A 288358-nucleotide genomic window follows, 5' to 3' on the forward strand; every position below is an offset into this window, starting at 1 on the left:
AGAGAATAGTTTGTGATGATGTTTTTGGAGTTGAGATTTTTTTGTATTTTGGTGTAATGGAGAGTAAGATTGTCACAATCACAGAGTAAGAGATGCAAGATTCGCTGGGGCTGGAAACAGTACAGGACTTACTGGGAAAAGTTGTGCAGCTGACAGAGGATAATATGCAGTGACATGGGCAGCTGACAGTTAAGGATGAACAGGCATTGCAGCATGAGGTGGATCCAGCTGCCACAGTATTCAATGTTCCCTTGAAAAATCATCTGAAGATGTGCAGTCACTGTTTGAGGACCTTAAGACATAGACAGAGATAGGTGGTTGGTTTGACATTTAATTACTGAGGGTAGCAAAACTGGGACTAGTGGCAAAAATGTACATGAGGTGTACAGAAGCATTAAGGAATGCAACAAACTTTGTGCAATTGGAGAATAAGCTTTTCTAAAGACACCAAAAAAAGCATAGTGCAAGGTGTTTTCAGGAGCAGTTGAACACCATTGTGAAGAGGCAGGGGGTATTACGAAACATTTCGTGGACAGGTTACGGTTGGTTGGTTGGTTGGTTTAGGGTATAAAGGAAACAACCAACAGGGTCGTCAGTCCCTTTATCCTCATGAAAACAAGTCCCAAGATAAAACAACTCCCAAAATTAGTTTGGGAAAGTAAAAGGGTGTAAAAGTAATGAGGTGCTGCATCGAAAGAGAAAATGAAAGAAGCAAAGAAAAAAGGGGGAAAACATACACCACAAGGAAAGGTATAGGAAGATATTAAAATCATACAACAGAGGGCCTTGACTGGCTGATCACAAGACTAAAAAAGAATGAACCAGCCCCTCTGAAACACACTGAAATGTCCAACCTAAAAGACAAGGCGAGATGAACACACATTGGGTAAAGATGAACAACAAGACAAACAAAATGCAAAGACAGAGTGATGAAGAGGTAAAATGGAGGGAGGGTGGAGGTTTTGGAGAGAAGGCACGATTCCCACCCTTGGATTGCATGATAGCCCACCCCCCCTCCCCCTCATGAATAAAACATAAAACTAAATCTGCCATTGAGGCATTGTCACCCAACATCGTAGGTAGGGTGCTGGGAAGGTTAAAAGTCTGCCACAGAGCAGCTAATACTGGGCAGTCCAACAAGATGTGAATGATGTCATATGGGAGCCACAGTGACACCAAGGTGGGTCCTCGTGACAGAGGAGGTGACCATATGATAGGCACATATGGCCGATGCGGAGCCGGCAAAGGACAATAGAGACCCAGCATGGATGACTGCCACACATTTGTTGTCTCCTTGATAACACAGAGTTTATTTGGTATACTGAGGATGTGCCATTCAGTATCCCAGATTGCAAAAATTTTGTGGTGGAAGACTGATAGCAAATCAGTCTCTGGCAAACCAATCTCCAGAGTTGGTTTACTGGTAAACTGTTTGGCCAGGTGGTCAGCAAGTTCATTGTCTGGTATACCAACATGTCCTGGGGTCACTGAACATCCACAGTTGCAGAGGGGATAAACAGACTCCTGGACAGTCATTACCAAAGGATGGCAGGGGAAGCTTTGGTCAAGAGCTTGTAGGTTGCTTAAGGAGTTACTACAGATGATGAAGTACTCACTGGTGCAGGAGCGGATATGCTCAAGAGTGTGATGGATGGGTACTAACTCTGCAGTGAAAACACTGTTGATATCCAGCAAGGAGCTGTGTTCAGTATGTCCAACATGAATGTAAGCGAAGCCAACAAGATCGATGACCATTGATCCATCGGTGTGGACTATTTCTGAGCCGTGGAACTCGCTGAGAAGAGAGAAAAACTGCTGGCAGAACTGAGCTTTTTGGGCTTGTGATAGGTCCAGATGAAGCCATGGCCACGACAAGGGGTTTCCCAGTTCTGGACTGCCATTGTGGGGGATGGATCGCCGTGTTAGGGAAAAGGAGATGGTAATTTGGATGGTGAGGTGAGCTATGAATGTGTGCAGTATAATTTGTGAGCCACAGTTGCTACCGGAGCTGCAGTGGAGAAACCCCAGCTTCCATGAGGAGGCTGTTCACAGGGCTTGTTCGGAAAGCTCCCATCACGAGCTGAACCCCACAGTGGTGAATAGGATCCAGCAGACACAGTGCACAGGGTGATGCTGAACCATACATCAGGCTCCCATAGTCAATACGGGACTGTATGAGGGCTTTGTACAGCTGCAGCAGTGTGGAATGATCAGCACCCCAGTTGGTGTGGCTCAGGCATTGAATAATGTTAGGATGCCACCAGCACTTGTCCTTAAGCTGACAAAGATGGGGAATCCAAGTTAAACAAGCATCGAAAACCAGTCCCAAAGAGTGGTAAGTCTCCACTACATCAAGTAGTTGGTCATCGAGGTGAAGTTCTGGATGGGGGTGGACAGTACAACGATGACAGAAGTGCAGCCGAAAAATGAAAGCCCTGTGTGAGGCACCATGACTGCACCTTCCATATGGCTCACTGCAGCCAGCATTCAGTCACACCAATAGGAAAGGAGCAGAAGGAAATACAAAAATTTTCAGCATATAGGACGGCAATTGAAAAGAGTCAGACCCTCAGGACAGCCCTGTGGGACCTCATTCTCTTGTACATGCAGTGCACTGTGGGAAGCACTGATGTGAACTCTGAAAGTGCAAAGTGACAAGAAGTTCCGTATAAAAATCGGGAGCAGGCCCCGGAGACCCCACTCATGTAGAGTAGTGAGGATATGGTGACGCCAAGTGGTATCATAGGCCTTCATCAGGTCAAAAAAGACAGCAATAAGGTGTTGTCGCTGGAAAAAGACTGATCGAATGGCAGATTCCTAGTGGACCAAGTTGTCGATGGAGGAGCACCCTTGAGAAAACCACCCTCAGATGGAGTCAGAAGGCCCCGATACTCAAGGAGCCAATGCAACTGCCAGCTCACCATATGTCTGAGCAGCTTGCACAGAATGTTGGTGAGGATGATAGCCATCACCGATCTACTGGGCGTTCCACCTGCTGTTTGAGGAGACGAAAGGCAGGGCAGTAATTCTCAGATGCAAAGGTGTGAGGATAATGCTCTGCAATTATGTCTGGATCAGCAGATACAGCTCCATGTGTAGAGATTTCAGGTAGATCTGGAGGGGTCTGATAGCCATAAGGTTGCCAGAGCTTGGTACAAACATGGGAAGGAGAGGTTCTTGTCCCAAAGGTGGAGACGTACGCTCCCAACACTCCTGCTTCCATTGTTTGATGAGAAGGTGGACATGGGCACGGAGCCATTTGAAGGAAATGAGGTTCTCCAGGCACTATCATGTTGGAGGATCCGCCTATGGTTTCCCATGCCCGCAGCTATTTCTGGCGACCACCAAGGAACTGACTTCTGCTAGGGGCAACCTAAGGAACAAAGGATTGCCAATTCAGTTGCGGCAAGAAAAGTAGTAGTGAAGGTCTGGATCACCTCATCAAGGTTACCATGCAATGGAGATTCAATGGTGATAGTGGAGGTGAATGCATCCCAGTCAGTCTTGGTAAGAGCCCATCTGGGCAAGAATTGAGATGACGGATGCTGGTGTAGAGTCAGAAAGAGTGGGAAGTTGTCACTACCACACAAGTTGTTGTGAGCTCTCCAGTAGATAGATGGGAGAAGGCCAGGACTGCAAACTGAGAAATATGTACCATGTGCCACACTGAAATTTGTGGAAGCATCTGTATTTAGAAGGCAAAGGTCCAGTTGAATTAGTAGGTCCTTGACATCTTTGCCATGGCCATTAACCTTGATTCCACCTCACATAGGGTTACGGGCATTTAAATCACCCAGAAGTAAAATAGGTGGAGGGAGTTGCGATATGAATGCAGCCAATACATGTGGTGGTGCATCACCAACTGGAGGGAGGTAGATGTTACAGATGGTAATTACCTGCCTTGTCCTCACCCTGACAGCCACAGCTTCTAAAGGTGTTTGAAGGGGCACAAGTTTGCTACAGACAGAGGTAAGGACAAAGAATACAAACTCCATCTGATGTTATGTCACAGGCAGGACAGTTTTTGCAGTACCTCCAATAGCCACAAAGGGCAGGGGAGTGCATCGGAGGAAACCAGGTTTCCAGAAATGCAATACAAAAGGCGGATGTAGTGCTTAAGAGTTGCCCTAACTCAGCCAGGTGGGAGGAAAAACTGCCACAGTTCCACTGGAGGAGCCAGGTGGGAGAAAGAACTGACAGATCCACTGGAGGATGAATTCGGGGAGGGCATGTAGTAGTAAAGGAGGCAACTTATGCCTCAGCATCACCTGCTGCCAGCAGTTGAGTATTTGGATCCATTCCCATTGCCGGTGAGGTGATGGCAAGATACAGGTCCTCAGGGGATACTAAAATCTACACATTGTCCTTTGAAGCAGAACTGGTAGGGAGTGGCGGTGTAGCAGCCACCGGAGGGTCCTGTTTCTTAGCAGACTTCTTGTTGGTTTGCTTGCCTTCTCGCTTCTTTTTAGGGGCTTGCTAGGAGGACTTCTCCGAGGTAGCTTCAAGCACTAGTGCTTAAGAGTTGCCCTAACTCAGCCAGGTGGGAGGAAAAACTGCCACAGTTCCACTGGAGGAGCCAGATGGGAGAAAGAACTGACACAGATCCACTGGAGGATGAATTCGGGGAGGGCATGTAGTAGTAAAGGAGGCAACTTATGCCTCAGCATCACCTGCTGCCAGCAGTTGAGTATTTGGATCCATTCCCATTGCCGGTGAGGTGATGGCAAGATACAGGTCCTCAGGGGATACTAAAATCTACACATTGTCCTTAGAAGCAGAACTGGTAGGGAGTGGCGGTGTAGCAGCCACCGGAGGGTCCTGTTTCTTAGCAGACTTCTTGTTGGTTTGCTTGCCTTCTCGCTTCTTTTTAGGGGCTTGCTAGGAGGACTTCTCCGAGGTAGCTTCAAGCACGGAGCAAGACAACGAAGCCCTTCATCCAGCAGCTTGTGGCTCCTTCAGCCACTGGCGAGTGTCCGCGGTGGCATTAATGGAGACCTTGGAAGGGGGAGTCCAAAATCTCTTCCCTGTGATAGGAGCCAGAGGAGGCTGTGGCCTCTCCAGCTTTGGGGAGTGGACCAATGTCCCAAGTGTTTGAGGGGGGGCAGGGGGGTAGGTATTGCTCCTGAAGTAGGTGCTGGGAGCAATGGAAGATGTGCCCCCTACCACAAAGGAGGCACATGTATTTGGGTGGCCCGGATGTCGAGCAAATGGGGTGCAACTGTTCTAATTTATATTTAGCCTCTTGATAAGTCAGCTGGTCCAGGGACATGAACGCCACAATTTTCTGCTCCTTTTGCAGTACAGTGCAGTCTTCCAAACAGGGGGAGTGGTACCTCCCCCAGTTGACACAAGTGGGAGGAGGCACACATGGAGTATTTGGATGCAGTGGATGTCCACACTCTTGACATGTGGTGCTTGAATTGCAGTGGGAAGACATGTGTCCAAATTTCAAGCTCTTAAAGCACTGCATAGGGGGAGGGACGTATGGTTTGAAATCACAGTGGTAAACCATCACCTTGACCTTTTCAGCAATGAATCACTATCAGAGACTAAGATGAAGGCACCGATAGCAACCCTATTGTCTTTGGATCCCCTGTAGACATGCTGGATGAAATGAACACCCTGCCATTCTAAATTGGCATGGAGCTCATCATCAGACTGCAAGAGGAGGTTGCAATGGAAAATAATCCCCTGGATGATGTTGAGTCCTATATCACCCAGATAGTCACAGGTGAGTACTGCCGAGGACTGGGCCGGGGATGCTGTCTGAATCAAGACTGAACCATTTGTCCTTTCAGACAATGCTGTCACTTCCATAAGCTTATCCTCAAGATGTTCAACAAAAAATTGAGGCTTTGTAGCTAGAAAGGAGTCCCCATCTGTTCTGAAACAGACTAAATACTGAGGTGAATATGGCTCTCTACTTTCTGTAGCCCTATATTCCCCCCAAGGTGTAGTGAGGGAGGGAAACAATTTAGGGTCATACCTGTCTTCATTGTATTCAATCTTTCCCTTCTTAGAGACTGCTGGCGCCATTTAGTCACCAGCAAGAAATGACTTGGTCTGCTTCATTGCGCATCATCTGCCCTCTCTGATCAGGGGCTCTCCCCATGGACGCCACCCAGCTACAGCAAAAGCCACCTGGCATGAATCCTGGTGCCCCAAAAAGACAGGCACCTACTCCTTGGCATATATAGGAAGTTTGCAGCTCAGGCATCAGCAGTGCAATCCCTGTGTTGTCAGAGGGCTACCACCAAATGGGTACATGAGGGCCCCACCACAACAGATTGGCTACCATGCTGGATATTGGGTGCAGAGAAATCCAGTATTGTCTTGGTGGTGAAGGAGGACAGGAGACAATGGAAGAAGATAATGTACCATGGAAGGTGTCCTCACCCAAATATTTGAATTGCAGGTGGAGGTGCAAAGCAATGACAAGAAGAGGTGCAGTAGATTGAATCTATTGGCACTATGAATGACTGGTGCACCACATAAGGCGTCCTTCCCCAAATGTCCCGCACTTCTGTAGAATTTGGAAAGTGGGAGGTCAAACCATAAAACGGGACTTGAACTTACAGGGACAAAAAGGGAGAGACTGCTTTTAGTCGCCTCTTACAACATGCAGGAATATCTCGGGCCTATTCCAACCCCTGAACCCGCAGGGGGTGACAGGATGCAGAAATTTAATGAAAACACATATGAGTTGGGGCAGTGTGATGCAGCAAACACTGTTTTGTTGCATGAAACCGAGCAGAGGGCACTTGATGCTTTTCAGAGAGTTTTCAGAGAGTATTACCATCAGACATATCAACAAGGGTGCTTAAAGGCACACCAATGGATTTGCACTCTATTCTTAGCTTAGCAATGGAAAGTGAAGAAACTGACATATCAATGTGAGTATGGGATAGACACAGGATATTTTCTGCAACAATCTAGTATTGCAGGTGAGAAAATGGAAGGTATCAGCTGCAGAGTTTCAGTAATGGCAGTGGGGGTGGACAAGGTGGTGGTAAGCAGCCATTATATACAAGGGAGAGCTTAAGTCCACCTAAAAGCACTCTCATTAAAATTAGGTGCAACAAATATACATGCAGGGGTGGAGTATACAACAATGTGTGTCGAAAGAGACAGTGTACAAGTTTTTGTTGGACACAGAGGTGCATGTGTCGGATATGAGTAGAGACTTACTGGGTTGGAGGCAACAGAATGTGTCATGCTGTAGTTTTGTAGGGTCAGGGATAATGATGTGAGACCTTTGGGGTTAGTGTATGTAAGTTTTCATATAGTTTCAATTCAGTTCAAGTAGTGCTTAGAGGTGGTACATTGTATAAGTGAGGGTTACAGCATGATCCTGGGGCTAGACTTTTTGTATCAACATCATGCTAAAACTGACTTTTGGTAGCTACAGTAGAACTTAGTGGAATGATATTCCAGCTAGGGGGAAACTGCTGCCAGTGTAGATCTGTCACGAGAGGAATCAGGAATCTAGTGCATTGGACAAACTGCATACAAATGCACTAAGGTTTGATTTGCAATTTCTCTCTCTCTTCTTTCTGACACCTCACCCACTTCATTACTTTTCTTCATCTGGAGCATTTTTAGTATAAGTTGATGGTTTGATGTACAGTCAGGTCTTCCAGCACTTTGGGGGAAGACACAGATAGTAATATATCCAAGAAACAATTGAGAATGTTGCACAGAAATGTTGCTCTGTGATGAAGAGGTTGGCACAGGAGAGGAATTCATGGCATGCAGCACCAAACCAGTCAAAACATAATAAAGAAGTGATATTGAAACACAGTGTGCATGAATCCTTTCTGCAAAAGGAGAGCGACAAAGACAGAGAGATGGAACCACCATACACCGCTATACTACTTCACATCCATGGATCATTGTGAGAACAGATTTTTCACTGTTTGGGCATTAAACCTTTCTGTAATAGCAGCAAAAAAAATTACAGAGCTGCTTGTGTCCACCAAAGATGCTGCTGATATGCTGTATTTGCCAGGAGTTTACAAAAACAACTGCAAGTGTGGATCAGTTTACATCAAAGAGCTTAAGCAACCTAACAGCACATAGCTAAAAGAACATGAGCAGGTAATACAATCAATTGGGTGGTACACAAAACTGAATATGATGAACACACATGGTGAAGTAGTAGGCATGCTTACTATCTAGAAAGCCACTGACTTTCAAAAGGAAGATATGAGAGGTGATCCAGATAGTCAGCCAGCCCACTGGTATGAACTGCAGAAATGTTTATAAACTTTCTTCGATTTGGATGCCAGCAGCAGTCTGCATTTGGACAGATTTTGGTCCTACAGCTATCCCATTATGCTTGGCTGCAAATACTTTTGGAGAAGGCACACTGTAAGCCATCCAAACCACCAATGGACATCTCCTCACCATCCATTTCATAAATATTCCTTTTAAGTAATTATGGGGAGTAGAAGTCAGAGCAACATATAAGAGTTTTAGCAGTTGATGAAGGCATGTTTTAACTGTGCATGAATTTTGGTTCATTGCCTCACAGTATAAAGTTTTTACAACCCAAAAGAATTTTATAGAAAGTGACTAGACACTAATTATCTTTAGCTCAGACTAGGTGATTCTGTATGGATACAATTATTCTAATATATGAAAAATTTTAAAGTAATTTGTTTTCATATATGTCGGATTTCAAACATGCAGCTGAAACATAGGCTGACTTATTATTGATAGCATATAAGGCAGTCCTGAAATAATCAGTTCTCACTCTATGAACATCCCTGGGAAGAGATTAAAACTTGAAGTAGAAAACAATACTTTACTCTCTGTGACTTAGATAATTTTTCAGTGTTGTTCCTTGTATCCTCAATGTCAAATAACATAGCACCTCCCTCTCTATTTGCTGCTGATAACAATAAAGAGGCAATGAATTGTTTTCCCAACACCAACAAAAATTGGGAACAAAAATTTAAAGTGAATCACATACTCACCCGTAAAACGGTCCGTGTTCGAAGTGATATGACAGGAGTCTTGAGCAATTTGTGCAAACGAGTTTCCATGTATTTATTTCTTGACACAATGTTGAGTAGAGCACGTTCAGCAACTGGCAGAATTCTTTTAAATTTATTTTTCCTTATCTTGTAATTTAATATTTCAGCTTTTGATGCCTCTCTTATGATTGGTGTTTTAAATTTTGAATCTTTGGTTTCTTCGGTAAGTGAGGGCAGATTTGATTTCCTTAATGATAACACTATCAAATGAAGAAAAATTATTACTATAGGTCAATGATAAAAAATATGTATCTGATAAAATACTTGAATCACAATTCTCTATAACTTAAGAAATGAATACTGTTTTTGGAATTATCTTGTGGGAGAGTGCAGCACAATAAATAAAGTATCTGTTCAGCAAAAACAAGTAAACATACTTACAACATAAATTACATGACTGCGCAAAAACTCATTGTCTTCCTCAGAGATACTGGAATAAATGCAACTTACTCTTCAATTGAGTTTTTTGATAATAATAAAAACCAGTCTTACTTCTCTGCCACCAACAGATGAAGATGTATTGATGGCACAGACCATGGACATCATAGGTTAGCAGCCCTACCACAAGCAGTGGTAACTATGCCATACGACTGCCAGCTGCTTAAGTTGGTCACCATAAGCAGATCATCATCAACTATGCTGCACCACTGCTTTCTCACCACTAATGCTGCTAGATTCTCATTTTACGGCATGACCCCACATTGCTGGACTCTGCCAAATTCATCATCTTGCCCAGACAGTATGGTGGCAGAGCTTGACTGTAGGAGATAAACTTTGTAACATTTCTTTAGGATCTTTGTGGTATTGTGGCCTGTGTTGTGAAGAAAACTCTGGGCTTGCTCAATTATTATTAGATTATTAATATTATTATTATTAAGTGTCACTGATCACATCTTGTGATATTTTGGGAGTCAGTTGCTTCTGCTTCTCATAATTTCCTGCTGACTTTTAAATTTTCACATACCTAAGGTCCCAGCCATTTAAGTTGTATACTGAGGTGACAGAACTCATGCAATACCTCCTAATATTGTGTCAGACCACCTTTTACCTGCCAAGTGCAGCAACTCAATGTGGCATGGATTCAATAAGTCGGTGGAAGTCTCCTGCAGGAATATTGAGTCATGCTGGCTCTATAGCCATCCACAATAGCAAAAGTGTTGCCGATGCAGGATTTTGTGCATTAACTGACCTCTCAATTATGTCCCATAATGTTTGATGGGATTCATATCAGGCAATCTGGGAGTCCAAAATGTTCTTCAAACCACTCATGAACAATCATGGCCTGGTGACATGGCACACTGCCATACATAAAAATTCCATCATTTGGAAACATGACATTCATGAATGGCTGTAAATGGTCTCTAAGTAGCCAAACAAAACCATTTCCAGTTAGCAATCAGTCCATTCTGTGTATACACAGCCAAAACTATTACGGAGCCACTACCAACTTGCACAGTGCCTTGTTGACAACTGGGACCATGGCTTCATGGAGTCTGTGCCACACTTGAACCCTACCATCAGCTCTTACCAACTGAAATCAGGACTTATCTGATCACGTCACGGTTTTACAGTCATCTAGGGTCCTACCAATATGGTCATGAGCCCAAAGAGGCATTGCAGGTGTGCTGTTAGCAAAGACACTCATGTAAGTTGCCTGCTGCCATAGCCCATTAATGCCAAAATTTCCCACACTGTCCTAAGGAATATATTGGTCATATATCCAACATTCATCTCTGCAGTTATTTCACATAGTGCTACTCATCTGTTAGCACTGACAACTCTATGCAAATGCCAGTAATCTTGATTGTTAAGAGGAGGCCGTCAGCCACAGCATTGTCAGTGGTGAGAGGCAATGCCTGAAATTTGATATTCTCAGCACACTCTTGATACTATGGATCCTGGAATATTGAATTCCCTTACAATTTCTAAAATGGAATGTCCCATGTATCTAGCTCCAATACCATTCCATGTTCAGAGTCTGTTAATTCCCTTCATGCAGCTGTAAGTATGTTGGGAACCTTTTCACATGGATCACTTGAGTACAAATGACAGCTCCACTAATGCACTGCATTTTTACACTTTGTTTACACAATACTACCACCGGTTGTTTTATGTGCATATTGCTGTCTCATGACTTTTGTCATCTCAGCGTATTAATCCTAGCAATACCAAGGCATTTTCGTAATGTGCATTACCGGGGAGAGGGGGGGGGGGAGGGGGGGGCAGGGCAGGAAGGATGACAATTAAATGTTACATCCATCATTCAATCAAATGCAATACGCATACGCAGGAGAGGGAGGGAGAGGGGGGCAGGGTGAACTGCTTTTTTTTCATTTCTGCAATTTTTATTTATGGGCTTCATCAGTGAATTCATTGTTCGTGTTTGGGGAAAGGGGGGGGGTGGGGGTGGGGGGTGGAGAACATGGATGTTTTACACTTTGTCTGCCTACTGGGGTAACATTGCAATTTGTTTACTGCTGTAACATGGGAGGCAGAAGCACAGTTTCAGGTAATCTTGATTTTTTAATGGTACTTAAAAAGCCAGGTACTTTTACTGGTACTATTTATTCAAATTTATTTTGACTTTTTGTTTTGGCTTCTTGAAGATCCAAAATAAGAAAAGAACTGGTAGCAAATATTGGTGATTGCATGACATGAATCTTTCTGCTTTCACATAAGTAATCTAGTTCTTCGTCTTGCATTCTTCCATCCGTCTTTCATCCAGGTATGAAGAACTCTCCCCAATCAAGGCAGGGTGATCTCCACAACAATTCACACACTTGGAGAAAATGATCAATAACTGCATCATTGAACCAAGCAAAATGGGGCATGTTTAAGACCCTAAATATGCATTTAGGAATTGTGCAATTCAAATTCCTGTCCAGCCATCCTGAGTTAAGTTTTCCCAACATCAGCTAAGGCAATTGGTGGGAGCGCTCAGCCAGTTAAGTTTCCATTCTTGTCAAATCTGAGATTATGCTCAATCTCTAACGACCTTGTCATTGTCATGGTATTAAATCTTCCTCTTTGTCCTTGTATCTCTACAATCATGAATAACTTCACTGTAGTTAGCTTAAGTTGCCCTTCATTACACATCAGTGTCATAAGGGCTTATTACTGACATTTAAAGCAGGGCATCAGATTTGAAATTTATGGCATCAATCTGAGGAGAACATATTCTACCATTATCATATGTGGTCTGGGAGTACTATTCTAATGGATGTAAGTATATTCACTGCTGTTTAAACTACCTCATCATATATCCTTTTCATTGTATTTTGCCCATCAGACAGTCCTGTCTGTGCTCACTAGTTCTTCAATTCCTGGTGTGGTGTATCCAAGTTGGCATGTATGATGCAACACCCATACTGTAGCTTAAGTGTTATGCAGTTCTCAGTAGGATATTCTCCATGTGGTTTTTCTGCTTGGAATTTGGTACTCTGTTGGGACGTGAACATATTTCTTAATCATTTAACCGATTTTAAATTGCAATTGAATTAAAGGTGACATTTTTCAAAAATGCCTTTTTGTCTTTTTATGATTAGAAACATATTTTTTATTCTCTTACTTTTATATAAACTTTGCTCCACAAGAAAATTATCGATATGACTGGTTATCTGAGCCCTCCTTATAGGCTGAGTGTAATTGTTCACCAGCAAAAGGTCCAACGTACAGGGACAGACGAAGAATATGTGAAAACAAAACCTTCACCTCATGAGTACCTGGGATAATAAAGGTCTATCCTCAAAGAGTTGTACCTTACCTGGGCAAACTGTGTACTACTGGCATGTGGCAGGTGCCCAAGGGTTGCCCAATAACTAATATTTCACCTCAATGTAGAATACCTTCAGCGTGAGGTTTTATATCTACATCTATATTCTGCAAACCTCTGTGAGGTGCATGGAAGAGGGTATGTCCCATTGTACCAGTTAGTAGAATTCCCATTCATGTATGGAGTGCAGGAAGAATGATGGTTTGAATGCCTCTGTGTGTACAGTAATTATTTGAATTTTATCCTCGCAGTCTCTATGTGAGTGACATTTAGGGGACTGTAGTATATTCCTAGAGTTATCATTAAAGCTGGTTCTTGAAATGTTGTTAACAGAGCTTCTCAAGATAGCTTATGCCTGTCTTCAAGAGTCTGCCAGTTCAGTTCTTTCAGTCCCTCTGTGATACTCTCCCATAGATTAAACAAACCTGTGACCATTTGTGCTGCCCTTCTCTGTATATGGTCAGTATCTCCTGTTAGTCCTATTTGGTATGGGTCCCACACACTTAAGCAATATTTTAGAACTGGTTGCATGAGTGATTTGTAAGCAATCTCTTTTGTAGGCTGATTGCAATTCCACAGTATTCTACCAATGAACAGAAGTCTACCACTTGCTTTACCCACAACTGAATCTGTTTCATATCCCTATATATTTGTATGTGTTATTTATTTATTCGTTCGGCATATACAGGGCAAATATTAAAGTGTCATTACAATCCACCAGGAAATTACAACACTACACAATGCTACTTATAGTTTTGAGCCAATCTATGGCTAGGTCAGGCGAGTAATGTATGTCCTTCAGTTCACCACTATATCCTACCACTTCACACACCAGTAGGTGGTCCATTGTCTGGATTTCACTACATTCACACACGGGACTCTCCGCAAGTCCCCACTTATTCATTAGATGTTTGCATCTTCCCATGCTTGTTCTAAGGCGATTTAAGGCAACCTAGAGCTTCCGAGGGAGATCAAAACCATTTATCTTCTTGCTGGGGTCATCGATAAGCTTTTGGTTCTTGTGTGTCCCTTTGCACCATGATTCCCCACAGGATAGCTTTGGGTCGAAATCCTGTAATTCCCTGCCAATCTTCCAAAAGGGGGACCTAGATTTTAGCCTGTTGATGGGTGATAAGTCTCGGTGTATAGGGAGTTCTGGATTGTGTACGATCTTCCTATATATTCTTGAGGTCGCCATGGAGCGCCTTATATCAGGGGGTTCTATGTTGGCAAGGACTGGGAGCCAGTCGCATGGGGTAGCCCTAAGTGTACCTGAGATAATTCTCATCATCTCTTTCAATTGGGTGTCTACTTTATTTACATGCACACTTTTCACCCAGACTGGTGAACAATATTCAGCCACGCTGTACACGACGGCTAATGCTGACGTCCTTAGTGTATTAGCTCCACACCCCCATGATGTTCTGGCCAGTTTAGACATAATGGCATTTCGAGATTTTAATTTCTGCTTGGTGTCTTCCAGATGGGAGCTAAACGTTAGTGTACAGTCTAATTTTACTCCCAGATATTTGGGCTTATCTTCATGTCTGATATGCCAGTCATTCAGGGAAAGCTGTAGTTTCCTGCTTGAAGCTCTGTTATTAAGGTGCATTATGGTACTGGTCGTTTTATTGGGGTTGGGATGCAAATGCCACTTAAGGTAGTAGGTGTTCAGCGCTTCAAGGTCCGCATTCAATGTTTTTTCAAGATTTTCGAAATTTTTGCTTTGGTATGCGATGGCCAGATCATCCACATATGCAAATTTACGCGACCTGGTGCTCGGCATATCAGATATGTATAAATTAAAAAGGGTCGGCGCCAGGGCTGACCCCTGTGGCAGGCCATTGTTTATGACCATGCTTTTGCTGCTCTTTCCATGGAGATAGACCTGGATCTTCCTGCCTGTCAGCATATTTTTTAGTAATGTGTACGTCTGATTGCATTTGATAATTCGAGTAAGCTTGAGCAGTAGTCCTTCGGTCCAGACAGTGTCATAGGCTGATGTAGGATCTATTAATACCAGGCCCGTTTTCAGCTTGTTCTGATAGCCTTTCTCTATATATGTTGTAAGGGACAAAACTTGTTCACAGCAGTTCCTTCCCACACGGAACCCTGCTTGATAGTCCGGGAGGTTCGCCTCAATGTATGGTGCTAGTCCGGCCAGTAATATTCTCTTAAATAGTTGGCCAATTCTAACAGTGACTCAATGACATTATAGTCATAGGACACTACATTTCTTGTTTCTAGAAGTGCAAAATTTTATGTTTCTGAACATTTAAGTGCAAAATCTTATGTTTCTGAACATTTAGAGCAAGTTGCAAATCTCTGCACCATGTTGAAATCTTATTAAGATATGACTGAATATTTTGCAGCTCCTCTCAGATAGCACTTCATTACAGATAAATACATCATCTGCAAAAAGCCTGATTTTACTATTAATATTATCTGCAAGGTCATTAATATACTACATGAACAGCAAAGGTCCCAACACATTTCCCTGGGGTACACCCAAAGTTATTTCTAGATCTGATGATTACTCTTCATCCAACATAAGATGCTGTGTCCTCCCTACCAAAAAGTCATAAATCCAGTCACAAATTTCACTTGATACTTCATATGATCATACTTTTGACAATAAGTGTAGGTGTGGTACTCAGTCAAATGCTTTTCAGAAATGAAGAACTACTGCATTGACCTGATAACCTTGATCCAAAGTTTTCAGTATGTCATGGGAGAACTGTTCAAGTTGGGTTTCACATGTTCAATGTTTTCAGAATCTATGCTGGTTGCAATTGAGGGGGTCATTCTGTTCAAAATATACCTCATCATGTTTGAGCTCAGAATATGTTCTAAGATTCTACAACAAATTGATATCAAGGATATTGGATGATAGTTTTGTGGATAACATCTAATATCCTTCTTGTAGACAGTGCTTTTCTCCAAGAACTGGGGATGTTTTTTTGTTTGAGGGATGTACAATGGAATATAGTTGGAGGAGGGGCTAACTCAGCCACAAATTCAGTATAGAATCTGATAGGGATATCATCAGACCCTGTAGCTTTGTTCAGTTTTAATGATTTCAGCTGTTTCTCAACACCACTGACACTAATACTTATTTAATTCATCTTTTCAGTGGTAAGAGGATTAAATTGGTACAGTTCTCCTGGCTTTTTTTTAAAGGAACATTTGAAAACAAGAGTTAAGAATTTCAGTTTTTGCTTTGCTACCCTCAATTTCAGTTCTGTCTCACTTGTTAGGGCCTGGACACTAACTTTGGTGCCGCTAACAGTCTTTAATCTACTGCAGTAGTTATAAAAAGAATCACACATTGCTCTCTTGACAGCCAAACATGTTTCATTCAGAATCTCTCTTTCTATAGCCCTATGCTTTGTTTTACACCTATTATGCAGTAAGTTTATTTACAGTCATTGTATACCATGGAGGTTCCCTGCCATTATGGACCATTCTACTGGTTACATATCTATTCAGTGTGTGGTCAACTATTCTTATAACTTGGGCCAAGGTTCCTCTGCATGCTCATGCCCTGTGCTGGAAGTTTCAAGTTCCTCATTGAGATATGACACTACTGATTTTTTTATCTACTTTAATGAACTTACATATCTTTGTGCATGTTTTAGTTGTCCTTTGTACCTTGATAATCATTGCTGCCACAACTGCATCATGGTCACTGATACCAGTTTTTATGAGGACTTCATCAAAGATGTCAGGTCTATTCATTGTCATTAGATCCAATATATTTCCATCTTGAGTGAGGTTCCTAATTACCTATTATAGGTAGTTTTCAGAGAAGGCTTTTAGTAATGTTTCACAGGATGTCTTATCACACCCACCACTAACAAAACTATAATTTTCCCAATTAATTGTTGTATGTCTTCAGCGATGATTACATTGTGGCTGAGGGAATTATGTACACATGAACTGAGGTTTCCTCTAACGTTTCCTGGTACATCAGGAGATGAGTCTGGTGTGCGATAGAAGGATCGGGCTATCATTTTATGCCCACCCCTGATACTGAATCCCGCCCAAACAATCTCAAATGTGGTTTCAATTTCTGTCTTAGCTGATTTAAATTTCTTGTCCACGGTAAGAAATACACCACCTCTGTTTCAAATTTTCCTGTCCTTTAGATATTCACTTAAAATTTCCCTAAAAATTTCACTGCTGTCAGTTTAAATTAGAAATGGAAATGAGCACATGGCATCATTTGCCGGGAGGCCCCATACGGGGAAGTTTGGCTGCCAAGTGCAAGTCTTATTTCACTCGACTCCACATTGGGTGACTTGCACACTGGTGATGAGGATGAAATGATGGTGAGGACAACACAACACCCAGTCCACGAGCAGAGAAAATCTTCAACCCGGCCAGGAATTGAACCCGGGCCTGCTGCACGGGAGGCAAGCACATTGCCATCCAACTAAGCAAGCGAACAGTTTAAATTATATCTTGGTGCTTAAGGCAAAATCCCCATTTCATAATGGTTACATGCCCAAAGCTTACAATTATAAAGGATTGGTGAAAGCTTTAATTTTGGAGACCCATGATTGTCAAACCTGTTCCCAGCCATGGGTGGCCAAGCTGCCTGAAGTTCTACTTATTTGGCATGATCTGAGTGAACATGTAGCTTATCAGATGTCATAGACATAATGAACATAACACTCCCTCACCTCTCTCTATAGTGACTGCTAGTGAGAGACAACGACAAACACATCAGGGCTTCCTTTCTGTCTCATGTAAATATCCTTACCATATGAACGCCTCTGCCACCTTCCTGAACAGCAATTTGTTAACAAATAGGATGAATGTCCTGATGTGTTTTCTTTGTATTCATATTATGCCATTAGTCTGTGCCAGTGTATCCCCTGGGATGGATGTAGTACTGAATAATATGGCTGCTCTCTTGTTCTTATTGTTGAATAATGAATGGCTTCCTGCACTGTAACACATTTGTTCACTGTTGCAATCCTTAATACATAATCCATAATCTGAGAGTTCAGATTTTGTGGCATCTCTGTGAAGCTTATTGATGAGCCAAAAAACCTGTGGCCACTCATGCTGCCCATCTTTGCACCTGCTCAATATCCCCAGTTATTCCTGTTTGGTATGGGTCCTGTTTTCTTGAGCAATATTCTAGGATGGGTCTTAGGAGTGTTTTGTAAGCAATCTCTTTTGTAGACTGATTGCATTTCCCTAGTATTCTATCAGTGAACCAAAGTCTGCTTACCTTTGTGAGTCATGTGATGTTTCTATTTCATATCCCTCAGAAGTGTTGCAGCCTGTTTTTTGTATGCATTGACTGTTTTCTACTGCTACTCACTGATACTGTAGTCACCAGATACTACACTTTCTGTTTCATGATATGCACAGTTTTACATTTTTTAACATTTAAAGCAAGCCATCAATCCTGGTATCACTCTGAAAAATTCTCAAGATCTGATTGAATATTTGTGCAAAATCAAACAAAGTCCAGGATGGAAGAACGATATGGAAAGGATAGGTTGCTACTCCCAAGAAAGAGGAGGTGCTGATTTACAGACAGGCACAACCAAAAAGGCTGTTAAAATATTTAAGCTTTCAGACAAAGTCCTTCTTCAGAAGTAGATAACACACACACCTTCACACAAGCACAATTCAATCTGGGTAGTGACCAGCTCCACAGCTTCTGAAAGTTGGGCTGGCACCTGCTGCTCCCCCTGTGATCAGTGAATGCCAAGGCCACCTTACAGCTCCAGAGAGTAATTGTGAGCATGACATTTTTGCCTTTCTGTGAAGCATCAAAGAGCAAGACACTGTGGCACCATCTAACTGGTGTAGGAGACTGGTGTGAAGCCAACAGAACTGTATCATTCTAGGCAGTGTTCTTGGTGCATAAGGCTGACCAGTCGTGCTGACACTGCTTCACCCCTGTACCAACTTCATGTTTAATAATGTGCCTTTTGTATGAAGAAGGAGGGAAGTTCCATGTCCTTTCTCCTGCTTTTTCATGAATTAGCCACCATCTCGCCCGTCACATTGGCAACAGTATGGAGTCATCCCCTCCATATAGAGTTTTTTGGAATTGGGAGTTAAGCAGGGCCAAGGAAGAGAGGAAATCAGCAGCTGGAAATAATCTGGAGAGGTAATTTCAGTGAGATCATGTCCTAGTGGCTGTCTGTTTCCTTGAGGAAATGTAAGTTCACAGTCTGCAGCAGAGTGATCCATACTCGGAGCAGTTCACTTAGTTGTCTGTTTGTTATAAGCAATGTGTGTTGATTTCTTTTGGATTCTTTAACTTTGAATTCACAAGCTGCATAAAAAACAAATACCATCTCAACAGGCCTTGAAGGACCAATGGTACTGACCAGCTGCCATGTCATCCTCGGCTCATAGGCATCACTGGATGTGGATATGGAGGGGCATATGATTAGCACACTGCCCTCCTGGCTGTTGTCAGTTTTCATGACCAGTGCCACTACTTCTAGATCTCCTCAACTTCCCTCACAAGGGGTGAGTGAGCCCCACTTGCCCAACAGCACTTGGCAGATCCAAACGGCGACCCATGCAACTGCTAGACAAGCCCAACAGCGCTTAACTTTCGTGATCTGATAGGAACCGATGTTGCCACTGTGGTAAGAATGTTCATGTGCTGCAAAGATAAGGATTTAATTCCCCATGCAGTCTTTCATATAAATTTTGTTACTTACCACAGTGTTAGCGTCATTCTTGGTCAGTTTAATTAAATATCCAGATAACTTTGTTCTCTATCAGTTTGTTGTTAATTTCTTGAAGCATAGCCTACAGAACAAATAAACTCCTGTTATACATAGATTTGGACTTAAATGTCAAGATCCTTTAATCTGTCATACAACTTTTCCTGGTTAGGTGACTCATTAACGTGATTGGTTAATGTCATTGGTATTGTCCTTGCATGATGGCCAAGTACAAGGATAATTAACTTGATATTTTGTGGTAGCAGTGAGCACTGCACTCACTCATCTGGCATCAGTACACATTCGTTTTGTTTGTTATTCTGTGGCAGTAACAAGCATTGCACTTGCCCGTCTTATATTACTATGAATTTATTTAATTAGCCAGGGAGAGGTGCTTCCACTTTCCCTAGAAGTATGGACATCAAGTTGGCCTTATGCTGGTATTAATTCACAACATAATCATTAGGCAAACCTTGGATCTGAAATCTATTAAAATGTTATCAGTAACAGCAGTGCTACATCTACATCTACATCGATGGTGTGTGGCGGAGGGCTGATTTCCATCATTCTTGTAAACTTTATGAGGCTGAGTAGATGACATGGGACTTAGCTGCAGATGTCTGCACTTTAATTACACCTGTGCCCACACTGTTTCAATTGAAGGAACGTGGTCTGTGATTGCATGTTCACTCCACGACACTTGCCAATCATATTCAATATTTGATTCTTTGTTAAACGAATATACGTAGGAAAGAAACCAAGGCCATGGAAGATTTGGTCATCATTTTTTTATGAACAGGGTTCTGACCTCCAAAAGAGTAACTTTTTTTTTCTCTCTCTATTTAATCATTCTTATGACGACACAAGTTTTTTCATTACTAGGATTTTTCTAGCTATTCCTCTGCTATTGTGTGCTATTCGACCATTGTTATCATTGTTCTGCAAATACATTTATTATTTATTTCGTATGAAGGTAGTACTGACAGATTGATCTCTATATAGCACGGCAGTTTCTAGGTCTAGGTTGGAAGATGATAGTTTTGAGTTTGTGAAGACAGGAGATGCACAAATTGAGGCCTGAGAGTGTAGCTGAAATTGCTGCATGTGAAGTGTGTAGCAATAATGTTTACGATCATTATTTTTGCCCAATTCTAGTGGGTCTTTCAGAACATATCGCGATTTTAGGGGCTTTAGTTAGGTTGGCACATATTGACACATCTTAAATCATTATTAACATCAAGATTGTCACTTAATTTTGGCAGTTCCTGAGAAATATGTCCTGATTTTAGGCTGGGACCATGTAGCATAGCTAAAATTTAACAGCAAATTCAGCTCTATATCATTTCCTAGAGAACTATATTTTATTATGCCACCGTACCTTCCTACAGGTAATATCGCGATGTTTATCCTACGGTGTTCTCTCTCTTTCTCTCATATATTGTTTGCAGTTTAGTATCCTTTATATGTAATACATACATATTCTGGGGCGGAGCTATCACACTAGATTATACAGGTTATACTACAAATAAACTGAAGAGAACAAACTATCTTCAGTTATTTGCGTACTCATATGATTTTAATATGGTTTTTTCTCCATAAACGTTGCCCAAATTTGCTTAGGATTTTTCGAATAAACATCTGGCACAACAGTCTACAGTTTCAGGTTAGCTTCCCACGAGTGTCGTTGTACACTTCTACTTCCCATCTCACGTAATCTAGATACATGTAGGCTATATTAAAAAATTGCTACCAGTTAAAATTTTGCCCCAAACACGTCATTTGTATGTGAACCTGAGAATAATAAATAGAAAAAGTGCTTTATTGCAGAAATGTAAACATACAATGAAATATACGTAGAGACTGAAGAAACTTTCAAACGCCAAGTTCTCTAGTAAAGCATTTTTTAGATTCAGATAATCTATTTTGCCGTCTTCGAATTTTATGCTTTATAACATTACACCACCTTTTTGCTCAGTACTGTAGGTGGTGTTTCTCCACGTATATCAGTGTCGAGAAATTCACTGGAAATCGGCGAGTCAACATAGCCTTGCCGAAACCGGTTATCTACATCTAATAAATGTTTTACCACCGATCTGGGCGTTTTAAAGATTTTTTAGAGTCCACACTCACATATATAGGGTGATTCTTACTAATGTTTAAAAACATATGAAGCGAGGCAGATGACGCTGAGGCAAATAACACACATGGGGCCCCAAATGTCGGGGAATACTCCAAAACTAGTTAGAAATGTTGGACATGTGACGTCGCCAGGTGACGTACGTACGTCATCGTACTTGCAGCAGTTCAGCCTATCCGTCTTTCGCGCCTGATCATACATAGGCACATGCATAGTATTCATGTCAGTGTGGTTCCGGGCCTACGTGCGAGGAGATTTTAGCGGGGGAGTCTCAGGATTCCAATTTTCTGTCTAACAGGCAGTACTTATCGAGTTTAGGGGGACACCCATGAAATCTTCAATGTTTTACCGATTATCGTCAATTTGATTATGCTTATCACGAATATGACATTTTTCAACAGTTTTGAAACAGTAAAACAACATATTGTCATTTAATCAAAATGTAACAATACAACAACATAACAATGTGATTGAAACAATAAAACAACATATTCTCATGCAATCGAAATATAACAATGCGTAAAGATCATTCAAGTTAAATTGCAGCAAGCTAAATCGCAGCATTCGGATAAACGCGCCTGATGTTATCAATCAAATTGTGAAATGGGTTTGATCCAAAGCGTTGCTGCCATACAAACTCGGCGAAATAGTTGGACAGCATATTGCGATGAGTACCAAACATGCGTTTGTTTTTCTGTTTTCCTTTCTGCCATACGCTTTCAACATGATTAGTAGTTGCGTGAGTAACTGGATCAACGAAGTGCATGGAATACTTAACAGTCAAATGCTGATAACCTAGATTCTGGACTGTGTTATATGCTCCCCACAAATCGGAAACAATAGTGGTCCCAGGCCGCACACATTGTTGTAGAATCGGCAGCAAAGTTGCGGCATCTCTTCGAACTACGTGAACGAGGAAACTTTTGTCGTATCCGCCGAATACCCATTGTTCCTTAACCTTGTGACCTCGATTGTATTTTTGATGGACAAAACAGCTTTCGTCGATCTCAACTGTACGCCCTTGACCGCCTAAAACAATCGGCTCTTGCATGAAAAACTCGTGGCTAATATCTCTGCAGAACTGTTTCCAATCCACAGCCGTATTAGCCGAGATTTGCAGTCCACGCATCAAAAATTCCTGTTTATCGAGTTCGAAGCTCCAGAAGTAAGCCATTTTGATGATGCATTCGATAGACAGATGACTACCCGTAAAAAAGGAATCTTTGCGAATTGAAATCTTCTTCCTGCAAATGCGTCTTACAGAGCAGCGCCAAATACGACCGTCGATAGATTGCTTGCGTTCTAAGAACATTTTATTCGCACCGCCAAGCCATTGTCTATCTTCACAGAATCTCTCACGTTTCAGCAACCCATGACCAAAAGCCCATCCCATAGCTGAATCACTATCACGGCAAACGTCGATCAAATTTACCATACGAAATTCGGTCAAATCTGGGAAAATTCTAGTCATTACGAGTTAGTAAAACAAACGCACAGAACAAACACCGAACTAAAACTTAACTACACTGTTATTTGACTTTAGTATAAACTGAATGAGGCGATTTTATCCGACTGCTTTGATGTGCTACGATTTAGCTTGCAAATAACATATTCGTGGTCCGGTAAAAAAATGAGAAAATAAATTTTTCATTAAAAAAAATTTTCTTTCGAAATATTAAAAAGTTTTTATCGGGAATGGAAATAAATAACATCTTTGAAATCAACATAGTGTAACTGATCAAAAAGTGAGAAAAAATATTTTCGAAAATTATGTCGCCCTAAACTCGATAAAGTGCCCTTTTTTCATTGCATTAGACAACTATGTGTTTACATCGACATAATATTTATTATTTTATTTATCGGTCTCGCTGTCTCCGCAGGTTTATTGCGAAGCCTGTACTGAGTCATAAGTAAATTAGTAAAGGCTTCCGAATTCAGTCGTTACCAGTAAATGATCTACGTTTTCTTTTCTAAGTAATATCTTTGTCATCCACTTTCGGGGTATTCCCCGACATTTGTGGCCCATGTGTCTTACACTTGTAGCAACAGCGTCCATGTCGCTTTGGTTGTTTTTTAAACGTTATTAAGAATCACCTTACATATATTGTACAATACTGAGGAAAAAGATGATGTTTTTCAATACTGAGGAAAAAGATGATGTAAAGCATAAGATCCGAAGATAACATAGTCTTGCCGAAATTGGTTACCTAAATCTAATAAATGCGTTACTAGCGATCTTGGGGTTTGAAAGTTTTGGATAAATTCTAGTGTCCGGTACCACCCGTCGGCTTTGACAAATGACGTCATACGTAAGGCAAAGATGCTGCAATGGACAATCTATGAATTGAATGGAACGGATCATACTCTTTAAACAAACGAATGTAGTATGCCATAAAATAAACACATTTAACGCGACTATTATTTACGCGCGAATTTCATTTAAACGAGTTGAAGATGACTGAAATAAATAAGAACACGACGAGAGCAATTACGAGTGCATATATTATATTTTCCACACGTACTGTAAAAACGGTCTAAATAATGAACGGTCGAATAGTTGGAATCGGTAACTAGAAGCAACCTATGTAGGAGGTCATTTCTAGTTACCGGTTACAATATTACTGTTTGTTGCACAAAAATTTATAACACATCAGAAACGTGCCTAAAAATGATCTTGTTACTGAACTACAGAATACGACTAGACTTTCAAAATATGAAAATCTTTACACACGTTACTACACAAGCAAAGAAATAAAACGCAAAAATGACCAAAGCTTGCAACCGATAACTATACTACACGAAAGTCACACCAGCTACAGTAGCTCCAAATAACACCCAGTAAAATCGATACACCAGGAGTGACAATAAAAATAAGAGAAGTGTAGCACAAACATCGAAAAGGAAAACATAAAAGTGGCTACGTAAAAAGAAGCTTACCGCAAATGAACTTCCAAAGGAGTCAAAGATCGAGGCTGACAAGAACGAAATAAGGGCATTACGAGAAATAATAATGTTAGAAGGTCAAACTGTAACGAAAGAAGCAAAATCCAGAATAACTAATGAAAAAAATAATAAGAAACACAAATTGCCGGGCACGAACAAGGTACTACCCAAATCAGTTCTTCCCTACCACCCGCCCTCAATCAGACGAAAAATTTTAAAATAGTAAAAAAATGAAAGCACGAGTCAATAGCATAAACCCTCCGGGAAAGATATAGCAATACCCCTCGGCCCACCATTGTAACCAGAAAATATTAAAACGACAGAGAAACCAAAAAAGTAGCACTCGCACAATACAGTAACATAAGAAAACGCAACGTAAAACAAGAAAAAAGTATCAGACCCACCAACACCTAATTAACAAAACGAGACTTGTACATATTGCTGACTACTTTCATAAATGCAAGAAATAAAGAATAACCTTTAGGAATACTCTTCCTCCAACAGTATTCATCTAAATGGCCTTACAACACAGAAATCCTTCTCTTTCCCCGCCCGACAACAGATTTTACAGCCCCCCAATACCCTTCGATAGTATTAGTACATGCCCCCGTCTTATAATATTTAAACTGAATATTGTGATTCACGGCCAAATGATGATAACTCCTTACACCCAACCTCTTGTACGAAGCAGACTCATCCGACATGACTACAGAACCTTCTTCCACATATTCTTCTATTAAAGATGTCAAGGCTTCCTTTGTCCGATTTGGTACAACCCTAAATACAACACCAGCACAATCTCCTCCAGAAACTACTAATCTAAAAACCCAAAGCCCAACAACCTCTTGCCCCCTTTTGTACTTTCTCTTTCCAAAATGTGACTCATGTACTTCAACTATAACCTCTGGTCCCCCCAATGACCCCCCCTATACTTTATAAATTCCCCGCAGACTTCTCTACAAAACGAGAACCAGTCGACTAAGTGCCACACGAAACCCCTGCTTCGTGCAGGACAGATTTGCAAGAATATTCATAGCAAAAATAGTAAGTTAGCATGACAATTACTTCTACATTCAGCCTCGATAATTCGGGTCTAGTGCAGCAGGGGATACAACCCGTCGGCTTTGAACAATGACGTCACAAGTCGCCAGAGAGCGTGTATGACAAACATGAAAGAGCTGAGGAGAATGTTGAGAAACAAAGGAATGCGAGAGAGATAAAGTTTATTTCAGATAAACTTTATTTCACATATGTAAGGCTCTGAGCACTATGGGACTCAACTGCTGAGGTCATTAGTCCCCTAGAACTTAGAACTAGTTAAACCTAACTAACCTAAGGACATCACACACATCCATGCCCGAGGCAGGATTCGAACCTGCGACCGTAGCGGTCTCGCGGTTCCAGACTGCAGCGCCAGAACCGCGCGGCCACTTCGGCCGGCATATGTAAGGGCCAGTAGTATTTTCACGTTAACGATATCGCGTGTTTGTATCTTAGTATTTCTCCGCAAAATACAATGGAAAGAAATGAATGAAATTACTAGCAAAGAATACATCACGTTACATGTATGTCAGTTGTATCTCGAAAGTCTTTCGAACTGTATTGCTTACGTGCAGTACGGGATACAAGTTCAGCGTAGTCGATTTCTTAGTTTCAACTAGCATTGCTGTCCTGTTGTTCACTTGAACTATGTATCCCCTGCTTCACTAAACCGCAAATGAAACCCGATACAAATTAAAAGCTCATTCGAAGTGTGTTGCTTAAGTACAGTCCGGAATACGAGTTTGTCGTAAGGCGATTTCTTCGTTTTCACTAGCATTACTGTCCTGTTCTTCACCTGAACGATGTATCCTCCGCTTCAGTAAACCCTAAGTGGAACACGGGATACAAATTGTAGATGTGCTGTTTATTTCGTCTCCGCTATTACTAACATAAAGTAGTATCAGTTTATTCTGTCTCATGCGATTTTTTTTTTAAGCCAACAAACACTTATCAGCTACTGAAGCATCTGTATCTTAGGATCAGTTTATTCTATCTCGTGAGATTTTTTTAAAAAAAGCCAAAAAACACTTATCAGCTACTGAAGCATCTGTATCTAATATCAAGCGATCGCTTTTAGATTCACATTCAATTATTTTAATGATAGCGCTTATTAGAACACAGAACTGCTTTATTATCTATGCGTCGAAGTGAAGACATTACTATCTATGACTAAGGAATGACGTCATTGTTCAAAGCCGACGGGTTGTATCCCCTGCTGCACTAGACCCGATAATTCGAACCACGTCCCCCTGCGTATGGATCTCCATATGTTATTTTTTCTGCACCTCCACATGAATTCGTCGGAAGTTCGCGTGATGACGCAACCTTCGTCAAAACCATTTGCACTTGCAAAATTCAGCAATGACGCCCAATGATTGAAAAAATTTTATAGTTGATTTATGGTCACTCATTTTCTGAAGCAGACTTTTCGCAGTGAAAACAACTGACTCGTCCATAACGAACAGCGTCAAATATCAAGACCTTATAAATCACGAATACTTATAAATCACGACTACTTCCATTAACAAAAAATGCCGCAAACAAATTATGAGATGAAAACAAAACAATCTACATCGAAATTTTAATATACGCGAGTAACGAGGAAATTCAGAGAAATCATTTAACGTTCATCGACAGCTGTCTGCGGCGCAAACAAAATAACATCACACATTCCGTCGTTGGTCAAAGCGTCACACACCACAACACGCTTACGTCACGGGTCAAAGCCGACGAGTAAGATCGGACCTTTCTGTTGACCCCACGGAAATACAGAAGCGTCCGATCTTACCCGTCGGCTTTGACCCATGACGTCACAAATACCGCGGAAACGACCATAAACAACAATTCCAATATGGCGGATATAAAAACATCGAATACGTGTTGTAAACACTGAAATACACAAGTTTCACAAAAAGCCTAATGACTGTAACGGGACAAGCGTGGGAAATTGGGGGTTTTTGGGTGGGGAGAAACTAAATATGTCGTTATGCGGTGGGGGGAGTCTGCAGTGCCCCCCCATCCCCCCACAGGCTTCATTAGTGTCAAATCAATATTTTCGAATCATAGGCGGCCGCTGCCGCGGCCGCATTCCAAAAAAAAAACTCCAACCTAACCTCAAGTGGGCTACGCTACAGAAACGTGCCTAAAAATGATCTTGTTACTGAACTACAGAATACGACTAGACTTTCAAAATATGAAAATCTTTACACACGTTACTACACAAGCAAAGAAATAAAACGCAAAAATGACCAAAGCTTGCAACCGATAACTATACTACACGAAAGTCACACCAGCTACAGTAGCTCCAAATAACACCCAGTAAAATCGATACACCAGGAGTGACAATAAAAATAAGAGAAGTGTAGCACAAACATCGAAAAGGAAAACATAAAAGTGGCTACGTAAAAAGAAGCTTACCGCAAATGAACTTCCAAAGGAGTCAAAGATCGAGGCTGACAAGAACGAAATAAGGGCATTACGAGAAATAATAATGTTAGAAGGTCAAACTGTAACGAAAGAAGCAAAATCCAGAATAACTAATGAAAAAAATAATAAGAAACACAAATTGCCGGGCACGAACAAGGTACTACCCAATACAGTTCTTCCCTACCACCCGCCCTCAATCAGACGAAAAATTTTAAAATAGTAAAAAAATGAAAGCACGAGTCAATAGCATAAACCCTCCGGGAAAGATATAGCAATACCCCTCGGCCCACCATTGTAACCAGAAAATATTAAAACGACAGAGAAACCAAAAAAGTAGCACTCGCACAATACAGTAACATAAGAAAACGCAACGTAAAACAAGAAAAACGTATCAGACCCACCAACACCTAATTAACAAAACGAGGCTTGTACATTTTGCTGACTACTTTCATAAATGCAAGAAATAAAGAATAACCTTTAGGAATACTCTTCCTCCAACAGTATTCATCTAAATGGTCTTACAACACAGAAATCCTTCTCTTTCCCCGCCCGACAACAGATTTTACAGCCCCCCAATACCCTTCGATAGTATTAGTACATGCCCCCGTCTTATAATATTTAAACTGAATATTGTGATTCACGGCCAAATGATGATAACTCCTTACACCCAACCACTTGTACGAAGCAGACTCATCCGACATGACTACAGAACCTTCTTCCACATATTCTTCTATTAAAGATGTCAAGGCTTCCTTTGTCCGATTTGGTACAGCCCTAAATACAACACCAGCACAATCTCCTCCAGAAACTACTAATCTAAAAACCCAAAGCCCAACAACCTCTTGCCCCCTTTTGTACTTTCTCTTTCCAAAATGTGACTCATATACTTCAACTATAACCTCTGGTCCCCCCAATGACCCCCCTATACTTTATAAATTCCCCGCAGACTTCTCTACAAAACGAGAACCAGTCGACTAAGTGCCACACGAAACCCCTGCTTCGTGCAGGACAGATTTGCAAGAATATTCATAGCAAAAATAGTAAGTTAGCATGACAATTACTTCTACATTCAGCCTCGATAATTCGAACCACGTCCCCCTGCGTATGGATCTCCATATGTTATTTTTTCTGCACCTCCACATGAATTCGTCGGAAGTTCGCGTGATGACGCAACCTTCGTCAAAACCATTTGCACTTGCAAAATTCAGCAATGACGCCCAATGATTGAAAAAATTTTATAGTTGATTTATGTTCACTCATTTTCTGAAGCAGACTTTTCGCAGTGAAAACAACTGACTCGTCCATAACGAACAGCGTCAAATATCAAGACCTTATAAATCACGAATACTTATAAATCACGACTACTTTCATTAACAAAAGATGCCGCAAACAAATTATGAGATGAAAACAAAACAATCTACATCGAAATTTTAATATACGCGAGTAACGAGGAAATTCAGAGAAATCATTTAACGTTCATCGACAGCTGTCTGCGGCGCAAACAAAATAACATCATACATTCCGTCGTTGGTCAAAGCGTCAAAGCCGACGGATGGTATCGGACACTAGAATTGACCCAAAGTGTTTTCAGAGTCCACACTATTGTAGATCGTCCCCACGCTGATACAATGTCAGAAATATACGTTTCTCTGTCGTGTCATGACCGTACGTACACACACATTACTTACCGTCGTTGTCACTGGAGCTTTCCGCAACATGTAGCCCAGCGGTCGTGGAAACGTTTGCAAACTGATTTACAGCATACATCGTAGTTCTGAAGTATGTCTTTTGTGAGTACACAGACGATATGGTGTAATACTAAACGTTTCTAAACACTACGAGAAAAAATATGCAATAATGCTTAATCTTTAAACATATATATATAAACATAAGCCTCCGCTAGTATAAAAACGTGCTGCGTAGCGAAAAAATATAAAGAAATAATCATTTTCGATTGTTTCATTCTTAACAGTCAAATGTTATACTTAAATTTAGCACAGAATATTTATTTTTTACTACCTGTTCTTTGTAAAATTACCATTCATTACAACTGTACATAATAAAAGGATAAGGGCAATGTTTAAAATAAAGGACTTGCGTGCGACTTTCACAACCTAAAAGTATTCAAAGGAAACCGAAAACGAAACAAAACGTATAGAAGATACACTTGTAATAGAGGGTCTAAATGAAGATACGTATAAGGAGTCTTATATATTTCATTCTTCGAGATTCCACAACGATTGTACCACGAAAATTTATATTTTTCGATGTACTATTGTATATGAAGAGGATTTGCTGCGGTAAAAAGTATTCGTGGACCTTACGTTCCTGTTGCCCCTACCAAACTATGATGGAACTGAAACGTAGAAAGTTTGTAAAACTGATAAAACACTGTAATGTATATTATGAAGGGTACACGGAAAGAAGGAGCTTACCAGTATTTTTTTCCGAATTGCTGGTCTGAATTCTGTATCTTGCTGTCAATGTGTACCTCGATACGGTCTACTTTCATTGTGAGAAAAGAGGTTCCTTGCGGAGAATACGACATAAGAAAAAAAAAAAAAAACCACACAGAGAGAAAGAAGGGGCTCATCGACATTTTTTCAGAGACAAAAAGGGCTCATTGCATTCTTCTTTCTAACATTCAGAGCAAATGATGAGGTAATTGCACATGGCTGCTGTTTTTTTTTTTTTCACTAGCAGTAGGCCTTCATTATTTTCTGCGTCCTTTATTCAGTTTCTCTAGTGGAGTTAGAGAGTTGTGTGTTATGAAATGCCGGCCGTGGTGGCCAAGCGGTTAAAGGCGCTACAGTCTGGAACCGCGCGGCCGCTACGGTCGCAGGTTCGAATCCTGCCTCGGGCATGGATGTGTATGATGTCCTTAGGTTAGTTAGGTTTAAGCAGTTCTAAGTTCTAGGGGACTGATGACCTTAGAAGTTAAGTCCCATAGTGCTCAGAGTCATTTTTTTGTTATGAAATAGAGTACAGAAAATTGTCTGCAGTCAATAAAAAATCGATTCTACAGTTACATGAAATGGACTGTCAATGTACTAGGCAGTGCTCTGAATCAGTGCCAAAAGAAACAAGATTTTAAAACAGTTCAGTTGCCTTGAATCGTACGATGACCAGAATATTCACCTTGGTTTTTGTGTTGCTAGTAAACAAATCTTCGGAAGATGTAGCTTCTCAGCATTTCGGTGCATATTATTTATACGAAGTTCATGGGCTTGTTGAAAACAAATACAGGACGGAATCTAGAAAAGAATTTCACGTATGTCGCAAGGCTTTTGTAACTGTTCACGGAATAAAAGGAAGAAAATTGAATATCTATTCAAGAGCCCGCAGCGAACAGCACCAGTTGACATGTGTGGTAAACATGATGGGATCGTATGGATAACACTAAAGCATAAGCTTGGAAGATAAAGATAGAACTTAAGAGCATTTACTTGCAAGCAAGAGGAAGACCCGAAGCTTTTGCTTCAGACTGTGTGAATAACTTTTACACCCTACCTTTTGTTTCCGACACAAAAGCAAACGCTTCTATAGTGCGTTTAAAATTAGTTGGGACTTTTGGCTGACCAGAGGGGGACGTGGCGCCGTTGCCCAGATAACACCAATGACGGAGCCGGCTTTCCCTACCACGATGCCCGCGTATCGGCTGGTAATGTGCCCCTGTTGCCAGACCACGAATAAACAGTACGCATTAGGCGCATCAATGTCCGTCAGTTCTCGTTGTAACGTCGTATTTTCTGCCACTGAAGTGTTCTGTAGTCGTCAGGTATTGTAAGTGTTTTGTGTTGGTGTTGCATTAATAACAACGGTGCAGTACATCTGAATACGAGATTTTCAATAAAAGTGTCGTCCGAGAACAAGTTCATAAGCTGGGAAGATAACGTTCTACTGCAAAACATTCCTCGGAATTCAATAACAGTAATGGACAAAACGTATTACCACTCTGTTGTGATGCAAAAAGCTCCAACAATGCACTGAAGGAACGCTGATATTTTGAGGGTACAAAGAAATGTTCCATGAGGTAAAGATGTACCTAGCATGTATAAGGCGAAGGTAATGAAGCTGATAGTGTTGTACAAGCCAAAACTTCACGCTACCGGATCGACGAACTGGCTAACGGTAAAGGGAATAGTTTAATCAGGCTTCCTCCCTATCAAGCTCATTTAAACCCAACAGAATATATGGGCCTAGGTGAAAGGTAATGTGGCACAAAGAACAAAAAGTTACGATCAGTGAGGTTGAAATGCTGACCAAAGAAGCCATTGAAAATGCTGCACGACAGGACTGGTCATGATTTGTCAGCTATTTCAAGAACGCAGTTCAGGAGACATTAATTCACGAAGGACTGTGACGAATTTTGACGAATGCATAACTTCTCTTGTTGCCATGTTAAAATCGGCTTATTTTGTCAAAACACAGCAGAGTTCAGAAATATTCATCTCACTAACATTCTAATGCAGTTGAAAATACGACAGAATCCTGAAATAGTGTATTATTAAACTGACAACTGAGTGCTAGTCAGGTCAATAGTTTGTGAAACAGCCCATTCTTAGTATGAAAATAAACTTGTGATTTCTTCACTTATATTGTCACAAAACCTCGTTTCACCAGCTATCGATGGCTCTCAGTAATTACATTATTGCACTGAAAAAAATCTATTGTCGTTTGAATATCTCGGTAGATATGGAAGTTTCACATATTAATTATATAGCAAAACACTCTCGTCTTTGCGCGCTACCATTTGCCAAAATCTAGTTTGGATATCTCAAACCATTTAGGAGATAGGAGGAATTTATGAATATCTTATTCTAGTTTTTTCAGTGATGCACGAGTTCGTCAAAGAGCGCTTTAAATACATTAAATTTCCTGGAAATTGGAAACAGCCTCCGATACCCTTACAAGTTAAAGAATAATTCAATACACAGTCTACATTTAATACACAGTAACATGCAATCCATCACGCACCAAAAACACAAATTCATAGCGACACCTATTTTTCACTGTAAACTAAGAATTTCTTGCAGTAGTTTACCTACTATCGAAATATCACAATAACTGTGACCATTAACGAAATGATAGCCAGTTGTCAGATTTCGCTGATTTGTTGTCCGTAAGACTTCCTTTTGCTATGCGAGCACTTGTGACTTGTCGATTATGGATGTTCTCATCCGATTCAGGTGAATGTGCAGAAAGTAAATTGGTGTTTTTAATTACATTTTTAAAAACGTAACCCCAATTATTAGAGAAATCACAACTTTCAGAAACAATAGGAAAGGAAGAGGAAGTAACTAAGAAAGTAACACATTATTTGAAGCTAATTTCGGTGTACGAATTGACAGAAAACAGTTACTAAAGAAAACTAGTAACATGAAAACCGGGCGAAGAAGGAAAACAGATAGGAACAGAACAGGAAACAACCAATTTCGTTAAATGTTAGGGCAAAAAACCTTAACAGCCTTCTACAAAGTGATGGGGTTCGGCAATATATTCCAACAAGCCGCACATAAAAACTGGATTTTCCGGTGCTCATACCTCGCGTTCTATTGGTATAAAAAGGTAGGGTCAAGTGTTTTGGATAACCCTCGGGCTAGGGACCATTTCAGAAGGATAGTCTTAGTGTCATTACACTGCCGTACAGGGTCAAAGTATGAATATTACACACTTCCTCCTGCTTAGGCAAATGGAGCAAATCGGTTTTTGCATTTGATGTGGTCTACGGTGCGTTAGATGGGACTTTTGGAAGTACCATTAGTTTATGAGCGGTTGTTCGTAAAACCCCACAGAATGGGGTTTTCATCTACATCTACATGGACAATTTGCAAATCATACTTAAGTGCCTGGCAGAGGGTTCATCGAACCACCTTCACAATAATTCTTTATTATTCCTATCTCGAAGAGCGCTTGGAAAAAAGAACACCTATATTTTTCCGAGTGAGTTCTGATTTGCCTTATTTTCTTATGATGATCGTTTCTTCCTATGTAGGTCGGCGACAACAAAATATTTTCGCATTCAGAGGAGAAAGGTGGTGATTGAAATTTCGTGATAAGATTCCGCCGCAACAACAGATGCCTTTGTTTTAATGACGTCCACCTCAAATCCTTGTCATGTCAGTGCCACTCTTTCCCTGTTTCTTGATAATACAAAATGTGCTATTCTTCTTTGAACTTTCTCGATGTACTCCGCTAATGGTATATGGTAAGGATCACAGACCGTGCAGTAGTACTCCAAAAGAGGACGGACAAGCGTAGTTTAGGCAGTCCCATTAGTAGATCTGTTACATTTTCTAGGTATGCTGCCAATAAAACACAGTCTTTGGTTTACCTTCCCCACAACATTTTCTACATGTTCCTTCCAAATTAAATTGTTCGTATTAGTGATCCCTAGATATTTAGTTGTATTTACGGCCTTTAGATTTGACTGGTTTATCTTGTAACCGAAGTTTAACGGATTCCTTTTAGCACTCATGTGGATGACCTCACACTTTTCATTATTTAGGGGCAATATCAAATTTTTGCAACATTCAGATATGTTTTCTATATCACTCTGAATTTGTTTTGATATTCTGATGAGTTTACTAGCCGATAAACGACAGCACCATCAAGGGCATCGACTTATAAGAAATATTTGGGGGTCTTGCCCGGGAAATTTTCTAAATTTTAGATGAAAAACAGTGAGTTTTAAAGCTTTTTTTAAAGCATCTTAGAGTCATATGACCAACATTAGAACCCCGAAACCTGGAATCTCGATAACTCGACACTCCGGGAAACTCAAAAAGCCTGTAACATTTTTTGGCTTTGAAAAAAGAAACAAAACATAAACACAAACGGTATTTTCGTAAAAAGCTAATTTAATTCACAGTAATAATCATGCTTAGAGATTATTACAGAGCAGTGAATATATAGCTCTGAAAAGACTGAAATTATATTTAAATAAATCCTAACCTATCATTAAAAGAATGAAACATAAAATATTGCTGTCACACAGTAATAGCACTTTGATACATAAGTGAAATAGTTAATTTAAGCTTACTTTGACTAAGGCTCAGGATTCATTAAACTTTGACTAAGGCTCAGGATTCATTAAATAAAAACAATATCTCGAAGTTAATGCTGTAATACACTTAATAAAGTTAATAAAGTATGCCTAATACTTTCAGTCAAAAAGTATGTAAATAGCGGGTTTTAATTGGGTCTTACCCCCTAAAAATATTTAAGTATTTGAAAATAACTAATGCAGTAATATAGTAACACAGTACTAAACTAGTACTAATATTTCGAAACTGAAAATTTAACATTATGTATGTATTTAATTCTCTGTTTTATAAAGATTTTTAATATTGTTCTAAATGCCATTATTAGGGCTAGGGTGTCTTTAGAAAAGTGGAAATGTTGACCGTCTGGATTACTGAATAAGAAGTCGTTGATGACTGGTCGGATATCCAATTCACCCAAAACGTCTCGGTGGGCATGAAGAACAGCCAAGTTGTTCAATCGCTTCTGTCCCATTGTGGATCAGAGATATGACTTCAGACGTCTAAGGGCGCTGTCGTGATTGGAACTACTTGGAGAAGCTTAATGCACTTCACTACTTCACATAACATTTCTCCAACTGCAGGCTCTTGTGTAACATACTTTCTTACATCATGCATGTTTCTTAAGACCAGTTGTTTTTTATTAGCGATCTCAGCTAACATATTCAAGTGTAAGCGCAGTCTCTCAACGTCTAGGGCATGTTTAAAAAACTCATTTGATTTTTCCGAATTTGTTTCACCTCTGTTTACTAAAAGCAAGCACTCTTGTTCAACTGCAATGATCTGTGTGAGTCCAGTTGAAGCAAGCCGCTCGGTAATGCACGATTGCACCGTTTCACAAACTTCAACGTAAATGGCTTTGTAGTATTCCTTTGGGTTTTTCAAAGTGTGCGGTGAGCTGGCTTCGTTGTTTTCTTTCTTCTTTGGTATGCTTCGGTTCCGAGGAAGCGAAGGATCATCAACTTGTGGAGGTGTTCCTTTTAAACACAATTCCCAAAAGTGTTCAAAACCATCGCGCCTCCCAGTCAATATACAAATCAAGCCCTCATATTTTTTTCAGATCAGCAACACTTACATGAGGGCATCGAATTTTTTCATTGACATCCTGTATTGGGTTCATTGCATGGCAGTAAAGAAGTAAAAAGAAATAAGCCTTGAATTGTAACATTGACTCAAGGTAGCCTGCACATTTGTAACCAGCCTCTGTTTTGTCCTCTGCAGAAAATGTTTCAAAAAACCCTAGAAGCTTTTCAACGTTATTCAATATTCTCAAGATACTAGAAGCTTGCATAGTCTATCGAGTCGGGCAAAGGGGTCGTAGACCAGCTTGGTCGTTGACGCTCTCTCAGCGTATGCTTCTGAAAAGTCCCATCCATTAGTTGGATTCCCTTATGGTGTTTATTAAGTCCTTGGCTAAGGCCATAATATCCCTCATAGACGTAAGGTGGCGGAGACTGTCTACAACTGCCAAGTCTAAACTGTGAGCAGTGCAGTGCACCTAACGTGCTTTTGGTTGTATATCCGAAACTAACTTTTCTAGTCCTTTGAACTTATATTCGAGGCACAGTCATAGCACTGTCCTCTTAAGTTATCCATTGACAAATCAAGACGAGCAAAATCGTTTTTTAAAATAATAAACAGAGTTTGTGATTCAGTGTTGGTGGTCTCGTATAAGCCAATAGTCCTCGTTGATGATTAAGGAATCATCGCTGAAAATTATCTCGAGCAATTAGTTCATGAGCCCACGCGAATAGTAAACGGTTGTGAAAACACACTTGACCCCTTAGCAACAAATAATCCTCAGTTAATAACGAGCATCAAAACCGATTCAGGGATTAGTGAACACAGGGCTGTCGTATAAAGACTGAATATTGTAATCCCCAAATCCTCGAAAAATAAGCGAAAAATATACCTATTCAAAAAAGCAGATAAAAATTCACTTGACGCCTTCCTGAGAGACAATCTCCACTCATTCCAAATTAATAATATAAGTGTTGACCAGATGTGGCTTAAATTCAAAGAAATAGTATCGGCAGCAATTGAGAGATTTAATCCAAATAAATTAACAAACGATGTAGCTGATCCTCCTTGGTACACAAAACGGGGTAGAACACTGTTGCAGAAACAACGAAACAAACATGCCAAATTTAAACAGACGCAAAATCCCTAAGATTGGCGATCTTTTACAGGAGCTCGAAGTTTAGCGCGGACTTCAATGCGAAATGCTTATAACAGTGTCCACAACGAAACTTTGTCTCGAAACCTGGCAGAAAATCCAAAGAGATTCTGGTCGTATGTGAAGTATGTTAGCGGCAAGAAACAAGCGATGCCTTCTCTGCAAGATAGCAATGGAGATACCATCGAAGACAGTGCTGCCAAAGCAGAGTTACTAAACACAGCCTTCGGAAGTGCCTTCACAAAAGAAGACGAAGTAAATATTCCAGAATTCGAATCGAGAACAGTTGCCAATATGAGTGACGTAGAAGTAATTATCCTCGAAGTATTGAAGCAACTTAAATCAAGTCTTCTGGCCCAGACTGTATACCAATTAGGTTCCTTTCGGAGTATGCTGATGCATTAGCTCCATACTTAACAATCATATACAACCGTTCGCTCGACGAAAGATCCGTACCCAAAGACAGGCAAGTTGCACAGGTCACACCAATATTCAAGAAAGGTAATAGGAGTAACCCACTAAATTAGAGGCCCATATCGTTAACGTCGATATGCAGCAGGATTTTAGAACATGTATTGTGTTCTAACATAATGAATGTTTCGAAACTGAAAATTTAATATTAGGTATGTATTTAATTCTCTATTTTATAAAGAAACGGTCTATTGACGCACAGTCAACATGGGTTTAGAAAACATCGTACTTGTGAAACACAACTAGCTCTTTATTCACATGAAATGCTGAGTGCTATTGACAAAGGATTTCAGATCGATTCCGAATTTCTGGATTTCCGGAAGGCTTTTGACACTGTGCCATACAAGCGGCTCGTAGTGAAATTGCGTGCTTATGGAATGCTATGTGACTGGATCTGTGATTTCCTGTCAGAGAGGTCACAGTTCGTTGTAATTGACGGCAAGTCATCGAGTAAAACAGATGTGATTTCTTGTGTTCCCCAAGGTAGTGTTATAGGCCCTTTGCTGTTCCTTATCTATATAAACGATTTGGGAGACAATGTGAGCAGCCGTTTTCGGTTGTTTGTAGATGACGCTGTCGTTTATCGACTAATAAAGTCATCAGAAGATAAAAACAAACTGCAAAACGATTTAGAAGAAATATCGGAATGGTGCGAAAAGTGGCAGTTGACCTTAAATAACGAAAAGTGTGAGGTCATCCACATGAGTGCTAAAAGGAACGCATTAAACTTCGGTTACGCGATAAATCAGTCTAATCTAAAAGCCGTAAATTCAACTAAATACCTAGGTATTACAATTACGAACAATTTAAACTGGAAGGAACACATAGAAAATGTCGTGGGTAAGGCTAACCAAAGACTGCGTTTTATTGGCAGGACACTTAGAAAATGTAACAGACCTACTAAGGAGACTGTGCACACTAAGCTTGTTCGTCCTCTTTTAGAATACTGTTGCGCGGTGTGGGATCCTTACTATATAGGACTGACTGAGTACATCGAAAACATTCAAAGAAAGGCAGCACGTTTTGTATTAGCGCGAAATATGGGAGAGCGTGTCACAGAAAAGATACAGGATTTGGGATGGACATCATTAAAAGAAAGGCGTTTTTCGTTGCGACGGAATCTTCTAACGAAATTCCAATCACCAACTTTCTCCTCCGAATGCGAAAATATTTTGTTGACAGCGACTTGCATAGGGAGGAACGATCACCAAGATAAAATAAAGGAAATCAGAGCTCGTACGGAAAGATATAGCTGTTCATTCTTTCCGCGCGCTATACGAGATTGGAATAATAGAGAATTGTGAAGGTGCTTCAATAAACCCTCTGTCAGGCACTTAAATGTGATTTGCAGATTATCCATGTAGATGTAGATCGACATTACGAATACAAAATGACACTTCTTCGTGAATCGAAGGATCACTTGTTTCGTCTACCATAATAGAAAAATGTTCAGTCTTCTTGATTCAAGCCAATACCTTTCTCAACACTGACTTTCCTAGTAGATCAATGATCCCGTTTGGAATATCGTGGGACGTCCACTTATACCCTGAACGCACGAACCAATCTTTAAACTCAGGTGTGCCATTCTTTCAAAGTTCCAACAATTGAAAAATTGAGTTTACATCTTCGTTCCCTCTAGTTGCTAGTCCTTGTTGGCATAGAAATTGCACGTTAGTAAAAATTGACTCAAGAGCTAAACGGCCTTTCTGCATACCACTATCTAACTGTTCATTCAATTGGGAGGCCACACTTGGTTAGTGTCAGAATTTAATTTCAGAACACCTTCTTTATGCGTAAACATATTTTCACGAAGATGGTATTTTTCCAAAACCTTTTTCCAGTTAGAAAACCCTACGGAAGTAAATGCATATTCTTTTTTTTTTTGAAGAAAATTGTAATAGATTTATTAGCATCTGCCTCTTCATAGGTTTAGCAAAAAAAAAAAAAAAAGTCGGTAGTTGCTTCATATTCTAACTTTTGAAACGATCTTCCCTTACCGGATTGTCCAGGTTTCGGCTGTGAACGGTTCTCGCCTGAGGACAACAGAGCAATTGGCGACACAATAATTGTTGGAGTTTGACTTGCAGTATCATCAACTTCAAGCGCGCCGTTCTTGGTAACAAATTTATCCGTTGTAAACTTAATTCACAATACACTAGTAGACTAAAGTAAACAAATACAATATAGTCATATAAAATAGTCCACCAGACATGAAAGTCGGAACACTAAACATGTCTGCAGCATGCACTGAACGAAACTATCCACACTGAATGACTGCGACAGCAGAGTGGGCTTTATATAGCCGCGGCGTCGTAATGTCTCGAAGTGTGAAGGCGACATGAGGCGGAGGGTTTCAGGCGCTTCCTCTCCAGTCCTTTTGATGTCGCCACGGCCGCAGCGCTGGCCCGCCAGCGCCATACTTCACCTGAAGGTTCACACACTGGGACAGATTCTAAGTGTGCCTGCAGCACCGTAACACTATCATGATTCACACGACTCGTTTTCAGTTAACCTGATTACTACCGTAATAATTATTTGTTTTAACTCATTACTGAACATATTTTAAGAGGTAAATGTCGTCAAACGAGGTAAATATCGTCAAACAAGGTAAATAAAAAATTCCAAAGTAATTTTGTGGTTTTACAAAGCATAATATAACTAACAATTTTCTTAAATTATTGAGGGGGCTCCGCCCCCCCCCCCCCCACGAATTTTTTAGGGGGCTCGGACCCCCTCAGGCCCCACGGAGTCGGCGCCTGTGGCAACATCTGCAAACAACCTAAGATGGGTGTTGAGATGGTCTCCTAAAAAGTTTATGCAGATAAGGAACAGCAGAGGATCTATAACACTACCTTGGGGAACGCCGGAAGTCACTTCTGTTTTACTCGATGACTTTCTGTCAGTTACTACGAACTGTGTGACCTCTCTCAGACGAAATCACGAATCCAGTCACATAACATCAAAGTGTGTAAAGAGATAGTTGTGTTTCAGAAGAACTATGTTTTTTAACCCTTTCGTGGGCAAAATTATTGAGCAGTTTTTTTTAGTGAATGGAGAGCAGATAGTAGTTAACAGATAGGTATATTTAACATACAGAATATCAAATTTGCTCCAACTGTGAAAGTGAGGTCACACAAGGTGGGAAGTATTCTTCCCACTGCCCTTCCTTGGAGTTAAATGACAAAAACAACTTATTCAATATATGTCATATTTATTTGATAAATTTACTTCTCTTGTTACAATGACTGTTAACAATTACTTGCCATGAAATTTTCTTAAACATGGGTCTATGCAAAGTGGTATTTGACAGTATGTACAAACACAGCGAGTGCTCTTTTCCGCAGCTTTGGTACTACAATGATGGCACGTCCAGTAGGTTTCTCCTAAAATGGGTTGATGTTCCCCTACAGCCACATGACGAAAATCTTCAGGTACTTTACCCCTTATTGCCAGAAAGACAGGTTTTTTGTCCACGCCTTTTTTGGGATGAGAAGCCAGCGATCAATTGTCTGGCTAGATGCATCCTGTATGTGAGCTGATCATGCTGTCCACTTTCTCTTTTACTTATTTTTCACAGGATAAAACTGTTCACTGCAGCAACGTCCACCAGGAAATAAAATATTCTGTGCCACCATTTACAGAACGCCTGCCAATAGCATACCTTTCTTGTAGTTTTCAAACTTACCGACACCACCCATTATTTTGTTGTATCCTGCCACAGTTTCAGGACAAGAAATCTCTGTACTAGTACCATCTTTGTTTTTCCTTTTCACTGTGGCTGTTTCTCATGGGTCATGAATTGAGGACAGGAAAGTGACTTGGGTTATCCATCCATTTTACTGCAGAAATGGCTCCTTTTGTTTCAAACTGGAATTCTCTTCGTTCCAATTTAACGTTTTCTTTCATAAATTTGGGAAAATCAAAAGTATTTACCTTATACTATAGCTTTGAGGAAAAAATCACAAAATGTCACGCAAACAGCACTGAAAGGCTCCTCTACAGAGCAACACTCAGCTATACAATGCCTCTGCACGAAGGTGCAGCAAAAACGGCGGGAACTTCCGATTGGAAGTAGTACCCTATACTGTTCACTAGGTGGTAGCACCGTACAGAGGTGGGAACTGTGAATACCACGGGACAAGGAGCGAGTTCATCGTAGTGGGAAGCATGTTTCCCACAGCTTACGAAATAGTTAAATCCGTGTTGACTGTGTCAATAGACCGTTCTCTTCGAGGTAATTCATAATGTTCAAACACAATATATGTTCCAAAATCCTATTGCATATCGACGTTAATGAAATGGGCCTGTAATTTAGTGGATTACTCATACTACCATTCTTGAATATTGGTGTGACCTGTGCAACTTTCCAGTCTTTGTGTACGAATATTTGGTCGACCGAGCGGTTGTATATGATTGTCAAGTATGGAGCTATTGCATCAGGATGCTCTGAAAGGAAGCTAATTGGTACTCAGTTTGGACCAGAAGACTTGCTTTTATTAAGTGATTTAAGTTGCTTCACTACTCAGAGGATATCACTTGTTGGCGGCTATTCTTGATTAGAATTCTGTAATATTTACTTTGTCTTCTTTGGTGAAGGAATTTCGAAAGGCTGTGTTTAGTAACCCTGCTTTCGCAGAACCGCCGTCGATGGTAATTTTACTATATTGTCGCCATCTCCAGCGGACCAAAACAAAGTCGAGGATTCCAAGACGGCTATGCACATTAAATGGGTGAAATAATTACAATATATTCCTAAGATCTCAGTCTCGAACAACGGTGATAATTTTCTTGATACCTTTATCCTTTTATAAAATACAGAGGTGCAAAACTGTCCTACCTCTACACGTAACATCCGGTATGAGGCGAAATCTGAATAAAAATAACCGCAGCAAATTGCTCAAATTTTAACGGTATATTCTCTAGGTATTTATCTAGATGAGCCATCACCGAGTTTTCAAACATCTTTATCTGCTATCGAGAAACACCCAAAAAATTGGTTTTATTGGAACCAAAACCCAGCCGCAGATTCCGAGACGGCCATGCATAGCAAATGGCCGTAATTTGGACGACGTATTCCTAAGATCGTGATCACAAATAACTTTGAAAATTTGCTTCATATCTTCATCCGTATCCCAGGTACAGAGGTTCAAAGTTACCCTACTTGTGCGCGTAAAATACACACGTAATATTCGGTGTGAGGCGAAAATTTAGTTTATAAAGTGACGTAGCAAGGAGAAATATGTTGTAAAGCGTCTCCGTTATGATCTGGGAACCCCATATTGTAGTACTGAAGCTTATACCAAGCTTTTTTGCACTTAAAATCCAGTCTGAGGTGTAAAATTAGTTTTGCGTTATATAAATTTCACGTAAGTAAACTATCTAAACCTTATTTACTTATATATTTCTTTTCACATGAGTTCCATGCTCTGCTGCAGCAAGGAAAAGAAGGGAACCAGCGGGAAAATGCACCCACTGGAGCACAAAAAATGCGAATATGTTCCTGTTTATTTAAAAGGCTCTAACTGAAAAGTGGAGTATCAGCTGCCTCATTCTAACTTACTCGGCACCTATAAAAAAGTTTCCCAAAATTTTGGTATGCGAACATATTGGGCTTTTTTATGCTGAGACAGAGGAAGACAGTGGTAGTGGCCAAGATACGCAAAAGTAATAAATACTGGAAAATAGTAAACAGTGATTGCGTTATAGAAAGAGGGAATCAGACCATGGCTGTGAGAGAAGAAAGGGGCGCAGTGGCAGTGGAACACAGATGACAGTGGCAGAACAGTGCTAGGGAAAGAGTGCCAAGGGGACAGGGGGAAGAACAAAGAGAAAGTGAAAGTGGGCTAGAGTCAGGGATAATGAGACCGAATGTATGATAATGACGACGAGGAAGAGAAAGATTGTGACAGTGAGAATAGAGAGGGGCAGAGGGAAGGAATTAATGAGATAGCAGCAGTAAGAAAGAGCAAGACGGAGACGGTGACAGTGAAAGGAGACTATAGTAATAGGACAAAACGACGGAGAATGTGGCTGTGACACAGGAGTCAATGACAGAGAGACGCAAAGAGATAATGACAACAGTTGGGCTGAATGAGTGAGTAAAAAGGACAACTAGGAACGTACTGGTATGAGCGACTTAGAGTGATGGGTTTATGGGTGTGAGTGAGCTACAGTTAGGGGAGCTTGTGGGAGTCTTTTTTTTAGTTGACTTGCATGTTAGAAAAACCGCGAATGTGTTCACATACCAAAATTTTTGAGAACATTTTTAAAGGTAGTGCATGCAGCTCAACTGGTACCCAACTTTTCAGCCAGAACCTTGTAAATAAAGAGGAAAATATTCGCATTTTTCCGCTGGTCTTACAGAGAACCATATTCAAGGTAAGTTAAGCTAGTGTATTACTAATGTTTATTTTGAAGCAGGTCAAACAAATTACACACATTCTGTAATGTTAAAATAAAAGTGTTTCACAATTCATTTTTTCAAAGTGTAATTTTAAAGAGCAGTGATACCGGGGCGTGCTCTGTCCCCATTAACGCCATCACCTCTAGAGCACACGAAGTCCTGTGGCTAGATTTAGCTCCAGTTTTTATTAGAAAAACAAAATTAATCACGAGTGCCTTATGAATATAATAGCGGAAACTTGTTTTTAGCGAGAAGAACAAAATTTCCCCGCCATGTGTCGTATCCACTGTTATTATTATTATTATTATTATTATTATAGTAGTAATAATAGTAGTAGTAGTTGTTGTTGTAGTAATAGTAATGGTAGTAGTAGCATTACTAGTTGTCTCTAGCTTTAAACGCTGGCCAACATTCTACTGCTTATTTCATTAATCATGTTTTATTCCAGAAATACTGCAGTGCATTGAATTTATAAGTCACACGCAATTGGTTGTATTTAGGGACTATGTAGTGCTATTTATAATTTCGTTATGAGAAATTTCAATACGGTTGTTGATATGCTAATATCGTGGGCTTAGTCTGATAGGTAGGAGTCATGTTTATTACAGAGTATTCTAAGTCCCACGTCTAGAGTTAACTTAAGCCGTCAACATGTTATTGTCCTTAGCGAAGGAAAGTTTCTGCTGTTATCTACGTAAAATACGTCCTTATAGTTTAGTTTCATTATGTCATGTTCCTTAGGTCATTACGATTATCTCATTGATATGATGTGGAACAAGACAGATTACAAGATACATACACACACAGGAATAGTGGTTATAATAATATTACTGAAATTTTTAGTGCTACACATGCAACTACATTTAGAGGTACAATTTTTTTTACTAGTTCTGAAACAGAAACTCGTCCATGGAATAGAAGGAGTTGTCCGAAAGAAATGATTTTAAGCTAGATTTAAAACTTTATCTGCTACCTGCCAGACATTTTATGTTGTTGTGCAAATGATCAAAGATTTTTGTTGCTGAATAATGTACTTCTTTTTGAGCAGCTGACAGCTTCAATAATGGATAGGAAAGGTCATTTATCCCTCTATTGTTGTACATATGAACATCACTATTCTTTGCGAACTGAGATAAATTATTTATAACGAATTTCACTAGCGAAGATATGTACTCTGATGGTGCAGTTAAAATACCTAATTCCTTGGACAGGTGCCTACATAACGTTCTTGGGTAAACACCACTAGTTATTCTCACTGCTCTCTTTTGTGCAATCAATACTTTATGTCCAAGTGGAGAGTTACCCCAGAAAACTATTCCATGAGATATTATTGAGTGAAAATATGCAAAGTACGTTAGGAGGTTGATCTGTTTATTACCAAGACTAGCGATTATATGAAGAGTGAAAGAAGCTGAACTTAATTGTCTCATAAACTCAGAATATGCTTCTTCCAGTCAAGTTGTCATCAATGTGAACACCCAAAAATTTGGAGAAATCTACTCTGTTCACTGAGCCCTGTTCATATGCTACATCAATTGTCGGTATGACTCTTTTCGGTGTACAGAACTGGACATAGTGAGCTTCTTCAAAATTAAGGGAGAGTGCATTTCCTGAGAACCACTTAATAATTCTTTGAAAGACATCCTTAAAAACAATATCTTCAGTTACTTTTTCTGGAATAGGATTTACTATAACACTCATGTCATCTGCAAAAAGTACTAGTTCTACTTGCTGAACGTTAAGTGAGAGGTCATTCACATGAATAAGAAACAGCTGAGGACCTAAAATTGAACCCTGTGGGACTCCCTTTGTCATAACTCCCCATTCACTAGAATTTACCACCCTCCCAAAAAATGCAAACACGTGTTACGAGCTATAGCTGTATACGCCTTTGGCATGCATATGTGTTTCTAGAAACAGATGTCACACTTCATGCTGCCCTGTCATCATCCTTGTCCAGAGCAAGTTCATACGGTAGGCCACCACCCGTGAAGAAAGCAAAATGTTTGCCAGAAATAGATGAGACAAATATGCTCAGTACTATAGAATTAAACTGGCAGGTGCCACTGAAGTAAATGAAACTGACAGGATGCAAATGGAAAAAGAAGCTACGATAATGAACTTCCTTAATGCAAGAAGAAATCGAAAACAATGCACAAGAGGAAGAGAATTATAATAGTTTTAATGTATATATACTGAGCTTTCAAAATCCTGAATTTTGTATTAGGGCTGCAATTTGTTGTCTTTTTCTCATATCCTCTCCTAAGAATATCCCTCTCAGTTACAGGCTCCTTCAACATAATCGACATTGTCATGGAAGTCCTGTGCAGTACCTCCCAAATCTTCATCCTGTAGACTTTTCGCAACATCATGCAGTATGAAGCAGTAACCTATAATCATTGGCACATTTAAAAAGACACATACTACCAAATCCGAAATCGCCTCTTCAGCTGTCCAAAACAACACACAATCAGAAGCCTCTATTTTTTAAAAAAGTTTGGTGGATGATTTTGACTCTCCTGTGTTGGATTACGATAAGCGGTCATCAACCAGAGCATAGCAGTCATCACACAAATGAAGAGTGTTCTTAAAATTCACTTAGCACCTCCAGGATGCTTGAATATCTCCATATTCGGACCAGCTAGCCTCAGCGCTGGTGAACTGTTCCACTCAATTCCATGCATCATGCAGATTTATTCTAGCGTAACTCTTTATATTGATATATTTGTCGCCACACTGCACATGTTTCGGAATTAGCACCTGCTTAAAGTCAGTTACACCAATAGCACTTGAAAAGTTACTTTTTTCTAGTTACAAGTTTTTTGCCACTACCACATCATGTAGTCATGACAGATGTTTGATCAATAAATCAGCTTTTTCCATTATCTTTTTAAAAATCACTACTTACCTTTTTACTCACTATACTATGATGAATCTCAGTTTCTTCTGCTGTGCCAGACTAGAATCCTTGGTCAGCTACATATCAAAGGAAACTCTTCATCCTCTGTTCTGACGATAGTGCTTCTCCTCCTCTTTCCCCTGTGCCTGGTAGAAAATGATTCATAAACCGTTTAACATTTTCTTCATTGAAACGCTGTAGAGTTTTATCTCTCCAGGTGGACATCGACATTTTTGATGGAGTGCACATGTTACTAGTTGAGCCATATCTGCACTTGTCAAACTTGTGTCTACTACTGTCAAACATTCATATTTTGGAAGATATAGTATTCCAGAATGAATCAGAGCTTCTCTTTATTTTTTACAGTTTATCTAATGCCGAAGCCAGAGCTCAAGGCGAAGGAAAAGCTTCTTTCTCCCTTTTACCCCCCACCCTCCAGCCAGAGCTCTTGCTTCATATTTTATACATAAATTCCGAAGCTTTAATTTCAAATTTCGAAGGAAAAGCATTTGCTTCATTTTATCCATACAGCCCATGGCACTCGCAACCACAAACGTAATGTTGAGACTGTAAGTAATATAAGAAATCATGTAAAGTCCTGTATAGGTCGCCAAAGTCACTACAGCTTGCATGTGCACCACATCATCTACAACTTTTTCAGTTTCGATGTAACTCACCTGAGTATCATCTGTGACTTACGTAGTGGGCAACAGAAGAACGTCATGATTTTCTGGTTCATTTATGATTCTGTGAATGCTGAGTAAAAACTGGAGTGATGGATCACACTGGAATATCTGATGACCCAAAAGGAACGAATCACATGCTGAAAGGTCAGGGACTTTGGAGGCGAGGAAATTCTCCGTTCTTGGAAATAAGTCAAGATAATATTCCCTGTAGAAGATTTATATCTTGAAAATGACAAAAATATGGAAGTCGTGAATTTTAAAGCTAGGGCTATAGATCCTTAGGAATGGATCACCGTTATCAGAGATGCCAGACAGAAACCCTCAATCTTCGATGTAGTATTAGCTGACCACAGCATGTTTAGACGTTGGAAAACATTCTTGGATAAAAGGTACGCAAATCAGTCACCACTTCCATCCTGGCCACTAAAAGAGATTAAAATTGATAGATTCGCTTTTGTGCTGCCAGAGAAATTACAGTGGAGCTTGGGAATCTGTTTCTATAGCAGCATCAGCGAACAGTTTGATCTCACATAATTTGCATATGAAGGTAATAGTTTTATTTCTAATTTACCATAATCATGAATTCTTTCATACGTTAATATGGAACCAAATTTTCCCCATGCTAATTCAGATTAAGTACTTGATATCACCCTAACAAACTAATTAGCTTCTAGGGTCTCTGTTCATATCGGCAGAGAAGCACGGAGACCCACAATATTCAATGAAGTTCTATGGAGAGGAAAGCAATAAGTATTTTTCAAACCTTCCACACAAATAAAATGAACTGAGTGGCCTCCATGACAAGCTTATGTGTTAGTACAACAGAATGAAAAAAAAGTTCCTATCATAGCACAAAAAAGGCGGATTTGTCCTAGGCAGATTTCTAGCTTTTCGAGCTATCTGGCAGCTTCAAAGACATTTAAAGCAAAACGTCTTCACATATTAGCACTTTTTACTTGTTAATATTAGTACACATGTCATATAATATGCTGAAGCGCCAAAGAAACTGGTATAGGCACGCGTATTCAAATACAGAAACATGTAAACTAGCAGAATACGGCGCTGCGGTCGGCAACGTCTATATAAGACAACAAGTGCCTGGCGCAGTTGTTAGATCGGTTATTGCTGCTACAATGGCAGGTTATCAAGATTTACGTGAGTTTGAACGTGGTGTTATAGTCAGCGCACAAGCGATGGGGCACAGCATTTCCAAGGTAGCAATGAAGTGGGGATTTTCCCGTACAATCATTTTACAAGTGTGTCGTGAATATCAGGGATCCGGTAAGACATCAAATCTCCGACATCGTTGTGGCCGGTAAAAAATCCTGCAAGAATGGGACCAGTGACGACTGAAGAGAATCATTCAATGTGACAGAGGTACGACCCTTCCGCAAATTGATGCAATTTAAATTCTGGGTCATCAACAAGTGTCAGCGTGCGAACCATGCAACGAAACATCATCGATATGGGCTTTCAGAGCCGAAGGCCCACTCGTGTACCCTTGATCACTGCAAGGCACAAAGCTTTACGCCTCGCCTGGGCCCATCAACACCGACAATGGAAGGTTGATGACTGGAAAAATGTTGCCTGGTCGGACGAGTCTCGTTTCAAATTGTATCGAACAGATGGACGTGTAGGGGCATGGTGACAACCTCAAGAACTCATGGCCCCTCCTGTCAGGAGGGGACTGTTCAAGACGGTGGAGGCTCTGTAGTGGTGTGGAGCATGTGCAGTTGGAGTGATATGGGATCCCTACCTGATACGTCTAGATACGACTCTCACAGGTGACATTTACAGTCGTGCTCAAAAGTATCTGAACGACCTGAATTGCATTTTGCCTGATTCGCTTACAACCCTCATAATGCAGCTGTCTAGCAGGTCCTCTAATCGCTCCTCGGTATAGTCGTTTGACTATTGAAAATAGTTCCAACAAATCACCACTAGAAAACACTTCTCTGTATCGCAATAACTCAAGATGTAAAGTAATACCATGATACTACAAATATTAGGGAACACCTTATCACAGATAAGACTGTTATTAAGGCTTGTATGCACACATTTATTACAATGAATGACATTCCTGAAATGTTACCACTCTCATTATTACGTCAGATAGGTAATGCACGTAGTAAGTTCGTTGTATTCATGATTTCCTCTTCAAATTAATATACCGTACTTATTATTTACCGCAAAATGACATTAAAAATTTAAGTTTTTCACGAGATGCTAGTTGAGAATATGTATGAATTTCAAATGACACGTCGAACCGTCTCGTTCTGCATATGGATTCAAACCCAGGACATGCAGAATGAGCAAGGATTTCGTGACTGACATAAACTGTCATTCCTGACTAGGCATGCAGAGAGTGATATACCTCGATTTTAGACACTATCAGTTAGCAAATATCAACTTTAAATTACATAACGTAAACATTTTTAACGGACGCGAATTCCTACCAGTATCTATTGTCCCTCTTAACGAACTACGAGATATGTTAAATATTGCTTCTTCACAAGTAACTTACTTGAAATGCCGTGAGGTAAACTTTTGTGTTGGACAGGGATTCGAACCCAGAACCTAATCGGATTGTTATCGAGGCACAATCAACTGTGACATATCGGATTTTCTCGGTAGTAGCAAGATGGTTTAACTGAAATCAGGAGAAAAAACATTAATTTTTTCCTTCCCAGGACTCCAACCCTGCCGGCCCATGTGGTCTCGCGGTTCTAGGCGCTCAGTCCGGAACCGCGCGACTGCTACGGTCGCAGGTTCGAATCCTGCCTCGGGCATGGATGTGTGTGATGTCCTTAGGTTAGTTAGGTTTAAGTAGTTCTAAGTTCTAGGGGACTGGTGACCACAGATGTTAAGTCCCATAGTGCTCAGAGCCATTTTTGATTTGACTCCAACCCTGCACCTATCGCTATTATATAATAGAGAAAACTAACGTTAAATATGGGTTTGTTACACCAGCAGCGACATGTGAGCATATTTGAACTTGAAATAATATGACGAAGAGTTCAGTGCTGACTGGTAATCGAACCACAGACATATCGTCATTGACTACACACAAAGAAACGCCAGCTACCGAATTTTTCTCCACTAGCAGTTCGGAATAACATTCTTGAACTTAACAGTGATCTCGCAAGTAGTTCTGTGTCCCACTGGGAGTCAAAAACGTCAGATATCGTTTGTGTTGACAACGAATGAAAGTAGATTAAAATTCCAAATTATTATCCACCAGCAGATAGGTGTTCTCATGCTAGAGCTTGATAATACAAAATGAAAACTTTAGTGCCGGGTCAGGATTCGAACCCATTCAAGCGCAATATGTGGAGATGTTGAGGAATCTGCAGTTTTGAACAAACAACAAATTGTAGTCGAGCTGTATTGTCACGAAGGGATCAAATTCCGCGTTAAGGGCGGTCTGAGTGGCATTCCCAGTTCAGAACCAATTTTATCGACATACAGATGCTCAAATAAAAGGTGGAATAATTGTTCTGTGACCCTACATAGCGTTTGTTTCGTCAGTAGAAACAAACAACTAGTATGAGAAGGGTTACTGGTGATAGAGATTCTACATGTAACCTCTCCTGACTTTATTGTAGTTCAACCTAATGTCTACTTGGTAGAGAATGAATATCGCGTTTAATGTGAATTTCAGACCACAATGCCATTATACCTTTTTCACTTGGCGTAGCCAGAAGGGAATAGAATCTGTCTCTCCCTATCAAAAATCATCGGCAGAAGTTGGAATCGAACCCAAACCACGAGTACACCAATACATCATCAAGCCAACAGACCAACAAATACTCTTCCCTGGCGCTCATTTTTCTATTGTAACACCGTTGCGCCACACTGGATGAGAATTCTGACACACAGGTTCCCTATAGTGGTTTGCAGCATGTTCAGTACACTCATTTACTTGGCTGACCGAACCGCCATGAACTAGCTGCCTCGGCTACCCAGTGCATACATTCGACTCTATTTTGTAATCACCGAAATAAAATCACATAACTGCCACCTACACAGAACTGCCAACACTGTAGGATGCAGAAATTTAAATAGGAAGTGTTCCTTTCCACTTGAGCTACTCTATTGCGCAATCTGCTTGTTGTAAACGTCGTGCAGTGCAAAAGAAAAGCTGCAACTGTCTGTCTCTCAGAAGTCTACATCCGGCCATATGCTTTATCTCACAACATAGTGGAATACTGAACTTCTGGAGGACTTGTTGTTAAGTTCTGGAGCTGCCGTAACTTTGGTTCAGGTAGTAGAGTAACGGTAAGTGCAATGCACTGCAGACAAAACGTCGCGAGTTCAAATACATTCACTGCTAAATTGTTTAAGGAGCAGTTCTGCTGTCTGCTGAAGTTATCAATCTAATGGATCTTTGAACATAATTCCCTTCATTTCTCAACCCAAAACAGTCGCATGTGGAGAAAGGGCCAACTACTGTGACATTTTGTTCTTTTCAGGTTTAATAGACGGCCAGGCAGCAGATGCATCTCGAAACTTTTGTATTATGTATGGGGAGAGCGCATCATGCCAAAATACGTCAGAAAAGTATTTTCTACATTAGCTGTCGGGTGATAGTGGCATTTTATTCTTCTTCAAACCCTGTTTGACAGCTTTAACTCAGAACAGGTTTCCTACATGTAATCAATAAACTTCACGTGCATTGTCAGACTGTTACAGATGACATCAGAGAATTCGTATATGTCGTTGATTAATTTCTCTCTCATGTTTACTATTCTTTATACAACACTAAAAGAAACCCTACGAAAATTGTGCACTGTATTATAAGATATGAAATAAAATGATCCACGATAACCTTAAGAATGAAATAAAGTTTTATTTTATTTGATGAACCGATAGTCATTTAAAGGAACAGGGCTCTTATTTTACTTGTACTTGATTGATCTATAGACGTTGAAAAATTTGGTGCTGGACTGTGATTTGAATTCGTATCTCCTCTCTCGAGGATCTGAATCTCTCGGAACAGTATAGTTCAATCATTTCGTTCGTTTTCCCAAGACTGCAATCTTTTATAGGTGTCCTCCAAAGGAAAGTATGTGGGTCCGAATACTGATGCAGTACAAAAATATTCATGATTTCATTTCAAGCCCTATCGTGTGCTCACCGGCCTGCTAGTGAAAATTAACATGCATTTTTAGTGTCTGTTCACGTGTTGCCAACATTCGCAATAGGTGATGTTATTTCTGGTCAAACACGCACACAACTTACTGTTGGTGAGTAACCAATTGATACTTAAGCTACGTTTGTGGATGATAAAGAAGGACGGTAGGTGTGCGGTTCGATTGTCGCTCAGGCACAAAAATTTGTATCCTTATTTTAGATTCAAACACCTAGCAGCTGGTAAGAAAAACCGATACATAACATTTGATTTTACTTAGTTAACAATCCGATTACGTGTTGGGTTCGTATTTCCATCACAGAACTTCACATGATGCGCTTCATCTTTAAATGCATGCACACTTTGTTACTTCTGAATGGAGATATATCAGACATCTTTCGTGGTTAGTTAAGAGGGACGAAAGGGTCTTGATAGGAGTCCCAGTTCATTATAAAAACTGTGGTCCTTTATTTTCAAGTTCAGATTTGGTCACTGATATTGGCGAAAATTTCGGTAATTCATGACTCTTCATGGCTAGTCGGCAATATGATTAGATCAGATTAGATTAGATTTGATTCGATTAATATTTGTTCCATAGATCATGAATATGAAATTTCGTAATGATGTGGAAGGTGTCATTTTAATGAAAGATAGCTTTACAGCCGGCCGGCGTGGCCGAGCGGTTCTAGGCGCTACAGTCTGGAACCGCACGACCGCTACGGTCGCAGCTTCGAATCCTGCCTCGGGCATGGATGTGTGTGATGTCCTTAGGTTAGTTAGGTTTAAGTAGTTCTAAGTTCTAGGGGACTGATGACCTCAGAAGTTAAGTCCCATAGTGCTCAGAGTCATTTGAGCCATAGCTTTACATACCATGATGCAATTTCTTTGCAACAATTATTTACTCTCTCTCTCTTTCTCATTCTTTCTTATATTTCTCTCTCTCTCTCTCTTCTCTCTCTCTCTCTCTTTCACACACACACACACACACACACACATTGTTTTTATTTTTATTTGTTTGTTGTGCTCGACTATTGGCCAGGGACAAAAACGTCCATGAATGAGTTTCTTAGTTTTGAATACACTTACGAAAGAACTATAAAAACAACTATGAAAGTTACTGATTTATGATGCTTAGTTTGCAGTCAGTTCTATTATTAGTAACTACGCTCCAGTCGCTAAACCTAGTTACAGAAAGGCGAATCAGACGCATTACGTATTCCAGGACGTGCCACCCGCGTCTTTGAGATACCAGCTATAGTCACTTCCCAGCCCTCTGTAGGTTCGTCTTCTTCCTGCTGGTACTGTAACTGAGATTTAGCAACAAGGCAAGGTATGTTTGGCAACTCTGTGATCGACGAGTTACTTCCTGGTGTGCACGGAATTAAGCCTCAAAGTTCACTTTATTCTTCCTATCATTTCCATTGAGAAATCTTAATTATCGCTTGAAGTGTAACAAAAGATTGTAAATTTACGCTTTTCAGCCCAGGAAAGTCGTTGCACGTGGAAATCGCTATTAATGTTTCCTTTAAATAGCGATTTACGAGTTCGAGGCCCTATTAATCTCGTAATAGATATAACAGACACATACGTCTTCGCTAGCTATGTGGTAACGTGCTGACTTTTTACAAAAGAGTCTGTTCTGGTTCGCGGTTCCAGTCTCGCTGACAGTTACGTTTTTATCCTTCCTCTGAAAGAGCTACAAGCAGTCAGATCAAACATCGATAAGGGAAACGCAAGAAAATACTTTCGGCTCATAGTCAATGGTGAAAAACTTACAATGCTGCTGACGAGCAAATTTAGGGTTTCAAAGAATACATAACTTTATTTATGAAATGCTACATTTGCATACCTCTTGAGTATGACACACCATACCAATTAAACAGAGACCCAATCGAAATCTAAGTGAGTAGTATTTTACTAATTCGGTCCGATAGAGGCACGCTTCTGTACAGATACTCAGCTTTACTAAAACAAATTTTCGTCGCAAGGTTATCATGGTTAGTTTTATTTCATTTCTTATAATACAGTGAAAAAATTTCGTAGGGTATCTTTTAGAGCTGTTTAAACAATAGTAGACATGAGAGAGAAATTAGTCATCAACGATAATGCGAATCCTCTGATATTAACTATAAGAGTCTGACAATGCACATGCAGTTTATTGATTACATGTAGAAAACCTGTTCTGAGTTAAAGCTGTCAAACAAGGTTTGAAGAAGAATATAATGCCACTACCACACGACAGCTAACGTAGAAAATACTTCTCTGACGTATTTTGGTATGATGCGCTCTCCCCATACATAATACAAAAGTTTCGAGATGCATCTGCTGCCTGGCCGTCTATTAAACCTAAAAAGAACAAAATGTCACAGTAGTTGGCCCTTTTTCCACATGCAACTATTTGTGGTTGAGAAGTGAAGGGAATTATATTCAAAGTTCCATTAGATTGATAACTTCAGCAGACAGCAGAATTGCTTTTTTAAAAATCTAGCAGTGAAATGTATTTGAACTTGCGACGTTTTGTCTGCAGTGCACTACACTTACCATTACATTACTACCTGAACCCTAATTACAGCAGGTCCAGAAGTTAACAATTCCTCCAGAAGTTCCGCATTCCACTGTGTTGTGAGATAATGCGTATGGCCGGATTTAGACCTCTGAGAGACAGACAGTTACAGCTTTTCTTTTGCACTGCACGACGTTTACAACAAGCAGATTGCGTAATAGAGTAGCTCAAGTGGAAAGGAACACTTCCTATTTAAATTTCTGCATCCTACAGTGTTGGCAGTTCTGTGTAGGTGGCAGTTATGTGATTTTATTTCGGTGATTACAAAATAGAGTCGAATGTATGCACTGGGTAGCCGAGGCAGCTAGTTCATGGCGATTCGGTCAGCCAAGTAAATGAATGTACTGAACATGCTGCAAACCACTATAGGGAACCTGTGTGTCAGAATTCTCATCCAGTGTGGCGCAACGGTGTTACAATAGAAAAATGAGCGCCAGGGAAGAGTATTTGTTGGTCTGTTGGCTTGATGATGTATTGGTGTACTCGTGGTTTGGGTTCGATTCCAACTTCTGCCGATGATTTTTGATAGGGAGAGACAGATTCTATTCCCTTCTGGCTACGCCAAGTGAAAAAGGTATAATGGCATTGTGGTCTGAAATTCACATTAAACGCGATATTCATTCTCTACCAAGTAGACATTAGGTTGAACTACAATAAAGTCAGGAGAGGTTACATGTAGAATCTCTATCACCAGTAACCCTTCTCATACTAGTTGTTTGTTTCTACTGACGAAACAAACGCTATGTAGGGTCACAGAACAATTATTCCACCTTTTATTTGAGCATCTGTATATCGACAAAATTGGTTCTGAACTGGGAATGCCACTCAGACCGCCCTTAACGCGGAATTTGATCCCTTCGTGACAATACAGCTCGACTACAGTCTGTTATTTGTTCAATACTGCAGATTCCTCAACATCTCCACATATTGCGCTTGAATGGGTTCGAATCCTGTTCCGGCACTAAAGTTTTCATTTTGTATTATCAAGCTCTAGCATGAGAACACCTATCTGCTGGTGGATAATAATTTGGACTTTTAATCTACTTTCATTCGTTGTCAACACTAACGATATCTGACGTTTTTGACTCCCAGTGGGACACAGAACTACTTGCGAGATCACTGTAAGTTCGAAGATGTTATTCCGAACTGCTAGTGGAGAAAAATTCGGTAGCTGGCGTTTCTTTGTGTGTAGTCAATGACGATATGTCTGTGGTTCGATTACCAGTCAGCACTGAACTCTTTGTCATATTATTTCTAGTTCAAATATGCTCACATGTCGCTGCTGGTGCAACAAACCCATATTTAACGTTCGTTTTCTCTAGAATATAACCGCGATGGGTGCCGGGTTGGAGTCCTAGGAAGGAAAAAAATTAATGTTTCGTCTCGTCATTTCAGTTAAAACATCTTGCTACTGCCGAGAAAATCCGGTGTGTCACAGTTGATTGTGCCTCGTTAACAATCCGGTTAGGTTCTGGGTTCGAATTCCTCTCCAACACAAAGCTTTACCTCACCGCATTTCAAGTAAGTAACTAGTGAAGAAGCAATATTTAACATATCTCGTAGTTCGCTAACAGGGTCAATAGATGCTGGGTAGGAATTCGCGTCCGTTAAAAATGTTTACGTTATGTAATTTAAAGTTGATATTTGCTAAGTGATAGTGTCTAAAATCGAGGTATATCACTCTCTGTATGCGTAGCCAGGAATGACTGTTAGTTTCCGTCAGTTACGAAATCCTTGCTTAGTCTGCATGACCTGGGTTTGAATCCATATGCAGAACGAAACGGTTCGTCGTGTCATCTGAAGTTCATACATATTCTCAGCTAGCAGCTCGTGAAAAACTTAAATTTTTAATATCATTTTGCGGTAAATATTAAGTACGGTATATTACTTTGACGAGGAAATCATGAATACGACGAACTTACTACGTGCATTACCTATCTGACGTAATAATGAGAGTGGTAACATTTCAAGTATGTCATTCATTGTAATAAATGTGAGCTTACAAGCCTTAAGGACAGTCTTGTCTGTGATAAGGTGTTCCCTAATATTTGTAGTACCACGGTATTACTTTAAATCTTGAGTTATTGCGATACAGAGCAGTGTTTTCTAGTGGTGATTTGTTGGAACTATTTTCAATAGTCAAACGACTGTACCGAGGAGCGATTAGAGTACCTGCTAGACAGCTGCCTTATGAGGGTTGTATGCGAATCAGGCGAAATGCAATTCTGGTCGTTCGGATACTTTTGAGCACGACTGTACATAAGCATCGTGTATGATCACCTGCATCTATTCATGTCCATTGTACTTTCCGACGGACTTGGGCAATTCCAGCAGGGCAATGTGACACCCCACACGTCCAGAATTGCTACAGGGTGCCTCCAGGAACAGTCTTTTGAGTTTAAACATTTCCACTGGCCACCAAATTTCCCCGACATGAACATTATTGAGCACATCTGGCATGCCTTGAACGTGCTGTTCAGAAGAGGTCTCCACCCCTACGTACCCTTACGTATTTATGGACAACCCTGTAGGATTCATGGTCTCAGTTCCCTCCAGCACTACTTCAGACATTAGTCGAGTCCATGCCACGTCGTGTTGTGGCTCTTGCTTCCTCGCGGGAGACCCACACTATATTAGGCAAGTGTACCTTTGCCTCTTCATTGTATAATGCATCGTGTCAAGTATAGTAACATGATATCATGTCGTATAACATGACATATGCCATCGTGTCATCCGACATGGCATTTGTCAGGTCTTGCAGTTGTAACGTGTCTTTAAGGTCTTGGATGGAGGCATTCCCACTCTGAGATACTTCCTATTTTTGCGTTCCAACTTTGCAACGCTAAAATTCTCAAAGTCCCAGAGTGAAGCTATCTTGCCGCATTACAGCAATTTCGAAACGAAGCGGCCACAATGAAAATATTTCTCCACAGAGACGGGGTCGGGGCAAAACATAACATCGCCGTTCCTGGCGAGCCCAGCACCAGACTTCAGCAGACAGTAGTGGGTCAGAGCAGCCAAACAGAGTCGCGTCACCTTCGTTACGTGACGAAAAAAAGGCTAAGGCGACTGCAGCAAACGGTACGAAGAGCTCTTACGAGCCAGATCCACGCTATGGCAAAATCGTTAAGCAAGCACAGCAGAAGGAAATTTGCTGATACCTTTGTAATAGCAAGCCCTATGCGGTCACATCGAAAGCCGGCGGGTAAACATCAGCCACTACTTTGCTCTGTAAGAACCCCAGCAATGTAGCTCGTAAATCAGTCGGCCAGACGGATCGATGGCGTACATTCGTACTCGATTCCCTTAGTGCAGCGAAGTGACGTCTGACACAATTCTGTTGTGGATTTCGTGCACACTATGGGCAACTACAGCGGCTACTGGGAGAGATGACTACCTCGCCGTAATCACCATTAGCAGAGTTCAACACCACAGTCTGCCTCTGTCGCTGATGAGAGGAATTGTAGGTCTTTCTTTCCCACCAGGATCAGGACACCAGCGTTCCTGGCATTCCGTCGGACTGAATAGGGCCTACCTAGATGGCAGGCCAAAATCGTCGAATTTGACGGCTACACGGAAACCGTCATCGCGGTACGACGGATCACGAAGGAAAGTGATGAACGGGAGGAGACAGAGCGCTTCCCAAGTCGGCGACGTGTGTAAGTTCAGTACACGCGCTGCCGTCATCTACTGCCGCGGCGTCGCGGTGCAGCCAGCAGCCCTCTGGGACCAAGTGTGCGGTGTCAGCTGCCGAGAGTGGGCTGAAGGCCGCTTACGATGCGATTCCTCAGCGGGCATTAACATACGATGACAACCACGAACCAAGACGCTACTTGTATTTTTACTGAAATTATTAACTGATTCTGAATCCTATTTCATTGCGCCTACCGACAACCACAGGCCACTTCCATCCTTCCGAGGAAAAATGCCTAGGAGCGAACTGGGAGAGCGCCTCCTGACAGAACCAATTCTACAGTCGCCTTCTGCACTATTACATATGCACCACCATTGTCGATAACTTTCTATTGCTAATGCACCCCACTCTCTGGAAGCGCATAAATTTGTGTCTATTTGTTCTTACACCCCTTAGCTGGGAGTGGGTTTGGGGGAGAAACGATTTCGTCGGGGAAACAAATCAACCCAGACCCACAAAGAAATAAAAGAAATCTCTTAGTGTCCCCTAGAAACAAATACAGCCCTAGAAATTTTATCAACCCAAGAAAAACTTTTTTTAGCTATTACGTGGATGCTTTTCAGCTATATGTTATTATACAGAGTGTATCAAAAACAATCATCCGATTGAAAAAAAAAATCAGAACTATTATGTTATTTGAGATACGTCCGTGAACAACGTGTACTATTCTTAAGACCAAATCGGGAGGACGACGGTTCAATCCTGCGTCCGGCCATCCTGATTTAGGTTTTCTGTGATTTCCCTAAATCGCTCCAGGCAAATGCCGGGATGGTTCCTTTCAAAGGGCACGGCCGACTTCCTTCCCCGTCCTTCCCTAATCCGATGAGACCGATGACCACGCTGTCTGGTCTCCTTCCCCAAAACAACCCAACTCTTAAGACCAAACACTCGAGTTTTACATGGTTCCCGCTAGGTAGCAGCAGTGTGCGCCCGCTTCAGTTCTTATAGCACAGAGCTTTAGACGATGGCTTCAACAATTCCGTGGAACAGGTTGTTTGTGTAAAGGTAAATCGCCGGCCCGTCCCTGAGTGTCTGACACAGACGTCGAACGCATCCGCCGTACATTCACAAAGAGTCCGCAGAGATCCGTTCGCCGTGCAGCTCGACAGCTTAACATGCCCCAGATGTCTGACGTTTACACATGAAACAATACAAAAGTGTGGGAATTTTTAAATCAAAGGATTACTGAGCGATGGATCGGTTGCACTGGACCAAATGATTCAGCCTTACATTACTGGCCTCCAAGGTCACCGGACCTGACTGTGTGTGAGTATTTCTTGTGAGGGTTTATAAAAGATTTTGTTTATGTGCTTCCGTTACCAACAACAATGATTGAATTGACACATCGCATAACAGCAGCTGTGAAAGCTGTAGCTCAAGACATGCTCGGTGCAGTGTGGGAACAATTTAAATATCGCATTGACGTATGCCGTGCATCAAGAAGGGCATATTGAACACCTATGAAAAAGTATGGAAAATAACTTTTTGAGTCTCCCGTTCATCAAAAACAAAATTCACTGTATATATTTATTAGTTTCAGGAATATAGACGTGCCAAATAGGATGATTCTTTTTGATTCACCCTGTATATTATTTACTATTGCTGGCGAATCTTGTGGAGTTTGGGCTTAAGCCTATAAATTGCAAGACACAGGTGTGCCAACACCTTCCAGCCCTTCCAGCTAAGAGAGCTTACTGCACTGGTAAAGCGGGGCTAACTTGGAAGAGACCGCGAATATGTCCAGATGTTTTGATTTAAAGGACTTTGAAGCTGCCAAATGAGTCAAAAACTCTGCCCAGGGCATATTTGCCTTTTTTTGTGCTATGATAGGAGCATTTTTAATTCTGGTTCCAAACTTTTACTCTACAATAACTTTGACATTAGACCGCCATAGCTTGGCAACTAATGTAGATTTTTGTTGACCCCGGTGACGACTGATCCAGTATAGGTGTTTTAATTGTCTTACGAACCCTGTTGGTTATATCGTGGCAACGGATAAAGCTTTCACAAGATAACAGGTCGACCATCAATTACATGTATTTGTCTACTTTCATACAAACTGAACCGATTCGCGTAAGTGTGAAACACAAAGTACAGCACGTGAAAAATCTCACAAAACTTGTTTTTGCAGGTAAAATCCGAATGAAGCTAGATTTTTGAAAGCGAGTTTTCAATTTTATCGTAGGAATACATTTGATCCGAATCACTTGAAACCGTTTCAGCCTATTTGATTCACATGCGAACAAACTTAACGTGCTACATTTTGTTCCATTTTAATCCACCTTATCTCGACAACGGATAAAGATTATAGGACAAAAAATTTCGTTTTGACTCCATCCATTTATCTACCTTCGTGCAGGGTTTGAACCGATTCGTACAAGTTTAAAGAACAGGCGTGGCGCGCTTCAAAAACGTCCCAGAAAAACGTGTTTTTACCACGGAAAATTCGGCGCGCGTAAAAAAATTGTCACAAAAAACGTGTTTCTTGCATGTAAATTCTGAGTGCACCTAGATTTTAGAAAACAAGTTGTCAATTTCATCGTAAGAATGCATTTTTGCCCTCACCCCCCCCCCCCCTCCCCATCTCTTCCCCGAAGCCATGATTTTGCACATGGCCTTTCCAGATAAACTATCTTGACAACAGATGGTTATTATTGAATAAAAAATTTCGTTTTGACTTCGTGTATTTATCTACCTTCGTACGAAGTTTGAAGCGATTCGTACAAGTTTAAAGTATAGAAGTGGCGCACTTCAAAATTCTCCCATAAATACGTGAATTATTGCATGTAAAATCAGAACGGTGCACATACAGATGGTGCCATTAGCTGAGTGTTAATTTCAGCCCAATTAAAATCATTTGCAAAAGTAATTACTCGATTCGAACAATCTGCCTGGATGCAGCTCTGGCTCGTTATTCAAACCTTGCTTAACATGCAGTAACATAGCTGCACTAAAATAGATGTTCGAATGGCTATAAAAATGGCTGCTGGTCCTGCCTGAACCAAAAACTTTTTACCACACGTTCCTAGCTCAAATACGAACCGAGCACCAACTCCTCCTCTCCCCCCAACCTTGACTCTGCGAGCGGCCTTTTCAAACACATTTTTACAGTGCTCCCGCGCTGTAAGGGTAAGTTTAGTATAATTTAAAGTTAAGATGAAAAAATTTAAAAACATGACATTGTGCAATGAGCCATTTTTAGTATAAAGTTGTGCAGTTATCAATATAAATTTATTTGTTATTTGTACTGTTGTGTGGAATTCAGAAATATCTAAATATTTGTAATCAAACTGCTAAAAGACTGACAAACAGACACATGAATAATTTGTATTACATAGATTCCACCCAAACTTATTTGTTTAGAATGCTTGTACGTGATGCCGCAACAGAGTGATGCGAGCGTCTCATTCTGCAGAGAACTGTTCTGCTTTGAGTAGAAACCAGTGGTCACAGGGATTATTGTCCTAGTACCTCGTGCCTGCTTTGTCAGTCATATGGGCTGCGCCACAATCAATTGTTGAGAGACACTGATCATTACATGGAAAATATTGAACTCATATCCGAAAAACTTCAACGCTACCTCAGCCTCAATTATTCTAAATAATATCTTGACCAATGGTATATCAACAATATCAAAAATGTTCATTTCTTCTCCAAACAGGACTGTATTATTGTTTTCTGACAATGGCAGTTGGCTGACATTGGTCGCATCATGCATGCATGTGTGGTGCTGTAAAATGACGACAGAGTTATGTTTTGTTTTTGAAGGGAAATAATTTATTTCTTGTAATTAAATGAAAGCAATATTTTTTATGATCACGACGTAATATAAGGTTCAACTTCTAAATGGACAAAAGTTAATCTTCTTTTATTGGGAAATTTATAATTTAATGAGATTAAAACTGGATGTTTCTCCTGACCAGATAAAATATTTCACATGTAATTTACGACACCAGAGCACAGAAGCGCCAGAAAAAGGAACATCACAAATGCAGAGGTTTTGTTGTCTTTTGAAAGATTACTTTTGTACTTTTCCCTGCTTCTTAGCACACAATATGACGTACATGAAACAACTAGAATAATTTGAGATACTCATCTGAGGCAAAAGACAAAAGAATCCTATGGATTCTGACCTGTTTCAGACAAGTCGAAGCTTTAGAGAAAACCTCAGTTCGATTGGAACGTAAGTTCCCTAATCATACTTTAATCATTGGAGGAGACTTTAATCATCCAACAGTCAACTGGGATATTATAGTTTTGTTAGTGTTGATTGACAAGAGATCTTGTGAAACATAACGAAATGTCTTCTCGGAAAACGACCTAGAACAGATAACACAGAACCCGACTTATGATGGAAATATGTTAGATCTAATGGCATCTAAAAGATTTGACCTCTCTGCAAATGTCCACATCGAAACTGGTATCAATGACCGTGAGGCGGCTACAACAATAATAAATACCAAGGTGCCAAGGCAACTAAAACAAGTAGAAACATTTCTATGTCCAGCAAACTAGACAAAGAAGCAATAGTGTCACATGACAGTGACGAATTTGAAACTTTAGCTCTGGACAAGTGGATGCAAAAGAATTACGGCTAAAGTTTAAAAGAATTGTCGACCGCACACTGGATAGATATGTACCCAGTAGAACAGTTCAGGATGGGAGAGATACACCATGGTATACAGTCACTGTACAGAAACGTCTAAAGAAACAGAGATTACTGCATAATAGGTACAAAAACCATAGGCCTATAGATAGAGAGATGCCGAATGAAACGCGTTTGGTGGTCAAGATGGCAATGCATAAAGTCTTCAGTGACTACCGTAGCAGAATATTGTCGAAAGATCTTTCGCAAAACCCAAAGAAATTCCGGTCATATTATAGGTAGGGGCACCAAAGTTAGTGTCCGGTCACTAATGCATAAGACAGGAACTGAAGAAGAGGGCAACGAAGCAAAAGAAGAAATGCTTAACTCTGTTTTCAAATGTTCCTTTACAAAGGGGAAACCTAGGGGTACTGTTCCAATTTAATCCTCGTACCACTGAAAAGATGAGTGAAATAGATATTAGTCCCAGTGCCGTTGAAAACGCTGAAATCGTAAAAACTGAATAAAGCCCCAGGGCCTGATGGAATTCTTATCGTTTTCTATACTCGATTTGAGGTTGAATTACTCTGTCAACCATAATCTACCGTAGATCCCTCGAACAAAAAACCGTGTCACTAACTGGAAGAAAGCACAGATCACACATGTCTACAATAACGGTACCAGAAGTGACCCACAAAACCACCGTCTAAGGCCCGTTTCACACTGGGAGACTGGTGACGGTCACCAGCAACGGCCATCGACAGAGATACATTCGTTTGAACTGGAGCATTCACACCGGGACACTACACTGCCTCACCGAGCCACTGTGACGCAGTAGTGACTCACCCTCGCCACATGTGACGGACAAGATCACATGCATTAGTTTGAATTGCAGTGTTCGCACTGGGACACGGATCACAGACACAGCGCTGCAGATTTGCCAACAGACGGCAGTCATTTTTGAGACAGTGACGCGAAACATTCATTCTTCATTATACTGTACACATTGTAGCCATAAGTTTATATTTAATTAACACGGAAGACTTTATAAGTGAAGCAGAAATTCGTCCTGCTATTTGGGACGTCAAAAGCTATGACTATAGCAACAAAGTGGTGAAAACGAATGCTTGGAAAGAAATTATAATGAAGTTTGTGCCTGATTTCAATGAGAAGAGCATGGATGAAAAAACAAAATTGGTAAATTGTATGCTCTTTTTCCAAATTTAATACCTTATTTTTCGGACCATAAAAGAGTAGCGAAATTTAGTTGCTACGTCTGAAGGCTAGAAGGGTAGTAACCTTCAAGCACATTTGCATCCCTCAACCTTTTCTTTTGCGTTTACCAGTATTAAACGTACCTTCACTCAGTCTTAATGCGATAAGATGGGAAAAAACGGATGAGCGTGGAAACCATGAACTCACCCCTGCAGGACGAATGAAGAAGAAATCTAAAAAAATACTTATATTTCAAAATTTTCATAACATAATTAACTGTGCGTCTTATCGTCATATTAAGGCGCTCCGCCTTATGCTCAGAAAAATACAGTTAAAATATTAATTTCCATTCCTGTGATTTCTTCGTTCACTTCTCCAAGCAGTTCATCAATGAAGTTTTCGACATTCTAAAATACTGAAAAAGCTTCTTCTCATCTTGTCTCAGATCGACATAAAGAGTATAAAACAATATTTTCTCCAGCCGATCTCTTAGTATTGGATGTAAATGTAATGAACGTTTTGTTCTCATTCTCCTCTTCCTCTTGCTTAGAAGTACTAACAAAAGTTCCTGCTCGCTCGAGTCCATTTGACTAACTAATCAGTTGGCAATACCTGCGGTGATCCAGGAGTGTTCATCAGAATTACCGGTGAGCGTCGCTGGTGACAGTCACCAGTGTCCCAGTGTGAAACGGGCCTAACATACGCTTGTAGAGTATTAGAACATATTCGGAGCTCAAACGTAATGAAGTATCTCGACCGGAGCAAAATCCACCATGCCAACCAGCATGGAGTTAGAAAACAAAGACAATGTGAAACCCTATTCTCACCTTTCACACATGACATCTTGGAAGCAACAGATCAAGGAGGTCAGGAAGACGCAGTATTTATCGATCTCCGAAAAGCATTTGGCTCAGTATCAAACCTACGCTTATTATCAAAAATACGGTCATATGTGGTAGCAGGCGAAAATGCGACTGGATTGAGGATTTCTTGGTAGGGAGGACGCAGCATGTTATTTTGGATTGATTCGTCGACAGATGTAGAAGTATCTTCGCATGTACCCCAGGGAAATGTGTTGGATCCATTGCTTTCACTGTTGTATATTAATGCGCTTGCGGACAGTACTGATAGAATCCTCAGACTTTTAGCGGATGATGCAGTTATCTACAATGAAGTACAGTTTGAACGTAGCTGCATAAATATTGTCAGACCTTGATAATACTGCGCACTTCACAAAACGAAAAAACATTATGCCGTGAAATCGGTAAACTGATAGAAATTCCTGAGTGCAAGCCTTAAAAGGGACGTGAAATGGAACGATCAGACTTGATCAGTAGTTGGTAAACAGGTAGCAGGGTTCGATATATTGGTAGGATACTAGGGAAATGCATCAGTCCACAGCAAAGATTGCGCGACTCATCGTAGAACATTGCTCAGGCCAGGTGCCAAATAAGGACTAACCAGTGATATCGAATGTATACAGGGAAGCACAGCACGAATGGTCATGATATTGAATGTAAACAAAGAAGCACAGCACGAATGGTCACAACTTTGTTTGAACTGCGGGAGAGTATTACAGAGATGATCAAAGAACTGAAATGGCTGACTCTTGAAGAGGGACTAAAACTATCCTGAGAAACTCTACTAAGCAAGTTTCAAGAACCGGTGAATGGTGACTTTGGTTTTTCTAAACTTCAAGGTAAGTGTAGCAGGTGCCGCAAGAATACCAGCGTGCCCTCCAAAATAATGACTGTGGAAATTTATGACTACTAAATGAAACACGAATCACAGTTACTTTGATTTATTCCGATAAAATAATTGGCAAAACAAATGACAAACAGTGGTAACATTAATATGATAAGGCCCTGGCATATCTGACAGAGTCAGGGGGAAAGAAGCTGAATAATTGCGAAAGTGAATTAATTGTAATCTCAAAGTATCCAGTGAATGTACTAAAGAAGGGAATACGTGTCACCTGTGGTTGTAGTTGAAAGTAGACTGTTCATTGGCGATAAAATACAACCGTTTAGAGTGAAGCAATCGAACTGCTATAAAATGGCTGTAATGTCCTTACACATAGTGTTGAAGGTGGAGGCTGAAGTGGCTGCAGAATCAGTCATTTGCACTACCAACTACTCTCACCAGCGGCTAAGTGCAGATCAGCCCGAAATTCTTCCAAGTGCCAAATACATCAGCTCAGGTGGCGCGGCAGGCCGGCATAGTCGACGGTGGTTCTCAACTTGCACGTCTGGCAGGGGAAGCTCCCTGATTGCACTGATTTCTGGCCGGCTGGTGTGGCCGTGCGGTTCTAGGCGCTTCAGTCTGGAACCGCGTGACCGCTACGGTCGCAGGTTCGAATCCTGCCTCGGGCATGGATGTGTGTGGTGTCCTTAGGTTAGTTAGGTTTAAGTAGTTCTAAGTCTAGGGGACTGATGACCTCAGATGTTAAGTCCCATAGTGCTTAGAGCCATTTTTGACTGATTTCTGATCGAATGTTAGCGAAAAAGTAACCTTGCAATGCTGCATTTTATAGAATCCACTAGTTCTCTTCCTCTATGTGATTCACTAATAACGTACGTACTACCAGTCGAGTTCGCAATGCCGACGAGCGAGGACGATGCGCCGGAGTCGGCCGCTGGTCGGTCGGTTGGGCCTGGCCCGCCGGACGCTTCAGCGGCCGCTCCACACAGGACGGATCCCAGGTTGACGACCCAGACTACGGCACCGGTTCATGACAGGATAGAACGACGATCGACAGGCGCTATTCGACCGCAGAAGACTACACACCACACGAGGAAACCGTATTCGGACGTCGGCCATACATCACATCACGATGGACGCAGCAATGAAGACGACCGCCAGGACTACGCCAGAAGACTCGATATATGTCGGGAGGAGGACAAAGAAACGCTGAAGGACATACAACGCCTTATCCGCTATTCACGGGAAACGCAAGAGCAGGATAACGACACCTGTCTGGCATCTCCATCTATGGACTCAGATGTCGAATCACAGCACTCCCACCAAACGGTCGACGACGCGGAGATGGCAGCGGCCTTTCCAGCAGAAAACGACAACGACTCCCCACACGCAGAGGGGGACTTTACGCTCGTACACAACAAACGGAGCAGAAGCAACGCATTAGCCAAGGACTTAGCCAACCCGGCTAAGAGACGAACGGAGACCATCCCCACAACGAACCAATTCGCCCCACTGACACCTCAAGCTGCGCCTCCATCAACCACTAACAAGCCACAGGCACAAACTTCTAATGCCGCAGAAGAAATACCACTTTGAGTCCTTCGAAGACCAAAGACGTGCAATAAAATTCTTCACGAACCACAGCTTCTCCTATTTTACGCATCAAGCACCAGACGACAGGGAGCTGAAAGTAGTTGTCAAACGCCTTCCGGCGGAAGTTACCGAAGAACAACTTTACTATGCCCTCAAGGAAAAAGGCTTCAAAGTGCTACAAGTCTACCAATTTAAGGAACGCGATGAGAAGACGGAACAATTGATACCGCAACGTGTGTACCGAGTCACCCTCCCATCCGGAAAAGACAGTGACAAGATATATGATGTCAAATACTTGCTCTACACACGAGTGATAATAGAAACCTATAATGCTAAAGAAGGACCAGTCCAGTGCCGACATTGCCAACGTTTCGAGCATACAGCGAACTACTGCAGCATGCCAGCACGCTGCGTCCGCTGCGGTGGATCCCCAAAATCATCGAATTGTACCCATCCTAGGACGGCGCCCCCAAAGTGCGCCAATTGTGAACAAGAACATCCAGCGACCTTCCGTGGCTGCCCCAAATTTCAAGAACTCCTACGGAAATATACTAGAAGGACACCAAAGAAGTTTACCCCACAACGGCCTATAATTGTGAAGAACTCGGCCATGGCAGCGATTCCGGCCACCCAACAACAAGCGGCACCTCTCCCTGTGGAAACATCGCCTCTCGACCACAACCGGCGCCCAGAGTGACTCTGCGACAGACAAGACAACAGCGCTCTTACTCCGAAGCAATACATGCCCATCCACCGACGCCAACACCAGCGGAGACATCATCTGTCTGGTCGACCACCTTTACACCAGCGTTAACAGATAATCTTCGACGACTCACCGCCCTCCAGCAGAAGCTGACGTCTATCCTCTCGCTTGTAGAAAGCGTACTGACAGCTTTTCAAACACCCTAAATGGATAGACGGCATCACACGAAGAATCTTAACTTCTGCATTTGGAATGCCAACGCCCTGAAACTGAAGAAAATAGAATTCACGGACTTCTTACATCGCCACAAGATAGACGTAGCATTTGTCTCCGAAACACATCTCCGCGAGTCAACCGACCTCCGCTTGAGGAACATGCGCATCTACCGGACGGACAGACGGGACCAACGGAGTGGAGGGACCGCAGTTCTGATCAAAAAATGTATTCGTCACCACCAAGAACGTTTACCCCAACTCCAGACTTTAGAGGCCACGGCAGTAACAATCCACACGACGCTCGGAAACATTACCTGTATTGCGGCTTACCTTAGCTCAAAGATGCCTCTCCACCCAGAAGATCTTTACGCCGCTACAGAGGGTTACGACAAGATCCTCCTTGGAGGGGATCTTAATAGTAAACATGTTGCCTGGAATTCCCGTAAGACTAACCCAAAAGGACATATGTTGTTTGCACTGGCTGAGAATTTACATGTTTCCGTCCATGGACCACGGGAACCGACGAGGATACCTTACGTCCAGACACAAGACCCTGATGTTCTAGACATCGCCATAATCAAGAACATCAACCCGAATCTTCATCTGCGGACGCTGGATGATCTTTCGTCGGACCACAGACCGGTGTTAGGACTCATAGAGAGGGCTACTTTGCAACTCCCACTGCCGACGACAAGAACTTACGACTGGCAGCAGTTCCAAACGTACCTCAACAACAATGTGCGACCAATCCAGGTTGTTACTACCAGAGAAGCGATTGATGTAGCAGTCGCAGTACTCACGAAGAAGATTAACAGTGCGAAACAACGAGCACTCACGGAGCACCTGCAACCAGAAGTCAATTATGACGAGTTTCCACCACCACTGCAGGAACTTAAGACAAGGCGCAATCGATTTCGGAAACGATGAGTCCGTTACCGCCATCCGGATGATAGACGGGAGACTCACAGACTAATCTGAGAACTCCGGCGGAAGGTTCAGGACTGGAAGCAACAAACGTGGGAACACAAAATGGACAACTTTCTATTACGCACCAAAGATGAATGGCGAATAGTTAAAAGTCTCAGACATTAACAGCCCCCCAAAAGGGCAATTCGAGGACCCCATGGCCTCTTGTACGACTCACTGGCGCAGGCGGAGCTGTATGCGGATACATACCAACAACAGATGACTACGCCCCCCACGGAGGATGGAGATGATGCACTCCACCGTGCAGAGGAGGACACGGCGGCGGAATGGGAAGCTATTCGGGACGCCCCGACTAACACTATGCCCCGGCTGACAACGCCGGAGGAAATTCGGAGGATTATCAAGTATAGCAAACACACCTCACCTGGAACAGATAGAATCAGCAATACGGAATTGAAACATCTACCGAGAAAGCCTGTTGTGCTTCTCACCCGGATAGTGAACAGCTGCCACAGGACTGGATACTTCCCAGAGGCATGGAAGATTGCCAGAATAGTGCCAATACCAAAACCGGGCAAGGATCTCTCACACCCTGACAGCTACAGACCCATAAGTTTACTGCCGACGCTGGGAAAGGTACTGGAACGTGTCCTACTGAAACGCATGCTGGACATCCTTGTGGCACACAACATCATCCGACCGGAGCAGTTTGGCTTCCAGGCGAAGCTATCGGCTGAGTTACAACTACTGCGCATCACGCAATCTATCCAAGACAATTTCAACAAGAAACGACATACTATTAGAGTCTTTCTCGATATAGAGAAGGCTTACTATAAAGTATGGCGACGCAACTTGATCGTCAAGCTCCGACGTACCACTCCCCTACCAGACTGCTATTTAAAACTTCTCGACAATTTTCTTCAGGATCGCAGATTATATGTTCGCACTGATGACAAGAATTCAACAACACGGCCTGTCCTTGAAGGACTTCCACAAGGATCGGTCATATCTCCACTGCTGTTTAATTTATATATTAACGACCTCCCGACGGTGCCACATGTTACTGCCAGTTTCTATGCCGACGACACAGCGCTCCTGACTGCAGGCACCAGAATGGACCACCTCGTCACGCGGATGCAACGCCAACTAGATTTAGTGGACCACTGGACCCACAGGAACAAAATAACGGTCAATGCAGAGAAAACCAAAGTTATTGTCTTCACACGTCGGAGACCCATCGTCAATGAACGCCTACGGATATCAGACCAGCCACTCCCCTGGGCAACAACTGTAAAATACCTGGGAATGCATCTGGACGCCAAACTGCTGTATAGTCATCACATTATGGAGAAGAAGACGTCTGGCCTCAAAATGTTGGGAGCTCTCCTCCCATTTCTGAAGAGCTCATACCTCAGCCAACGCACGAAACTCCAGTTGTACCATGCCACAGTCGAACCATCTATTTTGTATGGATCGATCTCTTGGGGTACTACGTGTGCCACTAACTACAAGAAGTTACAGGTTGTACAAAGCAGATGCCTACGATGGATCACTGGAGCCCAATGGTGGATCCGGAATCATGACATTCATCGAGCCTTAAGCGAATCTTACCTCTCAGACAAGGTCAAGGAGAAGGCACGAACCTTATTTCGGAAGTTGGACATGATACGTGACAGTACACCACAACTCACCACAGTAGGTACGGTAGAACCCTTACACAACCACAAATATAAAGTACCGAAGGGGATAGTATTTGAGCCTCCGTAAATGATATCCCTGTAGGTGCAACCACAGCGGAGGGGTATCTGTTGAGAGGCCAGACAAACATGTGGTTCCTGAAGAGGGGCAGCAGCCTTTTCAGTAGTTGCAGGGGCAACAGTCTGGATGTTTGACTGATCTGGCCTTGTAACATTAACCAAAACGGCCTTGCTGTGCTGGTACTGCGAACGGCTGAAAGCAAGGGGAAACTACAGCCGTAATTTTTCCCGAGGACATGCAGCTTTACTGTATGATTAAATGATGATGGCGTCCTCTTGGGTAAAATATTCCGGAGGTAAAATAGTCCCCCATTCGGATCTCCGGGCGGGGACTACTCAAGAGGATGTCGTTATCAGGAGAAAGAAAACTGGCGTTCTACGGATCGGAGCGTGGAATGTCAGATCCCTTAATCGGGCAGGTAGGTTAGAAAATTTAAAAAGGGAAATGGATAGGTTAAAGTTAGATATAGTGGGAATTAGTGAAGTTCGGTGGCAGGAGGAACAAGACTTTTGGTCAGGTGATTACAGGGTTATAAATACAAAATCAAATAGTGGTAACGCAGGAGTAGGTTTAATAATGAATAAAAAAGTAGGAGTGCGGGTTAGCTACTACAAACAGCATAGTGAACGCATTATTGTGGCCAAGATAGACACAAAGCCCATGCCTACTACAGTAGTACAAGTTTATATGCCAACTAGCTCTGCAGATGATGAAGAAATTGATGAAATGTATGACGAGATAAAAGAAATTATTCAGGTAGTGAAGGGAGACGAAAATTTAATAGTCATGGGTGACTGGAATTCAACAGTAGGAAAAGGGAGAGAAGGAAACATAGTAGGTGAATATGGATTGGGGGGAAGAAATGAAAGAGGAAGCCGCCTTGTAGAATTTTGCATAGAGCATAACTTAATCATAGCTAACACTTGGTTCAAGAATCATAAAAGAAGGTTGTATACATGGAAGAATCCTGGAGATACTAATAGGTATCAGATAGATTATATAATGGTAAGACAGAGATTTAGGAACCAGGTTTTAAATTGTAAGACATTTCCAGGGGCGGATATGGATTCTGACCACAATCTATTGGTTATGAACTGCAGATTGAAACTGAAGAAACTGCAAAAAGGTGGGAATTTAAGGAGATGGAACCTGGATAAACTGAAAGAACCAGAGGTTGTAGAGAGTTTCAGGGAGGGCATAAGGGAACAATTGACAGGAATGGGGGAAAGAAATACAGTAGAAGAAGAATGGGTAGCTCTGAGGGATGAAGTAGTGAAGGCAGCAGAGGATCAAGTAGGTAAAAAGACGAGGGCTAATAGAAATCCTTGGGTAACAGAAGAAATATTGAATTTAATTGATGAAAGGAGGAAATATAAAAATGCAGTAAATGAAGCAGGGAAAAGGGAATACAAACGTCTCAAAAATGAGATCGACAGAAAGTGCAAAATGGCTAAGCAGGGATGGCTAGAGGACAAATGTAAGGATGTAGAGGCTTGTCTCACTAGGGGTAAGATAGATACTGCCTACAGGAAAATTAAAGAGACCTTTGGAGAGAAGAGAATCACTTGTATGAATATCAAGAGCTCAGATGGCAACCCAGTTCTAAGCAAAGAAGGCAAGGCAGAAAGGTGGAAGGAGTATATAGAGGGTTTATACAAGGGTGATGTACTTGAGGACAATATTATGGAAATGGAAGAGGATGTAGATGAAGATGAAATGGGAGATAAGATACTGCGTGAAGAGTTTGACAGAGCACTGAAAGACCTGAGTCGAAACAAGGCACCGGGAGTAGACAACATTCCATTAGAACTACTGATGGCCTTGGGAGAGCCAGTCATGACAAAACTCTACCATCTGGTGAGCAAGATGTATGAGACAGGCGAAATACCCACAGACTTCAAGAAGAATATAATAATTCCAATACCAAAGAAAGCAGGTGTTGACAGATGTGAAAATTACCGAACTATCAGTTTAATAAGTCACAGCTGCAAAATACTAACGCGAATTCTTTACAGACGAATGGAAAAACTGGTAGAAGCGGACCTCGGGGAAGATCAGTTTGGATTCCGTAGAAATGTTGGAACACGTGAGGCAATACTAACCTTACGACTTATCTTAGAAGAAAGATTAAGAAAAGGCAAACCTACGTTTCTAGCATTTGTAGACTTAGAGAAAGCTTTTGACAACGTTAACTGGAATACTCTCTTTCAAATTCTAAAGGTGGCAGGGGTAAAATACAGGGAGCGAAAGGCTATTTACAATTTGTACAGAAACCAGATGGCAGTTATAAGAGTCGAGGGACATGAAAGGGAAGCAGCGGTTGGGAAGGGAGTAAGACAGGGTTGTAGCCTCTCCCCGATGTTATTCAATCTGTATATTGAGCAAGCAGTAAAGGAAACAAAAGAAAAATTCGGAGTAGGTATTAAAATTCATGGAGAAGAAGTAAAAACTTTGAGGTTCGCCGATGACATTGTAATTCTGTCAGAGACAGCAAAGGACTTGGAAGAGCAGTTGAACGGAATGGACAGTGTCTTGAAAGGAGGTTATAAGATGAACATCAACAAAAGCAAAACGAGGATAATGGAATGTAGTCGAATTAAATCGGGTGATGCTGAGGGAATTAGATTAGGAAATGAGACACTTAAAGTAGTAAAGGAGTTTTGCTATTTGGGGAGTAAAATAACTGATGATGGTCGAAGTAGAGAGGATATAAAATGTAGACTGGCAATGGCAAGGAAATCGTTTCTGAAGAAGAGAAATTTGTTAACATCGAGTATAGATATAAGTGCCAGGAAGTCGTTTCTGAAAGTATTTGTATGGAGTGTAGCCATGTATGGAAGTGAAACATGGACGATAACCAGTTTGGACAAGAAGAGAATAGAAGCTTTCGAAATGTGGTGCTACAGAAGAATGCTGAAGATAAGGTGGGTAGATCACATAACTAATGAGGAGGTATTGAATAGGATTGGGGAGAAGAGAAGTTTGTGGCACAACTTGACTAGAAGAAGGGATCGGTTGGTAGGACATGTTTTGAGGCATCAAGGGATCACAAATTTAGCATTGGAGGGCAGCGTTGAGGGTAAAAATCGTAGAGGGAGACCAAGAGATCAATACACTAAGCAGATTCAGAAGGATGTAGGTTGCAGTAGGTACTGGGAGATTAAGAAGCTTGCACAGGATAGAGTAGCATGGAGAGCTGCATCAAACCAGTCTCAGGACTGAAGACCACAACAACAACAACACGTAATTCTCCATAATTTAAGGACATATAGTCCTTTAGCACTTCTATACACATGTTTTCAAACACACACCAAAAGCAGCGAGTTAAAGGACCCTTGTGTGTGCCCAAACTAAAGCTGAAAGAAGAATAAATAAATAAAGAGAAAATTTTTACCCTTTCCATTCCCTACAGAAGTAAAAATCAACGAAGTTGATCAGACTTCAGCACCACCATAAAAAAAAGAAAAACCCTTTCTACCATTTTCCACAGAAAAAACTTGCTTCAGTCGCTCCCTCCCTCCCTCTCTCTCTCTTTCTGACCAATGAAGCAGTTCCCCATGGTCACCATGGAACTTCTCTCTCTAATCTGTAGTTTACTTACGTTAAGCAATGCTGCCGGCTCTTACATTACATAAACATTTGTTTTCTGCATAGTCAATACATTCAGCAGTTTCTCACGTTTTGAAAAGTCCTAAGCTGCGGGACCCTGTAGTGGTCCACCTACACACGGCTAACAAAATTAAGACCTAACCCGCTACTTTATCTAGTTTAGTTATGAATCAATCCATATGTAGTTATCGTGACTCAGCCCTGCCACTGAATTTTCGCCACGACCATAAAAAACTGAGTCAATCCTGCTTGTTGCAAATCTGATGTGGTGTGGAAAAAAACACTCTAATTTTGACCGTTTTGCGTAACATTTATCTCTGCATACACAGCTATGTACGGTAAAACTGTATGCATATATGGTTATGATACTGTGGCAATAGAACATTTACTTCTAAGTGAACACACAGTGCTACAGTGTGTTATTATGTTTACTCGAATCTGCTTATATTGCAACAATCGGATGTAAGCAGCGCTGCTGTCATTGGCTGTTGCATTCAACTTAATGGTGAACCTCTCAATTCGAACAAATACAGGGTGTCATAACATGTAAGCTTTCACGGCCGGCGTCTTCGTTAATTAAAACTTCCGGGCTGAATTGCCGTGGTCCATATATAAAACGTCTTCTCCTTCCTGACGTTTCGTTGCCTACTGCGGGCAACATCTTCTGAGGTGAGTCGGCGACTGGCTCCTAGGCGCTGGTGGTCCCACTTATATAGAGCGCTTAGATGGCGCCACCACTCGTCACGTGCTTTCGACTTTAAAACTATCTCTGGCTAGTGCCATCTCTCCCGATTACAGGTAATCGATTACCACTTCTTTGGTACAAAGTCGACCGCCATATCTTGTCTAGTCTTAATCCTTCTTCTTTTCTATTAAAATTATTTTCGTGCTTGTAGATCTCTATAGCTTCTCTATACATGCGAGTATAATAATGTGAGGTCCTAGCTATCACGTTTGTCTCACTAAATTTTATTTCGTGACACCGTCTTTGAAAACGTGTTCCGCTACAGCTGATTTGTCAATCTGTCCCAATTTACAGTTCCTTTTGTGTTCCGTTAGGCGGGTATTAACAGTCCTTTTAGTTGTTCCGATATAAACCATGCCACAGCTACACGGAATTTTATACACACCTGGGGTAGCTAAGGGGTGTCGTGCGTCTTTAACCGATCTTAAACTTTCACTAATTTTCTTGGTAGGTAGAAAGTTTGTCTCCACTTGAAACTTGGCCAAAACTTTACCAATACGGTCCGTGATGTTATGAATAAATGGAAGAAAAGCTTTTCCAGCCGACGGTTGTTGTTGTCGTGTAATTTCGGACACTTTTCTTCTAGGGTGGAGTGCTCGATCTATTTCCTTGTCAGTGTGCCCATTTCTCTTGAAAGCTGTTGGCAAATGGCTTAATTCATCTTGCAAGTAAATTGGCTCACAGATGTTATTAGCTCTGTCCACTAAAGTTTTTATGACTCCTCTCTTCACCCTAGAAGAAAAGTGTCCGAAATTACACGACAACAACAACCGTCGGCTGGAAAAGCTTTTCTTCCATTTATTCATAACATCACGGACCGTATTGGTAAAGTTTTGGCCAAGTTTCAAGTGGAGACAATATTTCGACCTACCAAGAAAATTAGTGAAAGTTTAAGATCGGTTAAAGACGCACGACACCCCTTAGCTACCCCAGGTGTGTATAAAATTCCGTGTAGCTATGGCATAGTTTATATTGGAACAACTAAAAGGAGTGTTAATACCAGTCTAACGGAACACAAAAGGAACTGTAGAATGGGACAGCTTGACAAATCAGCTGTAGCGGAACACGTTTTCAAAGACGGTGTCACGAAATAAAATTTAGTGAGACAAACGTGATAGCTAGGACCTCACATTATTATACTCGCATGTATAGAGAAGCTATAGAGATCTACAAGCACGAAAATAATTTTAATAGAAAAGAAGAGGGATTAAAACTAGACAAGATATGGCGGTCAACTTTGTACCAATGAAGTGACAATCGATTACCTGTTATCGAGAGAGATGGCACTAGCCAGAGATAGTTTTAAAGTCGAAAGCACATGACGAGTGGTGGCGCCATCTAAGCGCTCTATATAAGTGGGACTACCAGCGCCTAGGAGCCAGTCGCCGACTCACCTCAGAAGATGTTGCCCGCAGTAGGCAACGAAACGTCAGGAAGGAGAAGACGTTTTATACATGGACCACGGCAATTCAGCCCGGAAGCTTTAATTAATGAAATACAGGGTGTATCAAAAAGGATGGCGCAAACTTACACGGCTGAAAGTACACGATAATAGAAGCTCAAATGTCAAGTAAACATGGGCTCTAAGACGCATACCTTAAGAGCTATGAGATATTCTTGATTTTCATTATTGTGAAACATCTCTTCTACTGCCAGCTCTTTGCTTTCCGTATTTTGGGAAGTGGTAGTGTGGACCAAAACATGGAAAAAATGTCCAGTAAACATGTGCTCTAAAATGCATACCTTAACAGCTATGAGCACCTATTCATCTTCGGTACTTTGGAACACAACTCTTCTAATGAAAAAGTACTCATAACTTTTAAGGTATGCATTTTAGAGCTCATGTTTACTGGATATTTTTTCTTGTTTAGGTCCACACTACCACTGCCCAAAATATGGAAAGCAAAGAGCTTGCAGTAGAAGAGATTTGTTTCACAATATTGAAATCACGAATATCTCATAGCTCTTAAGGTATGCGTTTTAGAGCCCATGTTTACTTGATATTTGTGTTTCCATTATCGTGTACTTTCAGCCGTGTAAGTTTGGGCTATCCTTTTTTATACACCCTGTATAATGATGATGATGAGGTTCCATACTCCCAGAAGCGTAGAGGACGATGCGGTAGCCGCATCGCCGACTAGGCCTAAATAATTGCGGATTAAATTCACTCACAGAAATTACGGTGCACACATGTTTCACACTCACCAAAAGATACTCAAAATAGCAGGCAGTGGCAGCAGGGCTAAAATTATGAATGAAAGAAACAGGCATAGGATGGGAAACAACTACACTAATGGCGGTCAACAATGTATACATTAATAACAAAATTTCGCTAACATGTCATTTATTTTAAACAAGAAGCAAATAAAAGGTTAGTTTCTTTGAACAAGTTCCAAATGGAAAGTTTAAAATTTTAATAGTTATTTTAGTCTTTGACGAGATCTAAAGCATCTATCTTTATCTGTTACCGTGTAGGTGGCGAGGTGTAATGTCGTCGGCAGCTTCTCGTTGCAGACAGCGTGTTGAAATCAGCTCCGTCGTGTGTAGGTGATGCAGATGAATTACTTCATGTGGAATTTTACGTTCCACTCGGCGACGGTTTCATCAGTGGCGTATTATAGGCCACTGGATAGTTGGACGTTGTTACAGTTGCTGCCAACATTCGGCTTTGCACGAGCGATTTATTATGTCTCTCATGCACAACGCTGAAGTAACACATTTCAGTAGAGGATTTTAAAGTTATTTCGATAGCGGAATTACAGCCTGTTCGTTTACCACACGAATAACGCGACCGCGAACTCGCCACTGTTGCCGGGAATATGAACAGTCATAATAAACAGTTTCTATACGCTTGTGGCACAATTAACGGTTCTTGCACACAGTAGTCAGCGACAGCGTGAGTACGCATTGAAATTATAAAGTATTTAAAATGCACACGGCACAGTCACAGCGAACACAGTTCTTTTCAGAACGAACACCGTGACAACAATGTCATCTGTCCATAGCTGTATTGTAGTTTCGCAACACAGTTCGTTTGGCGGTTTCACACAGTTCAACTTCTCTGTCCACTTTAAACGTGTTCACATTCCATTAGAGGAAGGAGCAGAAATGTATCTCATCATTAATTAGTTGCATTTGCACCGATTTTTTCACGACACGACATATTTGACCTCCTTCCGCCTTCACGGTACAAACATGAGTGCAACTCACGCCCTACTCACACTGTTTGACCTGACAATCAATATTCTGATCGCTCTCGCTCTGCTTGTACAGTATCTCAGCATACATTCAACTTTACAAACTCATTCCAATAAAAATTAATGCAATAAATAATAAACGAAGAATCAAAATATTTTACATATTCCGTAGAAAAGAAAACCTAATTACTAATCTTCAATAGGGGAATAATATCAGTTGCATATTATTATTTTCAACAGACAGTTACTCATTACATTAGACAACAAAATAAACGCTATTCTATATCACCAGAAATTCATGTACAACTACGAAAAAGAAACAAAGCAAGAAAGAAAAAAAAAGACGCGTGCGACTGCTACGGTCGCAGGTTCGAATCCTGCCTCGGGCATGGATGTGTGTGATGTCCTTAGGTTAGTTAGGTTTAAGTAGTTCTTAGTTCTAGGGGACTGATGACATCATCAGTTAAGTCCCATAGTGCTCAGAGCCATTTGAACCATTTGACCAGAAAAAAAACCTCTTATATAGGTCGCAACTAGCGATATCTTCACAACCCCAATCTGTTTTAGAGATATTTATCTCTGGTGTCCGGTACTTTTTGGAGACACAGTCAACTTTCTGAATGTGCTGTCACTCCTACAAGACATGGAAATTCGAATCAAAAGAAAAAGAAAAAAGATTTCATTAGTCAGTTGCCGACTATCATTAGTACTGCTATTTATCATATTACTCAGCATCAATTAAATATTCCGAGCAGATGGGTCTTTCATTATAAATTTTAATACATTACATCAGCCGTCTTCAAAGTGTGTGTATGTGCGTGGGAGGGGGGGGGGGACAGGCGTGCCCCCTACGGAGGTGCAGAGAACAACTGAGCGGACGCCAGCATTCCTTTTGAAACTTCCCCTTTGAAAAATTTATACAAGACTGTGCTTAAACTGACACACAATATTTTTAGCGCAACGCAACCTGACTTTCAATAATCTCTACAAGAGAATGGCCCTGACTAACATTAACCTGTACTTTTCACAAATCACTTACCTCACAAAAATCTTGGTTACTCCCACTACTGCAATAGAGCGAACGCCACTACTGCCAGCTAAATAAAAGATTCAAACTATGGAAGGCACTAACTACTGATAGGGATAGTTAGCAAATGAAAGATATTAATAGAGAACAAACAATGTATTTACCTTGATATCATCATATATATATATATATATATATATATATATATATATATATATATATATAGCAGTTCATGACAAATTTCAAAACTCGGCCATCTCACTCCCCACATCCACCACTGGTGGCGGCTCACCTCCAACTGCGTAACGCTACGCGCTGTTCACAGGCAGCTGCCTAACACTACAATGGCGAGTATTACAACAATGCAAAGCAGCCACAGGCTGCACACAGCACAGCCAGTGATTTTCATACAGAGGTGGCGTTACCAATAAAAAAACCTAAACAGCCTACTTACATAGCCCCCATGCTCCCCACAAAAAATTTTACAAATTGGTTTGGGCAGTGCCCAATACAGATTTGAAAAAATTTTTCATAATTACAATAACAAAGAAATCAAATGCACACACTTATTGATACAATGTTGGTCAAAAGCTAAAATTTTCTCACAGTCCATAAAGACAGTTCTGATCATCACAGTAAAATAGTAGTGTTTTTCTCAAAGTCTGAGCAGTAGAAGAAAATGCACACGAAAGTAGTGGATTTCCATGCAGTCTTGAAGAAGTAGTGTTGTCCTTCCAACGGAAAGACAGTGCTGACTCTTGACATGCTGACAGGTAATGGGCCACAACAGAGCAAACCCACAGCGGAGTCAATCGAAGTGTTGAAGAATATCGTGGGTAGGTCATCACAGAGCAGACCCACTGTAGTCCTGGTAGAGATCACGGTATTGGTGGGCCACCAGAGGTGCAGACCCACTGCAGTCCTTGTAGAAATAATGGTATTGATGGATCATCAAAGATGTAGACCCACTATAGTCCTTGTAGAGATAATGGTACTGGTGAGTCAGCAAAGACGCAGACCCACTGTAGTCCTTGTAGAGATAATGGTACTGGTGGGCCACCAGAGGTGCAGACGCACTGTAGTCCTTGTAGAGACGGCCAACAGCCATCTGTTGCGACTGTGCAGGTGCACAATCACCATCAAAGAGTCTTGCGGAGAATATAGCAAGTCCATAACCACCACTTGTGCACTCACAAAGTTTTTGGAATTGTCCTTAGAACCAGCAATGCTGTTATCCAGTCCCTTGCTGAATTATTAACACACGTGCAAACACTAACATTCCCTACGTGTCACATATTGTCCATATAGTATGACCAACAGAAACATGTGCAGTGAAATGGAACTTACAAGTTACTTAATTTGATGAACTGCTGTCAATTACAATTTTATAACATAAGAATACAATTACAAAGGTACAAAATACATCATTCAAGAACATAACAATACAGATAACATTTGTAGTACAGGCTTTACAACAGAATAGAAATAAACATATACATCAATGTTACAGGAATTATGAGATAAGTAGATACATAAAAGTTCAGAATAACTTTCGAAACATCAACTTCACACATGAGCATTAAAGCAAAACAGAATAAATAATATCTAAGCATATTTACAAGTTAAATAACATATTATTAAAACCAATTATATTTGAGGATAACAGTATTCCTCATCATAGTGAATAGTATTAGAAAAAAAATTCTATGAAACTACACAGAGACAGGAAGAAAACAAATACACAAGGGTACACAAACACATAGGGGGATAACACAATGGAAAGGACAGGGTTCGTTTTCAGTGTAACTTTTGGTACTGCAGTCCAACCCAAAACTTCATTCCACAGATCTTTCGTCTTATTTCCACATTTGTTTCCACCAAAAAAATCCTATTCAAGCATGCTTTCTGTATATATATGTTCACATATTTCTTACCTCATTATTTATTTTCCATTATCTTACTTCATCATTTATTTCCAAGAAAATCCTACCTAAACCTGTTGTCCCTAAACCCTACTTTTTTTTGGTTCATATCCTCTTTCAAAATACTGTTTTGGCCAAACCATTTTCTTATAGATTTTCAATGTATTTCTTCCAATTCATCACAATTTGTTCTCTTATATAGTCTACCCCCTCTTAAGCTAACTTAAATCTACTGAGCTCAGATGCTAAACTAAGGAACGAGGCAATGCAGCAGCACAAAACAATTAACACAAACAGCAATGACAAAAAACATGGAAATTTGCAAAGCAAGCTACAGTAAATCTAAATTACCAAGCAATTCACATTACAACTAATATGAGGCAATGCGCAGCAAACAAGAAAAATAAATCTGGCTTAGCAGAGTAACACAAATTCAAATTCAGCAACACTATGCCTGGCAAACAGCAGCAGAAAATGAAATAATTTATACCTAAACATGACAAAGCTCAAGCAGAAAAAATAGTACACTAAAGACAACAATGCATATAAGGGAAATGTCTATTCACATCTTAATGACTATGTAATTAAAGTGGTGCACCACAAAAACTAATTCTACAAAAGATTACTAAGTACTAGAAAAGAAAATTATGTATGCAGTTCCTGTGAAGGTAAATGTCTTTTTGTGCTCCCTCATTTTTTTTTTGAAAAAATTATTATTTACTCGATCTGTAGACAGAAAATATTTACATCTATAAAATTTTATTTTTACCAATGCTGCAGTGCAGCTAGAAACTAGATATTAAATGAAATAAGCAATTACGCAAACCAAAGCATAAAAATATCATTCAATAGTCATGTGACATTTCATAAGTTAGTTGAAATTCTCTCAACTCTCGTAGAAAGACGCTTGTCAGAAGCAGGTGTGCAGATGTAAAAATGTTTCCAAGTTATTATTAGCATGTCGTATTTACGATGCTTTCTACAAAGGAACGTCAATAGCGAGGATAATGGACTCCCTTTTTTTTCTACCTGTGCCGCTGAAAAGGGCTCGCAATAATGGCTTTTTCTCAAGGCGGCTGGCACACCTGGCCGCTCACAACGAATTACGTCACGGTCACTAACCTTTCATACTGAAATATTTACGACAGCAATTTTCGCTACAGTGACAGTCTCATATAAAAAAAATTCACAGGTTGAGAATTTGGTTACAAATGTGTAGAAACAAAATCTTATGAATATAACAGTGTCCAAAAAATTTTCGCCGGCATTGTGATACATTCATGCATTTACACACATTTCATAATTCTAAAATACGATTCTTGGTTTCCAACATCCTTTTCCACAAAGCAGAGTCCCTATCCACTACTCATTATTCCTTACCTTATTATACATATACATATTCGTCGACACTTCTTCAATATTTTATCAAAATACATACATACCATAATCAAATTCCTCATTTACAGTAGCATCATCTTCTTGACCATAAACATACCTCAACAGCATAATACACATCATCGTCGTAAAAATATCATAACATCTCAGTCAATTCTCAAAAACGTCGTAGCTTCCTCCAATAATTTCAAAACCTAAAAAAATTCTCTGCTCATTTCAATAGTGTCATCTACCTCAAACGTACTTTAAAAATTATGATCTCATACCAAATACATCATTCAAAGCTCTCATAGTATCACAATGGTTCCGAAAAAATATGAACAGTTTACAAAGTACAGACAAAATACAATTTCATAAGTGTGAAGGTATCCAACTGTGTAATTGCGTAAACATCTGTCACTGACGTAGTAAAAAAAATGTTTGTCTCTCAGTTAAATGATCTGATAGCTGTGTAATACTGTGTTGGAGAAATATGGTACCGATGTGTAAAGTTGTATAAGCAAATACCATATTAGCTAGGGCTCCTTGTGCGTGCCAAACACATGGTACACAAAGTAGGCGTGTACCCCCCTGAGGATTAATGTAATTATACACTCAGGTGTTACAGATTACAGCAATGGAATGAAATGTATCACGGAAAACCCTTGTATCATTGCACTTCAAATATCTTAAAAATAAATGTTTTAAGTACAAAATTAATCACTCAAATGCGTGTACTGTAGCGCTAAACTGTGCGTCTTGTTGTAAGATAATCTCTGTGGAAGTGTCGTAGTTATCGTCCTCCGAAAGCTAAGTTCTGCAGAAGTCAATGTACTTACCTCACGATAAACAAAAGTGAAATGCTTTGTGTATAGATATCGTAGTTATTATGCTTATTGGCGTGATGAAGAAAGTACTGTATAGTAACGTATTGTTGTGCCACGAAAAAGGCTGTCTCATTGTTGCTATACCACAAAAGTTGCTACTAAAACATGTTTTACTTTCCAGAAGAATTCAGAAAACTGTGCAGATATAAAACAGATACACCGCAAAAGCAACAAGGTAAATTGTGTCACACATTAGTAGCGTCTTGATATAGTCGTGTAGCTGTCAAATAAACTAACCACTGTGTCATCTGGTATATCACGGAAAGTACTTTAAATCCAGAATGTATCTTCAAGTAAACCAAAATGTTGCATTAAAATCTCATTAGCAGTACCAGTATGTGTCCTAAGTATGTAAGCCTGATAGTCGTTATGTAATTGTGCAACTAACAAGCAAGAATGTACAAATACAACACTGTGTCGTCTGTTCACTATAACAATGCATTCGTAATTTCTGTTTAAAAATGTTCCCTAGGTTCTAGACTGGATATTTGACTTCAAACATTGTTGCATGTTAACAGTTTCTTAAGTCTGACAAAGCATACTAGAAATGTGAAGTGAAAAGTTTTATGGCAGAGACAAAGTTAAAAAGCAGATTATCTTTCAATAAACGGTTTTACATGTGAAATGTGGTGTAAACCTTTACTCTTCCTAGTACGCAGAGTTTCAACTTCAACGCAATTATCATGTGGTATACGTCGGATTCTGTAAGGTCCATTGTAAACTAGAAAGAATTTGTGACTCAAGTGTTTCTTCTTATGTGACAATGAATGAGCTTTAATGAGAACTTTCTGACCAATATGTAATTTCTTTACATTTGCTTTACCGTGTAGTTTTCTCCTTTTGTCTGCTGCAGATTTTATATTTTTAATAGCCAAATCAATTATGTCTTTGTGTCGAAGTTTACGTGTATTCGGGAAAGGTACAAGCTCTCTGATTCTGTTCGGTGGTTTTTCATTCTTCAGTACAAGAGTAGGTGGTAAAGCAGTGGAGTCATGAGGCATTTCATTCAGCACGTTTTGAAATAAGTGTAAAAATCTGTCCCAATGCTGATGCTTTCTGTGACAATAAAGTCTGCAAAGCTTATTGATTTCTTTCATAATCCGTTCGGAGGGGTTACAATGTGGTGAGTACAATGAAATAAAAACAGGTTTGATTTTATGGTTGCGAAGCATGCGTGACCAAACAGCAGATCTGAATTGCGGTCCGTTATCTGAAATGACTTTACTAACGTGTCCAACTTCACGTAAGAAATTTTTAACAAAGGCGTTGGATACAGACCGTCCAGTGGCTTTACGTAACGGAGTGAAAGAAACAAATTTTGAAGTAAGTTCAACAGCGACTAGAACGTACGAAAATCCATTAGATGTTCTGACAAGCGGTCCCGAGAGATCAACAGCAGCAAATTCTTTTAATTTAGAAGGAATGATAGGAAACAGCGGAGCACGATGGGAGATAGTAGATGGTTTCGCCTTTTGACAAAGTTTACAAATAGACAGGACTCTTCGAATTCTCTTTTCCATATTGTTAAAATAACAAGTCGTTCGAAGAATATGATAACATTTTCGTGGGCCAAAATGTGCGTAGCTGAAATGAATGTACTAAATGAGCTTATTAACAAAATCGTCTGGAATGCAAAGTACCCATAGCTTGTCATCAACAGTGCAGCGTTTGAAGAGTATGTTGTTTCTAACCAGGTAATAATGCCGAATCTGAGTGTGTGTCTTTTCATGCCATTTACTTTTGATGTCTTTCCAAATCGGATCTTTATCTTGTTCATGAGCAATGTCCTTTAAAGATGTGGTGATGAAGTTTTCAAAGGCGACTTTCTGAATGTAAAGAATACTGAAATTTTTCTCAATATTGCCTTCTGTGTTGCTTTTCTCAAGCCCAGCCGGTGCGCGTGACAGCGCGTCTGCAACAATGTTCTCCTTGCCGGGAATGTAGACTATTGTGAAGCGGAATTCTTGCAGAAACAATGCCCAACGTTTTAACCTGTCATGATTTAATTTTGAAGACATAAGAAATTGTAATGCACGATGATCACTGTATACTTTTACGTGCTTACCAGAAAGAAAGAAACGGAATTTGTTAAATGCCCAAACGATAGCTAAAGCTTCTAATTCAGTAACGGAATAATTTTTTTCAGGTTTTGTTAGCACTCGGCTAGCAAAAGCAATGGTTTTCTGAACAGTAGTGTCATTTTCTGTGGCTTCTTGAAATAAATGGGCACCAAGACCGACTTTAGAAGAATCCGTGCTAAGGCAGAAATCTTGTGACAGATCTGGATGAGCTAGTATTGGCGCGTTAAGTAGCGATTCTTTCAAAGAATTGAATTCCAACTGTGCTTGTTCGTCCCAGTTCCAAATAGTATTTTTTCCAGTGAGAGAACAAAGTTTTGGTGTAACAAGGATTTGCATATTCAGAAAACGACGGTAAAAATTTACGAGACCTAGAAAACTACGGACTTGTCTTTTTGTGGATGGAACTGGAATGGCTCTGATTGCTTCTAACTTTTCAGGATCCGGCTGAATGCCTTCAGAAGAAATAATATGTCCCAAAAACCTCACCTTTGACCTACCGAATTCAGACTTTTCCAAGTTAACTGTAATTCCAGATTCTGCAAAAATACGTAACAAACTGTTGAGGATGCGATTATGTTGTTCCCATGAAGCTTCTGCTATTAGAATATCGTCCACATATAAGGTGATGTGACGTTTTAAGAACTCAGGTAATATGGAATTTAGCCCACGAATGAATGCTGCTGAAGAAATGTTCAAACCAAAAGGAAGTTTCCGAAACTGATAACAAACGCCGAAACAAAGGAAAGCTGTGTATTTTCTACATTCTGGATGAAGTTAGATCTGATAAAAGCTGGATCTGAGATCAATGGAAGACAACACGTTTACACCATTAAAATTTTGAAGAAGTTCTTCCAACGTTTGCGGCCTGTTTCAGGAATAATGATAGTATTGATTTGTCTCGAATCTAAGACAAGCCTGATTGATCCATTTTTCTTCTCAACAACATGTAATGTATTGTTGTATGAGCTTACTGCAGGCTCAATAATGCCCTCGTCAAGCATAGATTGTATTTCTGTTCTAACACGGTCCCTATAACGCGCCGGAATTACGTATGGTCTAACACAAAATTTAGTATGCTCACGAACACGAAATTGGTATTGAAATCCCTTGATTGTTCCTGTTTTGTGAGTAAAAACTGTGGAATGTGCTTGTAAAATCTCAAAAACGTCTTGCCTATCATTGTCATTACAATTCTCAATTGTTTGAATTTTATTCTGAATTAACTCATTAGTATCAAATGCGCCGTCGATATCACCCCTGTCAGTACTTGCAGAGTGATTGTTAGTGTCAAGTTCCGTCGAAAATTCCGAACTGTTGTCTAACAGGAGGTAAAGCCGATTAATTTCTTCGTCATGGTTTGAGAGCCAATCTTCAAATTTCAAAGCTACTGACTTACCTTCTTTTTCTAAACTTATTTCAGCATCGTGAAAGCTTAAGATTGCTTTGTGTTCATTCAAAAAGTCTACTCCCAATATAATTTCCGTCGACAATAATGGAACAATAAGAAAGTTCATAGAGAAACTGTGGCTTTGACAAAAGAATTCTAAGTTGGTTTGTTGGCGTACATCTACACTTTTTCCAAAGATTGCACCTTGTAGTTTAATCTTACGTAACGGAAGTGTGGGGCAATCGTTCGATTTGTTGCATTTGCTAAAGGCTGTTTCACTAATTACTGAAATGGGACTGCCAGAGTCAAGTACTGCCGTAAATTTTACGTCATTTACTGTAATGTGAATCACGGGATATGCAATGTTGTTATGTTTTACGTCGTGTTCTTGGAGTAAGATGTCCCTAATGTCTTCCATTTTTACGTAATTACTAGCTACGGCAGCTGCGTCGTTAGTTTCATACATGCGTTTTGTGGCTGCCTGCGGTATGAGTCATTGCCTATTGTCTCTTTGTTGGCGCGCGTCGTTATTGGGATTTGGAGACCTAACTTCTACAAATTCAATTTGATGAGAAGGCCCTGCCCTGTTTAAATCCCGCCAGTTCTGATGCAATTCAGGTCTGTCGTTACGATCACATCGCCTGTCGTCATGTTGGTAGTTCCTGTAGTTTCTTTCTTGTCGGTTAAGTGGTGGAGAATTTCTCCCTGAATCGTAACTGCGCGCTGGACCGTTGCGTCTAAAGTTATTCTGTCTCCCGTAATAATAATTATTTTGGTTCCCATATTGTCTGTTTCTCTGATTGTCTCTGTAATAGTCATTACCGCGGAGAGGTGATCTTTCCCTGTAATTATTACTACTCTGCCAACGGTTGTCATACGGGTGGTGTCTGTTGTGGTCACGATTTACGTTATAAGAATAGCCTTGTCGTGTATTATTTCTGTCATCGCGGAATTGTGACAGATGCGACCTGTAATTGTTGTGCTCCTGTTCTCGCGTTCCGCGATTGTCAGTGTCAATTTCCAGTTCTTGTAACAGTCCCTGAAAAGCTTCAATGTCGTCTTTGCAACGCCCTGCTAAAATAATATGCCGTAAATGTTCAGGTAATTTGATTAAGCAAATGCGGATGAGTTCTGAGGGGGTGTGTGGGTTTTAAAGATACTGATTCTTATGCAACATGTCTTCAAAATATTTCATAAGACTGGAAAATTCAGATTGTTCGAAACGTTTCATCATTATGATGCTATGTTTTACTCGGTCTTGTGTAGCTTGAGACCAATACGCTGAGAGAAAGGCATGGTAAAATTCTCCTTCACTGTGGCAATCGTGAATGACCGATCGCATTCTTACAGCTGGTTCATTCTCTAAATAGCCACACATAAATTCTAATCTGTGTTCTAACGACCAGTTGGGAGGAAAACAATGAGAGAATTGATGGAGCCACGCTTGTGGATGAATGTCGTTGGCAGAATTCTTAAATGTTTTAAATTTACGTGTAGTAATGAACAGCTTATAGTCAAACTCATCATGTCGGCGAGTCGCATAGCGGTCATTGTTACGTCGTGTCGGCGGTTCCATCTCAAAATTCGGTGCACCTTGCCAATTTCTTTCATAATTTCCGAAGTGTCCTGTGTTATTATCTTGTGGGTGTTCTGTATTTCTAAGTCCCTCTTCCCGTGTTGGGGCGCGAGTGTCCTCTGAAATACGTAATTCTTGTATTACCTGTGTCAGCTGATCTTGTACTTCCCGGATTTCTCTTTGGTGTTGCGTATTAATTTGATTCAGATTTTGTTTCAGTTTCCTAATTTGTTCGCACTCTTCTGTCTCATTAAAGACTACCGGTTTTGTGTCATTAAGATTATCATCTACCTTCGTAGATAAATTATTGAACTGATCCGAAAGTTCGGCTACTTTCTCCGATAGTGAACACATTTCCTCAGTGTGTTTTTCTGAACCAAGTTTCAGAGTGTCTATTTGTGTTGAAATCGAATCTACTGTGTCCTTTAAGTTTTCTTGAGTTTTTGCAAGTTGCGTAACCGAATTGGTAGATGCAACTGAGTCAATTTTAGCCGACAAGGTCTCATGATTTTCATGAACAATGGTTTGCAGTTCTTTTATGGCTGCTTCGTGATTCTGTAATGCATTTTCATGCCGCGAAAAAATAGGTTGAAAATGCTCACAAATTTGAGTTTTTACGTCATTACGGACTTTTTGACATTTCGATTCAATGTTATGTAACTCAGTAGTTAAATCTTCACGTGTTTGTTCAAGAGTTTGTTCCAATGAGTCTAACTTTTGAAGCTGTTGCTGTGTTTGTCTCTGATTTTGTTCCATCGTGTCTAACTTTTGAAGATTTTGTTCCATTGTGTCTAACTTTTGAAGATTTTGTTCCATTGTGTCTAACTTTTGAAGATTTTGTCCCATTTGTTTCTGATTTTGTTCAAGCGTTGTGTCTAACTTTTGTAGCCTTTGTCCCATTTGTTGCATTAACTGTAATAACAATGCACTGGTGTCTGAAACATGTTCCACAGTGCTTTTCGGCAGTGAAGTTGCACCGGCAACATTTACATTTTGACAAGCAGAAAATGTGTCTTGACTTATTTGCGAAAACGGTGAGGACCCAAAACCTGAATCTACAGTATTTGCAAAATTGTGTCCTGTCATTCCCGATTCCTGAGGCGAGCTGTTGCCGACCGATCGATCGATAATGCTTCCCTCTTCACTAATTGTTTCACTGTCCACGCCATTATTTGCGCCCGCTCCATTTCCCTATGCACTATTACCAAATTACTACTTTGAACATCAGTTAATTCATTACTCGGTGGCGCTAACACACTGCTTTCGTTTTCACTGTCATTTCTCAGTTTACTTTGGAGCCCAGTATTACGTTTTTCACACGCCATTATTGTCACAGTATTTCACACGACAACACAGAAAAACACAATTTGAAGAGCAAAAATAAGAGAACACATTAACATAACACTGAAAATAATATCTAGTTAAATGCAGCTGCGAAATACTTGGTGCAAATCTACATGCGTGCCACACCTGTTTTACTGTACAACAATGAAAGACTGCAACTACAAAGGAGATTCTCTCTACAATTACGTGCTAGCAATAAACAAAATCTACACTAATTACACAAACTACAAGAAAAAAATCAGAAGATTCCAGTGAGGTATCCTCGGCTAAGGGTCGACATATGAAACGTCCCCTTTGAAAAATTTATACAAGACTGTGCTTAAACTGACACACAATATTTTTAGCGCAACGCAATCTGACTTTCAATAATCTCTACAAGAGAATGGCCCTGACTAACATTAACCTGTACTTTTCACAAATCACTTACCTCACAAAAATCTTGGTTACTCCCACTACTGCAATAGAGCGAACGCCACTACTGCCAGCTAAATAAAAGATTCAAACTATGGAAGGCACTAACTACTGATAGGGATAGTTAGCAAATGAAAGATATTAATAGAGAACAAACAATGTATTTACCTTGATATCATCATATATATATATATATATATATATATATATATATATATATATATATATAGCAGTTCATGACAAATTTCAAAACTCCGCCATCTCACTCCCCACATCCACCACTGCTGGCGGCTCACCTCCAACTGCGTAACGCTACGCGCTGTTCACAGGCAGCTGCCTAACACTACAATGGCGAGTATTACAACAATGCAAAGCAGCCACAGGCTGCACACAGCACAGCCAGTGATTTTCATACAGAGGTGGCGTTACCAATAAAAAAACCTAAACAGCCTACTTACACTTTGTACTTCATGTTATGTAAGAAAAAGACTTCGGTGAACAAATGTTGCTAGAGTGAGATTTTCGTTTTCTTTAACGAAGCTAGGAAGCTCCCCTGTCATCAATTTTCGGTCTTATTAGAACTGACCAATAGAACTTGTCAATAGGAAAGCTGAGACACTGTCATCGAGCACCCTCAGGGTTAGCTACTTACGAAGCATTTAACAACCACTAACGAGAACAATAAGCCGCTTGACAATGTGAACACTACTTTCTTGCAACGCTGCCTACAGTAGTATTGTTAATCACAGCTATTGTGACAGTCCACTCGATTTAAGCCAGGCTTTCGAAGTCAGTTCAGACGTAGTTAGCTAGAAATTGATTTTTAATGCGTGCCCAGTGGAAGTAGTTAACCAAATTTAAAGTGATACAAGTTCCTATTGATAAGTGGCAATTTCGCAGTGGTAACAAGAAATCCCTTGGCAGTGATTCATTGTATTTCATCTTCAAAAGTATGCGCCTCTAGTAAGGAAAAAGATTTGAATTTAATCAAAGTACATTCTTCTTGCTCGTCTTCCTCTATTCTTATCAGCATCTAAGGATGAACTTCGTCTTTTCTTGCAGCAGTCCTTCAGTCGCAGCTCTATTTCTGGATGAAAAATGGCTTTTAATATTGTACTGTTTGGCAGAAGTTTTTGAAAACGTTTTATTTCAAGGTCGAAGTGGTAACATATTTCTAAGCGAGAAACTGCTTGCGTTTAAGAGAAGAATTTGACTTTGAAAAAGACAGATGGAGAAGAGTAACTGCAAGATGTTATTTTGTCTGAATGAGTTCCTGAAGGGAAATGAGTTGGATGTGGGTAAAATTAATGGAATTGGCGTAGCACATTTCGAAAACGTTCGCCAAGAGTTAGAGGAGAAATTTTCAGAACCTTCATCTGGTTGTATCTGGATCTACAGTCTGTTCGATACTATTATAACAGGTCACTAATGAGACTCTTGTCGACAGGCCACGATGAAATAATAGAACTCTCAAGCGATAGAACATTTCAAATGAATTTAAATGGAAGTCTCTTCAAAATTTATGGGTTCACACTATGAATGAAATCCCTGGTTAGCAAGAAGGGCAGTGGACGTGCTATTACCCTTTCCATAACTTAACACGACTCACTTGAGTGAGCCAACATTTTCGGCAATAACGTTAATCAGGACGAAATATTGGTTTCGACTGGAGCTGTAGGGGGACGTGCGAGTTGGTTTTTAAGAGATACAAGCAAGACTGAAACAGCTTTCTTCACAAATTCAAGCACACACTAAAATGTTGACTGTTGTTCTATCGTCATTTGTACGACGTGAAATTAAAACATTATAGATAGATTAGAAGCAATACAGTAGAAAAAACTGAACTTTAACTAATTTGTGAACTGATTCTTCAGTTTCTCCCGGCGTATTTGTTGATCGAGCAGTCGAGGACTGTACTGCCGGTTCATAGTGTCCAACGGGCACGATTTTTCGGCGATCAGACATGTCGACATCGTCAGGTGCTCTGACGAACTGATCTTCCGAGGGCGCGTGACCGACTAATACCCCCTGCCCTACGTGCCGCTCCATCTGCTACCCGCGCCCACTGCCCCGCGTCGGCGTCGGCTGCCGCCGAGACGCTAGCGTCGGCGTCTGTGATGGTGTTGATGTAAGTCCTCTGCCCGCCCTGGTCGCGAGGTCGTTCTGTTTGCTGAGAGTCTTCTTAATTAACTCCGTGGTAGTTCCCCAGCCTTGCTAAGATTATAGCCACAATCTCGGTTGATGAGATCGTCCCTGGTACTAATTTCTATGCCACCTATAACGACGCTGTCACAGTATTTGGAAGTCTGTGCCACGATCCTAATAGTTCATACTCCGTCGCGCGAAGCGATTCGCGGACATACAGTGTTCTGCGATCGCTGACTTGTTGGGATTCGCCAGTCGAGAGTGCCTCAGGTGTTCTCGGCAACGATCTTCGACGGTCCGCACTGTCTGTCCAATATATGTTTTCCCACATTGACATGGAATCTGGCATAAGCCGAGCTTCCACAAACTGAGATCACCTTTGACACTTCCCAGTAATACTCGTGTTTTACTGGGTGGCAAAAGACAGTTTTTACTTGGTGATTCTTCAATATGCGTTCGATTTTCCTGAAAGTGCGTCAGTGCCCCGAAAACACCAGACTCAACTGATGTATCCAACAATTCAGCGGTCGCAGAGCACTGTTTGTCCGAGAATCGCGCGATGAAGTACGAATGTAGCAGGATCTTGGTACAGACCTCCAAATACTGGGAGAGCGTTGTTAGTGAGACGGCCGCGGGCGCTGACCGCGGACGGAGCGGCTCGTAGGGACAGGGGGTTATTAGTCTGCCATGCGGCCTCAGCAGTTCAGTTCTTCAGCGCACCTAACGAAGACGACACATCTGATCGCCGAAAAATCGTGCCCGTTGGACACTATAAACCGGCAGCACTCCCGTGGACTGTTCGATCAATTTCTGAACCAATTACTAATTTGTAAAGAAAAAAGTAGTGAAATACACATATTTGCTTAGTTCCAATAACTGCACATACAGCTGTGGTTGTTTATAAACTGGTTGTAACTGTTAAATTTTCATCGCCTTTGAATAATAAACATGTAGAATGATTTTTTTAAAAAGTTTAACTCTGAAGTGTTCAAAAGACACTATCTAATAACAATTATTATTATCACTGTTGTTGTAACTGATGGCTGTAAAAATTAGAGAGTAAGCAGATGTAGTGGGCAGTTTTTATACTAAGTGTAAGTGCTGATGAAGAAAAGAGAAGTTAGGAGGGGGGGGGGGGGAGGGGAGAGCAATATAATTTATATTTCAGAAGGTGGGCGCGGAGGAAATAGCTTGAGATTCCCTGCCTTACATGACTGTTTCCTAAAAAACAGTCCCTTAAAACTGGCTGTACATGATGACTGTAGGAATATACTACAACCCCCTACATATCGCTCCCAAGGGATCGTGTGGACAAGATTAGATTAACTGCAGAATGCACAGAGGTATTGAAACAATCACTCTACCCGCACTCCATACGTGAATGGAGCGAGAAAAAGACGTAATAACTCGTACAATGGGACGTATCCTCTGTTATGCACTTCACAATGGTTCACAAAATATAGATGCAGATGCACATAAGTGGTTATGTTGAACCCCTGATTGTATATTATGATCCTTTGTAAAACTGAAAGCAAGTATTGCGAATTTTACTCTCATAGATGCAACAACAAAGTGAACATAAAGTTTTGTGATGCGTCTCTGACCGCCCTCAGCCTGAATTTCAATGTATAATTAAATTTCTTTCAGAATATTAAAAACTAAAACATTAAAATGAGACCTCCATTAATTGAAAGAACCAAAGATCGTTGAGAATACCAAAGACAGTCTTAGGCAACAACAGTATGAAAAAGAGAAAAGAAATACTCGTACAATAGAAGACGAATGGGTTACTTTGGGAGATGAATAAGCGAAGGCAGCAGAAGATAAAATAAGCAGTACGGCAAGGTCCAGAATAAATTTCGGGACATCGTACAAGATACTGAAGTTAATCTACGTAACGAAAAAAATTCAGAAATGCAGCAAATGAAACAGAGAAAAGGGAATACAAAAGTCTAAAAAATGATGTTGCTAGAAAATGAAAAACCGCAGTGCAGGAATGGAAAGAGCAGATATGCTAAGATGTAGAAGCATGCGTGACTGTTGGAAAGACGGATGTCGTCAGTAGAAAATTAAAGAGACCTTTGGGGAAAAGACTCCTATGTAAACAAGGGAAGAGTTGGAAGGTGAAAGGAATATATATAGAACATCATCACAAGGAAAACCATCTTGAAGACAATGTTATTGACAGGGAAGAGGAAGTAGATGAAGATGAGATGGGAGATACTATGAGAAGAATTTGACAGAGCACCGAAAGACATAAGTCGAAATAAGGCTCCTGGCGTAGATGACATTCCCTCACAATTATTTAGACCCTTGAGATATGGCAAAATTATTTACCTGGAATGCAAGACATATGAGACAGACAAAATACCCTCGGACTTCAGGAGTAATATAATAAGTCCTATGCTTTTTAGACACAAAAACAACTGCAAACATGTAACGATATTCAAATGTGCATGTCACTTGTTACAAAACAGTCACAGGCTCAATCCAAATCAACGAAAGATATAATCGGTTATGAATGAGACAATAAAATGGTTCAAATGGCTCTGAGCACTATGGGACTTAACTGCTGTGGTCATTAGTCCCCTAGAACTTAGAACTACTTAAACCTAACTAACCTAAGGACATCACACACATCCATGCCCGAGGCAGGATTCGAACCTGCGACCGTAGCGGTCGCGCGGTTCCAGACTGTAGCGCCTAGAACCGCTCGGCCACTCAGGCCGGCAATGAGACAATAACCACCTTGCTATAAATGTCATGCAGTTGAAACCGTGATCGATTTTTTCATTTGCACCATATAATTGAGAATGCCATATGCTTAAAATACCTAATCAACCCTAATTGATCTCTCTCCCCTGCATCGAAAATATATAATTATTTTTTATGGTTGAGGGAGCACGCAATTCATTATATCGTGATTTTTGGCAGGATCTGACACAGTGGATTTAACATTTTGCTTTAGAAAGGTAACATTGGCAATCCAGTTAAGTTGGTTTGAAAATACCAACGAACATGGCAAAACTGTCTGAAGATAGCTTTAGATGCTACATGATTAATGAAAAGAAATGGACGAGTGTTTAGTGTTGACGGTTACAGACGTGAAGTTTCTGGGTTCGGTCCATGGTGTCAGTTTCTGGCTTTCCTGCGTTGCACGAGATTTGAACAGGGTCGACCTGAAGAAAAGCAGCGAAACTGAAGCGCAAGTTTGATGATACTTACACCTGGCTTTATTCAACCTAATTGATTCCTCCACTAGGGCTGTCGTATCGTTACCATCTATTCCAAACTTTTTCCCATACTATTTAATACTCCTTTTCCTGTTTCTATCATCGACTGCCGTTTCTTGGCTCTTACCTGTCCGTTATTAACTTTTTCCTGGCTTTACGTTTTCCGTTGCACTGATTTATCTCGTTTTTCTTGGCCCTTCTTCAGAGTTGATTTTTCAGTCTCTGTTACAATGTTTCTTCTATATCCCGTCTTTTATGAAGACTTAGTTTTTCCGCAGCTGCAAAATAAGTAGTTTGCATTTTCGCTGTGCTCTGCATACCCTAGTGACTGCTTTCGGCCAGCCTATGTATGCTCTTATTTCTATCCCTGTTTGTGTCCCCTAACATTATGTTATTATCTGTGACTAAGGATTCCATTCCGCTCGTCTATGAGCCTGAATCTCTTCACTCTCCGATTTCCTCGGTTCCTGGTTTACACAAACTGGTCTCTGATTCTCTTCCTGCATATGTTGTTTCTTCCAAGACTACAAACATATTCTTCCATGTGATAAAACACAATGCAATGCACCATATACTAGTCCTGCTCTATCGGCAGCAAAATTGTTTATATACAAAAAAAAAAAATACTGTTCGACTACGACAGTAAAAGCACAATTTGCATATTATGAAACTTACTCAGCTCGTTGAGGGACGGTTGGGTTTTGTTCAATGCTGTGATAGTGGCGTAACATGTCTTTTCGGTAGTTTGATAGTAAGGAAACAGCTCAGTACTCTTCTTGGCGTTGCTGATAACTGATTTCTGATTCCACTTATACGCACTGGTACTGACCTAATTATTAGTACGCGTTGGAAAGTCAGTACACTACTGTTCACAACGGACCATGTTATCAACTTTCAAAGTTCGTTCTTTTCACTGTTTATTGCCAGATTTCGTAAACAAAGTACTCTAAGTCGGCTGAAATATCTTCGGTAAGTTACTATTTTAGTTTCAGTCCTTAATTTAAAGATAATTCGACAAAGAAAAATGGAATTTTCAGCGAGTACACATTGCATAACAAACCCGACACAAACGTCCTTTGTATTTTACAATTTCAGACCTTTACTGTAAGTCAGTGGCAATCAGTGGAATAAAACAAGCCATGACAGTAGATCTTTGCTATTTATTGGTCAGTGCCAAGATTTTGCTTCCCTAGCTTGTCTATTTCTGTACTCACTCGAGTGAAATTAACATTTTCTGAATTTCATACTGGAGTTTGCACTTGTTGTTGTTGTGGTCTTGAGTCCTGAGACTGGTTTGATGCAGCTCTCCATGCTACTCTATCCTGTGCAAGCTGCTTCATCTCCCAGTACTTACTGCAACCTACGTCCTTCTGAATCTGCTTAGTGTATTCATTTCTTGGTGTCCCTCCCTCCACGCTGCCCTCCAATGCTAAATTTGTGATCCCTTGATGCCTCAGAACATGTCCTACCAACCGGTCCCTTATTCTTGTCAAGTTGTGCCACAAACTCCTTTTCTCCCGAATCCTATTCAATACCTTCGCATTAGTTATGTGATCTACCCATTTAATCTTCAGAATTCTTCTGTAGCACCACACTTCGAAAGCTTCTATTCTCTTCTTGTCTAAACTATTTAGCGTCCATGTTTCACTTCCATACATGCGCACACTCCATACAAATACTCTCAGAAACGACTTCCTGACACTTAAATCTATACTCGATGTTAACAAATTTCTCTTCTTCAGAAACGCTTTCCTTGCCATTGCCAGTCTCCCTTTTTTATCCCCTCTACTTCTACCATCATCAGTTATTTTGCTCCCCAAATAGCAAAACTCCTTTACTACTTTAAGTGTCTCATTTCCTAATCTAATTCCCTCAGCATCCCCCGACTTAATTCGACTACATTCCATTATCCTCGTTTTGCTTTTGTTGATGTTCATCTTATATCCTCCTTTCAAGACACTGTCCATTCCGTTCAACTGCTCTTTCTAAGTCCTTTGCTGTCTCTGACAGAATTGCAATGTCATCGGCGAACCTCAAGGTTTTTATTTCTTCTTCATGGATTTTAATACCTACTCCGAATTTTTCTTTTGTTTCCTTTACTGCTTGCTCAATATACAGATTGAATAACATCGGGGAGAGGCTACAACCCTGTCTCACTCCCTTCCCAACTCTTATAACTGCCATCTGGTTTCTGTACAAATTTTGCTCCCTGTATTTTACCCCTGCCACCTTTAGAATTTGAAAGAGAGTATTCCAGTCAACATTGTCAAAAGCTTTCTCTAAGTCTACAAATGCTAGAAACGTAGGTTTGCCTTTCCTTAATCTTTCTTCTAAGGTAAGTCGTAAGGTCAGTATTGCCTCACGTGTTCCAGTATTTCTACGGAATCCTAACTGATCTTCCCCGAGGTCGGCTTCTACCAGTTTTTCCATTCGTCTGTAAAGAATTCGCATTAGCATTTTGCAACCGTGACTTATTAAACTGATAGTTCTGTAATTTTCACATCTGTCGACACCTGCTTTCTTTGGGATTGGAATTATTATATTCTTCTTGAAGTCTGCGGGTATTTCGACTGTCTCATACATTTTGCTCATCAAATGGTAGAGTTTTATCAGGACTGGCTCTGCCAAGGCTGTCGGTAGTTCTAATGGTATGTTGTCTACTCCTGGGGCCTTGTTTCGACTTAGGTCTTTCAGTGCTGTATCAAACTCTTCACGCAGTATCATATCTCCCATTTCATCTTCATCTACATCCTCTTCCATTTCCATAATATTGCTCTCAAGTACCTCGCCCTTGTATAGACCCTCTATATACTCCTTCCACCTTTCTGTTTTCCCTTCTTTGCTTAGAACTGGGTTGCCATCTGAGCTCTTGATATTCATACAAGTGGTTCTCTTTTCTCCAAAGGTCTCTTTAATTTTCCTGTAGGCAGTATCTGTCTTACCCCTAGTGAGATAAGCCTCTACATCCTTACATTTGTCCTCTAGCCATCCCTGCTTAGCCATTTTGCACTTCCTGTCGATCTCATTTTTGAGACGTTTGTATTCCTTTTTGCCTGCTTCATTTACTGAATTTTTGTATTTTCTCCTTTCATCAATTAAATTCAATATTTCTTCTGTCACCCAAGGATTTCTACTAGCCCTCGTCTTTTTACCTACTTGATCGTCTGCTGCTTTCACTACTTCATCCCTCAGAGCTACCCATTCTTCTTCTACTGTATTTCTTTCCCCCATTCCTGTCAATTGTTCCCTTATGCTCTCTCTGAAACTCTCTACAACCTCTGGTTTAGTCAGTTTATCCAGGTCCCATCTCCTTAAATTCCCACCTTATTACGGTCATTTAGTAGTTCCGCTTAAAACAATTTAGATTGGAAGTTCACAGTCACTGTAATGTTAAATTCAGTAAGCGTGAGTACTGCAAATAACGTTCAGTTACGGGTTAGTTAGTTCGCAGTCTCACGGCACACATAAAATTAATCACTCTAACCTATATGCTGTGTCTTATGGATTCTGCTTAGTTTCACCTTACTGATCGATGAATTATATTTCTTTGCGAAGTCATTGTATGTGTTCATGACACGCAATCGACTCCCATTATCTGAGTGCAAGAAATCATGCTATAGTAGGATAGCAAAGAGGGAACTGGCACAGACGTCGATCTCATCTCAAGGTCACTGATAAGGATTTGCGCTGTGGAAGCCCAAGAAGCATAGCAGTCCCACGTCCCTTACCCCCCCCCCCCCCCCTGTCGACGGAGCACCGGCATGCGTATGTGGTAGATCCAAAGTCATCAAGGGGAAACATGCCCCCCCCCCCCTCCAGGCACCTTAGCCAATTGTGTGAGTTACGAGGGTTGGAAATGAAATAGTAACAACTATTTATTCACAACCGATACAAAAGAGTTACATATTTGCCCTGTTACTGCCCTTCAAAGAGCCTGTTCTGTTGATGGTGCGAATGGAGCGGTCTACTGCCTGTCGAATCTCTGGAACAGTTCTGAAACGAATGTCACGAAGTGGTTGCTTCATCTTCGGAATCAAATCAAAGTCGCAACGACTTAAGTCTGGGTAGTATGGCGGATGGTACAATACTTCCCAGTCCCATCAACCGATCGACCGAACAAAGCAGCCGTAGCTTGCGCTGTATGCGCCCGCGCATTGTCGTGCAAAATGATGGGTGGGTAGCGCAGAAAGTGTCACCACTTCTTTCGCAAAGCTGGTCGTAGGTGATGCTCCAAAAACGTATTGTAATGCTGTGCATTGACGGTCTGCCGTGGAGGAACGTAATGGGTTAGGATAACACCATCAAAGTTGTACACGAGAATCACCGTAACTTTAGACTGCTCCACTTGCACCATCAACAGAACAGGCTCTGCTAACAGTATTCTACGCCTCCCACATCGCTGGCAACGGGTTCCACACAACGCTGGCGACTACTTTGAAGGTCAGTAACAGGTGTAAATATGTAACTCTTTTGTATTGGTTGTGAATCAATAGTTCCCACTATTTAAGTTCCAACCCTCGTATATTCAAGGTCTGAGGGAATTAGATATTGGTAACGTAGTCCTACGCACACACCTTAGCAAGTGGCCTACTTATATTCAAGAGCATTATGTAACTTGATACTGTTCAGATTATATACAATTGGTGGGAAACCCATGGACCTATGAGAGCACATTAAAATCGCACAAAATCCCGTAGACCAATAAGATTTGAGTTCCTCGTCGTCTGCCTTATCTTAATTTATAACTAGCTTAACTGTGTAGACCTCCTCATTCTAGGTCTGATCATGACGTGGTAGAGGTTCAGATTTCTTGTAAACCCAAAAAAATGGAGTTCTGATTATCAACAATGATTTTCTCTTTATATAATTCAGTTGCATGAGCCTAATCAATTGTATTTTGTAATGAATGGGTCAGGTTCTTTTGTAAACGATGACACTGACATAAAAAAATAGCTTGCAGTGTATTGAGAATAATATTTTCTTTCTGTTAACTTTTTTGTGTATTTATTTACAATAATATTCTATTAATTTATGACTTATTTATAAATTTTTGCAAGGTTATTTTAGAATAAATAATTTTTTCTTGTAATTTAAAAGACTACATATGTGTACATATACATATTTTTCTTTATAACTAATGCTATCAGACATACACTCCTGGAAATGGAAAAAAGAACACATTGACACCGGTGTGTCAGACCCACCATACTTGCTCCGGACACTGCGAGAGGGCTGTACAAGCAATGATCACACGCACGGCACTGCGGACAGACCAGGAACCGCGGTGTTGGCTGTCGAATGGCGCTAGCTGCGCAGCATTTGTGCACCGCCGCCGTCAGTGTCAGCCAGTTTGCCGTGGCATACGGAGCTCCATCGCAGTCTTTAACACTGGTAGCATGCCGCGACAGCGTGGACGTGAACCGCATGTGCAGTTGACGGACTTTGAGCGAGGGCGTATAGTGGGCATGCGGGAGGCCGGGTGGACGTACCGCCGAATTGCTCAACACGTGGGGCGTGAGGTCTGCACAGTACATCGATGTTGTCGCCAGTGGTCGGCGGAAGGTGCACGTGCCCGTCGACCTGGGACCGGACCGCAGCGACGCACTGATGCACGCCAAGACCGTAGGATCCTACGCAGTGCCGTAGGGGACCGCACCGCCACTTCCCAGCAAATTAGGGACACTGTTGGTCCTGGGGTATCGGCGAGGACCATTCGCAACCGTCTCCATGAAGCTGGGCTACGGTCCCGCACACCGTTAGGCCGTCTTCCGCTCACGCACCAACATCGTGCAGCCCGCCTCCAGTGGTGTCGCGACAGGCGTGAACGGAGGGACGAATGGAGACGTGTCGTCTTCAGCGACGAGAGTCGCTTCTGCCTTGGTGCCAATGATGGTCGTATGCGTGTTTGGCGCCGTGCAGGTGAGCGCCACAATCAGGACTGCTTACGACCGAGGCACACAGGGCCAACACCCGGCATCATGGTGTGGGGAGCGATCTCCTACACTGGCCGTACACCACTGGTGATCGTCGAGGGGACACTGAATAGTGCACGGTACATCCAAACCGTCATCGAACCCATCGTTCTATCATTCCTAGACCGGCAAGGGAACTTGCTGTTCCAACAGGACAATGCACGTCCGCATGTATCCTGTGCCACCCAACGAGCTCTAGAAGGTGTAAGTCAACTACCCTGGCCAGCAAGATCTCCGGATCTGTCCCCCATTGAGCATGTTTGGGACTGGATGAAGCGTCGTCTCACGCGGTCTGCACGTCCAGCACGAACGCTGGTCCAACTGAGGCGCCAGGTGGAAATGGCATGGCAAGCCGTTCCACAGGACTACATCCAGCATCTCTACGATCGTCTCCATGGGAGAATAGCAGCCTGCATTGCTGCGAAAGGTGGATATACACTGTACTAGTGCCGACATTGTGCATGCTCTGTTGCCTGTGTCTATGTGCCTGTGGTTCTGTCAGTGTGATCATGTGATGTATCTGACCCCAGGAATGTGTCAATAAAGTTTCCCCTTCCTGGGACAATGAATTCACGGTGTTCTTATTTCAATTTCCAGGAGTGTATATATGATATACTGTTTGTACCAAAACAAGCAGAAAAGAACAGGAACCTTTTACACGATGTTTCACATATAATAATTACTTCCTGGTCCGTTCTTCAATATATACAATATTTACATTAGTTTCTTTCAATATATACAATATTTACATTTAATCAGTCATTGCTTTACATTTACAGTTCACTCATATCTTTTCTATTTATAGTATATACATGAGAAATTGGGAATAGCAGCTTCAGATGAAGAAAAACGACACACACACATTCTGAGACAGTATGAGGCACACACTTAGTCCACCTCTGGGTGGCACTTGCACCAATATGGTATGTGTACAACTTTCATCAGCACCCCAGAAACTCTACGATCTGCAGCCCATCCACCCCATCTTTCATCAGTCCAATAACCTTCTTGTTATGAGGTTTTATTCCAAAAGGATTATCAGCCACATATCCACATGTGTCAAATGTTTTGGGATTGTACTTAATAACGTCATATGGATCACAGTCTTTCAACCAACAGGTAGAACTGTCTGTGTCCACATAAGGTAACATGGGGTTAGCAAAATGCAAAAGGATTATTCGTATTCCAGAAGGATTATTAGCCACATATCCAGAAATGTCAAATGTTTTGGGATGGTACCTAATTACTTCATATGGTTCATGGTCTTTTATCCAGTAGATGAAACTGACTGTATCCATACAAAGAAACTTGGAGTCATTGAAATTGGCTTTGCAAAGTCAAACTAAAAGTGGTACATTTGGAGTTTGAGGGGAGAGGGGTCCAGAATATTTATACTGACACAGACAGTCTTTGTGAACTGCACTGAAATCTTTGCCAACCCACAATGGTTAACCCACCATTGAAGATAGTGACCCATTTTAAATTTGGTCTGATGATGTAATCACTCGTGACAAAATCCCCATCCCACTGGTAAACTAAATTAATTTAGCAGTATTCTCCAACATTCTCCATCGTTCATCCGAAAACTGCATTCTTTATTAACGTGTAAAACTCTTTTTTCAAAATCATATCATGAGAACCCGCTTTTCAGTGTTAACAACAATTTACTCATTCAACCAGCAATTCTGCTTGAAGGTGATTCCAAGGTTGATACTAATCCCAACTTGAGACATTACAGGAGGTTTCTGCAATGCAGACTATAACTTTTGTTTGTGCCCCGGCATTGTCAACAGCTTCAGGAAGGAACCATTTCTGGGGAATAGGCACTCCAGACATGGTCTCAAGTCACTGTGCTCGTCATGCAAATGGGTGGGATATTCCAGTTCTATCCTCAGGACTTATCTCTCACCAGCATCCTCAGCCAAATCTCAGATTTTTTTCCTTCAGCCTGGCGATTTCCTCCTCAGGAAATCATCGGAACCCTCCAAATGGTAGACTTTGTTGCATGATGTACCAGTAGAAATTGTTTACATCTGGGTAAAGGATGTAAATTAAATCATCGGATAGTCTGTGCTCCTCCTCACTCATTCGTTGGTTATTCACATTGCCATATCTGTGCATGCACTGACAAAGTCTCTTGCAAATCCCATGTTAAAAGAAGAGGGGCATGCGAGTATCAGTCAACATTTCGATGCTGACATTTGCTTCCTTAAGATAGCATCCCACTATAGCCCTGGCATGGTGAAATAGAAGGCAGGATCCAGTAGTAGGTGCCCAGGCATACACTTTAGAACCTCTCAAAGATGTCTGCAAGGAGATATACGTCAGTGTTCATATACAATCTAGAATATTCTCCTAAATAAGGGATGTGCAACTCCTGCCAAACATTCACTGTGTGCTCATAATCCAAATCAGTTAAAGCAGTGCCTATTAGTTTACTGGAAATAGTGGTTATCCTGGGCAATGTGGTTTCGTATAGTCTCTCCATTGAATCCAGGTGTTCATCTGAAAGGACTTCCTTCTTTGACACCAAGCGAGGTGGCGCAGTGGTTAGCACACTGGACTCGAATTCAGGAGGACGACGGTTCAATCCCAGATCCGGCCATCCTGATTCAGGTTTTCCGTGATTTTCCTAAATCGTTTCAGGCAAATGCCAGAATGGTTCCTTTGAAAGGGCATGGCTGACTTCCTTCCCCATCCTTCCCTAATCCGATGGGCCCGGTGACCTCGCTGTTTGCTCCCCTCCCCCAAATCAACCAACCAATCGTCTGTGTCACGAGCTGAAACTTTGCATCATCAGGATAAATGGCTCTAGTGATATGCATATTCTCCTGAAACATCATCTCAGCAAGTTTCTGAAGATATGTATGCATGAAATGAAGTGGACCCATGAAGCAGATCGTTATTCTTGGTGAGTTTCTCTTGGAAATCGAATTGTACTTCTCAACAGTGTCAGGGATGACACTGATATTTTTATTTATCAGTCTAAAATCACCCAAGTGCTGAAGTGTATGTGAGCATCGTACCCACTCAAATTGTGACAAATATTGGTGCTTCAAGTTGCTTGCATTGTAAGTTGCCCTGCATAACTTTCCCATTAGATGACAATTGTCTCTGTGTGGAGTTTCTGCTTCCCTATCCAGTGGCAACCCGCAAATATGACAATCAAATGCCTATTCGTACAATGCATCATTCTCACACGAGTTGGTCACAGGGACTTTGTTGTGATAAATCAGATCAACTTTCCACGCAAGTTTCTTGAGCTCAGCGAGCAACCATCTCACAGCGTTATTCCTGACATAAGATTCGAATTTGTTGAGACTAGAGTCATACAATCATACAACTTGACACGCTGCTGAATATAGTACATGCCGTTCTGTAAAAGTGGTATGAGAGGCAGAGACGTCACCTTCACAATGCACCATAGGAGTAAGGAGGCACTCAAAGTCTGCGTAAACGACGAAGGGACATCGCTCCTGGTGATGGGCACTCTTAAACTTTAGGAAATTTGTATCCTGGGTTTGCATATCCATTCATACTGGTTCCTGACTCGAGCATTCATTGATGTGCCTTTCTACGTACTTACTCATGTTAAACGAGTTAAGACATCTAAGGGAAAAATACTTTGCCCCACTATGTTTTAACATTTGAGCAGAAAGTAGGTGGGACATCTTTTTCATCCAGATGTAGTTTTGCCTCTTGCCCTCCGAGATTAGCAAAAGGTCTACGTGTTTGTGGTGCTGTCTGGCTAATTTGGAAAAATGGAGGGATCCAACTACTTAATGCTTGAATTCTTTGTTCTGCACAGTGTGCTCACTGTTGTCTTCATCTTTTGGCTTATTAACACCCAGGGTGAATATGTGAATCGAATCATTGCGGTTCTGCATTCGTTGATAGACCCTGGAGTTTTATGTAGAATGAGACATCTTGGAAATTTTAATACCTCTGGACATCAGATGTTATGTATTTACTTGTGCACTATACATCTGTAGGGTAATTTCTATCGCTAGGCAAAAGCGACCATGTAAAGCAATATACATCCCCTCTCATAAAGATTCTAGACATTACTGCATGCCTATTTTAGCAATATATCTTTTGGAAGAGGGATGTAACTGGACTTCCCAATAAGTGGCCCGAAGACATGTGAGTATACAGGGTGTTACAAAAAGGTACGGTCAAACTTTCAGGAAACATTCCTCACACACAAAAAAAGAAAAGATGTTATGTGGACATGTGTCCGGAAACGCTTAATGTCCATTTTAGAGCTCATTTTAGTTTCGTCAGTATGTTCTTCCACCTGCGCTCAATGGAGCACGTTATCATGATTTCATACGGGATACTCTACCTGTGCTGCCAGAACATGTGCCTTTACAAGAGCGACACAACATGTGGTTCATGCACGATGGAGCTCCTGCACATTTCAGTCGAAGTGTTCGTACGCTTCTCAACAACAGATTCGGTGACCGATGGATTGGTAGAGGCGGACCAATTCCATGGCCTCCACGCTCTCCTGACCTCAATCCTCTTGACTTACATTTATGGGGGCATTTGAAAGCTCTTGTCTACGCAACCCCGGTACCAAATGTAGAGACTCTCCGTGCTCGTATTGTGGACGGCTGTGATACAATACGCCATTCCCCAGGGCTGCATCAGCGCATCAGGGATTCCATGCGACGGAGGGTGGATGCATGTATCCTCGCTAACGGAGGACATTTTGAACATTTCCTGTAACAAAGTGTTTGAGGTCACGCTGGTACGTTCTGTTGCTGTGTGTTTCCATTCCATGATTAATGTGATTTGAAGAGAAGCAATAAAATGAGCTCTAACATGGAAAGTAAGAGTTTCCGGACACAAGTACACATAACATATTTTCTTTCTTTGTGTGTGAGGAATGTTTCCTGAAAGTGTGGCCGTACCTTTTTGTAACATCCTGTATGTCGAGATGGAGTACATGGCTGAGTGGCTTAGCGGACCCTCTTTCCTGCCTTTCGGAGAAACAGCCTCGTGTGACACTCTTGGTGGCATTTCTGAGCCACTCCAAAAGCAATTTGTCTCAAGATATCACAATATTTCTCCCCCAAATTTGGACTATGCTCTTGATCTCAATACTGGCATTGCTGTCATGTTCTTTTTTTTTTTATTTTTATTTTTTATTTTTTGATGGTGTGCATCAGTTCACAGTACACAACTCCTTTGCATTTAATGGTGGGATACTGCATGTAACTGACATATTCGGGGAGCTCCCTTTCCATAACTGCTTGACAAATGTTAAGGAAAGTGGCTGGATCTCAGTAGTCCACAGTTATCAATGCAAGCAAGTGATATCCCTTCCCCAAAAGTACCAGCACCCACAGAGTACTCGAGTGTGACCACAGGTCTTATTTAGCTATCCATAAACTGCAGGCTTGAATTCTGCTGCTCCTAGACCTAACACGATGCCTTGGAGATCTCTGATGGTGACGGGGGTGGTGACATTCATGAGATGGGCCAGGATACGGAGAGCACGTTCCAGACCACAACAAATGGGCTGGAGACAGGATGTCATGTGACGATGATGAATCAGCCTGGGGTATCAACAGCCTGGGTTGTATTGTAGATGACAGAGTGAGCTGCTGCTGCATGGCAAACTGTGTTTACATCATTGCAGATGACAGATTTGGCTGCTGCACATAGAGCCGTGGATACATCGTTGCTGATGATGGGCTGGGTTGTTGTTGCATGTCCAGCTGCAGGTACTTCATTGCAGATGATGGACTGGGTTCTGGTACATCACCATCGGCAACAGACCATGCTGCAGGTCTACTGTGGGAAACATATTGCGTTGCAGGTTCATGAACATAGGGAACAGGCTGGGTTGCTGGTACATCATTGTGGGTGATGGACTAGGCTGTGTATACACCATCATTGATTGTGGGAAGGGCTGCTGGTACATCACCATCACAGATGGCTTGTTGAGCTGCTGCATGTCCAGGCATGGTTGTGTGAGAGTCAGGTCAGCTGCTACAGGCACAAGTATGCCACCCATTATCTCCTCCACACCACCACAGAAAGGATGAGAAAAAATATTAAGTATTATGTTTAATTAAAAAATAAAGATTTATGTAGGTGTTTACAATATTTCTTCTCATATTCAAAATTCTCTGTGTCTAAATCAGTCCATGGATTCTCATTGGCTGCTATTTTCAGCATTATTCAGTCCAGCTCAATCTCTGGGTCGGCAGTATCTTGGCTGATGTCGTAGAGTGCACCTAGAAACAAACAGGAACACAGTATGTTAGTAATCCATGCATGCAGTGTGTTGGGTGTTATTATTAGTATTGTATAAAAAGAATTGAAAGAACTATTACTCCATATTCGCTCCCTGATGACGAATGTCATCCCACATGATCTAATGCTGGAGGATGGGCTCATAGACTGGGTCAAAGCGTTCGCCCAGGATCCATCAATATAATCGAGTACACCTACAAGCAGACAATAACAAGTCACAATTGTGTGGTGCATTATTATTGTAGAAGGAGAAGAGCAGAAAGAACTACTACTCACATATTCCCCCCTCAACGACTGGCATCATCCCCCATAGGCTAGTTGTGCAGAAAGGCATTGGCTCTAATAAGAGGATCTCCTCCACATCATCATCATCATCAGTAATTACTATGGGCAACAAGGGTGGTTTTGAGTCAACAGATATAGGACTCAGATGTTGGCTGTAACATGGTGATCTCCTGCACATCATCATTATTTGGAATTATTATGGGCGACTGCACCGACTTTGAGTCAATAGTTATAAGACTTGGCTGTGGCACCGCATAATTAGGAGCTCACTGAAGAATTCTGCAACAGACAGAAAAATTGCATAACGCTGTATAACTGCGTTATTCACACACATTGTGAGGGAGGGACAGAAAGATAAGTGGATACTTACATTCACATGAATTGGGAGTCATTCAGATGCCATCCTCTGGAATGCTAAGATGCCTCATGAGATCCTCAAGAGCACTATTGCTCAACAGAGGTGACGGTATGCTCCCATCTGTAACAGAAGAAGTGAGAGAAAAAGAAATTAGGCATCAGATTGCAGCTGAACAAAGAAAATATGCATACACAAAAAACAAGATCAACAGAAGTCATCTCCACATGCCTGTAGAATCATCTTCAGAAACCAATCTAGACCGTTTATTAGCTGCACTATCGTCGTCAGCTTCGCAGTGAGCACAGAACACTTACAGGATCGAGGTATGAACAGAACAAAATGAACAAGGATAGTAGCAGCGGGAATGTAGGGAGTGCTGGGATGTTTACTATTGATAAGCACTAGAGAGGTGCTCCAGCCAATCTACTCTGCAGGGGATGAAGGGAATGCTGGGATGATTACTACTAAGAAACACTAATGAATCCTTCAGCCCGTCTTATCAACAGAGAATGGATGCTGGGATAGCTACTGATCAGCACAAAAGAGTTGCTTAGCTCTGTCAACTTACTAGCTTCTGTCAGCGATCAGACCAGAATAAATGTCCACGTTGAAGCAACCCTTTTTATAGAGGAAACCCGCATATTTCAGCCATCAGGAAACGAGAGCGCTTATCTCTACCTAGACAGATTGATTCCTGCATGCATAGAAGCGAGTGAGACAGTGCCTGCCTGGCGTCATGCTGCAGCATTCTGTGATCAAAAGAAAAGCATTTTCTTTCGTTGCTTTGCGGAAGCACTATCATCCTAATGTTGTTATATTTCAGTGCAGGTATGTGCTGCTTCATGCTTGAGGTCGTACGTGGACTGCCATGCATCTGGTAAGTACTCTTCCAATGGCTTGCAGAACTTCCCTGTTAACAGTAGTGCCAAGTGCTGGCTCTCAACCACTACTGCACTCACCCCCTGTCTGTATATAAAAAAGGGTTGTGACACAGACTTTGCAGCGATGGTGAAGAATGTAAATTTTCAGGAAGGAATGTGCATCTCAGTTAACATATTAAGTGACCACTCACCATGTGCAGAGAGGCACGTAGGAGTCCAGGATGCAGGCAGCTGTGGACAGGTGACTTTTACAGAAATATATCGATGACGCTTCTAGAACTATAACTCTGGTACTCAGTGAACTGCACTGGCAGAATTTAATGAATATTTACCTGAACTTTGTAAGAGGAGAAGAATGTGAACAAGTAAAAAGAATTTTTTTTTAAAAAAAGAGACATCATTTATTAATAATCCGAAGTAAAGGTATTTGTACATTTTCTGAGGCACAAATATAGTGACTTAATCATCTTGGGATTGAAGCTCTTTTTTTCCGTGTTTGCTTTAACAATACGTATCTTTTTGGATAGGGTCCGCCTTTAGCAAAACACAATTTTGTTTTTTAACCCAAACATGTTTCACTGCAGTTGCAGCATCTTCAGTGGGCTTTCATTTTTCACCTTTTTACCACATGGTGTGGATTTTCTGATGCGTTGTTTCTACACTGACTGTTTTGTTTCACAGTTTGTCATCTGCAACCACTTACACGTTTTCTTTTTCCTCATCTTCATCATTGTCAAACACTATATATTGAGTTGCCACTGTCACTGTCACTATGACTGCTTTCGCTGAAAGTCTGGTATGTTACTCCCTCAATGCCATGCAAAATCTCCTGCAATAACTGATATTTTGTCTGAAAGAGGGTTTTGAAAAAATCTACATATGCCTGGAGCGGACTCCCTCAGGATGTGTTAATAGTGTTAGAACAAGATTAGTCTTTCACAGTGTGAAAGTCCAACAATTATAGCACACATAGAGTTGGGAAGTAATGATCCATTCTTCTTCTTCCTCCAGCTTCCAGCACCATCATTATTGCAGGACCAGTCGGTTACTACAAGACTTTGTGACGAGGATGTTTCGTTCATTCGGTCATAATGAAGACTACACGCTCACACTGGCATACAGGATATTTTACAGAGAACAGATGTAGCTCCTAAACTTTTTTATTTATAAACACATATTTCAGCATATATGAACGGACACATATTACAGGGTAAATGAACAGACTTAAATACTATCGCAATTCTGTCAGTATGTCTGGCATACTTGGTTCACACACTTCTACATGGAAGTGTATGAACCATTCCGGCGCAATATGAATCATGCAGTTGAGTGACGGTTTGTGCCGATGGCTTAGAGTTTGGCGAGCACCTACCAAGTGTTTACTCAACAATGTCTCATAGAATCGGTGGACACACAATTGCTACTTTAGTTGATAGTCAGCAGCATACTTTGTAGAATAACTAGTGTACATTAGATTTTGAAAAGTATGTTTGGGCAGATGTATGCACTCTCTACTGCCAAATATTTGCACAGTTACAGCGAAGTCGCCGACCGTATGGTCTCCAAGTATTACTAACGGCGAGTGAACGTTGCTGTGAAACAAAGAAGAAACATGTGTTGACTTATCAGAGACGCTAGTCGAAGTCATTCACCTACGGATAATATCACTTCAGCATCACAAAATCGTGGATTTTCTAATACAACCACCAGATGGAACTCCTATTCTGATACCATATGACACTGATGTCTTTACAGCCTGTGTTGCTTAAACCGTAGCTTGCGTTTAACAACGTACTCACTGCATCACATTGCTGCTGCTTCTTTTTCACCTCACCTGCTACTTCGCACCTTCACATTTTAGTCCTTTGTCGGTTCTCTCACGACTGGGTGAACTGTTCTTCGATTTCTATTTGTGTGCATTAAGTGCAACAGTGTACAAAATTAAAAAAAAAAAAAAACGAAAGACACATACGCTGGCTTCAATCACCATTTCACGTCACGATGAACGAGGTTATGATCATTTGTGGAGCGATTGTGCTCGTCCTTAACTGCAATGAGTGTATCCTGCAAGTCAGGTCCATGGACCATTACTTCACTACTTAGAATAGTCATAGCTTGACTTTGGTGCAGTCAAGAAAACTACTTAACCCAGACGTTCTGGATATTCGTCAATATATTACGGAAATTCATCTGGAGCACTGTGGCTGTCAGAATGATGATGAGTGAGTTTCTACCGCCTTTTTCATGTCTGAGTGGCTGAAATGACGAAATATTTGTAAAGTACTTTTCAGACACTTTTAGGAAACTTACTAAAATACGTAACAGTTTGAATGTTGTAAACTATTACGTATTTCCTACACAGCTTATACAGGGTGACATTTGTTGAACTACATGAAATAAAATCGTCATAACTTCTGAATGGTTTGCGTTAGGATGTTCAAACTGCACGGTTGCCCGCAGGGCATGATGGGAATCAGTATGCGCATGCGCATGTTGTCGGCCATTTGCACGTGAAATTGTGACAGTAAAGCATGCTTGAGCGTACAGCGCTTGTGAAGGCCTAATATGCGAACAATAACAGCCCAGCTACGGCTCAAAGGGTATTTTAGAGAGAGTTCAAGTTGAAGAAAACCGGTCCAAATGTGCTAACAATTAAAAATTTGGTTCGAAAGTTTGAGAGAACGGGTGGTATTCGTGACGACAGTGATGGCAATGCTGGTCGTCCGAAAAGAGTGAAAACGCCTGAAAACATGGCGAAGACACACGCAGCGTTTCAGACCAGCCCTAGGAAATCGATCAGACGAGCTGGAAAACAGGTAGGAATCAAGTGGGAGACACTGCGACGTTTTGTTGTTGGAGATTTGCATCTCTTCCCATAAAAAATTCAAACCCATCAGCCATTAAGCCCAGGGCTCATGGAACACTGGTTGTGTTTCGCCAACAGTATTGTCCTCAGAATTGACAAGCAGGACTTTCATGAGAATATGGTTTTTTTAGCGACGAAGCCCACTTTCATTTGGACGGGTTCGTCAATAAACCAAATTGGCACATTTGGGCGACTGAGAATCCGCATTTCGCAATCGAGAAGTATCTTCTCCATCAATGGGTGAGTGTGTGGAGTTTAATGTTCAGTCAGAGAATAATCCGTGCAATATTTCTTGGTGGCATGTTGACTACCAAATGGTACGTGAAGGTTTTGGAAGAGGATTTCATCCCTATTATCCAAAGTGACCCTGATTCCGACACGATGTGGTTCATGCAAGAAGGATCTCGACCCCATCGAAGCAGGAAAGTTTTTGATGTCCTGGAGGAGCACTTTGGGGATGGCATTCTGGCTCTGGGATACCGAGAGGCCACTGGCATAGGCCTCGATTGGCCGCCATATTCTCTGGATCTGAACCCGTGCAACTCCTTTTCGTGGTTCTATATTACAGACAAGGTGTACAGCTATAACCCCAAAACCGTTGCTGAGCTGAAAACAGCCTTTCAGGAGGTCATCGACAGTTTCGGTGTTGTGACACTTCAGCGTGTCATGCAGAATTTCGCTAATCGTCTCCGCCGCATTATCGCCAATGATGGCAGCCATATCGAACATGTCGTAACCTAAATCCGAATGTCTGTAATGATGTTTATACGTTGAACAAAGTGTGTTCGCGTCGTAGTTTGTAACTAATTTACGTTTTTTTCATATAGTTCAAGAATTGTCGTGCTGTACCTCTGCTATGTGATATTTCAAGTAGACTTAAATTACTATTTCAAGAGTTTAAAAATGACGTGTTTCTCACTTTGTGTGAGCCCTGATATAAACATTATGACGTAAAACACAATGCCAGACTGATGGGCCTCCTCCCATTAAACGGCACTGTGTTGATTTTAAAGTGGAAAATACTAGTAATAAATTATATTTTCCCTACTCAACGCAATTTTAAAGAAGTTTTATATTTTTTGTAGGTAGGTGATTAGAACATGATAGTGGCTGTGTGTGAAATAAACAATCCTGTGGGAAATAAAATGTGTTTTATTAATTCTTTTTTATACAAGTTCCATTGCATAGTGGTAGCACAAAATTCTGAAATTAATTGCAATCTGTAGCTGTTAAATTCGGCCTGCATGGTATTCAACCGAATAGGTGGCATTAGCACATAGGAATTCCTTCAGAGAACTTAACCTCTACAAAGTGGGCAGGTTCTACAGTTACACAGTTTGGTACATGGGGTACATAGGAATTGATACACTGCTCCACTTGGTACATTGTCTACTTTCCTCAAATAGTCTACAAACGCATAGTACACCACTCTTACATATGGCTGCCAACACCACAGTCTTTCTGTAGCGATTGAAATTGCACAGTACATATCATCTAATTTCACAATACTTGAATATTTTAAGTAGATGCTTGCGTCCCATGAAGTTAATACTAACATGGCCTCACCATATGTATCAGCTATTGGGACTTAATGGGCAAACATATGAATATCTATTGGACTGTGGGATGGATCATACTCATCTGGAATCTTATTCTTTATATAATCCATCACATCATACAAAAATTCCCACTCTACCACGAATACTGAACTCCGGTGCCAATGAGTTGTGCATTTTTAACTTCATCACCACAGCAAAGTCATCGTCTAATGATGAACTTATATTTACTCATTTAGATCTGCATGCAGGAACATTGTATGTTATGGAGAAAGGTAGTGACTTGCCTGTGGTTTCGTGAGCTGTGGTAGCTGCATCGATGGCTCTGGCCGCTGTGGCTGTGGTACACTGTAGTTGATTCAAACCAGGTCTGATAAACAAGCCCATCTGCATGCTGCTGTGGCAGTGCGAACAATAGTATGCGGGTGTCCTCATCCAGCAGTTCTACGACTACTGAAAGAGGACTGTGTTGTGCTCCCAAACAATAACAACCCAAAAGTATATATTCAAATAAATATTTGTTAGCAACAATGTTAAAAACGGCGACAATATTATTAGTATTTACTTTCAAATGTTGCTGGTGGTTCATCCTCCCACTATGAATATCAGACCTTGAATGAGGGGGCTTGGGCAGCTGGAGTCACAATATAATAAAGCTGAGGATGGGGGGGGGGGGGGAGCTCCTTTCGTATTGGTTCAGCCTTTATATTGGTTCAATTGGGAGGGTAACAGAGAGGAGGGGAGGATAGGGGGTTCCACTGGGTGAGCCTGATCAATTCCTGGTGGTCCCTGGCGGAAGGAGAGTTGGGATGGCAACGAATACCACTAATATAAGTCGCCCAAGTGTGTAACAGACACCAGAAGTTCTGATCAATGACATTGCGAGAAGATCATTATCTGCACGTGTTCTCTCCTTGCTATTCCCATTACGGTGGTACTCTTCCTCCATGCTCTGTAGCTACAAACATCATGGGAAGTGATAACAAATGATTCGACTATACTGACGCCACTATTGTCACCATAACTTACAAACACTTTTGGTTCATTCATTCACTCATTCATCTGCCAGCAGAAAATGCTCCTGTAGGAGCACGAAAAAAGTGAATATGTTCCTCTTTAAAAGAGTCTGACAGAAACTTGGAGATTCAGCTGCCTCAATCCTCCTTCCATCCTACTCACCTAAAATTCTGTCTTGCAAATATATTCGAGCACTTTTAGCACAGAACATTCTAAATCCTTTTAGTTAGTCACCCTTTGTAGCTAAGCCTTCTTACTCAGCACCTTCCTCTCAATGCTGCCGTCTACATATGTATCTCTCTCACTGTTTTCTTTTGCCTCCAATGGCAGTTTCCCCTGTCTGTCTCTCCCACTGTGACTGTCTTCATCTTTGACTTCAGCTTTTCCTTATGACCGTCTCTTTCTCTGCCACTTTCACTGCCTCTGTCCTACTGCCAGTCCCATTATTTTTCTCTTCCACTGCTACTGTCCCTTTCTTCCTCACCTACAGTTTGCTGTCTTTCTCTTCAATCACGATTGTCTCCTTTCCACATATATCCTTGGGGAGTGTTTGCTCGAGGTTTTGACAGCTAAAAGTGGGCAATTTTTTTAACACATGAGTTTAGGGCGACAGGAGAAAATCGAAAGGAGTCGACAGCACCTGCCTCTGTCCACATTTTGTTTCTGTCGCTGTCTCCTCTCTGTCTTTCATTGGCTCCTTCTGCCATTCTCTCCCACTGCCCCTGTCTCCTAGCTCTCATTTACAGTCTCCTGTATTTAAAATATATCCCGCTGCAACTGTCGACTCTCTTAGCGGCACAGTCTCCTTTTTTCTTTCCTTCCGACTGCCACTGCCTGCACCCTACCCAGGTGGCTAAAAATTCTGGGTGATTCAATTTATTTTTCCCCTATACCCACGTGTTTAAAACGTCAGTCCAAAATGCGCCCTACATGTTAAAGTTTGCCACTCGTTGGGGGGGGGGGGGGGCGGGTGGGGGGGAGGGGGGTCCAGATCCTCCCTATCCCCAAGCCTATGTTTCTGTTTATAATGTATATAAATGATCTAGCAGAAAGTACTGGAAGCTCTTGAAGACTGTTCACACATGATGTGGTTCTCTACAGGAAAGTAGCAACGCCAGAACACAGACGCTATTCGCAATACGACTTGCAGAGAATTGGTGATTGGCGCAGGTTCTGGCTGTTGAGCCTGAAAGTAAATAAATGTAAAATATTGTGCATAGATAGGAAAAGAAATCCACTACTATGTAACTACACTATTAATGACAAATTGCCAGAAAGACTACAAACTGTAAAATGTCTATAGTAACTATTCACAGCGACCTTAAAGTGGAATGACCACATAAAACAAATAGTAGGCAAAAAAAGGGGTCAGAGTGAGATTCATGGAAACAGTCTTAAGGATATGTACGAGGGTTGCTTAGAAAGTAATGCACCACATTTTTTTCTTCAACAATTTTTTATTGAACGTAATGAGAATTACACACTCATAAGAATGGTGTTGTATCTGTACACCCTATTTTTCCATGTAATCCCCATCCCGTTCTATGGCCTTCCTCCAGCGCGAAACAAGGGCGTTTACTCCCTGTCAGTATCAATCCTTGTCCTGGTAGCGACGCCAGTGTCTCATTGTGTGAACTTCCTTTGCAGATTGACATTTGCAGCGCGAATTGCCGAGTCGTAATGCGTCTGTCCTCGCGAATGACAACATCAGCTCGCTGCAACATGTCAGATGTGACAGCCATGGATGGTCTCCCCGGCCGCTGCAAATCGTGGAGCTCCGCCGAATCGGCTTCTGATGACCTCACCCTCTGTGCCCAGCGACTAACTGTACTTCTGTCGACAGCAGTTGCTCCATAGACTTTGCACAAGCGTTTGTGAATATACCCCACAGTTTCTTTCTCTGCAGTGAGAAAGTCAATGACGGCACATTAGTTGTAATGCACATCACCTACAGACTCCATTGTGAAACTGCCTGCCCTGCAGCTACGCTATCTATCTGAAACAGGGCGCGCTCACGCAGGAGACTTCAAATAATACGTACGTAACGTTTCGCATTCGTAGCATTGTTTTCCGCTGAGAAAAAAAAAAAACCGGTGCATTACTTTCTGGGCAACCCTCGTATTTCATCCATGAAGTAAATGGCTTGTAAGGCACTTGTTTGAGAGATTCTTGAGTATTGCTCATCGATATGGGATCATACAAGACACGACTGATAGAAGAGATATAGAAGATCCAACGATGAGCGGCAAATTTTGTCACGGGATCGCTTAGTCGTCATGAGAGCGTTACAGATGTGCTCAACAAACTCTAGTGGCAGATGCTACAAGAGAGGCGTTGTGCGTCACAGAAAGGTTTATTATTGAAGTTTCGAGAGAGTACTTTCCGGGAAGAGTCGAACAACATATTACTGCCACCCACAAACACTTCGAGAAATGACCACGATGAGAAAATTATAGAAATTAGAGCTACTACAGAGGCTTAACGACAATCATTCGCCGGCCAGGGTGGCCGAACGGGCACCTTCCGAAACACACTGTTACATACCTTTCCGAAAATTGATGTAGCCACCCGCATGGAAGACCGAGAATGTTTCATCAGCAGTATATGCCGGGGAAGTCTACTTCACATATAAGTAGTCATATTGCTTGTGTGCAGTACAAATGGATAAAATGTCCTACTAATATTAATTTTTATTTATTGTTTTTCAACTGTTTGTCACTAGCTAAAATACTTCCAAAATTGGATGAATATATAATACCTTGCAATGGACCTGACCACCCCACTACCGGTCCTCTGTGGGAGGCAGGCAGGCAGTTGTATGGTCTCCAATCATCTCCCTTTTTCATTGCCACCGTCTCCGCTCTCCTTTGCTCCCACCGCTACTATCTCCAGCCATCTTTTACTGCTACTCTCACTGACGATGACTATCTCCTCTCTCTTCGGCTCTCACTGCTATTGTCTTCACCCATCTCTCTTTCACTGCCTCTTTCTCTCACCCACTATCACTGCCTCCACTCTCTTTCTCTCTCACTGGCACTGTCTCTTCTCTCTTACATTTCCACTGTCTCTCTGGTACTCTTTTTCGGCACAAAAAAGTGCGAAGATGTTAACATACCAAAAGTTTTGGTGAGTAGGGCAGAATTAGTATTGAGCTCCACTCTTCTGTTAGAGTCTTTTAAAGGGGAACTCATTCGACTTTTTTGTGCTCCGATAGGAGCGTTTTTCCGCTGGTTCCCTTCTTTTCCCTGCTACAGCAGCGTGTGCTGCTAACATAAAACGAATCCTATAGTTCAGTAAAGCTTTGACGGTTTATTTATATACTTCGACACATTTATATGTTTTGAGACGTAGAAAAAACAAGTAAGTATGCATAATATAAGATTATCAAAAAACTGTTTGCTTTAATTTTTTCTGGTACTTTGCTCATCGATCGCAGTTAACCGAAAATGCCCGGCTCATGATTTGTAAAAGAGTAAAAACGTTACTAGAAATATATTATTGAATTTGAAGTCTTTCCAGTTTTACGTAATTTTTGGCAGTCATTTTAAGTTCTTTAGTTCTTTTCAGGCATGTTAATACCCTTCTTACCTCAATTTTTGTCGCTCCGCATCTGAATAACTGCTAAAAATACGATGACAAAATATTAGAACGTGATAATAATTTCCTGCAACGATCGACTCATCTACGTCCATTATTACGTTTGATGGCACATGTTAAAATTTTGTACAGATATCAGCCATAATTAAATGGCATTTAGCATTCGTCTGAATGTGCAGCAAATTTGAAAAAGTAAACTACTACGGAATACGCCATTTTCGAAATCGGTGCCTAAAAAGCATATAAATATTTTCGAGTCCACTTGGGAGCTTCATTTTATATACTGATGGTATTTCATGACATTTCAAGCTGTCACACTGATCGAACCGTTATTATGGCGAATTTTTCACGTGTAGCGGCCTGAAAAACATGTATGTGGCTAATACGTGAAGGACTGGTAAATAATGCTTCGCACTGCGTCACTCAGGAAATGATTAAAACGGTCATGTTACTAAGGAACATTCCAAAATAATTCCCAAATATGCGAAGACCTCAGGTCTCCTCCGGTAGACTGTTGTGGGATACCAGATTCGGCTGATTCTCCAGTGTGCATAATTGCAACTAGTAAAGTGACCATACTACAAAATAGATGCTATCTCTAGTTTAAAGTGAGTCCAAGACTCTCATTCAATGCAAGTTCTCTTTACACTACTTTGCATAATAATGCACTACATTTTTAGACTACAACTACAATACACCAAAAAATGCTGTGTTTGATTACCAAGTACAAAGAATGTCGTATGACAAAATAATTTTTTGTAACGTGCTTACGCCGTCAGGTGGCACCAGGTCAAGACAGCCAGTATAGACCTGAAGCGCCCATTATACAGAGACAGCGAGTCATAAAGTTCTGTTGGTGAAAAAATGCTGACTCGGAACATAATTTGATGACCTAAAAACCATTGCGAAGAACCCAGAACCCTTGTCATGTATTCTTTACGTCAGTTAAAACTAAATTTACGGCTCACAGCGGATATTTCGTGCGTATATTAAGTGCAGTAGTACGCTAACGTTGAACCTCTGAACCCCAGTAACAGATATGATATCGAAAACAGTTTCAAGATTCCCGGGGAACATCATCTTAAGAACATATGGTAAAAATTTCGACGACTTACCATGAAAAGAAATTATAGAAGTAGTCATCATCTCAATTGTTCTTTTGCTACGTAAACATCGTGGTTCATCGGGCGTTTCTTCATAAAGATTTTCGAAAACGGAAATATGGCGTTTCTAGATAAATGTCTAAGGGATTTACAGTTAAAATTTGAGCCATTTGATATTGTATTTACCTAGGTAATCGCGGCTCACGGGGCAAAGAAAGGGCCAAACCGGTTTTTGTAGTTTTCTCAGGAACCGCTCATGATCAAATGGTGCTTTTATGAGCCTAGGCTCCCCCTGGACCATACATAATACGAAAGAACCAACCGATTTGTTAATTTTGTTTGGGTTGGAGGAAGGTTATAATGCTTAAATTTTGGCTTTGTGCTGTAGGATTGCTACAAAATGCCCGTTCTTCCGATAAGTATACAAATGTCGCTAGGCCAACGGCTACTAAAGACACTCGGCACCTGATCTCTGTGATCAATGGAACCCGAGATATGACTGAAATTACGCATTTCAGCGCGTGGCTTTTTTAAATATGTTGGTACTGTACACTGTGGTGCACGGACCAATACGTCGTGTTCAGTAAAGCCCGTCACGAACGAGAGCCTTCAGGGATGTGGAACGAGTCGAGCTACACGTTAACAGACAGAAGCAGCTGTTCCAGGCGTCATATGTCAAGTATAAAATTACGGGCAGTGTTAATCTATCCGTACTGATAATTACGGGAATTGCTGCTGGCGATCTATTCGTTGCATGGTAACGTGAAACTTGAATGATCCATTGGTGCTATTGAAGAACAAAACACCATGTGTTGGCACGAAGTTCACATTGTCCGTTCGTCATCAAAGGCAGGAAAACACCTATGTATCACAATCATTAATACTGAATCATTACATTTACGGCAGATAAATAACGACTGCGAAGGAATACATTTTCCATTTTTTTGGGACTGAGTAGCTTCTGGTCTTGCCAACAATTCCATACGTCCCTTTCTGCCTGTCCTTCTCGAGCAATGTTTCCTGTTGTAATATGAAGCAGTAAGAGGAAGGATAAGTCACAACTGTGACCTGTTGAATACAGTTCACGTTGACGAATTAGCCAGCGTTAATTTGCAGGTCAACATAGGCACGATGTGAGGGAAAAGGAAGACAATAACGTGAACTTTCTCGTGTTTCGTTAGGTTGGCGGGTTTATGAGGGGTGGGGAGGGGGGGACACTGAGAATTTTGCAGCACACAGGTCTACCTGCAGCGTAGTGTAGTAGTCCTCCAGGAGTGCCCCTCGGATGTTACGCGTCTAATTACGTCGTTGTGCAGTCAAGAAAAATATCAGACGGACGTAAAGTAGCGGCGGCGGATGGTAGGGCAGCGTCGCTGCTGGAAGTAGAGGGACGCATCGTGGGATGGAGGGCTGGGGTTGGATTATCTGGAGAGTGAAGGGGGGGAGGAAGGGGGGAGGGGAGGGAAGAGGGCTGATCCCGTGAGATGAATGCCCCGCCGCTGCCTGCCGCTGCCGCTGCTGAATTCTTCAGCGCCTCACAAGCTGCGCACCGCTCCCACAGAGAACGTCCGCAGACCTACAACAGCATTTCGAGCTGCCGCGGGAGACACACAGCAGCATGTTTGTTCTCTGCTGCCAAAATATGTACTGTGAGCGAACACCGCCACTTTCTCATTGGTTGTGCATGGTTGCCGATTGACTGTTGTATCATAGGAGGACGGAACTATACGTTTATTACAACAAAAACTGTAATACGGGGACAAGGTTTAAGAGTTCTCGGTTAGTCACAGGAATGACATTGATAAAGAAGAAGTTTTATTTTTATTGCCATGGTGTATATCCACGAAGTAATACAATTAAAATGTCAATACAAAATAGTTCTTTCTTGAAGTGGTCATATTGATGAAATCTGCTTGGGCTTCCATATGGGTGGCTTCGCTTTGCAGAACGTGATGAGACTGACACCTATCGACACGTCTGGAATTTTGATGTAGCCACCCGCATGGAAGACCGAGAATGTTTCATCAGCAGTATATGCCGGGGAAGTCTACTTCACATATAAGTAGTCATATTGCTTGTGTGCAGTACAAATGGATAAAATGTCCTACTAATATTAATTTTTATTTATTGTTTTTCAACTGTTTGTCACTAGCTAAAATACTTCCAAAATTGGATGAATATATAATACCTTGCAATGGACCTGACCACCCCACTACCGGTCCTCTGTGGGAGGCAGGCAGGCAGCCGACGGACCAAAGAGAAAAACCTCGGGACATCGACGCTAACGTACCCCAAAAAAACACAATTTCTTGCTAAGGCAAAGGACAGTATGTTTTACTACGGAAATTTTCATACAGACCTTGTTTACTTCATCGAGCCCAAGAAGAGTTAGAACCTAAAATGTGTGAATACGAAGCAGGCTTTAGACCAAACACATCCTGTCCGGAACAAACTCTTAATTTAAAACTAATCCTTGGATTTGTGGATTTTGAAAAGGCCTATGACTCAGTAGATCGTGAATCGCTTTTCCAAATTTTAAAGGAGCAAGGGCTAGATAACAAAACTCTAACACTGATTATAGACATGTTAACTGACACTATCTCTAAAGTTAAATACTCGGGAGAAGTTTCTGAAGCATTTGGTATAAGGACTGGTGTTAGACAGAGAGATGGACTCTCCCCATTACTGTTTAACTGTGTTTTGGAAAGTTGATTACAGAATGCCGAGAGCAAAAGTCGAGTCAAAATACACATCAGTTAGTAAAGTTAGGCAGAAGTAATATTAGAGTAGATTGCCTCGCCTTTGCAGATGATCTGGCAGTTTCAACTAGGGGTTGAAACTCGTTGTGACACACCACAGCTTACTATATATATATATATATATATATATATATATATATATATATATATATATATATACACACACACACACACACACACACATATATATATATATATATATATATATATATATATATATATATATAATTTGCTTAAAAAGTAGAACTTCAAATATCACTAAAAAAACGAAATATATAAGACGCAACAAATAAGCATCAAAGTTTCTGAAGATAAAATATGGAAAAAAAGGGTTTCTCAGTTTAAATACTTGGTGGAAATCATACAAGAAAACGGTCTGCAAAATGCTGCAAACGGAGATCGCTGTCATAAAATGGCAACTGTAATCAGATTAACACAAAATATATATAATAAAACATCACTTTCTAAATCCAGTAAACTTATGCATTTCAGCACTGCAACCGAACCTGAATGTCTTTATGGAGCAGAAACTTTAATTTTAAGTAGAAAGAAATATTATTAGGAAAATAGCAGGAAATAGAAGAATACACAGACAATTTGGTGAGACGAGAAAACGAAGACTTAAATTGTATGGGAACATTAAAAGAATGGCACTCACAGGTAATGCAAACTATTATTACACAATTAAAGATTACTTAGATGTCTCAGGATAGTGGATAGTAATGAAGGGGGATAACTACAGCAACTTGTTACATTTCAGTACTTGATTATGGTTTACTACTTACACAAGGAGCTCGTGCCAAAATGTAAAATGCATGATTGTAACGCCCGTTGGTTTAGTTTTAGGTGGACAGTAGCACGTAGATGAATATTGAGTCAGGGATTGAGACAGAGGTACAACAGCATGTTAGCAACCCAGGAACCACCGGCGGGTGTCTTAGTATGAGCGGCACGGAAGAGCAGAGCTATGTTTTCATTGCAAGTGACCAGAAACAGTTCAGGAGTCATCAACGGCTGCCCTCAGTGTGAGAGCAGTGAAGTGAGATACTATGTTTTATATTGCAGGTTATCTAAAACAATTTGTGCATAAATAAAGGAACAGTATGCAACAGAGAATTACCGAATGAATTAGTGTATCTGTTAAGATAATGACCGCATTTTCTGGAGGATGGAGATGTTCTGTCTGGTTATCCTGATTTGAGTTTTCCGTTGTTTTCCTGGATTGCTAAGTCAAATGTCTTAATCAAGGCCATGGCTCACCACCTGTCCTATCCCCATAGGCTAACTTCTAATCTTCCGAAAGCGTGTTATATTTTGTCCTATTGGTTGGCACTATATTACCTTGACAAATCCTATATCATTGTGGGATGATCGTCGAGTGAATAAAGATAAATAAAATAAATACAGTGTACACAGTATGATAGTTGTGCTCCGTGAGTACCACTGGCACACAGTAAAAAGAAATTTTATACTGTCATGTGGACATAATTGGCGGTAAAGGAATGTACAAGGATAATATAGAATAAATACACACTTCAAGATATTTCATGCTTTTATCTACATATCTATGTATTATAATTTAGGACTGTAGTGTAGAAGCAGTTTCCAAGTTCATTTCTGTGGATGTTCATGGACATAGAGGTATTAATATTAGACCTATATGGGCTTTGAACAATCTACTGTGGCACTGACACTAGTTCGTAGGTGAAAAATGTTTGTTTTTGTCATTACGGTCGCTTTTCTTTTTTGCTAAATGAAGTCTTCTTCTCTCATTCTGATATTAATACAGTATACGCAGAGACTTAAGTTTTCAAAAATAATCATTGATGTCGTAATCCTTCAGTAGATATCATAAGTTTATGACGGTGCACATGTCTGTAAAACTGAAACCAAAGTATCAGACTCATTTAAATATATGTGACCGTTGTGGACTAAAGTTCTTGCTTCCAATGAAACGTGTAAATACAGTGTAAATATTTTGGTTTGCACTTTGTATCGTGAAAAACTACGATCCATGGCGACAACATCAAAATCTATGTTTACGTAATATGAGAAATGGAAGACTGTGGTGCTAGGAAATTTATGTAGAAGTGCTTGTATTTAAACTTTGCAATGTGAAAGGTTAAGACGATCCTCCGAGTGATTACAGCAAGTGTTAATATGGACAGCAAGTCTAATTCATGTCAATAAACTGTGATTTCTGAATCACCTTATTCAAGTTTGTAGTAAAATATGTTCACATCCATGGTCCAATGAGAGACCTCAACGCTGGAGTTTGAAGAACTATTTTCGTGAAGAAGCTCACACAAGTCACTGTGAGAGAGCAGTCTGCGCTTGGCGTTAAGCGACAGTACTGTTTGCACTGTAGCTTTTGAGGTGTATGCTAGGCGCGTAATCATTATTGAATTAAGATGTGCAGGGACAATTTTTAAACTTAACCCTATAAAACCACTCATCCGGTGCATGCAGTGGACATTAACATTTATAAGACTGGCCTGTGAAATGTGCTACAGTTCATCAATAACAGACAATAATTTAAATCAGTATACAGAATATACGACGGCCCCGATGGACAGTGAACAGACGTGCAAGGCTGGAAGAAAAGAGAAACGGGTCTCCAATAAAATCACGGATCTGTTTCATGTATTCAAATAATTAAAAAATTTTTATTTACTTATGTAAATTTTATGTATGTGTTAATGCGTTTTTTAAATTTTAGAAAAGTGTAATGTAAGTCTTACGTTAAGTGTTGTTGATGGTGGTTGGTTGGTGCTCACGAGCTCTCAACGCCGAGGTAATCAGCGATGTGTTGTTGATACGATGTGCAACTGTTTCATGTAATCCGTATCTGGAGAGGTGCCCCTTGGAGAGAAACCATCCCATACTGAGGCTCGTGGCTGCCTACCACTTCATCAGCCCACCTGTCCCTGTATCCTCTCTACAGCGGATCCTGTCACCGACTACCGATACTTCCTTCCTACCCGAGGTCCATTTCACCTCATCCTAACACCAAAGACCATAAGTCGACAGCGGCCATTCAAAATGTCTAAATTTTTCAAAGCAATTAATCCTAACACACATGCTAACATGAGCTTCTCTTTTTCCATACGTTCGCAAAAGTGCATGTTTCTTGTAAAAGATGAACTCATCTCTTCTATGAATGAAAGTACATTTTTTCTTTATGTGTGCGCACAACGTTTTTGTACGAACTATTAGAACCTAACGAACTCTATAGAATTTAGTTATTTGTTCTCTCGTAACGCACGTTGAACGTAACTGTATGTTCACTGCTCAAGGACAAAATTTCAAATTTGTTGGATCCTATATTTACTGAAGTTTCTGTACTTTACTAATCTTGTTTGAGGCATATAAATTTTTATCTAAAGACGATATGCTTACTCTGGTTTTCAAGGACATTACATTTATTATAATCTGTACGTAAAATACATTCCGAACTTTATGTGCCATGCACACATCCATACTACTTGTAATCATAAATGGTGAAGTCTGAAGTTCCTGTCCCGGGTTTTAGCTTAGGTTTCCCGTGGACTTTGCCGGAATAGGAAGGTAGACATATTAAATATTATCCTGAGCACTGATGTAATAAGCCAGATTTTAATATTACGCTATGCTCTTTAACTGCATAGAGTAGACTTGATCAGATCTGTAAGTAATTAATGGCTTGACCTCCAAGCTACCGAAAGACTCTAATGATAATGTTTGCTTCGCAAAGCAACTTTCGAACGACAATCACTACCGTTCTATCAAATAACCACGATCACTACCGTTCTATCAAATAACCACGATCACTACATGATCAATTACTATACCTAGGTGACTAATATTTCCTGCATCTCACCAAAGTATTTAGTAACAACTATTTCTAGAGTGACATTTTGTTAAATTAAAATTCATAATTCATATTAGAAACAAAATTAGTTTTTACAAAATATTGCATATCATATTCCTTTTTACACAGTTTGTCAAGTGTAATTGTCACATAAAACCTCAGTGTATTATTCATTAATGTCTACCCAACACACATTTTTACAAAAGAAACTTTTCAGTATTGTTCTATACCAACTATTCCGTTTTTTCTGTAAGCTCCCTTACTACGCCACCTTCAGTCATTCATTTTTTGCTCGAACTGGGTAACTTCTCAAGTTACCTGTGTTACTCACACTAGAATTTATTTGCACAAAGTCCAAAAAAAGTGTAACACTGTGTGGATCGTGATTTAGTTGAGTTGACGTTGCGATCTGACTAGCACCGCTATGGTTGACCCGCTTCAGACGTTACAAAAATTATTTAATTGATCTCAGCTGATTAATATTCTTAAATGACATATTCAGGGTTAATGGGGTAAAGGCTAACCCTAGTTAAATATGAATAGTAGGATGCTGTCAAGATATTTATTACAAAAATCAAGAAAATAGCAAAACAGAATCTGTACAGATACGACATTCATTAATCCTACGGGTTAGAATATGTTTAAGGTTGGTGCAACACTTATCTTCTAATAGGTAAAGTTCTAAACATCTGAAAATAGAACTCAGGTAAAGTTTACCTGAGAGCCCGCGGCCCACCGAACGTTGGCTGGGGTGAGGAAGCACGCTTCTGACGTTTGAGCGAAGTACAGCTATTGACATGGTGCACACGTACCGTTTATTTTACATTTTATGCAAGTCTTTTGCTCTTTGGGGCGTTCTGTATTAATGTTGGACCATGCCTCTTCAGGCAGTTTGTAGTTTTAGTGTATTCCGAAGAAGGCGTGGTTATCCGCGCCGAAACCTAGGTCAACATCCGGTGTCTAATTGCAATCGAGGCGGATTCCTTATAGTCATTAAATTATTCATGATTGCTGTCGCGGTGCCATGTTAAAAGTTCTCATAATTGCATTTTTTGTGCTCCGATAGGAGCATTTTTCCGATGGTTCCCTTATTTTCCCTGCCGCAGCAGGGCATATCACTCATACGAAAAGAATTTTGTGGGTCAGTGAAATTTTGATAGTTTACTTATGTGAACCTGAAATAATAAAAACTTAATTTTATACCTCGGAGCGGATTTTACGTGCACACAAATACTGTATGTACAACTTGGGAATCCCGGGACCCTTCTGATGATAATGGGGACACCTAGGCATATTTCTTCATGCTATGTCACTTTATGGACTTCGTTTTCGCCTCACGCCGGATTTTACATCCGTACTTACGTGTTCAGGTAACATAACTTTGAACCTGTGTATCTCGGAAACGGATGAAGATATCTACAAAATTTTGAAGGTTGTTCGTAATCGGGATTTTTAGAAAAAGTAAAAATTTCAGTCATTTGCTGTGCATAGGCGTCTTGGACACTACTACTGTGGTTTGGTCCGCTACTGATGGGGAAGAAATGGTGAGAAAGCTTGGTTTCGAGTTTCCTCAGGAACCGACCATGAATTTACGAAAATACATCATTCATTCATGGGTATTCGCATCATGGGTTTATCACCTGTATACCCACCATCAATCTGTTTATTTAATTTCATATGTATATTTTACATGTATGAGAAGGGTACGTATGAACCTCTGTATGTGGGAAAGGGATAAAGATATTAAGAAAATTTTGAAGGCTGGTAAAGATCTGGGTTTTACGAACTCTACATTGCTGTCCTGGAATATGCATACTGTGGTGTCACCGCTAGACACCACACTTGCTAGGTGGTAACTTAAATCGGCCGCGGTCCTGTAGTACATGTCGGACCCGCGTGTCGCCACTGTGGGATCGCAAACCTAGCGCCACCACAAGGCAGGTCTCGAGAGACTGAGGAGACCTCGTCCCCAGTTGTACGGACAACATAGCTAGCGATTGGACGTGCTAAGCCTTGCTCTCATTTGCCGAGAGATAGACAGTAGAATAGCCCTCTGCTAAGTTAAATGGCGACCACCTAGCAAGGCGCCATTTGTATCAGTGCCAATAGCTTACGAGTATGCAGGAGAGATGTATTCCAACAAGAGAATAAAGTTAAGTATTAAAAAAGCTACGTATTTTTCTTTAGTGCATTTATAAGTCTCATGTTCCAGACTTCACGCCCGTCTGCGTTAGCCTTGCGTGCCCTATCGGCTACAGCATTGTGTCTGGGCTGTATGGTCTAGACACAACATTATTGGCGACGAGAAAAAGAGTTTGTATTAATTCGTTTGTGTCATGGCTTCGCCACAATCTCCGGATGTACTGTCCGAATTTTTTCGCTTGCAGAATCAGCAGTCGCAGGCGTTATTGGATGCCCTGGGACAGCTCGTCCAGGGTCAACGTGTGCTGCAACACGATGCGGCAGCCGCCGCTTCATCGCTACCGCAGCCACAACACGCCATTGCACCGCCCTTCCGTCATTTTGACTCCTCCTTGGAGTCCTGGCCGGAATGGTCCCGCCAGTTCAGCTTTCATCTAGCCGCCTACAGGATTCAAGGTAATGAGCGGCAGCCGTTTTTGCTTTCTTGTGTCGGTGTGTGCACCTACCGTGTGATAGTGAAGTTGTTTCCCCGGCGCGACGTAGCAACTCTGTCCTACGAAGAAATTTTGTCGGCGTTAGATGCCTATTTCAAAGAAACAGTAAATGTTGTTGCAAAACGGTATACGTTCTTTCGTACAAAACGTACGGCCGGTCAGACTAATAGGGAGTGGGTTGCGACATTGCAAGGACTTACTAGGGAGTGTGCGTTTGAATGTGAATGTGGCCTCCCTTATTCAGATACTATGGTGCGTGATGCAATTGCACAGAACGTTTCTGATGTTTGCATACGGGAACAGATTTTGAAACTAGTAAATCCCTCCCTTCAACAAGTGATAAACATATTGGATAGGCAAGACACACTTGACTCTGCTCAGGACTCATTTGCAACTTCGCCAGCAGTGTGTCACATTAACCGGCCCGTCGGGCCCGCTGCACGGGACGCGACGCGGCCCTCGCGCCCGTCACAGCAGCGGCAGCCTACCTTGCAAACACGTGCGCCGCGTAAGCAAGCAACTGTAGTGAAATCATGCCCGCGGTGTGCAGCTAGACATTCGCGTGAAAATTGCCCGTCACGCCACGCTATTTGCTTTTACTGTCAAAAGAAAGGACATGTTCAAAGTGTTTGCCAGAAAAAGCTTAGATCAGACAATCACACTAATTCCAGGCCCTTTGCTTCGCGCCGGAATCGAACCCAGGACAATCAGGCTCGGGGACCTTCGCCCATGGACATTCATGTAGTTCATTCCCACCCGTCCAGTGACACTTTAGCTAACGGTGACTGTGTTCGTCCCACAAACAGTGTGCGTCGACGTCGCCGAAAATCCCGTGAAGTCGCAAGTGCTTCTGTACCTGTATCAGTTCAAATTGCACGTGACAGTCGCTCTTGTCGTCAGCAGGACAATAAACTTTTTGTGGACTTAGACTTTGAAGGCAAAGTGATACCCTTCCAGCTCGATACCGGAGCTGCAGTTTCATTGCTCAATCACGACACGTACAAACAACTGGGCAAACCACCATTGCGTGCCGCAAATGTTAAGTTACATAGTTACTCTGGACAGCATATACCTGTGTTAGGACAGTGCAGCCTTCTTGCCACATACATGGGACAGACAAAACTTGTATCATTTTACGTTCTTCGTTCTACTTCTGCAGTGAACTTGTTTGGTTTAGATTTATTTCAATTGTTTAATATGTCTATAGTAAATCAGGTCCTATCAGTGAATCAGACTGTGCCTTCCGCCAGTGTTTCTAGTCTTTGTGAAGAATTTGCAGACATTTTTGCACCGGGCCTTGGTTGCGCTAAGAACTATGAAGCGCATTTGGAACTGCAAGAAAACGCGCAACCGAAATTTTTCAGAGCGCGCAATGTTCCCCACGCATTGCGTGATGAGGTCGCCAGAACATTAGCCGATTTAGAATCTCAAGGTGTAATTGAACGTGTGCAGGCTTCTCTCTGGGCCTCACCCTTAGTAATTTTGCCAAAACCTTCCGGTAAACTGAGACTTTGTGTGGACTTCAAGGCAACAGTGAATCCACAACTTGTGACTGCCACTTTTCCTTTGCCCCGCCCGGAAGATCTTTTTGACAAACTGTGCCCGGGAAAATATTTTTCCAAATTGGACCTAGCAGATGCGTACTTGCAAATACCTGTGGACGAAGAATCCCAGCGCGTCTTAGTGGTTAACACGCATCTTGGCTTGTATCGCTTCAAAAGACTACCGTTCGGGTGTGCATCCGCCCCTGCTTTGTTTCAGCAATATTTACAAACTGTGTGTGCGTCGGTCCCTACTGCTGCGAACTATCTGGACGATATTGTGATCTCAGGAAAGACAGAAGCCGAACATTTGCAAAATCTCCGAACATTATTTCAGGTCTTGCGTCAGAATGGTCTTCGCTTGAGGAAGGACAAATGTGTGTTTTTTGCTCGTGACTTACCCTACCTGGGGCATGTCATAAATGCCCAAGGTATACATCCGAGTCCAGAGCACCTCCGTGCCATACAGGACTTACCTGCACCGCGGAACTTGAAACAGCTACAGAGTGTGTTGGGTAAAATTAATTATTATGCAAAGTTTGTGCCACGCGCTTCTTCCATTTCAGCTCTGCTTCATCGCTTACGCCGTAAAGGTGTTCCGTTCGTCTGGACGACGGAATGCGACCGCGCCTTTCGCCAGTTGAAATCGGCGTTACTTTCAAATACGTGCCTTACGCCATTCGATCCCCAAAAACCTCTTTTGTTGATGGTAGATGCCTCGGATTTCGGGATCGGTGCTGTGCTTGCGCACAAAGATGGTTCGCATGATCGCCCTATTGCCTTTGCGTCCAAATTGCTCTCATCTGCGCAAAGAAATTATTCCCAGATAGAGAAAGAAGCTTTAGCTCTCGTGTTTGGTGTTACAAAGTTTCATGATTTCTTGTATGGTCGTCACTTTACAATCATCACGGACCACAAACCTTTGACATCGCTTTTTCATCCGAACAAGCCTGTACCTCCACGTACAGCGCAGAAATTCATTCGCTGGTCTCTTTTTCTCTCGCAGTACCGCTACGATATCTTGTATCGGTCCACTGCTAAGCACGGAAACGCTGATGCGTTGTCCCGTTTGCCTGTTGCTGAGGATAAAGCATTCGATTCTTCCGAACTTGCTTGCATGTTCATTGATTCGGAAACCGATGACGTGGTCGAATCGTTTCCGATTGATTTTCGTCGTGTAGCTACAGCCACAGCTGCTGACCCTGTCCTTGCTACTGTTTTGCGTTTTGTTGCTACGCAATGGCCCTTGTCAAAGTCACGGATCGAGGATCCTTTGGTTCGCCGTTTTTTTGCTCACAAGGAGAGACTTTTTGTACGACGTGGTGTTTTGTTGTTGCGTTCCGATAATGATCAATCCAGAGTCGTGGTCCCACGTTCGTTACAGTCCTCTGTCTTAAAGCTTCTTCACCAAGGACATTGGGGTATAGTGCGTACGAAACAACTTGCTCGTCAGCACTGTTCGGAATCGATGCTGCGATTACGAATATGTGCTCCTCTTGCGTGGCGTGTGCCGAACAGCCATCCGCACCGCCGCGGCAATTCTTTGCATGGCCGAAAGCCACTTCCCCTTGGCAACGCTTGCACATCGATTTTGCTGGTCCATTCTGGAATGCTCGATGGTTGGTTGTGGTCGATGCTTTCAGTAATTTTCCTTTTGTTGTCCGGATGTATTCCACGATGTCTTCTGCCACAATCCAAGCCTTGTCTGCTATCTTTTGCATTGAAGGTCTTCCGCAGACTATTGTTTCCGACAATGGCCCACAATTCATGTCCGCAGAATTTCAGTCCTTCTGCGAGGCCAATGGTATTCCACATCTGACATCCGCGCCGTTTTCGCCTCAGTCAAACGGTGCCGCTGAACGATTGGTCCGGAATTTCAAGTCACAGATGTTGAAATTGAAAGAGTCGCATTCTCGGGAGGACGCTTTGTTGCTCTTTTTGTCTTCGTATCGCTCTCAGCCCCGCGATGGTCGCTCGCCGGCTGAATTGCTCCATGGTCGTTCTCATCGCACCTTGATGTCTTTGCTGCACCCGCCACATCAGGTTCCTGTGCAGCGGCAGACTCCTGCTTTTGCTCCTGGCGACGTTGTCTATTATCGCACCTATCGCGGTTCCCGGCGTTGGCTCGCAGGGCGCATTCTTCGCTGCCTCGGCCGCGCGATGTATTTGGTTTTGGGGGCCTCTGGTGAGGTGCGTCGGCATCTCAATCAGCTACGCCTCTGTCGTCGCCTGGGTTCTGCCGCTCCCCGTCTGCTTTCAGCGACGGAGCCGTCCGGTCAGCGCCTTGGGGACCCATCTACTGGCTCGTCTCATCCCCAGGTGTTACCGACGCTGCCTTCCCTTTTGCCTCCTGGCGTCGCGCCGCCGCCGCAGCCGCCGCCGGCGCCGCCCGCAGTGGACGCTTCGCTGCAACCGCCCGGCGCCTCCCAGGGTCACGCGCCGCCGCTCGCTTCCCGTGACCAGCCGTCCTCCGCCATGGACCTCTTGCCCGCTCCGGACCAGATGTCGTCATCGCGCGTCGGATTCCCCGACGCAATGGAGGTCGACCCTTCGGCCCCTCCTGTCTCATTACGTGCGCATACACCGCATGTTGACATGCACCCTGGACTAGGTTTTCAGGCGTTTCCTAGCTCCCCTCGGACCGAATGGCCGGGTGCGGGTGGCACAGCCTCGCCTGTTGTTAGGCTCCCCACCTCATCGCATACGTCAACATGCGGTCCTCCCCACGGCGGGCGGAAGCCTTATCTCACGACCGTTCGCCGATTTGTGGGGGAGGAATGTGGTGTCACCGCTAGACACCACACTTGCTAGGTGGTAACTTAAATCGGCCGCGGTCCTGTAGTACATGTCGGACCCGCGTGTCGCCACTGTGGGATCGCAAACCTAGCGCCACCACAAGGCAGGTCTCGAGAGACTGAGGAGACCTCGTCCCCAGTTGTACGGACAACATAGCTAGCGATTGGACGTGCTAAGCCTTGCTCTCATTTGCCGAGAGATAGACAGTAGAATAGCCCTCTGCTAAGTTAAATGGCGACCACCTAGCAAGGCGCCATTTGTATCAGTGCCAATAGCTTACGAGTATGCAGGAGAGATGTATTCCAACAAGAGAATAAAGTTAAGTATTAAAAAAGCTACGTATTTTTCTTTAGTGCATTTATAAGTCTCATGTTCCAGACTTCACGCCCGTCTGCGTTAGCCTTGCGTGCCCTATCGGCTACAGCATTGTGTCTGGGCTGTATGGTCTAGACACAACACATACATTCAGGGGCAAACCTATTGTTATACCAATTGATTTATGACCCCCTGAGGGCCGATTTATGACACCCTAAGGATAATCCATCCTTCTGAGAAACCCCCCTCCCCACCCCTCCTCCTCCTCACACACCCATCTGGGAAATTCTCAATCCTCCCTCCTTCCCTCTGCCAATATGGGCACACTTTTGACGTCAAATTAATTGACAAATTAATAGAACTGATCAATTAATTACCCCCTCCCCTCCTGGGGAATCTTCCAGCCCCCCCTCCCCTACCCTATCTAGAAAATGGTGGGAAAAACACTCAATCTGTGCTGCAGAAGAAGGACTTTATGACACGAAATCCAGATCAATGTCAATAATATACGGCTGCAAATTCTTTATTTAAGCAATTTGCAGGAGGCAGGGCTCCTTCTCTCCCCTTCAACACTTGTGAATCGATGGGAAAATCACTCAGCCTGTGCAGAGCTGCTGGTGTGGAAGCTGCAAGTATTACCCTGTCCAGCAACTACATGTTTTACACAATTACACTGCTGCAGATTGGAGTTGATGTCTTGAAAAAATTTTGTGTGTGTGCTCACCTTGACACACAGGGATGGATTGAGCTAGTGCACAATTTCACCATCAGAAGATGCCCCCGCCCCTCCCCCCCCACCCCACAACTCCTCCCTCCACATCACCCAGAAGAAACTGGTGGGAAAAATCGCTCAGTCTGTGCTGAGCTGTTGGACTGGAGGGAGCCCATGACAGGAAATCCAATTAAATTGCTCTCTCTCTCTGTCCTCGCGGTCCGCAGCTCGTGGTCGTGCGGTAGCGTTCTCGCTTCCCGCGCCCGGGTTCCCGGGTTCGATTCCCGGCGGGGTCAGGGAGTTTCTCTGCCTCGTGATGACTGGGTGTTGTCTGATGTCCTTAGGTTAGTTAGGTTTAGGTAGTTCTAAGTTCTAGGGGACTGATGACCATAGATGTTAAGTCCCATAGTGCTCAGAGCCATTTTTTATCTCTCGGTCCTCCCCCTCCTCCATCTCTCTCTCCCTCTCTCTCTCTCTCTCTCTCTCTCCCTCTCTATCTCTCTCAACTGGCTACTTCCTGATCAGTGAGCATTAGTCATGTGCCACTGGAAACCACACTAACTCCTCTTTTGTCCTGAACAAAGTAACAGATACCTGGTAAATCCCCAGCCCACGCCAAAATGCTGGGCTGTGGATGTCTTGGAAATAGTCCATTTGGGCTGCCCCCTATTCTATCAAACTGATTGACTAATTAATTAAATTGATACCCTTCATGCAAACAGTTTTTCCTTGCTTCCTATTAATGGATACAAGGAATGGCACATTTGGTAGGAAATTATGGGGCTATCCGGGATTTGATCTCGCAACTGGTTTTCAAACCCTACTCTTCCCCCTTCTGGATTTTCCTTTCCTCCTGTTGCTGGATATTGGCACACTAAGGTCGTTCGCGAGGAAATGTATTAATTTGGAGATAGCAGAAAGTGATAGTCAGAATTTGAAATTTTGAACTCAGATGGGCTATATTCTTAAACAATTTGCAGCAAACAGCGCAAGGATTTGACTAGAGTGTGCTCTCAATACCACTATCAGAAGCAATAAATTGATCAATCGTGAGTTGACATCTGTATTGGATGTGGTTCTGTATGAAATGATAACTAGTTGTAATTTCAAACTTCTGTGCAAATTTAAGCCATCACAGCTGTGTAATTCCCAACTACCTACAGGTCTGTTAAGTGCAGTTTTTTAAAACATTATAGAATTTCCAAGTTGTTCCCCTCTGGCACTCTAGGAAGAAGAAAGAGGGGAAAGGGTCTTCCACATGCTAGGATAGTAGCAACAACAAATCCACCTTTATTTAAACAAATAGCATTCCACCTTTCTGCTGCAAGACAAAGTCCATTGAGATGCATTGAGAAGCACTCAGCGCCACACACAACAGCCGTCAGCACGTGGAGAGGGCACTTTGTAAATGAATACACTTAAAGCCATGATCCATTCCACAATAGTTGCCATGGTTAGATGTTGGAGGTCTCTGAAACTTCCATAGGCCAGCGCTGATGATCATTTTCACGCACCATCATGCTGGCCTTAGAGATGCTCAGAGGCCGGAGAGACTGTCGCCATGACTGCCCAGCCATAAACTGATCAGTTTACATGGAGAATAATCATCCATTGCAAACACTCGCCATACTGAATCTTCTCACACGACACACGCGATTGCAAAGGCTGCCCAATACATACTGAGTATTAGTTCGTTATTTGTCTGCCATGAGGGCGACGTGGTTGGTCAACAGAACCCTTATATTCTGCCTGACCAATTCGTGAGGCTCAATGGCGGTTCGCGCCTTAAGCCGGAAATGTCCATTCATTCCAACCACCGGCTACCTCCCCCACGCGTTTGATCACCTAATGGAGTCGTCCTAGGAAACCAGCCATATATTTATCAGTGTAATTACAATTAATGGATACAAGGACTGGCATATTTGGTGGGAAAATCTGGGGATATCCGGGATTTGATCTCGCAACTGGTTTCTAAACCCTACTCTTCCCCCTTTTGGACAATAATTAAATATTACGACTGCAGCTCCAACCTGGTGGCATTCAACAATGGGCAAAGTATCAGAAATACCAACTCACAAAAACTGTGGAAATATTATTTTCCCACGTAAACCTTATTCTCCTTATGACTGGATATAATTTTCCACGTAAAATATTTCATACCCTTACGGCTATCGATGCACTGAAACCGCAATTTCCCACGGAAAAATCGATGAGTCTTACCTTTCTTATGGCTGGACATAGTCTCACCCACATCCCTTTCTTTGCACGTGTCGGAACACTGACCATAGTAACTTAACACTCCAACACATACACTTTTCAGAAAAGCAGTGCGATTATTGTTTACATGGTTATAGCGTCCGAAACAATTATGGTATGTCCCCACTCACACCGATTAGGTGTCTCGATTCTTCTCAGTCCTAGGAAATCATTTGACATTTATGTCTTCCAGTCAATCATATTCGAGAACAGACGGTAGGTATTTTCATTTATCGCTTTTGGAAGCCGCTGCATACCGCCAAGACTCTGTGAAACAAGTGTTGTGAAGCTCCAGCGTCCAGCACTACTTGATAATCAACAGCGCTCCCGTGGACGAAAGGGTTGGAAAGATATCACCGATTGTGTTGGTTTACTGTAATAAACATCACGACCGATAGTGCGACGAAGAACATGTGAGGATATGCATAGGGAAGCTAATGAGAAGACGTTCTGCGTATCGAATGTGTTACAGACGTATTGACAGCCCCTGTTTGTACACTACAGCAGATCCAGTTGAACCCTTGCACTGTTATATTGTGCAGGCGTTTACGAAATGAATCAATCACCCCTTGCAGTAGGATATACTCCCAATCCACTGAACTCACAATTCCCTACGTAAAATCTATCCTCCCCATACGGCCCGACAACGTATTTTTTTTACAGGAGTAGGAATCTGAACACTTCCCCCATACGTCTGATGATACGAGCAGTAACTACAGTATTATTACGTTCCAACAGCATAACATTCCCGAAAAGTAGCGTGATTATCATTGATAGGTGCATAGCGTCCAAAAAATTATAGTATGTCCGCACCCACAGCAGTTGGGGGTAATTTTGCACGGCCTACCATAGCTACCCAATAGTAAAACTCTCCCTCCACAACATCTTTATCACATATTTATCGAGGAATATAGGGCGTCATTACAATTAAAAATTCCTTGAGTCTTTTATTTATGTTTATAAAGATATCAAGAAAATTTTCAAAGTACCGTAATTCGAGATAGGAATCTTAGGAATATTTCGTACAAATTTCAGACACGTGCTGTGCATAACCGTCTTGGAGTCCTCGGCTATGTTTTAGTCCGACAGTAAGAAAACTCTTTTTCTGGAGTTTTCCGAGAACCTCTCATAAACTAATGTTGTCTCAATAAGTACCATCAAGCCCACGTTAGATCAAATCAAATGCAAAAAGAAGCAACCAGATTTGCTCCATTTGCCTAATCAGAAAGAAGTGTGTAATATTCATACATTGACCCCATACTACAGGGCAGTGACACGAAGACGATCGTATTGTTGGGTACACAAATGGTCCCTAGTCCAAGGGCTCTCCAGGACACCTAACCCTACCTTTTTATCACCAATAGAGGTATGAGCATCAGAACACTCCTTTTATGCTAGGCTTTTTGGAACATATTGGTGAGCGAGGTGCCGCATGCATACCGATTCGATTGTGGCAGCACAACAAATCGGAGATGCCCGAGCATTACAAAGCATACTAGACTTACATACTACACAAGCAACCAGGGATCGCGAAGCGCAAGTTCAAGGAGAATACTGTAATATGAATAGAGAGAATGGCTAGAGGTTTGCAGATCCTGTCTTCTAGCTATCGAAGTGAAGAAACCACATTGATAACTGAAGATGAGAGTGTTACCTGTGAGAAACTCCCACCGCCTCTCTCAGGTTCCGCATTAGGAAACCAAAGCTCACACTTACGCGCATTCCATCCGTCGATGACTGCCAATACTTGCCCATACTGAATGGGGAAAGCAACCAGCTCTCCACTCCTACCACGAAAGCAAAACAAATAAACTGCTCTAACCATAAGAAAGTCATGAAAACAACACGTATCATGGTTCAAATGGCTCTGAGCGCTATGGGACTCAACTGCTGTGGTTATCAGTCCCCTAGAACTTAGAACTACGTAAACCTAACTAACCGAAGGACATCACACACATCCATGCCCGAGGCAGGATTCGAACCTGCGACCGTAGCAGTCCCACGGTTCCGGACTGCGCGCCTAGAACCGCGAGACCACCGCGGCCAACACGTATCATGGTTCTGACGAAATAGCAGAGCCAGAAGAGGGGACACGAGGAAATGTAAGAAGGGATCACTCGCTAACTCAGTATATTAGAGGGAGGCCGCAGCAACTGTGGCCCAAACTTCGGTTTTATCCATTAAATATGTCATTCTGAAGCAATATGTGGCTCTATACACGAAGTAAATTTTCATTTCAACTCATTCCAGTTACGAAAGCCGAAGCACTTACGCAATGCTTAATAGTTATTTGTTGAGAATATCCATGTTCATCCGAGTACTTAGTTAACTGCTTCGTTGCTAACTACGGTACCGGTGATAACAAGTTGCTACTAGAGCGAAGAAAGAACGACTAATTGATGTTAAAGAACGGATGCTACTCACAAATGCTAAAACAGATTTTTTCTCTTTAATTTGAAAGAAGAATGCAAGACATCTGCTTAATGTAATAAAAGCGAATGAGCTTGTTATTAGATGAACTTATCAACGACGCCCAAAAGAGATCAAGCGTCATCAAAAGAGAGATTTTGGAGGTTTAATTTTATCAGAACGACTTGAAACTGAAATTACCTCAGCATTCTTATCCGGGCGGTGCGATAGAAGACGCTAAGCTCGTAATGGATTTTCCTCCTTGTAAAGAAAAGCTTTCTAAGGTTTCTTATTCAGCACTCGCCGCAGTCGATTAGAGCCCAGGGGAAAATCCTTAAGAAAAATGCTGCCTTTTTCCAAGTCTGCCTGCGGTATTGTGTCCCAGGCGACGCGGTATTTTTAATTAAGGCTGGAGAGGTTTTGTAATTGGATTTCGAGGGACCTGCCGTTCGCCTGGACGCGGCGTGTTGGTTCCGTTCCATGCGGCTGGCTCCCGATTCAGGAGGCGGTCGTGCTATCTTGTTTGAATTAAATAGCAGCAGTTTGTTACCGAGATGACAGCAAATATCCAAACATGTAATTTTTTCTCCTGTACGTATGTTGACTAGATTGTAATCGTGACTTATTACTGGCTCAGAATTGAATTCGATAACCTGAGTGAATGAGAACAATTTACAGTAAAACAATTCGCAGAGGCCGTTGGTGATACTATCCAATATATGTTTCAAAATAAAAGGTGTCTATTAGTTTATCTGCTTCGCCTGCAGTGAGTTACATGTTTCTTGTTATCACTTTCAGACGGAACTTATATTTTTGTCCTTTGTGTTCCCATGACACTTTTAATGTCTGTTGTTGACTATCGAATTGCTTCTGGAGGATCGGAGAACGCTTTGTTATCTACCGGGATTATTCTTGTGATATTTTTGCTACTGCAAATTAAAAATACACCACCTGATCAAAGGTACTCGGAGACGCCTATGTAACGCGGTACTGACCACTAGATGCCACGAAAAGCCGGATCGCTAGAATAAAAGGAGGTGAAGAGTATTGTGTTGTCAGTAGAGAAGCAGTAAGAACAGAATGAATCGATCAGGAGAACTCAATGGCTTCGAACGTGGACTAGTTGTTGGATGTCATTTGGGTAACAAATCCGTCAGGGACATTTCAACCGTTCTTAAGCTGCCCAAGTCAGCTGTTGGGGATGAGTTTGTGAAGTGGAAACACGAAGGAACTACCACAGGTTAAACAAGCTCAGGCAGACAGCACTGAGCACCTGTCCATACGGATGGACACAGACTGTTGAACACTGCGGATGGTGACTGTAAAAAAGTGGCATAAAATCAGCGGAAAGAATCAGTCGTGACTCCAGCATTCTAGCTAGCACGATATCTGTGCTTAGGGAGTTAAAAAGAAATGGAGCACCAGCTCCTCATGAGCCATACATTTCAGTAGTCAATGTTAAGCGACTTTTGAGGTGGTGTAAAGAGCGAAGCCTCTGGACAGTGGTTGACTGAGTCACTCTGTAACCTGTGGCAATCCGGTGAATGCATTTGGGTTTGACGAATGCTGTAGAACGTTGACTGCCATGGTGTGTACTGCCAACAGCGAAGTGCAGAGGAGCTGTTGGTGAGGTATGAAGGTCCTTTTCGTGGTTATCGTGTAGTCCACTTATTGTGCTGAAGAAAACTCTAAATGCGGATGGATGTGAACACATTTTCCAGCATTGTGTATAGAGTACAGTAGAAGAACAGTTCGGAGACGATGATTGTTTGTACCAGAATGACAATGTATCTTGTCTGTGAACAGTATCATTCCTGAAATGTACCGGCCTGCTCAGAGCCTGACCTGAACTCAATGGAACACGACTGGGATGGCTTAAGCCGTCGGCACACGGACTGTGCATCCGAACGTTGAGCGTTGAGCGTGCCGAGTTCCTGACGTCATAACGTGGAATGGCACGTTCGGATCTTTCCGAACGTGCAGAGCAATATCTAGCATGTCAGATATTCTGAGCGTTGACCAATCAGATGGCACAACGTCACCTACGTCACGTGCACGCCATCTCCCTTCAACACGGAGTTGTGAGGCGCCATATTGGCATTCATTTCAAGCCTATACGCATATATGCCGTTTCTGAGCACCAGCAAATTGAGAATCACTCGAAAACCCGTTGTTAACAGTGTGATTCGTTGCAATAAAATAATGAGAAACATAATATTCGTGGCAAAAGAATTACTGTAAATTGCGTATTATGAGAGCATGCCATTTGAAGGCAACGACACACTGAGGATCCACCAAAAATCCATTGTTCTTGCTACAATTTGTTATAATTAAATTTCAGTTAGTAACATAGCTACGATTAATGCTTTTACAAAGTGGCACGATACTAGAAGTAGCTAATATACAATTATAGTGGTCGCTTTTTTAGCGTAATGGGTAGCGTAAGTGATTCTGAACAGGCTGTATAATATGACGGTGGTTCGCGTCTGCCCATGTCCAAACTTTTTTTTCCTAACATTCGCATTTTTAATAGGTTCTGTTGCTTTATTTATATTTAATATAAGTTTATACTATAATATCTGATGTTATGTAAATATCAGTTCACCTTTTTTTCGAGGAGTGAGTTTGTTCGATTGGCATAATGTACAGGACAGCTTGCGCTACTTGTAAAAGAAAAAGGAGCGAAATATCTTTATACGCTTGTAATTCACGTGTTGCAAGGATTCTGCAACTGTGTAGGAACAGTGATCAAATAAGAATGACCTTGCGGTTTTACTAAAATGTGGGAATGATGAAATAATGTTTATCTTACGTGGAGAACTATTGCACAATTTGTATCGCACTGTTTGTAATGGAACTTTTATAAGCCTATGTCCTGACTGGTTGGACATGATACTTTCCTTTTCGTATTAAAACATGTACCTGGATACTGAAGTTTTCATTTGTGTATATTACATTTAGAACAATGTGACTACCACATGGGCAATGGAGGACGTGCTTTTTAATAGAGCTAACGTGGGAATTTTACGCGCGCCCACTTAGTAAACAGTGTGATTTACGAAACAGAAACATCCCGCAACTGCCGCTGGAGTGCGTTGTCATCGCGTATACCACGTTGGGGCCCACGTACCGTATGCACAAGTCGCATCGTTTCTGAGCGTTCAGCTGCACGTTGAACTCGGCACGCTCAACGTTGACGTTCATCAGCAAGATCCGTGTGCCGACGGCTTTAGGCCATCAACTTAGCTCCACCCTCGAGCGTCCGACTTCACTATCTTCTCTGGTTCCGGCTCCTGAGGAATAGAGGGGTACCTTTCGTCCACACATATTCCGACACCTCACTGAAAGTGTCCCCAGCAGACTTCAAGCTGCCATGAAGGCGAAAGATGGACACACTCCGTATTAATGTCCACTAGTAAGAGTACAGACACTTTTGACCTGGTAGTGTAGTTTTATTTTTAAATGAGCACAATAAGCGACTGGACAATTAGATTTATTTAGAAAAGTCAGTAGCTGATAAAGTTGAAATACAGGTACAACTATGCGAATTTTTATGTTTTTGAAGCAGATTCCTAACTCTATTTTGTGAAATTCTTGGGTGACACATGACCTTTAACGAAGATCCTCTGGCACTTTACTCAGGATTTATATTGGCAGTTTGAGGATAGCATTACAGTGAATTCTAGTCCGCCAAGTGCTCACAACCGTGCAGCTTTTGAAAGCCAACGACAACACTAAGCAAGTGTTTACAGAGCATACATAATTTATAATTTTCTAAAATGTGTATAAAATATTAAAACAGAAATTACCGACAAATCCAACAATACTTCTCGGCAATTTAATGTATATACGAGATGACGACGCAAGGTTGCAGCAAAGGTGCACTTTACAAGGCACTAATGCCACAGTCATTAAATGCGAACGTGCTCAACTCAGCACACACTTCAGCTGTGCAATTATCGAAACTATGAGAATGCTGTTACTTTCGTAAAGTTTACGCCTACAAATCCGGAGTGCCATGACCCGGTTTGCGATAAAGTTGTTGTGAAAGTGTTACTGGAAGTGACACGTACTCCAAGAGACTGAGATAAGCTAGAACTATTTTGGGGAAAAATATTAGTTAAATTCTTCTTTCAGATTGTAAATAAATTCTTAAGCTTCCTTGGAAAAACTGCAATGACGACTGAAGCACATGTTTAATGATGCAAGCGCCCCTTGATACATACTCATGCAGTTTTTTCCCCTCAGTTAACAGTAAAATGTTATTTTCTCTTTGATTATTTAAAAATTTCACTTGATTTCTAGCAAATAATTTCTTAACTCTTGTTTCCATAAAGTAAGTAAAGTAAGTCGTAGGACATGAATGGCTGGGAGACCCCGAAGAACAAGTTAAGGCGACTAATTGAAAAGGATTTTCCTATACCTTGCGCCCGCAGGCACCTATCTTTGGCGAAGTATGAGCGTTGTGTAGATGAATATATCTGGTAAGTGTAGGTGACTGTAATGTGTGTGTGTGTGTGAGCGTGGAGTAGAGTGTCATGATCGTGTTGGAGATGTTGAGAGACATTTAAGGCTCAAACCCGGTTCCGGGCCATGGTCTACTCCTCTCGAATAACACCGAGTGGGTCGCCGGGGTTAACGTCCCCATCTGACGGATTGATTACCATCAACAGCGTCACATGCCCTCATTTCATGAGACACCGCGGAGAGGTCTCAAAATTAGTCCAGTATATTGATGCAACGCCTGGTGATCAGGAACTCCACGTCACCACCTCTCCTCACCTTGGGAGCCAAATACTGGTGGTGAAAGTTCCATCCACCATCAGGATTCGAACGGGCTTACCTCCGAGTCGAGTGCCACCTCACAGGCGTGCATTAGCACCCTTTCATACCCAGGCGAGTTCTTGTTTCTACACATATCAATAAAAGTATTGCATCACCCCGGTTCCCAGAACTCCTGAAGATGGACGTTGACTGTGGATGTTGGACCACAGACATAGTTCAGAAATGTCATTAAACCCGCCCAAAGATGAAAACAACCATGCGTGAGCAGCGCCTATTAGACGGAGGGGGTCCGACAGCCGATCAGTTCCAGTCATTGAGCCAGGAAGGAGGTACACGGCTCGTGTTGCCTGTAGTTCAACCATGCCTAGACGGTTAATACCGCGGTTAGATTGCGTCCGCATCGTTACTTTGTGCCAGGAAGGACTCTCAACAAGGGAAGTGTCCAGGAGTCTAGGAGTGAACCAAAGCGATGTTGTCCGGACATGAAGGAGATACAGAGAGACAGGAACTGTTGATGACACGCCTCGCTCAGGCCGCCCAATGGCTACTACTGCAGGGGATGACCGCTACCTACGGATTATGGCTAGGAGGAACACTGACAGCAACGACACCATGTTGAATAATGCTTTTAGTGCACCCACAGGACATCGTGTTACGAATCAAACTGTGCGCAATAGGCTGCCTGTTGTGCTACTTCATTCCCGACGTCCATGGCGAGGTCCATCTTTGCAACCACGACACCATGCAGCGCGGTACAGATGGGCCCAACAACATGCCGAATGGACCGCTCAGGATTGGCATCCCATTCGCTTCAACGATGAGTGTCGCGTATGCCTTCAACCAGACAATCGTCGGAGACGTGTTTGGTGGCAACCCGGTCAGGCTGAACGCCTTAGACACACTGTCCAGCAAGTTCAGCAAGATAGAGGTTCCCTACTGTTTTGGGGTGGCTTTATGTGGGGCCGACGTACGCCACTGGTGGTGACGGAAGGCGGCGTAACGGCTGTACGAAACGTGAATGACATCCTCCGACCGATAGTGCAACCATATCGGCGGCATATTGGCGACGCATTGGTCTTCATGGACGACGATTCGTGCCCCCAGCGTGGACATCTCGTGAATGACTTCCTGCAGGATAACGACATCGCTCGACTAGAGTGGCCAGCATGTTCTCCAGACATGAACCCTATCGAACATGCCTGGGATAGATTGAAAAGGGCTGTTTATGGACGATGTGACCAACCAAGGGACCTAAGCCGAATCGCCGTTGAGGAGTGGGACAATCTGGACCAACAGCGCCTTGATGAACTTGTTGATAGTATGCCACGACGAATGCAGGCATGCATCAGTGCAAGAGGACGTGCTACCGGGTATTAGATGTAACGGTGTGTACAGCAATCTGGACCACCACCTCTGAAGGCCTCGCTGTATGGTGGTACGACATGCAATGTGTGGTTTTCACGAGCAATAAAAAGAGCGGAAATGATGTCTATGTCTATCTCTATTCCAATTTTCTGTTCAGGTTCCGGAACTCTCGGAACCGAGGTGATGCAAAACGTTTTTTGATGAGCGTATCTTCCTTCCCTTGCAGAAACGAATTCTTATCGTTTTTTCTTGCTGAAAATCACTCTATTAATTTACTGCGGTTAGGTACTCGTAGTATGCAGAACACATGGCTCGTAGTCCCTGCTACTTTGCTGAAATCTCGTCGTCCTAGGACCAGCGAATAGGAAATGACGCCTAGCGTGGCGGGGAAGCATCAACAAACATTTTGACTCTACCAAACCTTGTCCCTCGTGACGTGATCTATCATCGCTCCTCAATAATTTGTGAGAAAGGCTTTGAAACACTGTGTGCACAGCTAAGTTTCTTTTTACGCGTCCCTGGGGGCTCCGCACTTCTATGGAACGCAGTGCAAGTTGAGTCCTTCCTGGGGCACATCCGACGGCTCTTTAGACTCATCTCACAGTGGGCCCCTGAGTTACGGTTTTTATCAGCCTTCCATTCTTACTGCCTCCAACTGTTCAGTTTCTAAATGAGCCAATAAATGGCCACCAAATCCTCCTCTGCAGACCAGGCCTCAATCTCTTACTTGTATTAACTTTTACACAAGGCGTACAAGGGTTGGACAAAAATATAGAAACACCTCGCGAATTGCATGCTTGAACATAAATGCAGATGCTAGCCAAGGCTGCAGGTTGCGTTGTATTTGACCGCAAACGGTACCCGTATAGTGTCCTCAATACGTTGCAAGTGTCAGTCACCATCAGAAGAGCGTTCTGTGTAGATGTGAGTTCATTAAGTCGGAGCTAAGTGAATTCGAACGTGGGCAAATTGTTGGTGCTCGTATGGTGAATGTTTCTGCAACCATTGTAGCCGAAGCGTTTGGTGTTTCAAGAGGCACCGTATCGAAGATTTATACCGCATACAGGGAAAGCGGAAAAACATCATCCGCTAAGTCACAGCGCGGACGAAAGTACGTGTTGACTGATAGTGACAGACGGTCATTGAGGAGGACTGTGACAAAAAGTTACAGGTGCAAAAGTCACTGTAGAACTAAGTGTTTCACTTGGGAACCCTGTCAGCACCAAAACAACGCGAAGGGAGATCCATAAGCAGGGATCTGCAGCGAGCTGCATTTCCAAAATCATTTAATCAGTGATACAAACACCCGCAACAGGGAAACGTCGTGCGGAAGCCATAAAACCTAGACTAGGGGACAACACAAGGATGTCATTTGGTCAGACGAGTCTTGTGGCATACTGTTTCCAGCTTCTGGCAGAGTTTACATTTCAAGAGTGGAACATGGCGGGGGTTCTGTGACAATTAGGGCAGCCATATAGTAGTATTCGTTTCGCTTCCTGCTTACTCCACAATGACCATTTTGGCTGATAAAATCCATCCCACGGTACAATGTTTGTCCCCCATTGGAGATGCTGTTTTGCAAGACGACAGGGCCCCTCTTCGCAAAAATGGCTCAAATGGCTCTGAGCACTATGGGACTTAACATCTATGGTCATCAGTCCCCTAGAACTTAGAACTACTTAAACTTAACTAACCTAAGGACAGCACACAACACCCAGTCATCACGAGGCAGAGAAAATCCCTGATCCCGCCGGGAATCGAACCCGGGAACCCGGGCGCGGGAAGCGAGAACGCTGCCGCACGACCACGAGCTGCGGACCCCTCTTCGTACAGGTCTTATCGTGCACGACCGGTTCTGTAAGCAAGAAGATGTTTTATCAAATCGCCAGTGGGGACCACAGTGACCATATCTCAGTATTGTTGAGCCTTTGTTATCTACTTGGTGAGAATGGTGCGTGATCGCTATCCATCTCCATCATCGTTACCTGACATGACACTATTTTCCTGGAAGAATGGTAAAAGATTCCATTGAAAACCAAACGGTACCTTTGATTATCTATTCAGAGACGAGTGAAAGTTGTTTTGAGTGTCAACGGGGTTCCTACACCGTACTGCACATGGTAATGTGTTGTGTTTTCAGTGTTTCCTTATTTTTGTCCACCCCCCGTAAGCCTCGTTTCATTAAGCATCTGCATTTTCCATTTTTTTCTCCTGATGACGGGCAGCAGCCTTTTGAGTAGTTGCAGGGGCAACAGTCTGGATGATTGACTGATCTGGCCTTCTAACATTAATCAAAACGGCCTTGCTGTGCTGCTACTGTGAATGGCTGAAAGCAAGGGGAAACTACAACTGTAATTTTTCCCAAGGCCATGCAGCTTTGCTTTATGGTTAAATGATGATGGCGTCCTCTTGGGTAAAATATTCCGGAGGTAAAATAGTCCCCCATTCGGATCCCCAGGCGAGGACTACTCAGAAGGACATCATTATCAGGAGAAGAAAACTGGCGTTCTGCGGATCGGAACGTGGAATGTCAGATCCCTTAATTGGACAGGTAGGTTAGAAAATTTAAAAAGGGGAATGGATACGCTGAAGTTAGATATAGTGGGAATTAGTGAAGGCCGGTGACAGGAGGAACAAGACTTCTGGTCAGGTGAATGCGGGGCTATAAATACAAAATCAAACAGGGCTAATGCAGGAGTAGGTTTAATAATGAATAAAAAAAATAGGAGTGCAAGTAACTTACTACGAACAGCATAGTGAACGCATTATTGTAGCCAAGATAGACACGAAGCCTACGCCAACCACAGTAGTACAAGTTTATATGCCAACTAGCTCCACAGATGACGAAGAGATTGAATAAATGTATGAAGAGATAAAAGAAATCATTCAGATAGTAATGGGAGAAGAAAATTTAATAGTCATGGCGGACTAGAATTCGATAGTAGCGCCCTAGCGCCGGCCGAGCGAAACTCGTTCAAGGTCATCGGCCTAGACGGCGGTGCACACAGCCATGCTATAACACCCACCCACCTCCCCAGGAGTCAGAACTCCCGCACCCATCAGATCATTAAAAATCATGTATATATACGAAATTAATTTATAAATAATCAACATTTTAGTTCTTTTAAAAAAAAAATCTCACGGGATAGATAAGGATGCTTCGCAACTGTAAGTGAAACAATAAAATATATGCAAATCTAAAAATTGTAAACAGTTAGGAATAAACAAGTTTATATAAGAATGAGACCATAAAAGAAAACCACAGAACATCCCAGAGAGCCCCAGAGAGCATCCCAGAGTGCCCCTGAGAGCTAAAACACCAAGAAGAATCGCTTGGCTGTGTGCGCCGCCGTCTAGGCGGATGACCTTGAACGAGTTTCGCTCGGCCGGCGCTAGGACGCTAAGGATCGCGCTAGAGTTTTAACTAAGCGCGATCCGCAGAATTGCTCTGCTTCCGGTGCCGCCATTGCGCTTCTGAGTGGGCTTACTTCCTGCCACGCCCAGATAAGATTATCATTGTGACATAGTGCGCAGCTCTTATCAGTACTTGGAGGCTGCTACGTCATGTTTGTGTGACTTGTAGCGCTCGTATATAACGAGGCAACACCATTTCATTCGACTCGAGGCAACAGCATGGTTTACACAGCCATGCAGCTTTGTACTTATCATTAATCATTATTGCTTATTAATTTACTAATATATGTCTGCAGTAGTTCCGACTCCTTGGGAGGTGGGTGGGTTATTATTTCCTTAGTTTATGATTTACAACAAAATACTACACATTGATCTTGTCAAAAGCCGAGAAGCTGAAGTTAGATATAGTGGGAATTAGTGAAGGTCGGTGGCAGGAGAAACAAGACTTCTGGTCAGGTGAATACGGGGCTATAAATACAAAATCAAACAGGGCTAATGCAGGAGTAGGTTTAATAATGAATAAAAAAATAGGAGTGCAAGTAACTTACTACGAACAGCATATGAACGCATTATTGTAGCCGAGATAGACACGAAGCCTACGCCAACCACAGTAGTACAAGTTTATATGCCAACTAGCTCCACAGATGATGAAGAGATTGAATAAATGTATGAAGAGATAAAAGAAATTATTCAGATAGTGACGGGAGGAGAAAATTTAATAGTCATGGGGGACTAGAATTCGATAGTAGGAAATGGAAAAGTAGTAGGTGTATATGGAATGGGGGTAAGGAACGAAAGAGGAAGTTGCCTGATAGAATTTTGCACAGAGCATAACTTAATCATAGCCAACACTAGGTTTAAGAATCATGAAAAAAGGTTGTATACGTGGAAGAGGCCTGGAGACATGGAAGGTTTCAGATAGATTTTATAATTGTAAGACAGAGATTTAGGAACCAGGTTTTAAAGTGAAAGACATTTCCAGGAGCAGATGTAGACTCCGACCACAATTTATTGCTTATGAACTGCAGATTAAAATTGAAGAAGCTGCAAAAAGGCGGGGATTTAAGGAGATGGTACGTGGATAAATTGAAAGAATCAGAGGTTATAGATAGTTTCAGAGAGAGCATTACGGAACGATCGACAAGAACGGGGGAAAGAAATACGGTAGATGAAGAATGGGTAGCTTTGAGAGATGAAATAGTGAAGGCAGCAGAGGATCATGTAGGTAAAAAGACGAGGGCTAGTAGGAATCCTTGGGTAACAGAAGAGATAATGAATTTAATTGATGAAAGGGGAAAATATAAAAATGCAGAAAATGAAGCAGGCAAAAAGGAATACAAACGTCTCAAAAATGAGATTGGCAGGAAGTGCAAAATGGCTAAGCAGGGATGGCTAGAGGACAAATGTAAGGATGTTGAGGCATATGTCACTGGGGGGTAAGATAGGTACTGCCTACAGGAAAATTAAAGAGACATTTTGAGAGAAGAGAACCACTTGTATGAATATCAAGGGCTCAGATGGAAAACCAGTTCTAAGCAAAGAAGGGAAAGCAGAAAGGTGGAAGGAGTATATAGAGGGTCTATACAAGGGCGATGTATTTGAGGACAATATTATGGAAATGGAAGAGGACGCAGATGAAGATGAAATGGGAGATATGATACTGCATGAAGAGTTTGATAGAGCACTGAAAGACCTAAGCCTAAACAAGGCCCCGGGAGGACAACATTCCATTAGAACTACTGATAGCCTTGGGAGAGCCAGCCCTGACAAAACCCTACCATCTGGTCAGCAACATGTACGAGACAGGCGAAATACCCTCAGACTTCAAGAAGAATATAATAATTCCAATCCCAAAGAAAACAGGTGTTGACATGTGAAAATTACCGAATAATTTGTTTAATAAGTCCTGGCTGCAAACTACTAACGCAAATTCTTTGCAGACGAATGGAAAAACTGCTGGAATCCGACCTCGGTTCAAGTGGCTCTAAACACTATGGGCCTGAACATCTGAGGTCATCAGTCCCCTGGACTTAGAACTACTCAACTAACCTAAGGACATCACACACATCCATGCCCGAGGCAGGATTCGAACCTATGACCGTAGCAGCAGAGCGGTCCCGGACTGAAGCGCCTAGAACTGCTCGGCCGACCTCGGGGAAGATCAGTTTGGATTCCGTAGAAATATTGGAACACGTGAGGCAATACTGACCCTACGACATATCTTAGAAGATAGACTAAGGAAAGGCAAAGCTACGTTTCTAGTAGTTGTACAGTTAGAGAAAGCATTTTACAATGTTGACTGGGATACCCTCTTTCAAATTATGAAGGTGGCATGGGTGAAATACAGGGAGCGAAATGCTATTTACAATTTGTACAGAAAGCAGATGGCAGTTTAAGAGTCGAGGGGCACGAAAGGGAAGCATTGATTGGGAAGGGAGTGAGACAGGTTTGTAGCCTATCCTCGATGTTATTCGACCTGTATATTGAAGAAGCAGTAAGTGAAACAAAAGAAAAATTTGGAGTAGGAATTAAAATCCATGGAGAAAAAATAAAAACTTTGAGATTTGCCGATGGCATTGTAATAGTGTCAGCAAAGGACCTGGAGAAGCAGTTGAATGGAATGGACAGTGGCTTTAAAGGATGAACATCAACAAAAGCAAAACTAGGATAATGGAATGCAGTCGAATTAAATCGAATGATGCCGAGGGAATTAGATTAGGAAATGCGATAGATGGGCAGCAAAATAACTGATGATGGTCGAAGTAGAGAGGATATAAAATGTAGACTGGCTATGGCAAGGAAAGCGTTTGTGAGGAAGAGATGTTTGTTAACATCGACCATAGATTTGTCGGAAGTATTTTCTGAAAGTAATTGTATGCAGTGTAGCCATGTGAGCCGTGGCGGCATCGTGTTAGTAGGCTGTTCTGTCTGGCGCCACTGGCTCAGATCTAGTATCGATTGTCCCTCTTGCGGCCACATTTCCAATATCCATGAGTAAGATTTGCTATCTGTGGGTTGTGTCCTTAGAAGGTCTTTGCTAGGTTCTTCCTTCCACGTTTCCCTTAATGCCAGTACGTACCACGTATCATCATGTATGGAACTGAAACATGGACGATAAATATGAGGGTGAGTCAAATGAAAACCTTAAATATTTTTTAAAATATTATTTATTATGCAGAAGTGGTAGAAAACTGTATCACTTTTCAACATAAACTCCCCCACGCTCAATGCAAGTCCTCCAGTGCTTACAAAGCGCATAAATTCCTTGAGAAAAAAATTCTTTTGGTAGTCCGTGCAACCACTCATGCACCGCGTGGCGTACCTCTTCATCCAAACGGAATTCCTTTCCTCCCATTACGTCTTTGAGTGGTCCAAACATATGGAAATCACTTGGGGCAAGGTCTGGTGGGTATGGGGGAAGAGGAAGACACTCAAAATGAAGGTCTCTGATTGTTGCAACTGCTGTACGGGCAGTGTGGGGCCTTGCATTATCATGTTGCAAAAACACACTTGCTGACGACAATCCACGTCGCTTTGATTTGATTGCAGGCCACAGATGATTTTTAGCAGATCTGTGTATGATGTACTGGTGACAGTGGTCCCTCTAGGCACCTTATGCTCCAAAATGACACCTTTTTCGTCCCAAAAGAGAGTCAGCATAACCTTCCCTACTGATGGTTCTGTTTGAAACTTCTTTGGTTTTGGTGATGAGGATTGGCGCCATTCCTTGCTCGCTCTCTTCGTTTTCGGTTGGTGGAAGTCAACCCAGGTTTCTTCCCCAGTAACGATTCTTGCAAGGAAGCCATCACCTTCTCCTTCAAAGCGCTGAATAGTTCTTCACAAGCATCAACACGTCGTTCTCCCATTTCAGGAGTCAGCTGCCGTGGCACCCATCTTGCAGACACTTTGTGAAACTGGAGCACATCATGCACAATGTGGTGTGCTGACCCATGACTAAGCTGTAAACATGCTGAATGTCATTCAGTGTCACTCGGCTGTTTTCCTTCACTATGGCTTCAACTGCTGCAATGTTCAGTGGAGTCACAACTCGTTGTGCCTGACCTGGACGAGGAGCACCTTCCACTGAAGTCACACCATTTGTGAACTTCCTACTCCATTCGTAGGCTTGCTGCTGTGACAGACATGCATCACCGTACTGAACCTTCATTCGTCGATGAATTTCAATGGGATTCACACCTTCACTACGCAAAAACCGAATAACAGAACGCTGTTCTTCCCCGGTGCAAGTCGCAAGTGGGGCGGCCATCTTTATACTGATACTGCGACGGTATTTGTGCATTTGTGCATGGCCACCTACAGGCCATTCTGCATGCTGTTTGTGGCACGCTTACTAACTTACAGGATAACGGTGCGGAATTCCGATTTGTTGTTACAAATTTAAGGTTTTCATTTGACTCACCCTCGTAGTTTAGATAAGAAGAGAATAGAAGCTTTCGAAATGAGGTGCTCCAGAAGAATGCTCAAGATTAGATGGGTAGATCGCGTAACTAATGAGGAGGTACTGTATAGAATTGGGGAGAAGAGGAATTTGTGGTACAACTTTACTAGAAGAAGGGATCGGTTGGTAGAACATGTTCTGAGGCATGAAGGGATCACCAATTTAGTATTGGAGGGCAGCGTGAAGGGTAAAAATCGCAGACGGAAACCAAGAGACAAATGCACTACACAGATTCAGAAGGTTGTAGGTTGCATTAGGTACTTGGAGATGAAGAAGCTTGCAGAGGATAGAGTAGCGTGGAGAGCTACAACAAACCATTCTCTGGACTGAAGACCACAACTCACTAGGCTTATTATTTTTATATTAAGAAAATGCGATTTACGCAGGTGCTGTTGTCGTCATTTCGTGTGACCGTGTGAAGCTCTCTCCTCTCAGAATGGTGACGCGTAGGAGGAAAGTCTTGCGAGTACCGCACCGGCCCTTTCGATGAACAACAACGACCTTGTCGGGCTCTAACTCAGTCCCGTCACTGTGGCAAGGTGGGTTGGTTACATAGATCCACAAACAAGCCCACTCTCCGTCACCTTAGAAAGTGCGGAAAATGAATTAGCACACAAAACTCCAATTTATCAGTGGAATCCACTGTTTTACTTTGTATTCTCTATTAATATTACGCCACGAGGATTTCAGTGCGTACCAAGACTGAAGAGATATGCCTTAAAAGAAAAAGCAACATTCTGTTTTTCGAGTTGATTGTTAGTTAAATCTTTATGACTACCCCACGTGCATCCATTTGTCAAGCATGGCTTGTGCAAAGCCTTGTTGATGATTTCTTCTTGGTAACAGAAGTTCCACCCAGGGGTGTAGAACACTACTGGCCATTAAATTGCTACACCACGAAGATAAGGTGCTACAGACGCGAAATTTAACCGACAGGAAGAAGATGCTGTGATATTCAAATGATTATCTTTTCAGAACATTCACACAAGGTTGGCGCCGGTGGCGACACCTACAACATGCTGACATGAGGAAAGTTTCCAACCGATTTCTCATACACAAACAGCAGTTGGCCGGCGTTGCCTGGTGAAACGTTGTTGTGATGCCTCGTGTAAGGAGGAGAAATGCGTACCATCACGTTTCCGACTTTGATAAAGGTCGGATCGTAGCCTATCGCGATTGCGGTTTATTGTATCGCGACATTGCTGCTCCCGTTGGTCGAGATCCAATGACTGTTAGCAGAATATGGAATTGGTGGGTTCAGAAGGGTAATACGGAACGCCATGCTGGATCCCAACGGCCTCGTATCACTAGCAGTCGATATGACAGGAATCTTATCCGCATGGCTGTAACGGATCGTGCAGCCACGTCTCGATCCCTGAGTCATCAGATGGGGACGTTTGAAAGACAACAACCATCTGCACGAACAGTTCGACGACGTTTGCAGCAGCATGGACTATCAGCTCGGAGACCGTGGCTGCGGTTACCCTTGACGCTGCATCACAGACAGGAGCGCCTGCGATGGTGTACTCAGCGACGAACCTGAGTACACGAATGGCAAAACGTCATATTTTCGGATGGATCCAGGTTCTGTATACAGAATCATGATGGTCGCATCCGTGTTTGGCGACATCGCGGTGAACGCACATTGGAAGCGTGTATTCGTCATCGCCATACTGGCGTATTACCCGGCGTGATGGTATGGCGTGCCATTGGTTACACGTCTCGGTCACCTCTTGTTCGCATTGACGGCACTTTGAACAGTGAACGTTACATTTCAGATGTGTTACGACCCGTTGCTCTACCCTTTCTGGATACAGAAAATGTTCGACTGGATACAGAAAATGTTCTGTTCTGCGTACTGTTCTGGATACAGAAAATGTTCGAATGTGCTGCCCTGGCCAGCACATTCTCCAGATCTCTCACCAATTGAAAACGTCTGGTCAATGGTGGCCGAGCAACTGGCTCGTCACAACACGCCAGTCACGACTCCTGGTGAACTGTGGTATCGTGTTGAAGCTGCAAGGGCAGCGTACCTGTACACTCCATCCAAGCTCTGTTTGATTCAATGCCCAGGCGTATCAAGGCCGTTATTACGGCCAGAGGTGGTTGTTCTGGGTACTGATTTCTGAGGATCTATGCTCCCAAATTGCGTGAAAATGTAATCACATGTCAGTTCTAGTGTAATATATTTGTCCAATGAATACCCGTTTATCATCTGCATTTCTCCTTGTTGTAGCAATTTTAATGGTCAGTAGTGTATGACGTCGAATATTTCCGTGTAGGCGAACACCACTGAAACAGGGGAAAACAGCAAAAATGGGGATTCGCGCGTGCACACGTTTGACGACTGTAAAGCACGCGTGGCGTGACGTGGCGTAGCGGTGATTGACTCTGGCCACGGTCGCTGGGCGACGCGGCGAATAATTGCAGGTCGTGCCGCGCCGCGCAGCGCTGCCCAAATCCAATCAGCGCGCCGCCCGGCAAACAAATTAACCCGCTGCCGCCTGCCGCCTGCCGGCTGCCAATGCCGGAAACGCAGCCATTAACAGCGCCGCCGTCTGCCTACTGGCTCTGTGCTCCATTCCCTTGACCGCTCTTCGCTAGTTCTCTGCGTAACAAGTTGCCCAAGTTTTCGCAACTAAACGCGACAGAAGTTGCTCCCTTCAACTTTTCGCTGAAACTTCTCTCAAACCGTACGGAGCTTCTCCCTTTCTGCTACACACTGGGTAATCGATACATTTCCTCTTGTTGACAGGTGGGGGGTGTTTTCGAGAGTACACCTTATAATTGCAAAGAGGGACATGATACATTAGTGAAACATGATGTTTGAGTGTAGAAAACATTGATCGTAATATGATGTCCTCCTCTAACACTATACGCACTCGCGCTGTATGCGAAATCCTACACATTAGTACACGACATTTTCGCTGTATCGGGACATGTAGTCCACCAGCGAAACAGGCCAGTGCAGGTGGGTGGCCGAAGCACGAACCTGTAGGTGCCACAGCATCACTAACCGAGCACAGTCACGCAGGACAACAGCAACAATGGCTCGTTATTGTGGGCAACTCCGGCAGCCACCGCTGCGACACAGAAGCGCCCGTTTCGCTAACAGGCGGCGTCCACACAGCCAACAGGAGGCGCAGCAATTGCGGCACTACTAGTGTCTGCGATGTAGCGTGGCCACAACTAGACAGTGTCATTTCGATCCACCGAGACTGTACGTAGGACGCCGCATGGCTATAGCAAGATCCGTTCAAACGACGCATCATCCCGGACACCATCGCCTTCGGAACTATGAGTCTCCAGCCGTCTACAGTGAGCCACATTTACCAGCGTTGGTTTTTAAGACTCTTGGAGTTTTTGTGATTGTAATTTCCAGACTGCCGTCCAAACTGTGTTCATCTGCACAAAGAGTTTATACTGCTAGACTCACAGTGAAAGTGTTCCACAACGAACATCTACTTCAGACTTGTCATTGATATTTAAGACATAGCATAGTTTGCAGTTTTCATTGAACGAAGAAGTCTTGTTGTGTTTCTGTGACTGAATAGCTGGAACCATTGTGGTTTTACGAGAAGTGTCTCTTTTATGATAGACAAGGAAAGTGGTTAATTACAATTATTCCTACTCCACGGCCTATCTGGCATAACAACCATGGGCAGTATTACGAAAGAAAAGTATTCTTGGTTTTAGAGGAAACGATACTTTTATTGATGCGTTTCGTCCTTCTGAGGCATCGCCACAAAATCGGTATGCATGCTACAGTATGCATAGCCAATATGTTCTAAAACACCACGAATAAAAACGTGATTTTCCGGTGCTCAAACCTTGGGTTCTTTTGGTGATAAAAAGGAGGGTCAAGTGTTCTGGATTGTCCTTGGGCTAGTGACTATTTGTATTATCAACAGAAGGATCGTCTTAGAGTCACTATCCTAGAGCACAGGATCACAGTATGAATATTACACACTTCCTTCTGCTTAGGCAAATGGAGCAAATTGGGATAGATCTTTCTGCATTTGAGGCGGCCTAAGGAGGGCTTGATGAGACTTACGGAGGCAACATTAGTTCACGAGTGGTTCTCGGAAAACCCCACAAAACGAATTTTTTACTATATTTTCGCCATCAACAGCGAACCAAAACCCAGCCAAGGATTCCAAGATGATTATGCACAATAAATAGCTGAAATATATACGATATATTTCTAAGATTCCGGTCTCGAACAATCATGAACATTTTCTTGATATCATTAACCTTTTCCATGATGCAGAGGTTCAAAATTACCCTGCCTCTACACGTAAAATCCGTTATTACGCGGAATCTAAATATAAATAACAGAAGGTAATTGCTCAGATTCTATAGGTATTTGTATTCTCTGGGTATTTGTCTAGAAGAGCCATCTCCCCGTTTTCAAAATCTTTAACTGTTATCGAGAAACACCCTAAAAACTTGCTTTTTGGGTACCAAAACCCAGCCGCGGATTTCGTGGCGGCTATGCACAGCAGATAGCTCTAACTTTTATGATCTTTTCCTAAGATCCTGGCCTAGAACAAAACACTGAAAATGTTCTACATATCTTTATCCGTTTCGGAGATATGGAAGTTCAAAGTTCTCCTACTTGTAAAATATACACGTAAAATCCTGTGTGGGGCGAAATCGTAGTTTATGAAGTAACGTAGCACTGGGAAATATGCTGTAAAGTGGAAATATGCTGTAAAGTGTCCCCGTTATCATCCGGGACCCCATGTTGCTGTACTCAAGCACTTACACAATTTTTTTGCACGTTAAGTCCTGTACGAGGTGTATAATTAATTTTGCGTTATTTTAATTTCACGTATGTAAACTCCAAAAGAGTGACGAAGACAGTGCCAGTGTGGGTGGGGTGGAGGGAGGAATAAAGTGGAAGTGGAAGAGAGCCAGAGATAATGAGATCAGAGTATATGACAACGACATCGGGGAAGAGAGATAGTGACAATGAAAAAAGACTGCTGCAGTAGGAAGGAAGGAATCAGATATTAGCAATAAGACAGAGAATGAGGGAGACACTGACAGTGACAGTAATAGGACAAAACGAAGAGCAGTCAGTCAGAGTCTTTTAATTGAACAGGAACATACATTTTTGGTGCTCCGACAACAGTAAAAAAATGCAAATTTGTGGTAAGTTCCTATGGGACCAAACTGCTGCGGTCATCAGTGCATAGGCTTACATACTACTTAACTTACTTACATACTACTTAACTTAAACTGACTTACGCTGAGGACAACACACCCATGCCCGAGGGAGGACTTGAACCTCCGACGGGGGCAGCCGCACGAACAGTGGCAGTGCGCCCTAGATCGTGTGGCTACCCCGCGCCCCCCGGCAAGAGCATTTTTCCGCCGGAATTAGTATAGACAGAGGTTTATTTTTTGTTCTTTGCTGCTAATTGCGGGGATTTAACCCGATTTTCAAGTAATTATTCCTGCCATCATCCAAGCGTCAGTGTGGGACCCGGCATGACCACCGGTCGTAGTCATACTGAAATTGTGTTGTTCGTTAAGGGCGGCTCCACTTTGCTTGGTGCAATGTGAATTTCAGAAGTAAAATTTAGCCATGGTTTATCTGGACGATACAGTTTACAAAGGCATTTTAATGTAATTAAGACTTCCACTCTTCTTACATCCATAAATAGTACATGAAGTTGAAACTAACAGACTAGGAGCTCCTTTCCTCAACTCTCAGTTTTCAGACCTTCCTACTACAACAGGAGCTTCTTGCGAAATTTTTGACCACATTTGACTGGATGTCATTGGACAAGAATTTGTATAAAACTTCTTTTACAAAATCTTGGAAGCTGATACATTTGACCTGTATTTCACAGCCTCACACTTTAATGCCCTCTTTTAGTAAACTGCATAAACTGTTGATTCAGTTGGCAAGCAGTTTGTTGAAGAATTTTCAAGAATTCTGTTTGATTGACAGAACCTTCTTACATGAACTCAAGTCCGCTGAAGTTTATCGTTACACTGCCTGTTTGGAAAGTGTCATTGGCTGCCATACGTACTTTTATTCTTCCAAAATTTATAATCTATTCATTTCTGTAGTCTCCTCAGTTTCTCATCAAGCAGCCCCTTTACTCTCCGGTAGTTCAATTTTTGTCTCAACTGCCAACTCTTACTTCCAGTACTAGTTCGACCAATCAGGGAGCGGAGCATAGACTTTATCTCTGGTTTGTCCGTGTTTTTCTTGTACATCCTTCAGTGCTCATTTGGTGCTGGTTATCTACTCGGATACAGAACTCTTAGCTACAGATTTCTTCTCGAAATATTATGTCATTCACGAAACCTCATTACCACCGCTACTTCTGCTTATATCCTTGCGTATCGTACTTAGATCAACCTCAATTAGCTGCTATGCTTTCCACCGACAAATATCGGTGATGAGGTTACAGCTCTCTAGTAGTTTATTTTGTGTCTTTGCTTGATTTAAGGTCGATGATGTTAATGATATGCGTGTCTTGGGTAATCATATTTCGTTTTATTTTATGACGATATCAGCGTACCGTATCTGACGAGGTCAAGTCATTTGGTAACTGGCCAAAAATCCGTTGGGAATTGTAGTTTCCTCAATGCGTAGTTTTTCTTTCGAATGCTCGTGCATTTTTGTGCAGTCAGTGATGAGCCGGATCGCTGATCGCCATCCATTGTCAGAGATGTTAGTGAGCGCAGGGGGAGAGTCTCTGGAGGAGTGTGCAGTAGAGAGTCGCGCTTTGGCTGTCAATGCAAACGGTCCTGCAGTGAGTTCTGCATTGGCTTGGCACGCGATAATGTGTAGCTTGCACGGTGTGTGCTTTTAGGAACTAAACACGCCCGGCCTTATTGGGGAGCAATGAATACGCCGTACGCCGCTGCTTGTGGAGGTTTCAGTGCGGGCTGTTGGCACGGCACAACGTGCTAGTTTCAACCTGCAAGGAATTATGTAATGACGGCCTCTGTGTTTGTGTGAGAGGCACAGGCGGGATTCGTTAGAGGCTATTCATTCCGGTTTTGCTAGATCAGCATTGAAATCATCAGCACGGTGAGCATAATTACTACATGCTTCTGCAGACTACTACGAAAGTGTGTGGCTCCTGCCGCTATCGTCAGCCGTTGTAATTAGCCGTTACACAGTTTGAATTGCCTGACTGTATTTATTGATATGTGTCGGCTCATTCTGACCCTCCCTATATTAAGATATTTTATGCTCTGTTTCGTTAACTTCACGGAGAGATTGTTTGCTGTGTACGATTTGTCTGGAGTGTCGTATCTCACTTGTTTAATTGGCGGCCGGGGTGGCGAACTTGTATTTAATTAGCGAAATGTATCCTTGTTGCGCCAACTTATTAACATGGGGCCAGCATATTTCAGTTTAGATTCTCATTTCTGTTATTATTGTACTTGTCAGTACCGGCTGGTAATTGAATGGTTTAGTCGGTTGTAGATTTGTGCACACTCCCACGCTAAACTGGTGATCTGCGTGCCGGCTGTGGCGAACCGGCCAGGTCATGTATGAGCGGCATGTGAAGCAGCTCGCACTACTTTAGAGTTTAGAACCAAATCTTCAATTATTTTATTGCCGATTGTAATTCTTATCTGTGGAAGTTTTAAAGTCTACCTCTTACTGTGATTTCTTTGTTAAACTTTTTTCTTCTGATTAAAGCGTCTTGTTATTCAGTCAAAAACTTTGTCAACTAGCGTGTGTTTAAGATAGCCCTTCAGGCCTGTTTCAAAATTAACTTTTCAAGTACTAGTTAATTATTGAGTTTTTTAATTGCATTTCTTTAATCAGCCCTACAGGCGTTATTTGTTGTGGTAGTGGCAAATTCTTTAAATAAGCCCTTCTGGCGTTTTGCTTTGGGAATTCGTATTTCAGTCTTAGTTTGTTTTTTATATTAGTCCTTCACATTGTGCGTGAAAAATTTTATCTGGCTAGGTTCTTACCAGTGTTTTTTAAAAACTCATAAATTGTTAAAGATGACTAGCTTTTACTGTCAGGGCTAACTTAATGTTAAATGAAGTCTGTGTTTCCTACCCATCAACTATGTGCAAATAAACAAAAACCAGCCCATTCCTTACTTTGGTTATTTGGTCGCGTGACACCGGGTTGGATACCCATCCGCGTCCATCAAGTGAGTCATTTTAGTCTAGTGGAATCGGACAGTATTCTAATATGGTCAAAGTTAGTTGAGCGGCGTTACATGGAACAGTAATCGATATACAAGTAAAATAGTGATGTAGACAAGGACTAATCAGGAGAATGTGATGACAGGAAGAATATTAATCAGTTGTATGGGTCAAAAAAGACTGATAGGGAATAATTAAGGAAATAATGTTCAGCGTAGCTAGTTCTAATTATTAAATATAGACTGTTCTCATACTGTTGACTGAACTGAAATGAAACGTGTTTAACTGCATGTGAGCTCGACACTAAAACTAAATTAAGTCCGTTCAGTTTTAATTAAATTCATGATCGAGAACGTAAGTGAAAAATACGTCAGAAGGGAAGTGAAATCTGCAGTGAGTATGGTTTAAAGATATAAAATGATATGCTACTCCGTATGCAGCTGTTAAGAATTATATTAAAAACGTCTTTTTCGTAATCTTGCACCTTTTGACATGGTTTGCTTGATGACTGACCAAGGAAAGAAAAATGAATTACAACTGAACCTCAGAGAAAAAATATACTACCTAAGAGCTCGGATAGACGCCAGCACAACAAACAGTCTGACGTTCAGATGTTGATTGACTGACCACATTATTTGTCCCCTTCCCCCTCCCACTCTATCGTGGCTACGTAGTGTCACAAACTTTTAGGTTGATAATTATTCGAATCGTAACCTGATTAATTTACGACACATAATGGTCGGAAAAGAACGATTAGTTTTTATTGATCTAAACAATTTACACATTGTAGCAAAAACTTCAGCTCGGAGCAGATGTAAAAAGTGACTACCACCATTTCAACAAAGCATCAGCTCGTACCGTATTCTCTCAAGTATCCCTGCCGTCGGTTGTGCTGTGGTCGAGAGGATTCTTCCAATAGGTTATTCTTCAGTTTCTGCTGATGCTTCAACCACAGAATTCATATTATCTGTAAGAAATACTCTTGATCAGAAAAACAGAACTCCAGGACTAGAGATAGGTTTATATTCACAGGACATGTACATTAGTATGGTCTTCAGAAATAATTAGCATTTCAATCACCTCGTTTCAGAATGTGTCCTGTGGTCTACTAGGCACAGGGACTGCCATGGGCCCTGGTGACTTGTCGCCGTGCGTGGTGACTTGTCGCCGTGCGTGGTGACTTGTCGCCGTGCGTGGTGACTTGTCGCCGTGCGTGGTGACTTGTCGCCGTGCGTGGTGACTTGTCGCCGTGCGTGGTGACTTGTCGCCGTGCGTGGTGACTTGTCGCCGTGCGTGGTGACTTGTCGCCGTGCGTGGTGACTTGTCGCCGTGCGTGGTGACTTGTCGCCGTGCGTGGTGACTTGTCGCCGTGCGTGGTGACTTGTCGCCGTGCGTGGTGACTTGTCGCCGTGCGTGGTGACTTGTCCCCGTGCATGATAATAGCGAATTGTGTCCTGTGGTATAGCCATCCATGCTGCATTCACCTGGTTCCAAAGGTTATCTCTGGTGGGTGGCATTGGGTCACAGCGCTGCACATGTCGTTTCACCATATCCTACACATTTTCGATTGGCGATAAGTCTAGTGATCTGGTGGGCCAGGGCAAAAGGATAATATCCTGTGACACCAAGAAAGTAAGTGTTGGTGCAGAAACATGTGGTCGTGCATTGTCTTACTGAAGAATAGCGTCTGGGATCTCGTTCATGTAGGCCACAATGTTCTGGAGATGCATAAACTGTGATTTGTGCTTGTATTCAATAGCACGTCTCACCACAAAGCCTTGAGTTGGCGCGGTATGTCTTGCGCGAGTGCAGTCACTGTGCTGCCACTCCCCCCGTCTGCGCCGAACCAAATTGAAGCCATCATTCTCAAACAAAGAGAACCTAGATTCGTTCGAAAACACTATCTGATGTTACTTCTCCCCCCCACTGACTCATTCCATACGCCTCCATAGCCGTGTAGCATGTTTCTCCACATTCGTCCAGGGTAGGCGGAGAAGTAGACGACGCGCACATAACCCATGCCATAATAAACGGTGAAGGACTATCACCCCTGATGGTGTACGCTGTGTTAAACTGTTCCGCCGCTGCGCAAGAGACGAAGAGGACGCAGATCTGTCCGGTAATGCCATTCGTATCAGGTGTCTTCTCCGGGCTGTTCTGGGTGGTGCGACCTGACCGATCTCGTCGTGTCCTACGACCTGCCGTTAACCATTCTGCTCATACCTGTTGCGCTGCCAAAACACTTCGTCCCTTACGACCAACAATTTACCGGATGGGTGCATCGCATTCTCTTGTGCCAATAATTCGCTCCTTCAAACTTACTGATTTGACCGTATGGTTCGCGCGTACGTCTGCGAGGCATCGTGCACGTCTGTTCAAGTAATACTGATCCATTAAATTCGGTTTATAGCGACGACAGCCGCAGGCACATTTTACCGGTAGGCGGCGTGGCGTATCGATATCGATGCTGACCTTGAACACGCGGGCAGACATGGTCCAAAGGCTAATCATTTTTACAGAACATACTAATGTGTGTGTCCTGTGAATATGAAAATCCTCTCTAGTAGTTCAAGGTGTCGTGTTTTCTCTGAACGTGGACACATGGCGGACAATTTTGTATTTTTTTTTTTTTTCGAGGCAGCGCCCCACCATCGTCGATGCAGTTCCCAAGTAGGTCTGACATTCATTGTTTATGCAAGAGCTCGTAGCTGCTCATTTCCGACCACTGATTCCTGCCTTCAAAACACATTCTTTTAAGATCCTCCGGGGGGCATATAACTTTAACCCTAAAAGTTTGGAACAGTCTTATACCTGTACGGATACGACCAACTTGTCTTATCGGCCGTTGATTCCCTTCGTTTCGAGAAACGGCGCACCTTTTTAATACTGCTGTGTACCTCGTGTAGCTTTTCTTGTCCTATCAAAATCCAATTAATGCTTTAAAATCTCCCGGAAATTGTTCCGCTGTCCTCTCCCCTTATACAGTGTCACTATATTCTCTATCCTCCCCTTGCTCTCGGCGTCCGTCATTAATCCAACTCCCTTTTTTTTTAGCTCACTTATTTCAGTGACACAATCAATTAAGCTTGACTTTGAGTTGGTCCTTTAATTCCTACAGCTCTAATCTCCTTTTGATTCTGTGCCTGAACTTTCACCTTTTCTAGGAGTTCCGCCCCTCAGTCGGTAAAAACGGAACATTTACAGGATCACTTTGTTTTTTGTCCGTCAGTCCGTCTGTATGTTAGACTGTTGAAATCCATTTTCTTCAGGTACGGGCAGATGTATCAAATTGAAATTTGTCACATACTGAGGTCTGTGGTCCCTTGGCGGTATGTAACATTGAAAGTTCTAAGTCAACGTAATAATAAGATACGGTCGTTTGTCACATAATTTGATGCTTGCAAACTCATTCATCGAAACCTGTAGGGTACTTTCCGTTGGACTAGAATCATGAAATTTGGCAAGAAGTATCACAGTCGAACGAAAGGAAAAATCCGAGAAATGTTGATTTATAGTTATATCACAAGAAACAGATATTTCTTTTTCATTTGTTACCCAGCCGTCAACCTTCCAATTAAAAATTGTAGCGACGGCAGCGACAACCACGGCAGACGTCAGATGACCAGCCGATCGTTTGGCAGATGTTAAAAGTGCCTCCAGGAGCTCTGTGTAATGTCTTCTCCTTACTGCAGCGCGGAGTTACGTGACCTTACTTTTGTCGGTGTGTTTTGTTTTGTCTTGTGTATTCGTTCGCTTCGTTAGCGAGAAAAACTTGACTGCATGCGCTCTGTGCTAGCGAGTAAAATGCATTTTCTTGTTATTTTGTAGAATTAAGTGTTACTCCAAACCACACATTCTCGCTGTGACCAGAACACACAGTTCACAAGCCTAGCAACCCACAGACTTAAGACACTTTTTTCAGTCCTGAAACGTAGTGCCAGTCAGCTGAGTGGTAGTGCACACGCTCACCTCCACCAAAAAAAATTTCGGGTAAGCGCCAGTGCCTAAACATGTGTACGGCTGCAGGGAGACAAGTTTCACGATTTTCGTCTGATTAATCGGAGGTATTGTAACTTTAATGCACCTCGAATTAGCGTACGATTTGCTGGACGTTCATAGGTGATTTTATGTGATTTCATCTAGGCCTTAGATCACTTAATCAGTTATTGACGCACAACCGTTTACTTTAATGAACGTTTTAAAGCTACGACGGCAAGTATATTGTTCTAGAAATCTCCATAACTTTTTTCTCATAATTGCTTTGCAGAGAATCATGCGAATGCGACTCCGTTGTCACGAACACGAATGTCTCCCATAACCGATTTTACCGTTTATTCGATCGTGGATTACGCGCAACAAAAAATTGTTGCGTTTTACGTATATCGCAAGAGTCCAAATTTTCAATTGAACTATGGTGTTTGTAGGAACGTAACTTTGAATATTGTTAATTCAACATCGTCACTGTACGCCATATTTAACGAAAAATTTGTGACACGGAGCTTAGCACAGTGGACTCCCATGTAGGAGGAGCAGACATCAAATGACCATGTAACCATCCAGATTTAGGCTAATCGCGGTTTCATTAGAGTAATTTATGCTAATGTCGGTGGGTCTTTCGGAACGAACACCACCGATGTCCTTCCCCTTCTTTTGCCTTTGCGAGACTGATTCATCTCTGATAACCTCGTCGCCTATGGGACAATAAAAAAAGTTAAGCTTTCTTTTTCAACTATATACTATTTTTGAAGTTTGCATAATGATTAATCAGTACAACCAAAAGGTTTTTAATGAGATTTACGTGGTCACAGAACCGTACGTTTTTATATATAATCTATCCTTTATTTTAACCACTTATTACACTGTGTGTTCGTTATGGTCGCTTACATAACGTCTTTTGCTTTTCGTATAACACAACACTGGTAGTATTAGAATAAGAGGTAAACAAGTTACGATGTGAATGTTGCCTTGTACGTCGATAAGGAGATAAGGTCTATATAATCCAGTAGGTTTTCAGTATGCCTAAGATCAGCCCGCCCGTTTGGCCGTGCGGTCTAACGCACGGCTTTCCGGCTGGGAAGGAGCGCCTGGTCCCCGGCACGAATCCAACCGACGGATTTCTGTCGAGGTCCGGTGAACCGGCCAGTCTGTGGATGGTTTTTAGGCGGTTTTCCATCTGCCTCGGCGAATGCGGGCTGGTTCCCCTTATTCCTCCTCAGCTACACTGTCGGCGACTGCTGCGCAAACAAGTTCTCCACGTACGCGTACACCACCATTACTGTACCACGCAAACATAGGTATTACACTCGTCTGGTGTGAGACGTTCCCTGGGGGTCCACCGCGGGCCGAAACACACAATAACCCTGGGTTCGGTGTGGGGCGGCGGTGAGGTGGACTACGGTAGTCGTCGTGGGGTTCCGGACCATTGCGGCTGCGGCGGGGCCGGAGCCTCTCCCGTCGTTTCTAGGTCCCCGGTTAACATACAAACAATGCCTAAGATCTGATGAGTTTAGATTCAAATTTAGGCAATGAAAGGCTTTTACTGTGAGCTACACTACTAGCCATTAAAACTGCTACACCAAGAAGAAATACAGGTGGTAAACGGGTATTCATTGGACAAATATATTATACTAGAACTGACATGTGATTGCATTTTCACGCAATTTGGGTGCATAGATCCTCAGAAATCAGTACCCAGAACAACCACCTCTGGCTGTAATAACGGCCTTGATACGCCTGGGCATTGAATCAGAGGTTGGATGGCGTGTACAGGTACAGGTACAGCTGCCCATGCAGCTTCAACACTATACCACAGTTCATCAAGAGTAGTGACTGGCGTGTTGTGACGAGCTAGCTACTCGGCCACCATTGACCAGACGTTTTCAAGTCCTGAGAGATCTGGAGAATGTACTGGCCAGGGCAGCACATTCGAACATTTTCTGTATCCAGAACAGTACGCAGAACAGAACATTTTCTGTATCCAGTCGAACATTTTCTGTATCCAGAAAGGCCCGTACAGGACCAGCAACATGCGGTCATGCATTATCCTGCTGAAATGTAGGGTTTCACAGGGATCGAATGAAGGGTAGAGCCACGGGTCGTAACACATCTGAAATGTAACGTCCACTGTTCAAAGTGCCGTCGATGCGAACAAGAGGTGACAGACGTGTAACCAATGGCACCCCATACCATCACGCCGGGTGATACTCCAGTATGGCGATGACGCATACACGTTTCCAATGTGCGTTCACCTTGATGTAGCCAAACACGGATGCGACGATCATGATGCTGTAAACAGAACTTGGATTCATCCGAAAAAATGACGTTTTGCCATTCGTGCACCCAGGTTCGTCGTTGAGTACACCATCGCAGGCGCTCCTGTCTGTACCGAGCGGGGTGGCGCAGTGGTTAGACACTGGACTCGCATTCGGGAGGACGACGGTTCAATCCCGCGTCCGGCCATCCTGATTTAGGTTTTCCGTGATTTCCCTAAATCACTCCAGGCAAATGCCGGGATGGTTCCTCTGAAAGGGCACGGCCGACTTCCTTCCCTAATCCGATGAGACCGATGACCACGCTGTCTGGTCTCCTTCCCCAAACCAACCAACCAACCAGCTCCTGTCTGTGATGCAGCGTCAAGGGTAACCGCAGCCGATCTCAGCCAACGCGAGCAGCAATGTCGCGATACAATAAACCGCAATCGCGATAGGCTACAATCCGACCTTTATCAAAGTCGGAAACGTGATGGTACGCATTTCTTCTCCTTACACGAGGCATCACAACAACGTTTCACCAGGCAACGCCGGTCAACTGCTGTTTGTGTATGAGAAATCGGTTGGAAACTTTCCTCATGTCAGCACATTGTAGGTGTTGCCACCGGCGCTAACCTTGTGTGAATGCTCTGAAAAGCTGATCATATGCATATCATAGCATCTTCTTCCTGTCGGCTAAATTTCACGTCTGTATCACGTCATCGTCGTGGTGTAGCAATTTTAATGACCAGTAGTGTATTTTCGCAATGACGAGCAGAATAACTGGACGGATTTATAAAGGTCTCACACTAGTTCATACGACAAGCATATTACCTCGATGAATGCAGTGAATGCTACTATATGTTGTTGGAAAAATTACGTTTTTTGTAAGCTGATGCAATATAAATATTTGAAGTTACAGTTGCGCAGAATAAAAATATTTGACATTAGAAATGAAAAAATAATTTCAAGTTACATAAATTTATGAGTTAGGGAATGATACGGTAAAAGTTATTAATTATATTTCATAGTCAAATTTTAACGAAAGTTTCATCAGGAGACTGAACAGATGTAAGGACTACCAATTAAGAAGGTGAGTTAATGTTGGCGTAGCTTGAAATGAGCTGACTTGCAGTTGTAGAAATAGAAAGTTGGACTGGAGTGGTGAAACTGCAGCGTACAACCATTACATTCATTGATATACGTTTACTGACGAGGCAAGTCCGTTTTATTATAGGATACTAACAAGAGCAACGCGTGGCCATACTTCCTGTAGGAAGAGTATGGCGTCTTTCTCATGGAAAGAAACTGCGATGCTGGTGTGGCACTGTATAAGCCTGATGAGCAGCGCCCAGCAGCGCTCTTAATTTAGGAGGTGTAGCTGGAAAAAGGCGAGGGCTAATAGAAATCCTTTGGTAACAGAAGAAATATTGAATTTAATTGATGAAAGGAGAAAATATAAAAATGCAGTGAATGAAGCAGGCAAAAAGAATACAAACGTCTCAAAAATGAGATCGACAGGAAGTGCAAAATGGCTAAGCAGGGATGGCTAGAGGACAAATGTAAGGATGTAGAGGCTTTTCTCACTATGGGTAAGATAGATACTGCCTACAGGAAAATTAAAGAGACCTTAAGAGAACCACTTGTATGAACATAAAGAGCTCAGATGGAAACCCAGTTCTAAGCAAAGAAGGGAAGGCAGAAAGGTGGAAGGAGTATATAGAGGGTTTATACAAGGGCGATGTACTTGAGGACAATATTATGGAAATGGAAGAGGATGTAGATGAAGATGAAATGGGAGATAAGATACTGCGTGAAGAGTTTGACAGAGCACTGAAAGACCTGAGTCGAAACAAGGCCCCGGGAGTAGACAACATTCCATTAGAACTACTGACAACCTTGGGAGAGCCAGTCATGACAAAACTGTACCATCTGGTGAGCAAGATGTATGAGACAGGCGAAATACCCTCAGACTTCAAGAAGAATATAATAATCCCAATCCCAAAGAAAGCAGGTGTTGACAGATGTGAAAATTACAGAACTATCAGTTTAATAAGTCACAGCTGCAAAATACTAACGCGAATTCTTTACAGACGAATGGAAAAATTGGTAGAAGCGGACCTCGGGGAAGATCAGTTTGGATTCCGTAGAAATGTTGGAACACGTGAGGCAATACTAACCTTACGACTTATCTTAGAAGAAAGATTAAGAAAAGGCAAACCTACGTTTCTAGCATTTGTAGACTTAGAGAAAGCTTTTGACAATGTTAACTGGAATACTCTCTTTCAAATTCTGAAGGTGGCAGGGGTAAAATACAGGGAGCGAAAGGCTATTTACAATTTGTACAGAAACCAGATGGCAGTTTTAAGAGTCGAAGGGCATGAAAGGGAAGCAGTGGTTGGGAAAGGAGTGAGACAGGGTTGTAGCCTCTCCCCGATGTTATTCAATCTGTATATTGAACAAGCAGTAAAGGAAACAAAAGAAAAATTCGGAGTAGGTATTAAAATTCACGGAGAAGAAGTAAAAACTTTGAGGTTCGCCGATAACATTGTAATTCTGTCAGACAGCAAAGGACCTGGAACGGCAGCTGAACGAAATGGACAGTGTCTTGAAAGAAGGATATAAGATGAATATCAACAAAAGCAAAACGAGGATAATGGAATGTAGTCAAATTAAATCGGGTGATGCTGAGGGAATTAGATTAGGAAATGAGACAATTAAAGTAGTAAAGGAGTTTTGCTATTTAGGGAGTAAAATAACTGATGATGGTCGAAGTAGAGAGGATATAAAATGTAGACTGGCAATGACAAGGAAATCGTTTCTGAAGAAGAGAAATTTGTTAACATCGGGTATAGATTTAAGTGTCAGGAAGTCGTTTCTGAAAGTATTTGTATGGAGTGTAGCCATGTATGGAAGTGAAACATGGACGATAACTAGTTTGGACAAGAAGAGAATAGAAGCTTTCGAAATGTGGTGCTACAGAAGAATGCTGAAGATAAGGTGGGTAGATCACGTAACTAATGAGGAGGTATTGAATAGGATTGGGGAGAAGAGAAGTTTGTGGCACAACTTGACTAGAAGAAGGGATCGGTTGGTAGGACATGTTTTGAGGCATCAAGGGATCACAAATTTAGCATTGGAGGGCAGTGTGTAGGGTAAAAATCGTAGAGGTAGACAAAGAGATGAATACAATAAGCAGATTCAGAAGGATGTAGGCTGCAGTAGGTACTGGGAGATGAAGAAGATTGCACAGGATAGAGTAGCATGGAGAGCTGCATCAAACCAGTCTCAGGACTGAAGACCACAACAACAACAGCTGGAAATGTCATGAAATTATTGTGGAACCTGTACAGTTTAGTTACTAACACTGCTAACATTAATCACATCGAAAATGCAGAAAAATTTACATGTGCCTACACTGATTAAACAACCGTTTTGTGACAACATTATGGTGGTTAAAATCTACGATGAAGTGGACTGCCAAGAAAAATTAGAGAAAGAACGCTCTGTGGTTTCCAGAAAGGAAATTTATAGTGCATTTGAGAGTTATTCATTTGATAAATTCTCAAAGTATGCGTCTACCAAATGGGAACGACAATACAGCAGCAAGATGAATACTGGAAACAATTGGGAAGGAAGCACTGGAAACCATTTCGAGGAAGTATAGTTCTGTGGCTGTACCATATTAAGTGCAATTGGGTGACATTAAAGCGACTTTACTAACGGATGACATGCCTGGCTTATTGCAGCAACTCTGTGTAGATGACTTACCTTCTGGACCAGGATAGGTAAGATAGAACAGACAATTTACTGTGGATGAATACCAACTATGGAGTAAAGATATTTAACAAATTCATATGCCAAATCACAAGCACAGGAGTGAACAAATGTGTCTAACTATCTTATAGACTTTATAAAGTGCCCTTATGTGCTTCAATGATAAACTTTTATATCTACTTCGGCTAAAGAATGGCTTATTACCAGACTCGAAGCTACGGTTTATAACTGCAGAATGGATGATATGTTTGATCTTGTGAAAGACAGTCTGACGGTATTAAATAGCAAAAACCGGCATTTACAATGTGCTCCACTATATTCAATGCCAATCGCTTCTATGTGGTACAAACTATCAAACAGTTTATGTAACAGCAGCTGTGTTGTGTTCAAGTGTTTTGTAAGGCATCTACTGGGGACACTGAGTATAACAAGTTGACTGGTGTACAAATCTTCCAGACAATCAAGACGGAGAAGAATATAAACTATGTTCTTATAACTATGTGGAAATTGATGACACAGATTCCAACAAGAACAACCTAAGTGTTATCTTAACTCTGGAGAATCATATTTATCTGAATCCAAGATATTGTCCTCCATAATATCCCGAAATATAAATATTAGCAAATTATGACTGGTTCCCAAAAATAATATTATGCAGATCTTAAAAAAAAGATGCAATGCATCCAACAGATTTAAACCATTCCCTATTGTAAATATTACTCCTTGAAGGGCACAGCCGGCCGGAGTGGCCGTGCGGTTCTAGGCGCTACAGTCTGGAACCGCGGGACCGCTACGGTCGCAGGTTCGAATCTTGCCTCGGGCATGGATGTGTGTGATGTCTTTAGGTTAGTTAGGTTTAAGTAGTTCTAAGTTCTAGGGGACTGATGACCTCAGAAGTTGAGTCCCATAGTGCTCAGAGCCATTTGAACCATTTTAAGGGCACAAATTGATTTTGTGTGTACGCAAAAAAAAAAAAAAAAAAAAAAACAGGTCATAGAAGTGTTGAAGTCAAAGAATGCAAACTGAAGTATCTGGCAAAAACGGTTACCATGAACGAATAATATTAACTGTGAGTGGAAAAAGAACAATCGTTGCTGGTATGCAAGTGAGGCTTACAAATTGCTTTAAACACAATACATGGAAAAATCTGAATATGACTGGAGAATACAAGATATCAATATTTACTGTAAATAGGAATGGAAAGTGGCTATGCGTTGGAGGACTCGGGGGGACTGGGGTCATCTATTTCACTGACTTGACATATGCACCGATTATGACGTAGATTAGGTAGTAGTTTTGGTAGAATAGGATAGTAGATTAGGAACCTGCAGCGACAATAAATTCCTTCCCTGTCCTGTGCCAGGGGCATGCTCAGGGTTTAGCTCTGAGCCAGACACCCAAGTAGGTTTATACTAACACTGGCACACATGTAACGCTGGAGGCAGTTAACATAAATCACCTGCAGTTATTAGAAAGTATGCTAACACTAGAAATAGTCTGCCCATTAACCCATGTAGCACTGTCTGTAGTCTTGCAAATTAAATATGTAATAGCTGCAATTATAATAACATTATAGAATATTAAGACCCACTAATCACTAAGGTGCAGCATCCAAATTCTACACATTATACTGTATAAGTAAGCAGTTTGTTTACACTATTCAAAAGTAACACACACATTTTTCTTCGCCTTTGCACTGTGTCGGCTACAATGCTTGAATATTTGTTTGTTGCTAAATCGCGATGCTTACGGTGTAAAATATGATTAGCTGAATCCTGAAACATCAACTTCCTCTGTGTTACAACAGATACGTGTTAACGGTCACATTTCTTCTGTGACTGCATTACACGTGACGCACGGTGTAGCCGTGCGGTTTAAGGCGCCTTGCCACGGTTCGCGCGGCTCCCCGCGTCGGAGGTTAGAGTCCTCCGTCGGGAATGGGTGTGTGTGTGTGTTGTCTTTCGTGTAAGTTAGTTTAAGTTAGATTAAGTAATTCGTAAGCCTAGGGACCGATGATCTCAGCAGTTTGGTCCCACAGAAATTTCCAAATTATGTTTGCATTACACGCGAGGTGCCTAGTTGCTTTCGACTGCCCTGAGTGAATGTGCAGAGGTCTATTAATTTTGACCAACCTGCAGTCTTCTACAGATCTTCCTTGTGCAGAAAGCAGCACTCAGATTGTAGATCCGTTGAGTGTAATGAACTACTATCGAGGAACGTAAATAACTGGATGGATCACTGTTTAGGGCTCTCATTTGTATTTATTTCAGTAGAACACGAGAAACTGCAAGCTACGAACTTAAGCCACTGTCTTTTGAGCAAGTCACACGTTATTGACTCATTTATAAACTTTATTTTGCAGTATCAGTAAGTGATTACATGTTACAGATTCTTAAAATGTTTTAGTTAATTGCCTGTCCATCACAACCCCTTCTGATGTGTTTAACATTTTACTAAATTTTCATAAAATTGGAACATATCTCTCTGCATCCGACAGCACGTCTATCCACCATGACTGCCCTTTCCGGTCTGATTACACTTTACCGAATTCATAGAAAAATGGTAATACAGGATGTATCAAAAAGAATCATCCGATTTGGCATGTCTATATTTCTGAAACTAATAAATGTATAAAATGAATTTCGTTTTTTGATGAACAGGAAACTCAGTTTTTTATACCTAAATACTAAGCTTGGACGAAAACCGTCTTCCTCCGTCTTGCCAAGAACGAAATTACGGAACTCCACATGTTGTTGTTCGCCACCTTCACGAAGAGCTTGCAGTAGCTGAATTTTGTATGGTTTCATGTGTAAACGTCGAAGCAACACACGCCAGACGGTCATCGGGGGCATGTCGAGCTGCACAGCGAACGGATTTCTGTGGACTCCTTGTGAAACTATGGTGGATGCGTTCGACGTCCGTGTCAGACACTTGGGAACTGCCCGGGGATTTGCCTTTACACAAACAATCTGTTTCTCGGAATTGTTCATGCTATCATCTAATGCTGTGCTGTAGGAAGATCCAGCCATACCTAGAACGAAAGTCACACTGAAGAGCTATTACTGACCCGCACTGCGCAAAATGTAGAACACAAAATGCTTACTGTTATCCAGACGCCATATTTACTATAACCGATGTGGGCGCACACTGCTGCTACCTAATGGGAACCATGTAAAACTCGTGAGTTTGCTCTTTCCAACAGTACGTTGTTCACACACACATCTCAAATAACATAATAGTTAAGATTTTTTAAAAATCGGATGATTATTTTTGATACACCTTGTACAACTTATCTCGCCACACAACACGTCTTTTCTCACATGACTGCCCTTTCCGATCTGCCTACACAGCACCGCTACTTCGATTGGGAGCCCGCTGTAAGCAGAGGTCCGAAGCCACCCGAAGAGCTTCGTGCGTCTTTTCGTTTAGCTTTCGTTTTTATTTTTAAATGTAATTCTGACTTTCGAGATGAATAGGGAACAGCTTGCTATTTAGACACACCTGTTACATAATGTTAAGCGAGTTTAATGCACCTTTATCAAAATATTAATGGACGAGAGTTAGCGTTTTGGCGCGCAGCCTCCGCATGTATCAGCCAATCACACTGACAGATTACGATTGTGGCGGTCTTTCCCATGCGAAGGTACCATCTGCTACTGGTACTTCATACCACTGATTACGTCATATGCATAGTACTGAAACCTCTGCTGCCCTGAGGAAAGAATCATGGGTCTAGATATGATGGCTGCTAAAGCCAGAAATATCACGTTCTCTCCTTCTGTTTAAATGAAGTATCACACACCATAAAGCCCTGTTGTGATGTAGCACGAATTTGTTCCCTTAAGTTTCCAAGTGATAACCGACACATTTCAAACAAAGACCCTTACAATAACGAAATCTGTTTTTCTGATTTTTGTGTGTCACTGCTATATTGCGTCAGAGACGTTATTTCGCGAAGGTTATAGGTTTCCTAATGACAGATTGCAATGGTACTATCTGAGGAATTCAGAGTATAAGGATTAATGCACTTCTGCGAATGCGTTAAGGTGTAACGCTTACTTAGAAACCATTCTAGAGTTTCCAGAATGAGATTTTCACTCTGCAGCGGAGTGTGCGCTGATATGAAACTTCCTGGCAGATTAAAACTGTGTGCCCGACCGAGACTCGAACTCGGGACCTTTGCCTTTCGCGGGCAAGTGCTCTACCATCTGAGCTACCGAAGCACGACTCACGCCCGGTCTCACAGTTTCACTTCTGCCAGTGTCTCGTCTCCTACCTTCCAAACTTTGGAAGGTAGGAGACGAGGTACTGGCAGAAGTAAAGCTGTGAGGAGCGGGCGTGAGTCGTGCTTCGGTTGCTCAGATGGTAGAGCACTTGCCCGCGAAAGGCAAAGGTCCCGAGTTCGAGTCTCGGTCGGGCACACAGTTTTAATCTGCCAGGAAATTTCATTCTAGAGTTCATTATTTCGCTTATTGTATCTCAAGTAACGAGCGGTTTTTCATCTACAGTAAAGTCCTCACATTTAGTGCTACTCAGAACATTCACTGTTTCTGAGCGCAAGAGATATCGCTTTCTTACAGCAGTAGCAGCAAAAAATATCTATTTTTTCTGACTTGCCGTTACGTGTGTAAACTTAGAAATGTGCTGTTAGCGATAGAGGTTCGTGAAAGATCCCTTTATTTTCTGTTTCTGATTTCAGCCGTAGTAATAACGTACACTAAAAACACATTCCGATAGTGTATTATTTCATTTGAAGAAACAAATTTGCGGAGACTGCTTTGACTAGAGCTCCTCTAATAGGAACGCTTATTGCTATGCGAACTGTTGCAGAGTTCACTGAGGCAGCCACTGCTCCATGAGAATCCATTAGTACTTTCGTTAGCTGCACGGTAGCACTGATATTTCCTGGACAGAAGAGATAATATTTAAGACATTGCGAAAAGGCGAGCGAGGTAAGATGGTGCGTTGCTAATTAAACGAGACTGATGCGATGATGTATTACAACTGGTTATGGTACGAAAAGGTTCCTCGTTTATGGTTAAGAGCAACATTTGATGTTTCATGTAGCAAGAAATCGAGTAAGGAATGTCTCTTCTCCTCCTCAAAGTAATGAATTCCAAGGGAATTCGTTATTCAGCTAAAGGAACACCTTTCTGCAAGTCTTATAAAAAAAGATAGGAAAGACATGTATCGCAACTACAGTGTCTCAGTGCAGAGACTACCGAAGCGTACCTTAGTGTACTTGCAGATAAGGATTTTATGATGAATACTTACAACCACATATGTGAGATTCTGAACCGCTAGAGATGTCTCCAGTATTCTGTGAAAGCTCGTATTCCTGAGCTACTGTCCTTTCACCGCACTGCAGGAAGGATACTTTGTATTAGTACTTATTTAAGTCGTATCATCACAATTTTCTCTGTATGACTACCGCTATAGAATGATCGGAAAAATATGTAAATGAGTGTATATAAAAATCTGTTCAGTTTGTAGACCTTGAGCAGAACGTCATTCAGAGGTAAGTTTGCGGAATAGACTCGTTTATAAGGGCTTTCAAAGTAGGTGTGATTGTTTTGTTCAAATGGATTACCTGAAATGTCGTACTCTTATAATTTTTTTTTTGTACCATTGATGGTAAACACACATTTATCAAACTGTGTGCTCGGTAATTCTCGATAGTTAAGGAATATCAGAATGAATCCAATCCTAGTCATACTTCTCTTTAAGTTGGTCTACGTTAAGGACATTCCAGAAACTGAAAGCACAGATGAAAATATCAGAAAGTGTACAATAAATACAGTACTGACCGATTGGTGAGAACAGTGTAAGAAACGTCTGACTTAATGGGAGTATCAGAGAAAGGCGTACAGCATATTTTACAAATCTGAACAAAAAGAAATGCGAAAATAAATTTCTGAGCAATGTTGAGGCCGTTCCTAGAGAGAATCCAGGGCCTAGACTGTAAAATAACAGGAAAATAGACTAACGTTTCATCACGGTGTCTTCCCAGAAACATGCTTTGATAAGGGGAAAACTGAAGGATTTGAACTACGACCAAACAATCGAAACTCCAGGTAGGAATACCAACAACGTAGGAAAAGGCAGATTGCTACTTACCGTAAAGAAGACACGTCAAGTTGTACAGTGGAACGATTAAACGACGCTGACATATAGCTGTCGGTCACAGCCTTCGTCAGTAAAAACACACACACACGCACATACAAACAAACAAGCAAACCAGCACACCTCACACACGACCGCCAAACCAGCATCTCGAGGCGGAATTACAACTGGACGTATCTTCTTTACGGTAAGTAGGAATCTATCTTTTCCTGCATTGTGGATTTGTGCCACAAGTTGTTGAAACATTTAGCCTGTTTGCCGGATCTTGAACTCTCTTAGCTACTATAACCTACACCCAGCTTTTAAGAAAATCGGCTGGAGGACCAAGAAAGAAGTGCTCGGATTACAGTGTGTAAGACAGTGACTCTTTCATCGCCATTGTTCAATCTAGACGTCGAAGAAGCGAAGACAACAATAAAAGAAAGGTTCGAGAATGAGATTAAAATTCAGGATGAAAGGATATCAATGACATTGGTATCCTCAGTAAAGGCGAAAAAGTATTACAGCACATGTAGAAAGAGACGAACAGTCTAATTAGTGCAGAATATGGATTGAGAGAAAACCGAAGAAAGACGAAAGTAATGAGGATTAGCACAGATGAGAACGGGAAACTTAACACCAAAATTGGTGATCACGAAGTGGACAAGTTAAGGAATTCTCCTACCTTTGAAGCGAAATAACCCATGACGGACGAAGAAAGAACGTAAGAAACAGATTAACACAGCCAAAAAGGGCATATTTGACGAAGAGAACCCGTAATCTGAGGAAGAAATTTTTGTAAATGTACGCTGGGAGACGAGCATTGGATGGTAGTGAATCATCATGGACAGTGCGAAAACTGGAACAGAGAAGAATTGAAGCATTTGAGATGTGGTGCTACAGAAGAATGTTGAAAATTAAGTGGACTAATAAGGTAAGGAATGAGGAGGTTCCTTGCTGACTCGGAGAAAAAAGGAACATATGGAAAACACTGACAAGAAAAAGTGTCAGTATGGTAGGATATATGTGTTGAGGCATCATGGAATAACCTCCATAGTACTAGTGGGAGCTGCAGAGCATAAAATCTGTAGAGCAAGACAGAGACTGGGATACATCGAACAAATAAGTGAGGACATAGAAGAAAAGTCTTCAACAACTGTGCTTCAGAGATAGAATTTTCAGACTGAAATACCGCTACGTAAAGTAGTTACATTTACCTAACACGGGACTTCGTCGAAAAGTAAATGCATTTATGACATAAAGCTGTTGGTGCCTCGGCGACGGCAGTGGAAGAACGGGGTAACCTTTGGTGGGACATCGGAGCAAATTTAGCCGCACGACCTGAGCGACCTTTACTGCGGCACTGGAGCGCAAAGCTTCAAAGGTTGCCCAGCGGGAAGGCGCGCGCTTTGAGCGGACGCACCACGTGCTGCCCGCTCTGCTCGCGTACGCACTACTGCTGCCGCGCTGATGACGCGGACATCGACTGCGCTCTGCACGGCTCAGCAGAAGGGGAAGCGGCTGGGGTCGCCAGCCGTCTACGCTAGGGATGCGTGTATATGGAGGCGTACATATACGATTGGGCTCCGGGGAAAGTGCAGAAAGTGGAGCCCCCTGTCCCTCCTCCAGCCACGTCCACCCCATTCCCAACTGCCCCTTCCTCGCCTCACGTATCTACATTACACTGGACTACTACTTACATTTTTTAAAAAAGACTGTTCAGAGAAGTATAACCTTAATTTTTCTAATTTATATTTGCGTGAAACAGCTTTTCGTCACATAATTACACGTAAGAAATACTGTACAATATCAAAGTACCTTTTAATTAATTAATTATAACACAGAACAGTCTCACAAATAGCGAACTAATACCTAACACAGAAAATAAAAAAGAAAAGAGAAACTCAAAGAAGCACATAAATATGAACATCCATATGAAAACATAAATTGTTTAATGAAAAATATGTGCTCAATGACTTAAATTCATGTCCTTTTAAATGTATTTTTCCTCCTTTTTTATCTGCAAACTGATCTACTATTTTCCGGGAATCAGTGTTTTGAGCTCGTTTGTTTTCTACTGTTATATCTATTTCATACTATGTGAATCACTGTAAAATGAATGGCAGAAAACACTTTTCACTGAAGCACTCACTGAAACCCGTTCCTGTTCGATCTGCAGATGGTACATAGGGAGAATGACTGTACGTCTCCGTGCAAGCTGATGTTAGTCTGATTTTAAGTATAGCTCCTCTACGGGATGGATACTTAGCTGGTTGAAGAATATTTTTAGTTTCTGTCCTGAAAAAAAAAAAAAAAGGTACTGGAGCCATCCATGCACATTCTCACGAGATGTACGACGGCTTGCTTAGAGTTCTGCCATTTAATGTTTGTCAAATTTTTGTTACTTTTTCACCAGTCAATCAATCCTGTACGCACCACTCTTCTCCTGTTGATAGTATTGCGAAATCAAATAACTATTCCTCATTCAGTGTGTAGAGTATATAAATATAAATATTTTTAATTTCGAGAATGAATGTGCAGCTTTTGATACAGCTTAAGGCTCTATTACCTGCTACATCAGCATGCCGGTAGGGTAACTTCTACCAGCTGTGTCTTGTATACTGAGCAGTTTCGAAGAAGTTACCAGCATCACTGCAAAGTATGCGTCTGTAACTTACTCCATTACTTAATACCAGGTACACTCCTGGAAATTGAAATAAGAACACCGTGAATTCATTGTCCCAGGAAGGGGAAACTTTATTGACACATTCCTGGGGTCAGATACATCACATGATCACACTGACAGAACCACAGGCACATAGACACAGGCAACAGAGCATGCACAATGTCGGCACTAGTACAGTGTATATCCACCTTTCGCAGCAATGCAGGCTGCTATTCTCCCATGGAGACGATCGTAGAGATGCTGGATGTAGTCCTGTGGAACGGCTTGCCATGCCATTTCCACCTGGCGCCTCAGTTGGACCAGCGTTCGTGCTGGACGTGCAGACCGCGTGAGACGACGCTTCATCCAGTCCCAAACATGCTCAATGGGGGACAGATCCGGAGATCTTGCTGGCCAGGGTAGTTGACTTACACCTTCTAGAGCACGTTTGGTGGCACGGGATACATGCGGACGTGCATTGTCCTGTTGGAACAGCAAGTTCCCTTGCCGGTCTAGGAATGGTAGAACGATGGGTTCGATGACGGTTTGGATGTACCGTGCACTATTCAGTGTCCCCTCGACGATCACCAGTGGTGTACGGCCAGTGTAGGAGATCGCTCCCCACACCATGATGCCGGGTGTTGGCCCTGTGTGCCTCGGTCGTATGCAGTCCTGATTGTGGCGCTCACCTGCACGGCGCCAAACACGCATACGACAATCATTGGCACCAAGGCAGAAGCGACTCTCATCGCTGAAGACGACACGTCTCCATTCGTCCCTCCATTCACGCCTGTCGCGACACCACTGGAGGCGGGCTGCACGATGTTGGGGCGTGAGCGGAAGACGGCCTAACGGTGTGCGGGACCGTAGCCCAGCTTCATGGAGACGGTTGCGAATGGTCCTCGCCGATACCCCAGGAGCAACAGTGTCCCTAATTTGCTGGGAAGTGGCGGTGCGGTCCCCTACGGCACTGCGTAGGATCCTACGGTCTTGGCGTGCATCCGTGCGTCGCTGCGGTCCGGTCCCAGGTCGACGGGCACGTGCACCTTCCGCCGACCACTGGCGACAACATCGATGTACTGTGGAGACCTCACGCCCCACGTGTTGAGCAATTCGGCGGTACGTCCACTCGGCCTCCCGCATGCCCACTATACGCCCTCGCTCAAAGTCCGTCAACTGCACATACGGTTCACGTCCACGCTGTCGCGGCATGCTACCAGTGTTAAAGACTGCGATGGAGCTCCGTATGCCACGGCAAACTGGCTGACACTGACGGCGGCGGTGCACAAATGCTGCGCTGCTAGCGCCATTCGACGGCCAACACCGCGGTTCCTGGTGTGTCCGCTGTGCCGTGCGTGTGATCATTGCTTGTACAGCCCTCTCGCAGTGTCCGGAGCAAGTATGGTGGGTCTGACACACCGGTGTCAATGTGTTCTTTTTTCCATTTCCAGGAGTGTATATAGTTGTGAATGAATGTTGTTAGTCATTGGATAAAATATCGTTTTAAGTTCAGTTGAGGGCCATTTCAGCCTCATTTATTGTTATTCGTCTGTTAGAGTATTTACTCTCGATGCCTCGACTTTCACAGATGTTTGAAGTTTCATCAAGCTTTTCGTCGAATGATCCTTTCTGACAGCATTGTCCTTTGAAGATCATATGCAGCTGCAGAGTCCATAGTTTCAGATGTCAAGGCCTTAGGTAATGTGTTCATTCTTTCTTGAAGGCCTACTTTACACTGAATAACAAAGCTATTGGGTTCAGTTGGGATTTTGGACCACTTGATACACTTCGTTCGTTACTCATTAGAATTATACCAACGAATAGCTCTTTAATTTTATAGATGACATTGTGTTGAGTTTGGTGTAGGGTAGCCAAGATATCGGCTCACGGGCCGTGCCCTGACAAGAATGCCGTAGTGCTCAGCCTCGGTGCACGTTTCCTACACCGCCACGGAATACTGAGCGCTTGGTGGGAGGGGACGTGGTGGTGGTGGTGGTGGTGGTGGTTGTGGATGGGAGGGGAGGTGGTGGTGGGGCTAGGGGGGGGGGAGGAGGAGGAGGAGGAGGAGGAGGAGGAGGAGGAGGAGGAGGAGGAGGAGGGGGGGGGGAACTGCGAATGCGCCGCATGTAAATGGCAGTACAGTCGTAGAGTGTACGATGTGGCTTTAAATTTTACATTTCTCAAACATAGATCATAAAAAACCAATTTTCAGTATTATTTATTTTTGGCACAATGAAAACATACTATAGATTTTGTATGGTACAAAATGTCGGCATGCGGAGGAACACAGACAATTTCGTAGATTTTCGCACTCCAGTTGCCACGTAATCCTGACTTCTTTACTTAAATAATCGAAATAAGGTCATTCATACAAATATATCGAGCGACATATTGTCGCACTCTTGCAACCTCATTATGGAGATGTGGAAACTCTACCTGAGGAAAGTAATGTAGATGTCATGCATAGTTATAACGTAGAAGATTTTGACATTAAACTGGGTATAACCTTTGCAGGTGAATCTGTTACATCTGCACACACACACACACACACACACACACACACACACACACACACACAGGGTCGCTTTGAACGGAAACGGCAGACGGTCTCGAAAACATTTGTAAGACTGACAGTGACCTCAAAACGTTAAACAAGGACCCATGTAATTCTTTAAAGGCCACAGTGAATTCTTTAAATCTCGGTTTTGTTTAACGCCAGTGAGCTTAGGGAATAGACAGTGTTTGTCAAAATGTGTGTTTCTTCCATGACGCGATTTTCTTTTTAAATGCATCCTCATGAAATCAGAAAAAGTTGTTACCTTGAAATGTCTTATTGTGGCCAGTGTGCAGTCAAATTCACTTGCAATGCGAGGCCTGCAATCCATTCCGAATGTTCTAATTTTTGTTCCTGCACTCCTTTTTCGTTCGTAAATTCAGCAATAGCGAGTTTTAAATCGAAAATCGTTCCAGACATGCCCCTTGACTTAACCAATGTACTTTTTAGTAATACGTAAAGTCTCCATACCCTTCGTTCATTTCCATCGAAAGCTGTTGCAACTAACAGTGGGAAAATGCATGCGACTTCAGAAATTTTACTATTTTTTTTAATTTCTTCACGTGGTGCATGGTGGCAAATTTAGCACAAAGTGCTTCTCCACGTACTGAACCGTGACTCCTGTTTGTCGAACGCTGTAATTTTTTACTCTTTCATTGTTAACCAGATCTTTAAATTCTTTCTGTATGGTATAGTAATATCGTTTCATATTAAATTTGCAGTACCCATCAATTAGACTACTACATAATATATATTGAGTATTGTCATCCCTCTATTGTGTCATTCCCATTCAGTTCTAACGGCTTGTGACGATATGTCGCTAGATTGCCTCCTTTTGGCACGCCGTGGCAAGCCCTAGTTTAGTGTTTCTAGCGTTACCTTGGAAGTGATCGCGGAACAAGTTTTGAATCCTACCACTGTTTGGTCATGAGGGAAAACATTTGTAAGTGTCAAGTGTTTCGAATACAGAGCTTTTTGATGATTGTCTTCTGCAATGACTTTGAGCTAAATTTAATATGTGACTTGATTCGCATTTGTACATAACTATTTGCGCAACTTGATGGATTTCCCGCCATGGGCTTGGCCGCAACATTTGCTCACATCTAGACCTTTTTTTCTATAGATCCAATTAATTGATGTTCGAGTCGTACTGGAGATTGACCTTTGATACGGGTGAAAGAAGTAAATGATTCATGTATCTTTACAGCTGGAGAATTTGAACCATCTTTGATTATTTGAAGGTAGCGAAACAGTTCACTTGACCAGTCAATTTTAGTAATTTTGCACTTTTTCTTTCCATTTCAGTTTTTCCTTTCCTTTCTTTTCTTCGTTGTATTTGTTCTCGGGGGTCTGGAGGGTTTGACTAGGTGAACCAGACTAGTTTCACCGTAGTATTATTGCTGGATAGTTACTTTAATTATGCGGTGATTATTTTCCGTAAGTCTTCTAAGAGTAAACAATGGCCGCGACGTGCCGCAGTTCTCGACAGTAGAGAGGTCCCTGCGGACTCACAACGTTGCTTAGGATTAGTTTAAGACGAGACGGCGGACGAGCAACATGAATGTATCCGTCCTCAGTCAGCAACGCCTTAAACTGCACAATGCAGTAAGAAGGAGCAATGTTAACAGCCAAAAAGTAAGACATCAGCAGACATAAGAGTTCCGCCAATCTGTGGTATCTTTCTGCGGACACACACGTATATATGCTCTGGGATATACTGTATGTGTAGTGAATACGCAGATCTTGGACAGGGCAGATATACAGGGTGTTACAAAAAGGTACGGCCAAACTTTCAGGAAACATTCCTCACACACAAAGAAAGAAAATATGTTATGTGGACATGTGTCCGGAAACGCTTACTTTCCATGTTAGAGCTCATTTTATTGCTTCTCTTCAAATCACATTAATCATGGAATGGAAACACACAGCAACAGAACGTACCAGCGTGACTTCAAACACTTTGTTACAGGAAATGTTCAAAATGTCCTCCGTTAGCGAGGATACATGTATCCACCCTCCGTCGCATGGAATCCCTGATGGGCTGATGCAGCCCTGGAGAATGGCGTATTGTATCACAGCCGTCCACAATACGAGCACGAAGAGTCTCTACATTTGGTACCGGGGTTGCGTAGACAAGAGCTTTCAAATGCCCCCGTAAATGAGTCAAGAGGGTTGAGGTCAGGAGAGCGTGGAGGCCATGGAATTGGTCCGCCTCTACCAATTCATCGGTCACCGAATCTGTTGTTGAGAAGCGTACGGACACTTCGACTGAAATGTGCAGGAGCTCCATCGCGCATGAACCACATGTTGTGTCGTACTTGTAAAGGCACATGTTCTAGCAGCACTGCTAGAGTATCCCGTATGAAATCATGGCGGTGAATCGAGGAAGTACAGTACATACTGACGAAACTAAAATGAGCTCTAATATGGAAATTAAGCGTTTCCGGACACATGTCCACATTACATCTTTTCTTTATTTGTGTGTGAGAAATGTTACCTGAAAGTTTGGCCGTACCCTTTTGTAACACCCTGTATACAGGAAACCATTCATCCAGACTGTGTATCACAACTTCTATGAAGCAGTTTCGTTGGAGACCTCTGTGTTATGAATCTTGCAACTGAAGGAAAAACGGAATACTGCAAATTATACCTTCTCCTAGGAAGTTTCCGTGCCCAGGGCACTTCTGCACTCGCTCATACAGATAATCTTGAGCAAGTTGAGTGTATCAGCATGGTGATTTAAACACTTTTTTCGTGCATGTAACATGACAAGTAATACTTTTTTGTACGGATTTCTAACTCACTGTACACAGATTTCATACATTAAGCTGTCTTGTTAATGTCAGGAAATTGATTTGCCACTTACATCATAAGAGTCTTCAAAGTCTTTGATATTAACGGAGTGAAATACCGCTTGAAATTGTCTCGTTGAACGTATAATTGAATATTGTGGCACAGCTGTGCCATCTTTGTGCCCTGCAGTTCGGATCTTCAATCGTAGTCCAGTACTTTTCGTCGCCCGGTACTGAATTCGAAAAGGCAGCAGCTAATGATTTTATTCGCTCCGCTGCGAAGTTTGATGATCAAACGATACTGTGCGCGTAGACCTGACAATACAAGTTGTCACGGCTTAATGCTGTAATTAGTTCCAGCGACAAATAATTTGTAGCAGTAAGTATTACTTATACTTGACGATCTTGTGTTCCTGGTCTAACACATGAGGCAATCCCGTCGGCCACGAGTTCATTTAAAATTTCACAGTCAATATATCGCTGGAAATCTCGCCAGCAATCTCCCCTACAGTCGGCCGCTCACATCGACGTCTCCACTCACGACCATTTTACCGAGGACTTTAAATCGGTATTTTGAATGACAGTGGGTCGGTAAGTTGTATTGTTGAAAATTTACTGCTTTGTTTGGCGGCATGTTTTGGAATGATTTTTTTTGGCAACTGTAACCTACTCATTCAGGAATCTTTCAGACATAAATTATCAGCTATTTATGTAACTCCAACATATTGAATGGGTCTACAATTTTGGGACTACCTTTGATCAGTTCATTATTTACATTTAAAAGCTTTTCCCCACTATCCCCATTACTTTCTCTTTCCTTATTTTCAGTAAGTTACAAATAGTTATATATTATTGTTGCTGGAGAATTTCTTTCAGTTTTTGCAAGTATGTGCAATGGCAAGACTCTGGACTCCTGTTCGGGAAGCCGATAGTTCAGATTCCCGTCCGGCAATTCAGATTAAGATTTTTCATGATTTTGCTAATCAATTAAGACGATTAATGAAATTTATCTTTTACCTTTCTTCCTCTTGAGCGTCAGAGAGCCCTGGAGCTCTGCCACGGTTGCCCCAGACATGTTATGCCCCTATGTTTAAGATTGTGTAAGCGAAGAATTTTTATTCCCCATATAGTTAACACCAATAGCTACGTCTTCGCTCTGTAAGTGACCTTTCAGCGCTTGACGGAGGGTCCATCTGGAGCACTTAAGGTTTACCCACTTTCCTGCTCCAATCGCAAACAGTGTACGAGAAGAACTACATGTTAGCCCTAGTATTACCTCAGATCCCACCTATTTACCTGTTATTAGCTTCCCACGAGATGCGCTGTATGATCAAAAGTATACGGGGACCCCTATGTAATGCGGAATTGACCACTAGATGTGACGAGATGCGCAGCCTCCAGTATGAAACGACGCGGGGGTTATTGTCAGTAGATAAGTTGAAACCACAGAATGGTCGATCAGGAAAGCCCAGTGACTTCGAAAGTGAACTAGTCACTGGATGTCACCTGAGTAACAAATCCATCAGGGACATAACAACCATTCTAAGGCTGCCTAACTCAACTGTTAATAACGTGATGGTGAGGTGGAAACACGAAGCAAACAAGCATTGCTAAACGAAGACTATGTAGAGGTCACGTACTAGCGGACAGCAACCGTCGAGCGTTGCAGAGGGTGATTGCAAGAAATCGCATGAAATCAGCGGAAAGAACTACAGGTGAGATTCGAAGTGCTACCAGCTGTCGGGATGACACAAATACTGTACACAGAGGGTAAAAAAAAGGAACAGTTTACAACGGTCGAGCAGTTCCTCATAAGCCACACATTTCTGTATTCAATCATAAGCGATGCTTGAGCTGATGCAAAAAGGGACTCTACCGGAGAGTAGGTGACTGGAAACGAATGATTTGGGGTCATAAATCACACTATGTCCTGTGGAAATCCGATGGACGGGTTTGGCTTTGGCAAATGCGTAGAGAACGTTACCTGCAATCAAGTGTAGTGCAACAGAGAAGTGCACTGAAAGTGGTGTTAGGGTGTGGGGGTGCTTTTTGCGGTTAGGGTGTGATCCCCTTAGTGCGCTTAAGAAAACGCTGAACGCGGAAGGATTTGTACATGTTATGCAGCAGAGTACACTGCGTGCAGTACAGGAACAAAATTAAGGCTTTCGTGGCCACTTGTTGACAAACTGCCCATTGGCTTCTGTCTCAGGTTCTTCGGCCGACGTTCATCTAATGATTTTAATGACGATTCGCCAGCACGAGTGGCTGGCATTGTCAAAGCTTCACCCTCCATTGCCGGTGGTGTAATCATCAGATGAACGTCGGCCGAAGAACCCGAGACAGACGCCAATAAGTAGTTGGTCAGTACAGGAACAATTCGGAAACGGTGACTGATTGTATCGGCATAAAAAAGCACGCTGTCATAGTGCAGCACTGTGAGGCAATGGCTTGCGGACAATGATATTCCTGAACTGGATTGGCCCGCGCACAGTCAGGGCGCGAGCTCAATTTAACAGCTTTAGGATGCATTAGAACGTAGACTTCGGTCCAAACCACAGAGTCAAAGACCACTGGTTTCGGCTCGTGATGAAGAATGGGCTGTCATTTCTCCACAGACAGTCAGACACCTTTATAAAGGCGGTAAGTTCGGTAACTGGCGTCCGGATACTTGTGAACAGATAGTATATATGCGAGATGAAGTAATGTACTGCCTGATTCCTCTTGGAACGCACACTCTAAGAAATTTAAGAGTAAACATCTGAGTTATGGAAAACGCTTGCCCTTGTGCTTCTGGCACTGGGATTTGATGAAAAAGTCTGTGACAATCTTGCTCTTGCTACGTGAACTCTTGACGAAGCCAGCCGTGCCTCTTTGGATATTATATGTTAACCACTCCCTGTAAAGTTCTGCTGATTACGGGCAATAGAAATCTGGAGATCATCTAATGTTCGTAGATTACTGTTAGACATACAATTTATCATACGTCGTATTCATCTTTCTCCTCACATATATTGCTTCAGAAGAATCTCTGCTGTGGGGGGTATTATTTTGAAGTGGCAAGAAAGACTTTTATAAAAACTCAAAACAGATGTTTCTCAAAGGATTTCTGGTGTGTCCTTCCTCTGTCAGGTATTACTAAGGTAGGAATTGTAATATGTGGCACATTTATTGGTTTTATTCCATTTTTATCAATGACAGTTTAATCTGCTGATGTTCTGATTTGTTTATTTAGTTCGCAACTAGCTTTTCAGTTACAAAGCCCCCATCAGACAATGACTCTTTTCACTTGTCTATTTTTGTGATTTTCATTTTCTTGATCAATTATTCTGTTAAATAAACAGAAGATGCTGTGCATTTCTAGCAGTTTTATACATTTTATTTAGTTAAACGCCGACGTTGGTTCCCACTTATTTTTATTTTTATTATTCTTTGATGCAGTATACAGGTCTACATTCGGCCAGGAACGATACTGCTCAGAATAACATTTCCTCGCAGTTACATGGATTACTTCTCCCTCCCTATATATAGTACACTATAGTCCTACAGATCACAGATCTGTTTCTCCATCACTATGTACGTTACACAGCTGCCTGGGTAGCCACGCGTGTTGGCACACCCCTTCCTTTTTTTTTTTTTCTTTATTGTAACAGGGTTCGCAGAGGCACAGTCCACCGCTCTTCAGCCAGTTGGCTTTACAAAAGTACAGAAGGGTGATTACATAAAAAGGGGGACATAAAAACCACAGTAAATGGAGATGATTGTAGTGAAAATATACACCAAGATGGGGACAATCACTGAGGGACATTTCGAAAGTCGATATAAAGCTAAAAGAGCACAACTGGCAAATCAAAGTGCGCTTAAAAAAACACTGGAGGCAAACAGAAGTTAAAAGTCCGCCACAGGATAAAAATCACACAGAGCATGTCCACTGGAAACGATGGAGCACTAATGAAGAATAAAAAACCGCTGGTAGGGACCTGCTGAGAGACTGGTGGCTGGAGAGGAGGGAAAAGGAGGGGAGGAAGGTGTGGTGGGGGGGCTGGTGGGGTGGGAGGAAGAGGAAAGAAAACGGGGCAGGAGGTGCACCAAGGTGCAGGAGGCAAGCAGGGTGGGAGATGGAGAGGGAACACAAGGCAGGAGAGAGTTCAGAGACACTGAAGGGAAGCACTGGAGAGGGAGGGGATGTGGGAGGGGGAAAGTCACTCAGGACAAGGAAGAGGGAGGAGAGGGAACCCTGGGGAGGAGGCAGGAGGAAGGTGGGGTTAGAGTTGGTAGGAGGGGTAGTCAGGCAAAGTTCATCATCCAGGAGAGGAGGTAGAGGGTGTGGAGATGGAGAGAGGGAAGGACGCAACTGTAAAGGTGCGACAAAGGGCTGGGGGACACCAGGGGTTGGGGGGGGGGGAATGAGTCAGTGGGCAATAAACAGGATGCAGATGTGTTCAAGGAAAAGAAGGAGATGAGGTCAGAGAGGATGCATGTGGGGGATGGGGGTGGATACAAAAGGTGAATTGGAGTGCATGGTGCCTGAGGATTTGGAGGGCTCCATAGAACCTGGGAGGGGTGGAAATCGAAGCAACACTGGCATAACAAAGGATGGGGCGGATCAAGGATATGTAGGTGTGAAGGATGGTGGAAGGATGCAGTCCCCATATTCAGCTAGACAAGAGTTTCAGGAGACAGTCTGTTGTGGGCTTTGTTTTGGATTGTAAGAAGATGGGGAGTCCAGGTGAGGGTGCAGCCAAGGTATTTGAGTGCAGGATTGAGGTGGATAGGATGGCCATAAATAGTTCGGTAGAAATCATGGAGAGGGAAGGAGTGGGTGGTGCAGCCTATGATGATCGCCTGGGTCTTGGAGCGGTTGATTTGAAGGAACCACTCATTGCACCAAGTGGTGAACTGGTCAAGGTGGGTTTGGAGGGTGTGTTGGAGCCATTGAAGGGTAGGATAAAGGGCTAGGAAGGCGCTGTCATCAGCAAATTGGAGGAGATGAACAGGTGGGGGAGGTGTGGGCAGAGGAGAGGGGAAAGGATGGAGCCTTGGGGCACGCTGGTGGAGGGATAGAAGGTATGGGAGTTGGAATTCTGGACAGTGATATGGGAGGAAGGAGGCAATGAGACAGACGAAATTGATAGGGAGAGCATAGGTCTGGAGTTTGAAGAGAAGCCCGGGATGCCCAACACCGTCATAGGTGTTCTGGAGGTCAAGGGAAAGAAAGATAGCAGAGCGACAGGAGTTAAGTTGGAGGGAAAGATGACTGGTAAGGTTAAAGAGCTGGTCATTGGCTGAGAAGGAAGGCCGGAAGTCACACTGGGTAAGGGGAAGGAGATGGTGCTGGTTAAGGTGGCAGTGAATACAGTGGGAGAGGATGGTCTTGAAGACCTTACTGAACATGGAGGGGGCCACAGGCAGACGAGATGGTGAAAAGGACAGGGAGGTGGTCACTAACAATGGGATTGAGGACATCCACAATGATACGACCAAGGAGGTTGGGGCAGTGAGGATAACATTGGGCGTGGAGTTACTTTCAGAACAGGTTTGTTGTGGGAGAGGAACAAGGTCACCATGGAGGGTGGCAAGCAACTGATGCCACCGCCAAAGGGTGATGGCGAGGGAGGAAAAAAGGATGCTGAGGAGAAGGTGTTCATTTGTGTCATTGAGGAGGGGTTATGGCCAGACAGGGCCAATAGCAACCTCACCTCGGGCGAGGGGAAGGGGATTGGTGGTGCATTGAAGGAGATAGGTAGAGGGTGCAGACAACATGGTGAGGAAGGTGTCCTTAAGGACGAAAGAGTCAACCTGAGTGCTGGGATACGGTATCCATGAAGAGGTATTTGTTGGCAGGGAGGGAGTGAATGTTGAGGTAGAGGAGACGGTACTGGTGATGCGCCAGAAGGTGGGAGAAGGGAAGGAAGCTGGGCGAAGAGAGAGAGGGGCTTAAACAAGGGTGCCTGGATGGGTGAAGGTAAAGTGGGCTTGGTTGTGGGAGTAGGTGGCGTATGTATTTAAATGGAAAACAGAACAGATGGTGAGGGAAATCTGCTGAGGGTGTGGGGGCGCTGGAAGGGGTGGATATTCTGCAGGACGATAGTTAGGAACCAGGTGGTGTCTTCTGCTGTACAGGAAGGGCAGAGGGAATTGTAGGGGTGGATGGGCGGGTCGATGGGGCGAACGGGGACAGTAAGCTCACGGTTGGTGGGAGGGGGTTTGCTTTGCATTTGGAGTAGTAGGTGGGGTGAGGTTCATTGCAGGTGTTGCAGGAAGGGGGAGAGGCGAGGTTAGGACACTGTTTAAGGAAGTGGGAGGCTTTAAAATGGGGGGCACTTGCAGTTTTGGGTGAGGTGGTCATTGTACAGGAGACAGTGCTGGCAGTGGTAGGATTGAGGAGGGGAACAGGATGGGTCAAGGCAGGGTGGTGGCGGTTGAAAATCAGGGCTCCCTGTTTGAGGAGGTGATTGATGGAGGAGGTAGACAGTAAAGATACGCATGGGGAAGGTAGGGCCAGAGGAGTTGTAAATACGGCAGGCTGAGCAGATTTTCAGGGCAGGATGGGGTTTCAGTTCCGCCAACACCTCCACCTCCATGACCACAGGGCTGAATTTGGTGATCACAGCAGTGAGGGTTGGTGGACAACAAGGGGGTTACAGAGGAGGAAGTAAGGAAAGGGGTGAGGGACACATGGGGGCCAAAGGTGGTGTGGGGAAGGTGCCGGAGGAGGTCAGTATGGAAAGGAGAGGAGGACTTGATGAGAGCTGAGTCTCTGTGAGGGATAAGTTGGGTAATGGGTGCACTGGGGATGTATTTCCAGATTTCGAGGGTGAGGACATCTAGGAGTTTCAGATCTCAAACTGATTTTTTGATGTGTCTCTAAGTGGTTGGCTTTTCCTTTTTTATTTCTATGGTCGGCCAACCACCGTCACACTCTGTGTGATTTTAGTTCGTTTTGTCTTGTCTTTGTCTAAGTTTCCCTTTTTCTGTATCGTCTGTGATCTATTCTGCTCCTCGTTTTTATTCTCTGTGGGTGTTCTTTGTATTTGGAAAAAGGGACCGATGACTGTAGCAGTCTGGTCCCTTTAATCCCCCAAACCAACCAAGTTTCAGATCAGGGTTGGCAAGGACAAAGGTATATGGGGAGGGAGGAGGGGAGGTATCAATGGCGGTATGGGAAGGAAGTGGGGTGGGTGGTGGTACTTTGGAGGAGGGGATGGAGGTGAGGTCGCCACTTGGGCACCTTGGAGGTTTTTTGGTGGGTGTGGCCTGGGAGGAGGGATGGGGGGAATGGATGGATGGGGAGATGGTGGGAGGCAGGATCCTATTATGACTGCACTGGGTAATGGGGTGGGCCACTCTGTGGTGATGACTGTGGTGTGGCAGGCGGTTACACGGACAGGGGAAGCGGGAGTAGTTGTAGTGGGGCAGGTGGGGGAGGGGGGGATAGTCGTCCTGGCGGGCCACAGCAGTGGGAGGGGGGCAGGAGTACAGGAAGGAGCAACATACAGGTGGGGATACAGAGATGAGAAGGGAATAGAAGGGGAGGAGACTGTGAGGAGGGAAGATGCATGAGATAGGTTAAGCCCAGAGAAAGTACTCCATGAGGTTACAGGGGCGGCAGATGAAGGGGAGGTGTAGATGATGGTGGTAGTGGGGGCGTCCATGATTGAAGGCGGCGTCCACTGGCAACACGAATCGCCGAAGTGCGAAAGAAACGGGCAGCGGTGGCTGGCCGTCGGCGGCCGGGCAGCGGCTCCCGGGCGGCGGCGGGCGGACGACAATGGCTTGTCGGTAGGCAGACACAGATGGACAGACGGACGGACAGCAACAGCAAGAGGCGCTTCGAAACCGTAGATTGCACCCTAAGGGTAGCCCAGGCTCTGTAACATGTCGACTTCGAAGTGAGGTGATCCAACCCTCGTGATACACACCCTTTCCGGGATTCTGGGAAGCACGTCGGTCCTGGGCGGTGGGTTAACGACGAGGGCCGGTGTGCCGGCCAGCCTGGACGGACGTTTCCCGTATCCGACAAGGTGAATATCAGGCTGGCACCCACGACCCGCATCAGTTATACAGTTCTCGAATACTTGTATTTGAAGACATGCGCGGAAAAACGGGCTAACCCTCCAATGTATAACCGACTGGGTATGGGAACTATAAAGATTGACATTGGTCTCACCCCTACATATGACATTACGATATTTAGTGGTGAGACCAATGTCAGTTTTGATGGTTCCCGTACCCAGCAACAGATGGCTACACTTATCTCTAAGCCTCTACGTTTGAGGGTTAGCCCGTTTTTCCGTGCATGCCTTCATTTAGAAAACGTATTTACACTCAACGCAAATAGGTGGAATAAACAATTTCCCTCCCGAAGGGGAAAAGGATGACGACAGAACAGCCATTCGAACATCCTATACTACTACCACTACCAAATACAGATTAACATGGCTACAACGTGCAGATACGGCAAAAAGTCTGCCAACTAAATAAAAGTTTCTAACTACTGAAGGCACTAACTACTGATAGGCATAGTTAGCAAATGAAAGATTTTGATAGAGAACAAACAATGTATTTACCTTAAAGGTGTTCAAAAGTCATAATATATATCAGTTAATGACATCCAGTCGCACAAATGCACTGTTTCTGATGGACACACGTCCAGATCATCCGCTCTCAAAAATCCGCCATCTCACTTCCCCACATCCACCACTACTGGCGGCTCACCTCCAACTTCCCAACACTAAAATAGCGAATGTTACAACAATGCTAACCAGCCACAGACTGCACATAGCACAGCCAGTGATTTTCATACAGAGCGCTACGTGGCGTTACCAATATAAAAACTTAAACAGCCTACTTACACTTTGTACTTCTAGAAAACTTCTTTTTCACAAATATTTAATTAAATGACAAATACTATTGTAAGTTTTTTGTTTCTCGACTAAAAGCCGGGACATTTATGTGTCCCGAGTGATTTTCTCGGAACACCAGGACATTTATGTGGAAACCGGGACTGTCCCGGCGAAACCGGCACACCTGGTCAGCCTACCTAATATAAAATTATCAGTTACGAAAAAGACATGTAAATATTCTTCGTTAATTTTATCTACAAAAATTCCTCTAACATTCCACGATTTCGACGGCGGCACCAGTGATGATGCCAACCCAAGGACACCGATTTGTTGAGCTATGAAGTCCACTTCGAGAACTTTTTCCATGTAAGTGAATTATCGTACGGTGCCTCCCCCCACTTTGGCGCCAACCCCCTCCCTCTTTTTCTCCCGTACACTTTCATCCACGTCAGTTTTAGCTTGTAAATGTGAAACGCACTGCAATCAAATCTTGTACTCGGGTTCCCCTAGCGCTTACCTCAGCTTTGCGCATCAGACAGCTATTACCGTGTTCCGTGCTGTATAGAAATCTTGCAGTTGTGGCTCCTCACGCGACTCTGTGGCAGCTTGGCGCCTCAAACAACCACTTGTGTCTCTTGGGCCTTAAACAGGCGCTGTGAGCTACAAAAGCAAGACAATGCTAACATGAAGCGCTCGTAATTGAATAACGTCGGGAACCTCTCAGTGGTTCCTCTAGCACCAGCTAACTTTCAGAATACTCGGCGTATATTACATTTGCAGCATGTATAACATGGCACCGAGGTGAGAAACTTCGTTAAGGTCGTTTACACTCAGTTATTAACTTTATATCCTGGCAGATTAAAATTCTTGGCCTGCCACGACTAGAGCTCAGATTTCTGCTTTTTGTGGGCAATTCTTTACTATTGAGCTATTTGCTTCCCTCCTCCCCCGCCATCCCTTCCACTTCTTCACTCTTCTCTTCCAAATGTGCTAGCTCCATAGTATAGCGTAAGCCGTCCTCTCACGGGATGCGAAAACGCACGTGGACGAAGAGCTGGTGACGTCACATCGTGGAATTTCACGTTTCACTACACAGTGGAGCGTGGAATGACGAACCTGGCATGTTAGATTTTTGCTTCAGTGAGAGGAACGTGGCCACTAGGTTGCGACATCGTTTCACTTGTCAAGAACAACATAGAAACCGCCATATCGTATGGCGTTAAACATCCTATTTGGTGGATTTTCTTTCCCGTAGACTACATTGTATCAATATATACTGCTTCAAAGCTTCAGAAATTTCAGCTAATATTTGTTATAATAAAATGACAGGAAACTAGAAATCGGTAAATAAAGTCCTCCTGTAGTTGATGTTTTTGGTGTTATAAATCACATGATATGAAAGTATACCGTTTCAATGATACGGCACAAATATGTATGTAAAGTACATCTTTTTGGTGCAGCTTGCACATTAAATATCTCATAATGACATTTCTACTTTCAATCTTTACGGAGATCTGGGCGATGTAACAAAGACAGTGCCGTGAGCTCTTGAGTAGCAAGAAAGACATAGTGGGTCCGCGCCTCCTTCCCTCCAAATATTTTCATTCCTCACCTTTTGTTTTCGAAAAGATTTTGAATCTTCATTATTCATTTAATAGAACTAGTATCTCAAAAGTCGTCGTTATTTATTTTAAGTAATGTTTTTGCTGAATCTTTTTACAAAAGCCAACGACTGGAATGTTTCCCCAATGGCCAGAAATCTTAACGTGACTGTTGATCTATGGCTGAAAGTAAACGTAAATTACACACTGGGATTTTTGCCATTGTGAAAATTTCTGTAAACATATAGACCTATCACTGGGCTTATGGACTCGCTCATGTTTATATTTTTCCGGTAAATATAGTTTTCGATGATGGTGAGCTGTTTAGAAAAACGCGTCTCTTCCATTCGAACGAAAATACGAAACTAACCTCTACCTTGGAGTCTATGTGATGTTCAGACAGTTGGTAGCCGACGCAACATCGAGAATATGGATATTAAGCATGCGCGGACTAACATTAGACAGTATACCTTAACTATATTCAATTAGAAACCGGAAATGGGATGAAAATTCAATTGACTTAACGCGTAAGTTCTACTAGTATGTATTCCAGATCGTTGTACAGCCTTATGTGTAGTGTTCCTCTACCATAAATTCGCTTTTCAAGCCAGGGTCCCCCCCTGCGGGTTCGGGGGTTAGACTAGGCCCGCGGTATTCCTGCCTGTCGTAAGAGGCGACTAAAAGGAGTTTCAACCGCTTCGGCCTTCCATGTGATGGTCCCCCTTGGGGTTTGACCTCCATTTTTCAAAATTCTACAGAAGTACGAGCCTTTTGGGGAAGGACGCCTTACGTGGTGTACCACTGGTCCTCAGTGCACTAAGACCTTGGCACTCAGCATTGTACTGGCGTTGTAACCATACCCATTATTCCTCAAATTGGGCCTAAACGCCTGATGGGTTGTACAAGTTACGCCCATAGTGCGTCCCCATCTGCACCTACGATCATGATGGACTTTCCATGGCACCAGAAATCCAGCACGGTAGCCAGCCCGTTGTGGTGGGGTCGTCATGTACCCTCTAGGTTGTAGCCCCCTGACAACACAGGGATCGTACTGCCGATACCTGAGCTGCACCCTCCCCACGTCGGCCAAGGAGTAGATGCCCGTCTCCTTGGGGCATCAGGACTCCCGGCAATGGTCATCCTGCCAGGTGGCCCTTGCTGAGGCTGGGTGGCGCCCGTGGGGAGAGCCCCTGGTCGGAGTGGGTGGTATCGGGGCGGACGTTTCGCAGATGAAACGTCAACACGTATCAGGTCGCTCTGTGGCCGAGTCTTTCAAAAGGAAAGGTACTGTTCTAGTTCTGGTTCTCCTGCCCTTTCCCCCTTGGCCACTCCCTGGGAGGAGGGACAGGCCCGTCGGCTTGGGGTGAAGTACTTCCCCCGCTATTTGGTCTGTTCTCGAACCGATGGGGGACGTTCGCCACCTCCAAGCCCATGTTCTTTGTTCAGCACATTGAGGACATCTTCGGGGAAATCGAGGCTCTCAGTAAGATGCGTTCAGGGTCCGTTCTTATAAAGACCACCTCCGCCACACATTCGGCGGCGTTCCAGGCGTGCGACCGCCTAGGGGACATCCCAGTGTCCATTCTCCCGCATCTGGCACTAAATAGGACGCAGGGGGTTATTTTTCATCGGGACCTCCTGCTGCAATCTGATGAGGAGCTCAGGGCCAACCTGGAGCGCCGAGGCGTGCATTTCGTCCGGCGAGTCCCGCGCGGCCCCAAAGACCGTCGCATCGACACCGGGGCCTCTATCCTCGCCTTCGAGGGGGACGTTCTCCCAGAGAAGGTAAAGGTGATGTGCTACCGGTGCGACGTGCGACCTTACGTCCCGCCTCCTATGCGCTGTTTTCGGTGTTTCGGCTTTGAGCACATGTCGTCACGGTGTGAGGCTGAGCCCCTTTGTGGCGATTGTGGGCGTCCTCTTCGTGAGGAACATACATGCACCCCACCACCTCGGTGCGTTAATTGTCCTGGCATCCACTCGCCTAGATCCTCAGACTGCCCCGCATATCAGAAGGAGAAGAAGATACATGAACTCAAAACTTTGGATCGTCTCTCTTATTCTGAGGCCAGGAAGAAGTATGACCGCCTCCATCCCGTGCCGTTGACCACTTCGTTTGCCTCAGTTGTGTCCACTCCTTCCGCGGTATCCTCACCCCTATCCTGTCCCCCATCCGCCTCCTCCCCCCATCCGGGGTCCCTGCCTCCACCTCCCAAATCCCTCCCTTCCAAATCCTCCTCCCCCGTGGCCCCCGCCCCCTCTGCCCCAGGGGCTACCCTTCCCCCTCCTCCTCCTCCCCCCCCCCGCCGCCTTAGAAGCGATCCTCTTCTCAGGCGTCCATCGGGGAAATGTTCCGGACCACAGCTTCCGAGGTCCGGCGTTCCAAAACGGACCCTGCGCGTGAGGACCTTATTCGGGTCCAGCCCACCATCCCTGCGCCTTCTCGGACTTCCAAGAAGGCCTCCAAGAAGTAGTCTCTATCCCCCTCTCCAACCCGGCGCGTTTCGTCTGACGCTCCATCCGTGAGTCGCTGCTCCCGGCCGTCCTCAGTTTCGCCGGGACGCTCTGCTGCCAGGCGCTCAGCTGGCCTCTCGTCGGCAAATGATGCTGCCCCTCCTACACAACCAGGGACAGCGGCCGCAGCTGGCGACGACTCGATGGACCAGGATCAGCCTCCCGCCGGTTGTAGCGTTGTTCCCTCGAAACCTGGCCCTCCGCGGCCGTCGAGGTGACCAGCTCTTCCCCCGTCTCGTTCCCCCACTTTTTTTACTAGCGATGGCCTTGTTACATTGGAACATAAGAGGTATTCGATCTAATCGGGAGGAATTACAACTGCTCCTCGGCCTGCACTGTCCGCTCGTCCTTGGTCTCCAGGAAACCAAGTTGCGCCCGACTGACCATATTGCCTTTACCCACTATACCTCGGAGCGGTGTGATCTCACCCCTGTGGACGGTATCCCAGCTCATGGTGGGGTCATGTTGCTCGTTTGGGACGATGTCTATTACCATCCCATCCCATTGACCACCCCACTCCAAGCAATAGCTGTCCGTATTACTCTTTCTGCTTTTACTTTTTCAGTTTGTACTATCTACACTCCATCGTCATCTGCTGTTAGTCGGGCTGACATGATGCACCTGATAGTTCAGCTTCCCCCGCCGTTTTTGTTGTTTGGTGACTTCAATGCCCATCATCCCCTTTGGGGCTCTCCTGCATCCTGTCAAAGAGGCTCACTCTTGGCGGATGTCTTCAACCATCTCAATCTTGTCTGCCTCAATGCTGGCGCCCCGACTTTCCTCTCGGACTCTACTCATACCTACTCTCACTTGGACCTCTCGATCTGTTCTACAACTATTGCCCGTCGGTTCGAGTGGTATGTCCTTTCTGACACCTATTCGAGCGACCACTTCCCCTGTGTCGTTCGTCTCCTGCACCATACCCCATCCCCACGTCCTTCGAGCTGGAACGTACCGAAAGCTGACTGGGGACTTTACTCCTCCCTGGCGACCTTTCCGGACCACGATTTTCTCAGTTGTGACAGTCAGGTCGAATACCTCACGGCTGTTATAATCAATGCTGCCGAACGTTCCATTCCTCGTACTACCTCTTCTTCACGTCGCATTTCCGTCCCCTGGTGGAACGAGGCTTGTAGAGACGCTATCCGTGCTCGACGACGTGCTTTACGCACCTTTCGCCGCCATCATACGTTGGCGAATTGTATTGGATACAAACGACTCCGAGCGCAATGCCGTAGAGTCATCAAAGACAGCAAAAAAGCTTGTTGGGCCTCTTTCACCAGCTCCTTTAACTGTTTTACTCCCTCTTCTGTCGTTTGGGGTGGCCTGCGCCGGCTGTCGGGCATTAAGGCCCACTCCTCGGTACCTGGCCTGACCTCAGGTAATGAGGTCCTCATTGATCCTCTCGCTGTCTCCAACGCCTTCAGCCGGTTTTTCGCGGAGGTTTCCAGCTCCGCTCATTACCACCCTGCCTTCCTTCCCAGGAAAGAGGCAGAAGAGGCTCGGCGACCTTCCTTCCACTCGCTGAATCTGGAAACTTATAATGCCCCCTTTACTATGCGGGAACTCGAACGTGCACTTGCACTGTCCCGGTCCTCTGCTCCGGGGCCAGATGCCATTCACGTTCAGATGCTGGCACACCTTTCTCCGGCGGGCAAAAGCTTCCTTCTTCGTACCTACAATCGCGTCTGGACCGAAGGTCGGGTCCCCATGCGTTGGCGTGACGCCGTCGTTGTTCCTATACCCAAACCCGGGAAGGATAGACACCTTCCTTCTAGTTACCGCCCCATTTCTCTTACAAGCTGTATCTCTAATGTGATGGAGCACATGGTTAATGCTCGGTTAGTTTGGATTCTTGAATCTCGACGGCTACTTACCAATGTCCAATGCGGTTTTCGTCGCCGCCGCTCCGCTGTTGACCACCTTGTGACCTTGTCGACATTCATCATGAACAACTTTTTGCGAAGGCGCCAAACGGTAGCCGTGTTCTTCGATTTGGAGAAGGCTTATGATACCTGTTGGAGAGGAGGTATATTCCGCACTATGCACAGGTGGGGCCTACGCGGTCGCCTGCCCCTTTTTATTGATTCCTTTTTAACGGATCGAAAGTTTGGGGTACGTGTGGGTTCCGTATTGTCCGACGTCTTCCTCCAGAAGAACGGAGTGCCTCAGGGCTCCGTCTTGAGCGTAGCCCTTCTTGCCATCGCGATCAATCCAATTATGGATTGCATTCCACCTAATGTCTCCGGCTCTCTCTTTGTCGATGACTTCGCGATCTACTGCAGTGCCCAGAGAACATGCTTCCTGGAGCGCTGCCTTCAGCGTTGTCTAGACAGCCTATACTCATGGAGCGTGGCAAATGGCTTCCGGTTCTCTGAAGAGAAGACGGTTTGTATCAACTTTTGGCGATATAAAGCGTTCCTTCCGCCATTCTTACACCTCGGTCCCGTTGTTCTCCCATTCGTGGAAACAACTAAGTTTCTAGGGCTCACGTTGGACAGGAAACTGTGTTGGTCTCTGCAAGTGTCTTATTTGGCAGCCTGTTGTACACGTTCCCTTAATGTCCTCAGAGTTCTTAGTGGTTCATCTTGGGGAGCGGATCGCACTGTCCTGCTTCGCTTGTATAGGTCCATAGTCCGATCGAAGCTGGATTATGGGAGCTTCGTCTACTCGTCTGCTCGGCCATCCCTCTTACGCCGTCTCAACTCCATCCACCATCGGGGGTTACGTCTTGCGACCGGAGCCTTCTACACTAGTCCTGTCGAGAGTTTTTATGCTGAAGCTGCCGAATTACCATTGACCTACCGGCGCGACGTACTGCTGTGTCTGTATGCCTGCCGGCTGTTGTCTATGCCAGACCACCCCTCTTACCAGTCCTTCTTCGCCGATTCTCTCGACCGTCAGTACGGGTTGTATGTGTCTGCCCTGCTGCCCCCCGGAGTCCGCTTCCGTCGCCTGCTTCGACAATTGGATTTTGCCCTCCCTACCACCTTCAGAGAAGGTGAGAGCCCGACACCACCTTGGCTCCAGGCTCCAGTTCATATTTATCTCGACCTCAGCTCACTCCCGAAGGAGGGTACTCCGGCTGCAGTGTATTGCTCACGGTTTGTCGAACTTCGTGCTCGACTTGCCGGTCACACCTTCATTTATACCGATGGCTCCAAAACTGTCGATGGTGTCGGCTGTGCCTTTGTCGTCGGGGCCGCCATTTTTAAATACCGGCTCCTCGACCAATGTTCCGGCTTTACGGCCGAGCTTTTTGCTCTCCATCAGGCCGTTCAGTATGCCCGCCGCCACCGCCATTCATCGTATGTACTCTGCTCTGACTCACTCAGTGCTCTTCAGAGCCTTGGAGCTCCCTATCCGGTCCATCCCTTGGCTCAACGGATACAGCAGTGCATCCATTCTTTCGCTGATAATTGTTCTCCTGTCAGCTTTCTGTGGGTTCCCGGACATGTAGGAGTGTCTGGGAATGAGGCTGCGGATGCTGCAACCAAGGGTGCAGTCCTCCTGCCTCGGCCAGCCTCCCATTGTGTCCCGTCATCTGACGTTCGTGGGGATGTTTGTAAGAGGCTTGTGTCGTTGTGGTGGGATGCTTGGTCATCCCTCCAAGGAAACAAGCTCCGGGCCGTAAAACCGCTCCCAACTGCTTGGACAACCTCCTCCCGACCATCTCGGCGAGAAGAGGTCCTTCTGACCAGGTTGCGGATTGGGCATTGCCGGTTTAGCCACCGCTACCTGCTCTCCGGTGACCCAGCCCCGCAGTGCCCTTGTGGTCAGGCATTAACAGTGCGCCATGTTTTATTGTCGTGTCCCCGCTTTAGTCAATCTCGTGTTGTCCTGTCCCTGCCATCTACTTTACCGGATATTTTAACTGATGACGCTCGAGCAGCTGCTCATGTTCTGCGTTTTATAACTTTGACTGGCTTGTCCAAAGACATCTAACCTTTTTACTTATTTTATCTACATCTTTGTTAGGTCTTTCTGGTGTCCCCCCTCCACTTGAGTTTTACTAGATTCCCTGTGCTCTAACAACAGTGACTGGGCGCTAATAACCTCAGTAGTTGAGCGCCCTTAAACCCCACCAAAAAAAAAAAAAAAAAAAAAAAAAAAAAAAAAAAAAAAAAGCCAGCGTCTTCTTTGCGATTTTCTCCGGTCTTCCTCGATAGTCGCCTATAGAGTTAACGAAGCTATTTCACTGACGTCCATTTTCGATAACAAACTGTCTAGTTTGCGAACCAAATAAAGCGGACAACGGCGCTGGAGAGCGCTGAAAGGGCAAATAACGTTAACCAGCTCATCCCGTTGCGGCGGCGCGGTTCTTCCCGTCCCTTTACTACGAACCTGCACCTACCTGTGAACATTGCCTCAGCAGATCATCAGTAGGAAAGCCGAGTGAAACCTACTGTACTTAGACGTGAACCAGGCTGCAATTAAAGTCACTAATCTACGTTTCGGGAGAAACACGAAATGAAAGGTTGGAAATTTTGTCCTCAATTAATATATTCTGAAACTTAGGTGAACAAGTATCACTGCCAAGCCCGTGCTAGTGTTGATAGTCACTCACAATCCCTTTCACTCACGTTAGCAAGTTTATGGTGTTGCATTTCCCGAAAACGTAATAGCTGCAAAAACACTGTTTTTGATTGATAATGCTCGCCAAATATTAAGTCTGTCGGTACCAAATGCAGTCACAGTTTTTAGCCATCGACCTGCTAAATATGCCACGCGGAATATATGTCTTTTCTCGTCACAAAATTCACTTAAAAATTCCGAAATTTCTACACACACATCGGAATAATTACACCGTCACTTTCCAACACTTTTGATGTATGAAACACTGCTGGATCCGGCAACTTATCATTTCCATCGGAACTACTACTACTACTACTACACATGTCCGATCTGTTTCATGGCTAGGCTTAGACTCCTCTCTCGAATACTCTGTCTTCTCTACCAGCAGAGAAAGGCGCGCGAAGAATATTGCTTTACCATTGGTCAGTTTACTAAACAGCCAATAGCAAAACATTATCCCGCGTCAATCCGCGCTTTTCGTCAATAACCAATTGCAAAATAGTAAACCTAACGACAGCACTTTTTACCGACGTAATTATCTAATATGCTGAAGTTTTGCTTACGCATAAAGTTATTTACTATTGTTATTTATACCTGAATTAACTTTCCCTTTACCATAAACTTAATTTACAAATCTTTTCTACAAAAACTCCCTTCGTCCATAAACACTTCTTCCAAACGTTCTCACACTAAATCCTACTACATTACTCGTTAAACAATTATCTTCATATTAACCTTAGACCACACTCACGCATAATTCATATTGCTAAAACACATTTATAACATTTTACATACACAAAAAGACATAATAACACTTTATGAAAATACTAGAACAGTTTATGAAAAACATTCTATTACTTTAGTGCACTCTAGTGGTCAGAATCGAAACTGAAATCACAGTCCCCCTATCCAATATTGTCCTATCGGCTGATACATAAACTACGCGCGTCCAGTCTCGCGTCACCATCTGTCACTATCCAGCTCTGAGACATATCTCCCACTTAACTGCCTCCAAGGCAGGATCGTTATACGGCGCTACGCCTCACCGTGAGCCGACGGCGATATCTCTCGTCCGGTCGGACGGCTCGTCCACGTCAACGTTAGCTGTCTAGCCCCGTGTGGGCACGGCAGTAGTATGGAGGTATCCGTGGAGGCTGCAAAAGTGGGTGAGAAGAGCAGGGAGACTTTATACACTCCTGGAAATGGAAAAAAGAACACATTGACACCGGTGTGTCAGACCCACCATACTTGCTCCGGACACTGCGAGAGGGCTGTACAAGCAATGATCACACGCACGGCACAGCGGACACACCAGGAACCGCGGTGTTGGCCGTCGAATGGCGCTAGCTGCGCAGCATTTGTGCACCGCCGCCGTCAGTGTCAGCCAGTTTGCCGTGGCATACGGAGCTCCATCGCAGTCTTTAACACTGGTAGCATGCCGCGACAGCGTGGACGTGAACCGTATGTGCAGTTGACGGACTTTGAGCGAGGGCGTATAGTGGGCATGCGGGAGGCCGGGTGGACGTACCGCCGAATTGCTCAACACGTGGGGCGTGAGGTCTCCACAGTACATCGATGTTGTCGCCAGTGGTCGGCGGAAGGGGCACGTGCCCGTCGACCTGGGACCGGACCGCAGCGACGCACGGATGCACGCCAAGACCGTAGGATCCTACGCAGTGCCGTAGGGGACGGCACCGCCACTTCCCAGCAAATTAGGGACACTGTTGCTCCTGGGGTATCGGCGAGGACCATTCGCAACCGTCTCCATGAAGCTGGGCTACGGTCCCGCACACCGTTAGGCCGTCTTCCGCTCACGCCCCAACATCGTGCAGCCCGCCTCCAGTGGTGTCGCGACAGGCGTGAATGGAGGGACGAATGGAGACGTGTCGTCTTCAGCGATGAGAGTCGCTTCTGCCTTGGTGCCAATGATGGTCGTATGCGTGTTTGGCGCCGTGCAGGTGAGCGCCACAATCAGGACTGCATACGACCGAGGCACACAGGGCCAACACCCGGCATCATGGTGTGGGGAGCGATCTCCTACACTGGCCTTACACCACTGGTGATCGTCGAGGGGACACTGAATAGTGCACGGTACATCCAAACCGTCATCGAACCCATCGTTCTACCATTCCTAGACCGGCAAGGGAACTTGTTGTTCCAACAGGACAATGCACGTCCGCATGTATCCCGTGCCACCCAACGTGCTCTAGAAGGTGTAAGTCAACTACCCTGGCCAGCAAGATCTCCGGATCTGTCCCCCATTGAGCATGTTTGGGACTGGATGAAGCGTCGTCTCACGCGGTCTGCACGTCCAGCACGAACGCTGGTCCAACTGAGGCGCCAGGTGGAAATGGCATGGCAAGCCGTTCCACAGGACTACATCCAGCATCTCTACGATCGTCTCCATGGGAGAACAGCAGCCTGCATTGCTGCGAAAGGTGGATATACACTGTACTAGTGCCGACATTGTGCATGCTCTGTTGCCTGTGTCTATGTGCCTGTGGTTCTGTCAGTGTGATCATGTGATGTATCTGACCCCAGGAATGTGTCAATAAAGTTTCCCCTTCCTGGGACAATGAATTCACGGTGTTCTTATTTCAATTTCCAGGAGTGTATGTGCGGCCAGATGTTATGTCTGGTAGATAATTCGCAAGCGGAAAAATCCAGGTTTTCGAAGCGTGTTACACTTTTTCATCTCACACGAGAATAAATCTCAATAAACATTCAGCTAAAGAAAGGGTTGTTGGATTAAGTTGTTCGTTAATTAATTCTACGAAAATACTTAATTTGGGCGAATACTATCACTTAACATCAATTTTTTTCCACCAAAGAGTACTAATATGACGAACTCGTATTTTCATCCCAGTTTTTTTATTCAGAAGGTACAGTGTTTCGATGAGTTTTCTTCTGATCTGCATCTTCGTAAGCGTCATCTATATCTGTGCCCTTATACTATGTGCGTCTAAAGGTCTGGTGAAGAGACTGATATTTTCAATAACTGTTCGTGTTGACAATGGATGCATGATCATGCGCGTGAGTAGATATACTATGTGATTAAAGGTATCCGGACACCTGGATGAAAATGACTTAAAAGTTCGTGCCGTCCTCCATCGGTAATGCTGGAATTCAGTATGGTGTTGGCCCACCCTTAGCCTTCGTTAAGGCAGCTTCCACCCTCGCAGGCATAGGTGCTCGAAGGTTTCTTGGGAATGGCGACCCATTTTTCAAGGAGTGCTCCACTGAACAGAGGCATGCACATCGGTCGGTGGGGCCTGGCACGAAGTCAGCGTTCCAAATCATCCGAAAAATTGTTCTATAGGATTCAGGTCAGGGCCCTGCGCAGGCCGGACCATTACAGAAATGTTATTGTCATTTAACCACTCCGCCACAGGCCGTGCATTACGAAGAGGTGCTCGATCGTGTTGAAAGATATAATCGCCATCCGCGAATCGCTCTTCAATAGTGGGAAGCAAGAAGGTGCTTAAAACATTAATGTAGTCCTGTGCTGTGATAGTGCCACGCAAAACAACAAAGGGTGCAAGCTCCTTCTATGAAAAACACGACCACACCACACCATAACACCACCGCCTCCGAATTTTACTGTTGGCACTACACACGCTTGGAGATGTTCACCGGGCACTCACCATACCAACACCCAGCCATCGGATCGCCACATTGTGTACCATGATTCGTCACTCCACACTACGTTTCTCCATTGTTCAATCGTCCAATGTTTACGCTCCTTACACTAAGCGAGGTGTTGTTTGGCATTTATCGGCGTGATGTGTGGCTTATGAGCAGCCGCTCGACCTAGAAATTCAAGTTTTCTCACCTTCTGCCTTCCTAACTGTCATAGTACTTGCAGTGGATCCTGATGCAGTATGGAATTCCTGTGTGATGGTCTGGATAGGTGTCTGCCTATTACACATTACGACAATCTTCAACTGTCGGCGGTCTCTGTCAGAGAACAGACGAGTTCGGCCTGTAGGCTTTTCTGTGCCCCTTCACATTTCCACTTCACTATCACATCTGAAACAGTCGACCTAGGAATGTTTAGGAGTGTGCAAATCTCGCGTGCAGACGTATGACACAAGTGACACACAATCACCTGACAACGTTCAAAGTCCGTTGAGTTCCACGGAGCGTCCCTTTCTGCTCACTCACGATGTCTAATGACTACTGAGGTCGCTTATATGGACTACCTGGCAGTAGGTGGCAGCACAAAGCACCTAATATGAAAAGTACGTTTCTGGGGTGTCCGGGTACTTTTGATCACATAATGTGTAACCTCCCCCTCACTTATCGACCTTAATGACAATGAAAAATTAAATCGCGTGCACCTAATGGAAATTTGGAAAAAGCAATCGTCACCGAAGTTAATTTGTCGGTAAAGAGGGAGGAAAGGGCTACATGTAAATGAAAGGAAAAATGCAAATGAAATTGGTGGAAATTAATTTTGAGAAAAGGGTAAAATTAATAAAGTAAATGTGCGGTCGTTACTTTAACAATTAATTGGCGTTAATTAGATATTTGAGATTTGGGAGAATTACGGTCGCCAGTCCTATAGACAAATATTATAATAGCTGAAAATGAAACATAAATGCACATATAATTAGCACTAAAAGCGTGGCAACTGAAGGTTGACACGTGTTGTGTGAAAACTGAATGTTTGTCAGAAGTAATACATTTCGCTACACTCTGACTTAATGTAGCAAAAGAATTAATAAAACCCGAAAATTGAAAGTTAGTGTAGTGACTGAAGTTAATAGTGAAATTTGTTTCTAAAGTACTACGAAATTCAATAAAATAAAGTTAGTCTTTCCTGGCGTATGAATTTCAACGACAATCGGGTTCATTCCAGAAAAGGGAGGCACCCTGCTTGGTAATGCAATTGGGACAATGAGCAACAAAGGTTCATGCTAAGTTGCTGTATTTTTGTGATGCAACAGTTTGAAAAGCTGAGGTCTGCCATACAGTTTTAAAACTTTACCTGCTTCCAGTCTTCCTTGTTGGTTGAATGAAGGTTTGCAGTCGTCGATCGGGGAGGTGGCGACAGTCACTCATTGTCGGCCGTCGCTGTTGCAGAAGCTGGATGTTGGCGCGCCTTCTTCTCGACACGGTCACCAGGCGAAACGGGCTCTTGATGTGCGCCAGCTAATGCTTTCCGTCCGCGACACCGTGTCAGAAACTATCATAGCAAGTCGAGCGCAATTACATGCTGCCAAACCCAGAAAGCGAGGCAACTCGCGGGAGCGTCACACAACACACCTGCTCCACCGCCCTACTCCAGCCAAACTCCCTCTGCCTGCGCTCCATGCGGCAGACTTAACACTACCAAAGACCCTAAACACTTTGGTTCTCCACACGACCTATCGATGTAATCGTTCGATAGAATAGTTTTCCCTAGGCTAGACCCAGCGTAAAAGTACAAATAATATTTGCAAGACAAACCAATTATACATCGATATATATATATATATATATATATATATATATATATATATATATATATATATATATGCAATTACAATATATAAAGGCACCGAAATCTTAAGTGACAAAATAAGGAAAAAATTTATAGTTCAATAGATGGAAATGGGAGGATATGCATTTCCGGCGTTACAAGTGTACGCCGAGAAGCGCCATGTAACGTCGAGTACTACGGACGGAACCACGCGTTACAAATCAATGCACAGACAAAATTTTGTTACACAATAAAAGTGGCAAAGGATACCGATGCGATGCTTGTGCAAGCGTTGGGGTAGTGAAATGGGACGAGAAAGTAACAACTGAACACTCTCGGCGTTTGTCTCAATGGGCAGCACGTGCGTCAGACATGAGGACATACGACAGATGTTGGCACAAAACTGGCAGTTGTAACCGACAAAGATAGGGTAAGTCCGGGAGAGTTGGACCACTGGGTAAGACGGGATGGACCAGTGGCCTACTTCACAAATGCGCTGCTGGAGAGCAGTTCTCGCGACGTGTAAAGCAGCTCATTTGTGAACAACTGTGCTGCCGAGTTGTTGCTGTCTTTTTCGTGTTAGTTCTGGAGAAAAATCACGTTCTCTGTTCTGGTAAGCGAAAAAGTTTTACCGCGAGTTTACATAATTACTGTGTTAAGGGTTAGACTGCACAATATTGATACATACTTTTTTTTTACTGTGGGGTTCACAAATGTGTAGGCATGAAGGTAACCTAAAATGGTCATCGAATTCACTGCCTACAGACAGGGGTCGGGTTGCTCCATCTTCTCTAGGCAATAGGGTGAGATGGACTACTTGTTTTAATGTGAGAAAGATGGATCTCAATTAAATTTGGATTCAAGGTATGTGCAATAATCCCGCTGATAATGGTTGCAGTCTCATACTATACTTATTTTTCGGAAGATATGACTGTGCCAATAAGAGCAGAATTTTGTACACAGGCCAACCAACCACTTAAAAGCTCATCAAAAGACCTACTGATCCCAAACACAACAAAAGAGCAGAGTTAGCTGCACAGGTCAAATTCCTTCACTGACACAACTTCAGACTTCACTCCTAGTAAACCTAAGACTTTAAAGATTATCATATCAAAACTGACTGCTTCTAAGCCAACAGATACAAGACTTTAGGAAGAAATGTCACTTGTTCCTTCTATTGATAAAACCATGAATTTTAAGAATGCAGCTAAACTGTGCTGAAAATATTGAAACTCTAAAGAAAATAAGGATAAGAAAAGAAAGGAAACAGAAAAAAGGTACTACTAAGTTCACCTGTGGGTAATACTAGTGAAGAGGAAAACGGATTGAAGAGGCTCAATAAGAAAAATGCTGCGAATAGCTCACCGTGTTCGTCAGGTACAGACATTGTGGCAGTTTACGAAAATAGCTTTGATGAATGAGATGAGGATGAATGTGTTGACTGTGGTGAAATCTATTACGGAACTAAGAAAACTTGAGACTGGAGTCAGTGTGTTGCATGTTCTCCTTCAATCAGGGTTGTCAATAAACTGATATAATTGTTCTGGACTAAATTATTTAATAGTATAATTCTGTATTCATTACAACATGTTCCAAACAAAATTTGAAATTCTAACTGACTTTATTCTTCACGTATAGCCATTTTTACATGGTCCATTTCTCTCACTACACTGGTCCATCTCACCGATATACCTAAGGACCGCTCATCTGCATTGTCATTTTATCCTGTATTTTAAGTCGCAATTCCTCAATAAAATACTGCGCATAATTTTATATGACATTATACGAAAATGCTGCCAGAAGTTAAAAAAAAGCTTAAAACCACACAAATTTTATGTTGAAGAAAAAAATGGTTCAACTCCCACGGACTTACGCCGCTGGAGCAGTTGAGGACTATCGAGAATGGAGTTAACGCTATCATTGAAAGGAGCTGGGTTAGGCTAAGGTCTGGATTATACAGTACATCTGAGGGCATGACACTACCAATAAATACAATTGAAGTAAATTCACTGAATATTTATGTTTAAAAAAGAACAGAATACATAACTATACTCCAGAACTTAAATTTATTTATACGTTCTTTATTTGTTAACGCTTTACATGTTTGAGTTAACAATGGGAAAGGTTCTTACACAGAAGTTCAGTTCTTTGCGGAAATGTAGAGAAAAGCACACACATTTCCTGTTCAGCTGAGAGAAATCTCTCAAATTTCTTGTTTTTTATGCTTGTTAGTGCCGAAAATAGCAGCTCGCACAAATAGATGTTGGAAAAGTGTCTTCATTGCTATTACTGGACACTCAAAACTTGAAAAATGGTTGCTCACTATACATCTGCTGAACTGTTTGGTCTCTCTGAAGTTATACGAGCTGCTCTTATTTCTCCAGAGAAACGTCGGTGGTGGATTCTGGAGACATAACATAAGGATTGCACACCCAGTTGCATTTGTTGACAGTGATGGAGGGAAAAATATTGTGGCATGTTATTCTCAAGAACTGTGAGGTGATCTAGAAGCTGTTCGTAGGTTACGTAACAGTGTGGATCTACCTGGAAAATAAGAGGAATCTTCTTAAGGTTTTCCTTTTCCACGCATGATTTCCATATTTTAAAATTTTTTTTTAGAAACTGGTGAGTTTATCACTTGACATTTGCACATTTTTAGCTTTTCCTTGCGTACTCTCGTTCAGGAATTTAAAAGGCAAAAAATGTCAACCAAATACGCTATATGTGCCCACCACTCCTCGTCATTTAACTGAGAAGCAAAGTCTGGTTTTTTTATGCTAAACGATTATTTAATAGCTCTTTCATCAATCCAAAAAATCTTTCCTAGACTATACGTTTTGAGAATCAGCGGTTCTCAGAATATAGAACCAAAGCCTCATGTGCGAGATCCCACTTCACGGCACAGTTATTTGAGGAATCTTGTGTTAATAGCTTTAGACTTTACGAAATTTGCCAATGTCAATGACTGAATCTAAAACGCGTTTAAGTTCTGTTGGAATAGTCCTTATCACCAGAGTCTCATTACGTACGAAGCATTTAGTGTCGTACTTACAGTCGTGAAATCTTGATTCAGTCCTACAACAAATCCTTTGTAGTTTCCAGTCACTGCTGCTGCATGCTCTGTGCAAACAAAGACTTTTTTACAGGACAGACCTCTTTGTCAAAAGGTACTGGTAAAGAATTATACGCATCTGACCCCTGTAGACGACGAGGGCGGTTCAATAAACGAAAGGATTTGTTCAGTAATTGAATCCTCATCAACAAAACTTGCGTAACTCAGTAATTCTCATTTCTTACTTACATCAAAAGATTCTTCGAGCTGTAATGAAAATACACGACCGTCGCTTAGATTTTCACGGACATTGCACTGGCAACCTGTAGACAAATCATCAATTCGTCGCAAAATAGTATCGCTTAACAATGTAACCAAAGATATTTCTTTCTTGGTGCCTTCACCTAACATCGATTTCGCTATTTCTTTACATGCAGGAAAAATTACATCCTGTACAACAGTAAGAGGTAGAATTTTTTCGCTACTATTTCGGCAGATTTGTGATGACCACTTGTGCGTTTTCAACAAGCCTTGGCTTGCTTTTTGGCTAATGAAAACAGCTGGCTTAAATAATTATCATCTTTTCCTTATAAGTGGCAATGTTTGCTATTGAAATGTCTTCTCAATTTATTAGGGACCATGTATTTTCGCAAACGTCACATTCTGGTAATGGAGAGTTATCAGGTTTACTGAACATAAGTCCAAAGTTTAAACAATCATATTGATTCTTACGAAATATTCCAATAAGCTGAACTGTCTTCACGAGGCTTGCATTTGGAATCGGTTCGTTGTCACGTTTGTTACTGTCACTTTTTATTTCTGTCACTGTGTCATTTTCAGTTTTTTCCTTTTAATCAAAAACTTAGCTACACTGAAAAATTAACAAATTAACCGGAGAATGCATACACGTGTGTAAATAAAAATTAACCTCAACATATGCCACACATGGAATGAGTCTTAAAACTGGTGAAGACAAGCTGTGCGTGTGTCAAACGGAGGATTTCGTATTGTTGCTGAACTGTACGTTACCGGCTTCCCATTGTTGCCAACTTTTATGTCAGTGTGCCGAGAGAACTTGCTACAAAAAATGTTTTGATGGGTTACTTCCTGCATATCATCTCAGTGTATGAAATCTAGCGATATCATTTAAATCTGTAGTAAAGTAGGAGAAACTTATGAAACACATTCCAGTAAACGTCCAGGGGCTGTGTTATGTTTAGTGTTTCGATCTAAGTCTCGTTACACAGTTTCGAGCACCTTTAAAATCGTTGTCGGCAGTTCATTATGCTCGGACTTTCCTTTGTAGAAGAAGAAAGGCAACTGCACATCTTCTGTTTTATAACACTATTTGCCCGAAACGGAGGCAAACACCACAAGTTCCACTGTGGAACGAGGAGAGAGAATGACGTTCCATAGTGGTATCACCGGTTCCCGTCAGACCACGGAAGTTAAGCTTTGTCGGGCGTGGCTAGCACTTGCATGGATGAACATCCAGGCTGGCGGGTGCTGTTCGTAAGCGGGGTGCACTCGGCTCTTGAGGTCATTTGACTGAGAAGTAGCGATTGCGGACACGAAAACTGACAACGGCCAGGAGCGCTGTGTGCTGACCACATGCCACTCCATAATCGTGTCCAGTGACGCCTGTTGGCTGAGGATGCCACGACGGTTGGTCGGTACCGTTGGGCCTTCAGAGGGCCGTTCGGATGGAGTTTCGTTACTTTATTTACTCCTACGTCTTTGAAGTCTGTATGTTTCCATAACATAGTAATACTTCAGCCTGGCAGTGTACATCAGGGTTTTGTTTGTTACTGTAAACGCGCCACTGCACATACGCAACCCGCTGCCACCGAAGTAAATCCAGCATTTAGTGAGGCCTAGCAGTGGACGGATTCGGAGTTGTGAGACGCTGTTGTTTAATTAAAGGGACAGAAATATTTTTGAAGGGTGACTGTGGCTCTGGAGTACTCATTGTGTAACTGTTCTGTCACTGATCATAAAGTTCATTTATGTGGAAATTGCAAGCAGAAATGACATTTCACTAGCAAAGGATGCTATACGGGAAGTAATGGTGGAACAAGTCAGTCGCGAAAGTGACGTAAGCGACTGACAGACAACAACTCAAAATATTCGGGTAATATGTGCATATCTTTAAACGAACAGGATTTTTATCAAATTAAACTGCAAATGAATTCTTTAAATCCGGATCTCTTTCAAGATTCTTCATTGAAAAATTTCAATGACAGTTGTTACTTAGCTTAGAATTTTGGATTCATGTATACTAATAATCTAAATAATACATTTGAGAAGAAAAATAAAATGCGTTCAGTACACGAGTGTCCAATTCCATTTGAAATATTCTATTTTCAGGCAATATCTCTAGAAAATGATTGAGGGTCACTGTGACCCTGGGAGGGTGTACACCGTGTGATAAATTCAGAGGTGTACATTACCAGGGTTAATTCGTATGTAGCTGGTGCAAATTCCCAACAGAATGTTCGAAGGAACATTGTTTCGTAATTTGGAATAACACAGGCACTGCAATACCTTATTTATCCGCCGACACTGGGCAAGCGCCTTTCAAGTAAAATGTGTCATCTGTACGGGAACATACACAATGGATGTATAAGCACAGGTTGTAGACACGTGGTTGAAGACATATTGAAGTTTGGATCTGACCGTAAATCGTGCTCAGATAGCCAACTGATAAGGCAACCGCTCGCAATAAGTGAGAAATCCGGGTTCGAGTGCCGGTGCGACATGTATTTTCATTATCGCCATTCCGTTATACAGCTGATAGTTATCCATATCCGGAACTGCGAATACATTTAATGTATTTGGTCATCGAGGGGTTGTGTTGCGGATATGTTTGTTTACGGAGTGTGTGTGTGTTTTGTTTTTCTGCGTGTGTGGTATTATGGTTCTGGTAGACGTAGCCTCAGCTATCGAGGGTTTAAACCTTCTAGCACAGCACTTTTTTGTTGCATTTATGCACTGAAAACGACGGCGCGTTCTTTCGACGTCATCAGACTGCATTCCCGTAAGTCGTTTCAGTACTCTGTTTTCGTCTAATATAAGTGAACCAAGACATCTGGTATTTCTAAATAAGTTGTGTTGTTGCCGAACGAACTTGTATAGTTACAAAGACCTCTGTGAGTGTATGTGGAAATATGAAGAACGACACGTTTATTTGTTGGCGTTGATTTCACGGCAACTCACCTGTAAACCACGTGTTTTGACAAAAGCATATAAGCCTCCAATGTTGCGTGTATAGATCTGAAACCAGTGTCAGTGCTTTTTAAATTTGATTTTTGGAACACCGAGACATTGTATACGCTACGACATTGTATGTATCTGACGGAAATATGATTAACTGTAAGTATAGTTTTTGAGTAGTAACTTTAAATAACAGGCTAAAGATATCTGAGACTGAATCCTGGAAAAACTGAAAGAATGTTCTTTGTAACGTCCGTTTCATGTGGTCTGAGGCGAGAAGAAAGTACGAAAAATCTTTCAAAAATTAAACACTGTCCAAACTCAGGCTGATTCATTAGCGAACTGTGATTTCAGATCACGCAGAACGTCCGTCACATCCGTAAAAGATAAAACTATGTTGTTCATGGCAAATGTTTTACGATAAAATATCTTTCTCTCACGCTACAACTAATTAATGAGAACACGAAGTATTACCTTTGGAGTTAATTGGCTTGGTTAAGGACTCTATTATCGTGAAATCTAAAATTATAAATGCGCCAATTTCTGTTCGCACTGGAAAAGCGGACTTTGTCAAGACAAAACAAGTGCGTTCTATATAATAAATAGAAATTGTAATTATCTCCATGAGATCACCATAGTGGCTGTTGAACAGATTCCGATAAAGGCGGTTATTCTGGACGAAAAACACACAGCACGATCCACGAGATGAGCTGTTAAAACGTAATGTTCACAATAAAAAGAAGCAGCACAACATAATATGAATTTCATTTGTCGTTAATTATTAATCTAAAAGATTTATAGGGATAATATGTGCTCAGACATACAAACAAGAAGGGGACCATAATTAAAACTAACCAGAGAAGAATGAAACAGTTGACAAAAAGACTTATCCATGGGGATAAAAGTTAAATCAGCGTGTTTTAGTAAGTCCAAACAGTACGCGAATTGATTTCGGTTGTACAAGACATCACTGCCTACTCAAGAAAAGTTACGCAGGCTAAGAAATACAAAAAGGTCATTGTGACGCTACATACAACAGAAGTAAATTCGTAGCTCTTAACCTGTTGGTGTGACGCAGTTGGGGACGATAGATATTTACTTTTATCAACAGTATTTTTTTAACCAAAAGAAATATCATCCTACTGCTTGGAAGCATATTAACTATTAAAAAGAAGAGACAAGAGACAGGATGGCTAATTTAGGATATAAAAAAGCTTTATTCTAACTTCTTTCTGAGAAAGAGAACACAAAAATAAAAAAAAATACGGTGAAGATGTTTCGTTATATGATGAGACCTCAGCTGAATACTCTTACCTATAAAGGAGTTACTGAATCATTGTAATGGTCCTGAGTGTTGTTCTTATCAAGTACGCATGATAACAGACATCGAATGAATCCAGAGAAGCGCTCTTAGGGTCACAACATGTAGGTAGAGCCCACGCGAATGTGTAACAAAAATGCTCGGGAAACTTAAATGTGAATTAATGTGAGAAAGATGACGTTGTTGTTAGGAAACACAGTTGTGTAAATTGATAGACTTTCATTCGAAGAGAATGCGATCATAATGTTACCACAATCGTATATGTCGTGCAAGGAGAAAGAGAATAATATATATGTAGGTGACAGAAGCAATGGGACGCCTCCTAATATCGTGTCGGACCTCCTTTCTCACGGCGTAGCGCACCATCTCGACGTGGCATGAACTCAAGAAGTCGTTGGAAGTCCCCTGCAGAAATATTGAGCCACGCTGCCTCTATAGCTGTCCATAATTGCTGAAGTGTTGTTGGTGCAGGATTTTGTGCACGAACTCATCTCTCGACAATGTTCCGTGGGATTCACGTCGGGCGACCTGGGTGGCCAGATCATTCGCTCGAACTGTCCACAATGGTCTTCAAACCAACTGCGAACAATTGTGGCCCAGTGAAAAGGTGCATTGTGATCCATAAAAATTCCATTGTCGTTTGGGAACATGAAGTTCACGAAAGGCTGCAAATGGTTTCCAAGTAGCCGAACGTAACCATTTCCACTCAATAATCAGTTCAGTTTGACCAGAGGGCCCAGTCCATTCCATGCAAACATAGCCCACACCATTATAGAGCCTGCCGGCCGAAGTGGCGGAGCGGTTCTAGGCGCTACAGTTTGGAACCGCGCGACCGCTGCGGTCGCAGGTTCGAATCCTGCCTCGGGCATGGATGTGTGTGATGTCCTTAGGTTAGTTAGGTTTAAGTAGTTCTCAGTTCTAGGGGACTGATGACCTCAGAAGTTAAGTCCCATAGTGCTCAGAGCCATTATAGAGCCACCACCTGCTTGCACAATGCCTTGTTGACAATTTAGGTCGATGGCTTCGTGGGGTTTTGCGCCATGCTAGAACCCTACCAACAGCTCTTACCAACTGTAATCGGGACTCATCTGGCCAGGCCATGGTTACCAGTCGTCTAGGATGCATCCGATATAGTCACGTGCCCAAGAAGGGCACTGTAGGCACTCGCGCCGGTCTTCTGCTGTCATGACCCATTAAACTCAGATCTTGTGACACAATCTTAACGGATAAGTCTGTCGTACGTCGCACATTGACTTCTAGGGTTACTTCACTCAGTGTCCCTTGTCTGTTGCAAACGCCACTGCTCTCGATCGTAAAGTGACGGCCGTCGGCCTCTGCGTTTTCCACGGTGAAAGGCAATGCCTGAAATTTGGACTCTCGGCACACTATTGACACTGTGGATCTCGAAGTATTGAATTCCCAAACGATTTCCCAAATGGTATGTCCCATGCGTCTAGCTCCAACTACTCAAAGTCTGTTAGTTCCCACCGTGTGGTCATTACGACGCTGGAAACGTTTCCAGATGAATGATCTGAGTACAAATGACAGGTCCGCCAGCACCTTGTGTACGCGATACTACCACCATCTGTATATGTGGGTATCGCTATCCCATGACTTTTGTCACCTCAGTGGATGAGATATTAGGGAATGTACACAGACATACAGACAATTATTTTTCGCCGGCCCCTGTGGCCGAGCGGTTCTAGGCGATTCAGTCCGGACCCGCGCTGGTGCTACGGTCGCAGGTTCGAATTCTGCCTCTGGCATGGATGTGTGTGATGTCCTTAGGTTAGTTAGGTGTAAGTAGTTCTAAGTCTAGGAGACTGATGATCTCAGATGTTAAGTACCATAGTGCTTAGAGGCATTTGAACCATCTGAATTACTTTCCCTCATTCAGTACACGGATGGGATAGGAAAGAAAATCGATAATGAAGATAAGAAGTGCCCTCCGCCATGCGCTGTACAGTGGCTTGCCGAGTACTGCATAGACGTGGAATAAAATATTCCCATCCGAAATTAAGGAAGAACGTTAGTAACTCACAGTTTTCAGCAGGAAACGCTGCCGCGCTGACAAACTAGCTTTCAAAACGAAGCCCTAAAGACAAGCTGGTCAAACGAGCTGCGAGATGATTTATAGGTTGTCGCTCGGTTGAGCGGTCAGATGTCCAGGGCGCCTTCACGGTACGGTGGGCACGCCGGCGGCTGCAGCCCTCGCGGCCGTATCGCCAGATAAGTAGCCACAGCTGTGTCAGCCGCCTGCCGCCAGCTCCACTCTGCATGAATATGTAGGCCGCCCCTGTCGCCGCCAGCCGTCTCCTGAGTGACGAATGTGAGAGCCGCAATACCAACTACTCACCCTAACCGTATGTCCAGGCCTGTGTCCGAGTCGGTAGCTGTCACTGCTTCACAGTATGTCTCGTAAAACAGTCTCTTTCAGTGTCTAAATCCACCCCGTGCTACCTCCTGACAACCATGTTGTACATGTTCTTTCGTTCGATTACTATATAAAAATTCCATAAAGCATTACCTCTGGCGTATAGTTGAAAACCTTAATTTATTTCACTGGCGCGTAAGTTCGTAGCGTTTTTCCATAAGTTTTCACAACAGATAGACGCTTCAGTCATCACAAATACAGGGTGGTCCATTGATCGTGACCGGGCCAAATATCTCAAGAAATAAGCGTCAAACGAAAAAACTACAAAGAACGAAACTTGTCTAGGAACCCCCATTTTTTTATTACATATTCGTGTAGAATGTAAAGAAATATGAATGTTTTAGTTGGACCACTTTTTTCGCATGTGTTAGATGGCGCTGTAATAGTCACAAACATATGGCTCACAATTTTAGACGAACAGTTGGTAACAGGTAGGTTTTTTAAATTAAAATACAGAACGTAGGTACGTTTGAACATTTTATTTCGGTTGTTCCAATGTGATACATGTACCTTTGAGAACTTATCATTCCTGAGAACGCATGCTGTTACAGCGTGATTACCTGTAAATACCACATTATTGCAATAAATGCTCAAAATGATGTCCGTCAACCTCAATGCATTTGGCAATACGCGTAACGACATTCCTCTCAACAGCGAGTAGTTCGCCTACCGTAATGTTCGCACATACATTGACAATGCGCTAACGCATGTTGTCAGGCGTTGTCGGTGGATCACGATAGCAATTATCCTTCAGCTTTCCCCACTGAAAGAAATCCGGGGACGTCAGATCCGGTGAACGTGCGGGCCATGGTATGGTACTACGACGACCAATCCACCTGTCATGAAATACGCTATTCAATACCGTTTCAACCGCACGGGACCTATGTGCTGGGCATCCATCATGTTGGAAGTACATCGGCATTCTGTCATGCAGTGAAACATCTTGTAGTAACACCGGTAGAACATTACGTAGGAAATCAGCATACATTGTACCATTTAGATTGCCATCGATAAATTATCCTTCCTTCCATAATGCCGCACCATACATTAACCCGCCAAGGTCGCTGATGTTCCACTTGTCGCAGCCATCGTGGATTTTCCGTTGCCCAATAGTGCATATTATGCCGGTTTACGTTTCCGCTGTTAGTGAATGACGCTTCGTCGCTAAATAGAACGCGTGCAAAAAATCTGTCATCGTTCCCTAATTTCTCTTGTGCCCAGTGGCAGAACTGTACACGACGTTCAAAGTTGTCGCCATGCAATTTCGGGTGCATAGAAATATGGTACGGGAACACTCGATGTTGATGTATCATTCTCAACACCGACGTTTTTGAGATTCCCGATTCTCGCGCAATTTGTCTGCTACTGATGTGCGGATTAGCCGCGACAGCAGCTAAAACAGCTACTTGGGCATCATCATTTGTTGCAGATCGTGGTCGACATTTTACATGTGGCTGAACACTTCCTGTTTCCTTAAATAACGTAACTATCCGGCGAACGGTCCAGCAGACACTTGGATGATGTCGTCCAGGATACCGAGCAGCATAACATAGCACACGCCCGTTGGGAATTTAGATAACAATAGTCATACATCAACACGATATCGACCTTTTCCGCAACTGGTAAACGGTCCATTTTAACACGGGTAATGTATCACGAAGCAAATACCGTCCGCAGTGGCGGAATGTTACGTGATACCACGTACTTATACGTTTGTGACTATTACAGTGCCATCTATCACAAAGAGAAAACTGTGGTCCAACTAAAACATTCATATTTCTTTACGTACTACACGAATATGTAATAAAAAATGGGGGTTCCTATTTAAAAAAAAACGCAGTTGATTTCAGTTTGACCTATGGCATTGCCATCTAGCGGGCCAACCATAGTGCCATCTGGTTTCCCCCTTCAAGCTAGACGAGTTTCGTTCTTTGTAGTTTTTTCGTTTGATGCTTATATCGTGAGATATTTGGCCCGGTCACCATCAATGGACCACCCTGTATGTTCTCCTTCACTATTTACAACAGTCCGCCAATTCTGGGGTAACTTAACGATTGCACGACAGAAAAATTAACGCGGTTTTGAGGCGAAGAACCCGTCGAGCCATGTTTGGAGCGCATTTTCACCCAGAAAGGAAATTCCTTGAAGAATATTCGATAGAGAGTGGAAAAGGTCAAAATTTTAGGCAGCAAGATCAGGTGAATAAGGTGGGCGCGGACTGACTTCCCAATCCAACTCTTGACTAGTGTTTTTGTATTATTGTAGCCGAATGCGGACAGACTTTATCGTGGAGTAGCATCATTTCATGCAGTCTTTCTGGTCGTTTCCTGGGATTGCGTCTCAAAGACGTCTCAGTAGTTGACATTAAGTGTCAGCAGTGATGGTTACACCCGGGGGAAGCAATTCTTAGTACACCACACCATCGCTGTTGCACCGGATGCATAACATTACCTTTTGTGGATGCGCGCAGCCCTTCGTACAGGCGCCTTGCCAAGGATCGCGCGGCTCCCCCCCGTCGGAGGTTCGAGTCCTCCCGTGGGCATGTGGGCATGTGTGTGTGTGTGTGTGTGTGTGTGTGTGTGTGTGTGTGTGTGTGTGTGTGTTGTCCGTAGCGTAAGTTAGTTTAAGTTAGATTTAGTAGTGTGTAAGCCTAGGGACCGATGACCTCAGCAGTTTGGTCGCATAGAACACAAATTTCCAATTTTTTTTCTTTGTACAGAGAGTTGCTCCTTTGTTCGGGCCTTCGACCATAGATACTAGTAGACTGGCCTTGCTGTGCAGAAGCTATGGGGCTAGTGTGGCTCCAACATAAACCACGTGACTGTTGGCAAAACGTGGCGGGAATCCAAATCAGCGGTGTGCCATCCTATGTTTGTATCGGATTTTCCCCACATTTCTCAATTGACTGCCAAACGCTTCCAACAAAAACTACTTTTTTATTTGTGAAAAATTATGCCAGAACTACATTTGACCTGGATTTTCTCAAAGTACCATTTATAAAATATAACAAATACATCGAACGTCACTCTCGTGGGCAGCGGGACGAAATTACTATAAACTATCAATTATAGTAAAATGTCGTTAAAATTCTTTTAAACAGTAAGACTGGGCTCGTGTCAAAACTTTAAACATTGTATTCGCCACGTTTCGAGCTCTAGTCACCTATAAAAGAAAATGGGCTATGGGAATTATGTCAACTATAGGTGTCAAAATTGTTTACTTTAGGAGCAGGTCCAGTTTAGAGAATCAATCTTAGGTGCACTTCAAAGGTTCAGTTCCCACTATTTTTGCTGGCCGCGGTGGTCTCGCGGTTCTAGGCGCGCAGTCCGGAACCGTGCGACTGCTACGGTCGCAGGTTCGAATCCTGCCTCGGGCATGGATGTGTGTGATGTCCTTAGGTTCGTTAAGTTTAAGTAGTTCTAAGTTCTAGGGGACTGATGACCACAGCAGTTGAGTCCCATAGTGCTCAGAGCCATTTGAGCCCACTATTTTTACAAAAGTTTAAGCTATCAGTTTAAAAAAAATGATATTTTAGATGAAAGGTGAGACTTTGCAGTTTCCGAAAATAATTTTGGAGCCTAGGTTTAAAAATGACAGACACTGTAAATACAAATTATAGATATACATTGTAAATAATAACTAACCTATCAAAACACTTCTCCGCGAAGTGCTTCGAGCAAAGGCGCGTATGTGCAAATGGCTTAAAGGTTTTACGTTTCAGGGCCTGTATCCAAAGCTGCCTTCAGTTTTCATCCTTACAGAACCTATGAGTAGGAACGAGAAACGATTATACTTACTTCTGTAACCGAATTATCGCAGATACTTTCCAAAATGTAATATGAGTCTGACTTTACAGGCATCACTTTCAACACTTTAATTTACGTGATACTCTATTTCAAGTGTAAAAAACATATAAAAGTCACTTCAGCAGATTTCAATAAACGCATCTGCACTATCATAGAAACACTTACACGTGAAATGTAATTCCATTTCCCCGACAAAACGCTGAGTACAGCCATAAGCGCAACACGAAACAACCATGTTTTGCCAACATTCACGTGACTTCAGCCCAGAGATGTTGGAGCCACGAAAATGACGTTAGGGCCAGTCTGTTATATTTATGGTCGAAGGTTCGGGCTCAACTGTTCCTTTCTTTTCCTTATATTAGCGCAAAGACACCATTTCTCGTCACGAGTAGCGAAACAGAATACGAATTGCCGGCGTTGTTCACGAGCCAGTTGATGACGAGCAAGCAGAGATGCACACATGGCCACACGCTGATTTTTGGGATTTTGGATTAGAGGATGCGGTAACCATACACCCTATTTTTGAACCTTCCCCATTGCATGGAGATGTTGCACGATGAGAATGATCACTGTTCACCACATCTGCCACTTCTCGAGCACACTGATACGGACCGTTGTCAATTACTGTTTAAACGTTCTTCATCAAACCCCGAAGGCCTTCCTCAACGTGGAGAGTCACTAATGTAAAAACAATCCTCATTAAAACGAGAAAACCATTATCTTTCCGTGCTCTGTCCAATGGCATTATCCTCATACACGGCGCAAGTATTTCTGCGGCAGAGGTTCGAGTCCTCTCTCGGGCATGGGTGTGTGTGTGTGTGTGTTTGTCCTTAGGATAATTTAGGTTAAGTAGTGTGTAAGCTTAGGGACTGAGGACCTTAGTAGTTAAGTCCAATAAGATTTCACACACATTTGACATTTTTTGAAGTATTTCAGGCTGCCGACACTCAAACAGAAGAATATATCGGAAATTACGTCCACAGTTCTACTCACCATCTTGTCTCATTGTGCGTGTGTAGGTGACCTAATCGGCCGCCTAGAGCTAGTATGAGGTAAGGTGCATTTGTTGCGCATTTGTTGCTAGCGGGCCCAGGACACAGCGCACGCCGTGGTCAGCCCTGCTACTTGACCATTTCCGTCCATCCAGTTGCAGAGGCAATAAGTGTGTTCCCGGAAACGGGTAAATCCCGGAGCTGGGAATTTGGACGACTGATGCTCATATTGCCTCCGTGCAGAATATTCTCCATGGAATGGCGGAGTGTCAGACACTCTTAAAGATGGGCATGTTACAGCTCTTCGAGATTCGACAGTAACTCACGCCAAATATCAATGCAGATCTGCGATCTCAGAAAAATGATACATCCAATGACACAACAATAATTCAATATCATTAATATATCTGTGATCTCAGGAAAATGAGATACATCCAATGACAAAACACTATTTCAATATCATTAAAACTTCAGAAATTAACATCTCAAAGAGAATATATATTTTCACAATGACCGTTTGAATTAACAACTTATCTCATATGATAGCATTGCACTGTAACTATCATCTCTAAAAGCTACGTATCTGCATCTATTTTATTTATTGATTTACGACGTCTTTTATATCTTTTTCATAATGTAAATGTTTGTCAGAACATCGTATTCTCCACAGTTACACGACAAACGAACACAGCGTCAGTACCTCACATAATGTTATACTTGTGTTTTCATTTAATGAACAGTTTACTATTTTGCCAGTAACGTTATTTAAATGTTGACTGCAAGTGATTGAATAAATTGTGCTAATTTAAAAGTGGCCAGTCGCATGTGTTAGCGGACACCACAGTTAAGAATGCCAGACGACACATCTGTCAAGCAGGCATAAATAACTGTTTAAGCAATTTTTAGCGACAATCTGTTGTCGTTTACCATATACGCATCTGAGCAAGAATGCTGGCTTCTTTATTTATGTATCAAATATTGCTTATAATTATTGTAAATAATCTGAACGTAACCGAATGTTTATAATATTTCGTTTAGTTAAATATTGTTATAATATATTAGTTTAATGAGGGAAAGTGGTCAAAATGAGTCAAATTAAGTTTTTAGTGCGTAATATTGATGTATTTTTGGTGGGGGAGGACTTTAGCCAATGAAAGTGGACAGTGGCGGAATATTACGAGAGTCAAGTGGAGACTGGGACTTTTCGAGTGAAGAGGTCAAGCTAGCGATTCTGGACACTTAGTATTGAGTTTTTGAAGAAGGCAAACCCGCCTCTGATGTAGTGCTTTATACGGTCGTGTGGCTGATAGTTTCTCGGGGCTGAACGGCCGCTACCGTACTTTAATTTCTCAAGGGACTTTATATTTCGTGAGGACTGAACGTGCTCCAGTAGTCTGTAGTACGGAACTGAGAACAGACAGAGCAAGAGTTACTATTCTTTGCATCGTGTGTGTTAATTTGTCGATCATCACGCTCAATTGTTTTGAGCTGGAGAATCGTGTACTGTGATCACGAAATGGACTCAGTTTTCGCTAGTCTTTGATGACTAGTTTGGTGATTTTGCTACCGTTCTCGTATCGCTCTTAACGTAACTTCACTGCGTTTGATAAGGATTTTTTTCCCATCAGTATTTTAATCGAATATCGTAGAACAACTTCCATTTATTTGAGACGTCATTGCTTGACGTATTTTAATTGAATATCATAGGACCACCTGCCATTTATTTGAGATGTCCTTGGTTGAATAAACATCCTTCAACTTAATTCTCTGTCGTCCTCAACAATAACAGACTTTAGAATAAAACCGCTTTTATGAAATTACTCGTTTATCTTCTGTTTTTTATTTCTGTGTATTTTATTAACTCGCAATTCTAGTCAAAGCATAGGATATTTGGTTGCAGGATCACAACTACAGGTTATTATGTGGAGCAAATTAGCTGTGGGACATGAAAGCAGACGTGCGCCGCTCGACGCTATGGCTACATCTAGCTATTCTTCAAACACAGCCGTGCATAGCCCCAGGACCTAAAGTACGAGTAACTGGAGGTAAAGAAGCAACTGGTTTGCTCATATGGACTTCTGTATGGAAGAGCAACTACTCCAGCAGCAAGCGTTAGGTTCCGTTACAATCTCCAAATGACAAAATGACAATATGTGAAATGAAAAAGCAACAATGAGCTATAAATAAATAATGGTAATCGATAAATAAACCAATATCAATCGGAATATCAACATGCAAAACAATCATCAGCCTAATATAATAATCTCCTAAACTGAAAAGTCTTAAAGGACTCACAAATTGTCATGTTCTTCACTAACCATTGTTAAAAATGAGAATCAGGAAATAATGAAAAAAATCGCTGCTCAAGTAAAAATATACTCACTCTCCCTAATTTTACAACTTTTTTCGATACAAGAGAAACTTGCACTATACTTCGGGTTCTACACCTACATGTGTACTCCAGAAGGCACCTCTTGGTGGGTGGCAGTGAGTACTTCTGGAACCATTTTCCCCTTTCTTGTTCCGTTCATGAAAGCCGCATGGGAGAAGTGACTGTCAGAAAACCTCCATATGGTTCCTAATTTTCTCGTCGCGATAATTTCGCCAGACGTATGCGAGGGGAAATATTTCCTTGCCAGCCTCTTCTCGAACGTACGCTCTCTAAATTTCAGCAGTAAACTTCTCCATGATGCATAACGCCTCTCTCGTAGTATCTGTCATTCCAGTTACTTGAACATTTCCGTAACGCTCCGTGTTGAGTAAACTATCCCGTGATGGAACACGCCATCCTTCGTTGGATCTTCTCCAGCTCTTTCATGAGTCCTACTTGGTAAGAGTCTCAGACCGACGAAAAATACTCAAGAATCTGTCGAACATTTTATAACTCACTTCTTTCTGATGAATGATTATCCCACTAAATATCAGCTTAGCATCTGCTTTTCTCACCGTTTGCTTCATTCCACTTAAGTCGTCCATGGCGGTAGTTGTTGTTTCCGATCTGTCAATAGTGTAATCGAAGAGAAGTAGGTCTCTTCTCCTATTTATTCGCAATCCGTTATATTTATTTACGATGAGGATCATCTGCCAGTCTTCGCACGAATCATTGATCCTGTGCATATCTTGCTACATTTCCTTACAGTCTTCCGCCGTTGCAACGCTCATATCGACGACAGCACAGTCTACGTACAGCCCTATAAAGTCTCCATCGTTATGATCCTGAACATTCATATACGTAGTAAACAGTAACGGTCCTAAATTCTCCTATGTGGTACGCTCGAAATTTACATCAGTCGATTTAGTTCTCTGATGAACGGCGTGTAGAGTTCCATCTGCAAGGAAGTCCTTAATCGAATCACAAATATGGTCTGATACTAGGTAAGCTCGTATTTTGTTCAATAAACTACAGTGCCGACCTGTATCAAATGCTTTCAGGAAGTCGAAGAGCAATGCATCAACCAAGACACCTTTCTTTGTGGTGTAGAGGATCTCATGGGGTAACAGAGCGAGCTGTGTTTCGCAGTACCTCTGTTTGCGCCATCCATGATGATTTTTAGAAAGGAGATTTAGTTCTCCAAAAAGTTATAACGCGTAATTATGCAATATCTTCCATGAATCTGCAACGCATTGACGTCGGTAATATTGCCTATAAATATGCACATCTGTCTAACGACCCCTCTTGAAAATAGTAATGACCTGGGCTTTTTTCCCAATCGGTCGGTATTCTTCGTTGCGACCTTGACAAATTACGGCAATAAGCGCAGCAAGTTCTATCGCATAATCTCTGTGTAACCTCATTGGCATCTCATCCGGTCCAATTGCATAATGCGGAATTCCTTTCCAATTGTCTTTCCACTATTGCAGTGTTTTAGTTGTGTTTCTATTCCGCGATCGCTTGTTTCAATAACTGTCATTTCGGCATTCACGTGAAGGTTGAAAGGAGGAACTGTATTACGAACCCCCACTGCGAAAAAAAATTCGGAATACCGAATTCAGTATTTCGGCCTCTCTCTGTCATCTTCTGTTTCGGTGATAGTATGGTCAACGTGGGACTGAACAGATGATGTCGATCCGATTACTGACACTACATCAGACCAAAACTTCTTAGAATTTTTAGTGAGATAGTTTGGCAAAAATTTGATCCAAATGCATTGAATGCTACTCCCTCTTCACTTCATTTTTCGCTTAATTCAGCTCTTGTTTGTCAGCCGGGCTTCGACTTCGCTTAAATCAGAGATGAAGCTCTTTCTCTAATGCGAACCATGCTATTTTCCACCTCTTACACACTTGCTCGGCACACACTTGTCTAAGGCATTTACTCATTTCTGCTCCACATCTTCCTCCTCCAAGCTGAATATTTTATGTTAATTTAGATACTCTGCAATTTGTATGCTGTCACTCTTGCTAATCAGAAATGTTTTCCTACAGCTTTTGAAACTGCTTGTGATACCCGTTGCTACTAATGTTATCATAGCCTTATGATCACTGATTACAGCCTCAGTGTGAACTGATTCGAAACGTTCGTGTGTGTTTGATACTTGGAAGTCAAAGATTTGTCCTCAACCGTCGGCTCTGCATCTGCTCGAAGTAATTTTGAGACAAGATATTGGGAATAATCTCACACGAATCCATATCTCAGGCATCAGTCTTAATTGCATGGCTCTTCCAATTTATGATTGTTAAAGTGTCTCTAAAAGCTCTGCCACTACCATTCCAGGCGCAGGTGGTCTATTAATGCATACGATTACCATGTGTGACACATTTTTTATGCTTAACATTAGCCCAATCATTTCACATTCGGAAACTATTGACTTCACTAGATGCTATGAAGTTTTTCACGGCAACGAATACACAGCAAATCTTTGCGAAATATATTACAATTTGAATTCAGGATATCGCAGCTGTTCACCTCCGGTTCCAAGTTTCTGTACCCGTTACTGCGAAAACATTATTACCGTTAAGAAGGGAGACTAATGATGGGCCCTTACCATGGCTGCTCCTGTACTTCTCTCGCTGTCTGGGATACATTAGTTGTGATGGATGAGGGAGCCGAACTTAATTTGCAGGCGAGAAATTCATCACATAGCGAGCTGCTTTAAAATTTTGCCACATTCAGAGGCTGTTTTTGCTGACAACATCATACTTGTTTCTCGCATGACTGCCTAATGCTGAGAAATGAAAAAATTAACCCAGGAAAATGGCAGGAATATGGCCTCAAACGAATGTACAGAAGGTACAGAAATCCTCTTCGGTGTTTGTTGCATGAACATTATAATGATGGAATGCTTAGTGGAAATAGACGAATAAAAATCCAGCAATTTACGTATTGTTATGCTGTGTCGCTTGTTGTGATGCTCTTAATGGGAAGGGACATTGATGAAGAAAGAGAGGGAGGGAGGGAGGGAGGGAGGGAGGGAGATATGAGAGGCGGTACGGAATAAATGTGGGGATTAACCTGATAACATTGTCATATGTTGAGTAAAATAAGTTAAAAGCACCTACTGTTCACACGGTTCTATAAATTCGAGTAACGATTATTCTGGTTCTGTGTCTGCTTAAGATGGACATGGTAAATTGAATGGACGAAAAATTAGTCCTGCCTATCCTTATAGCGTGTACTACACGCACTAGCCTCGCCAACAACAACAGTTTTTGAAGTTACGGCCTGTACAAACTATGGGAAAATACTGAGACTTGTGTCCAGTCGCTTCCCTCAAAAGTTTCACCACCAACGAAATACGCAGGCAGTGTCAATTCACAGTAATTGCCTTGGGGATAGAAGTCTAATGTAAATTCCTTGTATATCTACACCTAACTTCACGATTCGTAAGTAACTGTGCAGTGCCTGTCGGAGAACGGTTGGTGCCAATTTTTCGTTCTATTCCATTCCCATATGTAACTACGGAAATATGACTCTCTACTTACCTCGTAAAGCACCACAAAGTTGTGTACCAGGTACGTAATTAAAGCAGAGATATTGTTGAACAACTCATTCTCGATTACTAGTACTCTAAATTTAATCAATAGGTGTCACAGAAACAAATTGGCCTTTCTCTCGGAGAGGCACTCTTTTGTTCCTCGAGCATGTGTTTTTCGCTTTCGTATAGCTATACCGATTTGGTACGGTCCTACAAGCGAATCTCTATATTTGTTCGATGTCTGCTGCAAAGCTTACTTGGTAAAGACTCCAAACATTAAAGCGGTTCTCCAGAGTTGGAGTCGTATTGTTTGATATACGGTTTCCTTTACACTTGGTGATTCCGTGATGGTGTTGCAAACTTTCAAGGATGGTGGGGAAGGTAGATGTACCAATTTGAGTAAAGGAGCTAAAGTAAGTCTGCTTATTTTACGAACGGAATATGTAAGTGAAATATTCCGCCCGACTCGTCTTGTGTTGTCAGCAAATATTAATGACAATCTCTGTGTTTAACAACACTACGACCGTGGCTATCGGACTAAAATTAGAAACAAATTCAGTGCAGGCTCTAAATATGTTGCTAATTATAACGAACACCAGACAAGACCGTAAACAGTACCTACTTTAATATTTATCTACCAGAGCGAGAGAGATTAACTCTTTTACACATATAATAATGAAAACTGCTATTTTCCGCAAAGAATGCGTTACGTATTATCAGATCCAAGGGATGTTGGCGGTATACGCGAATGAAAGCAGCAATTATGTAATACTCAATTTATTATAGAGATCAGACTATATCACACCTTTCATAACGAGCATCAGAACAAGAACGAATAAATAAGTATTTTATCGTACAGATCATTATATCTTAGGAGAGTCAACCACAAACTTTTTATTGTAAAGAGTTAATACAGGGCCAAAGTTACACGCTCCATGACTGTTCATAGTATGTTACTTCCACTTCTTCAGGCTGAGGACAGCTATGGAATGAAGGGTTTACCGTTAGGCATTTCCTTCTCCTTAAGATTGGGGGGAAATTTGTTACTCTTTATTTTTGTATGTATTACAGGGCAGTGTGTGGGACGTTTTTATTGACTTTATTGGTTTTCTTTATTTGGTTTTCTTGATTCTTCAGTGCATTTTCTTCTTAAAGCTACGTGATTTAACGGTAAAGCAGCGCAACGGGTCGTCTGTGATTCGTCGTATGCGACAAAGATCGCAATTACTGCGCACAGCGTGTCAATGTAGGAAACATATTGAATTTTCTTACAGCATGACAAGAGTCACTGTAAGGACCCTAGTCCGGAACGACCGAGTCGAAAGGTATAAGTGAAGTACTCAGCCATGTGCAGAGCTCAAACTAAGGGCCCCAACTTCCGGACTGTAATCATGACGTACTGAATTCCTGCTGAATACTCCCCAAGACCCTCATATAATTTTCCCTATTGATGAGCTAGTAACGGCACACATAACATGGTGTCGGAAAGACCGAAAATCATAAGTGTACGGTACAGTGACAATGAACTCAGATTACCTGCATATGTTTCACAAGCTGCTACATTTACAATAGTTGTTCAAAATTACGTGCCACAGCATCAATGCAAGTATGACATCGAAGGGCAAGGTTCTGTCATAACCATTACAGTATCCTCGTGTCGTGTGAACAGTGTTGCAGACAGCGAGAATTGTTGCCAGGAGATCCTCTTCAATCCCGACAGGCGTCTAGTACACAACACTTCTCGCATGTTCCCATAAGAAGAAATAAAGTGCGATGAAATCAGGCCACGAAACAGGACCTCTTCTGCCTATTCATTTTTTCAGGGAATCCAGACGTTCACGAATCCTCAGTCCAAAGTGAGGTTGGGGGGGGGTGGAGGGAGGAGGGGAAGTCTGTATAACGTTGGAAATACATCCGTTGACGAATAACAAGTGGATATGTGAGTTCGTAGGCTTTGCCGGCGTAACAAGTCATGAAAGTCTCTACGGGTTTGCTGCCGGATCCTAAAATCTACTTGGCTCGAGTTGATTTTAGGATCCGGCAGCAAACCCGAAGAGACTTTAACAAGTGGATATATTCCAGGGACCTGGGTAGTATGTCTTTGATATATACTGAGTATACTGATGCATTTAAGCGGGGAGGAAGAAGAGATGGGTTCAGCAGGTAATCACTGACCATGCCTACCCTCACGTTGACTGACCATCTGTGTTGGTGGCTCTTCACAGCTCTGACATGGGGATTCTCATCGGCCCAGACATTACTAATGCAACCATTTAGCATTGCGTCTCTGGTGAAACAGGCTTCTTCCGTGAAAAGTAGGGGACAGTGGGGTAAGACCGTGTAGAGGGGTGAAACTGGACACCGTGTTTCTGATACCACTATTTATGCACTCTGTTGGAGGGACAGAAGTACATTCATCTAGTCAAGAAGTAAGAGCGGCTATATTGACGTACTGTTCCTGTTTAGTTCTCTTCATTTGTGGAGGTAAGTTTGTTTTACGGTATCAGCTGAGTAATCTTCTTTTAATTTTGAAATGCTATTATTTTATAGTCATTAGAATTATAAAAACGCTATTTATTCAGGAGTATTATATGAATAGTAACTATTTATATAATAGCAAACATTTGGGATTTGGTTCGACGATAGCGTGCTTTTGTTTCGTTTTTGTAGCGTCTGCACTCCTGGTAAGACCGAGTACGTTGATTGGGGGGAAAGACAGGGCAGTACTTCGACCATGATTCCATGCATGGAGATTATATAAGCAATTCAGACGTCAGTTGCTTGTATTGTGACGACTTATTTTCAAACAAGGAAGCAGAAGATTGGATTCAGTGCGGAAAATGTCTTTGCTGGGCCCTCAAAAACAGTGCAGCAGATGATGGTGATTGCTACTTTTCACGTGAATTTCGTGAATAATATTGTTAGTTAAATTATATTTCAATAAATCATGGTACTGATTTTCTACTGAAAATCTTGTTTTACTGTGTTCCCATAAGGTTATTACGTGCATAAGTTCAGATGATCAGAGATTAGTGTTTTTCTATAAAAGCACCTATCATTAGAAAAGTAATGAAGCTTGACTTTTCAGGACTAATATATTGTGGCCAATTAAACAATGATTATATTTACTAAATCTGACAGTTTCTAGGTTAAATATTTAGCTTCAAAGGTCCTTGGAGTATTAGCCACCCAATTTTTTCCCACTTTCCCCTACATACGCAGGAAAACGAGGATACACTGCACAGCGTTACAAGAACCGTTGGCTGAACACGACGTAACGTCCGAAGGCAGCAGGAGTCAAAGCATGAACATACGGGTGTAGTCGTATTTCCCGTTATACTCGACACACAGGTGTTCGGGGAAACGTTTATTTCAGATGCATCTGATAGAGTTCTGTTTGCAGGCGTCTCATCCACTGAAGCAAGCACTGCATCTTCTAAATCGGGAGTCCGTGTAATTCGTCGTCCTCTTCGTTCGTTGAACTGTCTGATAACAATTGCCTTGTTTCACTTAATCGTTGTCCGAGCGAGGTGCGGCAGAGGTTAGCCCACTGAACTCGCATTCGGGAGGACGACAGTTCAAAACCCCTTCCGACCATCCTGATTTTGGCTTTCCGTGATTCCCCTGCATCGCTTCAGGCAAATACCAGGATGGTTGCTTTGAAAGAGTACGGCCGATTTCCTTCCTCATCCTTCCATAATCCGAGCTTGTCATCCGTCTCTAATGATCCCGTTGTCGACTACCGCCGGCTCCCAACATGTTTCTCTGTCTAAAAGGACACATGATCACACAAATCATCAAAAAAGGTTTGAAATGTTGTGGGATATGGTTGGTGTCTGTGAGGATACTTGTTTTGGTCTGGCCGTGCTACCTCTCGACCGTTTCCATGTGCTTGGCAGTACACAAACACCATCTCGGCTTGTTCCAGACGTGAATGCTGGACCATTCTGCTGCTTACAGTACGTTGCGTGAATCTCAGTTTGCAGCATAAAAGGAACACATGATACGTGGACAGAGGAACTTTCATTCGTCAATACCATCTACTATGGCAAGGATGCATTTTTGGACATAAGTTCACAGGTCCTTTTTTCCTCCATTTCCAGTCCGGAATCCGTCCCTGCAGTTTATCGGTTTTGTTTAGATTCACCTTGTATATGTAGGCCATGTCGCAACTTTTACTGCAAAACATACACAAAGCTTTACTTTGTTGCTTGTGTGTACATTTATGACGTACCATTTACACTTAACAGAAGTGTATATACAGGGTGTCCCATTTATCTTTACCGCCCTGAATAACTGTTTGTCCAGATGCAAATTACAAAATGTTTCAAGCTAATGTTATTTAGCCGTCAGGAGGCAACAATCAGCATGACTGCCTTCATTGCAGCTTAGTTTTTTACACAGATATGAACAACGGCATCACTTTCTGGAATGGCATCGTGTATTTTTTATTCATTTCCTCTCCTAAAGACCTATTCAAAAATGTATGACAGTGTACCATTCACTCAAACACAACTTTATTAATGACATAACACAACATTGACGTTGACGCTCCCAACGCTTAGTGCAGGTACTCAGGGTAATGGAACACATCCACGTGCTGACGTTGACAGAGGACAAATGAAAACATAAGTAGAATGTACACCCGTCATTCCGACAACCATCATCAGTCGAAGAGTTGTGTGAGTAGAATGAAGAGAAGGTAGAAATGCTACTCATCTATGTGGAATGTAAGTTAGCAGGACAGTAATTGCAATAATGTTTTCTTACGTACGGGTATATTTAGTACAGTAGTTTAGTCTTTTAAATACTGTTGTGTAGAGTAGGCATACAGTAAAGGCTGTCCTTCCTACAAACTGCATCGACATAACGTTTCTTTTATTGTTGCTGTTGAAGATAGGAGAAATGCTACGCAGGCTGCGGAGAGAGCGATATCCTGACAAGAACCCGCTTTCCCGATGGTTGTTTTCTCGTCTTGTTGCGGCGCTGCAGGAAACGGGAAGTTTCAACCCACGACAACGCAATCGTCGTAGCACTTGCACAGACGAAGCTGCCGAAGTTACTGTTCTCACTTGCTATCAATCCACATGTGAGCACACGACAGTTTGAACACGAGACTGGCACTCCTAAGACCAGTGTACATCGTATTCTTACAAGTCACCGGTTCCATACTTGCCCTGTACACCTGTATCAGGAATTGCATGGGAATGATTTCCAGAATCGAGTACAGTTCTGTCAGTGGGCACAGCAGCAAATCTTCTCCAACCCGAACTTCTCCAATGTTCTATTTACCGATGAAAGTTGTTTCTCAAACAAAGGACAGGTAAATACAAGGAACATGCATTATTGGTCCAGCGACAACCCACGATGGCTTAGACAGGCGGAACATCAGCGTCAATGGAAAGTTAACGTCTGGTGTGGGAAGCTTGGTACTACAACTATTGGCCCTTATTTCATCAATGGTTGTCTAAACGGCACAGCGTATTTCAACTTCCTCAGACGAATTCTCCCTCCTCTTCTGGATGAAGTGCCGCCAAGAACCAGAATGCTTATGTGGTATCAACACAATGGATGTCCAGCACATAATACCTTGTGTGCACGTCGTGTTCTAAACCGAAGGTATCCTGCCAGATGGATTGGTCGAGGAGGAACAGTTACTTGGCCTGATAGGTCTCCTGATTTAAACCCTCTGGACTTTTTTCTTTGGGGATGCATTAAAGACGTTGTCTATTCCGATATTCCAACAACTCCAGAGGACATGCAGGAACGTATTGTGCTTGCTTGTAATTCTCTTCAGCTGGCAACACTGGAAGCAGTAAATAATTCTTTGCACTGCAATACGTTTTCGCTAGAGGCCGTAATTTTCCAATTATTCATGAAAAATATATAAAGGTGGCCTTCAGACGCCTTTTTCTTGAATTACTCGCAAAACCGTGACTTCAAGCGAAAGCGTATCTCAGGATAAAATTGAACTACATATATACAGGGTGTCCTAAATAACTGTTTGTCCAGATGCAAATTACAAAATGTTTCAAGCAAATGTTCTTTATACGTCAGGGGGACATCAATCAGCATGATTGCCTTCGTTGTAGCTTTATTTTTTACAAAGATATGCAGTATGACGTTTGTAAATGGCACCCTGTATTTTTCATTCGGTAATTCATTTCCTCTCCTAAAGACATATTCAGAAATGTATCAGTGTACCATTCACTGAAACACAACGTTATGGATTACATAACACAACATTGACTTTGACGCCATTAAATTTGCTATTAAAAGGTCCTTTCATTTTTTCTGTAGGAGTAATAGTTTGCACACAGTTAGGGAGAGAATATGAATATCTTGCTCTGGGTATTGGAAGGTGCTGTGGGTTGCACAAAACCGATTGGTAGGGGAAGGTGAACTATTCTGTATATGCTTATTTGTTGTTGGTACCAGTTAGGCAGAAATACAGAATTTTTTTTCTGAGCTTTTACTGAAGTTCATTAGGGATCTTTTCTCTGTTAGTAACTTGTCTCTTTACTGAAATGTATTGAGATTAGCCTTTTGAGTTTTGGTGAATTTATACAAGGTTGTGTGTAAATATTCTGCACAGTTTGAAAAAAAATATTTTCATTTTCCTATTTTGATTATTGTGCATTTGCTACGAGGCATTATGGTTAGATAATATGTTACTGTTATGTGGTATAAGAAATATACTTTTAAATTTTTTTCTCTGTTTTGTACTTTGATGCTCTGAACACTTAAAATAATTTTCTATTTTGTCTTGCGTTTAAAGCCATTCTGGCTGCAATGAATGAGGATACTCACATTAAGCTGCATTTGAACTTTGGGGACCAAATGCTGAGATGCACACATATGAGAAATGTAACACGCTCATTACTTTTCCTTGTCATATTACTAAATACATGCACTATTATACCGATTTACCAACTTTTTTCGAGACGTCATTATCAACTTTGTGACATTGTTCTTACCATTTTGGGTCTGTACGTAAGTATATTTTGTAGGGTTATGTTTACACAGCTGCGTCTTTCTGGGATATTACTAATTTTTTACTGTAGTTGATTCTTTTTATTTTTCTTTTTTCCCATTACTAGTTTCATTTTCATTCATTACGTATAGAAATAATTTTTTTCCATTTCTGGGGATTTGTGAGACTTATACTAGACATATACTAGTATTTGTACCTCACGTGTTCCGTTTCTGTTATCAACCTGTTTGAGTGAGACTGATCTTCCTCATTTTGAGAAGACAGAAGGAGCGGTCTGTTTCACTTGCTTAAAAAAAATTCTAAAACCAAGATCGCATAAATAGTTCTTTAGTTTCATATAAAACGACCGGTGTCGATAGACTTAGCTGCCATCTTCAGGTCATGAAAGTCTTTTTACTATGAAACGTCTTCATTTTAAATTAGCGTGAGATCCAACTTAAAATGAACATGTTTCATAAGAAAAATATTTTAAGACTGGAGAGGACAGCAAAGTCTGTCGAAACGGGTTGCTTTGTAAAGAAATATTTATGCATTCCTGCCTTTATAATGTTCTTAGCGGTGTAAGTGTGTTTTCTACTACGTGAATGTGAAAATCCACTGCTGTTTGGCGGCCGTTGTGGCCGAGCGGTTCTAGGCGCTTCAGTTTGGAACCGCGCTGCTGCTACTGTCGCAGGTTCGAATCCTGCCTCGCGAGTGGATGTATGTGATGTCCTTAGGTTGGTTATGTTTAAGTAGTTCTAAGTCTAGGGGACTGATGACCTCAGATATTAAGTTCCATAGTGCTTAGAGCCATTTGAATCATTTTGAACCACTGCTGTTTGTTTCTCACAACAATGGGGAGGGGTATTTGGCATGCATCACCGTGCGATAGTAGTATGCGCGAGACTGACGGGGCAGCTGCATGAATTGGTCGGGCAGATGCATCGAGCAAAACGTTTGAAGTCTCTAAGGACGCACCACGAAGGTATTATCCGAATGGGGTGGAAATCAGCGGATGTTACGTACATCTACAGACTCTGCGATCATTACAGTTTCAGAAAAATTAGATTACGAGGGCAGTTCAATAAGTAATGCAACACATTTTTTTTCTCGGCCAATTTTGGTTGAAAAAACCGGAAATTTCTTGTGGAATATTTTCAAACATTCCCTCTTCGTCTCGTATAGTTTCATTGACTTCCGACAGGTGGCAGCGCTGTACGGAGCTGTTAAAATGGCGTCTGTAACGGATGTGCGTTGCAAACAACGGGCAGTGATCGAGTTTCTTTGGCGGAAAACCAGGGCATCTCAGATATTCATAGGCGCTTGCAAAATGTCTACGGTGATCTGGCAGTGGACAAAAGCACGGTGAGTCGTTGGGCAAAGCGTGTGTCATCATCGCCGCAAGGTCAAGCAAGACTGTCTGATCTCCCGCGTGCGGGCCGGCCGTGCACAGCTGTGACTCCTGCAATGGCGGAGCGTGCGAACACACTCGTTCGAGATGATCGACGGATCACCATCAAACAACTCAGTGCTCAACTTGACATCTCTGTTGGTAGTGCTGTCACAATTGTTCACCAGTTGGGATATTCAAAGGTTTGTTCCCGCTGGGTCCCTCGTTGTCTAACCGAACACCATAAAGAGCAAAGGAGAACCATCTGTGCGGAATTGCTTGCTCGTCATGTGGCTGAGGGTGACAATTTCTTGTCAAAGATTGTTACAGGCGATGAAACATGGGTTCATCACTTCGAACCTGAAACAAAACGGCAATCAATGGAGTGGCGCCACACCCACTCCCCTACCAAGAAAAAGTTTAAAGCCATACCTTCAGCCGGTAAAGTCATGGTTACAGTCTTCTGGGACGCTGAAGGGGTTATTCTGTTCGATGTCCTTCCCCATGGTCAAACGATCAACTCTGAAGTGTATTGTGCTACTCTTCAGAAATTGAAGAAACGACTTCAGCGTGTTCGTAGGCACAAAAATCAGAACGAACTTCTCCTTCTTCATGACAACGCAAGACCTCACACAAGTCTTCGCACCCGAGAGGAGCTCACAAAACTTCAGTGGACTGTTCTTCCTCATGCACCCTACAGCCCCGATCTCGCACCGTCGGATTTCCGTATGTTTGGCCCAATGAAGGACGCAATCCGTGGGACGCACTACGCGGATGATGAAGAAGTTATTGATGCAGTACGACGTTGGCTCCGTCATCGACCAGTGGAATGGTACCGTGCAGGCATACAGGCCCTCATTTCAAGGTGGCGTAAGGCCGTAGCATTGAATGGAGATTACGTTGAAAAATAGTGTTGTGTAGCTAAAAGATTGGGGAATAACCTGGTGTATTTCAATGCTGAATAAAACAACCCCTGTTTCAGAAAAAAAATGTGTTGCATTACTTATTGAACTGCCCTCGTATTTATTCAAGAGAGAGAGCTTTACGAATTGCTGAAGTCAATAGCACGTTGGTCCACTTCTGTCCATTATGAAAGTAGTTATTCATCTAAGGACTGACTGGCAGAGTTGTTGGATATCCTCCTGAGGGATATCGTTCCAAATTCTTTCCAACAGGCGGGTTACACCGTCAAAAACCCGAGCTGCTTGGAGAACCCTGCCCATAATGCTCCAGACATTCTCAATTAGGAAGAGCTCCGGCGACCTAGCTGGCCAAGATAGAGTTTGGCAAGCAGAAGACAAGCAGTAGACACTCTTGCTTTGTGTGGGCGGACATAATCTTTCTGAAATGTAAGCCCAGGATGGCTTGTCAAGAAGGGTAATGAAACGGGGCGTAGAGTGTCATCGTCGTTCCGCTGTGCTGTAAGGGTGCCACGGATGACAACCAAATTGGTCCTCCTATGATATGAAATGGCGCATCAGAAGATCGCTCCTGGATGTCGAGCCGTATGACTGGCGGTAGTCAGCTCGCTATCTCACCGTTTACAGACACGCCTTCGCTGGTCATCCGGCCTCAGTTCGTAGCGGAACTCACCACTGGAGACAGCGCTGCTCCTGTCAATGGGATTCCAGGCCGGAAGACATGCCTGGAGACGAGCCGGACAGCGGTGGGATACCAGCCTGATACCATATGGCCCGAGTGAGGAGCTTTGGAGCATTATCGGCAGGGCGCTTCAACATTCTCAGAATATTCACGATCTAACGAACCAGTCTGATGAAACTTGGCACGAAATCCCTCAGGAGGACATCCAACAACTATATCAATCAAAACCAAAGGGAATAACTGGTTGCATAAGGGCCCGATGTGGACCAAAGTGTTATTGACTGGCTCAATTTGTGAAATGATTGTAGAAGATGCAATAACTTGTGTGGGACTGATGAGTAAACGTAGTCTTTGTTCCGAATTGGTCGATTTGTGTGTTCACCTGCAACTTACCAAATTAAGTTTGTGAGCTGGCTTTATGATAGAGTATAACAGGGGTGGAGCTTACGCACTGTCACTTCGTTAGCCCTTATTGTCCAGAATATCATTTCGGGAGCGTCTCTGACTATATTAAGAAGTCTGCAGATCAAGGCGCAGTCAACAAAGTATTGGCTGTTTGTTTGACTCGTAGGGATGAGCTCTGAAGACGTCTTGACTTCTGTGATTATGTTGCTGATTTATATATCATGAACGATAGCAGTATTAAACTTGTCTCAACTTCAAGATCTTTCGGTAATAAAATTGTATGATTATTATGTAATTCGTTAATCAGAAAACCGTGTGGCGGGCCAGTACTCGGATCCGGAACTTTATTTTTCGCGGGCAGTGCTCTACACATTGAGGCGTCCAAGCAACGCCAGTAACTGCTTTAACTAGCCTCTACCGTTGTTTCAATCGTATTGTACCTAACTCTGTGCAAGATCTCCCGGAATTCTGCAGTATCTTATGTAGCGGTACTATAGATGAATATCAAGAAATCCCATTTTCTTTTGGACTAGGCAGCTCTAACGTTAAGATGCAGTCAAATGACAGATTTCTGTGGAAGCTGCGACACTACCGCCCTGTCAAACTCTTGTAATGGCTTCGCAGCGTCTCTGGAGCACCCCTCGCAGCGTTGTACGCAGAATGCTCAAGGAGGAAGAGGGCGGAGCGTAATTGTTGGTAGGATCCCTGCTGTCCCATCTTGGTCGCTTGCAGACCAATGATTAACGGCGAACCACAGCTTCCCCCACTCCCCGCGCTCAGTAGGCCGACAGACGAGCAGGAAGCAGCATAACATCTGCGCACAGATGGGGCACACTGGCCGGTTTATTTGCCCTTTTCCTAAACACAACTTGGGAGCTCTGATGCCTGGTTGTAGAAATTAATTACAGTATAAATGATGGCTAACTGAAACCCTCAGCTGCCGACAGGTGTTGTTGATATACCTCGATGTGGACACCTGACAATTTCAGCTGTCCACATCGAGGTATATCAACAACACCTGTCGGCAGCTGAGGGTTTCGGTTAGCCATCATTTATTCCAGGGAAAAGTTGCACGGTCATCAACAGTATTCTGTTCTTTCGAGAACAGTTACTGTCTTCATATATATAGTTAAAGGCTACCCAGCCATTGACCTTCGTCTGTGCGAATGCGCAAAGGTTGACCAAACTCTTACGGGAATCGCCAAAGCGTGCGCGAGTAATGAGTGAATGGGCAAATTTCTACAAGGTACATTACATATGTAGAATTGTGGACAGTCGGGAATGTGAGTCTCACGGGAAGCGTGCAAGGGTTAAGTCCCTGCAGGCGCGCTATTCATCTGTGTCCTCGGTGGCTCAGTCTGCTTTCCGCAGCGCTGCGGCGAGGACGTCTTGTTTACGTCCCGTCCGCGCGGTCGCGAGTGCCCGTAGTTGTTTACTACTGCATTGTCGCTAGTTTAGAGTCCATCACTACCGACGCAACATGGCACATTCATACAGACAAACCACCATCAAGATCAGTTTTCAACCCGATCATGCACGACCGCGAGCTTTTGAAGTGGAACGTTTTCTACGTGACGACGTTAAAATTGAACCGCGAGACATAATTGGTATCCATCTCTCTATCACGAGCAGTGTTGTCTACGTCAAGCTAGTAAGTGACGAGGTGTGCAACAGAATCGTGAGCGCACATGCGAACGATCTTAAATTCAAACATTCTGATGGCCATGTTGGGGCGGTCTCTATCGATCACGCGGGACTTGGCCTCCGTACGACACGCGTCTTCGAACTCCCTTTCGAAGTACCACCGGACCTAGTCGCCGCGGCTTTCCAGCCCTACGGCAGAGTGATCAGCCATATGGCCGAAAAATGGACCACCTTTACAACGTACCCCGTTCTTAACGGGGTACGACAGATTAAAATTGAACTGACCAAACATGTTCCGTCATATCTTGTCATCGGCGGATGTAGGGCGATCATTATGTATGACGGTCAACCACGCACTTGCTCTGGTTGTGGCCAAGTAGGACACGTCCGGTCGGATTGTCTCCGACGACGGCTTACTCAAATCCCGACAGGTGAATCTATGACTCCTTCTACGGTGACGACCCTTCCTCTCAATTACGCCGAAGTTACACGGGCAGCAACCTTTACCGATGCTGACGACATTAGTCCGATAGCCGCCCCCGATGGAGAGACCAAAATGGCTTCTGCAGTACAGGATCCGGCCTCTACAACGGCGCCCCCACCTGAAGATAATCACCGACCGACCTTGCAAGAAGGCGTGGATGCCAGGTTGGACATTGACCCACGGGTTGTGCCGACAGCGGCTTTTCTTCCAGACACCGGAGCAGCTGACGAACTCCACCCACATTCAGATACTGAAACACACGTCCGTAAACAGCGTTCCCCGCGAAAACACAAGAGACGGCGGCGTGCTCCATCGGACGAGTGTTTGCAGCGATCGCCTGACATGGACTGTGGAAATTCCGACGACGGTACCGGCGGTACAGAGGAAGCTGTAACCTCAAACTAAACAGAACGCCGTGGTGACGGCTTCAGCCCCTCAGACCCCACAGCACAGCAGGATCACAAGCAGACAACCGCTGCCGATTCCCAGCCAGCAGAGCCGATGGAGTCAGCGCCGAATGCCGCAGCAGCCACTAACAGCCACCAACAGCCGATGGTGTTTCATGGCGACTGGGCGGACGACTGTGAGGAACACTCCTTGCCCATCGTGTCGGACGACACGGGGGGAAATTTACCCCACCAGTGTTGATCCTTTCCCGCCGTCAGTTACAGTGACGAGACAGCTTTACCAGGGTATTGATGGCCAACACGGACGCTGTGGATAGACCTCAAACTTATCGCGTTGCAACTATAAACATCAACACTATACGGACGCGCGCTAAGTTACCCTTGCTTCAGGATATGTTGAACTCCGCTTCCATCGACATAGCCCTTCTCCAGGAAGTGTACGTCGACGACTTCCCAGGCATGTACGGTTACGATGCTTGCGTCTCTCCAGCTTCCCCAACAGGCAGCGGTGTCGCTGTACTTCTTCGGGAAGGGATAGTGGCGGACGATATCCTTTTTCTGCCTGGGGCAAGAGGAATGGCACTCACAGTACTGGGTGTACGTCTTATCAATATCTACGCACCTTCCGGGACGGACAAACGTCGCGAACGTTCACGATTCTTTGCGGAAGACGTCGCCCCGCTCTTCCAAGGCCGCCACGACCATCTGGTGTTTGGAGGTGACTTCAATTGCGTACTGGCGCCCACAGACCAACTCCCACGACATAATCCGTGCCCGGAACTCGGGACGCTAATTCGAGACCTGCAGATGGTGGACACTTGGGAACATCTTCACGGCCACCGACCGGGATTCACGCACTTCACGAGTCACTCTTCCACTCGTATCGATCGGATTTATGTCTCACGCTCTCTCGCCGCTGGAACACAGGATGCGGAACTGTGGCCTGCAGCATTCTCTGACCACTCAGCTTACATTTGTGCCGTCACCCTGCGGCGGCAACAAGTGTGGAGAAGCCGCAGCCCGTGGAAATTCAACATCGCTCACCTGTCGTACCCGGATTGCCGCCAAGCCGTTGAGGATACGTGGCATTCGTGTGAAAATCGCCTCCGTGCATATCCCACAACGATCCGCTGGTGGTTGGACTGCGCCAAACCGGCACTGAGGCGAACGTTGATAACCTACGGTCGTGACCACGCTACTTGGCGAAGACATACACTCGACTTTTACTTCCGGGTCCTGCGCGACTGCGATGCCATGGCGCCGTCACCGGAACGACAAACGGCGGTCCACCGTGCTAAGGCTCAGATCCTCGCTCATGTGCGACGCCACCTAGAGGGGGTAGTCATCCGCTCGAGGACGCAGGATCGGATACCGAGCGAACGCCCGTCGATGTTCCACGTTCTTCGTGAACGTAAACGACGCCAACGAGCGCTGATACGCTTCATCGACACAGAGGACGGTCATCGCCTCACCACGCAACAAGACATAAACACAGCGTTCTACAATCATTATTCCCAACTCTATTCCGCTCAGACCCCTGATCCGACAGCACTGGAGGACGTCTCTCAGACGATTTACGGCACCGTCAACCCGGCAATGGAAGCGGCCTTGATGGAAGAAATTACAGAAGAAGAAGTGATCGACGCCATTAGAAAAGGAGCTGTCAACAAGTCTCCGGGTCCTGATGGCCTCCCCTTGGAATTTTACCGGACTTTTCAATATTTATTAGCCTCCCGATGGACGGACATCTGTCGCGAACTACTATCCCCGGACGTGCCGCTCCCTGCGGCCCTTGTGGAAGGGATGATTATTCCTGTTCACAAACCGTCCGGTGGCTCACGACTGCAGGACTACCGCCCATTGACGCTATTGAACTGCGACTTTAAGATCTTTTCTCGACTGTTGGCGGCGCGGATACGCCAGACCCTACGAAATGTTATCTCACCCGATCAAACGTCATTAGGAGGCGACAATAATATTCAAACAGCACTCAGTGAATATCGTGACTTGATCTCACTGGCGAGGGCGTGTCGTCTGAAGGGTGCACTGGCGGCAATCGATTTTAGTCAAGCTTTCGACCGAGTGGACCACGACTATTTGGAAGCGGTCCTCCAACATATGCGGTACCCACAGCCATTCGTCACTGTCGTCATGCGACTACTTCGTGGCGCGACGTCCAAGGTGATCGTCAACGGCCGACCTTCGCAGCCCCTCACCATTTCTCGATCGATACGCCAAGGGTGCCCTCTGTCCACTTTACTTTACGCTGTGGCCATGGAACCTCTCCTCTGCGGCCTGCGCCAACGACTAACGGGTATGACGTTACGAGGCCACACTTTCCGGTGTAAAGCGTACGCTGACGACCTGGTGATTGTCATACGCAACGGTGACGACACCGCTAGCGCACTAAATTGGATAACGAAATATGGCATGGCCACTGGTAGTCGTATCAACGTCGCAAAAGCGGTGGCGATGAACATCGGGGTCGGATTGTCTGAGAACAGTGGCACCCCCTTACAGCTCAGAGATAGTTTGGAATGTCTCGGCATTGACTTTACAGACGATATACGACGGACCGCTGCTCACAACTTTCGACGGCTTTTACGGAATGTTCGGACTGGCATTGCCAACAACCGCCTACGAGCCCTGGACATCGTCCAACGGACCCAGTATGTTAACACACATTTAGCGTCACGCATTCCGCACATCGCCCAGATATTACCTATACCGGTGATGTTAGCTCGCCGTATACTTGCGGCTTTTGGGTCCTTCGTGAGTTCAGGAATGCTTTTCAAGATCAAATATGAGACTCTCACCCTTCCCCCGGATCGGGGAGGGCTTGGCCTTTACCACGTTTATGACAGAGCGGTCGCCCTATTTGTGAGCACATTAGTCAAACTATGGCACCGCCGTCCGGACAGTCTGACCAGTTTGTTAATAGAAGAACTAGCGCCTCCCTCCCTGTTGCCGCCTGTGCCGATACACCACGTCCCCTCCTCGCTCTTCTACATCGGTGTCTTTTACCTCGAACTCAGTTACGTTCGACTTGCCTTACCAGCGACTCAACTGGCGACGGCAAAGACGGTTTATAGGGTCCTGCAACGTGGACGACCCGATAACGTCGTGGAGAGGAAGCACCCGAACATCAACTGGCGAGTAGTGTGGAGGACAATTCACCACGTAACACTGGACACTGACGTCACGTCGATGTGGTAAATCACTGTCAACGGTAAGCAGGTGACCAGATCAAGGCTACATGCGATCCACATGGTGGACTCACCCACGTGCACGAGCTGTGGCGTTCAAGACGACGATGAACACCGTCTTAGTTGTGGCGAGTCTACGGCAGTGTGGCACTTAGTGAGGCAAATGTCAGCATACTTCCTTCGGGTAACGCCGAATCATATCGACCCCAAGACTATCTTATTCCCGGATGAAACGTATTACCCACGCACTAAAACTACTGCAATGACGTGGCTTCGTGGACATGCAGTGCATTATTTGTTTCAAGACGGCACTAAGGACACTTTAGACTTTTGGAACTATTTGCAGGAACGACATTGCAAGATCCTCCGTAACTCTAAGTATCGACAATATTTTTCCAATTTTTTGTGGAGTGCGTTCCACGACCCTCCACGTAGCTGGAACATCACGGGTAAGAGAAGCTAAAATTACAATACGATGATAGAACACTACACGGTACAACGTGGGATCTACTTTCATCTTTACGAGAAGTCATACCTGGATGATACAGCAGATGGAGAGTTTCGTTGTGAACCCTCACACTCTGTAGCAGTATTTGCCCCATTTCCTTTTTTTTGTCCCCGGTGCGAAAAGGTCTTCGCAGTTTTAGTTTTCCCATCCGGTGCAAGATGTAGCACTGGTTAATGGTGGTATGGATTCCACCCTTCAGTTTTGTTTCATGGTTTCCTTCGCCCCGCACTTTGCTCCCTTTCTTTATGCCTTTTTCTACAACTATTAGCATGGTTTTAGTTATGTGCGTCCCCAACTCGACGCCAAGAGTGCACTTACTAGTTTTCAGTTCCTTACTGTTAAAAAAAAATGAAAAAAAATTAAAAATACATAAATGAAAAAAAAATAAAAATAAATCACAATAATACACCAACTGCATCCTTTGTGCCACTTCACATCCCCAGGATGGGAGGGGGGAGACATCGTGGACAGGCCTCGGGTCGCGACCCCTGCCCACCTTGCCTCCGCCAGCCCACTACCTGATCCCCCCCCCCCCCCCAAAAAAAAAAGATGGATAGAGCGTCTGCCATGTAAGCAGGAGATCCCGGGTTCGAGTCCCGGTCGGGGGCACACATTTTCAGCTGTCCACATCGAGGTATATCAACAACACCTGTCGGCAGCTGAGCAGTTTCAGTTAGCCATCATTTATTCCAGGGAAAAGCTGCACGGTCATCAACAGTATTCTGTTCTTTCGAGAACAGTTATTGTCTTCATATACATAATTACAGTAGTTCTTTGGAGATCTGATGCTTCAGTTAAATTAAATTTATCACAAACAGGGTTAGGACCTCCAGTCTAGCCACACAGTGAGTAGCAGGGATGGAGAAACGAGCTCGTTCAAACCGATACCGTTATTTTAGTTGTGAATAACCACCATTTTTCGGTATTTGTTTGGTCTATTATAAGAGGCATTTTTTTCATCTTTTACTAATAAATGAGTAACAAATCCAAAACATTAATTAACCATAAGATCAGTTGTAAATTTTTTCTGTTTGAATAAACTTTTCTTTAAAAAGGAATAATTTTTATTCGTTGAATTTCCATTTGTTTGAAATATTGTGTTAGTACAGAACTTGAGAAAATTGATCAGTGGTATTTTAATGACAATGTTCACGGAAACGAGCAAAAATCACATGCCGTAAGAATCAGCACAGCACTGCCGAGAGAATGTGTCCCTGTTACGGTGTGGCTTAAGATACGCGGGTACGTTCACTGTGTAAGACTTGCCATCCGGTAGTTTCTCGTTGTCTTCGCCGGACATCCGTTGTACTGCAGGATGGCACCAACCGTAGTCCGGAAATGTTCTTAAGAAGTGATGTTTCAATGAAGTACAATTCTTTACAATCTTAAAGATTTGTCCGCCATTTCTATGAAATAATAAAAGAGGAAGGAAATTATGGTATCAGTAATAAATTAAAAATGTAACAAAAAATCATTCAAAGTATACGATAAAAATAGGAAGTAGATGATCTGCTCGCTGTGTTTACATAATATACCCTCATCCATTTGTATCCCGTAAAAACGTCTAAGTTAACACAAAAAATTGTTATCCAACCTCAGTTTTCTCCCTTTAGAACTCACTATTCGTAACTCCCAAATAGAATTATGATATAATATCTGACATTGTGGGAGTAGAGTGATCAAGTAATCCAATTTTAAGAAAGCTTGTATTATGAAGTTTTCTATTGTCTTGACCGCGTATATGTACTAGTTTCGACAGGACTAAATTACCATCTTCAGATCTGCAAGGCTACAAAAATATTTGCACTGTAGTAGCTGTAATCGTAAAATTAGGATTTTACGTAAGTTCTTTTAGACGTACCCCATAGTAGAAGCTACGAAATCATGGTGTGCGATAAACCGCAGTTTTGTATTCGTACCATCGTAACGGACTGTGAATCTGAAATACAACAAAATTACCTTTACATAAGCTATTACACTAAATATACAAATCCCATTATACGCCTAAGATAACATTACATCATAGTAAAAAAGAGTAGAATATAAAAAATACAGCTGTCTCTTCGTGGCAAGAGAGAGTAATAAAAGTGTGGCACATCAGGAAGTGCTGCATGTATCTGGGTTGGATACCGGCTACATACTGGCAGATACCAATCAGGATCAGAGAGTAATACAGAGGAGTACCACTAGATGGCAGGAGTCTCATGAATAATAATAAATGTTTTCTAGGTTTCCTTTTTGTAACGTGCATATAATAGTATACAAGAAAATACAGAGTGAGTCATTTAAAATGGAAAATAGCGCAATGTCAGTCACATGAAATGGAAAATAAGATAGATAAAATATTTCATCAATTTTTAAGATTCCTAATTACATGATTTTTGAGCAGAGATTCAAAAAATTAGGATTACTAGGAGAATGTTGGTGATTTTTTTTGTAGTATTCAAACACTTTATTACTTTTCGAGAAAAGCGGTGTACGGTGGATAGAAAAGGTTTCTTTTATTTGCCTGTTTAATTTACTATTTGATTATATCTGTCTTGAAACTGAGAGAGTCAAGGTTCTTCAGTCTATGTTTGGCTTTTAAGATTACTATAGGAAATATAAGAAAAAAAAACGAAAATCAGTAATTTCAGAAACCGATTATTTTGAGCGGATTTAACCGTCAGGTGCAGTTGGCGGAGGAAAAAATCAATATAACCGAAAACCGGCTGTTCCAGCGATAACCACCAACCCCACTGAGTAGCCTAGACTGCTCTGAGGGTGCTTTTGTATGTCTTCCGCCGATCTTAGTAGCCTCGTTGCTTTGTCGTTGTGCACATTTTCGCACCGCCGTTGTTGCTGTTGTGGCCGTAGCCGTCATCAGTTAAGTCTTTCATATTAGCCCAGGCATCGCTGCTCGCCTGTCAGCTTTGGCGATTCGTCTACGTAGTTTACTGATTGTTTCAAGTTATGTGTCATAGTCATCAACGTCTGCGTCATCTGCATTGCAAAGCGTTTTGTAGATATCACCTGTCGCTGCCACATCATTCGAAGTCATATCAGCTGCCGATAATCGTGGCAATCAGCGGTAGATTTTTCCAACGTCACAACATCACCATTTATGGTGACATTTATTCGAATCCTATAATACCTTATCACCCATTCATTGCATTGCGACGACTACCGTATCTGTTGCTTGGTTGATTGATTCAGGGGAGGGGACCAAACAGCGAGGTCATCTGTCCCATCAGATTAGGGAAGTATGGAGAGGGGAGTCGGCCGTGCCCTTTCAGAGGAACCATCCCGGCGCTTACCTGCCGCGATTTAGGAAAATCTCCGAAAACCTACGTCAAGATGGCCGGACGCGTATTTGAACCGCTGTCCTCCCGAATGCTAGTCCAGTATACTAGCCACTTCGCCACCTATCTCTGTACTGCCTTGCCTTGCTTGTGAGGTGTGCCCGTAGCAAAGTGGCCACGAATCACTACCAATAAATCCCTCAGCAATGTAGTCGTAAAATCATTCTGCACAAATATATCATCCTCGATACGTGTCTACCTTCTGGAGCCGACAGCTGCATTCGATACGTTACTACCTTCTGGAGCCGACAGCTGCATTTGGTGTCTCCTTGAAAGTTCCCTGTTATGTGAGGCTGACACAGTAACAGCGGATATTTGGATTTTTCTGGGATATGTTAGTATTCATATCTATCTTAATACAAGTCACATGTATGTTTGGAATGTGAGAGCAGAGAGGGAGAGGGAGGTCACTTTCCAGTTCTCGTGCGTACTCTGGCTTCCACGTTGGTAAAAGATGTCACGTTAGCTGTGTTCAGTAAGAGAGGTGACTGTCTAGCTGCGCACAGTCTGTGACATCTGGCCTAGTGGAATACTTCAGACAAAGGACTTAGCGGAAACGTGTGAACAGAGACCCACCGACACAGTCTCGACGAGACACAGGAGGGGACACATGTGCGTAGGACGTTGCCTGTGATAGACCTTTCCGCCGCCGTTGTTGGATTACGTTGGATAACACGTTGCTTTCGCAGGAGTGTGAGAATTACCTTTATATTCACATTTTTCGTTACATGCCTCATCTCAGTTTAATTATTGCAGTCAGTCCGTAGCTCGTTGTCGTGCGGTAGCGTTCTCGCTTCCCGCGCCCGGGTCCCGGGTTCGATTCCCGGCGGGGTCAGGGATTTTCTCTGCCTCGTGATGACTGGGTGTTGTGTGCTGTCCTTGGGTTAGTTAGGTTTAAGTAGTTCTAAGTTCTAGGGGACTGATGACCATAGATGTTAAGTCCCATAGTGCTCAGAGCCTTTTGAACCAATTATTGCAGTCACTTCCATAATATAGTACATGAAATTGAAAAATGCCTCTGAGCACTATGGGACTTAACATCTGAGGTCATCAGTCCCCTAAAACTTAGAACTACTTAAACCTAACTAACCTAAGGACATCACACACATCCATGCCCGAGGCAGGATTCGAACCTGTGACCGTAGCAGCAGCGCGGTTCCGGACTGAAGCGCCTAGAACCGCTCGGCCACAAAGCTGGCCATAAAATTGAACGAGGTTTCTTCAAAGCCTACGTGGCCTTCAGCCACCAGTGAGTTCTAATATTATTTTGCTCGTTTATTTCGTAAATAATTAGTCTTGCATTTTTATATGCTCCTATACATACAATGTGTCCCAAATAAGCGAGTCAAGACGTTGCTTCGATTTTATTGTCCTGTTCCTTTGTGTGAGTTCACATGCTGTTATTGTGGCCCCTGCTCGACGCGTATTTCGAAACTATTCGAGAATTTATTGTTTCGAGATTCGTGGCGTGCTGTTCACTTCTCGGAGAAAAAATTCTTGGTGAATTAGGGATATTGCGTACTTTCCTCTTATTAGGCAGCGATTAATGATGCCAGAATCTTTTACGAGATAATGCTGGATCAGCCGAGCGCTTCTGTCAACAGGGGTGCACTTAGCCCTTCAGAGACCTAGTGAGGAGCTGCTTGATTGAGAAGTAGCGGCTCCGGTCACGAAAACTGAGCAGTCTGGGAGAGGGGTGTGCTGACTTTCCTCCATATTAGCATCGAGTGAAGCCTATGGATTGGCGATACCTTCAGGCTTTCGAGGCTTTTTCAGACTGAGGTACTTTTTTTACGAGATAAGGACGCTCTGTCACACAGTATTGGAAGTAATGGTTATGGGAGTCAGCTTCGAGGCAAGTGTGTGTGGGCTGCGACAGGTCTGATGGATCACTTTATTATGAGCTGCACATTATGTGTTTCCTAATTTTCTGCTGTTAATTTGACCTGTCTTGAATACATAATCTAAGTGAAAATCAGACTCCGTGAGTTTTGATTAAAGATTTCATTTGTTACTGAATTCTTTGTCCTGGGACTACCAATACGCGAGATGTAATGAAAACGTGTGCTTTTAGTTCAACGTAATAACATGAATTCTGCTAGGTGCAGATATTGTACTCTTATTTTCGTCCTTTTGAGTTTTGTTAGCTATGCTGAAGATTTATGTCGCTCTTATTAATCGTGTGCCGCCTATGCCTGCAGCTTCATTCTCTTTATTAAAACAGACTTCCTCTCTTAATAATAAGCTATTATTCTGTCCAGAGAGTTAATACAAGATTTGTACTGGAAGATGCGAAAGTTGTGATAAATACAGTCAAAATGAAGTTCGTTCAGCGCAGTACTACTGGTTACAAAGCGTACGTAGCACCGCTCCCCCTCATCTTTGTGCTCTGGTAGGGGGAGCGCTGCGATCGAGATTACAGGTAAGTGCCAGTTGTTCGCTAACTCCACGGGTTGCTAGAATACACACAGAACAACAGAGCAGACGATAGGATGGTCTTGAACGCTGTCAGAAACGTTAAATGTGTGTGAATTTTTGTTTAAATAACTGTAAATTAATTCCGTTGAGTTTATATATTCATTATAACTATGCGTACAATATTCATTGTATTTGTATATTCAGTATCGATGGTTGAAATGGCTCCGAGATCTATGGGACTCAACATCTGTGGTCATCAGTCCCCTAGAACTTAGAACTACTTACACCTAACTAACCTAAGGACGTCACACACATCCATGCCCGAGGCAGGATTCGAACCTGCGACCGTAGCGGTCGCGCGGTTCCAGACTGAAGCGCCTAGAACCTCTCGGCCACATCGGCCGGCTATTCAGTATTCGTCAAATGTGCTTCTATATCCAACATTAGTCAGATGTGCTCAAATATTAGTTTTAATCAGTTGCACTTCAGTCTGTTTAAACTCTCACCCTTTCCAACTGATTTTAGTATTGTCAGATTTGAGTACACCAGGTGCTGTGGAGTGCTGTTAAATCCCAGCTATGTTTTCTGTGCAAAAAGATGTATTACACATGGCAACTGATGGAATCTGCGTCGTTTAATTTTTCCACATGAAATAATTAAGGTAGCATAACTCTAACATCCAGGCCAAGTGCACTGAGATTTACTGGGCAAGAGCTCACTGCTGGGTAATATTTTGTCCAACTGGAGGACCACTGAAATAACCTCTGCAACAGTAATTCACTCCTTGCTAACGACCGCTCAGCGAGGATGATCTCTGTAGTTCCGACTCAACGTGACCAGAACCGTAAAGCAAATCAAATTTCTTTTGCAGCTACTGTAACACTCACGGTTATTACAGGGGCACTTCCAGCCCCATCATCACTTTCAGCCGCACCAGTCTCGTTTCCATTTAGATCTCATAAATTTGACAAGTAGCGTTGTTCGTTGTGTTGCGTTGTTTTGTACTCCTTTGTAGAATATAACGAGAAAAGACCTAGAGTCCGTGGCTTAGATGTGATAAACGCCACCGAAGCAACAAATACTTGAGAAAGTATGCACGTGCATCAACAAGAGCGACGCCAGTGGCCAAGACAAATAATTTGTGATGGGAATATAAAAGGACTCGTTCCACATCGTTACGCTTTATCGAGTACACCATCTATGGCGCTTTATCGAGTACACCATCTATGGAACATGAAACTAACAGCCAGTCTCTTAGGACAATGTTGCGAAAAATTATTTTTGTGGGAAGAAATACAATGTTAATAAATGCTTATGATACAGTTCCACGTTTTAGTGGTTGTATGCAAAGCAGGAAACGTCTATTAGAGAAAATAGGAATTCACACTACTGAAAATCACAATCGTTGTTAGAGGTGATATAATTAAGGCGCGTTCACCATAGAAATGGGGAAAAGGAAAGAAGCTGATAAAACAGATGAAAAAACAACCTGCTTTTCGTGCTGGTTGCCGGAATGTCCTTTTTGAATGTCTAATCCAAGTAGTAATTTTAACGACTTCGACCCGCAGATCACATTATTGACCATGGAGGTTCATTTAAGTCCTATTGCTTTCAAACTGCCGGCCGGAGTGGCCGAGCGGTTCTGGGCGCTACAGTCTGGAACCGAGCGACCGCTACGGTCGCAGGTTCGAATCCTGCCTCGGGCATGGATGTGTGTGATGTCCTTAGGTTAGTTAGGTTTAATTAGTTCTAAGTTCTAGGCGACTAATGACCTCAGAAGTTGAGTCGCATAGTGCTCAGAGCCATTTGAACCATTTGCTTTCAAACTTTGCGGGCTCTTAAAAAACATCATTCTTATTTCAAAAACTCTCGAGTTCCCAAAGTAAGTTAGAGTGTGTGGCAAAAATTGAGATAAATAACTCTAAAACGACAATTTTTCTAAACATGTTGTTTGAAATGTAAGTGATCTTTGAGTTTTTCATGAATTAGATAAATTATGGAGTTTTAAACACCTGAAGGTATGTTTCTAATGCCCCGGAAGTGTCATCGCAGCATCTCTTATATTTAAAAACAAGAACGTGGCTAAATCAACATGTGCAAGCAGAAGTTAGCGAAAAAATGGAGTACAAATGATACGAAAAAATCTGTAACATTTTATACTTTCCACTACTAATACTTTCTGATAATACTGATAACATTTTATGAGTTCATGTGGAAAAGTGTTGACAGAAGTGTCGAGTGATGTCTCTCCTAACGGAGTCAGCGCTTGATTTGTGTGATGTACTGAACAGAGTTAGAAGTTAATGCAGCCTCAGGTATCGTCAATGTCAGTCATTATCAGCCAGGTTATGTGGGATATTTGTTTGGATTTATGCCACAATATATATAAAATTTATATTAGTCGCACTACCTTGAAACAAAATCATGAATAATAATAGTCGGCCTTTGTGGCCGAGCGGTTCTAGGCGCTTCGGTCTGGAACCGCGCGACCGCTACGGTCGCAGGTTCGAATCCTGCCTCGGGCATGGATGTGTGTGATGTCCTTGGGTTGGTTAGGTTTAGGTAGTTATAAGTCTAGGGGACTGATGACCACAGATGTTAAGTCCCATAGTGCTCAGAGCCATTTTTGAATAATAATACCGAGTTCATCATTAACAAATGCGTAGCGCCAGATCCGTCACGTGTGGAGCTGACACTGAAGCAGTCGATCATGTTAGACATTTTTGTTGCTACGACGATCTCTAGCAGTTACAACAGTTATAGTTCGGGAAGTGCGCAGAGAGGCTACTTGTTTATTGTGTGATCAATGTTGATAACTTGTTTTGTCTACATAGACATTAGAGATACTAAGGTCTTTGATCAATTTACAGTGTCTGACAAAAATAGTGAAACCATTAAAAGGGGAGGAGAATAGGAAATTGAAAGAGTATGTGGTGCTATGACAGTGAGTACGAAATCGAGCCAAATTTACAAAGAACCTGGCAGTATAAGACTCCATCTGGCCTGAATGAATGAAGAAGTGATTCAGTTGAGAATGGCGTGATAAAGGCGTAGTATCGTATCCCGAGGCAAGTTGGGTCACAACTGTTATAACTGTACTTGACATCCTGGATACTTGCACCTCCAAGGATCAACATATGTTCTGATGGGGACAGATCTGGAAATCTTGCTAGCCCACGAATACCTGAGTGTCGCGCAGACAATTCATTGAGACACGCACCACGAAAGGACTAACATTTTTCTGTTGAAAAATGACACCACGATACTGTCGTATGAGAGGTGTTACATGAGGAAGTAGGATCTCCGTGACGTACAGCTGTGCCGTCGAAGTTCCCTCAATCACTACCAGCCGTGGCTTGAATGTAAATGTGGAAGACATATGTAATGGATTCCCACACCATGACGCCAGGATTAACATCGCTGTGCCTCTCCAAAACTCTGAGAGAATGTCACCTCGCCCCAGGTCGACAGCCATGGGGGTAGCCGCGCGGTCTTGGGCGCGTTGCCACAGTGCGCGCGGCTCCCCCCCCCCCCCCCCCTGAGGTTAGAATCCTCCCTCGGACATAAGGGCGTGTCTTGTCCTTAGCGTAAGTTAGTTTAAGTTAGATTAAGTGGTGTATAAGTCTATTTCCAAGTCACCATCGTACTCACCGATGGTGACCATTTGGGGTAGTGAGGAACTGCGATTCACCACTGATCACAGTGTGGTGCCACTCGTCGGAAGTTCAAGCTTCTGGGTAATGGTATCATTCCAGGCGCAGCATTCTGTATTTTGGTGTCAACGGGAGCCTACGCATGAGACTGTAATTCGTTAGTCCGAATACTGTTAGGCTCTGACCAGAGGTATGGGATGACACAATGTTGCGGGGAATCCATTACTTGTTCTCTGATGGCATGTGCATGTGCGAAGGGGTTAAAATGCTTGGTGCTCAATACAGCGATGTTCCCTTGTGACGGTCAAATTTACTCAAGTGGTACATTGCCGACGAGTGTTCTTGCCTTCACGTTCACACGAACAGTGGGCAACTGCCACATCTGAATTCTCCACAAATCTGGATGTAGCAAGATTCGACCACAATGCCCCTTTTAAACTCTTGTCGGTTGGTGATAATGCTGCCTCACACGATTACTTGTCATGTCTTGGTCTCCACAGTGATCAGCCAAAATCTGACTCTCTTTACACCAAGCCTAGCTACCTCACTAAAAACGAGCAACATTAACTCACTTTGTGGCCTTTCTGCCTGTCAGAGAGATTCGTAACTCTAATCATTTATGCCTGCCAATGGTGTGCAGGTGTAGGAAGATATATTAACATCCTTCCGTATCTTTTGCGTACTTCACTTGTTTAGTCAGGTGGTGTAGATACTTTACCGGTATCTGAAAGTAGTTTGAGGAGGGTCTACAGTGATGTTTCGCTTGTTATGGTTTACAGTACATTTTCTTTTGAAAAAAGAAGCAGGGTATGTGCTGCACATGAAACACATTGTAGAGCTCCCCCCATAGTCCGCTGTCGAATATTTTTGGAGAATGTTACTTCTAGGGATAAAGGCCATAAAAACCAGATAGGAGAAACTATTGGTAAGGGGGTGCGGATGAGGGACAATAGCACAGTCTCTATTTGGTGACCGGTTAGCGAGTGGAACAGAAAAGCCAGAAATAAAAGAGAATACGATTTATCCTTCAGCATGTCCAGGTTTCAGTTGTCAAGTATATATGGGCAATTCACAATAGTAACAATACTCTCTATGTGTGTCTGCTTCAACACGTAGCTCACTGTCTGCATGTAGTTCACATCTATCGCGGAGGATTAGAATTTGAGGCAAAAATAACTATCGGATATTACCGCAAGGGAACGGTACATCTGCAACGGCGAGAATTGTGACTGCTCGAAAATACCACCGGATATCGAGTCAAGACATACCTACAACAGAGAGACTACGAAGTCTTCTGGTACCACTGCGGTGAAAATGTACCCTAAAGCACCAACTGAGCCGAATATCTCCTTCGAAACAGTGGCGTTCCACGTATGATGGACGCCGAATTCCATCGTGCCTGAATAGGAATAGCTCGAACACAGCAAGGGCAAGCATTCCCACGTCATAGTGATTAGAAAATCCTACAGCGCATGGGACTTCCTAACAGAAGGTCTACAGCCATGCTACTGACAGTTGGTCTACAGATAACACTTTAGTTTGCTCCACACTACGAAATTTGACTGCTGTTAGTTGGAGATGTTGCATCTTCTTTGAGACTCGTTTCTGTGCTTTTAGCGACAAGAAGTTCAAATGGTTCAAATGGCTCTGAGCACTATGGGACTTAACTTCTGAGGTCATCAGTCCCCTAGAACTTAGAACTACTTAAACCTAACTAACCTAAGGACGTCACACAACACCGACAAGAAGTCAGTGAATCTATTCTGTAATAATAGTAAAACGGTAAAACCGCCGTGCCTGTTTGTTCGTGTGCGAACACGTTGTTCTCCAAAACTACTTGAGGAATTTTATGGATTTTCCATTGGTAACTTGAGCCTAGCTTGGGGAAAGGTATAGATTTCATTTCCTCAATATAGGATTGCGAAAAAAAGATACTGTGACTTAAAGTTTAATAAATGCGAAAGCGTGTTAGTCTGTTACCTTTCCACGACTAAACAGCTGAACCGATTTTAATGAAATTTAGAATGTAGATAGCTTGAAGCCCAAGGAAGAAAATAGGCTACTTTAGATTGTGTGTATTACGAGATTTTTAGAATATATTACGCAATTAGAGAAATATATTTACTCTTTGAAAAGGCTAATGTTTCTTTGACTTTGGTGAAAACGTTTTTATTCAACGATATGTTCCTACATAATACGATTCAACATAATGTACATAATGCTTGTACAATCGTCAATGTGTTTAATCCCTACTGTAATATAACACGTGCGAAAGTAACTATGTTAAATTTTCACGACTAAGAGACTGAACCAATTTCAATTAAATTTGGTGCGGAGATAGCATGGATCGTCAGGAAGAACGACGGCTATGCTAGAAAGTAAAAAAATAAAAAAAAGACGTCGAAACTTAAATAGGGGATTGAACACTTTTTTTACATCAGTGAACATAACACATACTGAAAAAATTGTTCCATACTGAATGCGCTGTATAGAGTAAAAGTATAGCTACTTTAATAGCACGATGCATAGATGTACTCATGCTCGCACCCGCCCACACCCGTCACCAGGCACCGCTCGATAGCAGTGCTTTATGCGTGCTACGTCGTTGTGTGTTGGGATAGTTGGACGGAGGGGCATCTATGCATTGTGCTATGCTTACCCAAACAGGCAGACACGCGAGATTCAAATGGTTCAAAAGGCTCTGAGCACTATGGGATTTAACTTCTGAGGTCATCAGTCCCCTAGAACTTAGAACTACTTAAACCTAACTAACCTAAGGACATCTCACACATCCATGCCCGAGGCAGGATTCGAACCTGCGACCGTAGCGGTCGCGCGGTTTCAGACTGTAGCGCCTAGAACCGCTCGGCCACTCCGGCCGGCAGACACGCGAGAGCAGCTGACGTTATTGCTCGCACAATAAGTTACTTTACTTACCGTCGCTCAGCTAACAAAACTATTGATGTGCGAGTGTAGCCGCGGGTAATAGCAGGTACAAAGTGAAATCTGATGGAAGCCGCATTAACAGCTGGAAAATCTTCTCGTTTTATTCACGGGAAGCATTGCTTCGAGTGGATGTTTTTCGTTACCAGTTTGATTGGGACTCAGTCTAGGACATCATAGTCATCCGTATGCGATAAGCTGACCGGACAAAATACTAGTTGCTCTCTTAGAAGAGCACACTGGTCGCTTTGGAGCGCGGCTGTAGGACTGGTAGCAGGCAGTCGTGTGACCCACCACCGCTGATGTATGTCGTGGCAGGGAAGTGGTGTATATTTTCCAATCAGCTGTATCGAATTAGCACAGAATGGCAGAAAGGAGTTATCGTGCTTATGACGACACTGTGAATGAAGCAGCCTGATTTGCTGATGTATCAACACAGAGTATCAGACGTATATGCAAGGAATGGTGTACCAGTCGCAGACTTGTAACACTATGTGAGAACAGTGACCGTAGAAAGATATGAACTAGCAGGGAGTGGAGACGTGTGTCACGGTTTTGACAATGACAGTCGCTTCCTTACCCGACAGGAACTGCTGCTGTCAGCAGTGCACATCCTTCTGAATCAGATTCCAAGCGAATATGGTGAAGCGCGGGGAAGGCGGAACGGGTGGGTGTTTATATACTTGCTGTGAGAAATGGGCACACCAACAAGCTTGTTATGGCGAAGGAAAGACTGCTCCGCGTCTTCAATGGACCCAGCAAAACGCTAGACAGTAGCGGACAGGAGGCATGAGATATGAACCGACACGTAAGATATTGCAGTGCCTCTGTTATTCTGATTTCGACTCATTACGATGAATGCATGTCCAAAGGAACTTTGCATCGTAATCAGAATAATACAGGCAGTGCAGTATCGTATTTATCTGCCGATACCGGGCAAGCGACTTTCAAAGTAAAACGTATGACATGTACGGGAATATACATAATGGATGCACGAGTCCAGGTCGTAGACGCATGGTTGACGACATATGGAAGTTCAGGTCTAGCTAGGAGTCGCGCACGCATAGCCTATGTCAAGTCGACCGCTCGCGATAAGCGGGAAAGCTGCGTTCGAGTCCCCGGTCCGGCACAAATTTTCATTGTCGTCATTCCATTCTACAGCTGATAGTTGTCCTAATTCACAATTGCGAATCCATTTAATGTATGGTCCGACATGACACAACTCCTCCGCTTTCAAATGAGGCAAGGAATCGAGCGCAGTAGCAACCCAATGAGGGTTTACACCTACAGTATGTTGTTGTTTGCCACGTGGTCCAGCAAGGCCAAAAAGTGAGAAGTAATAATAATAATGAATCACAACAAGTGTTAATTTTAAATTTTAAAAATAAAGACGTACTAAATCTGTGTTTCACTAGTGAGAATGTTACGTACCAGTTGACGAATGTGTGTTATATTTACAATAACATGTTTCGGGACCACTGGCAGCAAACAATTATGACGGTGCTTAACGGCGTACAAGTCTTAAGCACTTGGTAATGGGATAACGTGATCGCGATACGTGTTGTTATAAATATGTAGCACGTTTGACAACCATTGCGTTAATGTCTCATACTAATTCATGAAACAGTGGTATGATAGGTTCATAACATACAAAAGCTGTCTTTCTTCGTTGGTGTGGAGCAAGTTCCTCTGTCACCAGACGGTCAGCATAAAAAGGATGAAAATTGTCGGGTATTATCTTTACGCTGCGCACCATTGCAGACAAAGTTCTCCAGGAACTTAGCACGCACTGTGTAGGCCACTACCGCGGCGTGGGGTGCAGTCAGAACGCCGGTGTCGCCTGCTACGGCGCGTGCTGCGTCTGGAGTCGGTATCCGGCCGTGCACCGCAATCTCGCTAATCCGCCGACTGCGATTTAATTTCCTGCGGGCCACGCCCTCCGGGGGCGGCTCTGGCCCGGCCGCCGCTTCCGTCGCCCGCGCACCACCCCTTCTCGCTACGCTGCGCATCAGCTCGGCCCGCGTGTGGCCCCGCGTAATTCGGCGTGACGTCTTTCCGCCCCCCGGCTGGCTTACAAATAAAAAAAAATTGTAGCTGCGGAAGAGCAGAAAAAAACGAGTGAAAACACACGTCGCACACTCAGAGGCAGCTGGCTGGCCTTTCCTCCTCCACACGACTCCTTTCTCACTCCGCGCCGCATCTATGACTCATTTGCACTGGAACAAATGTAGGTATTCCTCAGAGACGTATGGCGATGAAAAGGCAGTAGTCGGGGAAGATTAAAAGGTCTCCATAGGCGAGTTTTAAGCATAGTTGTTGTTATTTTAGCTTTGAGCAAATTTTCGGAAAACAGCGGGCCTGTCAAACCCGGCTCTTTCTCTTCGTCAGTGAACCCAGAAAGCTGTAGACACCGTCGCCTAGGTTGTCATTCTTCTTGACTTCCAGAAAGCGTTCAATACAGTACCGCACTGCCGCCTCACGGACAAAATACGAGAGTACAGAATATTAAATCAGCTGTGTGACAGGACTGAAAAGTTTTTAGCAAACAGGGCACAGCATATCATTCTGAACGGAGATAAATCTTCAGACGTAACAGTGACTTCGGGGGTACCCCAGGAGAACGGTACTGGACCATTACTTTTCACAATATGTACAGTGTGAACCACCGAGAAAATTTCAGATGATGTTCAGGGATACCTTCTGAGTATTGTGGCGCAAGCTACCGACGGTTTCCGGTATCCTGTTACAGAGTTGACAGAAGTGGACACACAGAATTCGTAATTCGCGCTATAGTTATCATAGCCTTTATCGCCCCCATACGATACACCTCTCGCGACACACGCGAACGGCAAGATGGCGTATTATTCTTGATCGCAAAAAAAATGCGAAAGTTTTGTTTCTATGTGTATAGAATCAGCTACATACCATCCAAAGAACGTGAGTACACGAATAGTTAAGTAACAGCTCAGTACACACCAAATAACTGGATTCCACAACACTACCGCAACCTCAAGTGTATATTGTTGACATACGAAGTTCAAAAAATGGTTCAAATGGCTCTGAGCACTATGGGACTTAACTTCTGAGGTCATCAGTCGCTTAGAACTTAGAACTACTTAAACCTAACTAACCCAAGGACATCACACACATCCATGCCGGAGGCAGGATTCGAACCTTCGACCGTAGCGGTCGCGAGGTTCCAGACTGTAACGCCTAGAACCGCTCGGCCACTATGGCCGGCTACGAAGTTCACCTTTTAGTATTTTGTTTACTAACAGCCGCAGATGACATGATGTTCGCTGAGTAAAAACGGCAAAAAAAAAAAAAAAAAAACACACACACAGAAAATTCTCAAAAACATGCTGTAACATACAATAAATAAGGTAGTATGAAAGTATCCATAGAAAACTGCTTCAAAAAACGAATAGTAAAAATGTAATAGTGTGCCACTGTGTTCCTATAACCATATTATTTTCTGCATTTTGTAGATTAATAAACCCACTGATGATGGTGTTATTTGTCACCGAAACTAGTTTGGGAAAATAAAGAAATAAACGAATAACAAGTTGTTTTGCATCAAGGCGGACTCAATTTGTGATATTGTTGTTTCTCTATGCAAACTCGGACTAATGGAAGAGTTCCAAGATAAAATTGTATTCACCCGATTTTATATGAAAACACCTTCACACAGTGAACAAACCCACAATTTGCAATAATCAAAACGTACAACACACATCTCAGAGTAATATAACGTAAAATTACTACTGATACGGTTGCCGCCACTGCGGGAACAGCTCAGCACAGCGTCACTGCGCAGCCCTTGTTAACCTATCCACACTATTGCTGTGTATCACCGTTAACGCACAAGTAACACAGCCGGAAAACAGTACCCTAGATAGAACCGAGCAGTACTGAATGCAAATTTGTGAGCAAAGAGTTTAAGCGGGAGTCACCGTCTCAAAAGCAGGTACTGCAATCGAATGGAAAGAAGACACACAGCATGCATCAGCGCCATTTGTACTGTTGCGCACTGTTTTAAATGGAATGCAGAGTTCCAGTGTGGGCTGTGAGTATCGTATGGCAGCGAAACTTCTTAGATATTATAATGCGTTAATGTACATCCGATTTACAGTGGAAAAAAAAGTTAGTTCCAATTTTGGGCACCAGGTGCAAATCTTGTGCCGTGAATGCAAGAAAAACGTACACAATTGTTTCCAATACTGAACCGCCAGAGAAACTGGTATAGGCAATCGTATTCAAATACAGAAATATGTAAACAGGCAAAAGACGGTGCTGCGGTCGACAACACCTATATAAGACAATACGAATCAGGCGCAGATGTTAGATCGGTTACTGCTGATACAACGGCATGTTGTCAAGATTTAAGTGAGCCTGACCATGGTGTTACAGTCGGCGCACGAGCGATGGGACACGGCATCTCCGAGGTAGCGATGAAGTGGGGATTTTCCCGTACGATCATCCCACGAGTGTATCGTGAATATCAGGAATCCGGTAAAACATCTAATCTACGACATCGCTGCGGCCGGAGAAAGATCCTGCAGGAACGGGACCAACGACGACTGAAGAGAATCGTTCAACGTGACAGAAGTGCAATCCCTTCGCAAATTGCTGCAGATTTAAATGCCGGGCCATCAAAAAGTATCAGTGCGCGAACCATTCTACGAAACATCATGGATATGGGCTTCGGAGACGAAGGCACACTCGAGTACCCTTGATGACAACACGACTCGGAGATTCACGCCTGGGTCATCAACACCGACATTGGACTGTTGATGACCGAAAACATGTTGCCAGGTTGGACGAGTCTCGCTTCAAGCTGTATTGAGTGGATGGACGTGTACGGGTCTGGAGAATACCTCATGAATACATGGACCCTGCATTTAGCAGGGAACTGTTCAAGCTCGTGGAGGCTGTGTAATGGCGTGGGGCGTGCGTAGTTGGAGTGACATGGGACCCTTGATACGTCAAGATACGACTCAAAGATGACACGTACATAAGCATCCTGTCTGATCACCTGCATCCATTCATGTCCACTGTACATTTCGACGGACTTAGGAAATTCCAGCAGGACAATGCGACACCCCGCACGTCCAGAATTGCTACAGAGTGGCTCCAGGAACGCTCGCTCTATTGAGTTTAAACACTTCCGCTGGGCACGAAACTCCCGTGAACATTATTGAGTATATCTGAGATGCCATGCAACTTGTTCTGTAGGATTCATGGTGTCAATTACCTACAGCAGTACTTGAGACATTAGTCGAGTCCATGCCACGTCGACTGTCCGATGTGGCCGAGCGGTTCTAGGCGCTTCAGTCTGGAACCGCCCGACCGCTACGGTCGCAGGTTCGAATCCTGCCTCGGGCATGGATGTGTGTGATGTCCTTAAGCTAGTTAGGTTTAAGTAGCTCTAGTTCTTGGGGACTGATGACCTCAGATGTTAAGTCCCTTAGTGCTCAGAGCCATTTGAACCATGCCACGTTGTGTTGCGGCAGTTCTGCGTGCTCGCGGGGGCCCTATAGAAATTAGGCAGGTGTACCAGTTTATTTGCATTTTCAGTATATTAGGAACGGGACTTGGGCTGGAAAGGTCAAACAAGTGAGAAAGGTATAACGTTGAGCTTATTATATTATCTGCCGCTTGTTCAATATGAGCGCCGGAGACGTCAACGAGATACCGTACAGTGCCAGATTTGCACCTGGTGGCCAAAACTGGGACTAACTTTTTTCCAGTGTAAATCGATTCTGCATTAACTCATGAGCATATATACTACGTTTCTCTTCTGTACGATATTTACAGCCCACACTGGACCTCCGTGAGCAGCTGCAGTGTAATTACAATCATCCAGTACTAGCTAACCGTAAGAAACCAAACCAACTGCTATAACTCTGCAACGAGTCGTCGGCGACCGTGGATGTGTTGTACTAAAATACTCATATAGATCCCTGAACAACTCTGAAAGTTCGCTGACAATGCTCTTCAATACAGAGAGGTCACAAACCTAGAAAATTGTAGACGAATGCAAGGAGATCTACAGAGGATCGATGCTTGGTACTTCACAACATAAACAAATGTGATATATTGCGCATAAACAGGCAGAAGGATCCTCGTTTGACCAATACTTGAATATTGCTCGTCAGTCTGTGATCCATACGAGATATGATCGGAAGAAGAAATAAAGAAGAGCCAAAGAAGAACAGCGCGTTTCTTCACACGTTCATTAAGTCGTGAAAGAATCATGGACATGCTCAGCTAGCTCCGGCGGTAGACGCTGCAAGAGAAATACTGTGACGGCTAAGGTGGCTTGCGGGTTCTAGACGTGTTGGTAGATGTAGAAGAGAATATTCAATGCTACAACAGCGTTAATGAAACCCAAAATTTTACTGTGAAATGACAATTATGATTTTCTCTTTGTTTTAGCCCGTAAGCTTTACCTAGGTGTTAACTGAAAGTAAAAAAGGTGTGGCGTTGTAACGAAGAGGAAGGAAAGTAAACCAGAACACACCGGCACTGCACCTTTCACAATTACGGCAACTGAACGGCTTCTTTGTAAGTGATTTGCAGTCTAACATCAGTTTATAGTTTAATCATTCCTCACATCTTCAGTGTTGCTATACATTAAACGGTGCAAAATTTATTGCTGTTGTGTTTTCAGATTTGCGGATCTGATTATTCTCGATAGACAGTGCGCGATCAGCTTCTCCAGTACATTTATTGCGATAAGACTCAGTGTTGTATTGCCCAGGTGCTCACTGTTCCCCACTCAACGGCGAATTTGCAATGACTTTTGCTATAGACCCTGTGGCTTCGAATGATAGTGGACTTGATTATTTAAAAAGCACTAACCTTGAATTTTTCGTAATAACGGCTGTACGTAATAACACACAATTCTGTTAAGATTCAACAATTCTGACTAACACTGCTGTACACTGTTCCTTGCGTAGAGTTGGGCCCGGTTTGATGTGACAGCTGTTTGTGACCGCCACACACGGTCTTCGCCCACGAGCTTTCAGTCTGATTAGAACACACCCTTCCCATTCCATTCATGGATGGTGCACGGGGGAAAGGAGTGTCGTCAAGTCCTCGTGAAAGTCCGAATTTCTCTAATTTTTGAGAAGGTTCTTGTATTACCTTCTTTCTCTAATTGTATCGTCACGATCATGATGATCACGAGGGAAGCTGTTTTATGAGGAACAAAAGCGCTCAAAATTTTAACACAGACGTGACCTACGAAGTCCATAATATCCAGTTCCCATTGGATATCACTGAGAATTTCGGGGACACTTCCACCCTTACTAAACAAACCACTGTCGATGCAAGCAGATTTTCTACACCTCATCCCTTTTACAAAACAAGGGTCGCACATTCATGAAAAATACAGAGGACTTACTAAACTTCAAACCATTCTCGCACTGGGCAAACACAATCACTTAGCGTGTTGTTGTACCGCCATTTGGGAAATAGTTCAGCTTTGTCGGATACAATCAATTCACAAGTAGTTCCCCAAACTGGAAATCGGCCATGTTTTAATCTATGCTCTTTAGGGGTCCATCAGCACCAGACCACACTACCGACCATACGCAACGGATCTGGAGACTCATACTGTTGACTACTGACACGAAAAACCAACTGTGCGTCTATTTTTAAGTGGACGATTTCTTGCTTATGCACATGTCGAAAAATGTGAACATTCTTGTTCATGATAAGACATTTCAAACCAAGGGACGTTTGAGTTATGACACGTGCGTAGGCAGAAAATATTCCACTTGCAAACGACTAAAGGGTTAAAACTGCAGTCCCAGGTTTTCAACGTCCATTGCTTTGACACAGCTGTAGATTACTACATGGAGTGATAAATGAATCGCATCTTGAGGTTAAATTTGGCTGGATTATGTAAAGCCATTTAACCAATGTGATCTCTCAGCATTGTAAGGCACATATTCTGCATTGTGAAGTGCAATATGCTGAAAGATCGATCAGTAATCTTAGAAAATTACTGGACTTTACTGAGGGACATTCTAATTTGGACCAGCATTGAACTCCTGATAGTACTTAGAAAAACAGCTATCTCGGCTGCGATGAAGAATTGATAACATTGTTCGCAGACGCTGCGTACTACTAGGAGTTCAACACTGGCCCAGACTAGAACGTCCTTCAGTGTAGACCCGTAATTATCTAAGATTATTGACAAATGTTTCAACATTCATTGCACTGCATGATGTGAGGATATATGCCTTATAGATAGTTGCGAGATCGTATTGATTTAATGGCTTAATGTAACCCAGCCAAATTTAAGCTGCAACTGCGAATTATTATCGCGAAACCGATTGTACTTCGGTACCACAATAAACGAGCGTTAGCAGCTACATGTGGACTCTACAATGTTTTAGATTTTTCTACAAAATTAAAAAAAAATTAAACTAAGTTTCACTTCTTTTCTTGGTACTAACTAGCCTGTTCGCCTGATCTTGAGTCAAAATTCATCTGTGTCCGTAATTCAGCAGAACTGCGTGTTTAGACTTCTGAAATACGTTACCGCTTGATTTCTAAGGCATTTCCTAAGTATTACTCTAAACCGCTGACACTATGAAATAATACTATGAAATACCGCTTTATTGTGCATATTTGGTTACTGTACTGGAAACTTAACGATAGGGCAATCCATTAGCATGAGTGATGTGAAACGCTTGACGCTTTCTGCTTGAGTCATGGCTGACATTAGTTCCGTTTCTCGTTAACTTTCTCTGTCTGTAACACTACACAGAAGTGGGCCCTTGGCAAGAAACACTTTATCGCGCCCCTTATCTGAGCAGTTCTGCAGGAGCGCCCTTTCCTTATCGGCGTGGCCGGAGTCCAAGACATGGGCGCAGCCCCGCGGCCGTGCGAACGAGGCCAACGAGCGCCGCGAGACACGACACGACACGGCGCGGGCGCTGAGCGCCGCGTCGCGTGCCGGGGCGCGCACTCGCCAAGTAATAAACATGCAAATGCCGAGATAAGCATGCAAATGTCTCGCCGCGGCGCCGGAAGCGCAGGTGCCGACTCGCGTTCATCTCATTTGCCGGCGAGCAGAGCGCGGCCATGGGCCACATTCCAATCCCGGTCGCTGATTTATTTCCTAGCAGCCCATTCCGTGACTTACACTGTTTCCTTTATTATTTCTGTAGACGCCGTAAGTTTAGTGCCACAGACGAGGCTGATGACTTGTTTTGACGTTTATAATTAATATGGCTCTATGTCTCTTTCTGACAGAGAAACATTTTACCATGTTTTTATAAGTCACTTTCTTGTCAGCTTTTCTGTTCGTTACAAATTTTCTAATTCATTTTTTAAACTAACATAGTACTGGACTATAATGCAATATTAACTCGCTTTCTTATCGCTCTGTTAGGGAGCCGTGGGGTTGGGGTGAAAAAGTTTATTGGAGCCTGACATCTAGGCTGCCCTGCAGGACCAATGTGTTGTGTAGGTACATCGACATGTACTTCTGTGAGGGACAGTCAAATGAAAACTGAACACCTGCCGCAATGGGACCATGGAATGGTTCCATTCAAAAGTACTCTCCACATGTGTTAAGACATTTATCCTCTTGGGAGATGAGATGATCAATTCCTGTGTCATAGAACGTGGTTGGCCTATGACGGATCCACTAGAGCACCCACTCTGGCACTTGTCGGTCAGACTGAAACCGAAGTCCATGCATGTCTTTTTTCAGGCTGTCAGAGTTGTGAAAATCACCCAGGTTGTATGGAGGATGCTGAAGCGCTTACGAACCAAACCGTTGAAGCCTTATAATGCAACAAAATGATTCCGTGTGACAGCATTCCTAGGTGTTTTGACTTTGTCTTCATAGTGTATCGCACTTATTGTGATTTCGTGAGCGGGGTACCCAACGACCAGAGGCAGCATCCTGTTGCACGATGACGTCCGCTCCCATACTGGCAGTTCGACGAAAACTACGCTTCAGCGATTTGGTTGGGAAACACTGGAAGATCTCCGTACATTCTGGATTTTTCACCGTGTGATTTCACTTCTTTGGCGACCTGAAGAAAACGATGCATGGACATTGGTTACGGTTGGACGAAGAAGTGCAAGAGTGCGTGCGGTTGTGGGTCCGTCAGTGGCCGACCGCGTTGTACGAAACACGAGTTGACCATCTCGTCTCCGAGTGGGACATACATCTTAAGGCATGTGATGATTAGTTTCGAATGGAACCATTCCGTAGACTCGTTGTGACGGGTGTTCGATTTCCATGTGACTGCTCCTTATACATACAAACGCCGCAAGCTACATTATAATGCATGACGCAGGACACCTTGTACCTCTAGCAGTGTTTTCCTTTGCTGTTCACTCACAGATGAGGCGAGGGAGGAACGATTCCGTACGCGCCCTAATTTCTCTCCTTTTTAAAAAACGGTTCAAATGGCTCTGAGCACTATGCGACTTAACTTCTGAGGTCATCAGTCGCCTAGAACTTAGAACTAATTAAACCTAACTAACCTAAGGACATCACCCACATCCATGCCCGAGGCAGGATTCGAACCTGCGACCGTAGCGGTCGCTCGGCTCCAGAATGTAGCGCCTAGAATCGCACGGTCACTCCGGCTGGCTCTTCTTTTTTCTTCACTGTTCTTACGCAGAATGTACGCTGGTGGCAGTAGAACCGTTCTGCAGTCAGTTAGATACTGGCTCTCTAAAGTTTCTCAATAGCGTTTCACAAAAAAGACTTCATCTTCCCTTCAGGGAAGTTCACGAAGCTTTACTGTGATACTTGGGTGCTCATCGAATCTACCGGTAACAAATCTAGCAGCACGACTCTGAAATATTTCGAAGTCTTCCTTTAAAACGACCTGGTGGAGATCCCAAATACTCGACCAGTACACAAGAATGGGTCACACTCGTGTTCTGTTTACGGTATCTAATATAGATGAGCTTCACTTTGCTATAGTTCTTCCAATACATTGATGACGACTATTCACATACCATACTATTGCCTTCATGTGCTTGTTCCATTTCACGTCGCTTTCTAACATTGTGCTTGGCTATTTAATCTTTGAGGCTGTGTGAAGCAGCACAGCGCTAATGCTGTATTCGAACATTAAGGTATTGTTTTTACTGCTCATCCGCATTAGTAATATCGGAATGCGTTCCAGACGGTACGCTAGCGGATGGCACGGCTGAACGGAGAGCGCAGGAGAGAAGAGATTGAATAGCTTTGTTGTCTATCAGTTCGGCACAAATTTTGCAGTTGATTTTAAACTTGCCACTGAAGTAGACAGCTGAAATTTTTAATACAGATCGCAACTGGATGACGCTCCAATACTGACCCGCTGGCTTGTCTAGTGTAGGAGGTTCAAATGGTTCAAACGGCTCTGAGCACTATGGAACTTAACGTCTGAGGTGATCAGTCCCCTAGAACTTTGAACTACTTACACCTAACTAACATCCACGCCCGAAACAGGATTCGAACCTGCGACCGTAATGGTGGAGGCGTTCCAGACTGAAGCGCCTAGAACCGCTCGGTCATAGCGGCCGGCGTAGTGTAGGAGAAGGCTACTTTGTTTGGCATTGTCATTTCCCGATGAGCTAGGGACTGAGACTTACAATACACCTTACAATTTGATGACAATACATTATTAACTCGCTTTCTTGTTTGGTGCATGGCGGACAGTATTTTGTGTACCGCTGCCATTTTCGCTTTTCCTGTGGTAGTCAGGAATGATTTGGGGGAGAACGATTCTGGTAAGCATCCTTGTGAGCTCCAACCTTTCCAGTTTTTACCTTCACAGGCTTTTCACAAGATACGAGGAGAAAGAAGCAGTGTACTGGTTGCGTCAGGTGAAGAGCAACTGAAAGAAATCTGAAATTTGCCTCACGTCTCTGTTGTCATCTCTTCAAAATAGTTGAAACTAACTAAAATATTTCACGTATACAAGCATAAAAAGCAGAAAATAATTATTTAAGGAAATATGAATTATTGATATACTACGTTTCTACCATCAACTAAAAGGTATAAAATAATTTATCCTAGTCTCATACGGGGTCCTTACACCATACAGAGATTTGAAAAATCGTGACTTTATAATAGCTATGAAAATACTTCTAAGATTTAAAAAGAAGAAACGTGGAGCACATGCAACAGATAATGTTAAGTAGATGAATTATTAATGCGTCAGTTAGTAGTTAGTGTAATAGATCACTTTTGCGTTTTAAATCATCCAAGTATTTTTATAACTATTAAAAATTCACAATCACAATTTCTTAGGATTACCTATAGGGGGTTAGGAATCTAGATAGGTCGAGGAGAAATTATTTTATACTTTTTAGTTCAATTTAAAAACGTGTTATATGAAAAATTCGATTTTATCTAAATACGATTTTGAGAGCACACATTGTGTCACCACTGAATTATGGTCGTCTTGACAATATGTGCAATGTTACAGTGGTAGAGTGGTTCAAAGAAACGACCAACCAGTTGGAGAAATGTATGGATTCATTGTTGTTGGGAGCCTGTTACGCGCTTAAGGTTGTACTTGCGGGTTGTTCGATGGAAGCACTAATTAATATGTATTGAAGTCAGACTGAAGGAAGACATCGAGGCAATTCAGAGGCCGGCTGCTAGATTTCTTACCAGTAGGTTGGAACGACACCCAAGTATTACGTAGATGCTTCGGGAACTCGGAATCACTGGAGGGAAGACGACGTTCTCTTCAAGGAGCACTATTGAGAAAATTTACAGAACAAGCATCGCTTTTCCGTCGCTCTGTTTTCAAGTGGAACAGGAAAGAAAATGACTAGTAGTGTTACAGGGTACCCTCTGCTAAGCACCATGTGTCGGCTTGCAAAGTATGTATGTATATGTAGTGTGGTCACAGAAACATGGCGGAGCAGCAGCACGGCTGTCGATGAAAGCGAAACTTAGATCGCTGAAACGACAACTCTTTTCAGGGACTGACGTAGTACCGTGGAATGTCCAGTCACCCAAAACATTTGAGATAAGTGTTAAAAAATGTGCCTCCTGTCCTCATCTCAAGCTGACACTCAGTGGTTTCTTCCGAAAATTGGCAACTGCATCAAGTGGACCTTTTATGTATGTATTAAACTGGGGACCTAGAGACGACGGACAGGCTTCGTCCCGCCGTAGCCCTCAGTGATTCACAACCCCACAATAGGCCACAGTAGTCCACCCATCCCACCGCCACCCCACACCGAACCCAGGGTGATTCTGCAGTTCGGCCCTGGGAACGCCTCATACCAGTTGAGTGTAGCTCTTAATGTTTGCGTAGTAGAATAATTATCGTGTACGCGTACCTGGAAACAGTGTTTGCACAGCAATAGCCGACACAATGTAACTGAGGCGGAATAAGGGGAACCAGCCCGCATTCGCTGAGGTAGATGGAAAACCGCCTTAAAAACCACCCACAGGCTGGCCGGCACACCGGACCTCCACACTAATCCGCCTGGCGGATTCGTGGGACCAGCTACGAAAGTTTTTCGAGCCTGTGGACTGGTTGGTTGACGTATGGAAAAAAATTTCACGTATCTGCCAAGTCGAACTCCTTAACCTACTTTCTGGGCTGGTCATCATACACAGAGAACCACTGGGAACCGATTAGCATGTTGGAACTACTGTTATAAAAAGGATACAGCCAGTTTTTAAGTCCAATTTACCTTACTGCTGTTCAAGACGACAGTGTTCACACTGTACATTTTTTTTGTGCAAAATTACAAGAACACGGCACGAATTTTCTTCATGCTGAATTTTATTTATTAATGTATGTAATAATCAAAAAATTCTTGCTGTAATACCTTGAAAAACTGGAGCTTGAGATTTCAGATATATCTTCAAATGGTTCAAATAGCTCTAAGCACTATAGGACTTAACATCTGAGTTCATCAGCCCCCTAGACTTAGAACTACTTAAACCTAACTAACCTAAGGATATCACACACATCCATGCCCGAGGCAGGATTCGAACCTGCGACCGTAATGATCGCGCGCTTCCGGACTGAACCGTCTACAACCGCTCGGCCACAACGGCCGGCTGAAATATCTTCCTCTATCTATATAACGTATAATAAACTGAAGTCCCCTGCCACGGTTTTATATGTTGTTCGGACTAGTCTCAGGAACTGCTTTATGGATTTTGCTACGGTTTTCACTAATAGACAGACTGGCTTGCGAGGAAGGTTTGTGTATATAATTTATAAATATTTCGTTCAAAGTGGCTCCACTATGATGAAATAAAGTCTCTCGCTCCTTTTAAAACAACGTCATTGCCATCTAGCGGTGGATGGCAGAACTCCTTGGAATTGCGGTAGCTCGCCGATGCTCTGTACGGATGTTGCATGGTAAAGGATGCATCCTAGGCAAGTTGCGTGGCACAAGGTGCTTTGTACCAATGTTCCGTGGCGGTATGTGCTTCTTACCAATTTTACTTAAACCTAACTAACTTCAGGACATCATACACATCCATGCCCGAGTCAAGATTCGAACCTGCGACCGTAGCAGTCGCGCGGTTCCACACTGTAGCGCCTAGGACCGCTCGGCCACCCCGGCAGGGCATATGATGATTATATGTGATGATTATATATCGGAAGCAAAAGCTGTGTCATGTATTATATATTAGGCGAGTGATGAGAATTCGATATGTTGTTTTCTGCGTGATGTTATGACTGAAGTTTCTATGCATTGCTAGTGTCTCCAGCTGTTCAAGATCTGATTTCTTGTGCATTAATGTCTCTTGCCAACGACAGTCAGTTGTTTCCTAAAGATTGCGTGATAAACCGATAACTGCTTCGTACTAAATATTACTGGAACAAATCACACTATTAAATATGAAGTTGTTGAACTAAAAGTGAAGGACTAATCTATTAATATTACGTAATTTTGACCGCAATAAACAGGATGTCATTCGAAAGTGCAGCATTAGCGCTATCAAAAAATAAATAAATAAATAAATAAATAAATAAAAATGGCTCTGAGCACTATGGGACTTAACATTTGAGGTCATCAGTCCCCTAGACTTAGAATTACTTCAACCTAACTAACCTAAGGACATCACACACATCCATATCCTAGGAGCCGAAAAGACATCGGTAATTTATTGATTAATTAATTACGCAGTTTCGTAACACAGCTGCGAAAAGGAGAGCGGTATAAGAATACATTTAGTGAGGTGAAAATATAGCTTAACCTGCAAAATATTACGTTATGTACTGCTGACAGCCCCTGACTATTGAGCCTGTGGAGGACAGGCTTCAATTATAAAAACTGAATAACACAACGATCTTCGCACAGTGCACAGTGAAGGTCTCTTTGATAGATATTGCAAGTGATTACTTACATTATTCTGTATGAAGTCGTGCACTGATGACAGTATTTGCACTGTATAACCTTCTGCGTGTTGTTAAAATAATACTCTCTACAGCTAAAGAAATGTTGATTAAATTTAGTAGTGGGTTGGTCCTTAAGGAGTAACGAGTAGACTAGGTAATTCTGTGGCTGAAAGGGAAAGAGTCGTGAAACAAGTGTTACTCAACATTTTTGAAGTTTTGTCATGTTGATTAGCAGCAACTATAAAGGTTCAAAGGTTATTACTTACAGCAGATACAGGTAATTTCCTACTTTAAATCAAGCGATACGCTGTAATTTTTATGTTAGCCGGCCTGTTCGAAACATGTGTAGATGAGATTCTGGTTTATTGATGTCACTCGGCAAACTTTCTAAAACCTCACGTATCGCACACTTTTAGTGCCCCGGCAGACTATGGCCTTCACATCGTCACGCAGTGCAAATTGGGGCCACGGTAGAGGTAGTGGTCGACCAGTTTGGCGCGGTGTATTATCTAATCCTGCCGCCAACGCACTGACTGCAACGACCGCTGCGCAGAGTCAGGCGTCTCGTTTACATTGTTCGGTATCGACGCCCGCCGCCGCCGTTCCAATAGCCCTCGGGTGGTCCGGCGCCCCAGTTTCGATTCAGCTTTAATGAAGAACCGTTTGATGACGACATAATCCTATTGAAACCTAGCCAATAAAACTCTCCTTTGCGCACAGCCCCTGCCGAACAATATGACGTGTACGGTTTCCTATATCGCTTGCTCGGCAGATGCGGTTTTGTGACCGTGAACCCGAGATTCCATTAATCACGGCCAGAGCCAAAGCTGACATCTCTGTTCTGGCCGATACGTTCGGTACATCAGCTCTGTGCGCACATACGCCGTCCGCCGTAGCATTGCGACTCGCACACGTTCACTCATACCCAGCATTATCGTGAACGTAACTTCGTGCGTCTAAGTATTTCAGGTACTTCGAAGATTAAATGTCACGTTTACGATGAACAGTCAGAGTGATATAGTTGTCTGCTGCCGTTTTATACTATTCGTCTCCACCCAATTGTCAACGCCGGTGAAGTGCGTACTCTACTGATAAGAAAGCCTGTAAAATAGTAGAAGAAACTTGCGCTTCACTTCAAATACACGTCTCAATTAGAGAAATGCATACTTATCATAAAAAAGTAACGCGGTGCGGTAAGAATCAGCTAACCACCATAGTTCAGAAGGTATAACGTCATAAGCAATGAGATGCGTGAAAAAATGCCGCATTATACATGACGTCTAAATGTACACTACTGGCCATTAAAATTGTTACACCAAGAAGAAATGCAGATGATAAACGGGTATTCATTGGACAAATATATTATACTAGAACTGACATGTGACTGCATTTTCACGCAATTTGGGTGCATAGATCCTGAGAAATCAGTGCCCAGAACAACCACCTCTGGCCGTAATAACGGCCTTCACACGCCTGGGCATTGAGTCAAACAGAGCTTGGATGGCGTCTACAGGCACAGCTGCCCATGCAGCTTCAACGCGATACCACAGTTCATCAAGAGTAGTGACTGGCGTATTGTGACGAGCCAGCTGCTCGGCCACCATTGACCAGACGTTTTCAGTTGGTGAGAGATCTGGAGAATGTGCTGGCCAGGGCAGCAGTCGAACATTTACTGTATCCAGAAAGGCCCGTACAGGACCTGCAACATGCGGTCGTGCATTATCCTGCTGAAATGTAGGGTTTTGCAGAGATCGAATGAAGGGTAGAGCCACGGGTCGTCACACATCTGAAATGTAACGTCCACTTTTCAAAGTGCCGTCAATGCGAACAAGAGGTGACAGAGACGTGTAACCAATGGCACCCCATACCATCACGCCGGGTGATACGCCAGTATGGCGATGACGAATACACGCTTCCATTGTCCGTTCACCACGATGTCGCAAAACGCGGATGCGACCATCATGATGCTGTAAACATAGACTGGATTCATCCGAAAAATTACGTTTTGCCATTCGTGTACTCAGGTTCGTCGTTGAGTACACCATCGCAGGCGCTCCTGTCTGTGATGCAGCGTCAAGAGTAACCGCAACCACGGTCTCCGAGCTGATAGTCCATGCTGCTGCAAACGTCGTCGAACTGTTCGTGCAGATGGTTGTTGTCTTGCAAACGTCCCCATCTGTTGACTCAGGTATCGAGACGTGGCTGCACGATCCGTTACAGCCATGCCGGTAAGATGCCTGTCATCTCGACTGCTAGTGATACGAGGCCGTTGGGATCCAGCACGGCGTTCCGTATTACCCTCCTGAACCCACCGATTCCATATTCTGCTAACAGTCATTGGATCTCAGCCAACGCGAGCAGCAATGTCGCGATACGATAAACCGCAATCACGATAGGCTACAATCCGACCTTTATCAAACTCGGAAACGTGATGGTACGCATTTCTCCTCCTTACACGAGGCATCTCAACAACGTTTCACCATGCAACGCCGGTCAACTGCTGTTTGTGTATGAGAAATCGGTTGGAAACTTTCCTCATGTCAGCACGCTTAGGTGTCGTCACCGGTGCCAACCTTGTGTGAATGCTCTGAAATGCTAATCACTTGCATATCACAGCATCTTCCTGTCGGTTAAATTTCGCATCTGTAGCACGTCATCTTCATGGTGTAGCAATTTTAATGGCCAGTAGTGTATTACTTCTCTGCTGATAACTATATTATCATTAAATTTCGCAGGCAGTATGCACATATGCCGCTAAATGCCATAAAAATTATATCGTGGTACCACAAATAATTCAGGAAATACGACGTCATAAAAAATGAAGTGCGTGGAAAGCTGCCGCTTCATGCATGGCGTTTAATTTTTTTAGTCTAATGCTTCGCTACTAATTCTTTCGCATTTCGCTGATAGCATCCACATCCTCTGAATGTATGCACACATTGTACGATACATATTTCAAGAGAGATGACGTGATAAAAACTGAGATACATGAGAAAATTCCGCAGATGTAAGAAGTTTTAATACATTTATTCTTTACTAATAAGACATTTCTACAGAGGAAATCCCAGACACCTCGCAGCATTTTGACAGCTTTCAATTACGAATTGCCAACGGCTTTGGGCGAAAACAATAGCTGTCTATAGAGCTATGAAACAACCAAGTACCGAGCGAGATGGCTCAGTGGCTAGCACAATGGCCACGCATTCGGGAGGGCGACGGTTCAATCCAGCATCAGGCCATCCTGATTTAGGTTTTCCGTGATTTCCCTAAATCGCTTCGGGCAAATGCCGGGATGCTTCCATTGAAAGGACACGGCAGACTTTCTTCTGCATCCTTCCCTAACCCGATGGGACCGATGACCTTGCTGTTTGGTCCCATTCCCCAAAACCAACCAAGAGTGGACACACAAACTAATATAAATGAGAGTTATCGTTGCCCACCATTTAACGTTCTGTGCAGGAGCTATTCGTACCTTTTGGAACCATATTACATGACTAGTTACTGTTAATAACAAGGTGTGTGGTTTGAGAGTGGGCGTGTCAGCCAGAAACCGGTAACCACAGCAACAAAAATTGTGTATAAATGCAACTGAGACGGACGGAATAAAAAATAGTATCCAATTTCGTAATAGAAAACTGGCGAAAATGCCTAGATTGTGAACTAGCGGAAAATAAACGATTTTACTATGTAGAAAAGTAATTTTTCTGTCACACTTGAGTTCACATCTGCCCTTCTTTTCGAGATGAAATTATTTTCCTTCTTTACTAATACACTGTTGTTTCATGGATGTGTTATCAGACGTCTCTCACATAACGACAGAAGCTCCGTCGTGCTGAGAGTAATCAAATTATGACATCACACTCATAGAAAATCGAAGTACGATGGGTAGTCAGAGTTTTAATTATCGTCTCGGGAGAAAAAAAATCCGCGGCTATGAAACCTGGTGATGGTATTGGGTGCTTCTCTACATATTCGTCCCTCACTGCGACACATTTATCTCAAGGATGGCTGACACTGGTTGTAAATGTGCATTTTGGCTGTTCAGAAATATTCTATCTCCAAAATTACATCGTCGTCAATCTGGAAATGTCTGCTTTGCAATGGTTTCTTCGTCCCTGGAAAGAGGAAGCGTGTGCCGTGTGCCGTGTCAGCAGAATAAGGGGTTTGAGGCAAAACGTGACAGGCCAAATGAACAGCAACTGTGACTGTGTCTCGCGCAGAACGAGCCGTGCATTGTCGTGGGGCAAAGCACAGCTTTTCTTCATTCTTCGTCTGTACGGCCTTCTGTATCCACGTCATGAGATTTCGGTAATATATTCCTGTAATGCTTTGCTCCCTACGACCGTACCTGTTGCCCATCATGGTTGCTGATCACGCATTACTTCATAAAATTGTACTCTACTGAAGCCCACAAATAATTTTCCAACAGCACAGAGCAACAGACGTGGAATGTACGTCTTCAAACGATGGTCCTCGTAAAATCCATTGGACTGTCAGACTTAAAAGTGTGGAGATGATCATCATCATAAACAGTTGTGGTCATTGCTGAACATCGTGATCCGATGAACTAAGCGTCTCCATTCCGAACGGTTACCAGCTTCTCTTACAGCCTGCTGAAGAGGTTGACCAGAGATCCTCTTGATTTGATCAGTCCACCTGCTCCCTGTTCTTCTCGGGTTCTTGACCTCGATCTTTTCTTCCATCATTATTTTCTCTATTCTCCATCTGAGAATTTTTTGGGTGACACGAGAAGAAAGGTGCCTGGGAATATTGAGTTGCTTAGTAACGGACACATTTGTTTTTCTTCGGTCCATTTTACACGCACCATTCTGTGCCAGTACCAGACCTCAAATGCGTCTATACGTTGCTTTTCTGTGGCCTTAAGGGTCCCTGTTTCCCAAGCATAATAGAAGAGGGAGAACACGAGTGTTTCAACAAGCCTGTTTAGTTATCGTTCTGTTCTGCCAGATGTTGGTGAGCTGCTTCGTAGTCACTCGCCCTACCGTGATCTGTCTTTTTATCTCACGTCCACAGCTTCCCGTGTCGCGGATGTTTGACGCAAGAAAAATGAAGGAATGCACGACTTCCAGTTGCTTTAATCGACTTGTTAGTTGTATCTGTGCTCCTCGATGAGTTATCATGGCTTTTGACACACTGACATTGATGAGTTGCCAACGTGATAGACTGATATCCTGTACTTTAGTCAGTAGGTCAGAAAGTCCATCTTCGCTGCTGGCTAAAAGCATGGTGTCCTCAACAAATCGTAGGTTGGTAATAGTTCTACCACCAATATTGAGGTGTCTGTAGTCCAGCCATCAAGAGCAGTCCTAATTCTGGTAGGGGGGACAGAACACAACCCTTTCTATCACTTTCTGATGTGCTCAAGAAATCAGACGTGCCAGCAATTGTCTTCACAGCTCCGATGTGATTATTGAATAAACTTCTGATCAGAGCTGCCACGTGTGGCAGGACACAGAACTCTGCAACCACCTACCACAACATTTTCCATACAACACAGTCAAAGGCTTTCCTGTAGTCAAGAAAGCAGATGAAAACAGGAACACAGAACTTTCTCGGTTTCTCGCTTTTTGGCGTATGCTAAGAATATGTTCATGAGTTCCTTTACTTTTAACATAGCCTGATTATTCTGCGCACATGTGTGGCAAAATATTGGGCTTCAAACGCTGGTTCAAGATATAAAGCAAAATTTGCATGCGACATGAGACCAATAGTTCGGTAGCTGGAGCAGATCCTAATTGACAGTTTCTTGTGTAATCTGATGAAGAAAGATTTCGATCAGTCTTTTGGCCATTCCTCAGTCCCCCATATACCCCATTTTCTTATACACAATGAATGCTGCACATCAATATCTTCCTGTTCCATTTCTTTCATCATCTCCACAGATACACTGTCTGAAGCAGGAGATTTATAGTTCTTCAGATGTTGAATTGCTTTCCCTATCTCGCTGCGTAAGATTCTAGCTTCCGATGTAAGTTGCTCAACTGTTCGACAATGCGTGGTGTTGTTGAACTAAGAATACGACTTTTCGCAATACTGTTTCTGCCTTCCTACAGCATCGTCCTTGTCTCTGATAGGGGTGCCATTCTCATCGTTTACCACCCACGTACAAGAATTAAATTCACTGCTGATGCTGTTGAGTTTCTTCAATAGATCACTTATTTCTCTGTGATTTTAATGTTGTTCTATCTCGTCACAGATACCGTTATTGAAGTGTGACATGTTCTTTCTAGAATTCCATTGTATTTCTCTGTACAGGGTCTTATATCTGTCTTGATCCGGGGTAGCATGGATACATATTTTCATAAGATTGCTTGTTTCTTCACTTAGTGTGGACTTTGATATCCAAGGATGTTTCGCAATTTGGGGTTGTTCTGATGTCCGATGTGAGGATGAAACGACATTCTTCATTCGGTCCCACGTTTTTGATGCTGATGCTTCTTTATCGAGGCTTATGTTGTGGGGTTTGGTGGTGAAGCTCACCAGATTCCCATAGAGCTTCCTCGGTTGTGAGTCTTAAATGTCTTTCTCTGGTCTTCTTGTCGGATTCGAGCTGTATCCGCGTTGTCATGGACAGCAGATTGTGATCACTTTCATAATCAACTCCAGGAAATATTTTACAGTCGAAGACCTAAGTCTTCTAATGTCTTCGCACTGAGATGAAGTGAATCTGGTTTCTAAATCTATTATCAGGTGATATGCAAGTGTACAGTCGTCTTGGGTAATTATGGAACATTGTGTTGTAGACAGTAATGTCGTTACACCGAAATCTAGTACGTACCTACCTCGCTCATTTCTCTCACCCAGAACCACAAGGTCCAACGACGCAGTGTAAGTGAGGGTCTTTGGTCGTATATCCAACATTAGCACCTAAGTATTAATGAATTATTACCTGCTCTTTGTTAGGGAAGTTACTAAGGACTTGTTCCAGTTATTCATAAATCTAAATCTTCAACCACTCTATCTCCTCATCCTATGCTGCGGTGGTGGTGGCATAGCTGTGAATTTTAGAACACATATTTTACAGATTTGAGAGCGATCTGTCATAAATTATCAGTTAATAAGAGTCAAGATCGCAATAATCCTTTATTTAAAAATAATGACCTATTTCGGCATTTATGCTGGCAATCTTCAGATCAAATGTACCATATGGTTGCGGCGGGTTGTGCACTGAACACCTGCATGAAATCGTAAACGAATGTGGTTTCATGCAACTGTGCCTCGCACACTGGCTGTAGCCATATGCTGCGTTAGGTCTGCAGATGGCCAGAATAAAGGCCGTAACTGGGAGCCTTTTTGAAATAAACGATTGTTGCGATATTGACTGTTTTATTAGCTGATAGATCTGAATTATGTTGATTTTACACGAAGATGCATTTAAATTGATAGAGATGATCCTGTCATTAACGCGTTCCTAGCCGATAACACATTTGTTCAGATTTCTAGGAACGATTATTTCAACATTTTGCAATACCATTTCGGATTTGGTCACAGCTCCCTGAGAAATACGCAATGTTTCCGCCTTGGGTGATGAAATGACTACTTCCTTTTAGCAAGTCTCCCGGAGCCCAAGAATATCTCGGTCCTACACGCTCATTTCTCTTTCTACTATGGAAAATTTTCCCGCCTGAAGTAGTCCACGCGCATTCCATGATGCAACATTTCTTAAAATACACATGTATCATTTTCACTGTAGTGTTGGTCTACTGACTTCTTTCAATCCACCTCTCCAACCCCCCATCTCCTCCTCCCCCGGAGATACCACCGGAGGACTTCCTGATAATTTAGAAATGAGAAGAACCATGGGTTTCTCATGGGAAAAATTTCAGTGGTATTTTCCCGTTGTCTTCCACTGACCACCAAGTCCTGTCCACTCATCGATTCAGTTTCCCGGAAAAGTGTCATAGTTACAATCCCGAAGACAGCATGAGCCGGGTCCGAGAATTACTCGTACATTGCGGGAGGAGGACATGGTTCGATGAGTATCTCAGGAAATTGGATTTTCTTTGTCAAAACTTGTAAAACAGAAATCGCGACTGCATCGGAATGAGGTCAGCACTTATTTTGATGGTTTCTGTGCTCGGAAACCGAATGTGAATATTGTCAAGTACTGGATGTTAATTATTTTACTATTAACTGTTGAGCACTGCACGCAGTGAATGCTACCTAGATTTCGGTGTTACGGAAAAAAACGTAAATTAAATGGGTCCTGATCACTGGCTAGAAGTAGTGAAAAGGGCCAATACAAAATTCATTTCTATCACGATGAGCCAGGCTGACTTCAAATATTTTCGATTTGACTGTGGAGGAAATGCTGCTAAATCCAGCAGACAGCGATCAAATACCGAATACAGCGTCGTGTGCTAAATAGGAAAACGTACTGCAATAGAAACTTTTTATACTATCTGCAAATCATTCGTCCTTTGACGAAGCACGAGCATGAACTATCATTAGGATTTCGTGGAACACGATAATGAGGTATAGGAAAAAAATATTTCTGACGGAACTTCTTCAGCACATCAGCGAGGAACGCTCGTGTTTTGCTGTGTGACTTCATGTCTTACTAATAATTCCAAGAAATTTGATGAAAAAAGAATCGTATGAACAAAGCAGAAAAATCAAAGACTACAGCTGCTACAGCTACATTGTGAACTACAAAGTCTTAGAGAAGTTAAACTTCTTTGCCAAGATCGCTAATAATAACCTCTATTCTCGATAACCTGTTAAGGTAATCAGTGTTACCATATTCAGATATCGACAGATATGTTATTGCGTATATTCGTAAAATAGTACGAGGGTCACTCTAAAAGAAATGAACATTATTTTTGTAAAAATACAGTTTTCATTCTGCATGTGTCAAAGTTTTACAGTGTGTAGATACATCCTTCTCGTTTGTTTTCAAACTTAGTTCAACCTGTCCCCGTGAGTGGCGCAGTCACAGCATCTCTTGACTGCTACACTTGACGTTCGTCAGAAGCAACGTGCTGTCATAGAATTCCTGTGCTGTGAAAACGAGACAGTGGGAAACCTCCACAAGAGGTTGAAAAAGGTGTATGGAGGTGCTGCTGTCGATTCCAGTACAGTTAGTCGGTGGGCAAGCAGGTTACGTGATGAAAGCGGGCACGGCAATATTAAGGATTGTCCTCGCAGCGGCAGGCCTCGTACTGCACACACTCCAGACAATGTGCAGAGCGTTAACGAATTGGTGACTGCTGACAGACGCATCACAATGAACGAATTCTCACGCTACTTTGAGATAGGGGAAGGAAGTGTTTGCAGAATACTGAAAGTGTTGGCGTTAAAAAAGATTTGTGCCAGGTGGGTTCCCAGGATGTTGACAGTGGCTCACAAAGAAACAAGAAAAACGGTATGCAGCGAACGTTTGGAACAATACGAGAATGGTGGAGATGAATTTCTTGGAAGAATTGTGACAGGTGATGAAACATGGCTCCATCAGTTTTCACCAGAGACGAAGAGGCAATCAATGGAGCGGCATCATGCAAATTCATCCAAGAAAAAAAAAAAATTAAAAACCACACCTTCTGCTGGAAATTTATGGCTACGGTGTTTTCGATTCCGAAGGACTATTGTTTGTGGACATCATGCCAAGTGGAACTACCATAAATTCTGATGGATATGTGACGGCACTGAAGAAAGTTCAAGCTCGACTGAGTCGTGTTCGACCACATTGGCAAAAGCAGGACGTTTTGCAGTTGCACGACAATGCACGGCCATATGTCCGTCAAAAAACCATGGAAGTGATCACAAAACTCAGATGGACAACACTGAAACACTAGCCTTACAGTCCTCACTTGGCTCCATGTGACTATCATCTCTTTGGGAAACTGAAAGACACTCTTCGTGGAACAAGGTCTGAAGATGTCTCTCTTGTGCACGCTGCCAAACAGTGGCTCCAACAGGTTGGTCCAGAATTTTACCGTGCGGGTATACAGGCGCTGGTTCCAAGATGGCGTAAGGCAGTTGAGACGGTTGGAAATTATGTGGAGAAATGAAAATATTGTTCCTAAAGGATATAGCTACACACTGTAAAACTTTCAAACATGTAGAATAAAAGATGGATTTAAAAAAAATAGTGTGCATTTCTTTTGGAGTGACCCTCGTAGTAAAAGTACTTTCTCATGAATTGGCAGGTACGTAACAGACTAGACGAGCGCTGCATCGGCATGTAAAAATTAAAACATGCCGATGAATTAGTCTTCTAGTTTGTTATGCACCTGCTATTTATTAAAAAAAAATTGCAATAACCTGTCTCTGGAGATCTGAAGGTCGTAATACTGATTACCGAAACCAGTTATTGAGAATAAAGGTCGTTATTAACAATTTTCACAAAGAAGTTTAGGTTCTCTAATCTGTTATCACAGATCGCCCCTTGTGGCTCAAACTGTTAAGTGAACTGGTTCACATTGCTCCATCTGCATCATGTGTGACGTATAGTTCAACATGTCGGAAAAAATATTTTTCTGTGTTCATATAGCCCCCCCCCCCCCCCCCCCCTATACGACTAAGATTTGATTTAACTTCTGGTTGAAACACGTACGATAACGTTTACGTTAACTCTTCGTAAACCGAGTGGATCCACTGGTGAAGTGTGTTTTGCTAAATATCTACAAAAAGAAGTTTCTTACTGTCGATGCTCCTTTCCGTTGACAGTCGCAACTTGATATTGGCAGAGTGAGAAACGTCAGTACTATCAGGAGGCAATACTCGACGCTTTGTCTAGTGAATAAATTCTGAAAATCCGGAAGAGCTGTGGAAATACAGAAGTGGATGTCCTGTCGCTAGAGAGTCTCTACAGACTCCCTGCCGGTCCCCTTTAGGTGGTGGTTCTGGCGTTACGAACGGAATACCAAGATAAGGAGCAGCCGACACCAATACGCGAACATGTGCGTTTAACTTAGCTGTTCCTCCCCCCAGATGCTATCGGGTAATGGGCTGGAAGAGATACCGTCTAAGGAGGCGCCACTGATTCCACAGCTCGCGATTCCCCAAAATGTATGGCGCTTAGAAAAGGCGGCGAATGCATTTAGCTGCTTTTTATATCGGAAAGAACACAAGAAACCCATAGATGTAATGGGAAGGGACTACACCTCAACAGCAATTCCACATCTGTTTCAGATTTATCGTGTAAATTCCGACATCTGGTAGTTTAGTCACTTCTGAGATGTTTATGCAGGCAACCGAACATCATACATACGAGTGAATTTTAATGAGGATAACACGAAGTTATTTCTCATATATTTTAATACTTATTCATTATATTTCAATGTGTTGCTGGCAGTAAATATGGTAAATGATATGAAAGTGGGTAATGTTATAATGCATGAAAAAGCCTGTAATAGACTGATGCTGCTGAAAACAAAAATTTATAAACTTATTAAACCAACACTAACTGATGAAGTGTCTAACTGTAAGGTACAGATAATTACAAACATATTACATAGCGTTATTTTTTATATGTGTAAGAAACTATCAGCTTTCCACATTCAAGTGATGGCTACTGTATAGCTTTATTTATTAATTTTTATTATTACTTACTTCTAGTTAAAGTGTACGCAGTTTATGTGAGAACGTACTGGATAACATCTTCTTATGATCTAAAAGCTGATACGACAATCTTCATTTATAAATACTCCGTTTTGTAAACGTGTAAACGTACTCGAGACACTTTCACCAACATAATCTGTAACTTATGATGCTATCTCAGCCAGTGTTAGGACAATTCTTTTTACTTTGTAGCTGTTATGAAATCACACTGAATCCTTACTGATGGGTTTCTCTCACTTCCTGTCAAAGACCAGGAACTAAGCCATTGCTGCAAAATGAGTTTTTGCATGTGTAATTTCAGAATTCAGTGAAATTATTTTTGCAACACCACGTCTTAAACTCTTCTCTTATTTTTTTCCCTATTTTCCCACACTCTGTGACTTACTTCCATATAACGCTGCGCTTTGTACGTAATTTTTCAGAAATTTTTCTATCAAATTAAGGACTGTAGTAACCTTATTTTAGCGAGAAATGTTTCCTTTGCCTATGGTTGGTTTCTCCTTGTAGAGTCTCTCTTCGTCCTTATTCACTTTGCTTTCAAAGCAGCAGAATTTCTTCCCTTCTTCACTATGTGACTCCCATATTCTGACGTTAGCTTTATGACTGTTCAAATTTCAGTTGCTCTTCGGTATTTCTGTCTTCGGTTTACTCTCAATTTGTATTCTAGTCTACCAAACAATTGATAGTGGAAATCCTCGGAAATTATTATTATTCGTTTTCCTTAATCAGCCACTATTTGTACAACCACGTTAATTGCTGTAGACTCGACAACCTGTGTTGAAAGTATATATAGTGTGAAACATATGGATTTAAGCAAGCAATACTTCGGCTATCCAAATATTTGAACGTAGCTAGCAAGCAATTAATTTGTCGGAGAACAAAATTTAAATTGCAGATTTATTTCACTTTTTTTTTCAGAGACTCGTAACTACTGATGAAACTTATGTTGGTATTGTCCTCATGTGAAAGAACAGTCGATGGATACAGAAGCTTGCCGGAAAGGTAATTTGAACTTTTTTTCGTAATCCAAATTCATTTTGTAGAAAAATGTGTACATAACACGAAAAAATGGACTTGTATCACTATTATGAATTTCTGTTCAAACTGCGGGTGCTTTTGACGTTCGGTAATCTTGTTTCTTTTATTATGAACAGTACACTTTAACACAGGTACAGTGGAAAACGCCAACTCTGACTCTGGCTTTCGGTTTAAGTTACAGTTTCTTAATAAATTTCCTTTCTCTCCGATCGATACTCGTTTCTTAGGATACACATGAGTCTATCCTTTCTCAACATATCGGAAGCTTCCTCCTAATCCATAAAAACTCGTAGTAAACCTGTAACACCTCTTGTGCCTAGCCCTCTTCCGAATCTAAGCTGCTTACTTCCCACGAAGCTGTTCACCTTGTTATACATCCTTGTCTTCATTACTCCCATGAAGAATAAGGGACATGTAAGTCTGTGCAAGGGTCTTTCCTGTTTTGAGTGAAAGCGTTTCTGGAAGCATCATGATCTACAAACTATTGAATGTATTTCATATTTCGTCGCATTCTGCGATGTCCTTATACCTTTTCTTCCCGCGTATTCTATTCAGCCTCTCTTCACTTTGCTTTTTATTTGCAGAACATCAGACTTACTATATTTTTAGTTCTACGTATACAACTGCACCGAGGAAACATATTTCATTGCAAAGAGACTAATAAGAAGTTTGGAAAGCCTCTGATGTCGTCCAACGCAAAATTTTCCCCAACAGGTTATTCATGACCAGAGAACAGAGTAGCAAAATTTCGGCTGCACGGAAAATTATTATTCCAGATAGCGGGGTTACTAGCTCTATTTGCTCTTATCCTCACAAAAAAAGTCATCTCGTGAGTTATAACGGCTTCGTAATTAAATTTCTACCTCGCACGCGGTGCAATAATGCGATGTTAGCGTGACCCTTTTCATTTACTCTGTTTTCGTTAAATTACGTGTGATGTCGCTGGCAGCTCGCCACAAATCCGGGTATTCAACTCAATTTCATTCGCGTTTAATGAAGAAGCTTGACAAATATTTGCTTTCCTGGCGAGCTGTTTCGCGATGACGAGAGCCTTCTTATGTATACGATATTTTCTGGAACCAGAGAATAACATCGACCGTGTTAGCCTAGAACTGTGAAGTCGAATATAGATATAGTAAATATTTCACCCATAACTGTTTGCCTTTGAAACACCTCAGCCCAGGGGAATGTAGCTTTTGAAACTGTATACGCAAGAGGACGACGCAATTTTTATTATTTTGACCTAAACCACGTACGGTTCTTAGCTAAGATATTTAGTAAAGTGAAGTAGACATCGCTTGCGCGTATGTGTGGCCTAAGGGAAAATGCTGAAACGTTCTTTAAGAATACTGAAAATGCGGCCTCTTCGATGTCAGGGGAACGAAATACAGTGTTTGAATAAAATAACGTGGGCACTAATCTTGTACGTCCC

The sequence above is a fragment of the Schistocerca nitens genome, chromosome 1 (assembly GCF_023898315.1).
Source record: "Schistocerca nitens isolate TAMUIC-IGC-003100 chromosome 1, iqSchNite1.1, whole genome shotgun sequence".
Classification (NCBI taxonomy): domain Eukaryota; kingdom Metazoa; phylum Arthropoda; class Insecta; order Orthoptera; family Acrididae; genus Schistocerca; species Schistocerca nitens.